Source organism: Plectropomus leopardus, chromosome 8 (assembly GCF_008729295.1).
Source record: "Plectropomus leopardus isolate mb chromosome 8, YSFRI_Pleo_2.0, whole genome shotgun sequence".
Classification (NCBI taxonomy): domain Eukaryota; kingdom Metazoa; phylum Chordata; class Actinopteri; order Perciformes; family Serranidae; genus Plectropomus; species Plectropomus leopardus.
The window spans coordinates 13,882,181-14,119,461 of NC_056470.1; the positions used below are offsets into that span (position 1 = coordinate 13,882,181).

The window sequence follows — 237,281 nt, forward strand, 5'->3', positions numbered from 1 at the left end:
CTGAAGTGCCTCTCCATTTTACACTACCCCATCCCCTTTCATAAATAAGAGACGGTCCCTTATAAGTAAGTAATTAAGTAAAATTTATTTATATAGCTCTTTTCAGAGACAAAGGTTACAAAGTGCTTAACAAGGGCACATAGACGATAAAGAAACTACCCAAGCCATGTACTTGAATGTGCAAAAATGTTTGCACGAGACATAATGGGAAAAAAAATCACAATACACAACAAGAGTGCACAAATAAAAAGAAAATACAACCAAACCATTATATCTAGTGTTTTATAGAAAGTTTAAAAATTTTAAAAAGTCGATATCAACAACAATAAAGTTGTTTTTGTCTCCAGCAGTGCTTACATTTTAAGTTTTAGTCTTATTTTAATTAAAAGAAGCACAAAAAAATACAAAAAAATGTCAAATAGAATTGTAAAATCAACCTCACGCCAGAATGCAGAGCAGTTATCAATGATTACCTTTAAACGTTTGTGAAATATAGTGTGCTCAGGGTGGAATGTGTACAACAAGGTTTAATCTCGTGCAGCCATACAGTTGCAAATGTGTGTGGAAGAGAAGCTGGGGCTGTGAGAGCTGCCTCTGACAGCTCACTGAATGTGATGGATAGCACACCCTTGCCCTGTGATGTGCATGCACATTTGATGTTGAAATGGCCTATCCATGGGACCATTGTCTTTCAATCATGTCAAGGCAAAGTACAGAACAGAGCACATTTTCTGCTGCCTGGCGTTATTACTATGCCACAGTTTACAGCACAATCCGTGCACCCTGCCTGCACAGAAATATTCTTTATCCCCCCCGATCCTGTTCTGTTAAAAGCTACCTAATTTGATCTGTTTTTAGGATGCATCAGCATTAACACTGTGATAATACATCCTCTTCATCACTCCTTAACAGTGTTGCAGACAGGCTTTCATTAGGTGAACCTGTGTGTGAATAGAGGAGAATGTAACACTGAGAAGGGTACAATTGTTTTTACACAAACCATGACAGCAGCATCTGCCCACTGCTGCAGGTCTTATGTTCCCAACCATCAGGAATGTAAAAAACTGGTGATTATTTCAGCAGGTCTATTATGTTACAGTACAACCTCTCCTTTTTACAGTGGAGGCCTTCCCTGCCACTCTCCCAGGCCCCGGCACACAGAGGGTTAACCACATGGCTCGGTGCCATGGCTTCATGGGAATGGAATGTGGAGTGCTGTGTGTGCAGGGCTCCTTTCCCAGCATCCCTCACTGCCCAGGCGCATGCTAATGATCAGTATTATTGAAGCACAATTGATGGGCTAGCAACCAAACAAGAGAAACTAATTACTACTAAGGCTTTATTGTCCTTTAATTACTGAAGCTCTATGGCAATTAGTGCTGCACAAAGACACAGCCCTACTTTAATCTCAAATAAAATGTGATGCAGATGAAAAAATTTGGAAGATGAAAGGTAGATAAGATAATTTGGCTTTCGGTTCGTTCTGCAGAAATGACGGCTGATTTGAGAAAAGCGTGGGAGAACAAAAGAACTGCTGAGGGTTGTGCTAATTTCAACCGAAAAATCATCTCAAAACAGGATCTGCACGTGGTATTTCTGTGACCTTGGATAGCTAAATCCAAAAAAAAAAAAAAAATGCTGAATGCTGAACGTCTCTTTCCCAAAGTTACAGTAGAAAACATTGAACTAAGCCTCCAGTTTGGGAAGTCATTAAATGATTATTGCAATAAAGAACTTTGTAGAGTTACACTCTGATTGTTCTACACCCACACAAAGTTCATTGCATACTACAACTGGGCAGCTGGCTATGTGCAGCTATGGCTGTATATGAATCCACAGTGGCTGTGTACATTCCCAAGAAAAACATATCTGGGGTATTCACAATATCATACGACGGGGCCACAATCACCTATTCAACATCGGGGGAAGGGTATTTTTCCAATCTACACCTTCTGCAACCCAGCCCTTGAGGGGGTGGGGTCAACTTAAACGCCAAACTGTCTATTTTAGAGCTTTGAAACAAAAATATTGGATGTAGAGTTTTTGATGTTTTGATGACGGAGTGCCATTTTAGGGGGGTAGCATATAATTGAGGGCCACACAGGAAATGTGCACACACTATGAACTTTAATGGCTTTTTTGTGACATCAATGAAATTTTTCCACCATGTTATCATCCCAACTTTTCACATGTTGCCAATATGTCAGCAAACTTCCGTGTCTATACATTATAAGTTAGGTTTCCTCCTGCGTCTGCTTCAGTATGCCGCTACCATCATGTCAACAAATGGCATGATCATACAGTAGTTGTAGTTATGTTTAGTTAACAACAGCACATGGCAACCTGAATTTTCCATGCCTTTTTCTAAATAACAAACTAAACTATGACTTTTTTGATATCTTTTTAAAACCTTTTTTTATGACAAATTAATACTTTACAAAAACTATGGCAGTCCACAGTGATATAGCCAATGTAACACTACATTCGTGTTTCCCACTTTTTATAACATTTGAAAGAAATGAAATAGAGACAGTACAGTGTTTGACAGGTTTGACACTGATCACACCTACTCACAGCAGTCACAACTGCTTCTGCTGGGGAAGGGCAACACCACTTAAACAAATCACACGCAGTACTGCAGAACACTGTACACTGCAATAAGAACCGTTGGCGATAATAATGGCCAATTTGTGTATATTTCTGATTATGATTACATTTGATAAGTGACTATTCTAGCACAGCATATTTTTTCTTTATATATACATATATACTAGTATTGTTGGAGCCCTATCTAGCAAGCCCTTATAATTTCCCATTTTCGGGGGGTCACTTTAATGCATCACCTCATTAAATGCAGGTGTGCGCAGTTGGTCAAGCAGGAAAACGCTAAACAGTCTCCAACCGCCGTATGTTTGGTTAAATCCCAGTTTTATTGTTCGATAAATTCCTATATCGCCGCATTGATTTCAAAACTGTTTTCGTAAAGTCCTGTTTTTATTTGGGAAAATGCTTCTTTGGGCTTTTTTGATTTTGTTGGATCGCGACAGAAACTATTAGTTTAGTGTGAAACTCTTCAGTGCTTGCACACTCATCCTGCAAATCAGTCGACACCCGCAGCACCATGATCACGACAAAAGCAGTGAGTACAACCAAATGCACTAATTTGATCATATCTGCCATGGCATTTGTGTGCAGCTATTGCAAGCTTTTCTCAGTATATTCAAGGTTATATTGTATCCCCCCAAATGTGTAATTATTTCCCAGTTGTACAACGTAAACTGTTTTGACTGTATTTACTTGAACATTGACATTGAACAGTAGCTGCTAAAACTCTGTTTGAGTGTTTATTGTTATTTTACTGAGAATGAAGCGCTGGCTCATTATTAGAATCCTGTTTCTTTGAGCTGGATGCACCCACTGCATTCACCTCAAACTTTTGTAGTTTTAAAAGCATCACGGCCTTTTTAGACATCATTAGTCCTGATTCATGCATCATTAAGCAGTTTCAAAACATCAAGTAAATACCCTACAACATAGTTTGATGTTTCACGTGACCCTTCAATGTAAACCTCAATGCATTTACACTTTAAGGCAGTGATAAACAATTATGTTACAGATTAGCACTCAGTCAATTCAACAATTGCCCTTCAAGTCTATATAGGCTACACAATTACTGATCAATTTTCATTGCAAACCACTCAAACACAATGCAAAGTGGGTTGCAATGGATTGCTAGTTTAAAAGCCTATTCTGCACTAGCTAACAAATAATGATACAACCAACCAAATTAAAATATTGATTAGTCATTCATGGATCAAATAAAATCTACATGGAGCTGTTGCAGTGTCACTGATGGTTTAATTAATTTTGTTATTTTTTGAAAACATTTATTTATTCAGGAAAGGTAGGAACAAAAATCTGATGGCCTGGTGAGTGGGAAAAAAATAAAAGTAATGGTAGCAGCTCACAGAGGACAACAGGGCGCATAGCAATGAAAACATCAAAGAAAGAAACAGTGAAGTTGTCCAAGCAGGCGTTATGTGTTTTTCTTCAACATTTCACCTTTGCTCACTGATGGAGGCTCAACAAAGTCCAGATTCAGAACGAGGCTCGAAACACTTTTTCTAAAACATCTCACTGAACTGCCTTACATGTTGCTACACGATAAAAAAGAAGGAAATTGCATAATATTTTAGTCTAGCAGAAAGTTTTGTGGGTGAAAATGTAGGTGTTTCAGACATTCAAAAGAATTTTTTTTTTTAATTTCTTCCTGTGACGCACATGCAGTAAGTTATGCCAAACTTGTTTATATTTTTAGATTTTGTATTTCTGGCTGCCAGCAGTTGCAGTTTGGGTGTTTATAAACTCAGTGAACAACCAATCGAAGATGAAATGATATACTGCCTATGTTAGAACTAATATCAGTAGTGTTTTGCATACATATATTTATGATTGTAAATATACCTTTTTTAATTATGAGTTCAAAATTGCAAAAAAAAGCACAGATAAAAAAAGTATTGCAGTTATTGCATATGTTGATAGAAGATTTAAATAACAGCAGATGACAAAAAGTTCCCCGAAACCAGTTTTCCTTCCTGCACATACGACACACCCACAGCAGTGTTGCACTTTTACTATCAAGCATTTATCATGATTTGATCTTTGATCTCTATGCAAAATGTACACCTAAAGGCTGCTATGGTAACGTACATGCAAAATGGCCCATTATGTTGGACTCAGTATGACTATTTTGTTCTCACTCAGCTGATTTAAAAAAAGCCTAAAAACCAGGAATGATTTGTCTGTCATTCATATAAAATATGAATGTATATTCAGCCCTATGTTTGATTTGACTAATTTATTATTTCCTAATTTTCTGTCATCACTACATGTTTGCTGGGGTGTACAAAAGTAACATAAACAGAGTGTCCTACTGAGTTCTGATTCCTACTTACCTGTCTGTTAGGCGCACCTGCTTCTGTTTTGCAATAATGAACTGTACAGTATGCCTGCAGGGCATTTGGAGCTAAATTCAGCTCAAGGCCGTAAGATTATTATCAGAGATTGTTCATAAACTTGCTAATAGTGACCTGCTAGTGGTGGTGTAAGTTATAATTTGAGGGTGTGGATTAAAGCGTACATGGAGACACCTCAGCACCTCCAAAAACTAAGTGTAATTTACACAGGGGGCATGTTCCCACCACTTTTCATAAGCCACATTTGTTAAAAATAAATTAATTAAAAATAGCAAACTTCAAGAAATGTTATGAGAGAATGCTTTAAGAAAGGTTTATTTGCACAATAAGGAAACATTATGCACAGTAAATGCAGAAGAAAGAAATAAGCATTAGTGAAAAAAGTAAAGCTAAAAAAAAAAAAATCCTTCTTGCTGCCTGTTTCTAAAATGACCCAAAAACTTGCATCCCTGATTAGTCTCTTAAAAAATTCTTGACATGGTTTCTACTCGTTGAAATTCTCCCACTGTGAACATGACAACACATAAGCTATGAAAGTCCAGGGTTGTGTAAATGAATTAAAATGAATGAATATATCATTGACAGTAATTTGTTCCACATGTGTGTTGATACAGCAGGGACAATATGAAATGAGAAAAAAATATCTGCAGGAGATTCTTCCTCCATAAATTGTTGCACAGAAGTTCACCTCTTTTCAACACAAAGTGACCCCCTCATCCAAAAACCAAGATTTTGTATGTTAGCAAAAACTTGAGGATATTTTTTCTGGCCAGCTTGCTGACCTTTGGCCCCCTGTGCCAGGTCGCTCTGACCCTGCTTGTCTCAGCAGGGCATGGGAACCAGCAGTGTGTCCCAAGTGTGTCAACAATCTGTCCCAAGAGCACAAACAGCAGTAAAGATAATGATTCTGAGATCATTCATTTCCTGGAGAACAAAAGAATGAGTTGTGAGTGTGGTGTTTACAGTGATCATACAGCGTGAAACCATGAGACAAACCTCTTCTTCCTCGCAGATTCCTGTTGGAATAAATGTAGTGATCCTATTATGTCCTCAGTGAAGACAAGGAGGTCATGACCTAGTTTCCCGAGAGGTCAGCTCCCATACTTTGCTGCAGGACTTTAAGCCTCTGACATCTGAACCACTAAAAGATTGTGTCCATTTGTGGTTTTTCTTCATTTATTCCATCCATGGAAAATGCTGACTTCTGTTAGGAAGCAGTACAGTATTCCTGTAAATCTCAGCTCGCAGTGAAGAAAAATGCCGAGGTATTATTTGACTGACATCATGTCCTCATTGTGTCATCCACCTTGCAAATCACCCTGAAGCATAATTAAGGAAAATCACCACAGGGCTTACACGCATTGACTCTTGATTTGGTAAAAAGAGACGTGTATACCTTTCCCCTCTGCATAAAGGGCTGCAGGAAGACAGAGAAGCTCAGTGAAAAAGAGAGCAGACTTGTCAGTCTGACCACGTTTCATTTAGCACTTCATTTCAAGGAAATTCTAGAGACTCTTCTAATTGCCTATAGCATTTCAGCTCTCATTTGGGGAGGAATGTATTGCAGTTTGCAGGAGCTTAGCTCAGTGTTTTCATATCATTAAAAAGGCCAACATTTGCACACGGTGATAATGTCAAGTGAAAGTTTCATATTTTTTGAACATTTAAAAAAAAAAAATATGGAGAGAGGATGTGTTGTTTTGATTGCCAGTGTTTGGTATGCGTGATCAAAACAAGTCAGTGACATTTGCTCAGATTTTTTTTTTCTTTTTGGCTACATTTTATCTCATGCATACGACTGAGTGCATGTTTTGTGCACATGTCGGAAAACAGGACCTATTCTTATTTCTACTCAGTGAGACACATGGCATCATTTGCCAGTGAAAATTGTTTGTCATTCAGGCGAGGAATTGTGAGTCATTCCTATATAAAGAAATTCAAGCATCCAATCATGGTCCCTTTCAGATGAGCAATTAGGATTCTTTCTGAGTAGCTTAAATTATAGATGTTTTCACCGAATGGGGGGAAAAAGCAAAGAAAATGAGGCTAATTTGAATTCAGTCATGTTTTTAATGTGACCTAATGGCAATAACAAGCATTAAATACATTTTATTTTCCAGTGACTGCACATTTTTGGATTTTATTTGGTCAGAAGTCAACATTTTATTTTTGCAGCATCCTTTTTCAGGGGCTGTTAACCTTCACAGCTCCACAGTAAGCTGATGCTAAAATCCTCTATTTATGCAGTTCTGTAGATACGATATGAGCATCATTTTCTGTGAAAACCTTTTCATTGTATTTTCTGTTTATATCAAGACATGCAGATCCTATGTAATTTCTATCATGCACTGTGGTGAAACAATGCTTTTGCTTTTCATGTTCCATCCACTGATTAAATGAAGCGCACTTGATCTTTATCAGGCTTGAAGGATGATGCCTGCACTGGCCTCTATCCAGGTCCTGTAGGCTGTGAAATAAGAAGACAAACATGATACATATATTGTTGACATTAAGTTTGTTCACGTGGCCCCAAAACTGCAGATAAACCCTGAAAGTTATATTTATCCAAATATACTGGATGTTAAAAATATATTTTATCTCAAATATATATTGTTTACCAGGCAATATCAGAAAATGATGAAAATATGATCAAACATACTAGATGCTGAAAGCTCACAATTAGCCTGTTATCAAGCGAAAGTCTGCTAAACCCCGCCCCTGCGCCACAATTGTCCAATCATAGCTTAGTTTACACTCCAGCACGCCACAGCCAAACTCCTTTTCCGAGATAAATAGACAAGTTGCTCCCCATCTGGTGTCACTAATTTATCTCGTAAAAAAATAAAATGCACAGTTGTCCTCAGTAAGGGACAAATATTTTTTGATCCTGTTTGAATTGTGTCATGGATTACATACATCATGATTTGTCAGTTTAAAAGAAAATGTTGCAAGTCAAGAAAGTTGCAGTTTGTCATAGCACCATTCAGTTTTGTGTAAAAGAATTTGGTGGAATTAATCTTTACACGCACAATATACATCCCCGACACCAGTATCAAAAGCCAATTTGCAAGCTAGCTAACTTGCCTATGTTCCATGCACAAATGTAACAATATATTTATTTTCTGATTTGTTTTATTCAGTGAATCCTGATGCATCAACGATATGGATACAATTATTAATAATAGTTATTTTTGAGTAATACATTTCACCATTTGTATTTACATTTATCTCCCTGCATTGAATTTCATCATGTGGAGCATTTGTTAAGTCAGTTTCCACTTGAGTGGTCTGAAGAATCATTGATCCTTCTGACATTTAATATTAATGCTGAATTCATGCTACAGATGCTATATCCATAGCCATGCGTATGACGGCTGCTCCGGCACAGTTAGAGAACTTCACTGATGCAAAACTGTTTGTGAAATTGCTCTTTCACGAGGCTACTGTATTTCTCACTGACAAGTGTAATGAGTGATGCAAGGGTACACTTGTCAATATGCAAATGCATGTTTAAGGGCTTTTCTAAGTCCTTTTATGATGAACTGTAGGTGTGGAAATTAAGCTTATGCCTGTGCATTGCACCACAATGATAGAGATTCATTAAACAGAGTCAGGCTTACACATGACCTTATAAAGCTGCACATTTCTGCCTCTGTGCCTACACACAGTTTTAGTCGTGAATCTCACCTCACTCCCGGACCACAATACCATGTCGGCCTTTATACAAGTAGCAATTAAAAGCATATTTAAGACACATTTGACAGGGCTTTCAATTGAAAACAAACCAGCTAGAAACATTAAGAAGTCAGTTGGAGGTGCAGTTTAAACTAACAAGCCCACTGGAACTACTGTTAGTTAAATACACATGTTAGCTAAAGCTGATGGTCAATTATCAAACAAGAAAGGGATATTGTACTTAAAATCATTATTTATTTGGTGATAAAAAATTTGCCCAAATATGATCAGTCTACATAGATTTTTCCCTATTTGAAGTTTGCAGTATGGTGAATACACTAGTTCACTAGACTAGACACACTAGATTTTCTGATTAGCCACAAATGTTGGAACACCCACAAAGCAAACGTATTTGCACCAGGAAACAAATTCTCAAATTTGGGTGGCATATTTCAGTAAAGGCCTCATTCTAGGGAAAAGTATTTTATTTTATTTTAAAATGAATCAGACTTTTTACTTTTTAAGTTTGAGTAACAGAAAATGAAATGAATCTCTTCCAGCAGGCATTTTCGTAAAGACTAAATTTAGCGTTTAACTCACAATTCAAGGCTGTGTTCCCAATGCCTTCTCAGCTCGGTTTTATAAAAGGACAATTCATTTTACAATCTCACTTTGCAAAAGGATTCATGTGGTAAAAAATGTAGGTGATTACAAGATACAGTAATAATACATACATATAAAGTGTGTTTCACAGTCAGATTCCTATTTAAAAAAAATCTTATGGTTGTAATATATTTGACAAATTATTGCAATTTTCCACTAAGTGAACATCAGTGTCATTGAACAATGACTTAAATCAAACAAGGTTTGGGGCTCGCCACTCTTCTTGTGCAGCACTCTGATGTACTGTATGTTTGATATAGAGACAGTCTGGATTAAATTTTCCCTGACTGTTGTGATCTTGTTAATCTCCACCTTCCCTCTTTCCTGGCATTAAACAGCTGGAAGATTTGAAAGAGATGGTTATGCAATTTTGACCTATTGTAGAGACGGTGCCTGTAGGGAGGCCTGAGAGCCTTGTAATGTAAAAGTGCACTTAGTACTGACAGTTTGGACCTCTATCTGGCTGGTAGGAGTGGCATTGTTGCACGATGGAAAGCAGGATGGAGAAAATAGTTGCTCGTTGGATCCCTTGAGAGATTGGAGATTAGAGTTTTATCTACGCTACCTTGTGACAGGATGAGGATTTTCTCCTGGAGACAGACAGAGTTGAGCTGAAGTACTGTACGGGGTCTCTGTGTTGGACATGACTGCCCACATGAATAAAATATGGCCGTTGAACATGCTGTTCAGTACAACAATATTCTTTTAAGAGTAATTTCACTTTGGCTTTGTGTCCTCGCCAGCCTCACCCCATCTTTTTTCCTCTTTTACAGACACAAACAAACATGCACAGACTCACGTTTTCAAGGGTGAGAGAATGCTACATTGCCATTACCAGTGAACACACAGAGGCTGGGGGGAGAGAGAAGAAAGAGGGAGGGGGTGGAGGGATGGGATGGGATAAAATCCATCAGATTTGATGGCATGGTGATGTAGATAATGTTTTCTCTTTTCAGCTCAGCTCAGGGAAAAGAAGGCAGAACACAACCACTTTCACTCTCTCACACCCTCTATTTTGAATGAAAGGGAGCACAATGTACCGGGTTTGTGCATCTAACATGTCTCTTTGTGCACAAACACTGTGCCCTTTTACCTATCAGAATGATTGCCCCACCATTATGTGATTTAATGGTAAAACACACGTACTCTTAATCCGGCTACACCACTCTGGCAGAGGAGCTGGGCTTATAGTCGACAAGAGGGGAGGAGAGAGAGAAAAAAAGAACATAATTATCCAGTTTCTCATCTGTTTGCACAAATACGACAGAAAAACCCTCAAAAACCGCTCAGCGCTACGGTAATTTGCCGCACAGAAACATTGGAAAACAAATGCGTTCAGGAAATGTAGATGGGTTTTAAGGTCTGAAAGCCACAGCTGCTTGGCAAGCAGAAGCTGGCTCCTTTTGTCTTTTATCTTCTTCTGTAATGTGCACAGGTGCTGCTTAATTCAATTGGAGAACGTTGCCATGGTTTTACATTAATATATTTCCATGTTACCATTACGACTGTTGTCATGGAGATGATAGGACCTATTTGAACTGAAAGCAGAGATGGTTTTATGGGGGTATTGCTCTCCCTCTCTCTCTCTCTCTCTCTCTCTCTCTCTCTCTCTCTCTCTTTCTCTCTCTTTCTCTCTCTCTTTCATTCGCTTGCTCCATGTCAAGTCACATGGTATGCAGCCAGATTTAAGGCTTGACTTCACTGTTCATTTTTTCCCCCTCTTTTTTTTTTAAACTGGTACTAACTCAGTATTGCTGGAACAGAAGATGCATTTACCTGGCAACCAACACATCTGGGGATAAAACACACTTCTTATTTGCTCATAACAGAGCTTTCACAGTGTGGCCGACATACCAATCAAATCCAGTACTGTGCAGAAGAATCATCCAAACATGTGAAATTAAAAAGAATTTTCTACTAATATTACCATAGACTTTTTTCATTATCACTGAACCCACGTTGATTGAAAGTCTTTTGAATTCCCGGAGAAAATGGTTGCAGAACAAAACGAACAGGCTAATCAGGTACAAAGGTCGGGCTGCACTGGAAATGGAATTTGCTCAAAATCAAAACTACTATGTAAAAATGCAAACATTTTTTTTTAAAACATAGCCTACTACGAACATCTAATCGAGACATGGTTATTCCAATTAAAGTAATTGCACACTTTCATAAAATCAATACCGCTCCCTGGTACCGTAATTGCTTCTTTCAATCAATTTGATGCATTTTCTAGAACAAAAGGCAAAGCAGGGGTATTCAATTTACTCAAGCATACCAAAGTTGATGGAATGCTTGTATTGGCTATTAAGGCACTGGTTGTTTTCCTCTTCTTAAGAATGCCAGTGGAATATCTTCAGAGGCAAGTTCAAAGTCACCTTGTTATCTCTGGATTTTGTCTTCGATACCACTGTAACTCATTATATCCGCACGCACAAGAGGAGAGACATATTAGTACCCTGGTATCTTGCTAATATGAGATGCAAAATGTATCACAATATGCAGGAACTTTGTTGAAATCGACCTCAGTCTCTTATAATGAATGTGCTGCCGACGCACACACAGACACAGACACACACACCTTGGTTGAAGGTCCAAACAAATATAGAGAAGATCTAACAAAAGCACCCATGAGAAACTGGGCTATTCTGACAGCTTTGATCCATCAGCAAACCGTGATGCAAAGCAAAGTCAAATGTGCCCTACTTTTCTTTGCATTAGCTGAGCTCGAAACATTCTCCAAATTTTTACACATACTGTATTTTAGGCTTCTCTCTCGTCAGTGCTGCTGTGAAGTGAAATAACTTAGAAATGGGTTACAGTCTGTGTCTTTCTTCCTCTTACTCTATCTCAGTCACACACACTCACACACACACACACACACACACACAGACACTGTACAGACAGGCAGACTAACCCATGTTTAAGACAGCACCATTTTCTCTTTTTCTGCATTTCATTCCTTTTTTTTTTTTTTGGATAATAAAAAATGTCTGATATGAAACTCTGGACTTGCAGCGCAGCACCCAGCTTTCTGCTATTCTTATACAAACACAAAGTGACAAGATGGTTACTCTCTCTGCACACTGACAGTTCATTCCGGACTAGGAAAAATGTCAAAAATGTTTAGTCACGGCTGAGTGGACTTAATTACCGTCCTCTAGGCTGCCTCAGAACTCAGTGCCACTAATGGTCCCGAGCTACAGATAAAATTCCATTTACAAGAATGTTGCAGCCACAAGATCTGATTTAGCCAATATGAAATATTTACATTGATGTAATTAAAGTGACAATGCTTCTCGCCTGTTCTGGCCCAAAAAAAGAAGGAATTGCCCTGTTTAGATAAATATGAAAACAATGATTGCTGCCCTTTTAGATTAAGATGAGATGTAAATATAGCATTTCTTGTGTCTGGGGATAATTGTAATAGTGTTATGATAAGTGCTGATTTTGAACTTTTGTAACTATATTCGCATACACAGAGATGGTAGTTCCTAACAAGGTTACTTACATCAGTTAAAGCAAATGGCCTTTTTTTTTTTTAGAAACCAAACTTTTCAACTTCTCAACAAATACAGAACTTAATTAAACTGATCAATTATTTTTTACATTTCAACCCTGTGTACACTTTCTAATCCTTTAAGAAGCAGGGTTTACACATTTGTGTGGCACATTAACATTTTCCTCCTTTAAAAGTATAGTCCAGGACTCATTAAAAGAGACATTTTTTGCCAAATAAATTAAAAAAAAAATTAAAATCATATCATCAATTCAAAAAACATATTTAAACATTACAGTGAGGGTAACACAGCCAGATAGAATAAATAAACATTCAAACACCCATAACTGATTTTTTTTAATTTCTTAAAATTTCAGATTAATTGATTTATTACTTTATTTATGGACTAAATATTCTTGGCACAAGGATTGACAGATGAATCAGATATTTTACTGCGTACCTGCAACTGTCCTCTGTCGAGGGTCTGGGGATCCTCTGCTGTTTGATTGTTCGATAAACAACCTCTTTTTTTTTTTTTTTTAACACACTCTGGCACCTTATCTAAACTCAAAATTCAAAAGAATGCAAAAGAATCCTACTGTGAATCAGTTTATCTTCATCGTGAATTAGAAAATGGCCAGTGGGCCACAGGGCACCCCTATGGTGGCCCAGAGTATCACTGGTCTGTTGTGTACAATTTTAATACACACAATAAAATAAACAATAATGAAACTTAAACTTAACTTGTTTACACAATCATCAGGTTAGTAAAACCTGGAGTGCTACATTTTCAGTGATGTGGGGAAACACACAAAATACTTAAATCTCACACTAAATCTAAATTTACAAATCAAACTTTTCAAAAACACATGTAAATATGACGGCAATTTAAAAAGTACAGACGGAGCCTGTAACTTGTGACCATCATACAACCATGTGTATTTTTTGACATTAAGTAAATAAAATCTCTATTTAATATTAAAACTGTTGTCATCATGACCTTGTGGAGGGGCTACCTCATCATTGACAGAAAAAGTGTTTTGATTTATTCATGGAAACAGGGAAACTCAATCAAACAACATCAAAGGTTTATGTTAGTCTCTTAACCCAAACAAGACAGATGCTGAGCACTATGGCCCGCTCATTTTTTACACAAGCAAGACAGTGTCATGGAATTACAGTAAAAAAAAAAAAAAACGTAATATGGAGAACACATTTTCATTCAGAGTCATTTTTTTGTTGTATGAAATAGCATAGCTAGACTTTATACGTGGCTTTCACCCGTGGGAGCGGGGCTAATGTCTACCTGCTGGGCTTAAGACTCCAGTGCATGAAAATACTCCAGGGTCCCTATTCATATATTATCTTTTAAGGAAATGTTGCAGAGCTAAAAAGAGGTTGCCTCTGAAAGACTCAGTTCACCTAGATAGCAAACAAAAAAACAAAACAAAAAAAAAAACAGATTTAGTTTTTTTATTTGTTTTCTGTCTCAGTCTTCTTCCACTGCCCCAGTGATATGTAGGTGAAAGGAATTGCCACGAGCATGGCTAAAAAACATCTATCCAATATGTACAGTACATGTATGCATGACATGATGTTACATGGTAAAAGACATGTGGGGCTACTGTTTTCACACTCATAGATGAGCTACTGTATGGGCCATTGTGCCGCTCTCCATCCTTCACATCCATCATGTGGAAGAGCTCATATGCATCACTGCTAACATAATGGCCTTAAGAGGCTGAGAGAGAGGCTCACCTAGCATGCAGGATGGCACAATAAGAAGACCCCACTGACATTAATGAAAGTGTATACCATTTAAAACTAGTCGAAGTAATGGTGAAGAGGAAGACGGAGCATTATTTATTAATAGTAAATGGCTAAGTGACTGGCTGTTGATGGCATGGGCTATTTTCATACCATCTTCATACACTTGATGTTCTTTGACTGTTGCCAAGTTTTTTAGTCAGGGGAGGAAACTACATTATTGTGTTCTGTTATTTATCAGTCTTGTTGGCTCTGTATCCAGAGCTTTTGAATAATTACTGGCTTTTTCCAAAAGGGTTTAATGTGTGAAAAATTGACTATAGAATGCTGTTACATGAAGGAAAGTGTCAGGCCAAAAACAATGAGCAGCTTTGATTACACAGATCTTTATGTGAGTACCCAGCCTGCATGGATGCATGAGCCAAAGTCAAGTGTAAAGTATTTTTGGAGAGATTAACAGCATCTAAAAGAGAGCAATTAACCCCTTGAAACCCAGGCAACTTGGCTCAATTTCTTTGCAAAAACATGGGAAGACGGAAATAAGCGGTTTAAGAAAAAATGACCCAAAAATTAGCAAGACATTTTTGGAAAAAAAGTACCAAATAACCCTTTAAATTAGCAAAAAAAAAAAAGAAAGACAAAAAGAAAAAGAAAAACAAAACAAATAAACAAACAAAATTGGAAAGTAAAAGAAGAAACATCAAGGAAATTACCTGAAAAGGTTTGCTTGAAAATTTATAACAGTTGTAATATAATTTTTATATATATTGTTTTTATATATATGTCTATTAATTAAATCTAGTTTAGTTATAGAGATTTTTCACTAGCTTTTTAATTTTTTTTTTCCAAATTACTCATTTCTTCACACGTCATGCGAAGTTGCACATGAACTTTTTCTCATGTTTTTGAACAAAATCAAATCAATTTGCTCAGGTTTCATAGGTTTAAATACTTGTGAAAGGTGTCTGAATGCACCACAAGAAAACTGATGTCGGTCAAGGATTTAAAGGTAAAAGGACTGTAAAAGGTTAATAAGTCTTAACTGATAAATAATTCCACTCTTGTGTGAATTTGCTGCCAACACTCAGCAACAGGACAAAAGTGCAAACTAGTGATTATTTTTTATTATAGTAAATGTTAAAATTGTGTATGTACCTGTGCAGTGTATTTTATTGCTGTTGCTTCACAACTGTGTTCCTGCTCAGCTCTAGTTTTACAAGTCCTGATATACCTCAGTAAGACTAACATGCAACCCCCCCGCTGCGCACTGTCTTCATCCTCCCTCCCTGCTCTCCCTCTCTCCTCATCTCCCTCAGCTTGTAACCTGAATTCAGTAGCGCAGTGGACCAATCGATCACAGGGAGTCCTTTTTTTTTCATCCCGGCAATTTTCCTCTGAGGAAAGGGGGAATCATGTGAGCTAACAGTGTGGAAAATCAATGCTCCACTGGCATAGAATAACTTGGAGTCTGGCTGGCAGAGAGCACTGGGCTCCATGAGGCCAGTTTGAGTGATAAAGCCACCCCACGTCCCGCCTCTCATCCTGCATGATATGCAGCCGCCCCTGCCGAGCCACACTCGCTCTCAACAGTAGGTTAACAGTTTTATTCCCCAAATCCTGTGGATTTATAAGGTGAGCACTCGTGCTATGAGGCTTTGTGTGCATAATAGCTGTGTGAGGGAAACTGTGTCTACTGCATGCTTGTTTGTGTACATGTCAGTGTTGTTTATGTACATTATATACAGCACCACATGGCTGTATCATGTATGAAAAAAAAAAGCTCTGACATGTAAACCACTCTGAGCTGTTGGTGGTCCCATCAATACAAACTCATGATGTGCAGCCAAACATTGTTCAAAACCACAGGGATTTATTTAGATGCAAGTGAAGATCCCACTTTAATTAATTTAATTATTTTCTTTTGATTGGATGGTGCAACCCTAAAAAACATTTGGTGTGGGGTTTGAGTATTTCACTCAGTGTAAACATCATATAGATTGAAGAGTTGAGTTGAGAGTTGATTTAACAGTATGGTGGAGGATAAAATAAATTCTTAGATGCATTGTTATTCTCTCTTGAAATATTATCTCTCTTTGCAGAAAAGTCAGTAACTAGAAATTTAGAACCTAATTCTCAACATTATCATCATGTGTGTCAGTTTTTTAAGACCATTGTTTCTAATGGCTCAATCGATGGATAAGAGCAGCACATTCGAGTACCCTGCCCTTGTGTTATTCCCTGCCACTTTTTGGGTCAAACCAGCCCCTCTAATTTGACTATAAATTCAAAAATTCAAGGTCCTTGACAATTTTTAATACCTTAAAAAATGGCATAGCTTTTAAACTATTAGTAGCCCAAATGCTATGGCTAGTTAGGCAAACAATTATGCTATGTTGTCACTGATCAACAATCAGTGTTGTAATAGATTTTTTTTTAAGAAATAGCTCAGGAAAGAACAATTTCTTTGGCTTTGCAGTATATTCTACTGGCCTAACATTATAACAGTAGACTTATACATCTTTTACTCACCTGTGATGAGGTGTTTGCCACAGGCTTACAATTATTGACTGGCCAGGTCCCAAAATTTACCATTTTCCTCTCCTCTGTGGATGACCTGAAGCCACAGATCTCTTCTTTTTACTGTCTCCCGCTCTTTGGGAAATAAAGAAAAATATTCAACTGGGCTTCTTTTTAGTTGTTTGACATGTAAAATATGACGCAGCAGCTTCGCTGCCACTTTTTTTTTTTTCTATTTGGCACCAAAACTTTTACAATGTTTGCTTTCACCCATTAAGTGGGTGGTCTTTCTGCTGATAGGCAAGTGACATATGCCTACTGCATGGTGAAATCAAGTCCTTGGAACAGTACTGGGCTTTGAGGCCGGTTTATATAGTGGCAAAACATCCAAGTCCGTCACATGATGCCAATGGGCCAAAAAAAGAGTTTTTCCTAAAGACTCACTTGTGAAGGTATTTCTGAATATCATTGGACATATACTGTATATTTTTGTAGTTTCAAACCCCCTGAAAAAAATGACTTATCCGAAATGATTTATCCATTGGGTCTGATAACATTTGAAAAGTCTTGAAGAGCCACATTATTAAATCATTTTATCACCATTCACATTAACAGAGAACCAAACTTTTTGGTTGGGAAATTCTTTAGTGCGCTTGCTCTATGGGAAGTGTGATTTTTTTTTTTTTTTGGCTTCATGCGCCACTGAGCAGCTTTCATAGGAATGAACAAGGCTCCGCCTCCATTACTGTATCCAGTTCTCTTCACACATCCATGGGTGAAAAGCAATGGACATACTTGTGTTTACATTCTAAGGTAGGGCTACCTCTTCATATTGGTGAAAAGAGTTAACCCTACAAACACACTATGCTTTAAAAAGTAGCAATTAGTCACAAATGAGAGAAAACAAATCGTGTATAGTATAATTGTAGCTCTCTGACTCAGAATTGAATCGAAATCAATCGTAGTTGTGCTGAATAAGAGGAGGGCTTAAGAGGAGAGCTTTGTAAAATGTGTTAAAATGAATCCCTATGTGTCTAACCAAAAGAAATGTATTTGTAACCACAGCAGAATCCACCTTAAAGAGTGCAGAGTGACACCTGTACAGTACAGGGTTTGGGCACATGCAACCTGGTAGGAAAACAGGGCTTCAGTTTGTGAAATAGGTTTTATAATCAACAAGAAACTGTTTGACACACTGTCATCTCTCATAACAGTACTGTCACAGGTACACTGCAAAGTATGCTTGTCTGCATATGAGTGTGCATGTGTGTGTATGTGTGTGTCCTTTCAACGGCATGCCATCCCTTCTTCAACACCACCCACACTGACCCAGACAGTCTCAAACCTGCTGATGTTGTTTTCAGTAAGGTTTCTGCTTTCAGATCGGCTCAGGGGGGGAGAGGTAGAGATGAAAACAACTTCAAAATCCTGAACATATACAAGTATATGCAAAGTAAGCAAATAAGCAGACAGACAGACAGACAGATAGACAAAGACGTCAGGTAATGACTTAAGTTTTAATTTAGTTTACTTGCACAGTGTTGGAAGGCTTATGCATATGATTTTATATTACAACACAACATAATCAAGCGAGCTGCCGGTCTCTTCATTAAGAACTCCATGTTGTAACAAAGCATGGATCCGCTTGGGAGACACCAGTCACATCTCGTCTTGCCAATTACACTTTGCATGATTCCTCCCCCAAATTAGGATGAGCCAAGACGGAAAATGATTCTTGGCATGTCGTGGGCCCTAATTATCCATTGAACAAATGGAAATATCATTGATGTTGTGTTCTTAATCCACCCATAGACAGAGAGCAACAAAGCGCGCTGACAGCTTTTTTGGCTTGTGAAATATAATGTGAGAGCGCCCAACAGTTTGTTGTGATGAGCAGCCTGAGAGCTTAAATGCATACCTGGTCATTAAAAGTTTATTTGTGGCTGATGCAGATCTCTAACTTCATCATGTTGCTCTGACAGGATAACATGGTCTGTTACTGATGAATAACATGACAAAGACATCATGAACGCTAAGCTCCTTGGTGGTGGTGGTGGTGGGGTGGTGGTGGTGGGGGGAGGGGGGGGGTGACAAACATCATGAAAAACAAACCGCATTGTACCGCAGGAAGTTATTTCAATTGTTGTAGTTGTCTTTGAAGAGCAAGACTTGAATGTCAGTCAAACATACATAGAGAGTTGAAATACGGGGAAAAATAAAAACCTCTCAAACAACAGATTGGAAGAAGAAAATATCACCCATCCAATTTTTCATCGCATCCACTTCCCATTGGCGAGACACAAACAGATCCCAGCAGCTACCTCCAAACACTTTGCCTGTTATTGGCTAAAAAACACACCACAATGAGACAAATATTATTTTAAAAGAAACTTTAGAATATGTTGCGCATCTGCAAATTTGACTTTATAGGAATAGCAGTGAAATAACATTACCATAAGCTTGGTGCAATGCATGCATAATAGATTGTTGTTTTCACTCTGCATATGGTAGGAGCTGGATTCGCTTCAAAGTGCACCAAATTTGCATGATTCGATGTGAGGATTCTGGGATTAGAGAACACCCACTTCCTCCCCACCACCCCTCTTGTTCCACTCAGCTATAGAAAGGTATCACATTCCCACAGATGGTGGGGAACATTGTGAAAATATTGCCATTACGATACAAAAGAGTAAGCCACAGGAAACTGAGAAAATAAACACAGCAAGATTTTTTTTCTCTAATTTAACAGTTTAATTCAGCTTTTAATGAAATACATGTTACTGAAATTTATTTTCTTCCTAAGTATATTAACAAAGTGAAATTTATGTAAGAGTGCAGTTTTTAATATCACTGTTGACCTGTGTATTTTGACACTCAAGATTTTGTGATTGAGAGGAATAGTGACAGCTACTCATGTGCCAGGAGAGACCAGCAAACACACACTTCTGTAACAGCTGCTTGTTGCTGACATCCCTCACCTTGTCTTCCATCCACTTTAAAACTGACAGAAAAACAGAGAAAGAGAGGAGAAAGCCTGTTTGACTGCAGACAAGCCCCAGAGGCTGCTGCTGAACACTGTCTGGCAAACAAGAACAAACTGATACACAAAGTATTAAACAGCACTCAGAGCTGCAGTATTTATGAAAAAACAAATGTGAACAAGAGGAGTGAACTGTTTCTCTACAATGCTTGTGAATCATTTTCCTCTCTTTTTTCTTTTTTTTTTTTTTTTTTTTTTTTTTTTTAGCAACCGCCTGTTGTCTTGTCAGCCTGTGATTTTGGTGCTGTTCATTCTAGATAAAGTGAACGAAGGCATATGTCAAAGGCAAGGCAATGGGGGTTTTTCACAGCAGTGTGTACTTATATGCAATTACATGCCCATCAATGATGAGCTGTCCCTCTTCTCACTGGATAACCTGATTATAATTTAGATCAGGATGTCCATCTGTTAGGTGAACACCCACGCGCCTCGTCGTGCATATAGGATGAAAGAAACCGCCTCATGGTTTTCCCCACTTCTTACTGAAAACAATGTCAGAGAAGGTAGTCAGAGAGGTTTTCTTTATGCCTGTCTCTTGCAGTGTTGCCTTTTTATTTCTGTATATTTGTTCCTTTTTATTTTGGCCCAAAATGAATGGATTAGCACTGAGATGACACGGGGTGAGTAATAGCACAGGCCTTCATGGTCTCAAAGAGCGCACCTTAACAAGGCAAATCCCACATGGTTCTGAGGGTGAAACCGACATCTGGTTGTGGATTTTGCGGTGATGAACACAGAAGATTTCACTGAAAATCAGCTGAGGGAATACCTATAATTAATATAAATCACAATAAGTCTAAAACCATGCATGCTAACATGCACACAATGACAATGCTAATATGTCATGTTAAGCAGTTATCAGGCTAACCGACATATGAGGACATTTCATCTTTTGAATTGCTGCTCTTTATACATCATTCTGCTTAACATAGAACATACTGATACTTTGAGTTCAACAATTCTGCTGTCGTGTCGTGTGTTGTCATGAATGTTTCGTTTGCTATAGAGACCAAAACTTTATACCAGGCTATAAACATGTTTGTTTCTGCTGTAAAGTCTTAAACATGGGGGTTTATCTGTGAGTCAGCCCTCAAGTGGCCATTCAAAGAACTGCAGTTTATGGCTTTTTTTTTAACTTTTTCAGCTCTTGAGGTTGCCTCTTATAGACCTGTTGTCCTTGTTCATGAACACTTTTTTTGTGCCATCTCGTGGTAGCAAAAACAATCTTGTGTATAAAAAACAAGATAGCAGCTATTTCTGCCAATTCATTCTACAGCAGATCCAGACAAAAGTTACAAAACCATAGCAAATTTTATGTTTGGAAACTTGTTTATTTTGGTTAATAACCTTTGTAGTTTGATATGACATAGAATTTTTTTAAACAAATACAAGCTACAAAGCTTGTTTATTAAGAAGTACTCATTTCAAGACATTGGGACTTATTATTGTATTAATACAGAATTTCACAACAGGCTGATTAGGTGTGACAGACTGTTACTGCAGACCAAAGGACACTCCATGGCTTGTGAAATTCATACAGAGCTACAAAATAAACAAATCACAAGGCTTTTTGTTTGCAATTTTATTTTTTCAAAGCGATGTTCAGGCATTGAATTGAACAGTTTTGCACAATGTTATATTTGAACAGTGACCCTAAACCATAGTTACAAAATATTTTAACAGACCTTACATTGTTTTGCAAATATGTTTTCCACACTAATTCTCAGGCATTGAAATAAACAGTTTTACACTTCATGACAAAGTGGTGACAATTAAAAATAAATCCATTGTCCCTATAGGGGGACATCTGTCATTTTTTTAAAAAACAATTCATCCTGCAGATGGCATGGATGTCTGAACCAAATTTCACGGCATTCTAATCAGTTGTCAATACATTTCACTCAAAACAACAAGTAGCAGACCTCATGGTGATGCTATAGAGGAAAAGTTAGGGGATCACCAATGGTAGTAGGGTGACAGTCTAGATTCCAAGTCATCCAATAGTTGTAAAGATGTAGTCCAGTTTTTTGGGTGTAGGTCCACTGATGAGAGTATTACAGTGTTTCATCATCCCAAGTAGCCCTGCTTTTGAGCCATGTCACTTTCATTTGCCCAGTTTTTTTGAAATATCAGTCTCTTAGATTTGATTTTTGCCTCCATCCTGATACAGTCGAGTGTATGGAATTTTGTATGTGTTGCTTGAAACACTGAAAACTTAATATTTAAAAAATTCAACAGCAATGTGCCTTTCCAGAAACACTGTCCCAGTTACTTTAGATAATCCACAGAACAAACTCTCGATAGGATGATTCCTTCTGTAGTAAGAAGTTTCTGGAAAGACATGTTGCTTTAGTCTCAGAAACATACTGTAAATTTTAAAGTATCTGCATGGCTATATGGATATGTGAGAAACTACACTTCTATGCAATTTGGGTGACCTGACCCTTTTAAATCCAGTCATAATTTGTCATATCCATTTATTTTCTAAACAAAACAAGCTTTATTAATTGTTATGGGTAAACAATTTAAGTCTCTCCCTGCTTTGCTGATATACAGAAATTCTCCATAACAGTTATTATCTGTACTCATATTTTGGATTAAAAAATGTGTTTGATCAGCAAACCAAAGACTGTTTTTACAAATCCACAGGTGACATATCTCTCATCAGTTGTGGGGATAAGCTGGCTCATGGCAAAATAATTTCCTCGTTTCAGGTGAAGCAGAGAATCTGACGGAAAAAAGAGACGAGCTGCTGATGTGCGTCCTTCTGGCAGGTGTGGAGGATCAGTCTTGTGATGTTCCTGACCTAATATGGCCAATATGGTCTGGACTGCCAGCTGAGAATCAGGTGATTGCTAAATATTTAGGAGGATGAAGACTTCCTGCAGGGCACAAGCACTCATCATAAGGCTTGGCACAGGGCTTCTGTTTTATCTCACAGTGCTGGAATGTAACTAAATAAAATTTACTCACAAAGGCCGAAGGTACTAAAATAAGTAGTTCACTGCTGAAAAGACGGTCTTTTCATAAAACTAGGTTGTCCATGCAGTAGAAAGACACACAGATGTCTGGGGATTGGTGCTATACTATATGACTAGAAGAAAAATAGGAAAAGGGCTATGGCATTTGCTTTTTGCTCAAGATGTAGAAAGCCTACAACTACCAGAATGCACTGCGCCACACAGGACCAGCAAAATGCTCCCGCTGGTGCGTGACGTAATGCAAGCTTTTCCGTTTCGACACAGATAACAATATTGCGGTCGGCTGGTAATAAACCATCTCAAAATTACAGTTTGATAGTGAGTTAAAATAAGTCTCTAAAAACATTTTAGGCAACACATTAACAGAATCTCGGTTCATGTTTTATCAGCACTTCTAAAGTTTACTGTTTGGTCTCAGTTATTCATCCCCAGTGTTTACAATGCAGGAAATGCTAAAGCACCCAAATTCTGTTCTGATTCTTGTATTACAGCCAAGCAGTGCACTAAAATATGTTTCTGGAGACGTGTTGGATGGGAGATAGGCAATGCAGTAACCACATTTTGGTTTATATTTGATCAGCACTGCCTAGTTTTACCGTTTGATCTGAGTTAACAGAGAGAGAGGTGGGGTCTCTCTAGATCCGCTTATATACTCTTTTTGTCTGTGATGGTGTTCATAGAAAAATGCAGAAGTAAAATCTGCAGTTCAAGCAACAGCCATAGAGTCACCGAAAGTCTGAGCTGGAAGATGAGCAGGAAGATTTGGGGCTTGTAATATGAAGGGAAGTTTACAAAAATTTATTTACACGTTTATAGTGTTGGAAAGGTGACTTTTAAAATGTAATAGGTTATCAATTACTTGCCAACCTGTTTAAAAGTTTTATAGACTAAGTAATGTAACTATTTTTATTACTTTATTACTTTAATGTACCTTATTACATTTGAAACTTTATGATTACTTTTTTAGCAAATATTTTAAACTGGGCAATGGAACATGCCAAAAGAAGGCACTCCTGCATGAAAATATGAAAAGTGACAGAATGAATGTTATATTCTACATATAAACATTTTACCAAAAAGAAGCTTTTCATTTTTAACCCCTTTCAGCCAACATTTTAGTTTGTAACTGTGACTGAATAACATATTTTTTTCTAACACTAAGTGTTTACAATGACATTTAAATTTCAGTTTCATTTCATGTTAATAGTTATGTAACCAGTTACTTTCCAAGACTGCACAAAGGCCCACATTGTTATGGTACAAAGCAAAGTATCCCTGTAAGTACAATTTTGATGTAGGCTACTTAAAATTTGGTTTTTACATCTTACTATACATGTCTACTTCATTATATTTATTAAGGAGTTTTAGTTACCAGTTGACTTTTAAATAAAGACTTTCCATTTAAAAGACATGATCTTAAAAAATACAACATATTGTTTTAGATTAAATTCCCCAAGTATATTAAGTTGTTAAAATTAGCTTCACATTGACAGCATTAAATGCTGCTTAAATGTGAATGCATTATTAAAAATGATCAATAATTTATGAATGATATAACACCCTAAATAATGCCTTTCTGCACAAATTCAGTACTTTTACCTTTGAGATACAATACATTTTGTTGGTGATGCTTCTCTACTTTTACTGAAGTAAAATTTGGAGGACTTTTATTTGTTATTAAGTATTTTTACTGTGGTATTGCTTGACACTTCTTCCTCTAACTGTGTTACTCCACATCTCACTCTTTCTCTCTTTTCTCAAACCCACTCATGCTTGCTCTCTGTCTTCTTTGTGTCTTAGTATTTTGCCGTTGTTTTCCTCTTTGCCGCAAACGATCACATCTACAGTACAGCAGGCATCCTAGAGACTTTGTGTAGGAAGGAAGTATTTCATGTGGGAAGAAATAGTTTTTAAAAACAAAGGGTCACAGTTCTCTAAAAGGATTTCAAGTGTCTTTTCAAACCCTTTAAAATATTAGAGCTGACAGGCATGTTGTTGGCTTATTGTCTTTAAATGTTCACTGTTAATAAATAAAGATTTTTTTCATTCAGTAATTTGCTGCTGACATGTTTATTATACAGTCGGTTGTCCAATTACTGAGCCAATGGCTTTGACCTGCATGTACAAAATATAAAAATGTTGAATTAAGTGGTATGAACCTAATTAAACACTAACATATTAAGTTAACCCTAATGATGAGACCGTCTGAAAGCGCTCATACTTTAATTGAACATATTCTGCTGTCTGTTTGCCTTTTCTGAGTCCACACAGTGTGTCGCTGAATCCCCACTGATTAAATTCCATCATAAATGATTATACTTAATGAAATGCAAGCAATTAAAGTAAAAGCCTGATCAAATGGTGGCTGACAGTCAGTCAAATATGCTGACATGTAATTGAAAAAGTCCCCTTTCTCTTGCTCTCCACTGTCCCTGTAATATGAATCCGTTTAAAAACAGATCAGGTTTCCGGCAGCAACAGGGGAGTAGATGATACTTAATCAACTAATTGACACAACAAAGACCTTTTCAAATGTGTGTTCAATAACATCTGGCCCCTCTCATGTTTAACACTAAATTATTTACCAGGACGACTTTTTGCATCCAAACTCAATTCATCTTAACATTTCATTACTGATGAATGTGTCAGGCAGCAAAGGTTAAAGGTTAAACTAAAGTAAGAAAAGTAAACTTAACAACTTGTGGCAGTAACACAAGTGTAAATCAATATTTCTTTTTGTGAATATGATAATAAACAAGCTGGCACCTTCTGACAAACCGTCCCATCAGACATTAAAAAAAAAAAAACATGGAGGCTTAGTTTCATTGATCAGCTATAGCATTAAATGTTATTACTCGTCAGGCTTTCTGGATCAAAGGCAATTATTCATAATTCACCTTTCCAAAATCCTGTGGTGTCGCTCTGTACTACAAAAGCAACAGAGAACACTGAGTACAATTTAATGGATTACCATTTTTCCCTGTGCCTTATGACACAATGACACAATTACCTTAAAGCTTATTTTCGAGGCGGGAAAAAGAGGATTGGGTGACAGAAAAATAAGGCGGATAATATGCTCTCTTGTATTTAACTTTGACAAACTTGCAGGCTCAAGGCGTAACTGTTTCCTAGTCCTTTCTGTCATGCTTCAGAGAGTGGGAAGGGCCCTGTATACTGTAGCTACAGGTCATTGTTGCCGTACAGATGAACTAAGTGACAATAATTGAGTTAAGAGGGGAAACAAATGATGTCATGAGTGCATGAAGTGGAAAGAGTCGACTGATTTATTTTCCAAAACAATACATGCCAGAGCAAATCAGTTTTATTGTGTTGGCGGGGTGGGTGGGGAGGGTCAAACTGTAGCTTTGGTTCACTATGATTCATGGCAGTTGCCACGGAGAGTGACTGTGTGCGCCAAAGATCCACAAAAAGACAATAAGCCACTTTAATATGCCATTAGTGGTAGAACAACAGGCAGCAGGTGATAAGTTATTCAGATGTTTTACTTACAGTAATTAAAATTATCCAGTACATAGGCTGCTTCAAAAGTAAAGGTACCAGAATTTTAAAAATGTGAGTTTTGTTTTTTTTCTTTTTAGCAAATTTGAATCATGAAAAGCAAAAGTACATATAATGCAGAGTCCCTCTCGGAGACTATTTAATATGTTCTATTACTGTAATACTAGTATTACTGATGTGTAAGCAGCTTTTGAATGATGTTCCTAGTCAAGGTGGAGCCATTTTATTTGATATATTTAAAAAACATTTCAATTTAGCTCATTTGAACAACTCTCATGGTGTTGTTTTAAGGTTATTTAAAATATAAAAGTGTATCATATTTTATAATATGATCAATAGGTTTTGTCCATAGAATGTTAATCTGCAAAGCTGTTATGGCTGGCAAGTAGTGGAGCAAATGTACAGAAAAGAACAAGTGTAAATACCCATATGTGCCAAGTAAAGCACATCTACAGTAATACTGTCCTCAAATACAGTTAATGTATAGTTACTTTGTACCTCTAAGGTCGGCGCAAAGTCATGAAATATGTTGCACCATTACATGAAAAACTAAGTCACATTTATGAAGAAAAAGAAAAAACTCATTAAATCAACAATTCAATTCAATAAAAAAAACTAAAACACTACTTACTTACTCCTTTACTTACTACATACTTCATTAAGTTTTTAAGTCTTTATCTGAGCTTTTAAAGATTTTTTTTGTGGAAAAAAAAAAAAATCTCCATATGTTCCCTTTTTTGTTGCATGCAGCAATATAGTAAAGAATGTAATAGGGCTGTATTTTAAAAATCATAGATTATTAGATAGATATAGATTAAATCATTTTGAATGCAACAACTTTGTGATGATTTATGTAACTATAATAACTAATACTAATTCCACTTAAATGCATTTTAGTAGTGGCATAATTTCACAGTGATGTTTGTGTTGAAATGTAACTAGTTTCAGCAGTTTCAAGCAGGTTCTGTGTTGTAAAAAACATAATCACTGTACACACTGCTTCTAATGCCCCAAGACATACAGCTCAGGTTGCTAGTGTCACAGTATCAACACAAAGAAAAGCACTAATGATGTGAAATAGGCCTGAAGGACACAGTGAGTTGTTGACATTCAACTGTAGGGAAGTCATTCCTTTCCAGTGTGGAGGAAAAAAAACACATAGGAATGATTAAAGTGACAAAGGTTCTGTCTGCTCATGTCCTTTATCTGACTGACGACTTCACAGAGGAGAGACTAATTGCGCGGGGGATGAAAGTGGCCACAATTATTTCCCTATAATGGCATAGATGCATCCATTTCAAAGAGTTTGCAACTTCAGATGAAGTTTACTTAATTAAGCCTGAGTTGAGGGTCTTTGTTCCTGTGTGTTTACGTTTGAGTGTTTGTTCATTTGTGATTCTGCATGCAACAATTTCGATTTAATTGAGTTATAGGCTGCCTTTCTTTCTTGCCTTTCTTTCTTTTCTTTTCTTTCAAAAGCGTGATCACTTAATCTGTGATTTTGAAGCTCATTCTATCTTGAAACCACACTGAGCAGCTTTAAATGCAGACATAAATAGAAAATTAAAATTTAAAATGCAAAATTTGAAAAGTCAAAGGTTTCCTATCAGTCCCTATTCCCTCACAGCTGTCGAGATTGTTTACCCTCTCAGGTCATTTTGAACTTGATCTAGTCACATCTGTTGAACATTTGGGCTGCACTACAAAAAAAAGTTTAAAAAAAGCTATTGTCCCAGTTTTAGTCAAGTCGACAGTCGCAGGCATGCTGAGTTGGTAACTTCAGTCTGTGAAAAGTTTCCCTAGGTGTGTGGTAAAGCTGGGGCTCTTGTTGTATTGAGATAGAATATGACTCATAATCCCAGATGACTCATGTGGTGCGTTGAAGTCATGCTGAGGTTCTCAATATAAACTGATTTTCATACTGATGCGGGATGGGTACAGTGTTGACAAGGTTGGAGCTTCCTCTTTTTGTTCCACTTTTTAACGATTTTTTTCATTGTGGAGGGAAGATCTTAAACTGCACTCAGAGACAGGCTTATCTCTGAAAAGCTCGTAGGAGAAACTAGAAAGTCTGTTAATATGAACTTAACTGCAACAAGAAATACACTTGGTGAGACTAGCTTAAAGGGATATGGTAGCTTTAGATATCACAGCAAATGATGCGCTGTGAACACAGTCCTTGCCTAGGGGCAACACAGTGACTAATGCATTTAGCTGCGATTAAACAGCCTATATATTTAATGTGAAAACTGGTCATGTTTTACAAGAAAGAAAAGGGGGAGCATCAAACTTGTGTTGGCCGAGAACTCGCTTATATAATATTAGTAGATATTATATATTTTTTTAAAAATCTTTAAAAGTTTAAAAAATAACTAATTTAGATATGCCTTTTCTTGTGATTTTAGTAAAAGGATGATGCACTAATTTACTGTTTACTTGTTATTGTGGGCTTTTTTCCATTGTTCATCACAATCCAATCAGTGGAACAAAAGCACGCCTACTGGAAAAGGTTTGAGCTCAGGAAAATGTATGGCCACAAGAAAAGTACTATTAATGTGCTCAGTCTTGCATATGCACAGACAAACACACACACACACACACACACACACACCACAATTTAAATAAATCTAACTGCATAGTGTCTTTGCACTTTTCAAATACCACTGGGAAAATGCAAGTTTCTGGGTCATAGCATGGGGAAAAAGTCTTAGAGAAATGCATTTCATACATTTGACTTTCCAATACTGCATGGACATATGCTTACTGTTCTCTATATGATACGTGATGAAAAAACTAAATAAATAAATTCCCTCTCTGGATGAAAAGCACAGTTTGATGTCTTTTCGCTTACAAAACAGCTCAGCATGTGGTCTTTAGTCTAATTTTGCTGCATTATTAAAACATTTGATCACATCTCACAGTTTAATAACTATGCATCTTGCCATGAAACATCCAGTTACACACTAAAGATAATACACACTAAATGTGAGTTATATTTGAGGTGAAGGCATCTGCGTTGAGACCTGGTCAGTGTCATATTCCCATGTGGAAGAACAGGAACGACATCAGATCCCAGTGTTGACACTGGACTCATTTATTGATGTTCGTTGGCAACATGCACAGGACGGACACAGACAGAGTTAACACCACACATGAAGGAGCTCATTCCCTCTGTATTTTCAGTTTCAGGTCAGTGGCTTTCATCAGATGCAATGTGGGGGGGGGGGTTCTAAATTATGAATGAAGAACCACTCTGTGGACGATGAGGATGATGCAGATTATTCATCCCTGCTTCCTTCGAAGCCACTTCTCAGCAGAGGGATTTCACACCAGAGGGATGAAGACTGTATTTCTCACAACTAAGTAGATTACAGGCTGCAGCCAGCGACTGCTATCGCCATCTGGATTATGGTCTGGATCAGGGGTTCCCAAACTTTTTAATGTCAAAGACTTCACACAATGATATACATTCAGCCACAGACTCCTGTATGATAAGATTCTATCTGCAGTAGCTCAGAGGAGATGTCTTTGCAGTTTACGTTGATGTTGTATCACTGATGCTTTGTGTCATGTAAATTTAACCTTTATTTTACCTGGCTAGTCGCTGAGATCAAGTCCTGACAAAGTTACAAAATACACTTAGAGGCAATGAGGGTTAAATACTGTCAGTGGGACAACATTATTTAGTGATAGAACCTTGCAGAAGTTAAAAAAAAAAAAAATAAATAAATTGAGCTAGTCTTCGTTTTGTGGGATCCTTGCTGGGATTTTTACAGTAAATTCAGATTGTGGTGTAGTATCAAAGTTACAGTATTTCATTTTCCCTTTGATTTAACCTTTGTTTTACCACCCTCTTGACAGTGGGGTTTGAGAATAAAATGCGAGAAAATTTGAAAATAAACCCTCCTCCTGCAGCTTTCTTTTCTCTGTCCTAAGACCCTTCCACCAGATGACCACAAATATCCCGTCTTTCCCATACATTCATTTATTTAATGGAAATTTATTATAGAGTTGCACAAAGCTCATTTAATCAGCACCACCTCACCCTGCTCACTTTCTCTCTATCAGATCACAAATGAGACAAGAATTAGCTGGCTAGCCACCCACTTTTCCTCCTCTTCACTCTTTGCTGCTGTGGACTGCTTTGTCAGGAGCGGCTTAAATTTTGCCCGTGCAAACCCCCCAGTGCCAGGTGTCACAGTAGGCTAGTGGCTGGCAGCAACCTCCGGTCAAACCTGCACAACAGCAACAATAAAAAGTTTGACAGCAAGGGGGGTCCTGGTCCATCAGAGCTGGGGTTTGCGCTGGCTGGATTTAGTTTGCTGTGGCATTTGTATGGTGTAATGTGTAAGGCCAACTCCAGAACAGCAACTTTTTCTGTAAGATTCTCTGCCATTGAATCGGGCTTTCATTTGAAGGCTTGAGCACATGCATTTGCATTCAGAACGAAGTTTATGCAACATCCTCTCTCTTAAATGACCTGTGATTGGCCACAGTCTCCTTTCACGGGGTAGATTTCCTAAACCCTGAAAATAGAGCCAAATGGTTGACAGAAGTCTCAGAGCACTTGAATTATGAAACACTATCAAATCTGCTAAATTGATTTTACCTTTAAAAAAATCTAGGACACAGATTGCCATGAAAAATAAAAGTAAATATAACTATTAATCATAATTTATTTTGTTTTGTTTTTTCTAATTATTAGCTTAACTGAAATTTAGTTACATTTACTTGATTTTGTGAAGTAACTTAAAAATGACAAGTTGAATTGAGTCAATCTTTCTAAGTTTGAGTAACTTCAGTAAACCAACTTTACTGTGTTATATATCTGTATTCAGCCGGGTGCAAACTTATCAGTCATATTTATATTTTCTTAAACATGTTAACAAAATAGAACTTGCAGATCTCCTAACTTCATCATTGGCAAAATCCTCTTTGTGATGATCAAGTTGAGTCAGACTAACTTGGTTTACATAAATTGCTTTCACTTAAAAAAAACAACAAAAAAAACAAGGTCATTCCACTTGGCATTTTTAAGTATCAACGACTTCAAAAAATTAAGTAAATACAGCTAAATGTTGAGTAAACTTTACAGTGTGTACTGAAAGTTTATGAAGGAACTTTTGCCCCAGTTCTGCAAAAACTAAATGTAAAAATCATTCCGCAGACCGTTTCAAACATAATAAATTACCAAACATGGTGACGTGGATCCTTGTTTGAACCACACCGGCCTATAGATTATTATGAAGATACTGTCAGATGAAGTAGCAGAGGCAGCATGAAAATGATGACGGTAATGATTGTCAGAGCAACCTGAGTTTCGTCCTCATTTCCTCTCTTTGTCACGACCACAATTGAGCTCTTTAGCAGCAGAATAAATGCTTTTAATTTACTTTTGAAACACAGCTGTGTCTGGCTTGTGGTTTGTGGGCCTCGGGCCAAACATCAGCAATGTGGCAGGGAAGAATGATTGCTGCTGATCATGCAGTGTGCCGGCTGCTGATGACTTTATCGGAACAGATCAAGTTATTGATGATTAATTTAGACAGTGAATCAATGCATGCTGTTGGCTTCATCAGGGCTTTGCTGACCTCAGAGGCTTTCATAGGTGGTGTAAAGCGACATATGCAAAAGGCCTTCCTACTTTTGAAATGGTTGATTATTTTAGATATTGAACTGTTACTTTTAACACCTTGTCCTGTATATAAAATTTAAACCAGTCTTTATTCACATTTCTTCTTTTCTTTTTCTTCTTTACTTATTATGGATCATTGGCTCACAGCAAAAGTACGCAGGTAAGTCAATCTTTGGACTCAACTTTTGCAAAAATATCTCACCTGTGTCTGTTGCAATTCCTATCTCATGATTATAAAATGTGTCAGTGAGCAGCCACCTGAGCAAGACCTGGATAATAAACACTGATACAGTAGCTCTTCAGCTCTGAAAAGCTCGAGTCTCATCTTGTTCCGTTTCCTCTCTGCTGTCTGATGGAGGTGTAGGAGAAGGAAGGAGGACGAGGAGGAGAAAAAGGAGGGAGGGGCAAGAAGAGGAGAAATGAGGTTGAGCTCTGATGAGGATGAATAGTGAAGAGAGGAAGAGGAAAAAGAGGAGGAGGGTGGGATAAAGAGAAATTGGGGGTAGGGACTGAGAGGGGAGAAGGGGGGGACTGAGGGGAGAAAAAGGAGAGACAGGGAGGAAGCGAAAGGGTGCTGAGAGGGGTCTAACTCTGGCATAAAAGTAAATTCAAATGCATTATTCATGGATCTCTGTGTCAAAATATCATTTACGTGTGCTGTGTTGACTCATGGCTCGTAAAATGAGAAGGACATGAAAAGAAAGAACGGAGGGAGGAAATAAACAACTCAGGAGGCTTTCTCTATTCTTGGCCCGAAAATAAAAAAAGGAGCCCTGGCGCGCTCTCCCTCAACTTATTAGGCATCAATTATTTATTGTATTCTCTGTTTACTATTCTTTATCTGTGTAATAAGCAGCCACCTTGTCAGGAAGAGTCTCAAACCGTCTTCAAAGTTTGCAGGGACTGAATGAGATTCTAGTGTTTCACAATGCAGAAGTATCCAAAAAAGCAAAACCCTCACCTCTTCTTATTGACCTTAAAACCTAACACACCACGAGTATATGAGGGTGACAATTTTAAAATCAACCCCAATTCCCCCATCAATGAATCTTTGAGTCCTCAGTTGCCTGCTGCAAATCTGGGCCAAGATAACCAGCTGTTTGTGAGAACCCCCCCCCCCCATTTTAATTTTTTGGGAATTTTCTGTGTAATGAGTGCTGTCACTACTGTACCATCAGCAAGCTTACAGACTCTCTGTTTGGGACCATTGGCTTTATACAGTAATTACACTGACACCACAGCAGCCCCTACTGATGGTCGGCAGTACTACTACTGCCATCAGCTTCAGTCGTATTTTAATTACAATAATGGTGTTGACCAAACTTTGGGTTGAGACCGCCAAAAAGGACAGCTGGATAAATCTCAGGGGTCGAGATAATAAACAGGTTGGGAGAGTTCAAATAAAATCTTTAAACTGTAGAAAATTATATTTTTTCATGTGTTTTTCTTATCTCTACTTTCTGTACTGATTTGAGTTTTTGCAGGCATTTTAAAAATTTCAAATAAAACAGGAAAATGCACTCAAAAAGACCACTTTGTTGTTGACCTAATTAAAACCCATCGACATATGCAACCATAGTTATGGCTCACAAGCAGACATGACTTCATTTTAACCTTTGAAACTTGAGCACATTGGTTTGAGTTCTTTACATGGGGAGAATGTGATGGGCAACTTAACAAGACATGGCCTGAAAATCGGCAAGAAATTTGAAAAAAATGACAAGAAAATTACTTGAAAATAAGGGGGAAAGAAGAAAAGTAAAAAACAAAAAGCAAACAAAAATGACCTGGAAAAAAGTCCTGAAAATTCAGATATATTCAAATATAATAGATAGTTATGATAATTACAAATATGATTTTCTGGACATTTTCCTCTTTTTTTAATTATTATTTTCTAATATGCACTAGTGTATATCAATATGTGTCTGCATGTGTATACATGTATGTATGTATGTATGTTTGAGAGTATCCAGTGAGGGCGGGGGCACATATGACCTGCTCCACTTTTATTTTGATTTATAAGGCTGGTAGAGAGCATCATCACAGAATCGCTTCATCTTCTCTCCTTTATTACACCACATTTGTTTTCATTTTACTCCCAAGGCCTGGCTGAATACATTACAGATTTCCCATGGGGCCATGGGGGCCAGCTCCTCCGCCACAGGAGACAATGGGATGACGGGGAGGGATTTCTGAGCATGCTTCATCATTAGAGGCATTAGCATTATTTTGACTTCAAAACATTATCAGGGGATTATCATTATTCTCTGTATTAGTGGGATAAGTGGACACGTTTGTGGGAGCATCGGTCAAGCGTATTGGTCGTAATAACAAATGGTAATAATTGCTCAGGCCAGTAAGTGATAATTGGAGACATAACAAGGGTTAGGTGTCGGAGGGGACTTTTTAAAAGGCTACATTTTAAAAACTTCACTATTTTTCTTTTTTCTTTTTTTAACTAACATTATTGGCTCTTTTACACTGTAGCTTAAAAGGCTCCTTTCCAGCATCAGAAAAAAATGTCCTCTCCCCTCTTTACTGATGCAGCTTCTACCTCATCTCCCATTTTTAGTGATTTAGATGAAACAACCCCCTCCACATCCCTCTATAGCAGTCATTTGAGACATTTTTTTAATGCCTGAGGGTAAAGTGGGACACAAAATCTGATTCAGTCCGAGGAAGATAACTAAGAGTAGAACATTACGGTGGAGATAATATGGCAATTGGGTTTAGCATACAGAGGTCAATGGCAGGTTAATGCACAATGTAATACATGACTGACAATGGGAGCTAAGGGGGGAGGGGCCATGAGGTCAAGGGGTGACATTAAAACTTGTTTTCGGTCAGTCTGGAAACAATATGAGCACAGTGTGGCAAATTATGCCCATTTATCATGTTTGTCATATGACTTTGGCCCGACAGATTTCTGTTCTACCTGCGTAGGAATCTAGCACAAATTATTATTTGTTTCTAAAACACTATATCCATTTGTGTAACTGATACTACCCATTAAAATATATGTGTGGCTGTTTCCATGCCCTCAAAAGAATAATTTGGTTTAAAATTTACTGCTAGATCTGATGTCACATTAGAGGTATATTGGATTTTTTTAGTCATGCTGAAAAAATGCAGTCTACTATTAATACTTGCTGACATATCTTTATTTTACTTCTTGTCAGCCATATTTTTCCTTTCCTTGGTCCTATTATGCAAGCATATCAATTTGCTATTGTTCATCTCCATCTTCCATCTATGAGCCTGTCTTTGGTGACAATAGAAAAGCCACGAGGAGGCTGAAAAAATGGGCAGATTTCCCACAACTCCAGTTGTCACCACACCTGCTCGAACTTTCACTTACAGTCATGCCGAACCATCTCTTTTCCTCCACCTCATTCACGTGTTCAGCATTCACAGCCGGCAGTGAAACTGATAGCATCTACATCATTTCAAGGACATACAATAACACCCACTAGCCAAGCCTTGTTACATGAATACATAGAGGAAAGGTTTCCAGCAACATTATTCCATGATTGAATTCCCAAGGACGAGGAAAAAAGAAAAAAAATGGGCAAGTGGAGAGGGAGGGGTGGCAGCAGACACAAGCTGTTTCTAAGGTTTGATTTTGGTGAGAATGCAAAATAAAATATATATCTTTAAAAAACATGAAGTTATGAAAAAATGTGACATGTGTTGTGAGTATATGGATATGCAAACACATGAACAGAATCCCTTGCATGTGTCAGATATGTCAGATAGTATGTGAAAGTAAATGAGAATAACAACAGATATTTGGTCTTGAAAAGCTTACAGCTAAGACCCCATTGGCTACTGAGCGTGCTATAAGCAATGCAGTTGAACATGTAAATTGCATGGTGTCTCCGCTCCTGGGGGTAAAATTGCTCCTCACTGCTCACTGCACCCTGTATAATAACCCTCTGGATTCTCCCTGTTTCAGGGTTTGGGGGATACCTGTCAATCAAATCAAAGTCAGACAGAATATATTTACATAGTTACACTACATTGCAACATCTGAGAGACACTGAAAAGAGATATTTCACGAAAAGGATCAGATCTGACCAAAATTATATCAGATTTTATCATCTGGATTTACACACATTGTTGGACATTTCTGTCATTTCTACAGTTTTTTAACACATACCTATGATCACACTGATACTGAAACATGTCTATTGTTAGAAAGCGAATTCTGTCCAGCTGTAATCACATTATATTATAGGACTTATTTGACTTCAGTAATAATGTAGAGATTGGTAGAAGATTAAAAAACAGGCTCTGGTTGATGAGATCTTCAAGTGGAGACACCCACCCAGAGGTTATAATAGGTACTGCATGTTGTTTAACACTTCTCATGAAGAAAATGTTTCTTATAATGATGTTATATGATAGACCTATTTAATAAACACACACACACACACACACACACACACATACATTAAAAGCACCATATGTCAAAACTAACAATATATTCATTTTATGCTTGCAGGCCGTACATTCAACTGACCATTAATGAAAGTCCATTAAAGTCCATTACATAAAATGTAAAGAGAACACAACTCAGACAACTGAACAAAAATGACCAACAATAAAGGGATCAGTGTCACAGCTGATGGGATCCCAGCTTTGCAATGGGTGAGCAGGAAGGGTGTTCTCACAGGAAATGGATAGTGAGTAGTTTTTTGGATATGAGAAGATTTCTCAAGGTGTCCAGCTCTTACAGCAGTATCTCAAGGCCCTTCATGACTATCAAGCTGACTTAAATGCTTCAAGTTGAAAAATCTGTTGTAAGTTAGTTTGCCATAACTACAAGCTCACTGTGCCCAAATAATACAAGGACAACATGGCGCACTTCATTTAAGATGCTGGCTAAAAATATGTCAAATTACATTGTGACATAAAATGTTAATTTTGTTAGACTTACAGAGGATTTCTTTGAATCGAGTTGGATTGAACATAAAATGTCAACTCTGGACTGACTTCGTCAGCAACACCAACACTAGGCCTAATGCACTTCTACCTGATGCCCACTGTGCCACTGTTTTGTACTTTCTTATTTAAAATTGCACACTATGATTTGATTGTCCTGGCATTTAAAAAAAATCACTTAAATGTGGACACATTAAATGGAGGTGACATCTACTGAGCGTTACATAAATACTCAGTCAAAATTAGTTTTATACACTAAAAGAATTTGGTCTGCTGAATCATTTTGCTTTGTATTCAGAGTTCATTTTTGATTCAACTGCTGTCAACCCAATGCCATAACCATGCAAAGACACAGTTTTAATGAATCATAAGATTAATGCATGTTTTGTTCAATAATAAAGTGCAGTTCCACATAATGTTCTGCTTGTAGAGCATAATGTTATTAATATTTTTGGTTGTGTATGCTATCCTTAATGAAAGCTGAAGACCCTCCTACTCTCCTGGCTAGCCAACTTCAGTGACTCAATGAGTTTTCTGGTTACTTAATGTTATTAATCTTTATGAAAAACTGTTAGTGACATTCTTAGTGACAAAATATATTAAGCGTAGCCTTGTTTTGCCTGTTTTGTTTCAGCTGATAGGAATAAACTGCTGTAATCAGCACATGTAGCTAGGCTACCATAACAGCAGCAGCTCTCAGGAGGAGTTAGATGATCTCTTGGGAAATGTGGTTGCTAAATACCAACAAAATAATTTTTGTTTCATCAATATGAGAACTGGGGCTTGTTTTTAATGTAAGCTATCCAACACAGGAGCCGATGTCTACTTAATCTAAGCTATGGACAGAAACCTCCCCAGGCTCCTCTCCTTCATCATCTGAACAGTGTCTGAGGACTGAGGTAACTGCTGGGTTTTGAATTAGAGGAGCAACCTGTCGCGCGCATGCGTGATCAGTGAAAATACTTTGCGCGGTTAGGGCCGGACCTGTCAAAACCGTAGACTACAGTCTGTGTTCAAAACTGAAAAACATTAGGTATCATGTCATGAGACCTGGCGATATTTGACATCACGGTAAGTAACCTTAAAAGACTAATAAAATAAATTAGTACTGCGGTGCCTGTTGGACGTTGACGTTGTTAGCTAGGAGAGGGAATGTCAGGTACGTTAGCATTAGCAGGAAAGCTAACGTCTGTTAGCAAACTATGAAGTGGTGAATTCATTAATTGCACAATAACAGTTGTGTTAAACGTCTGCTATCTCAGTTATAAAGCTATGAAGCTCGTGAACAACTCTGTGTAAAACCGTGGCCAACGTTACTTAAAAGAGACAGACAAATGTTACGAGGTTAGCTTGTCTCTGTTAGCCAACTGAAGTGAGCTCAGGAGCTTTTTGTCAACGTTTCGAAAAAGACTCCGATAGAGCCAGTCAGTGGCCCATGGAGTTTACATTATTTAGAGTTGAGGCTATGACGTTATTTACATTATGTTAATTATTGTTGAAGTGGCGTTAAGATTAGCCAGTTGATGTTTGCAATATATTTTTAACATTAGTCTTTTTAGAGACCGCAGAGGACAAGCTGCAGTAAAGCTGTTCAACAGAAGCAACAATGGCACCGAGGCCTAACAGTCAGGTGGGAGATCACGCCTTTAATAAAGCTCACATTACTTTGCTGTTGAAAAGTACATTTATTCACCATTTTCATGCACAGGTGGAGAAAGTTGTTGATGAGGTGTTAAGGAGTGGGGATGTCCAAGCACTGGATGCTTTCTTGCAAAGCAACATATACGAGGGGACCCCGATAAAATGTTCCCAACAGTTTCTCACCAAATTGGACAAACTTGTCAGCAGGGTGAGATGTAGCCAGCACACTTACTTTTAAATGCCAGGTCACCCTATTGTTTTTAGGTTTAATAAAACCATATCTGATTTTTTTATGTAGAGTTTGGATAAAAAAGATTCCAAAACAGCCAGTTTGGCTCTCGCTATCCTCTACAAATGTGGGAAGAACCTGAAACTACCTGGTGGCCCCCAAGGACTGTCAGGAATGATAGCTCAAGGCCTGCTCAAAAAGATAAGTCCACTTCCAGACACACAGACAAACACTGTGTGAGTGCTGCATAAGTAATATACTTTGACAGTTGTTGATTGAACTTTATTTTGTTCACATGGTTCAGTGGTTTGAGAAATGCAGGCAACTGTGGATCCTGTGTGGCCCCCAGTGGGACGAGACCCTATTCAACCTCTCTGAGGACTTCTTTGATGCCTTAATGGTGAGTTTATATCTAATAATAGAATGATGTACCACTCATGTTAGTGTTCATATTGTAAAACTATTTTCTTTCCTTCCTGCTACAGGTGGTTCATGAAGCAAGCAAAGAGGGTATGTTTTTGCATTTCTTTTTTTTAATGTCTTTTTATGTCAGGTGGAGTATATTTCCCCTTGAATAAGCAAATGTTATAATGTAGAAACTACATTATTTATGTAACAGTGTAATCTTAAAGTCACAGTATTACTTGAGAGGGTAACACATGAAATTAATAACTGCAACACACAGCATATTTACTCCAGAGTTAAGATGTAATCTTTTGTATCAGCTGTTACCAGTTCAGTAAATACCAGTACATATAAGTTGGTACTGGTGAACAAGATGTAAAGTTATGAAATATAGAGGTAAATAGTACAAAAGATTAAGCTGCAACTCTGAAGTAAATATGCTTTATGTTGCTGTCATCTAAACGTTACCTTTGAGTCTCTATGTTCACCTTTTGTGAGGAGTCTTAGTATATAAGAGAAACTTGAACTGTTTACATTATGCTGCACATGTTTCTTGCAGGAACATACAAAATCACAGAGTCATTTCTGTATCCTGTTGGTCGATTGGCAGTAGACCCTAGAATCTACATCCTGATCCAAAAAGAGGTTTGAAATGGTTTCTATAACCATTTTTTGGAGATGCATTAAAAAACTGTGAGTCAGGTATTTGCTCATAATTTCACTTTTTAATAATGTTCTTACAGGCAATTCGGAAATTCAACTTAATTCTGGACAAAATCCCAGTGGAGCTTAAGAAAGAGAGAAAGATTCTAATATCACAGGAGGCCTCAGATATCATGTATGTCATGGTAGTTTCCTCATAGTAAGGATCATTATTACTAATTTTGTACTGTGTTCACACACTCTTAAGATGCTTGTTCTTTAAATTTCTACAGGATCAAGCTCGCTGGTCAGATACTGAAGGGTGGTGGTAAGTATCTTTTATGAATAGTGCCATTTCTCCTCACCCAGAACCATACATAGACACAAAACATGTACAACACCATTTGTTTGTGTCAGACTACGACTTGCAGATAGGCCTGATGGAGGCATTGTGCAGAATGACCACTCCTGACCAGAGGAAGGAGCGGGCTGATAAGTGGTTCAGCATGGAGCATGTAGCGAGTGCCTTTGTCAAGATCCGTGATTCTGAGTTTGAGACGGTAAAAATGTTTGATTTGTCCAAGTGCATCACCTTTACCTTTCATTGTATATTTTTTGCACTACAGTGGTACTGTATTACATTAATATAACTAAAGGAGCTCAGCTACATAGAATTTAATAAACGTGTGTGTGATTTCAGGATTGTCGCAACTTTTTGAACTTGGTTAACGGGATGCAAGGAGACAGGAGAAGGTACACATATGTAAATTTTACTGTAATTATTATTTTACACCCTTGACTCTAGCACAATTAGATAATGAATTAAGGTGACTCTTTTGGTGAAAGTTTTACCTCGCTACCCAGTGATATCACGCACCGATAGAATGAACCAGTGTCGTTCTGTGTCAGCTAATTTCTAACATCCTTTCAGTACATTTTTTAAATAGAAACTGTACTTTGGGGTCTTTGATGGGATGAAAGTACAGGACACATGCGGTGAAAGACACCTATTTTTAATAACAATGTCCTTTCTGTACTATAGAGTGTATTCCTATCCTTGTTTGGAGGTTTATCTGGACAAGCATGAGGTTAGTATCAACAGCGTTTCTTTAGTTCAAAAAAAGGAAGAAAATGTCACATTCAGGCAATGGTAACAAACGTATAAATAACCTTCTGCCTTAATGTTACAATTAACTGTTCATTTAAGTGTTGAGATTGTTTACATTTAAGGGTTAATGTCACAATCCGTAATTTACTTGAATTAGTAGGTGGGCTCAAAGAATGTGGTTGTATTGTTGCAGCTGCTGATGCCCGCTGATGAGAAGCTGGAAGAATTTTGGATCGACTTCAACCTTGATAGCCACAGCATCTCCTTTTACTTCTCTTTGGCTGATGAGGAAGCACAGGTAACTCACAATAAATCCTGAAAGTGAGAATCTAAAGTGCAACATTTACATAATCAATAGTAGATGTATGTCTATTCGAGCTTATAGTAAAGCGGTTTCTTCTTCAAGCAGGAGGGCCAGTGGGAAACAATATGTATCAATGACAATGAAGTCCAAAGCTACACTGTCACAGGTAATAAAAGTACAAAAGCACTGCATTTGCATATACTCGCTCAGCCCTTCACCCAAATATTCAACACTATTATGTGTAGTGTATTACGGTATTACATGTCTCCTTTTTGATTTGCATGTGACTGGCCGTGTCTTGAAAGTATTTATGCTTATGTGTCTGTGTATGTGTTTGTTCATAAGTGAGAGAGTGATACTATAATACAGAGTGTTCTTTATCTTCAGAGGAGGGCAAGAGGAAAGTCTTGCAGTTAAAGTTGTCAACGGTGGTGATCGTGGGTGCGGTGGAAGGATCAAGTCTTACCATCCACTTCAGCTGCTCCCTAGACATTCTGCAGGCTGCTCGTACTGTCTATGGACACAGCAAAAACAAAGTAGGTCATGACTTATTCACTTCATCCATATAAGCCAAAGTGTTAGTAAGAATAATCTGTATTTTTGTGTCAACAAAATACAAAAATGTGACACTGAGAAGAACTTTGCTTCCTGTGACAAAAAAGTTTTGAATCCACAGCATTCTTGCTTTTTATCTCAATAGAGTCTAGTGTGTGTTTATAGTAAAGCAGTTTACATTAACAGGCATCTCTTCGTGTCAGGGCTTTGTGGGGAAGACAACCGCATCTGTTGTGAAGACTACCATTAAAATTATGAGGGAAGATAACATATCGCAGGTAAAAAAAACTGTCTGTTAACATTATACTGTCAGTATACAGCTGTGATGTGATCAATGTTGTCATTGCATAGACAAATTGTACAAATGGATACAGTTGGGGCAGCTGTCTATTTATGGATGGGGCCGGCTCCTTTTTGAGATATGCTTAGATCAAATTGTCAGGACGGAAGGTGTAAGTTACATTCAATGAATGGGATATGGGTTCAGACAATATTGTGATATTGTATTAGAAGGGCTTTTACATTTTAAAAAAGCGATGAAATAGTCCAAATCAGCATGAGGTATTTGTGTGTCTTCACTGCATGCCACTCTGCTTGCAGGTTGTTCCAGAGAGTCAGATATCCCTCAGTGAAAGTGAGAAAAATACTGAACCCTGCATTTTACCTGCCCCATCTGCACCTGCACAGGTGAAAGACATTTGTAGTTGTGTTTACTGTGTATTTAATGTTCTGAAGAATGCATAGGTTTGTCAGTGACAACCATCTTTGACAGTTAGTGAGCCCAGAAACATGCGCAACCAGGTTCTCCAGGTCTTTTGGATTTTTGCATCTACAGTAGTTATTAATACTAATTTAGCTGATGTATAGTCAATGTAAATTTGTACATTTTATCTTATTAACCTAAGTAGATTATGTTTATGTCAATAAAAAATGACCCATCAGTAGATTGTTTGAGGGAGAGAGGATTAAGGATCGTTAAAAAGACTTAAAGTGCTGCTTTTGGTAGCAACTTTGCAAGTATGCACCTGACACTTTGATCTTAAGACGAAACGGCTTAAAAACTAGCAGTCAAGGCCAGCAGGGGCGCAGAGAGCAAGGAAACCAACGTATCAGGTTCAGCATTTTGCTTACAAGCAGTTTACCTACCAAGGAATTGTTGACACTGAAGACATTGAGTCTATTGGCTGTAAATTTTCTACATCTTGTGTTGTTACCTCCATGTGGAAGGGGCTACAAAAAAAAGAAAAAATAAATCCTTTAAGTGTCATATTTAAATTGACCATTTACGGATGCCACACACAAAAACTCACACAGTCATTCTGATTTTCCATTCAGATGGTGACCCCAACCAAGATGAAGATTTCAGAGTCGACTACCTTCATTAGCGGCAGTGCAGGAGGAAGTGTACATGGTGTCAAAACCTTCTCTGCTGTGATGACAAGTACGAAAATACTGCTGTAACACCAGTCTTATTGTGATTATTGTATCATCAACCCTTAGAAGTCTAAAAATTTTAAATAAGTTAAATTTACATTGCTATTCCTTTTTTAAAAAATATGTTTCTTAATACAGAGCCTCTTGTTTTAACAGTGTATCACTGTACCCTAAGGTTGTGGATTAGTTAGGAGAGATTCTACTATGTCACATAGTCAGAGAAAAAAAGTGGTTATAGATTGGAATAAATCAAATTAAGATAACTTCTTACTTTCATTTTTATTTTGTACAAAAATGAATTAAAGCAAAGCTTGCTGATTCAGCTCTCAGCTATGTTCTTCTTTCTATTTTAGACACTTCAGCCAAAGGTAAAGAGAAACCATCTCTGGAGATGGTCCGTTCATGTGACAGGCAAGGCGAGCTTAACCTGGCAAAGCTAAGGACAGCTGCTAAGACCTACAGTAATGGCACAACACCTAACCGCGCAATAACAGGTTGCATGACAGAGCAGGTATGACACATACTGAATTTACTTCATTAAAACTCAGCATGCCCAAAATTTGACATCACAATATGCAAAATGTGATTGTGATTAAATTCATGGTGTCTGTCTCAGAGCGCTACATCTCTACAGAGCACAGCTTCCAAACTGTCCAACAAGAACAAGGTTGGCAAAAACAGAAAGGTATATTCACAAGATTAATATATTTATAAATAAAGTTTTAGTTAAGAGTTTTCTACTTTTGTTGAATCACTGTGAACTGTTTTCAGTATACATGTATGAAGGGGTGATTGAAATTTTGAACCTGCTAAATAGTTATGTGTCCTAACTAATTACATGTGCTAAGTTTAAGAAATAATCTGATGACCCTAGGCCCAGATAATATTTGAGGTTTTTGGTCCCAACCTGTCAGGCATAACTGGTATATTTTCGTGTAATCCATAGAAGGGAAATTGTTTTTACACAAAATATATCATTCTTTTATTTGTCTGTGCTTGCCTCACAGAGCATACCACTGGCTGAACAGGGAGAGGAGCAGCTTCTGGGTATTGTATTGCTATAATGACTTGCTGTGGACTTAAGCTTAGACAGAAAATACCGCTACATTGTGTTTCTTCAGAGACTCTTGAGCCATCCACTGATCTTTTTACTTACAGAGCCCAATTACGTGCCTGACACCCAACCCACAACTGGGAGAAACATGTAAGAACCTCCACACTGTTTGCAAATCTACTGCTATCAGAGTAGCTGATTCTCTGATTGGTAATGTTGTGCATTTTTGTTGATACAGTATGTATATATAGTGTGTATATCTTAACATATATTTGTTCCGATATCAGATCTTTAAACTGGAGCAAACTGTCAGTCTCTGAAATGCTAATGATGCCCACACAGAAAATCAATTCTCTAACAAGACCTGGTAAGCAAAGAGGTCATCAAATATCTTCACTATCGAAGATGTTACGGAATATTTTGTTTAGTAAGAAAAAACTGTTGTTGTTGTTGTCATCAAGCTTGTATTTTGTTTCGAAATTATATTCTTTTTTCTCTTTAGAGTCTCTTTCAAGTCTGGAGCGACAGCAGGAGAGCCTGTCCTCAGCACAGAGATTGTCAGTTTCAGGCTCAAGCTCAGTTGGCCAAAAGCAATTTCATACAGAACTCACCCAGCGCCTGAAGCAGGTCCTCAATGAGAGGAACCCAGATCCTGCACCTCAGGAGCCATCTGATATCAGAGAGGCTAAAGGCAGAGGCTCTGTGGAGCGCTGCGCTTCAAAACGGTGTGCTCCCAAAGAACAGCAGGCCCAGAGAAAGGGCTCGGCCAAAGGGAAAATCAAACGTCAGATGTCAGTGGAGGCACAAGCAGCTCTAATCAAAGCTCCAGCTAAGACCACCACAACAGAAGCTCTGCACAAGAGAGTACCACATAATGTTAAGGCTGACACTAACTGGGACCTTTCAAGCAAAGAGAAGGTATGATTTCTGTAGGCTCAAAACATCTTACAGACTATTTTGAGATTATTAATGTTGTATATTGCAATTCTCACACCTTCTCTGTCTCTGTGCAGAGAGATGCAGAGGTTGCAGGCAGCATGGTGAAGCTCATCTCTAGCCGTTATGAGAGTAACACCAAATCCACAGCAAAAGATGCAGAAATTATCCCTCAGAGCTGGATTCCTCCTCTTGTCAACAGGTATACAAAATGTTAATTGTAAAGCAACAATATGTTGTACAGTAGTAAATGAACAAATGTCATTGTTAGCATAACTGTGCTGCTTGTTGACTGTTTATCTTATAGGCCGATTTTCAATATGAGCTGGTCATCAACAGCTAAAGTAAGTCATTATTACTATATGGTGATGAGCAACTTTGTTACTCTTCTCCTGCTTGATTTTCTAAATATGGTCTTTATCTGCTATAGAGAGAAGTATGCCTCATGAAATCCAACAACAAAACCACAGCAAACTCTACAAGGCAGAGGTCATTTAATTCAGTTAAAATATTTGAGGGACATTTTGATATTTTTGTGGTTTTCAGTGCATTTAGAGACGCATTTAATGCCTTTTATTCTGTTGTACAGAAAAGATGTTTTCGCATTCAGCGGCGATTCACCATTAAGTGCTGGGGTAAATATTACTAATAACTAATAATAGATGATTACTAATAACCGATGTAACTGTATACATTGATGCCTAAATGTATTATACCTGAGTACTCAGTATGCCACTGTGGGGTGTTTAAAGTTTTTGTTGTTGCTCCTTAGGGGAAGAATAAAACCTTCAACAACATCTCAGCCATATCAAGCAGGTAGGTCTGACATGCAACCTTTTAGACAGAAGCCTTTTGTTAAAATTTTGTATTAAAAATGAATTTCATATTCCTTGTATTGTTTGACAGTGGCATCCATGACTCCTCAGCGCTCCACAGCACAACCAAGAAAAAACAACCTGTGGTAAAGGTATACTTTCATTGTACTGTGATGTCTTTATTAAAAGTATTGTTTATGTCTCTGGTTAGAGCAATTATGCAGCAATGCCTTTCTTTCTTTCTTTCTTTCTTTCTTTCTTTCTTTCTTTCTTTCTTTCTTTTTTTTCCTTCCCTGTCTTCTGCGACCTTGTGTGTTGCAGGAGAAGCGTTATGTGAAGAGGCATCTGTTCAGTGACACAGACACTGACTATGTCACAACAGATGTCAGCTGGCTGAGGGAATCGAGCAGAAAACATAAGCCCAAAGTTGCCAAATACTCCAGACAGGCACCCGTCAAGCCTAAAGCTGTGTCACCTCATACTTCGTGTAGGCCAATAAACTCACACGCTTGCTCACAATCTTGAAATAATTGCATTAGGACTGAATGCTGATAGTTATTTAAAAACATGATATTTCCATAAACAAATCAGGCTTTCTTTCATTACAGTTGAATCCCCAGGTCTACCCCCAACCTCTCCAAAACCTGTAAACAGTGCTACCAATCCCATTAAGGTAAGGCAGTGTTGTTTTTTTTGTACATAATATACCTCAAGCCTGTGATGCACTATCACTCACAGCCACAGTGTGTCACTGTTGTGTAATCAGAAGAAGCCCGATGTGAAGAGGAGAGTAGGGCAACCAATCAAGGCAGTAAAGCCAACAGTAGAACCCAGTAGACCACCTGCAGCAGGCGGGAGGCCTCGGAGAACTGCTGCCACCTCTGCCAAGAACTACAAGGAGCCAGACACTGATGACAGCCAGTCAGAATCAGAGGAGCCTCCCATTTCAAAGGTAAAATACTTCTCTTTATCTTATGTCACTTTCTTTTCTGGTTGTCGCTCTTATTGTGAATGCACATGCCAATAAAATTAGGTTTGTCCTGATCAGAATATTTTATCTTCAGTGTCCATCTGAGTTATTAAGTCTTGTGGATCTGCCCAATATACCAATTATGATGTATTGTTAATTTAAATAATGTTACAGATCAGTGGGAGAGAGAAGTAAGAGTAAGAGACATCTTAACTCCAAATAGCTCAAAAGTGAATGATACAATCTCTCATGCAGTCAAAGGTGTCACGTAGTTTGTCACACAGTTGCAGTGAGTTTTGTACAAACATGTCAAACATTAATGTTATCTAATTATAATGCTGTTGGAGATAGACTGAAATCATACTGTCTTTGTCCTCATAATAATAGCACTCCTCCACTAATCATCTGGAGAATGCTGATAAAACTCACACGGCAAATCAAGTGACAAAGAAAAAGATTGCCAGCATGCAAACAACCAAGAGTTATGTGAATGTGGAGAACAACCATCGTCGCAGCCGGTCAGAGGCGGAGGTGGAGTCGAAGTCAGAGCAGCCACCCACTTTGGTATGAAACTTTGGTATTATTGATGTGATATCATTTTAATGAGGCAACAACTGTGGCTAGTGGGCATTTGAAAAATGTGAATACTGTTTCTAGAGTGAATGTTTCTGAAGCAAAATCACGCTTAGCTTGTTGACAGTATGTCAAAGAAAAGCAGTAGACTTTAAATGTTTAATTCCTTTTTGGTTTTTCTGCCAATAGAAATATTTTGTAGGCCAGCACGGGAAGACTGAAAAAACCCATTTGGAGGCTCCAGAAGCAAAGAAGAGAAAACAACCTGAACATTCCACGGATACAAACAGGAGACTGGAAAAAAACAATCAGTCAGATCTGAAAAAGCCATCTGGTCTCAAGGTGGGACCCCAGCCCTCAGTTTAGGTCATTCCAGCTTACCTTTTGAACAATATGCTTTGTGAATTAAGCACATCTGATGATATAAGCTTTATTTTGGAGATTGTCTGTTAATGTTCCCATTGGGCAAATGTTCAGTTCTGCAAAGAAAAATACATTATGAAAATTATATGCTATTCAGTGCAGAATGTTATGGCATTAATGAATGGCTAGCTGAAACATGAGAAACATCCCTAAAGCATGTTCAGCTGATAAGTATACATTACATATCTAAATACAGCATACTGTATATCATTTCAAAGCAAAAGGGAAAAAAATCATGCCACTCTATAGCTATATTAAGCTGAGAATGGGCTGTTTTTTAAACATTAATGCTCCCATTGAGGTATATGTCTTTTTTGTTTGATGATCAAGAAACAATTTGTTCCTCAACAGCAGAAACCTGAGAAAGTTCTTCCAGAACTTTCAAAGTTGAAAAAGAAAATTGCCATTCCTGCTCAAGAACAGATGAATGGATTAAATGAGTCCTTGGCTGTCCGCCAGTCCTCTTTCTGTCCGTCCCCTGCTGCGATCGAGACGATGAGATGTAAGATTTTGGAAAGCCACTTACCAATTGTTTGCTAACATCAGTTCATGTTTCATAGTGGGTTAAATGATTTCCATTGCAGTTGCCAAATATAATAATAATGATAATAATAATAATAACTTTATTTATATAGCATCTTTCAAAACAGTTGTTTACTGAGTGCTTTGACAGACAATGCAAAGGCAGTAACTCAGGGAATAGTAAAAGTAAAAATCAACAAACATGCCAAACAGAGAAAGGTCTAGAGCAGTATATTAGTGAAGAGCCCTTTTGACACTTACAAAACTTGTTTCCTATCATTGAAAAAGATCGTTTAGCAAGATAATGTTTGATTTACACTTACTGTAGCAACTCTGCATGTAAACTAACTCGAGTAAGTCAAGGCACCTGGCTTTGGGGATTATTTATTATGCCAAGTGCCAGTCATGAGATATCTTGTATTAACTCCCTGTAAAAGTGTAAAATGTGTGTATTAATCTGTTTGTACTAAATGCATTGTCACTCACCTTCATGCAGAAAAGCATGTATATATTGACCTTCTACTCTCTCTGCAACTTTTGAGGCCAGCTGCTTAAACATCTGTATTTATTTTGGATCCTCACAGCTGCTGAGAGGTCTGCCCCAACTTTGGGTTTGACCTGCTCCCCTCTCCTCACCCCACAAGGATCCCCACTCCCTGCTTCCCCGGACCCTCCCTGCAAGGACACCCCTTCGCCAATCCGCCTGCTACCCAAACTTCACTCTACAGTCAGCAGTAAGGGAGACTTCAGGCCCTCCTCTTTCTACAGTGGAGAAAAGAAGCACAGCTCATCCAAGACTCAATCCATCCAGTCCATCCCTTCTCTCCCTTCACTGACCCCCAGAGGTCAAACCTCTGCACCCGGTGCTCCCACTGGACTGAGTGCAGCAGAGGTAAAACAGCACCTCTCTGACACCCTATGTAGTTCTCATGGCCATATATGTGATAAAGGTTGCAATCACATTCAGAATTGCATGCTCTGTTTCACCCCAATGATAGATACAGTATCCGGACAGTGCAGCCAAAACTATGTTGTAGTTGTCAAATGCAACTGGACTTAATAATCTTCAAAAAGTTTAACTGCTCACCTCAGAGTCTTCACCAGTTCTGGTGACTGGTGGGGAGTTCTCTGGTATTTAACATCTTTTAGTGATTCACACACACCTTTGCACCACATGGAAGTCATTGACGTCACTCGACAGTCGCGTGAGAATCACTGGAGTGATATGAACGGAGGTGTGAGTTATTAGATGACTGAAGGCCTTCATAATCAGTAACCTAGAATTTAAGGAAGTAGGTATGTGACCTAGACATTGCTGGTTGAAATTCCCAGGCCAGCTGAGAAAACGTGGGCAGAGAAAGTAAAGAAGTAGCACTTCCCCCCAATAAACAATCATTTTTGATCATTGGGGTTTGCTCTTAAAGCAGTTTGGTTACATTGAATCTCAACAGCTAACAGTTGTTAGGGTTAACAACAGAGGACGGAGGTTTTACCAAGCCATTCTCAGGAGTGTGTGTGTTACTTTGAGTGTGAAGAGATTCAACTTTCCCTCATAAATGCATCATGTAATTACGCAGAAACTGTTGGAATTGCACATGATGTTCTCAATGGTTAAGCAACTTGATTAAAATGACCCATTTAAGTCCAGACAGAGCAGATAATAGCACTGCAGCTCTTCATCTGTGCCTCTTAATGCATTGTTGAAAATGTCTGTCATTCTACTGTCCCGAATCCATGACAGACGTGGTGATTAGATAACGACTAAATGAGTGGCCATATTTCTTCTTGCCCATTATTTTCTCACCACTTTCTGTCCCTCTCCATTCCTTTATTTGTTTCCAGATAAGTCCAATCCAGCAGTGTCGACCCTCATCAGGTCGATCTCCTTTGTCCACTCGACCACTGTTGACATCCACACTCCTCGAGCAGGACAAACCGTCTATGCCCTCTCCTCCTCAGTCTCCATTCCTTGACGACACCATCAACCAGGGGAGCCACTATGGCTTCAGTAAAGTGTCTTCAGCGTCCTGGGTTTCACTGAGCCAGTCGTCCAAGTCATCAGTACTCATTAGTAGAGTTAAGGACAGCCCCGCTCCTGCCCCGGCTGTGCCTCATAAAGCAGAGGTAGGGCTTTACCACACTTTATGTTTTATGGTAAACTGGCTATAATTGGATAGTTAGATGCACTGAACAACCATTAACTCCTTCAGTTAATTATTATAATTTTAAAACAGCTTTTGTCATCAAACAAACAACTAATGCATCACTGTCTGTCGTGACAGAAAACACCATCTTCAGACCGAGACCCGACTTCTGAACAGCTTCATATCTCAGGTAAAAGACCTTTTGTGTTAAGCTTTGTCATTGACAGGTGCTACAGTTGCAGATTGGTCCCATCTGCACATAAAATGTTGCAATTCAACATAATATTTCCTCTAATGTAATTCCATATAATGATGCCCCCCACGGTCAAATCACTGATTTGTTTTCTGTGTTTAACAGTTGTATACTGGGTAATGTATTATAGCTGCTGGTTCTTCTCACAGGACCTAGTCGCAAGCGCCACATCTCGTCCAGTAATTCTGAGGAAGATGAGAAGGAAGAGAGGAAGCAAAGCAAAATGAGAGGGCAGCGTTCTCCTCGAATGAAACCAAGGAAGTTGTTCAAGTCCTGTAAGTCCGGTTACCTGCTAAGTAAATACTTGTCAGTTAAGTTGGGAACAGAATTTCCAAAGTTCTGATACATTAACTTCTATTGGGAAGTCAGCGCCTTGCTTGCAGAGAAATGCTCATGTAAACATGAAAAACATATACTTTAACAGACGCAAGTATTATGAATGTCACCATGTTGTCTGACAGCATGAAGATCGTGTCATTTCATCAACCAACAAAACTTGTTTCTTTGGTTTGATTGTATATTTGAGATATTCTGTGATTTAGTTAAGCTAGAGTTCATCAGGAATCTTGGTTATAACGTACTTGCTAACTCATCATTTACATGCTATATGTTACACAATTAACGTAATAACAGAGATCCATAATTGCAGTGTTAAATGTGTTAAAGTCTTAAACGTGGCCACTTTTACTAGTTTTACCTTGAGTAATCACACTGTCTCCTGTGTGGGATCATACGTGTATTTCCTCATTGATTCAACAACCAGACCTTGTGGTCAGGCCCAGAGCTGGAGAGAGCAAAGTTATTTAGAAGCTGAGGAAAGCAGGCTAAATGATGTGTGTGTGTCCAATGCATAGACTGTATAAGTAATGGATTTACCTACCGTGATGTCACCCATTACTTTGTGGACTGCCATATTGAAGACTTGAGTTTGGAATTTAGGCTGTTGCCATGCTGTTTTTTTTTTTTTTTTGGAGCAAGACATGAGCATATTTGACCAAATGTATACCAACAGCAAAGTACTTCTTGTAATAGCTGAGATAATTAAAAAAAAAGTATTTTTCATCATTGTCTTGTTTAGATAACCACATTGCAGAGACGTTTATGTTTTCAAATATTCAATGCATTCTTTTTTTAGCTTTGGAAGAAAACACTGTATGCAAGTGTATGATTTAAAGTTTTGTCGGGGGGATGTTAACGCTATCGATCGGTCTGTTACCCTCAGTCGCTGAGGTGTCTCCTGTGGATGAGATGAGCCACGTGACGTCTTCCCGCACGATAAGCTTCAGTCACTGGGAGACAGACATGGACATGGATGAAGATTTTGAAATGCCAAAAATTGCTGTAAACCCAAGTAACCTGTGCCAGCAATTCAGCACTGAGCTGAAGAAGAAGTTTCAGGTCGGACACGCATACACACACAAGCACGCACATTTCATTCATCAACAGGGAAGGAGAACATGCAGCATTTACTTCATCACTGACTCATTATCTACATAATGAAAGACTTAGAGAAGGCACAACACAACAAAAAAATAATGTGCGTTTTGTGTTAAGAGGGATGACCCTGTGTCTTTTAGAAAGCTGCTTTTTGAGCAGTGTTTTCTCACATGTTCTCTTGAGCACTTTCTATCTCGTCAGCTATGTTTTCACAATCTTGAAATGCTGTTTAATGATGGCTTAACTGAACCACGATCTATTAAATGAATTTGTTTTCAGAATCGTCATAATATGGTGGAAGTTTACAACAAGCAGTCATTAAAGACCGTCCAGCAACATGTCTCCTCCCTCAACATACAAGTTACCAAAAACAGGTCAGTTAGGTCAGGTCAAAATAACTGATGATAAAAGCTGATTAGAGATAATAGTAGATTTTGTGCTGATGAGGAGATGGATGTAATGCATTTATTTTGGTATTGTCCTGTTGTTACATCGTTCTGGCAGCAGGCGGCAGATTGGCTAGCTGAACAGGCAGTCCTTTTACCTTTATCCCCTCTCAAAATTATTTGAGGTTTTCAAGATGATTGAAATATGTTATGAAACATCACTGTAGTGCTTGGCAAAATTTATATTAGTTTAGTTTCAGTGAATTACTATCTTCAAGGTAAATTTATTCTAAAAGGTAAAGAAAAAAGTTTAAATAGAAATAAATGGGAGTTTCTGATCGTCTTATGTTAGTGATATTTACTCAGCATGTATGTAGATACGTGTATTGCATGAATGTTTACATATATATATTAATGTTAATGTGTAAAAAACAAACAAAACAGATCAGTCCTAGCATTGGTTTATTCTGTCTCCTCTTAACAGGACTCAGAGGCTGGAAGAGGTTCAGAACGTCCTCTTGAAAGAGATCCGCAAACTGGAGCAGAATGACACTGTGCTGAAAAACATGGAGAAAGACCTTGCTGTATGCCTCTTCTTCTCTGCTCTTTCCTTTTTACACACAGAGACACACTTTTTCAACATGTTTGGGGGAGAATGAGGACAGTAGCATCATCAAACAAAATATTGCATCATACAATAATCAGTCAGATGCGACCGTCACTAAATATAATGTGTTCTTGATGCTTGTTTGAGCAGTTTCAGATCAGTGTTTGGTTTCTGTTCTTCCACAGATCTACTGGCAAAAGCAGGTTGTGGCTTTCCATTCTTACAAGGAGCAGGAAACCATAAGGTGGATTTTTGGCGTGTGTGTGTGTGTGTGTGAGAGAGAGAGACAGAGCACTGTAAAAGCCACATTGTTTGTTTAGTTCTGATTTTCTGCTACACTCTTATCAATCCAGTTCTGACAAGCCCAATACTCCATATAGTAAATGCCAAATATTCTCACACTTGTTCAGGGAAACATGGATTAAAAAGCACTAAAAATAAATTCTTCTTCAGGCTTATCATCGTAAGCCAAATATGCACCCTGAGCTAGAAAGGATGTGGCCAGTGTTTCTTCATATGATTTAACTAAGTTCACCGATGTTTATTTAGCAAGCTTGTCCCTACTATTATCCAGCCGGGCAGCGCTGTCTGCAAAGGACCGTTTTGTTGTACACAGGTTTTTGGTTATTGTTGCTTTAAATAAGTGATCACAAAGTATTTGATTTTTTGAGTTAATATAGAGCATCCAGATTCATCAGCATGCCTCTCCTCTCCCCATGCTTTCATTAACATATGATCCAAACAGTGTCCTTACACACATGAAACGGGGCACTCATAAAAGCAGGATTTCAACACTGTTCTTTTAACTTGACAAGATCAGATTTAACAAATATTCCCCTCTGTCTAATTTCGGTCAAAGCATGCATGCTTTTGACCCTCTTCATTGTCTCTTCTAGCCATACATGAGTGTCTCAGTTCTTTCTGCTGAAAGCACCTCGTTTACGTATTATCTGACTGTCTTCATGATTCAGAGCAGTGATGCTGTGAGATGGACGAGCTGCTTCTTTTTGTCCACATTATTTCCCCCAAACTGTAGAGTTTATTTTTCATTCTTGATCAGATCCATGTTTCTCCACATTTGTAGAATTCATCACAGGCCCCCTCACCCCCCATCCCCCAACAGTATAGTTACATTTGTCCTTTACCTTGAGCTCGTGTGTTTTCTCACCTTCTTCGTCTCTCCCTCATTTGGTTGTGTGATCTCTGTTTCCTTCCTTCCAGAAATGAGACGCTGAAGAAAGCCCTCCAGAATAACGTGTGTCACAGTTTGGAGTATGAGGAGAGATTATTCTCATCCAGGTGTGATCCTCAGACCTAAAGTTCACAGCTCACATCTAATTCGTGCTCCATTGTGTTGCCTGAGTGTTAGATGTGTAATTAGCTGTGTAAATCTGAAGCTCAGGAGGCTATGAATGAAGAACATTCATTCACAGTTCATCTTTTTTTTTTAATAGGGCATGTCACGTCTGCCTGTCAACCTGTCTGTCCAATGATTATTTGCTGGGTGGCTGAATAACGTTTTGCTTATCTCATGGTCTAATGTGTCAACTCGTCCCCTGCTTGTCCTGAATGTGTCATATTCTGTGTTACCGCCCTAAAATCCCTGCTGCTCTGTGTGCTCTTCTCAGATGTGCCTAATGAGAAAAGACATGAAGTCAGTTCAGGACAGACTCCTCAGTGAGATGGTGAGTAGACGCCACGCAGGTGGCTCTTCAGTGTGGAACAGACCACAACAACTACGCTGGCTTTCACTCAGTGTCCTTCACTCTGTCAGCACTACAATCCTCATCTGAAATCCTGAAATGTAACGTACAGTCTGGGGAGAGTTCATGACTCAGACAATGTTGTGTAAGGATTTAAATGAAGTATGTATCATAAATGTTCCTTTTCTTCTCATGTACCTTTTGTAGCAAGAAGAGGAGGTCCAGAGTGTAAAGAGAGGTCTGCACGCTTTGTTTTTCCCCTGATGGAGCCTCGTTCAGAGCTGCCAAAGGTCTCTGCACTGTAGACACAGTTGTTTATTTCACCTTGTGATGCTCGCTGAGCTGCGTACTTCAGCTGTGCTCGTTTCATTTCAAGTGTTTGAAGTGTTGATTGTTCCAGGATCTGCTTCAAGTGAATTTATTCTGATGGTTTGTTGGTATCTTGTCTGTTTTAATTAGTAATGTTACACTATTCTGATATTTATTATTTGGTGGAATTTATAAACTCAGTCATTTTATTATTTATTCTTTGAAAGCTTTAAGTGATTTTATTCTGATGTTTGTTGGTATCTGTTTTTATTAGTAATTTTACACTATTCTGATATATATTATTATTTGAAGGAATTTATACATTCAGTCATTTTAATTGTTCTTTGAAAGTAAGTTAAGGTAATGAGAGTTTCTGTGATATTTTTGATACAAATTCCTGATTCCTGGTTAGTTAAGAATGGAAAAAAAATCTCAATTGTTTTTAAAATTATTCTAATTTAAAATAAAAATGAGAGGAGCCATTCCTAAAACAGACCTTGTATTTTAAAGATAAGGGGTGCTTATAAAGGCTTTTCTCTTTTCAGTGAAGACAATGATGGACCGTATCTGTCTGTCGCTCCGTCTGTCCACAGTCCAAGTGACTCATTATTCATCAGTTAAGAAAAATAAAGCTGGTCACATGCATGAGAAGAGTGCGAGGATAAAAGTGAATGAAACTGTTGTGCTCCAAGCAACGACATCACTAAGCCTTTAACTGAAACTTCTTGTTCCTTTTAATTAAAATATTGTGAGAGCAGTTCTTTTCATCAGTGTGTGTTATGTGCCAGCAGAGAAGTGCCTGCTGTGTTTTGTTTCTTCCACCCTGCTTCTCTCTCTCTTTCTGTCTGTTTTCTCTCCAGGCGATAACAACCTGACTGGTTTCCACCTGTGCAGTCAGGCCGGCCTGCTCATTGGCTCCCTCAGACTTCAAGCTAGCCAATCATCATTTGGGCTCATCAATAAAAAGGAGCACGCTCAAAGAGGTCGTTCTTCTTGATTTACTGTGCTTGGCCAACCTGAGATGCCGCTCAGTTGAGCAAACTTAACCAATTATATGGATGTAATGTAAAGTTGAGGATAGAAGGTAAGTTGCATACCCTATACACTTTTCATTTGTGTATTTTGTTTTTGTTTTTTTGTCTTGAAGCGATAGGATAATTGGTTTGTGCTGCTATTTTAGTTGTTTTGGTGAAGTTCTTTTTTAGCTGAGTAAGTTAGGGCTGTGGTTTGTTTGTTCTCAGAGGTGGGAGGCCTTGTTTTGTTGGACTGATATCTATTTGTTTGGAAAAACCACTTTGCTCCATCTTTCTCCACATTTTGAGGACCTCCCTTCTGCTCTGCACTTATTCAAATTATTTGTCCTGTTATAGTCTCCACTGTTTTCAAAAGGGGATGTGATGGTATGTAGTCATGTCCCTCCTTTCCAAATTGCTGGCATATTTTGACTTTACCTGGAAAGAGCTGTTCTTAAGTTGTGCATTAACGTTAATGATGAGTAGTCCACTTATCTCATCCCTAAAAACCTGTCTTGACAAGTAACAAATTGAGCTGCTTGTCCCTGATATCCCCGACAGAGTAAAAAGAACATTAAGACGTGGACAGTGTTTGCTGTTGTCAGACTAAACTAAGTTCCATTTAACAGCATGTAACTCCTGATTCTGCCAACAGATGGCAACACGGTCAGACTCACAACTCTTATGCATGGGAGAAAGAGAAATACATTTGTACAATCTATTGTCAGAAAATAAGCCAATACAGACAAAAACATTGTACTGGTAAAATGCACCCTAGTTAAATGTAACACAGGGTGATGGCAGGTCATTAAAGCGTTATTATACATCTTAGGCCTTAAAAGTTGTTAAATAGTCTTAAATTTGGGAGATCTTAATTACTGCAGATATTTTATCTTTTTCCATTTTTTCATTTTTAAATGTTTTTTCAAAATCATGGTAGTTGTAGCGCTTTGGAGAATTTAGCATTTTGGGATTTGTTTTTTCTGAAATGTTTTGTTTTGGGATTTTTTATTTTTTTTATGTGAATGTTTTCAGATATGTAGTGTTTTCACCCTCAGGGCCACGGTATGATACTGTCTTTTTACTTTATAGTTGCACTTACTGTATGGTAAGATGCAGCCTAACTCACTCTAATAACTAGTTCCTACATTTATCTTCCTTTGCATGAAACCACATATACTAACCTTTATGCTTACCGCAATGCTTGAATAAGATGTTTTGTCTAAAGAAAAAAAAAAGTTCCAGTTTGGTTAAAAATTATCTTAAAGGTCATAAAAAACATTAAATTTGTGGTTGTGTGTGTGTGTGTGATACCTGTAGACACCATGGTAACAGCATAAAGTTCTTAGCTTGAAGGAGCATGAATAGCAGCACTAAGGTGAAGTGCAGAGGCATAATAACAGCAAGAGCTGATGAATTATAGACAACCTTATTTACCACAACGTGCTCAACAATACAGTCGTAGCTAATGCATGTGTGTGATATTATACCTGAACTGTCTAAACAACCTTTAAAATGTTACTATAGTCAAACTTTAGTTATCAGAGTTCACAGCGTTTAGAGCATCCAGATGCTTTTCTGTGACAAAATGATTCTTGATAATACTTTTGTCAGCTTTCTAGTTTCATTTAAGTCACAACAAAATATAGATTGCTATATAGTGTACAAGAACAACCTTCAAAAATGCAAACTGATGTAGAAATCATTTAATTAAAAGTGCAGAGACAGGAGTGTAACTCTACAGGCACAGGGACCCAGCGTCCTGTGCCTGGGCTCCTCAGCCTGCAGGTTGTGTACTGGGATATTTGTCCAAACAGGAGCACATTCTTGCGAGAAAGAAGTCAACATGGAGCACCACTGGTTGGCGGTTTGTGCACTGATTTTGGCACTTGGTGCATTCGTGCACTTTGACATCGTTTTTGCTGCAGGAGCTGACGGCAATTTAACAGGTACGTTTGTTTTAACTTAAGTTTTTAATGTGCAATCTGCAAATATTCTGTGTACTTTGTTTTTTGTGCACGTTGGAGTGTTTGACTACAAAACCCAGCCACACACCTACATTGTTATCCCAGTGACCACAGCTGATGTGTCTCCTGTTCTGCTTCACTGCCTCTTTCTCTCAGTGATTCTTCCCAAACCAGGCCACTGCCCCCGTCGCCTAAATGTTGTCCCATCACATAAGGGATGTGTGTGTGATGAAGACTGTCCCGCTGACCACAAATGCTGTGTCTTTGACTGTGGAGCTGTCTGTGTCCCTCCTGCTTTCAGTACGAGCCACAAAGTTGAACTTTTTCTCTGCTTTTAAACCTCAGTGACTGAACTGAAGTGGGAATCAAGCATGGACAGTCTTTTTTAAATGTTTGGCCCTTTTTGAATATAATAATTTCTCTTCTGCCCTCAGCCAAGCCAGGAGTGTGTCCTCGAAGGAAATGGGGCTCAGGACCGTGTGCAGAATATTGCTCTAACGACAGCGACTGCCCAAATGATGAGAAGTGCTGCCACAATGGATGTGGACATGAGTGCACTGCACCCTACAAAGGTTAGATATGAGCAACAGTGGCAAAAAAAAAAAACAAAAAAAAAAACAGCAATACTGCAGCAGTAGTGTGTCAATGTGTTGACACCATGTATTTGTCTCATCAGTGAAGCGGGGTCGCTGCGCTCTTCCTCAGGGAACCCCCATGTGCGCAGAGTACTGCTATCATGATGGTCAATGTCCAGGAGAGCAGAAGTGCTGCAGGACGACCTGCGGGCATGCCTGCAGTGAGCCCTGCTGATTGGATGGCTCAGCAACTCTGCTACACGTGGGGCACTTGTTTGGTTTCTTTCATGCAACAATACTCAAAATGTATGGTCACTTTTTTTAACCGATAGTTGCACACTTTGGTAAAATGTTTGAGCATTGGTTTGCACAAAGCTGGATTCTTTAGGAGGGAGGGTTAAGTTCTCCTTTTAATATAGTTAACATGCCATTTTAAGTGCCTTTTACTTGCAGTTCTGTACATACAAAAATTGTACTCAACATTTGGAAAAGGAAGAACTTAATAACTTGCAGGTGGACCATAGTTGGTAGGCTGCCATTTATAGTCTTCAAAAGACCTACAGTATGTTTGTGTTTGAACTTCCATTAGTTTACAATCTTATGCAACATTTTTGCCAGTATTTCTGCATTAAGTATTATTATTGTATCTTCAAGTGTATTTTAAATGGATGAAAAATGTACTGTACTCTTACTTCTAGAGTTTGGGTGGGTTGTTTTGTTTGGGTTTTTTTTGTTGTTGTTGTTGTTTTTTAGCATTATTTCACCAATAAACGTTTCAAGGCCCCAGAAATGTCTTATGTATTCATCACCTTGCAGGTTATAGGTCTCCAGTTTTACAGATTTGTTTTAGGGGCTTATTAAGTGAGAATTCGGGTGAGTAAATAAATGACGAAATAAGCTGAGAATGGAAAGTGCTTACTGGCAGAAAACAAAACTATGCAAAGAGGTGGCCAAGAACGTCTGCAGCTCAAAATTGTTACACCACAACTTCACATATCTGAAAATGCTGCTCGGGTTGATTTCAATACAAACAGCCTAGTTTATTTTTGTAATTTTATAAAAGTGACTGAGTGTGATGCATCCTTTTAAAACTGACTGTTCTTTGGCCGTGTATATATGCTTACGCAGAGAGAACATTGTTTGCAGCTGACCAGACATGAACATCATTTATGTGGAATGCTGCTCTTTCCTTTGTTTTTGTTCCACACTGTTGCTAAACGTGCAGGGGTGAGACTCGTTGACCGGCCAAACACAGAGACGTCTGTGTTTGTGCTCTTGGAGTCTGCCAGAAGAGGGGCCACGTTTGTTTACACAAAAATGTGGGCACTCAGTGGGAAGTAATACAGCTCCAGCTCTGGTGCAGTGTAGGACGGTGTACCTACTTTCACTGCTATACGTCTGAATAAAATGTGTGTGTGGCGAGGGGATGTAACGGTTTATTGAAAAGGCATAAAACACACAAACAGTACTGCTTTAAATACTCAAGTTCACTCATAAGTGAACCAGAATGGACTTTTAGGCAGATGAACATAAAGGATTGTTCAGGTAAAGAGTTCAACAGATGTATGAAAGTATTTAATGGCAGGGTTATGGTACTTTCCATTATAACAGACCTCAATTCTCTATAAATAAGACACTGAAACTGCATTGAACTGATGAGTGAATTAATGACCTGACAAATTAAAGGCAAATGATTATGAAGATATCTGCTGACAATCACATTTAAAGGAATACATCGCTGCAAAATGACCATTTGTATATCAGTTACTGACCTTGTGTTACATTAAATTTGCAAAGAAAACTATGTTCCTCTAACATGCTTTGAATGGTGAATGGAGAATCCAAAAAAAGCGAGCATTCCTCATGAATTGAAGTAAACGGGGGCCGTGTATAACAATTGCAAAGCCACATTAAAACATGTTTACAAACTCACAGCTCCTGCAGTATAATCAAAGTCTCATTTATCCAGTCATGTGTTCAGTGCTTCCCGAAAACATGCATCTTCACTTAAACATTATGATTTAAAACACACGGTACAAACAGTCAAATGTATGGCTGAGTAGCGTGTCTTGGCATGCACATACGCTCAGGGCGCGCCACTCGTAAGCTTAGGTTTGTTTTTTTTTCATTGATGATCAGTATTGCAGGCTCAGTATTTGCTAAACGCACGCATTTTTAGAAAAAAAATGCTGTGTGACAGTTTGTCAACAGATGTTTTGATATTTGTTAATATGTGTTGTTAAACACAGTCCCCTTTTATTTCAATTAACAAAGTATGTTTTTGGATTCTCCGTTCACTGTGGAAGAATGTGAGAAAAACGGTTTTCTTCACAAATTAAGCGTAACATAGTGTGAGTGACTGATACACAAATGGTCTTTTTGTTAGTGAAGTAATCTTTTAACATTCAAGCATGCATCCAACAACCAACAAGTGCAAAATAAATGTTTGGTAAGAGGGTTTCTCCTTTTATATAGAACAAGTAGTTTCAGGCAAGTAATAACATCGCTTGTAAAATTTTTGAAAAATGATGGATTGGTAACTTTCAGTATTTTTTATGGGCATTTCTTCTTTTCTCGTATATTAAAAGTCCTACAAAATATGTGTAAGATAACTTAAATAAAAAGGACATATCATGGGATGGCCCATAGCTGGACTTTGAGGCTATCTTAGTTCTTTGTTGGACTTTTTAGAGTTATTTGATATCCAGTCAAAACTGCCGTTTCAGGAAATGTGACAGTCTGAGTGAGAATCTCTGACTCATATAGTAATTTTATTCTTTCTTTTCCGACAGGAGGATAGCAATCAACAGGTCAGGAATGCAGTTCGAGAACAAAGGTAATCTTTTCTTTCTATTTTAGCTCTTTGTGATGCTGTGTAAGGCCGTCATTCTCATATTTATAATAACATTTTACCACCCATAGCAACAAAATGTCTCAGAGACACTGTGGCTGTATTATGATGTAGCAGAGTTATGACTTCAGACATCCAAAAAAACCAAAAACAATCAAATCCAAACACTGATGCAGTTACCATAGCAGCATACTGCACAGATTTAGTTCCTTATTTCCATCCAAGTAGAGAAATGTCTATATTTTCTCATCCTTAGCCAGCAGGAAACAATCCTGAATATATTCATGTTCAAAAGAATAATTTGTCTTCTTCCCTTTAAAAAAAAGCCTTCAAGTTGACTATTTCAAAAACATCCATACCAGTGCTTGACTCAGTTCTTCCCTGAATATCACATGTTTACCAGTGGTTTCACCAAAAGGAAAACTTCCTTTCTAAAAGTAGAGCCAGCAGGCATCCGTGTCCAGCCTCAGAGTGGCGGCACGCCCCTCATCTTGCGGATGATGTTGGCTAGCCTCTTGGCCAGTCCCGGGCTGGGCTCTTCTATCTGGAAGCTCCGGGTCAGTAAGTTGTAGAGGGAGCCGTAACCCACAGCCACCACAGTGCAGGTCAGGCAGATGACATTATAAGGCATGCTGAAGTCTGGAGTTGGCAGGTTGACCAGCAGAGGCTCTGTGTAGACACGCACGAAGTAGGTCGACTCCTCTTTACAGGGAAAACTGTAAGGTGACAGGAAATCTGATCATTCGACTTCACAGACAAATGTGCTTCTCTTTTTTCCCCCCTTTACTCACCAGTGAGTGCAAACACCTGTAAACAATATGGATATGCTAACAAAGCAACAACAGATGTACAGATGTTACTGATTTACAACATTCACAGGGGACAATATGTGAAAATAAAAATAAAAAACAATTTGAAAAGAAAAAAAAACCTAAATTGAAAACAAAGAAGACGAGGAGAATATGAGAAGAAAAGTGAGACGGACTTAGAAATAAAAATAGATAAAGAAGAAGATTATAAATTCTTTGCTATTAATCATCTTATTAATTCACATTTTATCATCTGTGATAGTATCTGTGAAGGTGCAATGAATGCTATAAGGCACATGCAGGTTTTGGAGCAACATATGCTGCCATCCAGACAACATCTTTTTCAGAGACATCTCCGCTTATTCTAACAAGACAATGAGGCACAGTCTGCAACATAGTGGCTTCGTAGTAAAAGCGTGCAGGTACTTGGCCTGCCTTTAGTCCAGACCTGTCTATCAAAGACATTTTGAAGCACAAAATACTTCAACAGAGGCCCTGCACTAAAGTTATTTCAAGCAAGAATAGGAAAAAAACATCCACTTTGAATACTTCAACAATTAGTGTCCTCAGTCCCCAAACGATTACTGAGTGACGTAACACGGTGGTAAACATGCAAGTGGCAACTTTTTTTGAAATGTGTTAAAGGCATCAAATTAAGAATGAGTGCCTATTTACAAAAACCAATATAGTTTTATCAGTTTGAATATTACATATCTCACACTGTATTCTATTGAACATAGGTTATAATGGATTGGCAGATCACTGTTTTTAGTTACATTTTACACAGTGTCCCAACTTTTTTGAAATTAGGTTTATATTTAGACATATACACACATCACCTAAATTGCATGATTATATTTACAATTATACTAAGACATAATTTCAGCAGCAGCAGGATAGATCTGAAAATAGTTCAACATATTTGATTGAACTCTTTAAGTTGTTCTTTTTGAAGAACTGATCTTTGTTCCACTAATATCTGCCGTGCAAATCCAACCATTGTGAGCTTTCTTCCTACTTTTCAGGTTTAGTAGTTTTATTTTTTAGCAATAGTTCAGACAACAAGTCAGGATAATGTGATTTGTGTTGTGAGACATGTTTCCCTCCAGGACCTCAAACAACATGTGAATGAGTAGCGAAAGTGGACACTTTGTTCAGAAAACAAACAATTTGATACTTACAAGCTGCTGAAAAGTGGTCGTTCCTGAGTGCTGTTTGTATCCATGGCGACAATACTTGGTACAAGAGAGCTGATTACTGAAGATCTAAATGTTGAAAAAACAGATGTTAGTCATTTCGAAAGTCAGAAAAAAGGAAAATCCTCAAAACAAATGCAGAGCTTTTACAGCTTTCTCAAACCATCAACTCTTAAAACCCTTAAAATCAAACAACACCCTGCAACCTCTAAAGGGGCATGAGAAGCAACATGTGTGCTGCATCCTCTTTTAGCAAAGGCTGGAAATAATCAGTTTTGGGAACTTGCTGCATACCCGACATAGAAGCCGTGGTTGGGGTCAGGGGTGTATTCAGTCCACTTGAGCAGAGCTCTCTCAAACTGCACTGTGACCTCTGTGACAGAGTTGGGAGGGAGCTGGACCAGCATCTCCAGCAGGTGCGGCCTCACGCGGTCCTTTGACGGCTGGTAGTGGATGTAGCCTGGCAGAGGAAAAAAAACATAAGTGGCTATTGAAATGCTGCTGTAATGTTTATCCACAGCTCTTTGTAGTTTCACTGATTTGTGTACATATAATACAATACTCCACAAATGATACTAAGTATTCCATATAATGTATACAGAATGTTTGAACAAGAACCGAGCACCAAGATAGGCAGGTAGAACAATCTTGGTCTACTTCAGCTTTCATGAAAGAAAATATGACTCAAGTTCTCCTCCCTCTGGTGAAAAGATGCATCTGCATGGAATTACACGACAAAATGATTCCTATAGAGAGACTAAGAGCATCCGGTATGTGTAACTCATGTACCTAGTGAAATAATTTAACCTATCTGTGTAAGGACAGTATTTTTAACAAGTAAAAGTACATCAGAGAATTCTTTTGTGCATATAATTCTGCCATGCATATACAGTACAGGTTGTGTCTAATAGGGCTGCAACTAACAATTAGTATTTTTACTGTGGATTAATCTGTCGATTAGTTTCTCAATTAACTGATTAGTTGTTTGGTCGAAAAATGTCAGAGATGGCCAAAAAAAGCCCAAAAGACCAAGATCACATACTCAGATGTATTTAGTCCACAACCCAAAGAAAAACTGTTTATTGTCATAAAGGAGTAAATAAAACAGAAAATAATCATATTTAAGAAGCCAGAATAAGAATTTTAAAAATGTTATTCTTAAATAAATAAAATACTCAGATTATTATTAAATTAGTTGGGGATGAATTAAACAGCTGACAGCTAACAGATTAATTTTGCAGCTTTAGTATCAAACTAACGTTTTGGATCACATAACTATTAATTATCTAAATTGTACTTGTCTCAGTTCACATATATTCTTCGTATAAGGCTGATCTTACTCCTATAATTTCAAAAAGTAACCAGCTGTGAGTAGCTTTTATCCATTTATAGACAAATTGCTCCGGCATTTGGCACATTTGTAATTGTTCATTTCAGACCCTGCTTGCAATTTTGTGTCCTTCTCCTTTTCGTCTTTCTTTAGTTACTCACTGGGCTTGTTGTCCTTCCCCTTGCTGGTCACAGTGAGCGTGTGGATGTAGAGACGAAGGTACCAAGGCACAGAGTCCAGCAGCAGCACAGGGAAAGACCTGTAGGGGTGGTTGTTGTACATCAGTGTGTGAATCTCTCCGGTCTGCAGCCCGTAGCCGGCCACGTAGCGCTCAGCGTGGAGCAGGGGACGCAGCATTTCACCTGCAGGCAGAGAGCATGAGGCAAGGAGGTTTAATGGTGAGAAACAAGTTTACATATAAAAAGTCATGGAGTTAATGTTGTATGATTCCACCTGATTTCAGACAGCGCTTGGAGATATGACAAACAGAAGCAGTAGACACGTTTTTGTAAACTCTATTGTAAGTCTTTCTTGTTGCACTGAATAATGAATAATTATATCCAGCCTCTGACACAAAGCTGTGTGTCATGCTCTGCTGTTCTCACTCACCCTCACTGGATTTCCAGCGGATCAGCAGGTTGAGCGAGCGCACCGTGCCAAAGGTGACTTGTTGGGTCAGATCGTAGACGGAGAAGGTTCGTCTGTCCCCGAGCACCACTGCCTGGCTCAGCAGGTGAGTGGCCGGGCTCAGCTCAAACTGCTCCCCCTGCAAAGTGACATCAGATTTCATTTACGTTCTGTTCCAAGATGATACCTTCTACATCAAGCGACAGCTATTTTAAATCATCTTTAAAGGTGTCAAGTTTTCTTGTAAAAAAAAAACAAAACAAGCCTTGTTTAAATTCATTTACTTCATCCAAGTTTTGCAAACCCAGTTTTTAAAGTCCTTTAAATCCTGTATTGTTCACATCCATATTTACTTGTTAGCAGTCTTCTTTACAATGTGTAACAAAACAGGGGCCTGCTTATTGCTAAACAGCTTCATAGCGCCACTAAACTCCTCAGGAAAACTTTAAATATCTCGTTCTTAATATTGATTTGACTCTTTGCCTCCAGCTGAGTTGACATTAAGGGAAATAACTCATCATTTTGAGTGAATTAAGAAATTATGTGGGAATCAAACCTGAGGGTTGTCTGTGATGTCTATGTAGATTTTACTTGAGGAGGCCAGTGGACAAGCTTCTGTCAGGGTCCGAGAGAACATCTTAAACAGAGACCACTCTGAAGGAAAAAAACAGCTTAAGTTAACAAAGTCCAGGGAGTCATCAACATGTTTGTTTTTTTTTTCCACTGCCAAACTCAGCAAATCTCAGAAACTCTGAAGTTAAAGGATGACTTTGGTATTTTCAACTATTTTCCCTTGTTTTGTGACTAATGGAGGGAAGAAATTTTGAAATTGGTCCAGTATTAAGCGAGAGAGCTGCAGCCTCATAAAAAGGTTGCAACATAACCACTTGGAGCATTTGTGCACCATCACTTTATGTCCACCGCTTGTGCTTGTTTTTGCCACTAACAGGCTCATGTTGTTATTGTAAGTGTCTGACAACATTATGGAAAGGATCCCTACAGAGACAGACCTTTTTATTAAAAAGTAAGATTATTTTTGATTGAATAGAAAAAGCCCTGAAATCACTATTATCAAGGCCACCAGACTCCATTTAAAAAAAACAGTAATTTTATCACCGTAAAACAAACCTCATTCAGAGTCAACAAAAACAAGAAAAACTCCCAAAAACAATCTTGCTCCGTGTTTCCACTGTTCCAACAATCACCAACTTTGATTTGGTTGAATTAAACCTTTAATTTGCAAAGTAAGATGTGAAAATATGCTTTCTCTATACACACTAAAATTACAGTTTATTTAAATGGAGACTGGTAGCTTTGCCTCCAGCTTTTTCAGGGCTGTTTCTGGTTAAACAGAATGACTTATACTTTTTAACAAAAAGGTCAATCTTTGTAGGGAACATTTCCATAATTTTGTGAGACACTTGGTATAATCATAGTCTGTCTCTGGCAAAACAAACACCTGACGGTGCACAAATCCCCCCTGCATTACACTGCAGCTTGATTTGCCGCTGCCAGCTGCAGCACTCTTACTCAAGGACCAGTTTTTAAAAATTGTAGTCTCAATAAGTCAACCAGACACAAAATCATAGAAAATGAGGGTCCAGGTTGATACCGTTGTAACCTTTTTAATGTGAATACAGGAAGAATGCTCACCTCGTTTTCCCTGTCCAGGGGTGTGCAGGTCAAAGACCACATTCAGTGTCTGTCTGAGCTCCCAGGATGTGGTTTTGCACTGCCAGTCCTGACACACTGGTCTGATGTGCACTGCCTGGGAATGAAAACTGCTGTGGAAGAGTTTCTCCGACTTTAACAGGACAGCGAGACCAGCCTGCAGGTGAAACACGGCCACATTAAGACACAGAAGAAGAGTTAGCTGCAGTCACCAACATTTGAACACTGACACAGAGCATACAAACTATTTGAATGTTTGCAGAAAGACATAAATGAAGACACACAGACACTCACCTTGGATCCACATGGCAGGAGTTTCTTCCAGGGCGTCAAATTCTCAGTGCAAACAATCTCTCGGGGTAGGGTGGCATAGCGAAGGAAGCGGTGGTCCGTCACTTTAAGTTCAACACAAAAAATAAAAATAGAAATCAGTCTATATATAAATAATGCATCTTGGACAGAATCCCTCCAGCATGCTGCAATAGTTCAAAGCATCTCATTGTGATCACAGCATTAGCTTTTATTCAGGCTCATCACTAGAGAGCTTAACAAAACGCAGTTTAAAGAAGCCTCTCTGTACCGTTGCTGATACCCAGTGGTTTGAAGGACGCACTGGGCTGAACAGTGTTGGTGGAGTCAATGAAGTTCAGCGAAGCGCAGAAGATCCCCGACAAAACATTCGTCAGCTCCTTCCACGTGCCATCCACACTAACAAGGGCAGAAAAAATGCTGAAATGACTGACTAAGCACATAATAGGATTTGGTCAAATAGTCCCTGTTTTAAGCAGTGGTTGAACACTATGAAGTATATTTACTCAAGCACTGTACTTTTTTTTTTTTTATTCATTTTTGGGCTTTTTTTTTTACAGAAACGAGGTTGGAATTGAATCTCCGCTGATGCAAGGACAAAGCCTTTGTGCATGGAGCACCCACTCTATCAGGTGAGCTGCTGGGCACCCCGCTCAAATACTGTACTTAAGTATGAATTTGAGGTACTTGTACTTTACTTAAGTATTTCCTTTTCAGGGAAATATTGTACTTTTTACGTAACTACATTTATCTGACAGTTTTAGTCACTACAAATTAAGATTTTTGCATAAAAAAACACAAGAGTTTATAAAATATCATGTTTTGTCATAAATGTAACAGTTTACCCATGTACAACTACAATGATTAGTTTATTAATCAACTGATACACAGAACATCTGTCAATTATTTTAATAAAAATGTAAGTCTCCAAGTTTCTTTTTATATAATTTCCAGTTTTCCAATTTCCAATTTCCTTTTTTCCCTAATTTTGAGGGGTTCTTGTGTGTGTGTGTGTGTGTGTGTTTTGTTTTAGTTTTTTAAAAAAACATTTTTCTGCTTTCGGTACTTTTACTTTAAATACTTTAAGTACATTTCCTTGACTATACTGACTTTTACTTAGGTACCATTTTCAATACAGGACTACTTGTAACAGAGTATTTTTGCAGGGTAGTATCAGTACTTTTACTTAAGTAAAGGACCTGAATACTTCCTCCACCACTGGTTTTAAGGTGAAGCTTTTTCTTCTAAAGATACTGAACGTTTATATCTCCTCTAAAGCTCTGCAGCCACCAGAGGGCCGTACTCACTCTGTCACAGAGTCCTGGAACCAGACCCAGAGCTCAGCCCCAGGAGGGGCCGGCAGAAAGGGCTGCCCCCACTGCATGGTCCGCCAGTAACCCTGCGTGAAGGAGATGTGCAGCTCTCGCACTGAGAACTTGGAGATGACCTGGCCCAGAGACTTGGGAAAGAGCCGGTAGTGGGACACTGAGAAACACAACAAAACATTACACAGGTTAGGGTTACGATGAGCAGGGTGAACGATACCTCTCTCTCACCTAGGGTTGCAATGATAAGAGATTTACACAGTATTATAACCGTCTCAGAAAATGTCCCTGTTTACCGTGTATCACGGTATTACAGAATTATTACTATTATCAGTTAACTCCTTAAAACCTGGAGTGACATCACTTTTCTTGTGCTGCATTTAGATGCTTTTTACAAAGTATTTAAACCTTTGAAACCTAGAAAAAATTGTCATTAAAAAGGAAAAAGGGGGAGAAGGCAATTAGAAAGTTGTTCAAAAAAAATATTCCACAAATTGCAATAAACAACTACATTTTGACTTAAAATGGAAATAAAATCTAGGGAAAAACTATATTTATAATAACCATAATTTTAAAATTTTGTTGCAGTATTATTATAAATATATGCCCCTTTCTCTGGGTCATTTCCATGTAGTTGTTGTTGTTTTTAACTAATTTTCAGGTGATTTTCTTGCATTTTTTTTTTTTTTTTTTTACTAATTTCTTGCTAACTTTGAGGACATTTTATTTCTTTCATTGCTTCTTCTCATGTTGCTGAAAGAAGACCGATTTTGCTCAGTTTTCAAAAGGTTAAATATAAATCAATTTTATTAATGGAAGTATATCTAAAAAGTCTCCCTTTTGAAAATGACCAAAGATTCTCTGTCCGGTTGTTGTTGTTGTTTTTCCAAAACCGTAGAAAAGCACATGTAGACAGTAAGATAACTATTCCATCGACAGCCAGGAATCCTTTATAATTTCCTATTTTTTTGTGGTCCCTTCAACACATCACTGGTGGGGCCCTCGGGGTCCTCTCATCAGAGGCAGGTGTGCTACATTAGTGGAGCAGGAAGACGCCGGAGAGGACGCAGTCTTCAACCGCCGTGTGTTTGGTTAAATCTTCGTTTTATTGTTTGATAAATTCGTTTATTGATTTGAGCTTTGTTTTCGTAAACGCCTCTTTATTTTGGGGTAATGTTTTTTTTTTGTTTGTTTCGTTTGAACACAATCGGACAAATCAGTTGAGCGTCACACCGCGACTCTCCTCATATCGATGGACATCCTGGATCATCTCACAGTGAGTACATTTCAAGCTTATTTAGGAGCTTCAACAGTAACAACAATGAAGTCAAAGGACTCGGTGAGGAAAGTGGCATAACTTCCCAAAAGCTTGACACTTTTTGGTATTTATTAAGCGGAGTGACTTAAGGAGAGCTTTCAGTTCCTGCAGGAAAGACGCGAACTTGGTGGTGAATTTATGTCTGTGAGTGATAACTTCAGTGTTTAGAGTGACAAAATCTATTACATATTCAAGAGCACTATTGTATGGATTGTCATGGTAACTGGTGATATCGTTGAGGTTGAAGGAGTAGACAGAAATGGAGGTTTAAAGGAGATCTGTCCAACATCCTCTGGATACTCCCTGCTAACAGTTAGCTTACCTTTGCTTCCTGTCATGAAGTCAGTCTCCCACAGGGTGCGGAACTGGAAACTGGCATAAATATCCCCTGAGTGCAGCGGTCTGATGACCAGCTCCTCCTGGAAATCGTCTTTAGGCTGAGGTACCGAGGAGGTGGCCGAGGTTGTAGGGGCAGGAGTGTCCTGTTTGTCGGCTGCAGCATCCTCCGGAGTCGCCTCTTTAACCTCGGTTGCTTCCCATCGCCTCTCCTCCACCGCGGGCTGCTGAGCTGTTTGTTCCGCTGCTTTTGCGGCTGTTTGCGGATCATCGACCGCAGTGGCATGGTGGTCACTCGTCTGTGTCGTCTCTAGACTGTCTGCGACCACCAACACGGAGAAACTGCAAATTAGAAGCAGCACAGCCGAGTATCTGTACCTGGTAGCTGCCATCTTTGCTCGTACGGCGGTGGTTCACTTCCGCATTGGTTCGTCATACACAGGAACAGCCAATGAGCTGCTTCCATATGTATTTCTGTGGCACTGGTGTGAATCTTTGTTTTGAGCAAAAAAAAACATTTCTGTGATATTTTACGAGGAAATGCTAACATGGAAGCTTTATCTGCTTCATTTTAAGCAATTATTCTGAACATAATGGCATTTTAATAGAGCGTAGAACTAACTGATTATGTAAAGTGGTTGTATTTAGATCTTAATGATGCTTTTCATGCACTGATGGACCTTTTCACAGCAGACATTTTGACATGTCAAAAAGCACAGGTGAATTAGCGATGGCTGAGTTCCATAAAGTGTCCCAGGAGCATATTTCAGTTAAGCCAGCATGCACAATGACAGGGCCTTCCCTTAATTGAATGCAGTCATCATTGATGTTATTAAATAGACATACACATGTACTTTTACAGCTATGACATATTAAAATTCCTGCTGTGGAGAAAAGTTATCTTTGACTTTAGTTTTTGGCTTTTTTATTGCTCTTCAAACAAAACGCATGCCGACACATTTGGTGTAAATGTTTTATTATAGTTTTCCAAGTAAATAAATAATTTGTGCATTCTTCTTCGACCCTTTGAAACTTGGATTGACATAACTTTTCTCCTGCTGCTTTCAGATACCTTTTACAACTATTTGAACTTTGAACCCTGAGCAAATTGGTTGGATTTCCTTCAATAACCTGAAAAAAGGCAATGGGCAACTGAGTAAGAAATGTTCCACAAATTGCAATAAATAAGTTGCCTAGATTTAGAGTTATTTTTAATACACTAGGGAAAATCTCCAGGGAAGAAGAAAAGAGCAAGGGAATATATATATATATATACATATATACACATATAATTATAAAAATTACATATTTAAAATTCTGTTACAAATTTCTTATAGTTTAATTTTTCAAGCACTTCTTCCAGGTCATCCTGGGAAAACAATCATCAACTTTCTTTTTTGTCCTTTTTTCTATTCAGATTATTTTCTTGTACTTACTACATACTGATTTCTTGCTATTTTTGGTGGGGGGGGGGGGTTCATATCTTCTTTCTTTGCTTACTGTCTTCTACCCTTGTTTTTGAAAGAAATCAAGCCAATTTGCTCAGGTTTCAAGGGGTTAAATTACTGTGTTTTGTGGAGACCTGGAAGAAAAATTGAAACCATACAGAAATGACAAAGCATTTTTAAATAGATAAAACCCCTTGATCAATGCACCTTTGATTTATTTAAGTGTGTGTATATATAACTGGAGTTCAGCAAAAGCACATCATTGGTTGATAAATATGTTCCATGGTGCTTTCTATCAAATTAACCAATGAAAGCAATGTCATAAATTCTCGATTTATAGCCTATAACAATGCTTGCTCGACTTAATCTGGTATTTAATGGCGTTTTGGCTGCTTAGACATACAGTAAAGCTTACAGACCCTTAATAAACGATGCGAGGCGGAGATTAAAATGATGCTGATGATTTGCCAATATGATATCACCATAAAATGCATAAATATCCAGAATAAGCTCCCATAACGTATAAACGTGTGCAGCATGCTTGTTGGTGTGTTGAATATTTTGTCGTGTTACTGGACAGGGACGGGCATCATCGGGGGCATATCACCCCTCCCACATCCACACATCGTCGCGCACACAGCCCAGACACACACACACACACACACACACATACACACACACACACGGAATTTCTGCTCAGCCATGGCTCCCTGGTAGATGCTCAAAGCGGCTGTTGTCAGAGCGAATTAAATCTGCACTCGCTCGCTGCTTTTTCCTCCTGACCTTGCCTGCCTCCGGTTGGGTTTTCAATATTTTATTCAGGATTCCTGTGCTGTCTCCCCATGGCTACATCGGATGGACTAGACGGCTGTCTGCAACGAGGCAGATCTCAAAGTGACCCGAACATACTCACCGAACCGGGCATCGATTTGGCTCATGGCACAGGTAAGATACACGCGTCATTGTCTGGATATTTATTTACTATATGTGCGAGTGTGTTTTTTTTTTTTCTTTTTTCTTTTTTGTTTCCGCTTGTTTGGCGATGCGATTTTTTTTCCAGAAAGCATCCTCGCTTTGCTTGCCCGGTGGGATATCTGAACGCCGAGGGATAATTAGCGCATATGCTTCCAACGTTGGACATAAAATACATACTGTAACAGTGAATCGCGAAGCTGCAAATTGGAAATTAATGTGCCATATCAGCGTCTCTGAATGGCTGCATGCCCCTCCAGATTTGCGCGTTATAAAGACGCCTGTAGCCCATTGGGCTGTTGTGGCTGCAAGTAGTATTTAGGAATCAGCGTGTAGGCCGTTTAATATGATATTAGCGCGTGCAACATTTACAGTATGCATTCTCCATGATGCCAGACTTCTCCAATGAGCGCGTATATTTATCGTCACAAAATCTGCATGCATGTTTGGTCCACGATGCGAGGCTGAGCGTATTTTTGTCCTTTCTAAGCCACCATTACACTTCGTTATTCCAGAGACATGTGGGCTTTTTGGCTTTGCATTTTCCAAAGGCACATGCACATATTCTCCCGTATCCTATAGCTGTGACCCTGTATTGACAGCTCTGTCATCCCCACCCCCTTCCCTCTTTCCCATACTGAAATGATCACTGTTGTGATCAATGACCAGCCGTCCACGTGATGCAGGCGGTGGGTGGAAATATCCCCAATTCAGCACAGCCATGCACTCACAAACGGTCGATTCACCAAATTCATGCAGGTGTGCTTTCCAACATGGAGTCCTTGTTTATCTCCCTGTGCTCCCTGTTAGTTATCCCTGTGCATATGGAGTAATGAACTGATCTTTCATTACTAAGAGGAGAACACCAGGGAGCAGTCATGTTCTGCACGTCTCTGATGAACTCCTGTAAACACACCTCATGTGCTTCTTGTCTTTGCTGTGAGTTCTTGAATATACGTAGCTTCAGTGCAAGTACATGGTGTGATTTTTATGTAAGTGAGGCTATTTATGGTCATATTGTGTGGGCCTGGAAAGAGTCATTGCCTGAACTCCCACGCTTGGTGAGTTTTACGCACATGAAGAGTGCTTGACTGGATGATTCAGAAAAAAACTGTGTCATTCACCTTTCAACTGTTCACTAATGAGGTTTTTCGCATCTCTCAAGTCACACCTGTCGGCAATCATCAACTGCCCATAGCACATTTTTAATGGACTCTGGCTGTATTCAACCCTCCTATGGATGATTTAATTCACACGTATGAGGATGTGATAATGTCACACTGGGTCTGTGACACACCTGAATAAACAACACAGCAGCCATTGCTAGTGATGAGAGCCACCAGGAGAATATCAGCCTCTAAACGCTGGAATATGCACAACTGCTTCACTGTCAAAGATGTGAATGCAGTTGTCAATACACTGCAAGGACAATGTCAGTGTCTGGTGACCTAAAGTACACATCGTCCACCCCCCACCCCCTCCCCGTGTGTGTGGATCATCGCTGCGCCAGCGTCTGGGACACCAGTCTTTGCCAAAGGATTACTTTGGCGAAGACTGCCTTTTTCCCCCAACACAGTGGCCCTTGCAGCTGCAGAGGCTGACACTGTATTCATCCACTTACTCAACACTGGGGAGGAGAGTCAATAGAGACAGCAGCCACAGTTGCCTATCACAGAGAATCCTCACAGTGTTTTCTCTTGAATGAAGGTGCAGAACAAGTCCTACTTTTCATTAAGTGCGCTGAGAAACATTTCAAAGCATTTTAGGCTCAACTTTGATAGTGTTTCCTCTTATTGTTGCTATAATCTTTTTATTCTGGGAGGTTGTCGGGTGCAAACTGAATTGAGACATCCTCTTTGAGCTGCTGATTCATATTTCACAACTATTTAGGAACATAAGTCCACTAACAGGAGCAGTAGCATAAAAAACTTGTTTAGTCAGTTTGTTCAGACAAGGACCCTTTAGATTCTCCTGCTAATAAAATGTCACTCTCACTCAAACATCCACTTAGTCATTGCAGAATGTCGACAAAGGTAATGGTGTGGAGAGGACACCTTGAAGCTTTGCGGACAGGGAGCGTGTCCAAGCAGGGCTGTGCCCTGTGGCTTTATTCCACCAAGTAATTCTTCTGTCCTATAGAAAAGATGTACACAGATAGAGGGGCACTGCTGAAAAAGAGTAAGGCAAGAACTTTGGAAAGAGTTACATCAGACACCAACAAGGAAAGAGTAGACTGGGAATATCATTAATAATTCAGTATATTATACACAAATACGCAGCAGATAAAACTGCAACTAACAATCCCTTGACCATTTGTTGACCCGTTTAAGCTTTTTTTTAAAAATACAACTGATATTTTATTCTAGGTTGTCATAAAAGAATAAAACATGTTCATCACAAGTGGCCAGAGTCAAAGAGGATGTCTTCAGATTGCTTGTTTTGTCTGACCAACACTTTGAAACCAAAAAATATTTAGTGCCTAATGATAGGAAAGCAGCTTGTCCTCCTCTTCGAGAAGCAGGAACTAACAAATGTTTGGCATTTTTGCTCCCTAAATTATGAATTGAAAAATAATTGATCAAAGTTAGTGTGAATAGACTTTTGTTTATTGAGTATTTCATTAATCTACTAGTCATTTCACCGTTACTTCAGGTGCAAATGACCATCAAGTTTTTTGGGGAAAACCCTGCCTAACAAAAATGCTGTAATAATTCACAAATATGGATGGGAATCAAGAACAGGTTTCGGTTGAGAACTTATTCCAAATTGTTGGATTCATTGGAAACGTACACCTCCAAGCTTATTGGTTTCTTTTATCACCAATGGCATGTTTGTTGACAGTTGCACAGTGCAAAACTATCGCATCAAATTCATGCATCTGCACTGCTGGAAACTTGTAACAAGGAGTCATAGCAGAGAGGAAGGATTGGTCAAAGCAGTGGTTTAGTGGTAGTTGATGAAGTGGGAAGATGGGTTGGTTAACAAAGAGGAAGTGGGTACTCATATATATTTCAATGGATTTTTGGCTGTTAGTGGGTATACCATAAATGCTCAGAAATATAGGTGGGTATACCTATGTATAATGGAGGGTCCACCTCTGGTCCAAAATCTGGCTTCATTTCATGCAGAAAGATGACAGCAGTGCTGCTTGCAATGTCTGTAAAATAATCATTCTAATTAAGGATGGAAACGCTAGCATAATGCTAAAGTATCTTTCTATGCAACATAGGCTTGACTTCCAGGAATGCTATGTATTCGACACTTTATGCACGAGTGCCACTGCATCCCAACAGAGCAGCACACCTGTTACTGAGGGTTAATATCCTGTTACGATAACATTAGCGCCATGCAGGCATACTTAGCAGGTTTTTTTCTTTTACCAAGAAAACCTAACTGCATAACAAATGCTGAACAAATATTTTCTCATTTCATCCATTTAGATGACTGTTTCTACGCCTGTTCAGACTCAGACATAATAAAACAGAATCAATAGAGAATTGTTAAAGAATCTGACTGATAAGCAGAATCGATATTGATATTGGTATAGAAATTCCCATCCCTGTTCATGAACGAAATTGCTTTTCCCTTGCCGTCCATCTTGCGAAGTTGGAGCACAGGGTAAGCGAAAGATTGGTGTGCCTAGAGCTAACAGGAATTCGACTCTTGCTCAAGGCGACTTCAGCATGGCAGATCTCAGCTCACATGGTGTCTTAAACCCACAAACAGTTGTACTCAATTGTTTGGTTACAGGATGGTGTCTCTTACCAGAGCCCACTGATCAGAGATCTTTCAGGCTTTGTCCTTTGCCGTTCTGACTGATACCTGGATAATCCTCTCAGACCTGACATAAGAAGGATCTCTGAGGACTGCAGATATAAGTGGTGCCCCCCTAATGAACGCAAAGATGCATCAAACCCTGTGGAAGCTGATATTGAGCCGTGACGATGACTCACCCCAAACCAGAGCAATTTCTTGTACATAATACCTCCCTTATGCTCAGGACGTGATGAGTAAATATGGGAAATTCTGAGTCAACGGGTCTTATATAATGTGCTCCCCATTTATCAACGCTTTGTTTAAAATGAAGAAGTAAGAATGGATGCAAAATTGTTCTAGTGCCACAGAAATTGCTTGCATAACAGTGATGTACAAAACACAAGCTGTTTTTTAGATTTAAATGGTTCAGCTGTCGCTCAGGCGGTAGGTTGTCTACTAATCGAAAGATGAGCATTGGACAATATACTGAACGCCAAATTACTCTTGGTAGCTCTACCATCAGTGTGCGATTTCTAACCCTTAAAATCCTGAGGAGGTGGTTTGACTTCTTTCAAAAACATGAGTAGAAAGCAATGAGCAAAATAAGACATGGTCCGGAAATTAGTAGGATATTGGTTTTAAATAAAAGGAACAAGAACATTACCTGAAAATAAGCACACACACAAAAAAAGACAAGAAAATGACCCAAAAACTTAAAAAGTAATGTATACATTGCTTTTCTGTAACTTAATTTTAAATATATGGTTATGATAATTCTATATATACATTTCTGGACATTTTTCCCAAGAATTTATAACTTGTTTTTTTAATCCAATTTTCATTTCTTGCCAAGCTATCTCATTGTCTTTTTTCCAATTTGCTCAGGGTTCAAGGGTTGAATTGCTTGTGTAAGGCATCTCATCACAGCACAAGAAAACTGATGTCAATCCAGGTTTCAAGCGGTTAACTAAGTAGCAGGTGGCCCCTAGGTAGCCAAGGCCAACAGTGTTTGAGTGGGTGTGTGAATGGATGAATGTGACATGTAGTGTTAAAGCGGTGTGGTCAGAAGACCAGAAAGGTGCTAAGTGCAAGTCCAGTTACCATGAGGTGCTGTAGCATGAAATGAAAATATAGATGTGCATATTTAGGTGTTCATAAGTTATCACAAGAAAGCAAATAAGCCTATTTCCCAAAGTAACTTTTTGTAATGTTCTATCCATTTTTTAAAATTATTTTTAACCTCCTCTACAGTCTAGAGACGGCGTGAACTCCTTGCATTCAGCCGTGGATCATTTGTGCTAAGTGGATAAAACAACAGTGACTGAGAGGTGTGAAGTTTTTATGTCTAAGGAATAGTGGAAGAAGTGAGAATCAGACAGTAGAAAATATTCCTAGATTACTCTCAGTCTGACATCACTTTATATGTTTGGCCAGATTATCAGTATTACAGTATTACCAGCAAAAAATACATCTTAACACACATAACACACTCAACATAGATAACAAAGGAATGAAAAGTAAATAGCTGTGTTATTAGCATGGAACATGTTAGAGATTTTAAATATAATCACAAAAGCTGAAACAGTTTGTTGATCAATCAGTCAGTTGAAAGAAAACTAACTGATAACTATTTTGATAACTGATAAATGGATTAATTTTTTAAAAGAAAAATTAGCAAAAATGTACGGGTACCAGCTTCTCTAATGTTAGAAGCTGCAGTTTTTCCGATTTTATACCGCTGTAAATGTAACATCTTTAGGTTCAGGACTGTTGGATGGACCAAACAACATGTGGACTCGAGGAAGTTGTTGCGGTCAGGGCTGGACTGAGCACATTCAGTACCAAAGGCAAGATTTCACTAGTGCCCTCCTTCCCAAAGATAAAACAATAACTTTAAATAACAAACAGTAAGAATATATTGTGTGCCAATTTTCAAATTTTGTCTTATTGTCTTTGTACTGCACCCTGGATGAGTTTTGTAGTTTTTTTTTTCTTACTCCAATGCTCTACACATACACTACACACCACCATTACTGTTGCGTATGTTGCTTACAGGAAGTCTAATTTTATAGACCAAATGGTGAAGGAAATAAGCAGATTAATTTATACTTAAAATAATCGTTAGCTGCAGGCCTCATTCTCAGTGAATTTTGGGTGACTAACAAGTGAATTTCCATCTCCTTTTGTGTTTTTTTTTAAATTTTCTTTTAGCTGTCATCAAGGAGAACACATCAAAACAAAAGCACAATCTAACAGTCTCTAGATAGATTTTTATCTTGATTTAGTTTTCAGAAGAAGCACCTTCACCTCCATGATGCCCAGCCTCATTAAGCTCTTACTTCCAATTTTCAGTAGTGGAGCCGTAATCCACGCCAGCATCACGACTCATTCGTCATGGTTATCCTTAAGGGACTGTGAGTCAGTCAAGGCCACCTGTTAGTAGTAGCCACTGGAGAGCTATTACTTTCTCTCCTGCCTGATGCTCTGGAGGTCTCCACAGAGGCCAAGGAGAAACACTCAGCCAGCGAAAGTCTGAGAGCAGCTTCCTGCTCGTCTAACAAAGTATCTGCTCTCACCATCATGAAATAGTAATTGTTTTTATTATTAATTGATGTAGTTGAGACTGTGGGAAGCAAAGCACTGTATAAAGCCAACACTTTCAGACAGCGATACATATTCGTCAGTGCGTGTCTGCAGGAATTGATTCAGATATTGTTTACTGTCCTTGGTAAGAGATGTATGAATAAAAAAAAATCTACATTATTTCATAATGTAGTCGCCTATATAAAATCTGAACAAATGATTTGAAAAACATTTTTCTATACAGAGCAGGGAGATTCAGTAAATGGTTTAATAATAATGATATGACTCATGCTGTGGCCTTCACAGTCATCAGACCTTTTCAGAGCCATGTGTTGAATATTGTCTCCTCTCGGGGGGAATATCTGCTGGAGGAAAGGTGTTCATCCCGCAGATTGAATTTTTAAAGAATCTGTGCCAAAGAGAATTTACTAATTTTTTTTAAATGTTATTTTTCTTTAATTTCTCACTCAGCGGATTATTGATATTGTGAAGTTTCTGGCAATTCAAGTGGAAAATTGTCTAATAAACAGTAAAAAAAATAAGTTGGGAGGGCTAATCAATTGCATTAAATACTTGACAATCAAAGCACTTCATCACATTGATAGAAAATAAATATTGCCATGAAGCAGACCTGTTCATTTGCAACACTGCTCATAATCACAGATATTAACAGAATATCTCTTGTAGAAATTGCATAACTTTACTGGCTGACAAATCTCTTCATCTTTCTCTCTAGAAAGGGGCTGCACTTAGTTTTTTTTTTCCCATCCATTTAAAAAAATACAATTTAGCCTGTAAAATGTCAGCAAATTGTGGGAATATCACAACAACTTCACAATTTATCATATAATGGGCCTCATGCAGGAAGCAATATAGTAACATTTCCTCTTATTTTTGTTTGTATCAACAATTTGCTCTTATTTTGTTAGCACTCAATTATTTATGGGATTCAGTCATGTTTTCTTGTTTTTGCTCTTCTCTTGTGCAAGATGATTTTTACAGTGTGGCATCAGTACATTTACTAAAATAACAGATCTGCTGACATGGCAAATGTTTTGACATTGCTGGGTTTCTGATTTTCCTGTAACAGCAGTACACACTGAAAAATCTAATTTACTTAAAGTTTATTTAACAGTACATCAATTCCACCATTGCTGAAGTTCTTCTTGCAGCCCTTTTTTTTGGTGGCATCTTTACAGTTCTTGTGCATGTGCCAGAGTCTTTGCACACGGCACACTACCTGCCCTTGTGTGGTGTTCAGGGGGCATTACCTATGCTAATATTTGACTTATGATCAAGTGGGATTCATCGTCATCAACAGAAAATCAGCCAATACTTACATTTCAGAGGCTGGATCCAGCAAATGTTTGGGCTTTTTGCTTTGTCTCGTTTCTCCTCTCTGTAACATAACTGCGTGTTGTACCAACTGTACTGTCACATTGTGGATCCACAACCAAAGTGGATGAATGGGGATAAGCTGCCTCTGGACGCCTTGTTGAGCTCTGCTCTCTGTGGACGCCTTCACTGTCTTTCAGCCGCCCATGAAAATGGAGCACAAAAATGACGACAAAAACAAAAAGCCCTAAATCATGCCCGCTCCCTGTGGATGCGAGAGCAGATTAGGCATTTGACAGTGTTTGAGCCATGTGTTGCTGTGGCTGTTGTTTGCGTGCCTGCGTGATTTTTTGGCGTGTGCATCCAAGTGTGCGTTGATCTGCAGGAGAACTGGCAGGTCTGTGCAGACTCATGCAATGAATACGATCACAAAATCACAACCGAAATATGCTAGAACGAGAGAGTCAGGCAGTTGAACAGACAGCCCTTGGAGAACAGAATGAAGACCCGAGCAGCCCTCTACACCTGTCAGAGACCCCGGCGTAACGTCACTGTAAAGGAGCTATTTAGCCTCTAAAGGCTGAGGTTAAGTGGAGTTCAGGAAGTAGCATGCACTATGCTGTGAAGGGTAAAGAGCTAACAAAGTAAATTCCTCGGGGCATCTAGTCCATAGACAACTGGAGACTTTTCTTTTTGGAGGAGAGGAGAAGAAAATGACAGGGGAGTGAATTAGTGAGGAGAGGAGAGGAGAGGCGAGGGAAACAGAGCAAAGAGAGGGATTAGAATGAGTTAGGAGGCAGCCTTTGTTGAAAAAAAGCCAAGAAGTTGTCTTGATGACTAAAAATAATGGCCATGGCCATGTTGAGATGATGGATAGTCTACAGGAGACCGTTAACAAAGAGGCGGTGGCTCTGAAAAGTCTCTGCATGAGCTCCAGTACTGGACCAATGTGTCCATGGATCCCTTATATATTAAAATACATTTTTTACCCTATCCATATGATTTTTCCTCTGGCATTTTTTCTCATTTATTCACCCTTATTTATTCTGTTTTTTTGCATTTCAATTTTATTTTTAGATTGATTTATTCACACCAATAAATGTATGAGAATTGTCTCGCAGAGAGTTGAAAGCTGCCTTCTTAAGATGGATCAGTGGTCATGGGGAGCATTATGATTGAATTTATCAAGTTCAGTTATTGTAAGTTGTGAGTTGCTCTGGGAAGTCTTTGTGCATTCAGTGAAGCTCTGTCGTCTGAGATTTATATTACTGATCTGCTGAAAAACACAGCCAGAAAGTTTAACAGGATAAAAACAAAAAATAATTCAAAACGGGCATTTTCTTGTAGGACTGCAGTTAGTTATTACCTCATCATTAATAGTCTGTCATTATTATGATTATTATCATTATTTTTAAATCAAATGATCAATTGCTCAGTTAGTGACACCTAACAAAAGAGAAGAAAATGGCCTTAAATTTCTCATGATGACTTTTCAAATATGGTTGTTTTGTAGTTCAAAACTGAAAGATGTTAAACTCACAGCCATACACATTTGAAAACTTTAATTCTTTGATTATTAAATGAGTATAACCATTATTTATTGACCTTAATACCAGGAAAGTCATATTCCTGTTTTCACTAGAATGAACATTTCATTTTTTTTTCTTAGTTTACCCAGCCCCTATACATTGGCTAAAGCTGCAATCGCTGATTTTCTTTGGCTTGTTATAGCCAAATATTCACTCTCCTTATCCCAGAAGTTCTGTTTTTGTGCTCCACCAACTCTTGTCTGTCTATTTAGAAAATCAGATATCATGATGTTTTTGACCAAACTCCTCAATACTGATATTGTAATGATATTGTAGAGTTGACTATTGATGCATTCACAAAATATTTACACAGTGAGATTTTTGATATAATCATCAGTAATGTGGATATAATGTCTAAGAGGGTAAAGACAAATAATAAATATAGCTAGTTGCACCCTTTAAAACCAGGAAAAGATGTATGATATTACAATACCCCAGTATCTAATCTCATGATATCAATATAATATTGGCATACCAGCCCTATAGGTAGTGTACAGCGGGGTTTTTAGAGGATTTGTATATCGCTAAAAAAGCTACATGTTGCTGTTCACAACAATGCCATGAGAGCAGGGAGAGGGAACCAAAACAGTAAACTAGCCAACTATAAAACAAAAAAAAAGAGCTGAAAGGTGCTGTAGGGCTCCAGCTGTATAACAATGAAGAAAAATAATACTATTCCAGTCAATAAGTTTTTAACATCCACAGCAGTCCCAGTGTCTCTCTCTTTTTCACACACACACACACACACACACACACACACACACACACACACACACACACACACACACACACACACACAGAGACACTCGCAAATCGATGTATTGTATCTTCGCACCTGCTCATAGCCGCTGCGTCCCTCTCTCGTAACGAACCTGCCAGATCCAGTCAGAGATAGATGAGGAGGGCAGAGGGGAGTCCCCGGCCCCATCACAGATAAACGCTTCTGTCTGGGACGGAGAAACATAGGGGACAGACAGGAAGGAGGCATAAATTAGGGATGGCATGAGAAAGAAAGAAAAGGAACCAGAGCTCATGTATCTTAAGCAGGTGAGGAAGATGATGAGGCAGACTGACAGACTTTAAACCACCCCAGAGATGAGAGAAAGTGGTGTGAGGCTTTCCACAGAGTGACTGTTTGAGAGGCACTTACACTACAGTATTATTGAACATCTCCACCAGGGCCTCTCAGGAGATGGTAAATTAAATACATAGCCAGATCAGATAACTATACTCGAAGTAATACAGTCATAAAAAGGAAATGAATCGAAGCTTTTCATTGTGTTTTTGTTGGACTGACTGTGAGAGGGAGTGAAGAGAGTGGAGGGTTAGAGATTTTTTACTGTTTTTCTTCTTCTCTTCTCTCATATTTTGAAATGTATTTGTGTAGGCAAAAGTACACAGTATCTACCAAAGATAAATACCACAACTTTTAAAGGCATTTTGAGTTTTGTGGTCAAGGAATTTTATATATTGATCCCAGAAAACATCTGTCCAAAAGAGAAGGTAATTCTGGTTCTGGATGCCTATTAATCATCATTTTACATGATTACTGATTGTTATTGCCTCAAAGAGTAACCCGGGGTAGGCTAAACCAAAAGCTACTGTTATTCTAGTTCCCTCACCGAAAAGCCTATAGATTTTTTTTCTTGTATTATAGCAGAAAATAAGCTCTGTGGTAACCAAACATCTATGATACTTACACATTTTGTTTAGCAAGATAACCTTCACAATTAACACCACCTTCAGGATTTTCAGCAAGCCTAATGCAATCGCCAGAAGTAAAAAGCTATTGCTAAGCTAAAATGACCTACACTATGGTTTGCTACTGCTTTGAGGCTGTAAAGCTGTGTTTGGCACAGTGTGACGTGATGACATTCTGTTGTCTCATGTAGCCACTTTTTGCAAGTCTTTGACACAAAGAGCTTCAAAGTATTTGGCTGTGTTATTTACTGACTTATTTTATGTTGTAGAAAAAATCTTGAAATTGTCTTCAGCTTGTGTTAGCCACAGACCTTATTTAAGGCTTCTAACCAAAATAAAATGACTTTGAGACAAGGGAACAAAAGGTGCTGAAATGGTGAAAACAGTTTTTGAGGGCAATAATGTGGAACATTTTTACAAAAGATTTTGGAGACTCAAGCAAAATGGTGTAAAGGAAATGTATTGCAGTGGGGTGCTAATAGGGATTGATGTTGGACTTGAGTTTTTCTTGTATTGTAGCAGAGTGACTTTCAGCACCATGGACAGCAGCAGCCTTTGCACTGCAGCGGGCTGCTGAAGCGAGCAGAGCCGTGTTCTGTGTGCTGATAAGTCTGTCCTGGATCACAGATTCTCCGACTCAGCCGAGCTCTTGATCTGCTGGGAAAGGACCCGGCAATTTATTTTTTTTTCTTGCCGATGACACATTAATGAGGGAAGCACATTGTGCAGATCCAGGCACAAACTCCATTTAATTTAATCATCCCATACATCCATGTAAGCCAAAAGCTCAAATCTAATCCCATTAAAACTATTAGAACTGTGGCCAAGCCTGTAGTACAGAGTTTGTGGTCATTACTGATGAGTGAGTGGCTTCTAGCAACTTCTCTATCAACACCGATCCATCATATGGCTCAAAACTTTTGGACTATCAGATAATGTCGTTCTTATTTTTTTGTCATGGCAGCATCCTGCTGGCACTGAGGGACTGCAGCCAAGCTTGTGTGGTCACACAAGTGAATGTGTTTGTGTAAATGGGCAAAATCTTTTGTGGACACTTTTCCTGTCTGCCATCCGTCCCAGACAGCTCTCACAACATAAGACTGAAGGACTGACTCATTTTTGCTCCACACCAAAACACATTTTCAGAACAGCAAAACAGCAACATTTTTTTTCTTCTGTTGACAGGCAAGAGACGCAGAATCTAGATCTGGATCTACTTGTAGGTTTTTATAATTCATTTGGATGCATAAGGATGAAGGTTTCGTTTTCTATCGTTTCAACATTGGAGGGGACACAAACATGAAACGAAGGTTTGGACGTCCCTCGCCAGGACATTTTGAATCTCAAACTTCCTGCATTCTAGAGATTTTTTATGCACAAATGTATTTTCTAAATCAGTTTATGGTATGACAATGTCTTGTAATTTTGTCATTGTAAACATTGCTTTCATGTTTTTACCTCCAAAAAAATCTACAGCTATGCATAAAAGCAATACTTTTCTCTAAGAAATGTTGCCTAAAATCAATGTCAGAGCAAAATCTTATCTTGAATGAAGTCCATCGCATGAACAATAGTCACATGTACACACACCACATTTCTGATCTCTCAATAAAACCATCAGGCAGCGTATTTGTTTGACCCCATGTCCTCGGAATGTCTTCTGTGATATACATGAGATGGCTATCAACATGGTTATTACATGCTATAATGACTAATATGGCCATGCTTGTAATGCCTGGCCTGTTTAAATATGACCGTATGTCCATGACAAATGAGGTTACTGGACAGTTAGCGCACTGACTCGTGCATGTAGTGTCTGGTGTCACAAAATGAGCTATTGGCCACTGTTCACCCTGGCTGGGCATGATGTGTTTGTGATCCAGCACAGGGGATAAACACAGCTTTTCGGACAATAACACGGTGAAAATGTGGGAGCAGCAGCTTTGCACACACCGCTGAACGCTTAGGCTCCCTGTCTTTAGCTCCAACTGCTGGTGCATCAAGTTTTTAATAGGCCCATGTTGTCAGAAGCTCGCACAGTTGAGGGAATCCAAATGCGAGTGGCATACTTGCCATGGGAACTTGTTTGGAGATTACAGCACTAACAGTGGTGATTTATACCGTTCCTCTGTGCACCTCCCATTGTCTTTCCTGCCTGGAGACTGTGATGTGCTCTCCTCCCTGCAGAGCGGTGGGAGCCCGGTGGAACTCAGCTATCAGCTCCTGTATCAAGTATAGACACAAAAACATGTACACACACTTATGTAGTCGCACAGATTGTGGGTGCAGTGAATATTTACACTCATGCTCTCCCTCTCCTTCTCATGCACACACTCCGTATGCTTTATATAAATGTTTCAGGCGCTGACCTAAATCAGTGGAAATAACAAGAACAAATTACACACCATTGCTCACCCACCTGACTCTAATACTGGAGTCTATGACTGGCCTCATTGACGGAAAACGCCCCCTCATTGAGGACACCCTGCTAACTCACCTGAACATAAATTTTGAAAGTACCAGCTGCTTCCAGGAAGCAGCATTTAATGTTATCTTGAGGAAATAAAAAAGGCTGAGTAAGTAGTTCAGGGTATTGTTCAAAGACGCTTGAACATCCTGTTGATAGACTTGTTGGCTGCTGCGGGATTGAAGCTGTGACCTTTTTGTTGCTGGGGAAGTCTTTCAAAACACAAGGCCGCCTGCCACTTTTTAGTTGTCAGGGCCTAAAAGTGTAACTTTATAATTAAACCATCTCTCTGACGAGGAGAATCTTTTGCAAGCAGCACTTTTGGAGATATAAAAAGAGCTGAATGAGTCAATATGAATCTTGCATTTTGTTAGATTAATGTGATAGGCTGCAAGAACAGCCCAAAGGGTGAACCAAGACTTCCATTACCTGATTGGAAGGAGCTTTTTGATGGAACAGGATGAGATTTCTTATAATGGGAACGCAGCCCAAAACATAACCATAGACTGGAAGTCTTCCTGGAAGACAACTGAGGTCTTCTTCTTTCTTTGGTGATTGTTGTTGGGGGAGCAGGTTGGAATGACATTTTCTAAGGCTCACCCCATTGTGTGGGTGACAGGAAAAATACTTTTAGCAGGAACATTTTTGGTCTACTGGGTGCATGTGATGGCTGCAGAGAGGCTTTTGCAATTGGTCGAAAATAGTCTGTTATTTTGTGGTTGAAATGCACAAGCGTGTCTGTGTGTAAATCCTCCATATTTTAAGTATAAGCAGTGGCCCCCATTTTCAACATTAACAGTCAATTACTGTCCACGCAAAGAACCATTTCAAATGTTTGAAGAGCGCAAACCTTCACCAGTGCTGAATGATTCATTAGAATGCTTTTATCAGTCCTGTTACATTTTATTTTAAATCTATTATTTTTTAACCCCGCAAACAAAAACCACATAAAATTAATAAAAAACATGGAACTTAGGCCCTGAGCAATTTTGTTATTTACTCGAGATTTCTGTGTTTGTTTTTGTCACATGGATTGAAGTGGGTGAGGCTCAGGTGGGAAAATATTTTGCACCCTGCCATGCACCAAACAAACTTAAGCAGCATTTAAATCAAACTGGTGACAGTTAATGTGTTGTTTCCACCCCCATTCAGTCCTGATGAAGCATTTTAGTTTCTGACTGTTGAACTCTCATTAAATAATGACTATGTATGACTAACTTTGATTGTTGCATTTTTAGTTATGAATATAGTTACTGTTAAAGAAAAAAATGTAATGATTGAAAGCCGGCCTTCATGAAAATATGAAATAATAACAGTTGAACTTCATTATACGATTAGATCAACATTTTAGAGACTTGTCAGAGATTGAGCTTTGAGGTTTTTTTTCCTGTAAGTTAAATGTTACAGAAAGTCTTAGAGTTTGAATATTGTAATTTTGTATGTGTTGTCTTTATTTAGTTTTAAGGCTGAATTACAGTAAAATGAGATAATTGTGTCTTCTAGCCTTTCTAATATTTGCCTTTACCCAATAAGTCATTAATGATGATTTTTTATTCAAAAATCTCTTTGTGGAAATATTCATCAATTGTCAACCCTACAAACTTTAAAGGGGCAGCTCACCCCCAAATCAAAAGAATACATGTTTTCCTCTTACCTGTAGTTTTGTATTTTTATAATTGTGTGATTATTTTGGTGTAAGTTGCAGAATGTTGGAGATATTGCTTGCAGAGATGTCTGCCTTTCCTCCAGTATAATGGAACTGGATGGCACTCGGCTTGTGGTGATCAAAGCATAAAAAACAAACAAACAAACAAACTCAACAACAGCAATATCTTTTCAAAAATCATGATCTGGCTACTCAAGATAATCCACAGACCTTGTTGTGAGCCGTTCCATGTAGGAACTATTGTCTTTCTACCAAACCAGTCAACTGTATCGCAGCGCAGAAGAAAGCATTGATCTTCTCATGGATGAGGGGCTCCTGCTTGTGCAGTAGATGCACGCTTCCTTTCCTGTCCTCTTGTGATGTATTCATTAGAAAGGCAACAGTTCCCACATTGCTCACAACAAGGTCTGCAAATGATCTTGAGTAACCAGATCATGATTTCTGGAAAGAGACATTGCTGTTGACTACAGTTGATAACTTCAACATTCGGCAACTCACACCAAAGCAATGGCAAGACTGATGAATAGCAGTAAGAGGAGAAATTTGTATTTTTAATTTTGTGGTGAACTGTGCCTTTAAGATATCATGACACTGAAGTTGTGAGGGAACCAAAGTGGAGACATCCTGTTTATTATTCCCTAGTATGAGACCTTTCTAGTATGAGAAAAGGTCCTGAAACACTTTTAAACATCCTGCAGAGTACTGCCTCTGTACTTCCATGAGCAGTAAAGTAATATTTATGTGTGAAATTAGTTCCCCTTATATAACGTTGCATAGATATTAATATGCACTTGCTGATAACTTGACACAAATGTCTTAAAAAAACTGTCTGGCATCTGCCACCAAAATTTGATCAGGTAGATATACTTTTCCCAACATGCATCTGTCCACCATATTTCCTGAAACTCCAAACTGACGAGTGAAAACCGAGAAACATCCTTCCACCAGAAACTGAGAATAAACTAGAGTCTTAGTTCTCCTTGTTGACGCTGCAGCAAAGGCTTACACACGAAGCCACCCGCTAGTCCTCATTCTCAACACCAACATATGGTAACAAACAAGGGCCTCGGGCATTTCCTATTGGTTGCTGGCTTCACTGACATCATTTCACTCTCTTGATGCCAGTAGCCCACACGCTGGAGTTTCACACTTGGGCTGTAATCACTTTGATGATCTGGAGGCTTGACCTTTGCAGACTCATGTAGCCTCACACCATGGCACCCTGTTTTCTCAGAAATGAGTTTCATTCCAAAACAAGTTACAATACACAAGATACGTGCTTGGATGAGTCATCAAAATGTAGTTACCTGAAGAGCACAGTTTGTTTTTATTGGGGTTAATATGGAACACTCTGTAGAGTATACAATGTCTTTTTCCATTTTAACGGTAATTTAATTCAGATGTAGATAATGGGAATTTTGCACTCTGGATAGGACTTTCATTTGAGCATCAACTGTTCTTTCCGGTTCTAATGAAGGACATTGTTGCATGAAAAATGGAAATGAATAAACAGAAAAAAATCAGAAAAACAAGGGCATGACCTGTGCATCGTCAGTAATGGTTATGAATGAAGCTACAGTTGGAGAATTGTCTAGAGTGTATGCTACAATTAAACTGTTTTATTTTATTATATAAAATATCTTTTACTCATTAGTAATTTTATGTATCGTTGACACGGTTCTATGGGATATATTTTGGTGATTGGATATGCAAAATCTGCCTGAAGGTTAAATTTCTCTGTGACAAGGTTCAGAACAGTGACAAAATAAATCTTATAAAAGAAAGAAAGCTTTTTTAGAAAAGGCTTTTATATATTATTGTCTGTTTTGCGTGAACTTTGCTCTTTTCAGTCTGAATGGAGTTATTTTGTGAAGGTGTTCATTATTCTCTCTTTTAATAAATCATTTTACACTTGACCACAACCATTCTTGATCTCAGCCTTTGTCTCTCATTCATAGTCTTCATTTTACGTCGCCTCAGCCTTTCTGCTCTTCGTTCCCTCCCTGCGAGTTGTTAACTGTGTGCCCTCGCTGTGCCTGGGCCCTCGAGGCAGCAGGGCTACAGACAGATGGCGGCACAGTTGTAAAGCCAGGGGGGTAAAGTGAGGAGGTTAGCTGCCGTGGCAGTGGGTGAGGAGGTGGTCCAGTCAAGGGCACATTGTCAGTTGCCTGTGTGGAAAGAGCAGGGTGGTTTTAGCAAGGCATTGTGGGGTCTGCAGAGATGATGGGAGTCAAGGGTCAGTCTGATGTTATTTATAGCTATGATGAGTATATGTGTGTGTATATATACTGTATATATATATATGTGTGCGTGTGCGTGTGCGTGTGTATACAACATGACATCACACAGTGGTTTGTGGGCTCCTGCTTTGAATCCTCAAGCTCAGCATTTCAGCTATCACCATGTTAGTTTTTTGGAGCCAAAAGTGAGCATATTTGAGTGACTCTTCACTCTTCACTCATGCAGCCTGACGTTTATCCCCCCCACCCCCCAACATTGAAATTACCTATAAGAGACTTGTTTGTTTATTACCAGACGGTAAATATGTTTATTTCTGCTGTAAATTGATCTTTTTAACATGGGGGTTTATGGGGATTAACTTGCCTCTGGTGCCTGTCTGAAGCAGACATTAGAGGAACTACAGTTTTTGGCATTTCGAGTTGGCTTCATTTTCAGCCCTTGAGTTTGCAACTAAATGGTAATAAGAGTCAACAGCCATTCTTGTGGCTGTGTGAGGTTACACTTCAAAACAGCTTTGCTTTGAGCAAAAAGCTAAATCAAGGCTGTGTTAGCATTAGTGTCTTGCAGGTATAATGTTTACCATTAACATTTTGGTTTGGCATATTAGCAAGCTAACATTTGCTAATGGCAAATGGACTGTATTTATATAATGCCCTTTCATTGTTGTCAGAAATATTGATGTATCATATGATGTATACGTATCTATTCTGACTCTTTGAAATAGTTTCAATACTCATTTTCTACAGTATCTATACATTGGTTCCAGCTGTGTTTTCTCATTCTTTCTTGTTAAGCTGTAAATAGCATTCTGTATTATGTAATAATAATAGTAGTAAAATAGTATTTTCTGACTCACTTGACAGCCCTCCAAGGACTGAGTGCTGATTGTGTTTAAGAGGTTCAAACACCTGCTTGCAAAACAAAATGATAAATACTTAAATGCTCAGTGCACTTGTCATGCTGTTGAATGATGCAAACCCTTATTGACATAATTTGCGTCTCACTGAACTACTAGATTAACACTGGAGAGCTTTAAAACACAAACCCACTCATTAGATCCCTCTATTCAGAAAAGCCCTGTAAAACCTCACAGTGAAACTATGCCACTGGTATTGTCCTCAGTGTGAATCACTTTTATTGCAAAAAAACATGAAAAGGTCAGACAGATTCAGAGTATAAAGTTCAGAGTCATCGATCACTCACATTCTGTGATTGTCAATGTCGCGACAGAGTTGGAAATTGGATGTTTGGTACTTCTTCATTGACTTTAATTTTTCGACTCCCTATATTTTCATAAAACACATTGCTGTAGGTTTGCTCATCTTAAAGGGAACGTGCTTTTGTTTTTTGGCTGGTGTGGGGTAGTTATCCATAGAAGTCAGCACGGTCCAAGAAGCTTCAAGAAGTTTCAAGAAGCAAACTGGAGTCTGACACAAAAGCAGACTAAAAAATGCATTTTAGGCACCTAAACATGTCCCACCTAAACAAAACTCAACATCAGTTTAAATGTGTATTGAGTATTTGTTGTATTTATTGAGTAATGAGTATTTTCACCACTTTATCTTTCCGTCGGACAGCCCGTTCCAGTGGGGAAGCTGTTAATGGCTTCAGTTCCCCATGTATGCTCTGGTAAAAGATTCCAGTGACAAAGACAGTATTTTAGCCTCGACGAGCAAGAGAGCTTCTGGTGTTCTGCTGCCTCCATCAGTTAGTTAGTTTGTAACTTTTGTAAATCCGAAATAACCGTTTTAAATGCCAAAGTCACACAATAACCCAAACAATATAACTGATTGAGGCATTGGTAGACCAGCAGCTCCTGCAATGTTAAATCATTGTTTATCTCTATGCAGTCTGGCTTTGAGGAGACTTATATAACAGCCTTATTTTCAGGTTGGAAATCACTGTCTGATAACAAGAAAAAGCAGTGAAAATATTTTAAATATAGCCTAAACTTAAACAGATACAGATTTTTTCGTAGGTGTGACTTTGTTTAAGTGGCTAAAATACACTTTTTTGCTGCCCCCCATGCACAGTCGTACATTTCTGAGCTTCCTTGTTGGACTCCAGTCTGTTTCTTAAAACTGGGGGTGTGCGACTAACATCGACTGTATGTAACACACTGACTATGGATAAGTACCCCATACAACCCTATTTGAAAAAAAGGGGAACTATCCCCTTAAGCATTTGGGCAGGGCGATATGCTCAGTGTGTACACGTGGGGAGAGATCTGATGCTCCTGAATGTGCTGACGAGCTGGTTACGTGGGGTGTGGTCCCTGGTGGCTCACTAACACTCGGATGTAGTTTTCTTGCCAAGTCACATTATCATATTGCCTACTTTATTTCACTCTTAAATCATTTTTGAGTCCACACTGCACTAATGCAGTATAGAGTGTGGCATTCAAAATTTATATTTGCCCGCACTCCAGGGGTCATTTATGAATTATATGGCCTATTGGGAATTTAATCTTTTCACTTGTGTAAAGCCGTGACGCCACCACCTGATTGGAATTACAGTGTGTGTGTTGGAGCGGACTACAGCAAACGGACTACTAGTCGACTGCATCAGCATGACACATGGATTTAATAAATCCTATTTGCATTAGCATATTAATTAGAATTGCACATCATCGCCACATGGTGCATGTAGTCCATTCATGCTTATCTGACACACATTTCGATACATCCTCATCTGGTGCATGAAAGAAAATCCCCATGTAGCATGCATGTGTTTTCACCTAATTCCTGCGTTCCTGTCATTTTCTCTGAACAACCAACCCTTCTATGAAAAATGAAGAGTTACTTGATATGCATTATAAATAGCTGCTCTGTGATTGGCTGAGCCCTGATTCTCCAGCAAGCTCTTCCGTATAGCAACAGCCCCCTCCCATCCCTCCTTCTCGCCTCTTCTCCCTGGAATCCCCCCCCCCCCCCACCTCCTTCCTCTCTTTCAAAAAACGCAGACAGATCTCGTCCTCCATGTGGCTTCACCCCCTACCCACAATGCACTGGGTGCTGCCTCTGGCTTTAGATGTGGCAGGCAGTGTCTGTGCAGGAGGCTCCTCTCACTCTCCTCTCCTCTAAGCTACAGACTGGCTCGCTCCTCCCGCTGGCTCCCACTGCTGCGGCAGCATCTGGATGTGGATGTGGTCGCCATGGCAACAGCAGTGGGCCTGACCCCACCTCCTCCCCCCTTCTCGTCTCTCTCTCTCCACACACACAGACACAACGCCTCTACCCCTCCCTCTCCCCCTCTCCTTCTCTTAAGCTTTTTTTTCTCTCTCTCTGTGCGACTGGGTGCGTTTCCTTCAAGCTTGACCTGGATTCTGCGTGCGGCGCCGCGTCTGCCACGCTGCTTGTGTGACAGTAGTGATGATGACAGAGTGAAAGGGGTGTGCATGGTCAACTAACCTGTTTCAAGGAACTATCAGGGTCAAACTGGAAATTATCTCCTTTCATCTAATCTACTCTCCTTTACTTCTCCCTCTGTTTTTTGGCATTTCTCCTTTCCTTTTGATGTTTTTTTCATTTCCTCAAATCCTCTTGTTTCTCCCTCTATTTGTTCTTTTACTTGCTAGTACTTTTTCTCTCCTCTTTTCTCATTTTTGCTCATCTCGTCTCCGCTTCTTTCTCAGATCTCCTTTCCTTGTTTCTCTCTTGCTTTTTCCTTCAGCCACCAGCTTTCCCTTTCTTTCCTCACCCATCCTTGTTCCTTCTCTCTTCTCCTTTTCTTTCTTGGATCTCCTGACTATGTTTCTCACTTCATTTTCCTTGTTTCCTTTCCTTCCCTTGTTCCTCCTCTCCTCTCCTGCTCTTCCCTCCTCCCCTTAAGCACTACCACCACCCTCTTCCCACTTCCTACCCATGTGCTTCAGGGCAGAAGCAAGTGGCTGCAAAAAAAAAAAAAAAGCATGAAAAGGAGTCAGCTGTATCCTCCCTCCTCTATCACTGTACTCCTCATCACACCCTGAGCCTCTCTGCACCCCCCACCCCCCAATCCCTTCCTCCCCAACCTCCCCCATCACAAATCCTTGCCTCCTCCTTAGCTGAATATTTGAACAAAGATACCAGCCTCCCGAAGGCAGATATCGCTGCATTTTTGTCACATTGACGCATGTAGCTCTTAAATACATGAAAATTATTGTATACTTCCTCTTTCTTGGCTCTCTTTGTGACTAGAGCCCAGCAGCGATTTATGTTCGCACATAAATCTGTAGACCCACACTTTGCCTGATATGAGACACAGCTATCATTCATTGAAACACACTTTTCCTTTAAAGAGAGAAAAGGCTCTCTGTGCAGGATGGCAGCACAGTAAATGGGGACAGCTCACCTGTATTACAGATAAATTGATATCCATCTATCGTCAAAAGTTTCTGTATATTATCACATTTGTTTTCATTTCCTTTTATCTGAAATAGCTTGTATACGAAAGAAAATCTGCAGTTTTTCTCGTTATTTTGTTCATGTCATTGTCATTCTTATTCCTTTCATTTGCAAAATCAGCTCACTCACTGCCTTCTGTGAGTTTTAAGTTGCTGTGTATTTTGATGACACATCCTTGATTACAACAGTTCCACACAAAACTGGTGGAAATGTGGGCTTTTTAGGTTAGTGGCACCGGGGTTCCGAGAATCCTGAACCAGGTTATAAACCAGAGCTAATTTGGCAGAAAAGGGGTGTGTGTGGGAAGACCGCCCTAAACCAGGACCAAGTCATGACCGAGACCAGAGTGTATCAAAACAAAGACAAGACTTTAAGGGGTTGAGAGCCCAAGACCAGACTAGTGTGAGTCCCACACTGTAAGATAAAATGTGGAACATGCTTAGTGTAGACACCCCTTAGATCTGAAATATCCAAATTCTAATAAAAATATACTGCCATATACTGTTCGTGTGTATGTGTGTGTGTGTGTGTGTGTGTGTAAGTGTACCGTTAGAAATGTCTTGATAAACTAATTGGAAAGCTTTGCAGTTGAATCTATTGTGTTTACTACTGTTACTAAACACTAAGGAGCTGAAATCAACTTAACTATCTGTTGTCTTAGTGATATCCTTGCACTGATGGTCTTGATCACTCTTGAACTAAAATCCAGAGTTGTCTTTGTCTGAGACTGTGACCAGATCAAGTAAAATTGCGGTTGCGAGACAAGACCTTCAAAAAGTGGTCTTGAGACTGTTCTTGAGGCCAAGACCAGTCTTGGGTGCTACAGCCCCAGTTCAGTCAGACATAACTCCACCAGATGATACATGCAAACAAAAGCACCAGCACTTTAAATCTGCACTACCTCTTTTTCCACTCTACATTGCACATATAAATGCATCAACTCTTTGTTACAAGGTTTTTATATTTTATTATATTTTTTTAAAAAGTGTTTTTCATACTTTTAGATCACACCCTGATCTATGGAGATTGGTATTTTGCTCCCATGTATGCGAAGTGTGTGTTATGGAAGTGACAACCTAACCTGATTCTGATAAGAAACATAGCAGAAATGAACACAGCCATATCATTATGGCATTGTGGAATGTAATGATAAAACACTGCATACTAACCATGTTCTGTGCCTGTTTTGTGGCGTTACCGAACATATTGCAGATATTTGCTTCCCCTGACAACAGCCATCACTTTTTCTGTGAGAGCTAGAACAGAGAACATATAGCAGAGGAGCGGTATATTCGTAAAAAAAAAAAAAAAAAAAGAGGTTGACACATTAAAACAATCAGTCCTTTTTTCACCAGGCAGCCGGTTCTGATGCTGTTTCTGGGAAAGTGGTGAGTCTGGCACACCTGTTGGTCTCGAGAGAAATGCATCTTTTTGTAGTGTTATGAGGCTGTCTGTGTCTGTGTGCTCTTGTATTCCCTCCAAATTTGGACTGTGAGATATTTATTTTGATACATGACGTGTGGCTCCGGGGGAGGGGATTTGCAGGGAAATAACAGCCGTGAGGGAGTGTGCCTTGATCAAATTAGTCTTTCTAATTCAATCTGTTCAGCACTTGGAGTCCATCATGGTTTATTCAGTAAGGTGAGTGTACTAATTGTGCTCTGGTTTTTCTCTCTCTCTCTTTCTCTCTGTCTCCTCTCACTGCTTTTTTTCCCCCCTTATCCCTGTATTCACATCTCTATACTCCCTTTCCACTTTGTCCTCTCTTTGCCTTCTTTCCATGTTTTTGATCCTTCTCTACAAACCTACACCCACTCTTTCCTCACCCCATTTCATCCTGCTGCACATCTCTGGGCTTTTTCTCCATCTCCACTGTCCCTGTAGTAGAGTTGGTGGACCAGCAGAGGGTGCTGAGGACTGGCTGCCTGGTGACGGGGGTCCATACTCCACCCATCCGACGCAACAGCAAGCTGGCCACCCTGGGGCGCATCTTCAAGCCCTGGAAGTGGAGGAAAAAGAAAAATGAGAAGCTCAAGCAGAGTTCCACAGGTACAGTGCTGGATGGGTGGATGGTGGGTGATGTGATGGTAGACGGTTGCAAAAGGCTGGTTTTACACACACACACGCACACGCACACGCACACACACACACACACACACACACACACACACACACACACACACACACACATTTAAATGCCCACATCTCTCCTCTAATGAATTAGATTAGGGAGAGATAATGAGGGTGTGGGTGAAGAGATGTGGCAAGTCATGCTCCAACTGTTTGAATTAAGTCAGTCCTCATCAATTTCTAATGATGCCAAAGAAGAGTTGTTATATTTTGTTGAAGTCACTGAGATGTGCAACACCTTATAATGCACATTTTTAAAAAAAAACCTGAGAGGAAACACTGAAACAGTGCTAGCTGGCTCAGCACTCACCCCAGACCCCTAGAATGTATGCAAAATCACATATCATCAAATGTTATGTGTTACACCAGACATAGCCCAAGCCTTTCATGTTTTACACTTAAGTCACAGAGCTTAGCATCCAATTTAAATTTGAAAAAAAACCAACAACGGTTGTTTACCTTTTAGCTTACATCTGTTCTGAAAGTACTGCCAGAAAAAAAAAACTTGTTAAGCATCTGTATAAAAAAATATTCTGCTCAATGATAAAAAAAACAACACACATTAATCTGTTTCTTAAAGGAATGCTTCATTCATTTCCCATCACCTTTAAAGGCATGAGTAAAAAAACTGTTTTCTTTAGGGATTTAACATAATACAGGGTGAGTAGTTGATTTACAAAAGATCATTTTATGGGTGAGGTATTCCTTTTAGTTGCAATGCCATTTGCTGTCCACAAACCCAGAAATGTCCTTGCTCTTTTTGTACAACACAAGAAAAGTTATTATGACATTATTTTAACGTGAAAATAGAGCCATACTAGAAAGTAACGTAAGAAAGTAACGTATCGACATAGAAAGAGTACAAAATGCTTCAACCCCTCTTGGGTTTTTTCGAATGTTGCCTGACATTTGTTCTTTGGAAAATTGAATGCTTAGCTCTGTGACTCAAAAAGGACAATAGCACGAGAGACACAGGCTCAGACTAATCTTTGATTACTGTGCTCTTTCAATCATTTATTTGGAGAACTGAATTCTGTAAAATTATGAAAACATTATAGGAACAGATCATCATTGCACAATTCCTCTGAAAGTTACCTTGTGTGCTTGCTTTTAAAAGCAGTCATAGCAGGTATCTGCAGCATGTCTGGCTTTATATTTGCTGAACCCAAGGCTAAATGTGATGCTCTGGCTGTAATGGAGAGTGCTTTTAAATCAAGGTGACATAAAGAGGGAATGTCATTCACGGAAATGGTGACAGTTGGTCACATCAGAGGTCAGTGTATCTCGGTCCGTCCCCTCAGTAGCTGGACCTGCCATAGCCTAATTATCCCATCACACTTTATACATTTATTCAAAAACTAAATGAATTCACGTTATGACCATCATTATAAGGTCTATTTACATTTATAACTCAAAAGTACACACGATGAAAATACAAACCTCAGACCAATAAACCAAATAAAACAAGTCGTTCTCCCCCTAATTAAATCAGTTTATGACACGACTTTGTTGAATACTGGATTCTGATTGGTCAGTTACAGCATTTTACAGTTATAGCATCCCAGGCACATCGCTAAAATAAACCCCCAACAGGGTTTTGCAAGACCCTTGATCACTCTTAAGGGGTTTTGTATTTTATTAAATTATTTTTAATAGGCGCTACTCGCATAAAGGAAGTAAGAGGATCTAAAAAAGGTTTTCATTGTTACTGTATATATCAGCCGTCTTAAAACAGACAGAAAAAGGTGAGATTACGCAACAAAAAGCGCAGCATCTACATAAGAAATTACTTTCTATTACTGGAAATAATTCACATTTATGTCACTTTAAAAAATCCACAACACAGATATAGTGACATACTTCTCCCCTGTCATCTTCTTCCAGATGTAGCATTATCCAGCAGTCTTCTATGCCATGACCCGAACTCCCCCACCCAGGGCTGCTGCTCAGACGGTGCAGTCCTTCTCGGAGGATTCGGGGGACCTTTGAATCCAAACCTCACAGTTAGCAGTGTGGAATACCTTGGTCCTGAGGAGGATCTCCCCCCTCCAGGTAGGACTATCCCTCCCTGTACTCAGAGTCAACGAATCAATGGACATTATAGAGCTGCAAAAGCAACAGATGAGCTAGAAATGGATTAGTTGAGTGGCTGGGTGTCTTTTCCTCGGCTTTATTGTAGATCAATGTGAGAGTGTGTAAGATGCTCTGAACCCAAACTGAATGGAGATGGAGGGATTTTTGCTGTTTTATTACAACAAAAGCTGTTGATGTTATAATATAGATTAATTAATGCTGTATGTTTGTGTCATAAGTGGAGGCCTGAATTAAACGTGTACCTACAAACTTAGACATTTGTGTGTCAGTTCTCCACACAAGTTCCAGTAGAGGGCAGCAGAGACAACTTAAGGTTGATCTTTGCCTCTACTCTCACTTGCCGAAAGAGGTCTATAACGTGCATATTTGTATGTACAAAACTGGCAAAACACAGAACATTTTAATGCGGTTGGACATTGTAGAAAATATTGTCATGCAGCTTGGCAAAATGTTACAACAAAACCAATTTAACTTGATTTTTAACTGCTCCTTTTCCTTCATTAATGTATTCCAGTAGCTGCCCCTCCTCAGGACTGTGAACGGGTAGAGGAGAATGTACTACTACCGGAAGAGGAGGGAGGAGAGGAGGCGCACCCTGACGGGGAAATACCTGAGGGGCTGCAGGACGTGGGCGAGCAGATGGAAGAAAGACCAGAGGAGGAGATTCCTCCTGGAACATCCCCACCACAAGTACCTCCAAAACTTTTGCCCCAGCTGAGTGCTGGAGATGGTGAGTGCTGTGAGGTCAAGCAAAGGTAATTTGTGTCTCATACACAGTAAATGTGCGTGACTGTATAAAATCTGTCTGCTCCGTTTGAACTACAGATCAGCGGAAAGTAAAGAAAAACTGAATAAATGGAAAGAAAGATAACAAAAGCAGATGTTTCCATACAAGGGATCACTGACTGGTGTGATGAGTATAATCAAATGTGAATGATACGTGCCCTTCACAAGATCTCAGCTTAACTTTACAGCTATTTAGTTAAGTACAAGATACTGTGATGTAAATATAGTACATTACAAGTAAAAGTGCTGCATTCAGAATCCCAGAGGTTCAGCGGAGAAATGTCTCTTTAGCAGAACTGCTAACAATTCATGGACATCTGAAACATGACAAGGAGCCCAAACTACAAACTTTTATTCTAAGAGATCATCAGCCAAAAAGGTTTTGATTTTTAAAAATGTTTTTGTTTTTTTAAGGTTATTACTTTTGTTTTTAAGTAACTAAATAAATTTAGTAGAGTAAAAAGTACAACAATTTCCTAAAATGTTTGTAATGGCCTGAAATGTGTTGAAAGACATTTTTGAGGAGATAACAATATTAGCACTGCCAAGATTTGAACCCAGAATTTGTTTTGTACTAGGCAGGCACTTTAACCAACTAAGCCACAGTGCCCATAGTAACTCTCATACTTAAAATGGGACTTCAGTAATTTTAAACGGGACTCTATTTTCACATATTTTTTGTGTTTAAGTGATAAATGGGAACAATAATTTCTGAAATTGGTACAGGATTAAGGGAGAGCACTTCAGCTAGCAGTGTCCAAACAGGATGCAATGTAACCACTCAGGGCATGTTCCATGTCAGTGAATGTCCTCTAAATGTGCTTGTTTTTGCATCTGACAGGCTCAGATTGATACTGATAAGTGTTTGACAACATTTTGAAAAGGATCCCTAGAGACAGACCTTTTTGTTTAACCTGTAACAGCCATGAAACCACAAGCATAAACTTACCAGACTACATTTATATAAACAGTAATTTTATCATGTAAAACACACATCATTCAAGGCAAAAAAAACTAAAATAAAACTCAAGGAATGTTGTTCATCACACCAGGTAGAGTTCCAGAGATTTGTTGAGCAAAGGGGATGAAGACGAAGATCACAGTTACTCAGCGTGTTAATAATTTTGTACTTTGAGAAATCCTAAATCTGGTACCACCTGGTTTTAAAGTCAAAAGTTGAAGTAACTTGGGTTGAAGTTTCCTGGGCACCCACTGACTCAGTTAAATCATACTCTTATTAGAGCATACATACTGTAGATACACTGCACGTGACAGATTGGGAAAGTAGTTTGCTCTGTGGTTTCTTTGCTTTCCTCATATCAAACAGATGTGCAAAGTTAGGTGAACTGGAGAGTCTACGTTCCCATAAGTCAAAATGTACATGTGTTTCCCATCTTCCACTCACTATCCGTAAGATAAACCCCAGCTTCCATGAACCTGTAGATGAATATGAGGATAAGAAATATTTTTAACTAACATCCACTGTTTATCTGCTCCCTTTCAGATTCAGGCCCTGTATCGCTCCCCACTCACCTGCCCAACTCCTACCTCCCCAAGGAGCCTCCACCCAGGGCCACAGAAAGCATGGCTTCAATGACCCTGCCGCTACGAGGGCCTCTGGCCAACACCTCAGGGTCCCCACATATAGGCAATATGATGCATCCTCCCATGCCCCCCAGCTGCATTATGGAGGAGCTGCAGAGAGCCTTCGCTTCCAAGAACAGACAGGAGAGGTGAGTGCACAGGTTGACCTCATACATCTGGTTATATCAGCATCCTCACCACCACATCCCAGCACCACTCAAACGTGCTGGGACGGTGAAAAACAAATGTGTTGCTTTATTTAGTCTTACTGGTGTCAAATCTAATACTGGCTTGGTGGATTTGGTGACTTTAATGAAGTTTGCTCACAAATCTCAAACTCACCCGAATAGATAAAATATTGTTTTGTTGATTAACACCCGTGAAATATTCTACGTGTAATCATGGCTGATGATGTAAATTCGATATTTTTCCTCCTCTCTGCGTCTTTCCAGTGTCCATGAAGGGTGTGAGCAGGGCTCACCTCCAAGGCTGTGGTGTTCAGATGGACGGCTCTCTCGCTCCTGCAGCTCTGAGAACCAACACACGTCGTCTTTTGGGGGCGGCTGTGTTGGAGTTGGAGGGTCTGACTGGCCCAAGAAGGAGGCGGAGGAGAATAAGGAGAACGTGCGGCTGGACCAGTGCTTCTCCAACACCTCAGGCCTCCCCACCGACTTGGACGGCTGGAATGACTCCGTTATCTCTGGTGGGTTGAAGAATTTTTCACAGTACAGTGTGTAAGCACTTTCACATTCACACATTTTTTGTTTTAATTTTGGCTCTGTGCCACATATTGGATTTAAAAATGAAACAATGGCTTTGAGGTTTAAGTGTTGAGATCTGCTTAAATTTTAATCTGCTTTCATTTATACTGGGAGAACAGTGTAGGAAATATTGCCCTGTCATTGTTTTACTGACCTGTCTTGTCATGAGACAAGCTCATATGTGACTCATATCTGAACAGTCTGATTTGGCCAACTTGCATATGTGGGTCTTAATTAGATACAGGTGATGATTATTTTGCGCATCAGTCTGAACAGTCCTATCAAAATTTGTGCAACTTTGAGGTCACTTTAGATTGGTATCACTCACAATTCTACACTGGCAGGAGTCACGCTGACAGATGTAGTTAAATATAGCTTTTGACTTTCTGAAATTTTGGATGAAGTCTGTGTCAGTGAAGCCATTCATATTACAGTTAGAAGGTTCAATTCATTTACAGCATGGTTTTCCATACAGTTAAAATATTAAGATGAAAAGTAAAATGAAAAGAAACCGTTTTTCTTACAAAGAGTCTACAGAGGGTTATAGTAAGTTTCATGTGTGTTAATGCGGGTGCACGTGGTTGCAGGCACACTTCCTCGCAGGCTAAGGAAGGAGTTGCTGGCTGTCAAACTACGAAACAGGCCCAGCAAGCAGGAGTTGGAAGACAGGAATATCTTTCCAGCCAGGAGCGACCAGGAACGCCAGGAAATTCGCCAGCAGATTGAAATGAAACTTGCCAAGTAAGAAATGAAAGCTTCTCCACATGTCTCTGGCATTTTAGTGTGAAATGTTTTAATGACATCTGTAACAAAATTCTTCTTTATTCTTGCCTAGATATAACATTACTCTGCAATTAGATATCAGGGACCTATTATGCCTCTCCTAAATGTCTGACATGCATATAATGTTACATACAATATTTATATTAAACATGGGCAAAATTCCAAATAACGAGGTACACCTATGTAAAACATTCCCTTTGAGCAAAAATCTCAGGCTTCAGACCGCTCTGAATACTCTGTTATCTACTTTTGAGACAAGCAAAGGAAAGCTCATGCCAGATTTCTTTTTATGGCCATCTGCTCCAGGCACGCTACTGCAAGTGTTAATAATACGAACACTGCTACATGCAGCTACATGCTGACATCTGGTAAACATGTAATGTGGCTCACCGATGTTCTTAATTTCCCCCTGATTTGGGATCATATTTCTGCTGAAACATGTCAGGTTGCAAAGATTTTGGTTCACCAAGACTTTATTGGTGATTTTTCACAGTAGAAAATGCTGCTATACTTTGTTGCAGTCATTGTCTTGCTGCAAGTACACTGCTTCATGTAGCTACATACTAACATCAGGGAAACATGCAGTCTTGGTTTGTTAATTTTGCCTTTAAGATTATATTCCTGCTGGAATATAGTTGATGATTTTTCACAGTAGAAAGTGCTGCTATACTTTGTTAGTCGTTCCCCGGCGGCAATGATGGTCCAGAGACACCAAGTCACTGGCAATACAAAAACGAAACGCTGACTTATGAGAGCAGACTTGGCTTTTTCAGGAGGCAGGCTTAAAGAAACAGGCGCTAAAACAGAGCATTTTGGACAAATGGTAAATACAGGTATTTGAGCACAGACAGTATAAAGTATTTTCTTAAACATTAAAGCATGCAAATATTTTCCAGTAAAAACCCAAATACAAGTATTAGCCTTAAGATAAGCATAATATATCCCCTTTAGTGACTTTAGTGTTATTCATAGAGCCATGATTGCAAAAACGGATCTGGGCAATGCATTTAGCATTGTAAACACATGTGCCTAATTGCTTCAGTTACATAACACGCAACTGTAGGAGGTGAGATAAAAAAAAATCAGATCCAAAGGGATTTTCTGATTGTTATGCACAGACTTGATTTGTTGTGTAATCTGCTGCTGCTCAGAGGAGACTGTTTGGGTGTAACACTTCTACTCAGGGCCAATACTAGTACTGGGAATCCTTTCTATTGTTTTCCACAATAGTCCTCAACCACTAAAACTGACAAGATTACCAGTATGAGGAAATGGTATATCTATTCAAACCAGTGAGGTGGGCGAATGGAGCTCCATAAGTCCTTTGACACAAGAAATACACGTGTTAAGTGATTCCAGGATGCTTTCAAAAGAACAATTGTTTCTGTGTAGCAACATGTACAGACAGACGCTGCTTCCAGGAAATCTTCCTGTTCAAGATGCGCCGCTGATATTTCTATCTGTGCTGTCCTGCCAGGACATTAATAGAACTGTTTTTTCTAATACAACTGAGAAACTTCATGTGCAAATACTGAAAGCAGCAGTCTCGTGTGCGAATGTGTCACAAGACCCAGGTTCTTTAACACCTGCGTATCAAGTCAGGGGCACACCACGGCGTTATGTAACCTGCTGTGCTATAGCTCTCAGCCAGGCACAGAGCGCCACCCACACTTTTGAGAGAGTAAGATGTATCGTCTGTCTGTGAGACAACTAAGAATACTGCCTCCCTGGTCTGTTCTTAGACTCAGTGGAAGAATATTATTGTTATTTGTGAAATGTATAGATCACAAGCAAACAGCTTATATAAAGGTGAGGATGGAGCATGAGTTGAGCTTGCATAACAGCCAGCAGGGTTTGTGTTTTGAAGACAGCGGTTCCACGTGTGGCACAGTGGTGAGAAAAGCTGCTTGTTACATAAAGATCTATTTCAAAGTTCAATTGAATTACTCTTTTTAAATTAATGACTGTTTAGATTAAAGAGTAGATCTCAGGAGGATCAATGAGGATTCTTACTTAAAGCAGCTTTATTTGTCTGCTTCATGCTGACGCAGCCGAAAAAACACTAAAACCTTTGCTGCAGGATTTTAGAGGCTGTTAAATGTATGCACGTGTAAAAGGCATCTGGCCACTGTTAATGTTTGCTGCTTTGTCTGAAGTTATTATCTGTAAAGCCTGAGGCTCAAAATAACTTATTTAAATGCACTTACTTCCCCCACAGTGTCAAGCATATGCAAAAAATGCCTCTTTATCTTACAATATGCATAAATTGAAGCCATTTTAAAAGGAAATCCTGGCTAAATATAGCTCAAAATGGTAAAGATGTGGAAAAAGCTAATTTCCCCTGTGCATTCATACCGAATGACAAATCAATCCATCCCACAATCCTCTGGATTTCTCTGGGTGACTCCCACCATACATTCAATCTGCTCTTTTTCCCCATCTTATCTGCTGCTCACAATGAAATCCTACTGATTTGTTTGCTGCTTATCAAGCAGAAAATCCCATCAGAACATATGGCTAATAATGACACCTTGTCTGTCTGTTGAATCAGTGATAGATGACCTTTCTATCTTTAGCGACTCCCTGCTGCAGCCGCACTCTGCTGTTTCTAATCTTAGCCCCTGACACTGTTCAATAATGCATCTCCCCATGCACTCCCATCTCTCCACAAATGTGTTGTCGGGGAGTTATTTCAGCGGAAAATAATACAGGGGGAGGAGCAGGTAGGGACCTTTTACTGTACTAGGAAGAAGAAAGCTGGGAATGGCCATTTTTATCATCTTGGCAGCTGAAATAAAAGAACAGACTGAAATCCTCTGCCACCCACTCGTTGCTTTCTTATTCCTTTGTTTGGATTTTTCATCCCTCCCCTGGATGGCATAGTTAGAGTTTCTATTTTAACTCACTTTGTTGATGAAGCATCCTGAGTGGGAAATGGAAACCCTAATGCCAACAGGCGTTTATGCGTCATAGTGGTATTCTGGGGATACCTTTCAAAATTTGTGAAATCATTTCCTAAACCCTGGTGTAGAAAGCGTTGGATGAGACATCAGTGCTGTGAGTCAATGTCATAATCTCAGATATCCCAAATAAACTATCTCCTGTCACCTGAGAGCAGCAGCGTAATAAGGTTTTCTCATTCTTGTGGCTCACAAAGAACATCTGACTGATACCAAAATAGTGGAGGCGATCTCAGATCTGTTCATCTCACCAGCAGAGAGTGGTCTGTTTCTAAAAATAGCCATGGACTCTGTGTAAAGCACATACAGCTCTGTGTGCAATAGTGAAATCCCCCTTTAGTGTGTTGCTAGGGAGAAACCAGGATTTCTGCAGGAGGACTCTATTGTCTCAAAGATACAGAGAGTTGTTGCTAAGCAACTCAATAGCCAGGTCAATAATACAGAGGATGGTCGTTTTCACTGGGGCTTTGGAAGTGATTTTCCGTTTCATCTGTTTAAAATGTGATAGTATAAGAGCTCCGGGAACACTCTGTCCCTCGATTTGTTTATCAAAGAGGCGTGAAGCAAAGGAGTCGTGCTGGGCTGTTCCCTACCTGATGAGATTTTAAGGTAGTGGCATAAAATTGGCCTGATTTGATCAAAAACTGCTATGATAAAAAGGGGAACCTCACAGAGAAGGAAAATAAAAACAAAATCGAAAGAAACTGAGCCTACTTAATGACTTTGTTCAAGACTACATTTGTGTTTTTTGTGTTCTATTTTTAATCTTACTTCTCAGAAGAGGGGAGTCAAACTCTTGAATTATTGCTCATGCTATTTCGGGATGTCTAGTCATGTATGCATTATTTTCAGAGTTGGAAGAAGTACTGAGATCTTTAACTGTGGTAAAAGTAACAATGCCACAGTGCCAAAATACTCTGATTCAAGTCCTGCATTCAAGTACTAGCATCAAAATATTTTTTTCAGGTAATTTTCTTGTTATAAATTTATTTTAAATTTTTCTCTTGTTGGCTTATTTTCAGGTAATTTTTTAGCTACTAAAGTTACTTATTGTAACTTTTTACTCATATCTTGCTAACTTTGGGGTTATATTTGACTTTGTGTCAGTGCAGCCAGCTTTCTCTTCTCCGTCAATGTTGTGATCTAGAAAGAAAAAAATCTAAGACAAATGCTGATTACATAATGCAGTTGATGCTTTTTCTGTTTTGATGGTGGCATCTGTTGTTACACAAATGTGGTTTTAAGCTGGTTCAAGTCCCACTGAAATGGTATTAACAGGGCTTAGACCACTGATGGTTTTATTAGCTCTTCAATGCCCAGTGGTACACACACACACACACACACACACACACACACACACACACACACACACACACACATCAGGCCATGTGCTTTATGGGTGTCCAGGTCTCAGTTCGTGTGACCTAACTTTGATCTCTTCCAGGACAGAACTATAAAGTGTCTGGTGTTATCTCGGGTGATGGGATAAATAGAGTCCTGCTGCGTGGCGGCATTCTGCCCTCTCTGTCCTTTCCACCTCTGGAGGTGTGCTGTAGAGAGTGCCACATGCTGGCTCAGGGCTGAGCTCTGTTGTGCAGCTCACATTTATTATTTATACAGAGTGAATGAATAGTTCACATGTACACACGACTCCAGGAATGCATTTGATTTTGGAGACCTTTTGGGTGCTTTGATGGTGAGGGAACTTGGCAGCTTGAAACAAATGTGTGCTATTACTGTAAGTCTGGTGTGAATATTTAAACTTGGACATTAGAGAAAAGAAATGTATCAGATCATAAAATAGGCTACAGTACTTTTTTCCAGTTATTTTATTCCCTGTGTTAAATATTTTTCTCCTTCCTTAAAAATGCAAGTGTGTTTTAGGGACTATTTGGCATGTCAAACAATTTTTTAATCACTGGGTAGAGACTTGTGTTTTTCATTTTAACTTAGGGGACTGACACACAACTTGAAATGGTTTTATTTTGCATTTATTTTTAATACTCCCCTACCCATCCCAAATCATCATAAGTCTAAAAGTAAAAGCAAGTTCCTCGACGGCAAGGAACAAAAAGATCGTTCGGATTCACATCCAGCTCAGAGGCTGTTTGTTTATAGGATGAGGTTTCATTCATAAATACCTGATATCTGGCTGATAGTTTCCCTGTTTGTTTCCTGATGCTTCAGGAGAAACAAAAACCCACAAACGTAGTTTTTAGGTTGGCAACACTCTTTACATTCTGTACATATTCTAATGTTTTTTTAGATTTTCTATCCCAAATCCTGCTGGTGGAGTTATAAAGGCATGTTTTCTTTAAATATCTCCAAAATCACACCATTTTTCGTTACCTGAACCTATAAAAATTGAATTATTCGATGGACCTTTAACACAAAGTTTCTATTGGTGCAGTCAGGGGGTGCGGATTTCTTCTTCATCATTAGTTAAAGGTCCACACAATAGATAAATCACAAAATTTTCAGTTTACTTTCACAAAAAACACATTGGCTAAGAACACAAAGAAATAAAACATTGCAATAATAAACAGAAATAGCACTTCAAAATAAAAGCTTGATGCCAGAAATTCACTGTAATGAAAAATAAAGTGTATTTTTTAGAAACTTGACACGTTTTCTAATCACCTGCTGTCTATTCAGAATGAACCTGCAGCCCACTTTTGGTCCACGACCTACCAGTTGGGAACCACTGCTCTAACACACAATTTTTAAGGAGAATTGCATTTTGCTTAATTAGCTGTCTGCCTATATTTAAACTCATATGCTGTTTTCTCGTCACATTGGCTCTAATATTGCCTACATTTTGTTTGAATATATATATACAAAAAAAAGAAAATCTAATTAGCCTATTTATGGTCACTCAGGTAGTCTCAAGAAAAAATATTTAATTTCATGATTTAAAGAAAAAAAGTCATACCCCAGCCACCTATTTCTCTGATAAATACATTACAGTGTGTAATGTGGCTAAAAATAAAACGAGCTTGTGCAACAACGTGGGTAACGAGAGTGTGCCACTAGCACAGCAGGATGAGGTTGGGGATGCCTACTAGGCTCCGCCTCCTGCACATTATGCATGCAGTAACCGGGGAAACTAGGGGAGTCGCGCCCCAGCAGCCCATCACGACCCAGTTGAAAAGCGCCTGTAGTGTAGTCTGTGCCTCATAGTAGAAAGGAGTACCCGAGCTGCTGCTGCTGCTGCGGCGGTGTAGAGTCTAATCAACTCGGTAGCTGCACCTGAGATGCAGCATCTTGACATCGAGAAATAATTTGGTGGAGGATTCTCAAACCAGAGAATTGCGCTTCTTCGATTATTCCAGATGTGGGGAGCGCCTCTGCCCAAGCATCACAGCCGCGGTTTGGATGCGAGATGGAGACATAGGGGATTCCTCTCGAGAAGGCACAGTGAAGAAGCTACAGCCGGTGTAAAAAGGACAGGAGGACAGGGACAGTTGGAGTCAAAATGGTTCAAAACGTGGTTTTGGTGTTTCTCCGCAGGAGGCTGAGCCAGAGACCTAATGTGGAGGAGCTGGAGAGTCGGAACATCTTGAAACGTAAGTTCAATTACCGTCTCCAAACTACCGTCTTTCCATCCAGATGTTCCTATTTATAATACAGAATAAATGTGAGAAAGATCTGAACCCCCCACATAAACCAGGGCAATATGTCGCATTAATGATTGCACAGTTTGCTCAGTGTAGTACATTATTCAGGAGCAGCAGAACGTTTGAGTGCACATTTCTCCTCACTTTGTTAGATGTGGTTGTATAAAGACCCTGGCTATGACTTACATGTTTTTACACCAAATTAAATAACATTACAGATGATCGATTTATTTTCGATAATCATTTCAATTAAATATTACCCTGTTGTGACTATACATATTTATATATATATGTGTGTGTGTGTGTGTGTGTGTGTGTTTGTGTGTGTGTGTTAATGTTGAAGGCTTATGTAGTGAAAATGTGTAATTCGGCTGTTTTTTTTTCCCCAGAGAGAAACGATCAAACAGAGCAAGAGGAGAGGAGGGAGATCAAACAGCGGCTAAACAGAAAGGTACATTGTGTGATTGTGTGATTTTTCATATATTTAAAAATTGTTCCCGATAATAAAACCAAATCACCATTAACTAAGGGACTGTTTGTTATTTATGAGAGGGGAGGGGGTGGTGGATCTAAGAAGGGAGTTAAGTATCTTGATTTGGCTTTGAGGAGGGACACTCAACTTTAAATTAACTTTTTTAACATTTATTTTAAGTGTCCTCATAACTTATGGCTATTTATGGTGGAGGGAGGGTCATGCAATTTCCTTTAGTCACCCAGGGAGGTTCAAGGAAAAATATTTGTAGCTCCGGGAGGGTCATGATATTAAAAATCAAACAAAAGTCACAATCCAGTCAACCTACTCGGATAAATAAAGTAGGCTACAGTCCCTAAATGAACACTGTGCAAAAAGCACATGGACTTTTACAGCAGCCTGCTGTAAATATGTCTCTATTTTCTTGCGTTCCAGCTCAACCAACGGCCCACAGTAGACGAACTACGAGACAGAAAGATTCTGATCCGCTTCAGCGACTATGTGGAGGTGGCCAAAGCTCAGGACTATGACAGGAGAGCAGACAAGCCCTGGACTCGGCTCTCGGCAGCTGACAAGGTGTGTATTTGTGGGGAACACAGAGATATTAAACGGTGAAGAAATAACAGTCATGTATGTTGACCTTTATGACCTCCCTGTCACTAATGATTTGGACTTATCACCATAAAGCAAGTTCACCATTTAGGCCAGACTGATAATTCTGTAACCTATTTCTTAAGATTATATGCATGGTAGATGTTATAATCTAATCTCAGCAAATCCCCTGTTCTCTTTATGCTGATTATAGTTCCACTTCCTCCTGCTGTCACTTTGCTGTCCAGAGGTTGCGGCACCCTGACAGCTCAGGATGTTCTTTTGGATTTGCTAATGTTGTTTTTCCTCTTCCACAACAGGCTGCAATCCGAAAAGAGCTCAACGAGTTCAAAAGCACCGAGATGGAAGTGCATGCCTCAAGCAAACACCTAACGAGGTCAGTATTCTTTATGTCTGTGTGTAGTTTGTGTTTGGGAATGCATGCGTGCTCTATTCTGGGCTGTTGTGGTCTAAATTTAGCTCTCCTTGCTCATCCAGAGAGCACTGAGGAGCTAAAGATAGATGGGAGTGCTTGTGAAAGTGGGGGCAGGGGAGGTTGTCCTCTGGAGGGCTTGTGGTGCCGAGCAGAGAGAAATGATAAAATGCTACAGCGTCCTTGGCTAAGCATGTTTATAACGCAGAGGTCTTTGTTGTAAGCTGTAACAGTGACCCAGAGGGAGGACTGAATGCGAGCCCCTCAGCGCAGTTAACAACTGTGCTAAAAATAGCCTCACAGAACTGCTAATAGCTGCAATAAAAGCTGGATGTGATGACAAAGACACCAACATGTTTTGTACCTTTCTCCTTTGACACGTTTCTCTGCATGTTTGTGTCTCCAGGTTCCACCGGCCGTGAAAGCGGGGAGTTTCTTCTGTGAAGAAATGCTGAGCCTGGAAATTTTTTCTGAAGCTGCTTAGCGGTGGACAGTTCAAAGAGCCTGGAGCCTTTTCGTCTTCAGCGTGTCTTTAACATTCTTCCAGCACCCTCGACTATCATATCATCTGTATGAGTGCAGGGGGTGTGGGAGAGAAGATGACGGTAATGTTTGCGACAGTGTGTCCTGGAGACCACTGAACGTCGCCATGTGGGAGCTGGCTGCTGGAAGGGGACTCTGGTGGAGCCTCTGACTCTCAGGATGAGAGCGGAGGACAAAAACAATCTTGTCATTCAGTCAGTGTTGATTTTTTTGTACTATTTCATGGACTCCTTTGACAAGGCGGTGTGAATCCGTGTAGTGGGAAGAAGTTGTGCATGTGACCAGCTTCACCTTTTCTTAACTGATGAATAATGTGTCACTTGGACTGTGTAACGACTGTGCAGTCTAGGGGAGGTGGTATTGGGGATGAATTTGATATTAACTGTACATACAGTATGTCAATCTGAATGGGACCGTCAATGTCTTCACTGAAAAGAGAAATACCTTTGTAAGCACTACTTGTCTTCAAAATAGAAGGTCTTTTTTTTAAGAATGGCTCCTGTCATTTTTAAACTGTTTATTTTCAGTTAACCCTTCAACACATGGATTGACATTAGTTTTCTTGTGTTGCATTGACACCTTTCACCAGCATTTAAACTCTAAATGATTTTCCTAAAAAACGCAGTTAAAAAAACAGAAGGAGCAACTTGGCAAGAAATTTACCAAAAAAAATAGTGAAATGTGACAAAAAAACAAAAACTGGACAATTTTTATCATTAAAAAAAAAACAAGAGGGAAAATGTTCAGACAACTATATTTTGTATAATTCTCTTAATTTTAAATTATGCTCCAGGAAAAAAAAAAAAAAAAACAATTTCCTTGAGGTCCCATGTTTTTGAAAGAAATCAAGCCAGTTTGCTCCATTTTCAAATGGCTAAGAAACAGAATGAAGTGGAATTTAAACAATTAATAGATTTAACTTTTAAAATATTTTTCTTTCAGCACTTCAGTAACCTACAAAAATAAATGAGGAATTTGTATTAAGATTATCAGAGAAGCCAGAAAGCTCATAACCTTCACTTACATTCAATAAACATCAAAAGTGAGTCAGAATAAATCAAACTCAGCCGCATGAAATCAAAGCACATCATGGAACAATCAACACTTAAGTCAAACACTTCAAAATGAAACGAGCACAGCTGACGTACGCAGCTCAGCGAGCATCATGTGGTGAAATAAACAACTGGGTCTATAGTGGAGAGACCTTTGGCAGCTGTAAACGAGGCTCCATCAGGGGAAAAACAAAGTGTGCAGACATCTCCCCTCTTGTTTAAATCCTTTCACAACATTGTCTGAGTCATGAACTCTCCCCAGACTGTACGTTACATTCAGGATTTCAGATGAGGATTGTAGTGCTGACAGAGTGAAGGACACTGAGTGAAAGCCAGCGTAGTTGTTGTGGTCTGTTCCACACTGAAGAGCCACCTGCGTGGCGTCTACTCACCATCTCACTGAGGAGTCTGTCCTGAACTGACTTCATGTCTTTTCTCATTAGGCACATCTGAAAACAGCACACAGAGCAGCAGGGATTTTAGGGCGGTAACACAGAATATGACACATTCAGGACAAGCAGGGGACGAGTTGACACATTAGACCATGAGATAAGCAAAACGTTATTCAGGCCACCCAGCAAATAATCATTGGACAGACAGGTTGACAGGCAGACGTGACATGCTCTATTAAAAAAAAAAAGATGAACTGTGAATGAATGTTCTTCATTCATAGCCTCCTGAGCTTCAGATTTACACAGCTAATTACAAATCTAACACTCAGGCAACACAATGGAGCACGAATTAGATGTGAGCTGTGAACTTTAGGTCTGAGGATCACACCTGGGATGAGAATAATCTCTCCTCATACTCCAAACTGTGACACACGTTATTCTGGAGGGCTTTCTTCAGCGTCTCATTTTTGGAAGGAAGGAAACAGACGATCACACAACCAAATGAGGGAGAGACGAAGAAGGTGAGAAAACACACGAGCTCAAGGTAAAGGACAAAATTAACTAACTACGGCTTTAAGGGAAACAGGGGATACATTTATTAACATTAAATACATCATTTCGTTTAAAAAGTGCACTTAATGTGGAAAAAGATTTCTGGTTTACTTGACACAATAACAGTACTTGATGTGCGACGTTCTCAACAATTTGAGAGTCAACCATCGGCCCCTTCTCTGGATCTCAGTGATTCAGAATCCAACACAATGTCTGGTAAAGGAAAACACCTAAGATGAAGTCAAAGCCACAATAATCTTTTGGTATAGCCATTAACTATGAACTAAATAACCTGGGTATAACGAGACGGCCCTCTGCAGTCGGGGCAGCAGAGCCTGACTGTATAATGGTAGTGATTATTGCTGTGGAAACATCAGTGAAATCAGTTTAGTCATATGAAGAAACGCCGGCCACATCCTTCCAAATATAGCTTGGTGTGCATATCTAGCTTATGATGATAAGCCTGAGGAAGAACTTATTCTCTGAGATGTTCAAGCTTTTTAATCCATGTTCCACAGAATAAACAAGTGTGTTATTCAACCTTTCACAGAATACTTGGGTTTAAGCCTGTGGGAACTGTACTGATCAGAGTGTGGCAGGAAAACAGCATCAAACCAACAATATGGCTCTTTCAGTGCTCTCACACACACAAACACACACGGGCCTTAAGTTAACCTCATGCCTTCCTGTTCCTGGTAAGAACGGAAAGCCACAACCTGCTTTTTCCAGTACATCTGTGAGAGAACAGAGACTATTCACTGATCAGAAACTGGGTAAATCAACATCAAGAAAACATTATATTTTCAGGGATCACACATTTTTATCGCTGAATTTTCATTGCTTTTCCAAAACATTTCACCCCATTATGTAAGTAGTTGAATACTGGTAGGCTTATATAGCGATACTGCTAACTTAACTCGCCTTTTAGAAATTGCTGCTACTAATAAGCTACATATGCCCACAGCTGATAGACCACTCCAGCACATACAAGTACTTTCCTAAACATCAACACCATGCAGGATAGAAAGATCATATAGGTGTCAATGCCGCTGCGGTCTGATTATAATTTGGAAAAGTTTTGTTTCTTGATAACTTGCTTCTTTCATAGACATTTGTTTTACGACCTTGCCTGGACATGAGCGCACATGATACCTTAATGAATCAAAGCTGGGACAGTGGGCAGATATTTCTCACCCGAATATATATATATATATATGTGTGTGTGTGTGTGTGTTTTGGCCCCTTAATCTTGGCCCCCTGATCAGCCTTGGCACTTTGATCAACATTATGACAATTGTGTGTCTTTCCTGTCTTGAATGATTAATGCCCCATTTCCTTTCATTTGCATACAGTCTGATTCTGCATGGGTGTTTCTCTCAGGTGTGAATGCAAATTCCCCGCCCCCACAAACCTTTTGTTTCCATTCTGTCTGATCGCTTCCTTCCCTTACCCCTTGATCACTACTATTTATATACATACTGCCTAATCACTTATTTGGTTTACTGTGTAAAAGTGCTTCCATTTCACTTGATGTGGGTTGGCTTACTGATTCAGATCCACTCTGTGTCAAGTGTCAACAGTGGTCGAGTGGACAAAGGAGATGGACCTGTTGAGGGTCGACACTGCTGGATTGGACTTATCTGGAAACAAATAAAGGAATGGAGAGGGACAGAAAGTGATGAGAAAATAATGGGCAAGAAGAAATATGGCCACTCATTTAGTCGTTATCTAATCACGTCTGTCATGGATTCAGGACAGTAGAATGACAGACATTTTCAACAATGCATTAAGAGGCACAGATGAAGAGCTGCAGTGCTATTATCTGCTCTGTCTGGACTTAAATGGGTCATTTTAATCAAGTTGCTTAACCATTTAGAACACCATGTGCAATTCCAACAGTTTCTGCGTAATTACATGACACATTTATGAGGGAAAGTTGAATCTCTTCACACTCAAGGTAACACACACACTCCTGAGAATGGCTTGGTAAAACCTCCGTCCTCTATTGTTAACCCTAACAACTGTTAGCTGTTGAAATTCAATGTAACCAAACTGCTTAAAGAGCAAACCCCAATGATCAAAAATGATTGTTTACTGGGGGAAGTGCTACTTCTTTACTTTCTCTGCCCACGTTTTCTCAGCTGGCCTGGGAATTTCAACCAGCAATGTCTAGGTCACATACCTACTTCCTTAAATTCTAGGTTACTGATTATGAAGGCCTTCAGTCATCTAATAACTCACACCTCCGTTCATATCACTCCAGTGATTCTCACGCGACTGTTGAGTGACGTCAATGACTTCCATGTGGTGTAAAGGTGTGTGTGAATCACTAAAAGATGTTAAATACCAGAGAACTCCCCACCAGTCACCAGAACTGGTGAAGACTCTGAGGTGAGCAGTTAAACATTTTGAAGATTATTAAGTCCAGTTGTAAGTGACCATATATCCATATCCACATATGGCCATGAGACCTACATAGGGTGTCATAGAGATGCTGTTTTACCTCTGCTGCACTCAGTCCAGTGGGAGCACCGGGTGCAGAGGTTTGACCTCTGGGGGTCAGTGAAGTGAGAGAAGGGATGGTCTGGCTTATTTATTTTTTATTTTTGTAGTATATTTATGGGAACTTTTGCAAAAAAGCAAGTAACTTAAACATCTGAGCGGAAAGCCAGAGGATGTTCACAAAAAAAGTAAAGAAAAGTAATGTAACCAGTGAATCTTAGTAATATTTTTTTCCCTTTTTTGTATTATTTATTTATTTGCATATTTCTTTATTCACTTGGTAGTTTTTATTATTTAATGGCAAAAAATAATATTGGTTACTTATATACTACTTACTTATAATATTGGAAGTTTTATTTTTTTGCATGGTTACGGAGTATTACAACAGCTCCTTTTTCCACTGCAGAAAGATAAGTTTGCTGCTGAATTTATACCCTACACTCTGATGAGGGGTCCTTCAATCAGCTATGAAGGTGACTGCAGAGTGATACGGAGTGGGAGTGGGTAGGGTCTGGTTTTGTAAAGGCCCATAGTCTTCGAGCTGCGCTTCTTTTCTTCACTGTAGAAAGAGGAGGGCCTAAAGTCTCCCTTACTGCTGACTGTAAAGTGAGGTTTGGGTAGCATGCGGATTGTCAAGGGGGTGTCCTTGCAGGGAAGGTCGGGGGAGGCAGGGAGTGGGGATCCCCGCGGGGTGAGGCTATGGGAGCAGGTCAAACCCAAGGTTGGGGCTGACCTCTCAGCAGCTGTGAGGGTCCAAAATAAGCACAGATGTTTAAGCAGCTGGCCTCAGAAATTGCACAGGGGGTAAAAGGTCAATATATACATGCTTTTCTACATATCACTTTACAGTTAAGAGTTGGGGAGCAACAGGGACATTTATGTAACAGTTTTAAAACTTTCTGTGTAAAGGTGAGAGTGAAAATGCATCTAATGTTAATGTAGATTAATACATGTTTCCAGGGGGTTGATACAAAATATCAAAATAATAGTGAGCAGGTTAAGTGAATGCTTTAGATACAATAGGTGCAATTATTTGAGTTTTAGGTAAAGAATATTTTTTGTACCTGCTTGTGCTGGACAAATTCAAATCTTCTTTCTGGCCTTCAAAATAAAAGTGATTCTTTGTCCGTTTTTGACAACAGATCTTCACTTTTAAGGGCACTTACGGACCTGACTCAGGGGCGTATTTGGGGAATGGCCTGGGGTGGCACAAGTTACCCCTGAAATGTGATTGGCAACCCCAGGTGCCACCTCATAATGACTGGTTGTCTGCCTAGTCAGTTTGAAATGTTTGATGAGTAGACAAAATTTTTGTTTATGAGGTAATTCAGTCTTAAACCTGAGAGGCAGTAATGTGCCAAAGTAGTGGCTTGTCTGCCAAAAGGACATAGAAGAGGAAGAAGTTTTGTTTTGATTTGCAGCAGTGCTGCAGAGCAGAGCAGAGCTTTATTTTACATTTGTGTGGTCTCACTCTGTTGTGGTGTGATTGGTTGTCAATTGATCTTTTAAACTAAACTATAAACTGTAATTTAAGACACTGCACTGTTAGTAATTAAAGTAGATATATGGGTAGTCGAGAAACAAAATGATAAATTAAAACTGCGTGTGCCCGCAGCAGTGCTCATAATTCGCCCCTGTAAGTCAGTGCCCCAATTTGGCCACCCCAGTGAGGGAAGTCTGGACTCGCCACTGACCTGACTGAGAGGAAGTCAGGCCCACCATCAACCTGGATATTCTCCAAAGGCAGACCCCTGATTTACACTTGAGCTACACAGTATTGCTACAGGAAGTAAAAACCAAACATTATCTCGCTAAACATCTTTTCAATGATGAAAACACATTTCAAAAATGTCAAAAGGCCTCTCAAGTAATATATGTGGTCATTGTGATGGAATTAACAAATCATTTGTCCCACTGTGAAACAATGACTATTGAAAAAAAGTAAAATTACTGTAATCTAATGGCTGGTCTTATGTCTCATCCTCTCGATCACAGGAGGGGACGGACAGAAAGAGGACTGGGGGGCAGCCCAGGAATTAATCTATTCATCTGTTCACGGGTATGGACGACATTTTTCTTCTTCAACTTTGCTGAAGTTTCTCGAAGAACATTCTCAGACAGTGTTTCTTTATGATACTTGATTAAGCACATAAGTACCATCTTCACATTTTTAAAAAATCTTTTGATGTCTAATTATATACAGTATGCTGTATCTAGATATGTTGATAGATATGTTCGTGATGTTTCCTCTACCTGCCATTCATTAATGTCATAACATTCTGCGTTGAAGAGCTTTTTTTCCATGCATTGTTATTTGCAGAATTTAACAACCATTTTTCAGATAAACCTTATATTATCAAAAGTGTTTAATAAAACACACTGTTTGTATATGTGGATCACTCAGAGAAGGTGTTATTCCTCTTCTTTACCTCTGGAACCTCTAAACAGGCTTTCTAACTCTTCCCCTGCTGGCCTTCAAAATACTTCTGTGGGCAGACAAACCAAAGAAGAATTCAATATCTCTGCAACAGCCTGCTATTAATACAGTCATGATGTTAAAATGATTTGTATATCATACAGAGCTCAGTAAGGGTAGAATAAGATGATGTGTGGACTATCAACAAGCTGAGAAAAGTTCTTGATTATTGTCTGCCAAAAGACAATTTGATTTCCACCTCTTGTTTTGCTGCCAATGTAATTTTGTTTCAAAAAGCTCTAAAACCAGTTCATGATGCTCGGAGCATCATGCATCTGTCAATGGAGTTCCCTGTGAGCTCTGATGTAGTTCACATTTATTCAATTTTTTTTTATTGCATCATTTGATGCAACAAAAAAACATGCCCACTCGCCAGATTTGTTACCTCATAAAATGATGTAACATATGAAAGTCAATACCAAAGTTTGATTGTGAGTATGCAGAGATATGGATGTTTTCTGATATAGTCACACTTACGGATGCTTTGTGGTATAGATAATCACTTGGTTGTAATAACATGAGGTATAAACTTTGTGGCCTCTACTTTGGAGGTGGCTGCCTGTGCGGACTCTGACCTCCTGCTATGATGGTTGCTTTCTATGTTCATATAACTTTTGGTTGTTGGTTTGCTGGCAAGCTTTTTCTTTGTCACTTGATCTGCCTTGTGAGTTTTCAAAGCCTTCTTCCGATGATTAGTGGAGGAGGACTATTGTTATGCGGACAAAGACACTATGATTTTAGACTATTTCTAACAACACTATAATTAACTGCCATTTTTCGTAAATAGAAATGTTGCTGCACTTGCGATGTGGAATCTGCCCAACACAAATTTTATGTATCATACTTAACTAAATACCCATGCTGATGTCAAACCAAGTGTTTTCAGGTATTTGTCTTTCAATGAAGTAATACCTATCCCATTCACTTGTTAGGGATTATATTTATCTCTAAATGGCTCCAATAGTTTACAAAAATATCAACGCAATTTGCTTGACATTTTCACCTAGCAATACATTAAGTAAGAGAGAGATCAAGATTATGTGTGGAGAGGAGTAGCACACTCTACAAGGTGTTTTATTATTCAGTAGCGTTTGGATCCAAGGTGTGGTTTGCCTCTTTAGACACCATGTTTGTCCAGAGCTTACTGTACTGCAACTGAGTGACAAAATACATAACACCTCTTACTGGATGAAAGATGGTATAATTATTTGTTGTGGAGTGAAGGTGTCTGCTCCACATGCTGACTTCTGTCACACTGATGTGTAGCATTACTTTATATACTTCATAACAAAACACCAAAATCTGAAGTAGTTTGGGCAGATACAACTTATTTTCTTCAGCAAAAAAAAACACTGAACTCCCTTTGCTAGGCCCCCAACAAGTCCCCGTGTACTGACATGCGTTGCTCTGCAGGCACTGGACTGAACTCAGTCTGAACTGTTTGCATTGGTTCATCAACTATTGTATTTTTTTGCCTGTTGGGTTACTTGATACACTAGGGAACTGGACTGAGCATATCATATATTTTCCACAGCACATATTTTCACATTCATGTGTTTGCTTTTTCCGTGCACTGACGTAAAAGTTTATGGTGTCTGTTGCTTGATTCTTTTTATTTTTTGTCTTTATTTGCCCTGGAACTGAGGCACCACACTGTATCAAAACAGCTACCAATAATAATAAAGACATGGCATGTGCATACACAGAGGAGCAGTAACTAGAAGGCAGTGTTTCCCTGATATTGATTTATTTGTGGTGGCCCACCACAAAACCAAGATTTACAGTCATATATTGATTTTCTATTGTATTTTTTTGTTTGTTTGTTTACTATTTAACAGCAATATCTGATTGGTTACGTGTCAACACTGAAGGCTGCTGCTCTTCTGATGGGAATGTCAAAAGTATGGCAGTAGATATTACTAAAGTTGTTGAATCGCCTATGCTGAGGGTGCAAAACAACAAAAAAACAGAGCTTCCACTGTTAAAGTTCTGCTGTAGTAATAGCAGGTACTGGATGTTACTTCTTTAGTATGAGTATGTGATCAGCAAGGAGAAGAAGCAGGAGGGAAAAGGCACATGGACACAGCAAGCTATGCAATCCTATAATTCACACCAACAATTCCTCTGCTTTCAGGCTATCGGTTCAAGGCTCTTGGTAGAGGTGTCTGCAGTTCTTTGAGGCCTCCTGCCTGCTGCCTGCTGCATGTGGTCTATTGGGTTCTGCTGATCATTGTGCTGTTTAGCTGCTGCACTCTCTTTTTCCATCAGGCTTCTTTTGACTAAACAACAATGACACACAGTGGCTAACTGCAATAGTGCATCACAGGATTAAAGATATAGATTTTCTATATCTTGTCAACATGTCCTTGATAGGGAAAATACTGGTCAGCAGAAGGCTTGAACCTGATTTAGTTGGTTTTCTTGCTCTTTGCACTCCCTGATGGCCTTAACATATAGTTTCCACAGTGTTTCAGTTGGCGACCCCATTTTCAAGTGTACATTTTTACAGCAAAACAGCAACCAACAGCCATGCTTTAGGGTGATATATTATAGTTTTTTTTTGTCTTTTTATTTTTTTTTTAATGCAACCATAACAGAATGTGAGAAGTTACAAATTACATTGATCAACTGACCATTATTGTTATCTCACCTAAAGTCACTTAAAATCGTAATACTGTAACTTTAATTTAAAATCCTCGCAACCATCATTAATCCTCTTTTCTACAACAAACCACTGTTAAGTCATTTTTTGTAAGCTTAAACATGGTGGTGTTATATTGTAATGTTACATTAAATAATATAACAATAACTCATATGCATTCTCTCATTGTGCCAGAGTCAGGGGTGTGAAATGATAGTTACAGTACACTGAAGTGCTCCTTTTTAGAGTGGCAACCCTATTGACCCATTGAGCTTCCCAGACCATGTAGTATATCTGGGGCACTGAATTATGATATTTGGTAGGGGTGTGAATCACTGGAGGCCGAATGATACAATATTATCACGATACATAAGTCACAATACAATATAATCAAGATTTTGCAACATCTTGTGATATGCTGAATATTGCAATACAATATTTTGCTTTTGATAAACTTTTTTCAATTCCATGTTATGTCCCCTAAGGAAAACTTTGTCAGAGTATGTTTTATCTAATGAGATAAACTTTTAATTTTTATTGCAGCAATATGTATGTAGTGATTTCTAGCAAGTCCTTATAATGTCCCATTTTTTTGAGTCACTTGAACGCATCGCCTGACCTGGCCTCGAGATTCTCTCATCAAACTCAGGTGTGCTGAGTTAGACGAGAAAGGAAAGACGCAATGAGGATACGGTCTTCGAGCGTTTGTTTGTTTGTTTTTTGTGGGGTTTTTGACTTCATTTTGACAAGACAGTCATTAAAAAGTAGTTTAGCTTCACCGTGCAATTCTCCTCACATCCTGCGAAAAAGGACATCAACTGTCGAAGCACTCCGGATCATCAAACAAACAGTGAGTACAAACCGTACAAACCATCGCGATTTATCATGTCCATGGCGTCTGTGGGCGGCTATTTGTATTTATTTAAGGGCCGCAAGAGATTTGGTTTTCAGTAAATCTGCAAATAATAGAGCGTATTGGCATATTAATAACTCTACTGGTCTATATCTTCCCCTGCTGTCAGGTATATAGTGGTCAGAAACTGTTGGGAACATTTTTATGAGGGTCGCTTTATATACTGTATGTTGATTTGCAAGAATGCATCCTGTGCTTGGACATTCCCACTCTTTGACTTTCTCCAACTGCACAGGTAAATGGTTTTAAAGAGTTTAGTATTTTAAAACATGGGTATAAACAATTGTTTTAAAATACTTTGACACTATTTTGTCCGTATTGTTATCCTACGCAGACATGTGCTCCTGTGCTGCCCTGAACAGTTCTCATAATGATGAAACAACAATTATTTTGTTATTATTTATCAACTACATTTCCCATGATCTCTGACTTCTCCTGAGAGCTGTTCTTGTAACAGTAGGCACATGTGGTGAATACTATGGGAAAATACTATGTTTAGAATATTTTGTCAATAAGAATATGCTTTGAACAGTTTTTCCAGAATTACTTAACAAAGAAAAGCCATGGGAAAACTAACTGAATCACAGAAGCTGGTGGAAGACAGCCAAGAGAGGAGGCGGGACTTCAGCATTCAATAACATAAATTACACTACTACTACTTATAATAATAACAATAATAATAATAACAACAATAATAGTAACAATACAGGCTGAAAATATGTGGAATTGTGCTTTATTGTTTAACAAAATGTGCATTAATTTCTGATTCATTAAAATTGTATCTATTGCATGGTTATGGCATTTGGTTTGACAAAGTTTGACCCAAAAATAAGTCACATATCCACCTGGGTCCAACAGTGGACTGAAGTGCATTCATTTCACTGAATATTCATGTGATGCTCAGTGGGCAATATTTCGATTTGATGTGGCTACATTAAAGTGCTTTTTTTTATTTAAAAAGCCAGGAAAATCAAATCATAGCAAGTTGTTTAAAAAAGAAACACAAAAACGAAAACAAAAAGTGGCACTGAAGTTGGCGTCAGGTAGAAGTGCATCAGCGTTTGTGTTGTTCTCTGACAAAATCCTTCCAGAGTTGACAGTAATCTTGAATAGAAAATGTGTTACTCTAAGGAAACGAACATTTATGTCAGAAAGCAGTTAGACATATTTAATAGGTCCTGCTGACAATAGTCCTAAAGTGCTCCAAAAAGACTTCATCTAACTTTATTTTAGTCAGCATCCTAAATGAAGTGCACCATGCTGTCCTCGCACTCTTTGGGCACAGTGAGCTTGTAGTTATGGCAAACTAACTTATAATTCTGTTCATCATTGTTGTCCCAGTATTCAGCCCCACAGACTTTGTACTGAATGGCAAACTGTAACATTGCCCCTGGCTGCAGGAAAGGAGGAACAGGCAGGTGGAAACGAAATGTATCACAACTGAATTCCCCCCGTCCTCCTTCCCAAGTCTTGGTGATGGTGGACATCCAGGAGGCCTTAGTTTCTGAGCAACTCTTCCATTCTGTAAATGAATAGCGGGCAGTAACATCTTTCTCAAAACCCAAATTCACGACCTGAGTGATTCCGATGACACCCAACTCAAAGCACAAAACTCTCTCCAGACACACTTTCTGCGTATAGAGGCGATGCAGGAATCCTTGCTGGTCGCCAGGTTGTTGGTCAAAAACTGGCTTTAAGTATGGCAGCGATATCTCCAGATGCTCTCCATCTGCCAACTCTGCACCCATCAATAATCTGAAGGAAACATGATGTGGGACAAATGGATCCTCTCCAGATTTGAAAATCTTGATGTCCTCCAGGTCAAGCCCCAAAGAGTCAACAAAGCGTACGCCGACATGTCTGCATTGTTTCTTCTGTGTGGCAGAAGGCAGAGAGTGTGAGCGCTGTCGGATGATGGGTTTAGGAATGGGTTCACAGGACCGACTGCGGTGGAACTCGGGTACCTTTGGCTGAGAGACTCTGGGGCTTGGGGGACGGATTGGAATTGGCTTCTTTACTGTATTAGGTTTGTCAGCTCGAAGCATTTCAGTCAGGTTGATAGTCATGCAGGGCCTTGAGACGCTGCTGGAGGAGGTGGACGGCCCCTCCTTTGAAGGTGGAATCCTCTCATGTCCAATAAACCACCCTTTATCCATGTCCTGTGAGAGCGGCTGTCCTGCTCACCTGGACAGACAGTTGTAAAGCATAATTTGTTAACATTAGGTTGTTTTCATCCCCAAAACATGCTATTATCTAATGCATAATGACCCAGTTAAAACAGTGTGCTCAGTTAGTGTGCTCTTTTTACATAAAGACGTATGATGATGTGCTGCAAATTTGACGAGAACAACAACTTTGTTGTAAATGTGACAAAAGAAGTGCAGCAGGACGGAAAGTGGGCGTGTACTCTGAGTGTACGTGCATAAATACATGCAGCCGATTTCTTTCTGTGCGCACCTGTAACATTACTTAAACTGCCTTCATGGTTTCATAAAAATAGACGTTGACATCGCCTCACCATTAACAGATATGAATCGTCAGCTGCATCTAAGTTGCAGGGTGTAGCCTCTGCTAGATCCTCCATGTAAAGTCGTGTTTACACGAGCTGCGCGTTTCCGTGCGTCGCGGAGTCTCCGCTGTTGGCCGTAATCACGTAACCAGATCTGTAACTGGTAACCGGCGTCATAACTCTGAAGCAAACATACATGTCTGTAGCCTGTGCTCGGTGGAGATCAGCTCGCAGTTAACAGGAAGCTTCAAACGAATGAGAAAACCACAGACGCCGCATGGGAGATTGAGTAATTTATGATTAGCAGTCGTGTTTGTGTGCAGTGTTTTAACCTTAATTTCTCAATCACAGAGTTGACCCATTCCCCACTTGTAACCATCATTTATCAACAGTAAACAGTATCATTAAAGAGCGTTTGCACGTATGGTTCCATAGAGTGGCTGATATGACTATACTCCAAGTCCCATGATGCACTTGTGAGCTCACTCCGACACAAGCGGCGAGCCAGTCAGCAGCAGGTAAACAAACCTATCTGCCTGGGACTGCGAGCCAAACAAAGCGTATGCGCTGTTTGACCGTCTTGCATTTTTAATGGGGAGGAGGATGACAGTCGAAGAGGAGACACGTCTGCTGTCACCAATTCATTAAAAATAATCGCTCAATTCAACGGAGAGGCGACGGCGAAATAAGAGGACGACTTTAACCTGCAGCGACTGTCGACATCTGCGCATGATGCATTGCAGCACTTTTGAGAAAATGGGTGTTTTTCGCCTCATTCTCAGAATAGAGTATCTGATCCGAGATGTCGGTGGGGTTCTTTAGCTACCGTGTCGTTTGATTGTGCTGGACTCGAAACAACAAGCCGCCCTGGCGACCTGCACCATGGGGCCCATCATGCAGGAGCGCACAGCATCCACGACACTGAAACGCGTCGTCTCCAAAGAGAAGATTCGGGTGAAATATACTGAAAACAGCGGACCAGTAACCAGGTGGGCCTCAATTTCACAGTGACGCATATAAGTCTGAATTAAACTTGTGATGTACTGTGTCTTGGAGGTGAGCCTAACAAAACACTGTCATGTTTCCACAGTTCAAAGAAAGGTAACAAGATGAAGAAAGCAGTGGGCCAGAAAAATGGCCTCCCAAGTCCAGGTCAGGATAAGGACACAGTGTCAACAGTGCAGAAGGTAAGTGATGGCACCTTGCTGAATTAAAGCGATATAATGTCAACATTATATTTGAGGATTATTTTTGTTACATAAGTGACTATGCTAACACGTGTTCCACAGTCTAATGATGTGCACATGCACACTCGCGTGTTTGTATGCACACACACACACACACGCGCGCGCGCGCACACAAACACGCTCGCACACACTCTTAATTGGTCTTGATCTTCCTGTCGTTTTTTGTTGACCCCATTGTATATTGCTTGAATCAGAGTACTGTAATTTATTATATCAATCGTGATTTATTGTATTACCTTTGGTGAGATATTTCTATGCGCCCATCTGGGGTTCTTACCTTTCTTTTTCTGTATTCTTTTTGACCTGTTTTCTGTTGCTGTTTTTTTTAATGGTGCGAATAAATAAATTAAATAATTGAAATTAAAATGTTACATGATACTGTGGGAAAATAAATATTTTAGCTGGTTTAATTTCACAGTATGATTTTGGGTTTGTAGTTAATCTGGTGTGGATGAGGTCACTGCAGGACTACAAACAAAACAGTGACAACAGCATTGCAGCATGTATTATGGGCTACATCATAGAACTCAAGACAGATATAATCAGTTTCTTTAATGATTATTTTTCAGGGTGCGCAGTCCAAAGGTGTCAGGGTCAAATCTGGCTCTACACGCAATACAAGCAAACTCTCCAGGTATGCGTTTGCATTCTTACCGCATGCTTTACTTCAAGTACAGTAAATCCCTAAATCCTTAACAGCTTTTCCTCATACTTGTCTGACTCCTCCCAGCCCTGAAGAAGATGATGTGAGACCACAAATCCGCAAACATTTATCTGGGCACAGGAAAGAGGAGCAGCGCGAAAACAAACGGGTGCCACAGTGCAGCAACGAGCTCCACCCGAATCGTGGGGGAATGGGGAAAAATCGACGAGCCCTCTCCCTGCCTCTCTCTCCAATATCAGGGCTACGACACATGCCAGCACACCCCCTAACACACTCCCCAGCCCCCACTCCAGAGGCATTGCAGCAGCAATACAACCAGAAGGATGATGACACTGACAGTGCCAGTGATCTGTCTGACTCTGAGAGGCTGCCTGTGCTGCCCTCTCCCTGCACACCCTGCACTCCTCCTCACCTCAACCTCCGGGCCGAGGTCATCAACACTAATGACTTTCCACCGGACTTCCCAGGACCTCACGGGGCTGTGTGTGATGAAGATGAGAGAGAAAAACCCAGCTACAGTTACCCAGACTTTCTGCCTCCTCCCTTCAACAGCTGGAGCCTGAGGCAGCTGGCAGTGTTTCTTCATACAGAAGGCCGCGGCGCCCCCAGGCCCAAGCCTGTGGGGCACTTAGAGAAGTACCTGGAGAGGCTGCTGCAGCTGGAGTGGCTCCAGATCCAAACGGTGCAAGCGGAGAGCAGCCGTCCACCTGGGAGCCGCACAAGGCCACAGGGCTTCCCCTCCGCCACCACCGCTCACCCACCCAGGCCTCACACGGCTCCACCATCCCGACTAAACTCCCCTAAAGGGCTGCGGCACAGCCAGCGCGCCTTCCCATTTACACCCGTCAACAACCCCCCATCGCCTGCTTCAACCCAGCAACAGCACTCCCGCTTTCCAGTTTGCCCTCACTGTCACATTCGCTACCCATTGTGCAATGGAAGCTGCTCTGCCTACGCCTACCAGCGCCACTCAAGGCTCAGCCCACTGCTTGAGCGCAGAGCCAGACCTGGAGCACCAGCAAAGAGGAGCAGCAGCGAGACCCGGGCAACCTCAACAGAAGGTAGGAGCCCAGGAGCACAAGGCGGAGGAGCCCAGACCCCAGTTAGCCCCTCAGCCGGAAGGAGTCATCTCAGGCACATGCAGGCCGCAGGCAATGCCCGAAAGCAACCCCAGGAATCTGGAACTAACCCAAACAGCAGAGGTCAGGTGAGGAAAAGCCGAACAAGAGCTAACTCCGAGACAGATGTTAAGAAGGAGCCTTGTGGCAGTAAAACAGCTGGTGCAGAGAAGCGTGTTTTTGCTGCAAGTAAGAGAGAGGTCAACACTTCCAAGAGAGCTGAGAAGGACTGGCAGAGGACAGAGGTGATGGGTCAGGCCTCTAAAACTGCCATGAAAAGAGCTGCTAAAGAGCCACAGTCTCTCTCCAAAGCTCCGCTTAATAGTAAGCAGAATGGCAAAACAAAAAATGTGCACTTTGTTGCAAAGTAACCCCTATAAACATACTGTATAGTGCTTTACTTAGTGGTTACCTGCTACAGGAGCTTGAACCTATGCTTGCTTTCTGTGTAATCTGTGTAATACTAACATGTTGTAACCGTTGTACAGCAGTCTAAACCTGTCAGTGGTGTACAGCCTTCAAAAGGTCAAAACTAACAAGAGGTTGAGCAGCAAAAATAGAGATAAAACAGCAATGATTTCAAAACATATTATGACACTTAAATAGAGCAGAAATATACACACTGTATTTTATTCAAACTGTACAGTAAGTATACAGTCATAATGTTGTGACAGACGGCTTGTTACGACCCGGAGCACTTTCTAAACACAGCTTTCATGTAAATTGAACTCTGCTGCACTGCACATCATCATCTCTCCGTATACTACTAATGTTGACGAAGGCATAAAATAAGCATCTACTCTACCATTGGACAGCTTTCAGCAAACCATAGTGAAGTTTAACAGATCATTACATTTTAGTCAGCAAATACTACCATAGCCGTTACTAGTGCAGTTTGTGATGTAGGAATGTATTTGTTTTCTTACTTTACTTGATGTTGCATTTTATATTTTCTTTGGTGCCTCGTGTTTTAATTCAGACATTTGTTCAATTAATGCATCTTCGGCTGAAAAGGAGGAGGCGCAGTAAGTGGTGATGTACTGCAGTGATGTAATGAGTTTGACATATTTGTGCAATGGTTTAAAATTTTTGGTTCTAAGGGCTTTTCATGTTTGAACAGCTTGAATTGTAGTCTCTGATAATATGCTGTATTTTGCATAGAGCTGAGCTCTTTCTATCATTGAAGACAGTGTAATGTTTGCTACGAATGTAAATGCATATTTTTCCAGATTTTATATACCATAGTTATATTTATGGAAAGTGTTGTGGTTGACTTGTGATCATTGTCATTGTCATTATTATGTTTACATTGTCATGCACAAAAGCAAAATATTTAGTCAAAGCTGAATGTAACCTAATGTCTACTGTGCTGTACCATCTGCCCTTCCCTGTAATTCAGTGGAATTTCAACACAACATAGCTGTTATGCTGGTAATGTTATACATATCACCTCCATATCACATTGCATACTTGAAGTCTGTAGAGCATTGTGTTTACATTAGAGTGTCTTATCTGTTTGCTGTGATTTACCATGGGGACTCTACATTGCTGTAAATAATGTGATATGTATTCAGATTGCACCTCTTAATAATCATGTAAAGTAACAAAGCCATAGATGGGGGGAGGTGTTATTATAAAAATGTACATTATGTCAACACGCACGCAGAAAGATTGTGGTATGTATTTTCTCAATGTTGAATGCAAGTATTTGTAAGGCATAGAAATAAATGTTTTGCACTCAAGGGATGTTGAACCATTAGCCACTCTTTGTAAAACACGAAGGAATGATACACTGTTCACAACTGTGTTTATCTCTGAGACACTGCTAAAATCCAAAATGTAAAGATCCCTAAAGGTCCAGGGTGCAGGATTTAGTGGCATCTGGCATTGTTAATTGTAGGACTGAAATTTCTCCTGTGTGCATGTAGGAGAACTATGGTGGCCAACACAGAAACGCAGAAGTGTTTGGTTTGTCCCCTCTGGGCTACTGTAGAAATAGCATGGCAGACTCTGTAGAAGAGGAAGCACTCGGTCTGTAGCTATAAACGGCCTACTCTATGGTAGGGTTCTGATTCTTTGCCTGAGCCGGGCTATCCTTTCTCATTTCCCCCCAGGCTTGAATTGGGTTGGATTCTTGCAAATGTATATGTTTTTTTGTTGTTGTTATTGTTGTTTTTTAGCTCTTGTGCATAAATGGCAGAAGTTTAATTGGACTGAATCATGAGGGAAAGAGAGAGAAAAAAGGAGAGCACTGCAACAAAGAGGAAGAGTGAGGGGAAAACGGAGCAATGCAGTCCGAACCAGGGGGAGAGGGATAGAGCATGCGCGAGAGGGCCAGAAAATGAGAGAGAGGTGGGTGGCAACTTGGTTAACAGGTTTTGTTCTGCCTCCCCAGCAGTGGAAGAGATGTGCATAACATACAGCAAAGAGTGGTGACCATATGTGTGCTGCATTGCCATGGACCGCTGTGTGCACTTGATGCACTGAGGGGCGCAGCCTGCTCTGCCAAACTTGTCCAGCACGAGATGACAGATTGTTGAAATAAGGAAGTGAAGAAGAAGTGGTGCAAGTATAAAGGTAAGCCCTTAGCTTGTAACACATGTTTAATTTTAAGAAAATAGAGAATAATGTATGAAAAAAATAGCATTTATACTTTTTACAGTAGAAGTTTTTGATATGGGGCTCAGGCCCAAAGCTGCTGCCATGGATCTAGCTCAGGTCAGGCTTGGACAGAAACTGTGGATTCATGTAGGGTCAGGCCTGACTTTTTTGGGCCTGCTCAGAGATCTATTCTAAGGTAATGAAAACACAATGCTTTTTAGTTTCAGGTGAATATAAACTAAAAAAAACAAAGTTGTGAATATCGTAATTCATTATCTACCAATAGATGCCCCTAAAAACTGCACAGTCAACCATTAACTCTGTACTGGTAAGGATTACAAGGTTTGCTGTAGTTGTAAGGAAATGTAGTTTTCATTCATGAAGCTCATTTCAGCCTTGTAATCTGATCAAATCATCACAGAGAGGTCGTTTTGTATGAAAAATTATTAATGTTTTGCAGTTATTTGTATTTGCTGTATACTCCCAGACACATGGCAAGTACTGTAATAGTGGCATAAACATGATAAATGTGTTACAACCTCTTCTGGCCTGGAAATGGTTTTAGAAGCCGGCGAAGCTGCTTCTCTCTGTCATTCACACACCCTGCAACAAAGAAACGGTATTTAGACATTTGTAGCAATTAGTAGTAATAGGATGATCAAATACCATGGTCTTAATTTCATGCATACTTTTGCAAATACATTTGTTATTACATCTCAAAAAGGTTAGCATTAGCAGCACCGTCAGGTTACCTAAGTGTGTGTTGGCAGTGAAACACGAACTGCCAAATGTTTCTAGGTTGACATCCTCTCTATAGACGGGCCCATCGTTCCACATGAGATCATAGCCACCCACTCTTTTCTCCTTGCCAGTCAGCCTAATGAGAAAACACAGTTAACTGGGACGCAGCACCAGCATGGCGGCAAGACATAAAAGGAGCTCATCTTATCTTCTTCTGTACAGTATTCACCTTATGGGCTGAGGGTAATTGTAGTAAATTACTTCTTGCAATGACACAATCTGTTAAAAGGTGTCTTTCCACCCATTCTCTTAACTTTAAATTATACCATAACCCGAGACCTACTTACTTCAAATTTTTTATAGAATGGGGAATATCATTAAAGATTGAGATGTTTTAATGAATGGAGGGACAGAGAGCCCTCACATCTTGTTTGCTGATGACAAAAGGGCAAACACAAAATGAGAAAGAAGCCTTTACCTTCCCTCCATATCAACAACATTCAGTGTGTCTTCCAGCAGCCGGCACTTCATCTCATAATCCTCTTGACTACTGGGTGTGTGTGACGGACTCGCGTTCACTTCAATTAACCACCTGAGAAAAGATGGAGGTGATGACATTCACCAGACATTTGCTTAGCGTTTCGAGCAGGCATTAGGCCAATCCATGGGCACATCTGCAGCTCAATAAAGCTTGTTTGGTACGTGCAAGGAAGTAAATGAATGTTACAATAGAAAGAGGAACGGTCATTGGTGTGTATTTTGTTATTTACAGCACATGATTAATGCATACCCAACAATAGTTGAGATAGGCTGTGCCAGATTTATGAGTTATCTCCAGAGCCAACGCTAGCAGATTTACTGCTTTGTTTTGGAGTATTCAGGATGGCAACCTCAAACGTGTGCCATGTTTACTTGTCTGTACATGTGTTTGTCTGTCCCTCTTGGTGAGCATGCATGCCGAAGTTTGTAGGCAATAATGCACTTACGGTTTGAGATTCTGATCCAGCAGAATGTCATACCCATAGAGCTCAAAGCAGTGTTTGTCATTTATTATGACCTTTTGTACACTCTGTAGACTGCGGACAAAGATGTTATCCATCTCTTTGAACAGGGATTCTACTGTCTCTCTGCCGTGTTTTGCAGTTAGGTATCTTCGAAGCTGTTGCATCTGCCACTTGCATCCCTATTTAGAGATGGGTGAAACAATGTAAGATTAAAGAGGAGATACAAGTTGTTAAAGGGGAGACCTTTCAGAATAACTGCTCAAAATATGCAGCAATACAGTCTTTCACCCATTCTCTGGGGTTCTTAAATTACACACCTTTTCAGGATCGTAGTCTGGCGCTGTTTTCTGAACAGCCACATTGGTGAGGTGCATATCTGAAGAGAGGCACTAAGTAGAATTTGGGAACTTTAATGACATAATCACACTTTCCATGGGGATGAGCATGAAAGGGACAAAATTAGGAACAACAGCCTCAGCAATTGGGTCAAACCAGGCTATTTAAAACTGACTTTGCTTGAATAATTCATTAGACAAAGGCTCATCTTGTTAAGGGATGACTCAGACTATCACATAAGTGTATTAACATTCACAATGGAGGAATGGAGGAAAAGAAAAAGAAAAAGAAGTACCATTACAGCAAAACAAGGATACACTTATCATCAATACTGCTAAGGGAGAAGCGAGTGCTTGAGAAGCGTCCGAAGCCATCTCGATACAGCCAGGCCTTCAAGGGAACATACTGAAATACAAAAACACATGCACAAATGCTGATTCAAGCATGCAGCAAAATTTACATTTTTTTAAATTAAACATGGTGATTTGCAAGGTTCAGTACGCACTGATGTAACCAGCACATAGACCCTCAGATCAAATTTCCGGCCTGTGGAGAGAAAAAGCATAAAAAGGAAGCAGGGATATAAATCTAATTGTATTGCTCCGTTTCACAGTTTGTCCATTTTTTTAGTTTTTCTTGATGATTTGTTAGTACATTTGATGTTTTTTTTTTAATTGTATTGTATTAACAACAACAGCATATTTTCCATTTAGTTTATTACCGTTAATGAGGTAAGGGTTCTCTATATAGCGTTGTGCCACATAGCTTTCCACTTGAGCTGCATCCTTCTGTTCCTCTGAGCGAGTGCCATCCTTTTTGAACACACAGTTATTAATCTGAATATGTGGATTTATGCAGAATGTCTGTTTTTAGTTTTTTTAATTTACGCCCAATTCATTGAAAAAAAAAACACATTACCTTCTTCCAATCCATGATGTCTTTCAGTTTCCTGAACAGGAATATGCCTTTCCCTTGAGATTTTGCTACCTGAATAAACATACCAATTAATTTTTCAAGACTTAAATGCATTTTGGTGCTAACTTAAAGGGGAACTACACATATTTTTAGAATTCATACATTTTGTTGGTCTTAGAAAATAAAAGAAGAGTAAACTTTAATAACTGTCTCCCAAATCCCAAAACTCATAGGGTTTTAGCATTCTAATATAGTGTATAAAGTTCAGAGCTGCTCCATAGGCAGTGAATTGGGAAATGCATTTCAGATGAGACAGAGAGCAGCCAGGATAATGTTCTGAGTATTTGGGTACTTTTTAATGTTTAATGCCACAATAGAATAGGGCTCATTTGGGTTTAAGAAAGTGAAAAAAAACATTCTGTGGGTTCATGAAATCAGTCTACCATAGCAGCTCTAGACTTAAAACTTTATAACATCACACATTTTAGACTTACTTCTCTGGTTTCTTGCTCCGAGAGACATTTGCTCATGTTCACATATACTAAATGAACTTCCCCAGGCCATGGAAGTAACACTGAAATTCTTAATGTAGGTGGACTGTATTAAACTGGGTTACATCTAAGGTGTACTTTAACTAACCGGCTTCATGATCCAGGTGCTGCCAGGGCTTCTTTTGAATTCCTCTACAAAGAGATGATATTCACTGGGCAGTGCAAAGGTGCAGGGGAAAAAATCACATTTGGATGCCTCCATGCGGCCAACATCTCTTTCAAGATTTTTCCGGTATCTTTTGAGGTTTTTCACCATGAGGTTTTTTCGAGTCAGCTGTTGAACACAGAAAATAACTCCCTGACTTTTGATGGTATGAATGATACAAGATTAGTACTTGTAGAAATCTTCTTTTGTAGTCTTAAAGCATGCCAGACTTATGCTGCCTCACCTCATAATGGTTGCGGAAGTGGTTTATCCTTACATGTTCCTCCATGTAGGAATGATCAAAGTTCTCCCTGAGCCAGCCCACATCACACCAGTTGAAGTCCCACTCTCCTTCACTGTAAGAGAAAATAGATAACAGTTTCAAGCCACAAATATGATAGAGCAGCCGATCTTATGGTAAACAGACAACACTACTCACTCTTTGACCTCAATCCAACCTGGCCTCTGGCGCAGGACATCCTGGATGGTGTTGAGTAGGCCACATTTGTAGCGCACACAAGTTCTTCCTTCACTGAGGAGACACAACACAACACAACACAACACAACACAACACAACACAACACAACACAACATAACATAACATAACACAGTCACTAGTTTCTTTGCAGCACTGTTAAACTGCTGTTTATTTGCAACCAATTTAAGAACAACACTCACCGCTCCTCACTTTTGTTATAGTCATATGAACCTTTGTATCCAGAAGTCTGTAATGATGAAGAAAGCAAATCAATATTTAGTCTAATTTCCATGGTCTTGATTACAGTTTTGCAAGCTGCAAATTACAAATTAAGTAGCAACTCCCCTAGTTTACTAATTACTTGCTAACTAGCGTTACTTAACCCTAAACCGGCTACTTAATTACTTGCCAATTGTTCCAGACGTGTGTAATCTTAAGCACAACCATGTACTATTTTATATTAACTTACGGGTGCTAACGCGAGTCATTCACACTAATAACCTTAACCTCACAATTATCTTTTCAGTAAAAAAGCCCACAAGGCAACATTTGCACACAATGCTTTGTATTTACCTTATACTTTGACATATGGGCACACTATTAAATATCAGAAAATTAGGGTAGTTAACGAGCGCAATATTAAAAACTTGCGATGGTAAGTAGCCAGTTAGCCGTTAAGCTAGCTCGTCGTAGCAGTGTTTGACAACTGTTGTCATGGTAACCATATCACCACAGGGCAAAGCGGTTTGCTTTCCGTAGAATTGCATAAGATAAGAATTTATTTATTTTTTAAAAAAACTTTACTTAAAAAATACAACATAATAAAATGCTTACAGATACAAAGGTGAAAACAAAAATGCATACATATATAAGAAAATAAGATAAAAGAAAAGAAAAGAAAAAAATTACATTCATATTCATGTCAGCTTAAGCCACATTACATTGTAATCATAATAAATGTAAATAAATAATAAATTGCTAAAATTCATTAAGTGCAGGAAAGTGGGTTTGGTATGTGACCATTTTTTCTTATGAGTATGGAATTTTTTAACAAATAATAAATAAAATGTGTGATATACGAAGCCAAATGTAATCAGTGTTGTAGTGTCTGTCCTGTGACACATTAAGCTGAAATTAATCACCCTGCTGATGACTCAAATTGCCAGGCTAGATTAATTATCACAGTAATAAATAAATAAAGCAAAGACCAGAAGTCAAGTTTGCTGTCATGATTATTTATGACTATATTTTTCAATATCTTCAAATCTTTATCTTTAATCTTCAGATGAATATAGAAATATGACATCATGTCATGCCAACAAAAGCTAATTATACAAAATAATAATACAATGATAAAATTGATAATACACAAATATATCAATGTGTGTATAATGTGTGTATATTGGGGTCATTTTTTCTTTTACTTTGCTGATGTGGGTTTAATCAGTGTGCTTTGTAAATGATTTTGACATTTCATTCAAAAGTCTAACATATTTATAACAGTATCAGATAAAGCAGTTAGTCTTGATCCATCAAATTTTATTCTAGTTATCAGAAGTCTGAGTGTACAGTGACAGCATTTTGTTACATGTATTGGTTAAGTTAATGGCCTTAAATGCATGACAGAAAAACCGTTACACTTGTCATCAACCCTCAGCTTTTCTATAATATCACCACACAGTGGCGCCAAAACCTCATCTACCTTAGCAGAATTGTGCCCCTTTGTTACATACTATGTTGATTGACTTTGTTCTCAAAAATTGATACTAAAGTTTTCTTTCAGCATTAGATATCCCCTAATTAATCATGCACATTAACACTACTCATTTTCTACTTTGCATGTGTTCTCTGTGTTCGTTGTCTTTGGGTTGATCTAACTAATCTCTAAAGCACCTTGAGTTGCCTTTGGGTATGAAATGTGCTTTATGAATGAATATACCTTGCCTTGCCTTTAATCCTTCCATTAGGTTGTTGTTGTTGTTTGGATATGTGTATATGCTAAATAAGAATGAAAAGGTCAGTATAAGTCAAAATTAGCAAAACTTGTTTTAACTTTGCAAATGCATTGATAAAGCAGATTGCCAACTCAATCACTGGTGTTTATCTGTTAACACAGCAATCCCTTATTCATGACCAAAAGTATCAAATGGTGAATGTCAAATGAACACAAATTGTAGCATTGCTTCATATATGTGTCTTTAACTATTTTGAATATATATGTTTTGAAAAATATTTAAAGCAAAATGTGATCCGTTAGTAAAATAATACAGAGACAGATCACTAATATTCACGGCAAACACTGAGTTCTTCTATTCGATTTAGGGTAACAAAACATGGCTGAAGAAGTGACTTTACCCAGTGATTTACCATGACGGGAAGATTATGACAGAAAACAGTCCAGTGTGAACAGAGCTGGATCATTATTTGACCTTTGACCTTTGGCCTCTAACAGTTGAGTAAGACCCTCCATGACACACTGCCCTGCATACTAACCCCCTCACATATCAGCTAATGGTTAATGGCCTGTATTAATTATGTTTTTAGTAGCAGGAGACTGCCTTTTTTCCCTGAGCATTACCTTCCTGGGGGAAATTAGCTGGTACATGTCTCACTGATCCTTTGGTTTGTCGTTAATGTGATAATTATCATGGTGGGTTGACGTGTAGGGTGTGGTATTATTCCCTATCTCAAAATGATAAGGCATAATAACATGTCAATCTATACCACGTTTATAAAAACATTGACATTTATTACTTTAAACCCCTTGAAATCAGTTCTATAAAAGAAGCCTACACCCTCGTGAGATTCCTGTGCAAAGCTAAATAAATGGGTAGATTACTGTCTCCGATGCTGTTACGGTGCTTTTTTCTCTTTCTCAGCCACCCACCGCTAATCAAACAATCAGCCATATGTTAGACTCTGACATAAATAATCACAACAGCCGAGAGGTAAGAGGGCTCTAAATTGAATTTGATGAATGGTTTGGCCAGCTACCGAAGTGTTTTTACAGAACGTAGACCAGGCCTTTCAGCAGTTTGTAACAGGATCCCTCTACTAACTGAGCCAGAATCCACTCTCAAAACTTCCACACCATTCATTTAAGCTATAGAAACAACTGCTTTTTATTTTTGCAGTTATTTAAGAGAAATGACGGCAATCATATAACACAACATATGGTTAGAGGAACTAAGTGCTGTCACGTAGGAAATTTGGTATTATTTCTTATGATAGTATGGATGAAGAACAGACAAGAACATTTCGTGAAATGTTACAGTGAAATGTATTTATATCTAAAACAGCAGGCTATAAGATGGGATCTGTTTTCCTTCAAACTTTATCAACATCATCTGCTTGGGCGAGCCTCAGATAAGAGAAACGTACTGTTCCTTTGATTGTATTTGCTTTGGTCTTAAAAAGAAAATCAATCAATACTTCTATCTCCTTCAAATCAGGTATACAAGTTATAATATCTAATGATAGCTAGTTGGAATAAAAAAGGATGTGATTGTAGCAATCAGCCAAAATATCAAACTTTGGTATGTGGGTTATATCATATTTTTCCCAAATCTAGTTATCTTCAAATCAGTGAAAATGCAATGTGACAAATCCTATCAAGTATGAGCTTGAAGATGGAAAGCAACTTCGTTAAACTGTTGAACTGTGTTAAAAGGCCACCCACGCATCGAAGCCACAAGTTTTAATTTCTCGGCTGCTTGCACTTACTTACATTTTTAATTCCTCAGATAAAAACAAAACAGCCAGTGACATCATGCCCTTGTTTTCCATTTACATTACCACAATCCCTGTACATATTCTATTTATTATTATCAAAGTGAATACTTTTTTGTTTGTGTAGTTGAGTCCTTGTAAAAGTTTTTATTTCAAGACATATTTCCAGCATTAAGGGACCCCCGGGCACAAATATGCAAAGGGATCAATACCTTCTCCTACAAAGGAGCAATACACAGATTTTGTGGTGGCTTTGTATCGCTGTCATTATGCATCTTTTTTTGTGGTTTTGTCTCTTTTTGGTCATTTTGTGTCTCTTTGTGGTTGTTTTGTATCTTCTTGTAGTTGGTTTGTGTCTTTTTGTAGTTGTGTTTCTTTGAGGTTTTTGCAAACAAAGGCTAGGGATCAACTGAATTTTTCCCTCTCCAAGCCTATCAAAACTTAGACTCCTCAAACTGTTTCTTAAGCACTATAATCAGTTAAACTGTAGGTGCTGATCAGGGGCCGATTTCTTAGGAAGCTTTTCTTTTGCGGCAGATTTCCTGCATTTATGTCTGTGCAAATATTTTTGGTTTGGCAGACATCCCTTCAGAGAATTTCTTATAAGTAGTTGCTTTACCTATTATGCTAATCATTTTTGTTCACCACATTTTTTCTTGTTCCTTGTGCAACATGAAAAAAACAACCCCATGACCACCACTTTCTCAGAATGCAACTTGTTTTTAAGGATTAAAACATGGGTTTGTCCCCCTAAAATATGAAGCCTGTTTTTTTAATGGATCTAAAATTAAATCAACTTTATTTTCCAATTTAGACTGTCATTTTAAATCTGGACATTTCTTTGGAAAGCCCTCATTAACTGGCTGACTTTGACACTGCTGATTTTACCACGGTGTCAGTTTTGCATTAAATTCAATAGCACCACTCACTTTGACGCATCCCGCAGGTCATACAGTTCCCAGTAGGTGATAATCATCAGTCCCAGTAAACCATTTGCTCCTTAACAGTGACCACAAAGCAGGAAATCTGTGGTATCCAGAGGCATCAGCTGTTACTCATAAGGGAGGCATCTTCTGACTCATAGTGATAATCTTCACCTTTGAATGATGTGCTTGGAGGAACGTTCAGCTAGATGTTTCTGCAAAGTCAAGGCCCTCTCCACATGCAGAGGAAGCTTGTCTGGTATGTAACAGATTCAGGTCAAGGAAGCAAAGTTAAGTAAGGGTAAAGCTTTGAAGCATGAATGTGTAAAAGGGGTCTTTGCCATCTGCACACTGTTATTTGCAAGGAAATGGCATAAAGTGTAGTCAAACCTACCATTGTGATATGACAGATCGGCTCTGCCCAGCACATCATCGCTCCATATACTTAACTACAAAGAATATTCCACCAATGCTGCTAGAGTTTAAATGTAACTGACAGAAAACGGTTACCTTCATGTGAGGTGTCTTTAGGTGTCTGTGTGTAATGATGTCCTCCAGTTTACTGATATATCTGATTAAATCTGTCCCACAGATAGATACAGGGAATGCTAAATAACAACCTGACCTTTAGGAAGGTAGGACAGAAATAAAGATCAGGTTGTGTTGCTTTTGTCTATAGTGAAAAGTTTTCATTTATCAGTGCCTCTTTATCATAGTGGAAATCCACCTCCTTCCTGTGCTTGATTTTCTTGCCCCTAATTGATGTGAAGAACAGATTTTACATCACTGTTCCTCCTGTTCATTTAGACGGGCTTACATATCTGCAACCTCTGAGATGTTAATGCCACCTGTTTATTGTTTCCGTGCTCCCTATCTCAGTAGCTCCACAGCACTCCGGGGGTAATGACTCTGAAAATCCCCAGGTTTTGCACACTCTTAATGTTTTCTAATAAAACACATAGGGAGGCCAAGAACAACAGGACAGAGTGGTAGCTGGAATCCTCCTGAAATGTATTACATTCCCACAAGTCTCTCAGAAAAGCTGAGATCCACCACAAAGAGTTTCCCTCCCCTGCCCATTAATCAACACTTCATAAACAGATGTTGGAAGGCAGAAGGTGGACATATACAGTGCACATGGGCAGATTCTGAGACAAAGGGCACAGATATGTAAAGGGTCCCACCACCTCTGCTACCTAGGAGCAAGACAAACAAACTTTGTGGTGGTTTTTTGTCTCTTTTTGGTCATTTTGTCTCTCCTTGTGGTTGTTTTGTGTTTTTTTTGTAGTCATTTGGATGTCTTTGAAGTGATTTTGTGTATATTAAGGTAATTTTGTGTGTCTTTGAGGTATATTTTTGTAATTAACAGGGAAGGAGAGTTGTTGGGGGCACTCTGGGTCTTTGGACCTGTGCCAACTAGGCTTCCTCAGTAATCCCTCCACGAGTATATATGCTGACATATGATGTGAAACCCTATTTCATACATCTTGATAAGCAGGAAAGAAAAACACAAGGAAGTAAAACCAAGATTCTGTACATTTATCAGGCAGCAACCTGGGAAATACCAGAAGTTTCCTGGTAGTAAAACCTGGTAGGTCGAGAGTGGATTTCTTTTAATGGCATTGTTAATAAACATGAGGTTAAATAGTGTTGCCTATGAAATGAGAAGTGAGGGAGATCTAATGAAATGAAGCCCGTTATTTACCTCAGTTCCTTTTATTGCCTTGATCAGTTATGCCAAACCATTGCACCCACAGAGATTTTTATTGTGCATTTACAATTTTGACAGTGTACATACCCACTGAATCTTGAACTGACACCACAACATCAGATTCTCTTGGCCAGGTCTTTAACAGAAAGAAACAAGAATGATACCTTGAAAACATGCAATGAGTCATGCGACCTCTTAACCACACACATGCAGTCAACTTTTTGATAGTGTTCTGTCTCCACAACTCTGGTCAGGAGAAAGAAAACAAAATATGGTCTTGATTTATCTGGAATTCTTACTTTTTCCCAGCTTGGGGAATGTGCCAGGGAATTGGGGTATGGCACAGAACCCTAGCCTTGGGGAATTTGGGAAGAGAGCAGAGGGCAATCATGAGTCAGACAGATTTAGGTTTACAGGATGCCTCGCTAGCAAAATACAAACCCAGAACACTTACTGTATATAACCGAGGGAGTGAAGAGGTAAACAATATGGCCAAAGCATCAAAATAAAAGCCCCAATCTTTCATTAAAAAGTATGTATTTGTTTCATGTGGGAGCATTTGTGTTTCCTGTGTTTGAAAATTAAGTTTTTCTGTGTACTTTAAGCTCAGCAGTAAGGACTTAGACTTTTATCTCAAATGCTTACATTTAAATAGATTTGCATGCTACATCTCATCTTTAGATAATTATTTCCACATGTGATGGGGAAATAGTACATTCAGACGAGAATATTACAGGTTAGCTCTGTTCCAGTCTTTTATGGCAGTCTGGTGTTTGATATAATGATCGCTCCAGGGGGCAACACAAAGTAAAAGGAAATTGGAGTTGGAGGCTCAGTGAGTTAAGTTTGTTTTCATAATAGTGATCTTAGAGCTGTAGGTGCACCCTCAAATAATCTGCCAGTCATCTTTCAGTTTTACTATGTGCACATAATATCTCCTTCAAATTCCTACAGGCATTCCCATTTAACTTCCATGATGTCAGCCAGCGGACAAACTCACACCTCACAGTGCACTGTTTGATCAGTTAAATTGAGTTTAATTACATTACACTGAATCTTAAACACGTTAAATAATTAACCAACATTTTATTGACGCCCTCTTGACGCTTTCAGGATGTTGTAAAAACCTGTTTGAAAATTTAACACACAGTTTCTTCAGTGCCAGGAGGAGGGCCGGGTGTAGTTCTTTATATAATCTGATTGGCATTTTATTTGTGGTTACAAATCAGTCACCAACTGCTTGACTTCTCCATCTCATATATATCACAAGACACCTTAAAGCTTTGCTAGTTATCTGGGGTTTTTTTTTACTTTCAGAGAAACACATGCTAAATTTACTGGAAGTCAGGGGGCTGGCTTTGATCGGTCAACACTGTTTAGACCTATAAAACACATTGTTTGTGTGGCCATATGATGAGGGTCATCATCCTGCTTCTTGACTCCTTCCTCCTCCGTGTCTAACAGATGAGGTGGCGTGCCTTGGATTATGAGCTCTTAAAAGTAGTATGCTCAAAAAGTAAAGCGAAGAAGTCACTGGCAATTAAAATCTTATAATAAAACAACATGAGAATCTACACATAAAATAGTGCAAGTTAAATAAAAAGTGCAATATAAATAAAATACAAATTAAAGTAGCCTAATATAAGTTAGAAGGTAATTGATTGTCATAGGGATGACATTTTTTGTAGGCTGACCAGAAAGTTTGCAGGGTCAAGGTTCCCTCAGCAAAAATCCAGTGGGGTTTTTCCATTGGAGTTTGGATTACTGCAGAAAATGAACTCCGTGTCAAAAAAAATTTATGATACTTTCACATTTTGTTTAGCAAGATAATTTTCACAAATGAACACCACTTTTATATTATTGAAGTGTAAATGTAATTGTCAAAAGTAAAAAGCTAGCATTTAGCTATTTATGGATTACACTGCAATTGCAAGACTTAATGTCACCACCACAATGTCGCTGTCAAACTGTGTTCATTTTGACAGTTGTTAACAACCACCTTTTTTAAAACACATAAAAGCTTTAAAGTCCTTGAGTGGGGTATTTGGGGACATATTTTATATCATTTATATACTCAAACCTGCAACACCCTATTGCAGCATAATTTCCAGTATATGGAGGTGTAAACATTAAGTTAAAGTGTTTACAAATGAAAGTGACAATGAAATGGTGAAGTGTCAAGTGATGAGCTCAAGAGTTTAACATTTTCATGGCCTGCTGAATAAAGCTGCAGTTTTGCTCCCTGCTCCCTCATCCGTCAACTCCCACTGGTTGCGGTTTGAGTGCAGCATGGTGCAGCACTGCACGATCAGCTGGAGTGGCAGGACCAAGGAGTTCCCGTGGTAATCACAGAATCGCACACATTGTATCAGTACAGAAGAAGTAATAACTCCATTCACTCCCATAACTGCCGATACGGTGTTCCACGCCATTTCCTTTATAAAAAGGATAATTTGGTGGTTTTCCACCTCCATAATTAGCTTCTCCTCGTCCATGGTATTGACAGTGACCTCTTAAAACCTTTGACCTGTTGACTCCAGGCCTGGATCTGCTCATTGGGATGTTTTGTTGATGTAGTTAAGTGAAATACAATATGGTGTAAACACAGAGTGTTTTATTCTCAAAAAATTAACCAGATGTTTTAATGTTGTGTCGCTTTCTGACTTCCTGTCTGCTCTGTGCCTAATTCAGCTGAACTGATGCGAAGTGCTCCGGCTTACGGCAAAAATAGGAGCCTTGCATATCTGATCCACTAGGCTCCGGACTGCCAGTGCTGGGATGGAGTTGATTTGTGACGCAGTGGAGCCAGTGGAAGTAAACACATAGACTAGAGTGTAATCTATTTGCTCCATCTGCTACGGTGGATTGGAGCCAAACCGAACACAGATTGGGTGGAAATTAGGGGTTACAGTTGAGGGCAGTGCAACTGCCATACCAGGTGGAGATGCAGGTCAGGACACGCTCAGTGATGCGCCAGTAGAAGTTGCAAAGATTCCTGGAGTCCATGTTGAACCACTAAAGCCTGCAGAAGAAGAAGAGTTGCTGTCTTACAGTGTCAGTGATGGTGTCAGTTTGGTTAGTCCAGATCAGGTCCTCAAGAGGATCCTGAAGTTGATGACTATCTCCACCATAGTCCCATTAGTGAAGATGTGGCGGTATCTTTCTCCCTGATGCCTCCTGTAGCCCACAATCGGCTTCTTAGCTTTTGCTTGGCTCAAAGATATCAGGAATCTGACCTCCGCTTTGCATGCCGTCTTGTTGCTGCCTTTGATCAGGCTGGGGTCACTGACATGCCTCTGCTCTGCCCGCATCCTAGAGAGTGAAAGATGGGCACTGCTCAGCTTGCTTGCACTTTCCTATTGCTGACCCAGAGAATTCAACAAAGATGTCACTTTGCCTGAATGAAAATCTGAAAGCTTTACTGCCATTAACATCTTTTTGTCAGAAGTTGTTGAAAAGCAACAACGGGATCCAAAGGCAAAGAGCAACCATCAATTTCAGACCTTTGTGCATGATGTAGGCCTAATGATGACGAGAAACACATCTGCTAAGAGCTACTTCAGCAGTTAATCATACAACTACATGTGGGTTTGGAGCAAAATAGAAATTTCACTCTTACTCACACACTGACTCTGTGTCCCAATCTGCCCTCCCTTGGCCAGAATTCCTCAAAATGCAGATGTAGATTTGTAAAGACTCCAGCTACCCACATGCACACACAACTACAGTTTAATTGGAGCCATTAGTCACTAAAAAGCTTTAAGACAGTCTCACTAAAAGTCAACAGCCATCAAAACAGGCCCACTCAATGACATTTTCTCTAATATGATACAGTTTCAAGCAAAATCAACATATACTGTCCATACTCCCTCAGTAATGTGAGCAATGGTAGTTTCTCCAGAGCCATCTGGTTAGAAATCCTAAAACTGTAACTCTCCTGCCCAAAAGTAATACTGAATTGACCCCCTAACCATGGAAACTTTGTGAATGTACACTCACATGTTCTCTAAACTTTGTCTTCTGGCTCTTTGTAGCTTTGACCCTTTGGCCTCCTCCCTCCCTCCAGGGCATGTAAGGAAAATTACCTTTATTAGAGAACTTGAGAAGCAGCAACTCATCTTAACCTTAAATGCAAGCTATGGTTATTTCCAGACTGACTCTTATATAACAGACTAGTGATTGTATGTGACATTAAGATTATGGGTCTGTGTGTAACCCCATTTTACATGCTTTTGGAGTGTCTGGATTAATTATATTGTGAGGTGTGTTTGTGCATGTGCACCTGTGCTTTTAATTATGTGCTTCTCATCCATACGTAGGCTAAATTCTAACAAAAAAAACTGATGAATTCCCTCCACATGGTGCAGCTGGGTTAATATGTATTTGAGACAATATAATTAAAGACCCATGCTGTTAAAGTGTTGCTGATTGTTGGGGCATGGCACCAAATTCTGGGCCTTCTAAGCGTGGGCCCCCCAACCTTCCTCTCTTGATTATGTCTTTCTCACAAATCCTAGTGTTTGGTGGACTAAACCATTTTGCACCTTTGACAGCCCTGACACACCAAGCCGATGGTCAGCTATTGGTCAAAGTGTAGATGTTAGTGAGCGTCTGTCACCCTAGTCACAGCAGTTTATCAAGCACGGATTGCCCTTGTCATTGTCAGCTTTTTTTGGGGCTGACTCAGCGTGTTGAATCCGTGTCGGAGACTGCGGAGTCCACTGGTGAATGAAATCACTCTGACTGGCAGTTCAGCCTAAAGTAAACGAAGGGCTTAAGTGACCACGGTGTGAGATCCAAACAAACTTGTATATAAGGGAAGATTATTTCTCTTTAGCCATCAAGCTCTGTAGCACAAATGCTTACTGATGATTTGTGTTTTTGTTCACTGGCACACAGTAGATATGCTTTCTTCTTTTCATATTGAATTGTGTTATTGAAGTGCAAACTGGCTAACTAGTGTCATAATGGCCTTAAGGTTTCCCTTTTTTGAATGGTGATTACAGACGACCCCATCTGCTGGTATGTGGACTTAGTTCCTTTCACGCAGACACAGAAGGTATGTGCTGGTTGACCGTTGGTTGTCGTCTCTGCAGAGTGTTCATGTGCAACTTTTTGGCGAAGACACAGGTGACGTTAGTTGATGTAATAATCAGTTTTTGTTGCCTCTATTTCGTTGGTGTCAGTTTGTGGTGTTAAAAGTGGTGTTTGTGGCTCTAAAAGTTGAGAGGAGCCCTCAGAGGGTTTTCTTTTCTAAAAAGTTCAGTCTTTCAACCGATTTATTCAGCTTATTTTAATTTTGTTTTTGCACAAATTACTAAATTTGGGTGTTGTTGGACTTTTATCAACACCCACCATATTTGCACATAACATACCATGCTATCATAGAGAGTATTTAGTAATTTTACAGCTATCATTATTGTAACATGACATGCGTTTCTTACCATTATTGCTGTGCATCTCTCCATATCTCTTCCGCTCTCTCTTACTCTTTCCTTTTTGTCATTATTGTAATTCAACTGTTATTTAGGACATCTATTGCACTTCTGTCTGTCCTGGAAGAGGGATCCCTCATCATCCTCTGCTGCTCTTCCTGAGGTTTCTTCCATTTTTTTCTCCACTCCAGGGGTTCTTTTTGGGGAGTTTTTCCTTAGGCGATGTGAGGGTCTAAGGAAAGAGGCATGTCATACCCTGTTTTGTGATAATGGGCTTTATAAATAAAATTGACTTGACTTGACTGAATAAAATGAACAAATAAATGTAAACAAAACCAAATCTTTTATTCAGGGCTGTTCAAATCCATCCTAATTTAACCCCCACTATGACGCCAATGGCTGAATGATCTCTTTTGTTATCTTTAATCAAGAGATATAACATGAACCGCCTATATTGTAGGATGTTGTTATGCAACAGCAGGAACTCACGTGGAATACTTCATCTCACTGCACACACACAGTGGTGTTGCTGCATTTGACAGAGTGGGTGTTAAGGCAGGCGTGGGCGTGTACCCACACCGCTCCAAAGCTCTTTACCTGAATTCCTGGCATTTAGACGGCGAAGTCTTCAAAGGAGCATCGTTGCTCTCTTCTTCTCTGCACCGTGCTGTGGGACTGGAGAGCAATTTGCTTTACGGGAAACCACAGTTTCCCCAAACTTAGACGCGCGTGTTACAGGTATGATTAATGACGTGAAACTGTAAATATGAGAGGAACCGCGCGACAAACACCATCTGATCCGTTATTTGACTTCTGGACCATATGAGATGAGCTGCACTTGGACATCTACGCTGAGGTTAATGGATTTCCATTCGGTGCTGGTGGGATATTAATTTGACAAATTCGCTGCGTCCTCATCAGGCTATGATCAATTTTGGGAATATCTGACATGGCAAGGATTGTATCCATCCTCGCGAAAATGATGCTTTTCAAAATTTTGGCATTAATTCTGTTACAAGGTAAGTTTGATATCTGTAGCAAACTTGTAATTATTTTTAAACTATATTCTTTCATTTATTTACTTCGTTATCACTGTTTCTAATATGCTGCTCTGCTATACAAGGTGTCTTGACGTCTGATGACTCGGTCACATCCCAGCTCAACCTCGGTGGTCTCCCAGACTCCAGCGGGGTGTTTGGCTCCGCAGGTTTACAGCTCTCTGAGGCAACAGAGCCAAAGTCCAGATCTAAGCGCTGTACCTGTTATTCCTACAAGGATAAAGAGTGCGTCTACTACTGCCACTTGGATATCATCTGGATCACCACTCCCGAGTAAGATATGCTTTGTTAAATGTTAAAAAATATCTTTAATTCTCGTATTATCCACCCGGACGCGCTAATATTGTGCAAGCATTTCTGGGCTTGCACAATATGTTTTTTTTTTTTTTTTGTCAGTGGGGATAAAGTGCTGCTATTAAGACTATTTAAAACCAAGATTGACATGTGGTTTGCCTTGTGAAGCCAACAAAATGTGGCAAGTCACGCCCGGTAATACTTCCTTGGGGCGCCAGACGCAGTCATGGTTCAAGTGATGGCAAGCCTAAAACAAAGTAACTCTATCTGCAGGGTCACAGTTGTTGGAGGTTATTATTGCAACTGTGCTTTTTTTTTTTGTCTCCGGGTAGGCTAATCCCTTTTCACCTTTTGATCCAGGACTGTTGTCATAATATGTGGCGTTCAAAAAAGTGGCTAATATTAAGAAAAAAGTTAATTGTAAAGTGTTAAACATGCGATTGATATTGGAAGTGATCAAAATAGTATAGTGTTGGAACGAAAGGTATTTGATTGTGTTGGAGTAAAGTGATCAAATTCTGTTAGAATAAAATGATCAAAATGTTTAATTAAGCTTATTGAATCAAATTTCAATCATTTTGTGTGAGCACAAATTATTTGTGTTGATTAGACATAAATTCTTTATGTTAATTTAACACAGTCCTGGAAGTTGCTGTCAAAGCAAACAACCTGTGTGCATCATCTATATCCATATCATCCAATTACCATTTAATGGTGGTAGATGTTGCTGTGTTTCAATTTCAATTAAAAAATGTTTTTGAACAATAATAAGAGCTGGAATAAAGATACGTATAAAACTAAAATCTGCAGCCCTGCAGCCCTGGAAAAACTGAATTAAGCACATACTTAGGCGACATATGACTGACAGCTTGATGTCTTCATCAAGATGGTTCTTGTACCATGACCAAAAGATTACTTCGCAGGTTTCACACATTAATGTGCAGGCATCAAAGGCACCAATAAACCAAAATCTGTGGTACAAAACCTACTGAATGCATGCCCTGATATGCCAAAACAATGTAATAATTAATGTTATCTTTATAGCACTTTAACACCTTAGACGGAAGGCTAACAGTGACATGGGCATTTAAATCAGCAACAGCATAAGAAAAACTACAACAATGAAAAACAGGGAGACTAATAGAATACAGATTAAAAGCAGATTTAAATACATGGGTTTTGAGCGCTGTTTTGAAAAAGGGGGGTAAGGGAGATGTCTGAGGAATGTCTGAGCATAGGCTCAGACATTCCTCTACTACTGTATATATGCAACACATGCAGAAATTCTGATGGGTTTGCCTCTTTTTTTGTTTGTTTTGTGTCTCCTTGTGGCTGATTTGTCTTTCTTTGTGGTTATTTTGTCTCTTTGCAGTTCATTTGCGTCTTTTTGTGGTCATTTGAGTCCCTGCCTTTTCATAATGTATTAATTTTACTTGCATTTTGCAGATGAAGGCCAGGGGGCCCCTTACACTTTGGGCCCCTGGGCACAGATACGTAACAGACCCCATCACCTCTCCTACTGCACATACGTGCAGGACTCACAGACTTTATGGTGGTTTTACCTCTTTGTTTTGCTTTTTTTGTGTCTCTTCATGGAACTTTTGTGTCTCCTTGTGGTTGTTTTGCCTATTTTGTAGCTATTTTGTGTATCTTTGCAGTTTAATTGCGACTTTTTGTGGTCTCTTCCTGGTTGGTGCATGTTAATCTTAGTTGTGTTTTGCAGGTGAAGGCCAGGGGGGTGCAGGGTTTTTACATTTTGGGCTCCTGAGCAGATAAGCAGCAGGCCCTGTCGCCTCTCCTACTGTGCATAGGTGGATGATGTGCAGAATTATTGGTTGTTTTGCTTCTTTTTTGATTGTTTAGTGTCTCCTTGTAGTTTTGTCTCTTTGCAGTGAAATAGCATTTTTTTTGGTCATTTTTATTCTCTACTTGGTCATAACATGTCAATTTAAATTATAATTATTATAAAGCTGGGGTGGCCATACACTTGTGGCCCCTGGGTTTTGTGCCTGGTAAGCCTGTTAAGTAGTCCAGTGAGATCAAAACTAGTCAAATAATCTCTCAGCACTCATAAGTTTGCAGAAAACATGAACAAAAATCACTGGTAACAGATGTAAAAACTGTATAACTTCTTTGTCATGAGCTGAGCAGTTGAAGTCCTATTAAGATCATGTTGTGACACTGAATGGACAGAGATCAGAGAAATCCTTCTTGCAAACGTATTAGTCTAAAGAGGCTGGTGAGGTCGTCATTCACTAGAGCTTGATTTGTTTGAAGACTGTTTTACTGGTGTAAATGAGTGCTAAATTATACTGTTTTCTTACACTGCTTTTGAACAAAACCAAAAGAATTCATTAAAAATAAACAAGAATCCATTGTTTAGATGAATTAGCTTGTCCTTTAGAGAAAGACACAACTGGCTTGTGACATAAAGATCTTAATACTGTTGTGAATGGACAAACACTGAGAGAGGTGATATATTTAATCTAATAATTTTGAACCACCAACGCAGTCATGTTCTGATCCCCAAAAGCAGGGGGCCTGTGCAGAGAGCTGCACCAACTGCACATCATATGTTATGTTGGATGCACAGGTGATGAAAAGTGAACACTACCAGCTGGCATAATCACAGTGAGGAGCAGCTTCTCACACTTGTGCTTAAGTGTGTTCAACATGTGGCCAAGCACACCGCAGACTAGTAGCAATACCCTCACATATAATTCCTTACACTCTCTTGTTGGGAGGAATCTGTTTTGCCACCTCGTAACCGCATATTAAAATCATTGGCAAGAGAGCAGGAAAGAATTCTTTCATCCTCTTTCTTCTCGCGCCAAGACTGCTGCTGGCTATTTTAGCTAAAGAGCGCACTTTATTACTGCATAGCAAGTTGAGGCAAATTGACATAGTTTTAAGACTGAGTGGGATATTGACTGATACTGCAACATTAATATAAAAGCAGTAGGTGTGGTTTCAAAAATGTGCGCTCATATTTTAGGAGCGTCGATAGAAGACAAACTACCCAAAATTGGCTCCTCCAAGCTAAAGATTCATAAAATCTCAGCATGGGAAGTAAAAGAGAGGGTGTCAGCTTTCCGCCACAGTGAAGCCCCCAAAATGCTCTGGAGAAGCTGCTTATTATTAGCTCACAGGACTGTGGTTTAGCTTCCACGTGTCACTATGTGTGTGCATATGGTTCTTTTGTGACCTCTACCCTATAATGTAGGTGTTTTTACTCAGCTTGCCATATTGTTTAAAAGTTGTGTTTCCAGCTCTTCTTTCTGCAATTTTAGACCCTACTTTGATACATAACAGCGACTTCAGACTGAGCAGCCATCAGTTTAAATGTCTTTCACCTCAAGGTCATTCAAGTATACAATCATAAATGGAGGGGCTGCAGGATAAGGCAAACACAGTGGAAGTGGCAGGTATTCAATCATATGTAGGCAGTTTTGTACTTCCTGGCAAATCTCCAGGGAGAGCAATTTGTAAAATGTCTATCAATATTTCAAATGTCTCATGAAAACAGACTTTATGGATTGAGGTAGTCTTTTTGGCCTGAGAGGCAGACCTTTCTCTCAGCAATGCGCACATCTTGCTGTGATACTCTAGCTGATTTTAGCACAGATTCTCGGTCCTCCTTAAGACCTTGTTGCTCCCAAAGCAACCAACGCCTTTGTATTTATTTTTGTTCACCACAGATTATCTAAAGTAGATAAGTGGAAAAGGAGACAGTGCAGAAAAGATAAGCAGTGGCCGACCGCACACTAAACAAAGTGGTATCCAGATGGGAGGATTGGGTTTAGAAAAATTTAGTGTATAGTCACGGATTCTCTAACTTTGAAATTGATCTATGGAAGTTATATGTCAAGTTTATTGTTCATTCTCTGGCCACCTTTGTTATTTTTCCATCGCCAAAACCCAGTAGTCACTTAACTCAAAACAAATGTTCACAAGAAAAACGTTAAATCAATGACAGAATGTAAAAAATGAAGTAGATTCAGTGAAAACTGTTTTTGGACAATCACACAAGCTTTAACACTGATCCTTTAAACTGCTTTGAATGTCCATGACCCTTATTGTAAACTAATGTTGAAAAATACGATTTTCCGCACAGATTGTAAAATAGGCTATGTATCATGTGCAAGTTTTTTATATAAACAGCTTTAAACTGGTGATCAGATCTCCCACTCTATGGCGTCAAACGGGGTTTATATGACTGCTGGCTCGATGGCTGGAAGTTATGTTCTTGTTTTGGCACTCCCTAAAACTACCACTATTAAAGGAATACTTCACCTCAAAATGATCTTTTGTACATCAAATACTCATGCTGTACTATACTGAATTTCTGAATAAAATGTTGTTTTTCCTGCATGCCTCCATGGTGAACAAAGTCATTCCAAAAAGGAGAAAATTCTTGATGAATTGGAGTAAAAGGGTACAGCATTTAACAACAGCAAACATATGGAAACATCTGTTTACAAACTTTCACACAACTCATGCACTATAATCCAAGTCTCATTTATCCTGTTGCATGCTCAATATTTCCCAAACACAGGCATCTATGCTGAAACCATGATATTTTATACATTGTTATTTACAAGCAATGCGTCAGGGCAAGCATGTGTGTATGCAATTAAGCCTCCCAGTGCATTCACTGCTGTCACTCACCCAAGCCTGTCGCCTCCCGGCCAATGAAGCTGTGAAGCAGGATTTTAATGAAATCCACCAACAGAGTTCAAACACACACACTTGTCAAGGTGCCCAATTCATCTGTACCTGAGAATGTGATATGAAATTGTTTTAAATTTTGAGGTGATTGTGAAAATGCACGTGTTTGGGAAGTACTCAGAATATGACTGAATACATGAGACTTGGGTTATACTGAAAGAGTTGCGTGAGAGGTTCTAAACAGATGTTCTTAATAATTTTGTTCTGTCAGTTCATCAAAAATGTTCGGTCTTTTTGAAATCTTCATTCAACGTGTAGGCATGCAACAAAATAAAGTTTTATCCATGTTCTCAAAGTGACACGTCATGGAGAATTGTTGAAGAAATGATCACTCTGGGGATGAAAGATTCCTTAAAATATTTATTTTAGGGCCCTTTTTCTGTGTCCCCAAGAGTCTGATTTATCTCACGTTTTTACTTTTGAAAAACATGGCTCTGCTTGTTTTACCCTCTTAGACGCACTGTGCCTTATGGAATGTCGAGCTACAGAGGGCCTCAGCGAATCCGACGTGCTCTCGTTGGACAAGCAACTGAACATGAGGGGGCAAAGAATCCACGCTGCGTTTGTGCTGTGCTTGATGCAGATCCTCAGTGCCATGACTTTTGCCTGTCAAGGTTAGTCTGAATAAAATGACATTCATTGGATCCTTCTTAGTCTCTTTAAGTATAATTACATCTAAAGATCGATCTAATTATAAGTGAAGTGTGAAATAAATTAACCCTGAAGAAAAGGCTTATTTTGGTACAAACACTTGATTACCCTGTTATAGTACGTCTTTAATTTAAAGTGTTCTCTTTAAAGCCCTCTGCAGAGTGTGCCAATCAGGAGTCTCCACAGAGTTCCCGGTCCTGGATGATGGTTTGGCCCCGCTCCACCATCTGCTGTTTTCCTCGGGGGAATGGACCCTTCCCTCGTCTTTGCCCCCTTTGCTCTGTGTCCGGCACCCTTGCCTCCACAGGTAGCCTACTCTTGCATTCAAGAAAAAAATTTTGGAGTTTGGCACCGCAGACATTCCTCTGCATCACAACTACTGGAGCAAGTTCCATCAGGCCGAGAGGTTTCAAGAACTCTTCAGAAAATTTGGTACAGATCCCTGGAGACTATCCCCATTTTGTTCCCTTTTGAGCGCAGCATGAGGATTACTTCCATCCTGATATAATAGCCAATGACATTGCCTCTGCCAAGCTTGATCAAACTCTTTGTTTTCACACCTGGTAGTTTCAAGGACTACACTTGACTCTGTTTTCTGAAAGAATGAGATAAGCTAACCTAACGAGACCAACAAAAACATTTCTATGACGACGATGATGTTGGAAAACAAAAAAGTGCAACAAAGAGTCTTGGATAGTAGGAACAGGCCTTCTATTATGATATTTTGCCTTTTAAAATGTCAAGACATGCAAACACATAACTGAGAAAGCTTTTGGCCACCTGTGTTATGGGGAGTATTATTAAGATGTGTTTTATGTGACTGTTTCAGTCTGGAAAGCACTCACACCCTGACTTCACTTCTTTCAGTAATAATATATCATTTGTCCTCTTTGCAACTGAACTATCAATCATATTCATTGTGCTTTTACCTCACCACTAACACTGACTCTTCAGAAACTTTATAACAGATTTAGCTGGAGTGAACTTTATATTGAATTATCAATTGTTGAGTCTTTTTCCATGGAAGTCAATTCCATGAGGCTACGCTACTAATAAAGTTAAATCTAAGTGATTGTGTTCTTTGCTTCTCGGGCCATATGTGGCCTCCCACTGACCAATAGTTGAAATCTTCCAGTTTTTCTCTGCTGTGCCTCGACTGCTCTGTCTCCCTGTACAGTTTGTCTAGCCCTATCGCCTAGAAATAACATTATACACAATTAATTTGAAACAAAAAATATTTTTTGAGGAAAACGTGATTACATAATGAACTACAGCAATATAATAAGGTAATATTTCTAATAAATGTAAAATGTTGAACTTACCAGCAAAATGTTCACTAATACCGTATTTCATTTATTTCTTTTCACCAAAATAGGCATTCTTGCAATGCACTATCCACTACTGGTATACATAGTGCAATCATAAAAAAACATAAAAAATCTGTTGAGTGTGACTAAATGTTAAACATTTACATTAGTTGCACCAGAGCGCCTGCCGGACATTAACTACATTGATGCACAGAATTTAGAACCAAAGTTCACAAGCACAAACCATAGGCCTATGTGGTTAACAAAATATTAGCACAATAAGCAGATTGGCATGTGAGTCAATCACAATATGGCAAGAGCAGATGAAACACCAGATCTGGAAGACCAGCCTGCAGGTTTCTGGTCAGCTGTAACAGCAACAGACAGAGAGATTTGTGTGTATGACTGTGTTTCAGCATTGCTCCACCGTTGTAGGGGATGTGAATAGACATCATCACCCAGTTTTGCCAATTATCAGGACAAGGAAAAAACAACACGTAGCCCTTCTCCTTATCCCTGCTGCCTTCATGTAGCCTTAAGACAAAGAAGCAAAACGGCATAAAACAAAAATCCTGAAGCAATGGGTATTTACATGGGCTACTAACCCAGATGGAATTAATTTTAACAGTCCTCCTTATGCACAAGTTTACTTTTTTAATTATTCTATTTATTTAGTGTTTTAAATCTCATAGAATTAGAGATGCTTCTTCTGTTCTATAGCCTTTTGTTACCTGTTGTCTTTTATGTTTGTTTTTGAATGTTCCTTATTTTCTATAATGAAAATAGTTTGACAACGTTGCCCATAGCCAAAAAGCTCCCTTAGTCCTTGTTAGAGATTCTGTCTGTCTTTGACACTTCCACTACTGTAAATGGATCCATATACATTTCTATTTTCTGCTGTGCCAAACTTGTACTGAACCTGGGCTTCTGGTACTACAAACCTGCACTTTGTATGTCTGCCATTCACCCTGATTACCTTCCTCAAAATCCGGCATGGTACATACAGTAGATGTTGTGCTTCATTAACTCAAAGTAACTTCGACTCCAAACATAATCCAGGCAGCAATGAAGTTGTCACCAGTGTTAATATCATGAATGCAATTTAGTGATAAACAAAGTAATATCTAGGAGAAAGGGTTGAATTGTATAATAATTTGTTGGACTTATGCTGAGGTAACAGTACTCATTTATCCTATTGAAATGTTTGCACCTTGTGTAATTTTCCATCGATAATCGCCCTAGTTGACTTGTCAAAAGATTGCTACAGACAAGCTTTTGTGTTGTCTGTCTTTTTTTGTTGGGCAGCGTTGTAGCTCACCTCACCAAACTGTAGCAAATCATGTGGTGTACTCTACTAAACAGAAGGGACAATAAAAACAGTAAGTGGAGAAGTATTTGTTAATGCCTGTTGGTTTTGCCGTCCTCGTAGTTACAGTGGACTGAGAACAATCCCATGAAAATGGAGTTTACACTGAGGGGAGATTTCACGACAACACACTAAGTTTGGCACAACCTTGCAGTGTATTAGTTTTTCTATATTTAGAGTGATTTGCCCAACTACTTGCCAAGAATATATCACCACATCTTTAGTAAAAGCAGTCATTGTTACTAAATGGATCAATAAAAGTACCACAAAGAGAATTACAGCCTTTTTGTGCATGCAACAGCTTGGATCGAAAAGTGAACATCAAACATGTATTTCTGTCCTGACAGTTACTGTGCTGTTTAAGTGACTCAGTCATTCTGATCCAATTATAGCAATGATATTCCAAAAACTGTATCATGGATCACCTTGCACACAAAATGTTTGTATATACTTTATAGAACATGAAGAGGATTTGCGTTTAAAGTATCAGAAAACACTACCAGTACTATATATTTATGCTGGTATACAATATTAATATAATAAAAATATATAATACTGACCTTGACTTCTCACTTTGTACGCCATCTATAGTATGTACGACTTTGTACATTTATAAAACTAATATTTTAAGGTAGCTGTAAACAATATTCAGTATATGCCCATGACATTGACTGTAAACAGCTGTAAACATAGAGGTGGCTGAGCTGGAAGCTAGTATCTTATGATTCTAACATTGCTAACACTGCTAACAGAGCTAACTGAGCTAACTGTGTTAACCTGACCTGCTACACTTCTGCAATCCAGATACCATCCTGATAACTACTGTAACCACCGTATGAGCACAGCGTAGAGTGGCGGTGATTAGCAAGCCAGTGGGATACACACATAGGACTCAGATGCACCAACATGCACACAAAGCTGGACAGTTTATCACAGCAAATCAAAGAGTAGCTTGGATCAAAACACACACAAAGGTATTGTCATGCCACACTTCATATTATATCTAAGAAATCAGTGTCCCACAAATGACTTGCTTTACTTAATGTAGAGTTGTATAGGCCAACGTGGAGTTACGTCAGTTAGGTTTAGGAGAGGAAATGTGGCTGGGCATTGACCCGTTACATACTTAACATAAAGTTGGAAAAAGAAACATGGTGAAGGCATAGGATATTGTTGTGACCACCAGTCTCCTGGGGTAAAGTCCTGTATTTGTTTGACCCATCCACTATCCCAGCCTGCTTCCTGATGCAGACTCTTTATACTCCTTTCTTCTTTACTCCCATTAATGCATTGGTCACATGATCGCAGTCCTCCTGATTATGTGATACGCACAAACTACTGGCTCATGATTATGTGGGTTTAATATGAATTGTGGAGCATCATTTTTCATAGGCAAACATGTGTACAGTGCATGAGAACAGCCTGTACACAAAGAGGTATAGCATTACCTCATTCTCTGCTCAGGATGCCATTACTCCACTATATTTTTATGCAGAAAATAGTTGTTTGCTGCTACATTCATGTTCTGAAAGTCATATAGGTTCCTTCAATACTTTCACATGTATAATGTAATAATTTAAAGGGAAAAGATGGAGGAGGATACCATTTTTAACTGTACAGAAAAAAACATTATGCCGGAAACTATGCTGCAATAACTTAATTGTGCTAGTATTTATATTTTGTAAGTTACTCTTCTGCCAGTCACCAGTTGTAATAGTGGTTTTACATTTGATATGCAACACGCTAGTTTTCGAGTTTTAAAAAAATAGATTAATTTTTTTTCCTAATATGTGTTGTACAGTGTTACCTTTAAAATGTAATAGGTTACGGTTGTCTTGTTACCCTGTAAAATGTAATAAGTTATGTAACTATTTTAATTGTTTAATCAAAGTAACCCAAAGTAATGTAACATATTGCATTTGATTACTTTTCTAAAAAAAATGTTTTAAACAGGACAATAAAGTTGAAAAGACCTAAAAACCTAGGTGTATACATGTTGTGCTCAGCTTTGCTTATCTGCATTATCTAAAAATATGCCAAAAGAAAGCATTCCTGCAAAGCAAAAAGTTAAGCAACAGAATGAATGTTTTATTAAGTATATAAACTTTTTACTGAAAAGCTGGGGGAAGTTGTCTTACGTGGAGAGGTGCACAGCTGGATATCCTGAAGTTTTATTGTCTGTCTGGCGCATGCAAGGTCAAGTGCAGTGCCTTAACCCTCATTTTGCCAAAATTGCTTTCTCATGGAGTACGCATGTGCTGATTTGAATTTATGATTCACTCTAGAACTGCCCCACTAACAGACTGATGTAAACTTACAACATATGCACTTGTAAACATGCTCCATATTCTCAGTGCTACCTGTGTTCCACATCTTATGTGGACCTTGAGACATTGCAGATGATTTTTTCTTACTACAAATACAAACAGCAACTCAGTGCAAAAGGATACCACACATATTTACAGAAAAAGCAAGTGACCGTTGTGATTATTTTCCTGTTATTATGAAATCAAGTTAATTATCTTGTTATCTCGATACAAGATTGTTTTTTCATGTTAACAGCATCATTAATTTGAGGAAAGAAAACATACATTTCTTGTGATAATGGGTTAATTTGCTTAATAATTGGAGGAAATGTCTTTTTGTTTGCCCAAGGGAGAAGGAGATAATTGACCTGTTATTACAAGAAATCCATTTTGTTATCCCAAGATTGCAAGATAATTTACCTTCAGTTTTAAAATTGGAAAGGCAACTGACTTTTTTTTTGTTTTTGTTGTTTTTCCTCTTCATAAATTATACATCAGTTATTTTGCTGTAAATCAGAGGATATATTTCATGCCACAGAGCAGCATTTCTACCGCACAAACACCTTTTCCCTTATAAGACAGAACATGAGACCAACCTGGCCCCTTGAGGCCCTAATACCAGATATCATCCTGGAATGTCGCGCTGAGTCTTCCCTAAATAAGCCTACCCTGGAGCCTCGGCATGAACTTTCTGCAGTGAACACCAATAATATCGCTCAGAGAGTAAGGCCTCATTCCCACAGTTTACCCTGGGAAATATTTCTAGACATCCTGACCATGCAAAGGCAGGTTAAGGGCCCCTTCGTGGCTTACAGCTTGTTGTTTGTATTCTGCTTCATTAGATAGATTTTGTGCCATGTAGTGAACTTTTGCTCGTCGCAGACAAATGGCTAGTGGCTTTTGCCACTGCTCTGGCCACATAAGTATTTCAGGCACAATAACATCATGTTGATATTTTGGATGGTGTTTATTCTGTTTTGGAGTTGGGGTATAAAACATGTATCATGATCCATTCCAATAGCATTGTTATGCTTTTATTATAATCTTGATTTGGTGCATACAACAGAGAGAACACAGTTAACTAAAAAAAAATCTGGTCTACATATAATATTATGTTGCTCAACTACCTGATAGCATGTCATTATTATTTCAATTATGTTGTGTTTACATACTGAGTAATATTGTGTGTAGTATTAGATCCATCTTGGACTCCTGCTTCTCTGCTTTTCTGACATTAAAAAGTCTGGACCACATGATGAAGTAAACCTCTAAACAACTGCAAGTTTGCAGCCCAAGTGTAGCTCAGTAGTAATAAATCCCGTCAGCCCTGTGATTTAGGTCAAACTTGACAACTAAACTTTGGCCAATATGGATTAATAAAAAATATGTTTGAGTAAAACATTTTAAAATATGCTTTAAATGGTACTGTATCATTCTACAGGGAGTGAACCAAAGAATTTGTGTAAAAGTACAGAAATTGCCATTTTAAACTTCAGATAGAGTGAGGTATAGTACACTGATACTCTGCTAGTACTATTCATCAACTATCAAAAAAAATTTCCAAATTCTACAGTTTTCAAATTTGCGTTTGCATATCATGTTTTAAAGTGGCTTAAAAAGTCTTACTGAGCCCCAATATCCCCATTTCTGAGAAGATCAATAATGAATATTACCCATATGTCCTTGAGAGTGATTTTTCCCTTTAAAGCCCAAGTTATTCTTTTGCAAGTCACAGTAACCTGTTTTTTACCTGTCGCTCAACACTTGCAGATGGTGTCAGACCATCTTTCCATAAGGCATGTGTGTTATGTTGAAATAATGGCCCAGAGCGGACGTGTGTGTGTGTTCATATCTGACATACAGGCCCACTTTTTTGACTGTCAGCGTTGTACAGCACATTACTGCTCTTTCCCAGATGGTATTTCTGAACATGTGTACTTGCCTGTAGAGTATCTTCAGTTTGTCCATACCCTGAATATGGATAAAATATTTAATCTATGTAACCGCTGTGTATAACAACAGCCATTTAAACTAGCCGGTATTCTGTTAGTATGTCTGACTTGTGACCTTGTTGCACAACATGCAACTGTATATATTATACACTGTGTTTGTTTAGGGTAATTTTCAGTCACATACAGGGTCTTCGCAAAAAAGGTTTATGTTTGTACTTGAAATAAAGCATAGATAAACACAATAGTTATAGACCTACTTAAAGGGAAACTCCGCTGCTGCAAACAGTCAGCAGACACACATCATTGTTATGATGTAAGTTTTTTCTGGTTGTTGTGTTTCCAGCTGAATGCAAAACAGTGACTACACGGATTTACATAACATCTGTCAATATTGTTTTTCACAAACAAAATCCTATCCCATCAGACTTGTTGTAATACATAGTGGCCTTAAAGTGGCTATAATCGGTGTATTTATATAAACATGAACATCCTTCTTGTATGTGAACATCCCCCAACACCAGAATAAATGTTGGCATTGTTTGCTTCTGGAAACCACAGATAAGTTACATTAGTACATTTCATATGCAATAGATATGCTGAACCCTAATTTTTCAATTTAATGCCATAACAATGGGTGGTTAGGGTCAGGCACAGAAACCACGAGGTTAGGGTTAGGACAAAATAATGTTTTGGCTTTAAATACCTGCTTTTGTTGCAACAGACACAACTAAAAATGGCACAATGTGTTGTTAAAAATACTTGCTTTTGTTGTTTGTAGGTCTGCGGCTGTCTGCTGTTTGGCAGCCATCTGGCCTAATTACCACACCATCCACCATCCTTTCTACCTCATTCATGGAATCTGGAATACATTACTTAAGAAAAGTTGATATGATATGTATGAAATATACAAATGCATAGTAACATAGTGTTTTGCAGAAAAATACAATGCCAACATTTTATTCTGGTGACTGGGATGACATATAAAGGGTTGTTTGTAGACATGAATCCACAGAGAACTATCATCAAACTGCTTATACACATTTTTGGTGACTTGTCAGCTCACTGTTTTCACAGCCACAGCTTTACTGTTTTAGTTCACTCTCACTTCCCATGTACTGCCACTACAGCATTGTAAAAAGAGCTGCATTTGGGGTAAACCATCTAGAAATACACTCTACACTGTGTGTTCTGCACCTGACCCCAACAGGTTAAGTTTCAGAGGGTTGGTGTAAGAGTGGAGCTATTAGCAACTCGAGAAAGGATTTTATTCTGCAGAATGTGTGAATAGAAAACTGTTTGCTAGTTTGCCTCATCAACTTACATGGTGATAAAAGGCAGCATTTAAAGAACACGATCCCCCTATTATGTATGGGAATAGTTTTTTTTAAAGTGGGGTTGTATGAGGTACATATCTATAATTAGTGTATTACCTACAGTAGATGTCAGAAAGCATGCCCCCAGTTGCATCAGAGTTGCATCTTCTGGCAGAAATTATATATAATATTAATAGCTTTGTTTTCATTAGTTTAAAATCACATCAATGAGAAAATAAGAGTCAATGTGTTTTTGTTATCTCAGGATGAGACTGTGTGTGTGTATGTGTGTATAAAGAAAATGACCTGGGAAGAGCGTAACTTATCATAATTGTGTAAAATAATTTTGAATATAAAATTATGTTACATAAATACCGTTTAGTTTTAGAGATTTTTCACTAGCTTTAGGGGAAAGAGTCTAAATTACTGATTTCTTGAAATGTGCGGGACATTTTTTGCCAAGTTGCTCATTGTCTTTTTCCCATGTCTTTGAAAGATATTCGACCAATTTGCTCAGGTTTTAAAGATTGAAATACTTGTGAAAGGTGTCTGAATGCACCGCGAAAAAAAAAAGTCGATTCAGGTTTTAGAGGGTTGAACTGATAATGATTTTATTTAGGTGAGACTTTTTCTTAACTGGCTCAAATGTGTTTTGCCTTCCATAGCAGTACATTGCTTAGCTTCAGCGGCAGTATTCCCGCCTGCCTCTCCAAACTGGAGGCATGCCGATATCCATCCACAGTAGGTAACACTCTGAATAAGCACCTCATACAACCCCAATTAAAAAAATCCAAACAACCTCTTAAGAATCTGAGTTGCTCTTGAAGCCTGACTAAACTACTGTTCCACCTTAAATCTGTCCCTTTTCATCAATAGCTGTAGTATACGCCCTTTACTTCTCGTGGCTCCCTGGGTACCTCGTCAACCTCAACAAGTTTTTATCTCAACATGAACGGTAGAGTTGTGGTGCGGATGAGAGTCATAATTTAGGAAAAGTTATAAAAATCCTGTCATTGGAAGTAAATTGACTACACATTGCACCTGGAATTTGCAATACCGAAGTGCATTGCACCTCCTGGGTACATGCTCAAACACACACTTCCTGGAATGAGGTTTGTTTCAGAAACTTCTAGATACATGTATTGCTGCCCGAAGGCATGAATCTGTAGAAATCTCCACCACAAAGTAAGTCATCCCGTGGAAAGTCTTTCAAAACATTTGAGTCGTTAAGCAGCTGAGAATCTAACCTCATGGAACAGAGAAACATGCAAACACTGGTTCGATCAGGCGTGGAATGCGAGGAGTGTTCGCGATTGAGTTGTTGATCACACTCAGTGACCTCAACGTTAAAGTGTTGCTGTATAAACATTATGATTAAAAAACTGCCAAGAAGTTAATTAACTTCACATGTTGATTTGAGATTTAAATGTGCTGCACTTCAGCCCTCGTAAAAATAAAAAGTAGGGTCCGAGAGCACATGCATCCAACTATCATCCTCTCACTCTAAGCGATAGGATCCTACATAAACACGATAGTTTCTGCTTAGGACTGAACCATTTATGAAAGATTTCGGGGTTTTTTTTAAATTCTTTTGTCACTGTCTTGAGGTGGGTATGGCTTGGTTCGGTGACTTGGTGATGTCAGATACTTACAGTCAGGAGTTAGCAAGGTTCGAATTATGATGCCAGTAGGTGGGTTGTTGTTTAAGTGCTAAACGTAATAAATAATATGTAAAGATATTTATAAACCAGCGGTTTTAAAAGAAGATTGTTAGTTTGCAGCCAGCTATTAGATAAATTAGTTTCCATATTTTAAGTTAATACATACAAAATATAAATGTTATGTGGAAGACTTGAGCAATGACTTACATGTTATAGCTAAACTGAGTACAGGATATATTTCACAGTAGAAGACGAGGGGAAAGGAAAACGTGAAATAATGACATCCACAGAAGGTAATGTGTCTTCTGAGGTCCATCAGTAATGACTCTGACAGACTTGTCCCAGAATTGATGGATGTTCTCTCTTTATGTGCTTAATAACCTCAACACTTCAGTGTCCCCAAGTAACATACTAGCAGCCTACACAACGAAGGAAAACGTGTTCAGTTTTACATAGAGCATCATTAGTAGCACTAAGAGTTGAAATTGGAAACATGCTTATAAGCTGCAGTAAAAAGGTAAAAGTTTTTTTGCTTGTATAAATCGGGCTATTTTGGATGATGATTGCAATCTTATTTATCTGAATAGACTTGTCTGTCACAGCCTTATTCGACAATAAGCCCACAGGGAATTGAGAAGCACAGTGTATCAGTGCATGTTGTAGCACCACACCTGCTGCAAGGTCTTGTAATTATGTGTGAAGAATTCCCCAAAGAATTTGATACCATGAATTACTGATTTGTTGATCTTTGGGCTTTATTAATGTTTGCTTCTTAAAGCTCTTCTTGTGGTGTCCACCTCACACCTACAGCACTTCAGCCTACAGCTCAGAAAATGGGCAGAATAAAGTTGAAAGCTCGAGATGGAAAGACGACCCTCATTTAGGGGTTTAAGTGGAGACACATGGAATGCTGGACGGATCCTCGTCATGTGAGGGCGGTGGAGGTGGACTGCAGCTGGGTTGAAAACCTTGGAGATTAGGAAGAGACCTATGAACTGTGGAGCCGACTTCCTGGATAGCACGGGTGGTCAGCCAGACCTTTCTGCCAAGAAAGTAATTGGGGGCAGGAATGCAATATTAGTGGCCAGAGGTGTGGAGAAGAGATCAGCCAGGGGTCTAAATATAGGGTGGGAATGGAGGGGACATGTCCTCCTTGATATTAAGAATAAAAAAAAAACAAGTTAAGTAGCACAGAACTTTTATTCTGATTAAATTACAGACAAAATGTTGCAGGAAAGTCATAATTTGGTGCAAAAACAGCCATAATGCAGGAAACTAAATGTTTGAAATGTTTAAAATGTTCTGGTCATGCCTCCTCAAGAGTTTTCCACACATTTATTTATTTTTGGTGGCCTGCTACAATTAAAACATCTGTCGCCACAAATACATTTTCTATTTTTGGAGCTGGATCATTCAAAAGGAGCACTGTTGAAATTTATAAAAAAAACCTGTTGTCATCCCACCTTGTAAAAAAACATGACTCTGTCAGTACTTTTGGCATAAGGGCACATGGTCCTTTTGTGTGCACATGGAATACCACTGGTTGGTGTCAGTTGAGAACGCAGCTGAACAGAAGGACAGCATCAGGTTAAAACAGTGTCAGTAACAAGTAATATAAGGAATATGAGAAAGCTTATAAGCAGGGTAGTGAACTGGTTACATGAACAACAGACTTGGTGTGATGGTTTTTTTGTTGTTGTTGTTGTTGTTTTTGTCAAAAAAATGACACCTCAGCATATGCCTTCTTCTCCAAACCTAACCATCTGTGTCAGCATGTGTGTTTGTTGATATTGCAGTGTTGGTTGCCATGTGCTGTGGCTGCCTAAACATTAGTGTGTGCAGCATCATCCCGGCATGTCCATTTGTTTACATCCCAGTACAGGCGTCCTGGAATGTAGCAAATGTACTTGTAATATGTAGATGTGTAAGTCTATACTGTGAATTTTTGCACATCCCCTGGTTAAAAACAGCTGTATTGTACATATTTGTTTGTTTTCATATATTGTTATAGTATTTTTTTCTCATAATTTTACTGTAATTGTCTGTATTGTTTTTCTGTACTTCGCTATGGTTGTGTTTTACAATTATTATTTCCTTTTAAATTATTTTTGTATTTTTAATGTATGCCCCAAAGACTAAAGCAAAGTAAAACCCTTCTTGCAATAAATCAACACACATATAAACAATAAACATTTTAACTTTAAATGCCTTCTCTGTTGCAGGGGACCACAAGAAGACCACGAGAGGAGTTGCCAAAGAACTGTGGTCACATGTGAACTGCAGGTAGAAGGTGGCAAAGCCCAGGAAGCACTGCAGCTCCTACTGGTAGGAGGGCATCACAAAACTGTCTTGACCTTGGCAGGGTCCATCTAAATGCTCCGCTATATTTGCGGAAGAACCCTCTGTCTGTTTGTGTTCCCAAAAACACAGCTCCCTGTCTCTCCTCTCTTTTCCTCTCTCTCCAGCCCTTTTTACACAGAGATTGTGCTAAAGGGCTGCTACAAAGTCCTTTCTTTATGTCTCCTTTGAATTTTTACACAGCACTAAATGACAGCAGCATAATTGGGCTCATGTGCGTGACTAAACACTGCATTGCGGCTTTGCAGAATCAAAAGAGGTGTGACGAGCGTGACGTGTAACACAACAGCGCCGGCCTCTAGACATAAAACAAAAGTGTCGGCAGCACTTTCTAAACAACAACAATAGCATTATTGTGTCAATAGCAATCATTTGCCATCCCTGTTATTTGGTGGCTGATGTCATCCTCTGCTTAGTGGGAAAGGAGCTCTTAAATATAGTTTCCCAGTTTGCGGTCACTGTTCATCTTCTTTGAATTAGCCACTTACCGCTAACTGATACTTTTTAAATCTCCCGCTGTGGGTGGCAAGCATAACACGTCGTCACAACTTCACACTTGCCCCACATATGGTCACGTTTTGTTTTACACTGACCCTGTTTGGCACTGTTACTGCCTACTTTCCCAGCTCAGAGGCAAGACCATTCTGTCTCCCCCTTTTCCACGATTGTATGTTATATACAAAACAGCAAGGCGGCATAACAACGTGTTAATCCTGCCTTGAACAGGCAGTGTATAAGCTGCTTCCATCGCTCTCTCCCTGGTTTCTCCTTCCTGTCTTCTCTTCTCAGTTGGGCTTCTTTATGCTCAACCATCTGTCATCCAGGACCTCTCTTTCTCTTTTCACTTTTTTCTATTGGCTATTTTTGTCTCATTCCAGATGTTTTGGACCTGGATCTTCATCTTCCAGGATATTCAGTCTCTCATCTTGTCTTTCTTTCTCTCCCTCCATGTGCTCATTTCATTCTCCTGTCCGTGTGAATGATGTGCCTGAGTTTTGTCTGTGTTTGTAGTCTGTCCTCTCTCCAGGTTTCCTAAGTGAAGGGGAGATTGGTGGTGCAGGTTTTGTTTGGAGACACCAAGAAGCTACGTGACATCCTCACGGATGCATTCTTCATGTATGTATGCCATATATATACTATAATAGTGTCATCCTGATTGTCTGTTCTGTGATTTTAGTTGTTGGTTTATTCTGCACAAACACCATCTATTGCATGTCTGTCCATCCAGGAGGAGGGATCCATCCAGGAGGAGGGATCCATCCTTGGTTGATTTTCCATTTAAAGTTTTTTTGGGGGAGTTTTTCCTCATCAAAGTGGGGGTCCAAGGACAGAGTGTATTATATGCTGTACAGACTTTAAAACTCCTCAAGGAAAACTGCTGATTTGTAGTATTAGGGTAAATACATAAAACTGACTGGACCTGACCTGAACCCAAGAAACCTCTGAGATGTGAAATCCGCGCTTCTTGGCTTTGGCAAAAAGTTGGTTCTCCTGAAGCTTCTGAAGTGCACACTGCATAAGTTGCACATACTCCTGCTTAAATTTGAAGAAGATGAAGATATCACTGAGATAGAAAAACATACAAACACACTAATTTGAGCAAGAGTGAGACTAAAAGTCATGACCAACATGCTCTCATACCGGCTCATTACATATCGCTGCTTTGTAAAATCAAATCAAGTCAAGTCAGTTTTATTTATAAAGCCCATCATAACAAATCACAGTTTGCCTCTGAGGGCTTTACAATATCCAAAATCTCTCTGTCCTTGGATCCTCACAGCGGGTAAGGAAAAACTCCTCAAATGGTAGAAACCTCAGGAGGAGCAACTGAGGAGGGATCCCTCTTCCCAAACGGACAGATGTGCAATAGATGTCATGTTCGCAGAACAATAAAATTACAGTAATACCTGACAAAAATGTTATGATTATTTTAAATGATACATTGGAAAGACAGAGAGAGGGAAGGAGAGATGCACAGCAACAGTAATGATAACACAACGTATAACAATAGTAATTGTGTACTTCTGCATTGTGGTATCCTTCAGTGTCACTGCATAGTGGGATGCTGCTACCTTGATGGTAACAAATGCACATGGTGGAATGATGCTGCGCGAGCTTAGCAACAACAAATCATAATGACCATGGAGAGTCTTAAAAGTAGTTTTGGAGCAGACAGGGAGAAGCTACAACTCTTGGAGGAAGAGGAGCAGGGGAGGAGGTCAATGACAAAGTCAAAGGGATGAAGAGGAGGTAAGTGTATTAAGGTATTAAGGTATTAAGGTTCAAGCTGTAATAAAAACCTCCCTCATGTCCATGTACTCCAAAGCAAAACCCTAGAGGAACTCAGGGAAACCCAGATGAGGGAAGGTTACTGGAAGTGCATGTAAGGCAGTCCTAACACACAGCATAATAATGGAGACTCCATTGCAAAACAGGGCCTGAGGACCAGTCTCTGTGTAGATTGTGGAGTTTCGGCCAGACAAAACTGTTGAATGAGGTTAAACAGACCTCAAGCTGCTTCCCTCCCTGTAGGAGCATAATCAGTCATTATCTTTAGTTTTGTGGTAAACAGCTGCCACAGTCTTACTCTACAAGTGAGCTGGGTAATGATATAGGCCATCCGAGACTGCTCAGATGGCAAGAAGAAAGCTTGGAACTTGAGGATGCAAAAGTTCAGGGTGAGGAAAGGTCTTTCTCTTCTCCAGAATATTGCTCTGGAAGTGAAAGCTGGGGATCTATCGCTTGATCAGGACAGGCTGGAGCGCTGGGTGGAGGGATTGCTGCTGGAGCTTGCACATCTGCTCACAGATGCACTCTGTGAGCAGACGGAGCTTGTGGCTACTTGTGGCGGACGGAGATCTCTGAAATGTCACAGGTGATGGAGGTGAGTTGAACCGTATGGCACTGAATAGCACTGGCCTGTGCTCACAGCTCTCGCCATATCGTGAACAGCTGTGTTCATTCTGGCCAGATTGTACTATAACTGCTCAGAAAACAGACAACCTGGAAGTCAAAAGCACAAGTCACAGACAGGCAGGTGAAATAAAAGTCCATATTTCCTTATATCACAAGGGAAAAGGGCAGGCAAGGTAAGAAACCTGGTGTAGAGTCAGAACATGTAAACAAATCTAATGAAGGACAAGGCAGGTAATCATCAAACCTTGGGTCAGGCAGGTAGAATAAGACAGGCAGAATAACGCTGGAAAGCTAGGCAGATGCACACTTGACAATGGACCAGTATGTGTACTGCAAGACTCATCAGGGAGATGGAGAGCAGCATGCGAGTCAGTGGGCAGAGATAGTCAAGTAAGTGGAATGACAGGACGTGAATAAGTGCAGTGCAGGAGGCCTGGATCTGTAATGACAGGCAGAATTGGTGACAGGTAGACACAGAACAGGTGGGCAAATCAATGTTTGGAACATGGCTTTAGTTGCAACAGATGCCTATTTTCTTTCCACTATAGCAAGGCTTACAAGAAAACTTCACATTTTTTTGCAAGAATGCTAACAGCTACAGTGGTCTGGAGTGGTGACATGATTGCAGGTCAGAGTTTCTACTGTGTGTGACAGTGATAGGACATACTGATGATGTGGTTACGTGCAAATACACCTTGGGAGCAGTGTATAGTGTGTGGACTGTACAATTACCTACTGGGTTTATTTTTATTCTCAGCAACTTTGATGTTTGGGATGTTTTTCTTTTAACTTAATGCATCTAATAAATTTCATACCTGAAGCCTTATCCTGTAATATGAATCCAGTCAGCTTCTGCGCAACACAGGAAAACTGGGGAGGCAAAAACAGATCAAACAATTAATTAGCAGTGCACGAAAATCTTATGGATGATCTGTTTATCTTCTTACAGTCTGGATTTCATTTATTTTTTTTGTCAGAATTTATACTGGCACCCTTGACAAGCCTCGAGGACATATTTTGATGATATGATTGGGAGTAGCAGTGCATTACACAATAAATCCATTCGTTCCTCTCTGTGTCAAGGTTAGTGATTGATTGGAACATCAATCTAACAAATTAGCTCTCTGTGCAGGACAAAAAGACCATAAAACTTTTAAAAACACTTCATAACACAGTCAATAAATTTATAGTATAATTTCCAGACAGTGTAATTTCAATTGACTTACAGTGTAAGTCTGTCATATTAAATATTTTAACTCATTGGTTTCCATGAACAGGCCTACTGGGCATAGGTCCAGGGGCCAAAAGTGTCAGGGCCACCGCTGGCCTTTACCTACAATATGTCATGAAAATTCATGGGTACCGACTGAAATGAACACAAAGAGTGCAAAAAAAAAGAAAAAAGGAAAACACCACAAAAGGATACACAGACACTGCAAAGAGAATTACTACAGACACAAAACAACCAGAAATGTAATAAAAGCCATGACAAACTGCATAAGCCAAAAAGACACACAAGATAACAACAAAAAGAGGCAAAACCTCTGCTATTTCTGTGTGTCTTGCTCCTATGTACGTGGGAACTTTTGCATATTTGCGCTCAGGGGCTACATTATTTTATAATCCGTCCATGCCAGTTTCTATGGCACTTAACATCAAGAAACAAGGGAGTAACACTTACAAATTTTAGAGGAAAGGTGAAATAAAGTAAAAGCTTGACATTATTTTTGTAAATGGGAACCTGCGACCTGGGTATAGTACTCGTAAACAGAGCTGACAATTTGACAACACTGACATCCTGCAGTACTCCTTTCACAGTTGTGATGTGTTCATAGTCACATGCATAAAGGTCAGTAAAAATAATCAGTCAGCAGACATGCTCCACCCACGCCGCAGGGATTATGCCAGACGTCTTTTACTTCACCGGTTACAGTTCATTCTCTGTTGTGCATCCTCACACAAAAGGAACATGTAAGAAGGGATGGAAACATGAAAACATAAACACCTTCATTGAGTAACAATGCCCCCTGCTCCTGTGCTGGATTGTTGGAGATTTGTTTATATTATTATTTTTTACCCACTTATTCCCATTTGCTGAAAGGGAATTGGGGCTATCACGGGGTATTACAGCAAAAAGTAGCAGAACAAAGAGACACTAGAACATTGTCTGGAAACCTGCTGAAAGACCAGACATGTAGGCTGCTACCTATAGAGTCGTCTGGAGAGCATATGGAGGCCAAGCACGCAAGGGGGAGGACTGAGTGAAAGGTGCACTGAGATGCTCGCAGCTCAAGAACTGATTATACGGTAGCCTGTAATTATCGTCTGCCTTATTATCTTTTCTGTCTCTTGTAATTTCTGTCTGCTTACAGTACTTACTGTGTATATCTCACCAGACAGGAAGTTCAGGCAGAGTTTGCTTCCAAAAATTCTGTAGAAGCAAAACTCTGCCTGTCAGGAGGCCCGTAACAGCACACATTGTTTGTACTGTTATTGTGTTGTACTGTTTTGTTTTTCTTTAGATTTCTAGATTTGCTACAATAACGAAGCCCTGTTCCAGGTCTAATATACCAGCATACCAGATGATATCCATAAAATTTATCTCCGCCAAGCATAAGCATTGAGTAGATCCTGCTGGTCATGCGTGTGAGTATGTGTTTCCATCTGTCCACAATTTATCTTGAATTCTACTGGAACAACCAGCCTAATATTTTGTGTGCATATTTATGACTGTATGCTCAAGGATATCTGGTTGTTGTAGTGTCTTGTTATTGTTGAAAAACCTGTTCTATTAACAGTTTTGTACCATTAGCCTACTGACTGCTCACACCTCACTCCTCTTCGCTGGCCAGAAGTGGCTGCAAGTTTTCAGGAAATTGGTTTGGCTGAAAACAACAAGCTTTGCCATCTGTTGCCGAACACATTTAGGCCCTCGTCATGGTTCAAAAGCTGACATCCATTGAAAAGTTTGCTTTCGTTTTGATCCGGAGCATCTGCAGATTAATTCCATAACCAATACTTACTTGCAAATTTTGTTGATGTGCACGCTTTTCTGTATTACTTTTGCTTCTACCATGAAAAGGTTTCATATTTTAAAAAGCTTCTTTTTTTTATTTTAATTGTGTTATGTCATTTGCTCTGTTGAAAAAAAACATTTTTTGGCTTTAAGGAGCTACTAAAATGCATCTGCTGGATTTAAAAGAATTATTAAGTGGCTGGGATCAGCCCCAGTGGCTGCCTGTCAGAGATCTGCACTCTCCTGTGTGCACATTTCTTGTTATAAATGAAATATTGTTATCATGGTAATGCAACAGAGCTTATGATACTGTGCTATTAATCTGACATTTCAATCAATTTCTGTTTAGTTTTGTTCATAATTTGTCTTCTTTTTGACTGCTACCTGGTCACTATTTAATTGCCCTTTTTGCACACTTTTGAAGAGTTATGGTTACAGACTCTCTCTTCCCACTTACCCATGAACACTCCCATGTGCATCATAGGATCCTTCATTTGCCAAAAAATGTACAATAAACAAAGTTAATGATGAATTTAATGAATAGCCTTTTTTTCCTTCAAATTTTCAGTTGATTTGACATAAAAGGCATAATTAGTTGTTTTTTTAAGCGGGGCTGTGTGGGTACTAATCTAGCCTTTTACAGACAGTTGATGGCAGCTCTGTGTTTGCCAAAGCTCAGAAATGCCTTTTTTGTGGATTTTGTGGATTAGAGTATAGGGTAAAAAGGGTATTTTAACCACCCCCTAATACGGCCTATCTAAAAAAACAAACAAACAACCAAAAAAAAAAAAAAAGTCGATCACTTTTACCTGGCATTCAGACAGCCCTTCCACTAGGTGCTGCTACATTTCCGTCTTCCTACGCGCAAACGCCAAACTGCCGCGCACTGCGTTTAGCCGCCGGTCAGCTGTTCCGGTCTGACTCTCAGCTGTTTGAATAAGGAAGAGACAACACGTTTTGAGTGAATATGACTGCGTCAAGGAAGTATAGTTTACCGTGGAGACAAACGGATACTTTGACGAACCACAATATAAGGAGGAAAAAAAACTTTTGCGGAGGGAGAATGCATGGCCGAAAAAGACACGGGGAGAGGGAACGTGCAGAAATTTGACGCAGAAGTTCACCGCGAGCTGTAAAAGCTAGTTTACTTCTGCTTGGATGTGCTTACAATACTGGATGTTTGGTGAGTCCTGTTATTTATTTCTAGGAATTTAGAGTGTTGATGTCTATTTTAAAGCATTTCGAAAAAACATCTTTGATTGGGGGCTCTCAAAGTTTTGATGACTGTGTACAAATTTACAGAGACAGCCTATGATGGAAGGAACTGAATATAACAGCTGTAAAAATCGGCGAATATCAAATATTAAGCTAACTTCGCCTCGGTCACACTATGGCTTTTTAACGCATGTTACACTATGAAGTTTTTAGATATTTTTTATATAATGAGATGCTACCACTTTACACAAATTGAACAAAGCTTATGTAAAACTACAGTCTAGTTCCCCACTTTTGGATAATTTGGAATTTATGAAATAGATAGACAGCACAGTATTTAATGCTGATCATACCTGCCAGCAGCTGTGTAAGCACAAACTCTTTGGCCAGTAAAAATCTCAAATTGTACCAATGAGATTTTAACCATTCATTGGTGAGTTTTTTTAAATCGACTCAAGACATGACCCTTTATAGTCCCAATATATCAATTTCAGCATCCACTTACTAAACACTTTTTAGCCCATTTGATGCCTTTTATCTTATTAATCAAGCAATCATGATGCAACAGTAAAGCGACAGAGCAAATTGTCATCTCCAAGTAAATAATTCCCACCAATTTTGAGGTCACAAACAGGAGAAAAGCATTCAAGTGAATTTATAACTTGGAAATTGAGCAGAACCCTTGTTTGGGAAAGCACCTGCTCCCACCACTCTTACTTTTATTGCTTCAGTGCACACTGCCAAAATATGTTAATCTTGATCATTACCTCTGAGTTTGAGGGCTGTCCCAAGGGTTACATGAAGCAGCTGGAATTCCTAATTTTCCACTTTTCTTTCTAGTAATTTATCCAATCCTCATCTGGGTTAGACTTGGCATAGACGAAGAGTTCAGCTCTACTGTCCAGGTTGTATTCAGTGAAATGATGCAGGAATAGCAGATGTTTTATGCACAGTTTGCTCCTATTGAGCTTGAGCAGAACCCTCAGTCCTATTACCACATAATTATGATTCAAGTGGCTTCACTGAATAATAAAAAAAAACGTTTTCCTTCATAGATGTGACAAAAGGGCATTTAAACCAACTAAGTTAACCACATTATGGTTTGATTTAATCATTCTCAGTGACAAAAACACTTTATGCTTTTATCCATTTAGTTCATGGTGAATGACCGAAATTCTTAAGAGCTGATGCCTTCCAGTAATACAAGCCAAGGAAGCCACGTACAGATTTCAAAATGCACACATGCGTAGCTCTAAAAGGAGCCTAATATTTCACTGAGATCCAGATGTTAAACGTATCTACCTGCATGTTCATTGAAAGTAGCCGTGATGCTCCCTGTGCTGTTGGCTCGGCCTAAATTGAACGAAGCCTCAGGGGTGAGGAGATGAAAGCAGTCAGATGAAGATAGCAGGTTGGTGGTCTCGAAATGAAGACATGACACCATGTCGCAAAACACAACGCCTGTCAGAAAGATTCATGGCAATCTGCATGTTTGGGAGACAAGTGTCAGGTCAGGAAAAATAAAGCATTCTCACTGACAAGCCATCTGCATCATTCACACAAACACATACCTTGCACTTCACTCATGAGCCCATTAGACTGACAAGCTGCTGACATGTCCTCAAGCAATGCTTTTTTTTAGAAAAAAATCCACCATTACAGTATTTTTGTGTGTGTTTGGCATATAATTTGGTTTAAAATGGGTTAAAGAATGAAATTACCCAGAATAATGCATTTGTTTTACCCTGTCATTTACCCTCTATCTTCATCTGATCTTGCTGGCGTTTGGCGCCAACTTTATCAGTAACTGTCACATTTGTTTTTTGCATCCTTGACCCTGCCGGTAATAAGTGTGGTTGAGGGTCCACAAGCTGTCAGTTATAAAGAAACCTGTTTAGTCGGTTTAATTGTTGAGCAGTCTGCTGTTGTGCTGTACTTTACAGGTAATGCCAAGGGAACTTCATATGCCCTTTATCTTGTAAATTTGGAGTTGACAGATCAACAGAGTTTTTAAAGATTCTATTTCCATCGCTAAACATTTCAAATGTTTACTTTTAGTGTGCAAATTGACTGCTAGACCACGCAGAGACGTTTTGATTTACCACTTCACCTGCAACATTCATAGCACAGTTGTGCATTTGGTAGTATTTGAGTTTATGTTCTGTTGTAATTGGCCTATATTCAACATGTGGAGGTTTTTGATTACATTTTCTTATGAAGACACTTTACTGTGGCTATAAAACAGCTTGGATAGTACTGCAGTGAGAAAACAAAAGGACAAAACTTTTGTCAGTTATTTGAATTTCTTCAGGTTTTAAAAACATCAGTCCTGTTACAATATGTGTTCCAGCATTTTCTCTCTGTAAACATTTTAAGGTAGTTAAAATTAAAAATGGAAGTTCCTTAAGAACCTTAAATGTGAAGTAATTAACCTGAACTAAATAATTAGTTCAGCATTGGCTGTTCAATCGGCTGTTTAGTCACACTGACATATTTCCGAAAGATTTACTTTAATTTATAGTTTCTTAGTTTGTAGTTTGTTCTTCATTTGACACAAAGATCTTGTGTTGTAATGTAAAGGGGCTGAATTTAATACACCGTTTAAATAAAAGGGATGATTCAGTTTTTTTGAAGTGGGGTTGTATGGTCTACTTATCCATAGACAGTATACTATATATACAGTGTTCGTCAGCATGGCCCCAGTTTGGAGAAGCGAGCTGGAGTCCCACATGGCGGCAGAGCAATCCATTGCTGTGGAGGGGTCAGCCACAAAATGTATTTTAACCACATAAAAAGAAAGTATAGATTTTTTAAGTGTATGCTATATTTAGAGTATTTTTTACTGCTTTACCTTAATGTCAGACAATGGTTTTCAATAAGGAAACAAAGCTGTTATATCACTCTTTTCAAAGCCAGACTTCTTTGAGAAGAACTTTGATTTAACATTGCTTAACACCGGGTTTGCTGGTCTACCATTGCATAGATCAATTATTTTGTTTGTGCTATGGTGTGACTTTGGCGTCTAAAATGGTTAGTTCGGATTTACCAAAGTTAGACAATGACACAAACTAACCGATCGAGGCAGTGGTAGACCAGCAGCTCCTGTGGTCAGTGTCCTAAAATTCTGTTTTTGTAAATGGAGTCTTTTCTATTGGAATGTGTCTGATGTCTGATAGAAAAGTAAAGCAGTGAAAATACTCATGATGTCAACTGATATTCATTTTTTAGGTGGCTAGAACATGTTTTGTTGCTGACCTCCACTGCACTGCATTGCTTAGCTTCTGTATCAGATTTCCAGCCTTAGGGTATGCTGACTGACATCAACTGGTTCTGGACGGGTACCCCATACAACCCACTTCATAAAATTCAAACTATCCCTTTTAATATCTGGAGAAAAAAAAGCAGAGTGACCTGTAAGGGTATGTTCTGTATTTTTCAATCTGGAGCCTATTTTCCCATGTTTTTGTGACTAATGGGAGACAACAATTTTTGAAACTAGTTGAGCACTGAGTGATAGGGTTGCGTTATGCAAGCGTTTACATTACAGCCAGATACCGGCTGTAATGTTAACACTTATATATGTTGTCAGATCAATTTACGTCCAATAAAAGTGCTTTGATTATTCAAACAATATTATGGCAAGGACCCCCATAGAGGTCAATCTTTTTGTAAAAAAAAAAAAAAAAAGACCCTTTTTGTTTAACCAGAAACAGCCCCAAAATTGCTATATACAAACCCACCAGACTCCATTTAAATAAACAGTAATTTTAGTGTGACCCAGTATATTTTCTCATTTGACTGGGTGAATTAAGAGTTTATTTCAACCAAACCAGAGTTGATGTTTTAATTGACAAAAACAATGTCCATGTCCCAAGTGTTCCCATCAGTCACTTAGTCACAAAAACATGGGAAAATAGAGTCCAGGGTGGAGATATACCAAACAAACTGTTTAATGTCTGTTGAATTCATAGAGCAAGTTTCAATCATGTTTGTTTTCTTCAAACTACGTTAAGAAGGGTCTCCAAAAGTTACACATTTAAATAATCTAATCTGATGTACATGTATTTACTGTGAGTTGAGGATAAAAGATTACACTGAATTCCTGTATGATGTTTTGCAACTGAGATTTCTTTTACAGTAAGATTCATCTTGTTGTCTTGAGAGGAAACATTAGTAGTACAAATCTATAGATTAAAAAAAAAATTAAAAAACACGTATAACATAGTTCTTTGCCATGGGGTATCAAATTCTTTTTTTAAAAAAAAAAAAGAAGTAAACATAAATCAACTATATAGGGAGATGGTGATGACATAATTTCACCCCAAGTCCCAGTCTAATCATCATCAGAGAAATATTTCATTCTCGCATCTGCCTCAAGGAAATACAAACATGGCAGCTCAGAAAGGTTCATACTAAAGCAGTAAAGAGATTTATGACCCTGCTCAGTCTAAGTGTGCAAAAGTTTTACCCGCAGAAGTGATAATACATGTGAGATGCAGCTCGGAGCAACATAATCCATGTATGGAAATGTGGTTATTGCATCAGTGTTGAAAACTACCTGCAGATTTTTGTAATTATATATATATAAAAATGCATGTGCAAAGCAAATGTATTTCTGGCAGTTATTGTCTTGTGAAGCATGTGCAGGCATACACTGTCCTCATGGATGTGATGATGGTATATGACTGCCACCATGTGGAGAAACATCTTCACAGCTGTTTGGAGCGATTTTGACTTATGTTCAGAAGTGAATGTTGCATTGATATCATGAATGCTTTTAATAAGGGTGCCATATATACAATTCATTGAGCATTTATATCCTATATATATCATTAGTTTTTACTCCAGAAGCCTCCCCCATATGACAATGAAGTCATTCAGCTGTTTTTTTTTTTTGCATATCCTGTAAGCAACTGAAGGAGACCCTCTGAGGCGTGACGGGAATTGATTTTCCTGTATGCATATTTGCATTTCAACAGAACACTTCTGCGTGAAAGCCAAAGAGGGCGTTCAGCACAGAAGGTTCCAATGAGTCACCAATGCAATACATCACCCACTTAGCCTTCATCGATTCAACACGCCCCTCGCTATGCAGAGAACAGTATGACATTCTTTCTTTTTACTGAATGCTTGAGTTAAAGATATTCTGGATGTAAAATGTGACGGGTTAAATCTTGTTGGATGTATAAGTTGGCTAAATGAACTATTTTCTAGCACAATAAAACAGAAAGTGGACATTTATTTATCTCAGAAGTCTCTTTGCCAAAATATAACCAAAATATACAGGAAATATGTATACAGTATTAAAAACACACAAGTATTTCAGAATTTAACAACTTCAGAAGAAGTATTTCCCTTTCCACTCTCTTGGGCAGACAATATGAGAATTACAGCCTACTAATTTTCTGGTGTATTATGCAAGACATGTCCAAAGTTCAATTCTGATTGTTTGCGTTACTTTTTGTCATAGTTTGATGATTCTATGTTTCACACTAAATATTGACTTCAGTCTGATGAAGACATTTTATTCAGACTTTTTGGGTGTTTTAATGCATTCTACACATTCTTCTTCTTTCTTTATATCTTAATAAAGAGACTGAAAATAAATAAATATATCCTAAAATACAATACAACAACAAATCGATGGTAGCCTGCAACTTTTGCACAGTACTGTGTTATAATGAACAAGTCTTCCTCTCAGCTATGATCAAAGCAAAACAAAAGTTTAATTTGACATTAGCTTAGTTGGCCTAAATCCATCCTCTTGCCAACAACTATTAATAATACTTTGCATTACTTTTATGCAAGGCCAAGAGCATTGATTTGCAATTAATGATCCTGAATAGGCATTGCATTTGGCGTTTTAGTAACTGACAGGTGCATTAACTGCATTTGAGGGCGCTCTGGCACAGATGGGCTGCAGCAGTGCTAAAGGCGCTGGAGCGGCAGCTTTGCAGGTGTCCTCCCCTCTTCATTTTGAGGAGGTCTGGCACTTGAATTTGAATATACGATTAAATTGACAATCAAGAATCCTTCATACTAATGCGGAAAACTCATCCAAGAGACCATATTTATCGGATCTATTCAAATTCAGCCATAAAGAAATAACAGTGGGCCTGATTAGAAGTGGATTTAAATGCGTTCAGTGAAACTATAAGACTCCATGAGCGTTGGAGCATGCTTATTAACCCTTTAACACTATGCTTTACGGTGTGAAAAGATGACCCGATAATCAGTAAAGCAAGTCGTAAGAGGCGCTGCGTGTCACAAGCGGAGCGGTCCTCACATATCACGCACGACGTTAGGAGTTCCCTCGCTTACACGGTGAAAACGCCCCTCTACTCTGCCTGCTAGCCCTTCCCCGACCGTGAGCATCCCTGCCGGCTTGTGCCTGTCTGCTGTCCCAGCCTGCAGGGCTACACCTCCCCGCAGCAGAGGAAACGCGCTCCGGGGCGGCGGCGGCGCCCGTCATCCAGTTTCCCCTGCAATCTCAATGATCACAATCTGGACTGAAGCTTGACATCCGGACCTGACAGGACAGGTATGTTTGTTTTGTCTGTTACGGTGACAGCGGAACAGGTGCATGCTGTATTCGCCGGTTGTTCGGAACATGACATTGTAGGCAAGGAACGGAGAGCGTCTTCGCACCGGTGACAAACACAAAACCGTGCTGTGCATACTCTGCAAAGACACCGCTTTGTGCTTCAAGTGTCATGGACGGATGGGGAGGGTGTTGCCACGGAGCTTTAATCCGACCAATATGGTCGGCAGGCTGGTTTAATGAACTGCATAGAATCAGGGCATCCTTTATTCCGTGCATATCAAGGCCCAGAAGGCAGAGAGAGTCAGCAGGTGCACCTTTCTTATCGTCTTACTGAATCACATTGCGCCCGATCAGACCTGTTTCTGCAGACATTCAGCCCACATGCGATTGTTCAGAGCTATTCTTGGACATGCCAGTGTGTGTGGGGATTGTGATTTCTCTATGTGGAGCTATAGGCTAACAGCTGATGCTCAAGATAATGAGCTAATTGAAGTCGGAGTGTGTTGTCGCGGGTGTGGCAGAGGGGGCAGGCGTGGGCGCCTCGGCAATGGGAAGGTCTCCTGAATATGTGAATTGCAATGTGAGAAAGTGGGCTATTGACTTGGAAATGCTCTGGAACCAGAATTAGATGAGTGTCTTTCAAAAGAAACTTAGTATGTGTGTGAATAGATAATGAAAATGGACAAAGTGGATCAAGATCATCAGATTGCTTGCCCTGACATATAGTTTTTTGTGTCTTTTTTTGTCATTCAAATATGTATTCATTTTAACACTTATGTAAACATACTGAGTTTTTAGACTACATTTATATACAGTTATAGGAGGATCCACAGTTAAAAAAAATCAAACCAAATTAGGGGGAAAAAACCCCATTAAAAGGCAGACACACAACCCACCCTGGTACCCCAATCACTCTTAGACATACATATACATGCATACATACTTACATACACATAACCACCTCTAAGGTGTTGCTCCTCTGATGTGGGCCAGAAAAATTTACCTTGCTTGACTAGTCTTGCTTGGGGCATAATTCACCCTGGCTTTCATATTTGTGTCTCTTTTTAAATCAATATGTCAATTAGAAAATCTGTGTGGGTAATTGCCTGTGATACTACATCACTTTGAGCATCTCTGCAGGGGTTTTCCTAAGGTGTAAAAGCTGCAACTCAAAACTGTATTCCAGCTTCAAACCACAATCTCAAAATAATGAGAACTTTTCCAATGTATTGCCACATTATCCTCTGTCCTGTATTTCATAATGTATTCCTAAAATGACAAACACTTTGAATTAAAATGAGATATTATGTAAACTATAAACAAAAGTGAATTTCATATTAGATTTTGACAGTTATAGCAGATTCAGTAGTTTACATTAAACATAAAGCACACTCCAACATATTGGTGATGGAAACAATTAACTGCAGTAAAAGTTTGGCAAAGAATGAAACAACAAAGAGAGTTGACTAACAAGGAAAGTGCAATATAAGAAGAATCTACATAATTGCACCATTCAGCAAGTTTTATTTCAGCACCCCCAGACAAGTCAGACTGTAAAAGTTACCATTATCAATAATGCATCCTTCTGTTCACCCTTGTCCTACTCACACAGACTGTCAGTCCTCGTGTATCTGGCTCCTTTGCAGCCATGCCACAGGCAACAGTGACTCCCAGACTCTGAATTTGTGGAGGCAGATTCAGGGAGGGGGCAAATTAGATTTTAAAAAATCCATCCATCTGTCCATCCGTGCCTCATTCCCTCCATGCATCCTCCGGTCTCATTTTCTTTCTTTCACCTGCTCCACTTTCAGCCTCCCTGGTGTGCATTGTAATGGTGTAACTATAAGCAGTGTGCTACTCATCTGTTACGCCCCTTTTCTTGTTCACATTAGAGGGCGAAGCCTCTTTGTGTGCACGCATGTTGTGTTAAACACTTAAGGAAAAAAAGAAGATACTGAATACTTGTTTTCCTGACTGTTGTCAAGGAGGATCAAGGAGTCTCACTGCAGGTTATTCAATAACGGAATTACATGCTACATTTCCCACAGAGCAATTTTCTCTTATCTATGACAGGTAAGATGTAACAGACATCCAACCAGACTCCTTAGTCAAAACAGGAAGGGACTAGCAAGGTTATATAGTGGATGTACACATGGCGTTCACTGGCGATGACTTTATTACTTTCCGGTCGATGTGTGACCTCTGTGAAATCTGTCACTGATGCACACGTGTGCCATGAGGGTAAAGGTTAGATCACGTGTTGTGTGGCCGCAGGATGTACATTTGTGTGGGTGTTTCTGTGCAAGTAAATTCAGTGTGCTTGCTTGTTTAAGGTAGCGCACTTCGATACAATTCTCCCTCGAGTCCTATTTCAAGTCGTCCCATGATCGATTTGTAATAGCTCATTGAAGCAGGGCCAGTGGTCTGTTCACAGCCAAATTGGAATTCTCCACAAGATAAACTTGCGGTCTCTTCGAAGTGAGAGGAGCTTTCAAAGGCACATTAAAGATAACAGCTTGTAATACACTGTCACTTTTTGCATTATCATCACAGATGATGTGTTGGGGGATGCAGAGCCTAACTCAGCAAGACATCCTATTTTCTGGTGATCTAACAAGTTATGACTGATAACACAGTTTGACATATCTTATTGGAAAAATTTGATGCCGAACCACAAATTAAATGCAATCATAAGACAAGAGTGTTTCAATTTAAAACTAGAAAAAAAATCAGTTTTCTGAAGACTATGAGTTTGCCTTCAAGCAAAAACATAACTGAAAGAGGTATGAAAATTGTGTGAATTGTTGAAAATCTATTTAGCTTGAATGACTAAATAAAATGTTGACGTTTGCAAACGGATACTTTGAAACTTAACATTTCAGCAACACTATGGTCAATGTGTAGTTATTTTAGACACAAACCCACCTGGTTATGGTTAGAAAAAGATCATATTTTGACATAAAATATGCAGTTTTGGTGGTACAGTTCTGGTAGGACAGCAAATGTGTCCAAGAAGAAAAAAACTGTTTTTCATGCCACTATCCCAGCAGGAAAAGCAGTGAGCCCTTGAGAAAAAAAAAAGAAAGAAATCATTGTCATGCTAAGACTGCTGGAAAGCGGCAGTGTATCACTACAAAACGCCCACACTTGGAGACTAAAAATCAGCTGCAAAATCAGCAATGACTTAATCACAACCGGTTTTCTAGTTTGTTGATCCCAAACAATAGTCTGCAGCACTGCCGCTCCGCAGGCCTCTCACATTATACTGTGTTCACACTTCCAGCGACAGATGCTACACGTCATTTTCAAAGGAAGCCAGTGACATGACGCAATGAAGCCATGAAATGTAACATTAAAATGTGTCTCAAAAAGTGATGAAACATAAAGTGTATTTTTAATCAAATACAAACTTAAGATGACATTCAGTCGAGGTGCATTATTGCAAGTATCAGACACACATAAGCCCACGCTGACATAACTGCCTCAACGAGTGCTTGAGCAACACTTCAGTGGCGACTCAGCAATAATGTAGCTAGTCATGCAGTTGTTTTTTCGCTCGAAGTGTGAACACAGTGTAAGTCATATATTACGTCACTTTAGAAATGTTGAGATGATATATAAACATACAAATGTAACGTATCTTTGATTTGCAGAAAAGTACGGCAACATTTTCTTCTGGCAGCTGGGCTGACACTCCTTACTTATTACTTGGCAGCTTCCATGTTCACCACTTCATGTTGATGTTGTAAAATTGTGCATCCTCCTGACTGATTTTCACAGCACCAGTAAAGACAGACTCTTATTGTAGGTTATGAGCAGATGCGGTGGGATTTTTCTCCATTTACAGTCCCTGCATTTGAAGACTTGTAGCATAATATCACCTTACACATCCACCAATGACTATACTGTGATAATTTACAGTGCAGTGAAGGTCATGAGAATGATCCGTCACATAAAATAGAATCCACTCCACCATTTTTACTCTTACAGCTATATTGTACATCACATATTGCATATTTGGTCTGAACAACCAGATTTGTGAGGAAGAAATTATCCTCCCCAAAGGGTGTACGACTAACATGCTTTAATAATAATCTTACATAATCTTGTCCCTCGTCTGTGACACACATAACATCTACATCTCTGTTTTCACTGACCCTTTGTGTTCATGACTGAAAGCTAAAATCCTACTTGAAATAGTTGGTCATCCTCTTCCACCCACCATCACTGTGTCACTTCAATGTGCCCACCTTTACATGAACTGTCACATTCTTCAGTACAGCGCCGTGTGATTGTTCACTCTTCTTCTTTCTAATGCGTGTGTATGTGTCAGCTAGCAAAATAATTCCTGCAGGCTGTTCTCTATCTCTCTCTCTTTTTGTCTTTTTCTTTATCTTATTTTGACATGCTTGACAGACGATGTTAGGCTAGGGTTGCCATGGTAACTGCATTTTAAACAGGCACGCCTGATGTCTCTGTGTTAACCATCGTTAGTGGTGACACTCTCCTCTTTGGTCAAAAAGAAAAAAAAAAGAACTGTGCTGCAGTCACAGTGTGGTGCCTGCTATTTTCCTATCATTGTTATGAGGAGAGAAGCTTTGTTTTGCTTTGTTGTTTTTTATCTGTATGACTCTGCAAGTAAAGGTCTGTAAATCACATAGAGGGAAGTGAAGGAATTGTATGCGTGTATACTCAATGAGAATCCAGAAAATGTTTTTACTGTATGAAATGGAGAAAGATGGTTGTCCTCAGTTTAGCTGAGCATGACTCTTGTGATAAAGTAGAATAAAATTTTGGAGTTTTGTAGGGCTGTATGGTAATGAATAGATTGTGCTTGAGAGCTTAATTTTTCTAGGTAACCTAAAAAAAAATATTCTTTTCAATGCATTGTATTATGTTCATAATTAATGAGAAACCAGGACAATGCACATTTACTTCAGGCTTTCCCATACTTTGCTTTTACTTAGTCTCTCCAGTTGATGTCATGCTGATCACCAGGGTGCTACAGATAATCGACAAAATGCCAAATATCTACCCCAATAATCAACCAGGCCAATAATCTGTCGACCCCTAATTTCTTAGGATAGCGAAGGCATGACCCGCCCTCCTCAGCCTTACTCTGCCTCTGATTGGTTGCCCCCCTTGGGTTCAACCATGGACATTTCTCTCGTTTACAGGCTTTTATTATACAAATATGCAGTCACACACATTGGCAATCATGCCGCGAGAACTAAAAACACACATAAGGTCAAAATATAAAACAATTAGTACAAACGTCTCACAGAAAATTCATTACAAATGTCGCTATCTCATTAGAATAAATAATAAGCTGGACATAAAACAAAACGCTGTACCTCTTAACTTAAAGAGGAGATCAGAACAATTCACAAATCAGGTTTTATCTTCACAATTCATCTTCAGCAGCGATTTCACTACTACTACTACTACTTGCAGGTAAGGAGCTCAGTTCTCAAGGAGAGGGGAGGGGAACACCTCAAACAAGGAATTTATAAGTTCCGGTGTTTCAGTCCTTCCAGAGACGCTTTTATAATTCATGTTACACGCAGCAAGGTTTAACTAAAGACACACAAAACAGGATTTGATCCAACTCAAATATTGATTCAATTGATTCATTATTAAAATTAACTCTATAATATATAACAGCCACTTATGGCAGCTACACCGAATTTCTTACCCCAACCCTAACCAATCAAACCAATGAAGGCAACGACTACTAGTCAATCAGAGGAAGAGTAAGGCTGGTCATGCCTGAAACAAAATTCGCTCAAGAGGCGAGCTGCAGGTGGAGAGTGTATTTTCAAATGTTGCTGTGTTTTTTCTCCTTTTTCAGATGTCTGCCTACCCTAGCTTTAAATTAAATACACAGGTGGTTGACACAATAACAGTAATACCTATATGATGTTATGCAATCAGTGACATAGCACTGCAAGAAATATTAACTTTGTGAAGCTCATAACCTTCAGATTCCCTTGAAGCAGTGCCAAGGAGGTGCTGAATTCACTCTATAATTCAGTTTCTAGGGTGTAGCTTGGACTCTTCTACACTGACTAAACACACATTACAAATTGCTGTATAAAAAGAAATAATACAGTATATAGAGTCTTCAGTCTGCTGTGCTGTCTCATTGTATATGTGAACTGATGCAGCTTGTTTGTCAGTCTGGGCTGTGTTTGTCAGTGTGTGTATCAACAGTATGTCAACATGTCTCACAATCAGTGTCAACCACACAAGTGTCGGCACTGTGGTAGATCCTAAAATAACTGTTTTATTGTGACTCTTAGACACTGACTAAACACACATTACAAATTGCTGTATAAAAAGAAATAATACAGTATATAGAGTCTTCAGTCTGCTGTGCTGTCTCATTGTATATGTGAACTGATGCAGCTTGTTTGTCAGTCTGGGCTGTGTTTGTCAGTGTGTGTATCAACAGTATGTCAACATGTCTCACAATCAGTGTCAACCACACAAGTGTCGGCACTGTGGTAGATCCTAAAATAACTGTTTTATTGTGATAGAAAAAACATCTAAGCAGTCTGAATTTTCCAATCATGTTCTAGGAATTCAAATTGCTTTTGACCTTTAGCGTAATGTTCCCATGCCTTGTTACATACCCTGACATGACCCATTCAGTAAATGAATGTAAGATTACTTTGTGGTGTGGAATGGAGAGCCTGGCTTTTCCACTTGTGTAAACTGATTAATATTTAAGATATTCATCTCATAAATCAAACGATGCATTCTGACAGCTCATTTTGAGAGATTTCATTGCCTGATTTGTTTTAATCAGTGTGGATTAACTCTACAATGACCCCCCTCCACCCTGCTCTAATAATTTTGATACGCACATTTGCCACCGTCTTTGACTTCAAGCAATAATTTAGCAGACAGATAAGTTTGCAATCGCACAATTTGTCTTTTTATACCAGCTCAAAAAGGGGATCCTAGCACCCCAGATGCTGAGGTGTAGAAACTACAGTAACCCCAGCAATATCCCCTACTGAAGTGCAGACCCTTCCCATGAGAGAGTGCTTTTACTCTGTTGCAGGTAGCACAACTTCCTCTGGATGTGCTTTCTCTCAGGGAGGATGAACTTGCAGCCTCATTGGTTCGCAAGTCGTATCATTTATCTCTGTTGTGGTGCGACGTGATTTGCAGCAGACTTAACGGTCGTGCTACGCAATCTGCTTCCAAGACTGCTGAGTGCCAAAGGTTTTAGAGAATGTGTGTATGTGGTTTCCCCTGAACAAGGACATTTCGACACTCCCACTTCCCCAACCCCCACAGTCCTGTACCTGATTTCCCAGAGCCAGCCTCTGCACAGCAAGGATTGATGGACTGGCTAGCTATTCCATTAGAAGGGAAGCACTGATTATAAAGCTGAGATGTGGAGGGACCTGCATGATAAAATGGCAAGGCTCATTGAGAAATGTCCAGTGATTGGCTAATCCAGTGGGTGGCCTCGGTGTGCATATGACGTATGCACGACATGTGATTCTTTTAACTTGGCAGTGTGTTGTAAAGCATTTTAGTAGAGCAGCTGCTTTAGACATTAACAACATAAAATTTATATGAATACAGAATAGATTTTCTTTATTGACTGTGCCAGTGCAAATGAAGAGTGATAAGAATAAAAACTGTTGATAAAACTCACATGCATGCACACACTGTGACACACATACATCGATTCACGTATCCATGCAAACGATGCTTACATATGCAACCTTGTGAATTGTACTGATACTGAATGATACTTCAAGAATACAGGATATTGCACAGAATATGTAATTTGAAAATAAATATTCTAATAAAATAAGTATTGCACAGAGGCAGGTTTTGTAAAATATGCTCTATGGGAAGTGTGTTTTCAATTCAGTTTTATGATGATAGCCTTGGGGTAGAAACTGTTTGTTAGTAGCTCTTGAACCTTGTAGTTGTGGTAAGCACTATAGTCTTTGTATACAGTGTTAATTTTATATATGTATAAAATTGGCAGAGCTGTGTACACGGCTCTGAAGCAGTCGAGTATGCCTTCCTGTCTGTGTGGGTCTTTTGGTATGTCACGTTCAGCTTCACAGAAAGGCCAGAGAACAGGTAAGTAAACCATAGACAGCACCATACGTGGAGTCCTGTGAAAATGCTGTGGAAGAAGTGGTTACTTCTAATATACTTTTTATATCTCTTACTTATTCAATCTCTCTTTCAAACTCAGTGCAGACTAATTTGGGTCGATGTTTTAGAGCTGCTTGGGCAGAGACCATAAGTACTTTATGGTGGCATGTCATTGCATCTTGCTGGTTAAGGGGCTAAAATTAGCACATTCACCCAGGTGTTGTATTTCCACTGAACCTGATCAGGGCCGGAGGCGAAAAATACCCGTGACTACTGCAGAGTCATTTGACGTGGGTATGAATGCTGATTGATACCTTTCTTGTTACATTAAAAAGCCAAATCAAAGGGGGTGTTGGTGAGTTTTTTTGTGCACTGGAAATGGGTCTATAGAGAGACAAGTGAATAAAATAAAGATACGCGTTAAATACAGATTACAGGTTTACAGATTTACAGATAATATGTGATTATTAAAATTTGAAAGAGACTGTTGCTTAGACTCTACAGTGAGATTTTGTAATCAAGGGGCATCTGCCCTAAACAGCAGCAGAAAAACTCTCCAACTCTCGGAGTCCAGACTCTGGTGGTGGTGGTGGTGGTGGTGGCGGCGGCTGATGACTCTGAGACTCATGACTGATGAGGCTGATGAATTTGTGAAGACTAGGTGGTGATGGAACTTCAGGTCTAAGCAAGCAAAAGTATAGTCTTCCTGATTGAATTTTCTCTAGAGTTTCATTAGATGAACATGACTAAGTCATGCTAGTGGCTCTGTGAGGCTGCACTTAGACACAGTGATGTTTTGTGCTATTGCCAGTGCTAAGCAGTATATTTTCTACGATTACCATCTTAGTGTAGCATGTTGTGCGTGTTAACATAGCTCTAAACCCAAAGCACAGCTAAGTGAATGTCATTACTTTTGCATGCAGTAACTGTAAACCAAAGTATTTGACAAATTAAAAATTCTGACTTTTTGTCAGAACTAGACGAAAAGTCAGAGGATCACCAAAGTTGATTAGGATATGTTGTTTGGGAGCTATGGATGTTTGCACCAAATATCATAGCAGTCAATCCTGCAGATGTCAAGACATTTCACTAAAACCCGAAGGAAGAAATGTCAAGGAATCGCCTAATTCAGTAGGACTGATCCTCTGGGGACTGTGAATGTCTGTGCAAAATAAATGGCAATCCCTCCAATAGATATTTCAGTCTGGAACCAGATTTGTGGACCAACCAGCTGGTCAGCCAGTACTGCCATCCATAGCTACAGTAGGTACAAAAATTGATATAATCTTGGTTCAGATAAAACAAACCAAACAACCCTCCTAAGTAGGGCCTCTCAACCATTAAAATCAATTTCTATGTTTGTTCTAGTCAAAGGCACCATGGAGAGGGATTAACCTCCAAAAAGAGCCAGAAATCTGCAAGGGCAGCCAACTTGTCCAGTTAACTCCCTTGAAAACAACAAGGATACTTTCACACTTGGCACAACATGAGGAGACTTAGATCCATATTTGCAGTCGATGGGAATAATCTCTCCAAACGTCCTGGAAACAGACAGATAGTTTGGAGCAAACTGTCTTTGTGTCTGGACGAAAGTAATATCCCTTTAACTCTCCAATTAATGAATAGCCCAATTAACAGGAGTGAAGTTTTGGGCATGCTTTGTTCATTTTTGTGAATGATGTCGTCTCAAAAGATGTTCTGGCAAAGGAAGAACGCTGCCTGGAGATCACAGTAAGCACATTATCTGTGCTCCTTTCTGCTGCAGATAACACATAACTTCTACTACTCGTACCATCACTACTTTGTTTTTCACACTTTTGTTACAAGATTAAGCTTGGATGAGCAAAGATAGTTGATAAAAGCTTTTCTGTAAAAATGAGTATTACATGTCTTGTTATAATCCACATCCTAATCTTGTTAGTGAGGCTGTCCATAAAATGATACGCCTTCATGTAAATAAGCCCCAATTTATAGGCAGAACATCAAAATGGTCAAATGGGTCTGCAAATTAAATAAACTGCACAAAATCAGTATTTTTGTTAAAGTGTCAGAATACTCATAATTATAAAAATGAAACAACATTAAAAACATGTTTTTCTATTTTCCTCATTTACCACTTGTGAGTATCCCACCATACTAATAGGTTGAGTTTCATTTGAATATCTGCCACTGTTTATAGTGAGGTACAGAGCCCCCCTAGAGTCACGGTGAGATTGATCTTTTTAAGTATTCACTAGCAATATGTTTTAAGTTCTCTTGCAATACTTTTGCATTCCCCTGCGAAAGTTCTGCTGCAGTGGGTAAGGTCAAAACAGCAGTGGTTGATAGCAAACTTTCTGGTTAAGATATAAAAGTTTAGACTTTCATGTGTAGGTCTGTATAAGGGATGTCCAGATAGCATCAGAAGGATTGGTATCAGTGAATTTTTTAAATTGATCAGGATTGGTTATTTTGAGCACGCTCCCCGCCAGACTCTTTGTTTATGTCCGCCGTCACACAGGTGTCTCAAAAGGAGAGCATGATTTGCGGCAGATTTTTTTATTGTAATGCTGCTACTCCAATCAGTAGAGACTGCTTTTTTTCCTTATTAAACTTATGATGCTACACCACTTGAAGTGGAACTGAAAGTTTTGTTGTTAATTTTTAGTGAACTAGTTGTATTGTATTGCTATAATAAGGGGAATTGTGACCAATTTTTTTTGTTGTTAAATACAAGTATTGGATCAGAAGATACTCTAAATCAAATGACGGGGGAAAAAAAAATCGATCAGGATATCCCTAGTCTGTATATAGGTTGCAAGTACCAAATGTTTTGGCTTTAATCAATGTGTTGTCACTCCAGCAAGATTGTGTAAAATATCTCATTTTAGACTGAAGTGTTTTAGGAATGTGTCTATATAAGTTACTGATTGTGTTTCATGGCACCAGTATCAGTTAATACACTGCATATACATGTAAGTGTATATGTAGTGTGCGCTGAGTTAGTCATTTCGTGCTGCATCTGTAACCTGTAGTAGCCCAAAACCATGCAGTGTGAGTGAACCATGCCTTTTGAGCAGTAGTACTATATCAGCATACTTTATGGCCAGTTCAAAGTAAAATTCAATGAGATGATCCATACTGGGACATTGCACTGGCAGCAGCTGAGAAGAAATAGACACAGCCCAGAAGAGATGGAAGAAGAAAAGAATTCTAAGAAAACGCAAAACATAATGTGAAGGGAAAAAAAAGAAAATCTCAGTGACCCTTGGAGGGCTTCATCATGAAGTCTTAAAGGCTACAATCCGAGTGTAGACAAATCAAATTTGTTCTTTCCGCACTGTTATTTGCAAGTGATAAGATCAGATTTGTGTGTTCAGACATTACTAATCTATCTGCGCGGGTTGCCATGGTAATTGTGTAGTATTAGGCATCAGGAACTGTGTAGCAGTGCTGGTAACATAACTCTCCAAAGTGGAATGATGGGAAAGAGATGCACGTCATTTTGCCCTCCAAAGAATTGCACAATTGTCAGGTTTCAGTCATTCATTTAAAGTTATTAATTATAACGTCTCTCCACCGTTTATTGTACCTCATGTTGTCCTCTTTGGCACTCTGCAAGGAGAAGCACGGGTTCTGCTCAGCACTTCCGTCACCCTGGATTTAATGTTGGCATTGGGTGGAGTTCAAAGACACTTTGAAAACCAGTTTGAGTGGCCAGAGTGACCAGACTGAGACAGATCTGCAGAAATATGATTGGAATCGCATTTCAAACCACCTTGAAATGAGGTTTGGAGTTGATTTGCAAAAATCTCATTTCACGTGTTTCTTTGCTGTCCAGACTTTAGAAAATCAATGTGTATAAAATCTTGATGCCAAAAATGCCTTCAGTCTGTCAGTCTGAGCAAGGCCTAAGTGGTCATAAGCACTAAAAATAAAATTCTGTTCACATTCAGTTTTTGTGAAGCTGAATGCCATACCACTCTTTGAGTTTGTAATGAGTGAAATTGGCCCGTTTAGCATCCATGGATTTTTCTGCTCCATAGTAAAAGTGCTTTGACTTTGGGGGGAAGCTACTGGAATCACTGGTTTGTATGGAAAAACAATTCCAAAAAAAATGACCGAGTGGAAACAAATAATAATGAAATGCAGCATGTGGGCTTAAACTGTTGGGGTTTGTTGTGAGAAATACTCGAGAGGATGATGCATTTCTTCCAACAACAGCACAGCAGCTGTCAAGAAAAGGAGAGTACAAATAGGCCTCGTTGAATCCGGCAGGTCTCATCTATGGAGTTAAATGCTGCACTTTGATCTAAAAGCTGTAAAATAGAGCAATCAGCAGATTCCACACTGAGGGGGAGGTAGCTCCCTGGTTGTGCGAAAGAGAGCTCTAGAACCTGACACAAAATGTTGAGAAATGATTTTCAAATCTCAGTGGGTTGTTATTTATAAAATTTGCAGATTTTCTATCTGAATTTAGGTGTGTTGAGGATTTCCTGAGATACATTGTTTTGTTTTAAAACCACATGAGTATCAGTTAAAGCAGTGGTTCCTAAACGGTCCAGCCATGGGGTCCAGATTCCTCCCTAGTCTTTAGGCCCACACATAAGATAAATTACCGCATATTCAATTTTTACACAAAATGTAGACATGTAGGCTTTCAACCTAATAAATAAAACATATTACAAGAATTAAGTGCAATTAGTTATAAAATACAGTAATTATCGTGCATATTATTGTTTCAAGACCAGTGACATAAAAACACTTCAAAGGCACAGCATGTAAATAGGCCAAGTAAAACCAGGTACAAGGGAATAAAATAGTTGCTACACTGAAAAAAAAAACCCAGACAGGTTTACATGATGAATGAGGCCCTTAAAAAGGTCAGTAGGTGTGTACTTGTACATAAAGTGCATTTTTACAAACTTTACATGTTCACGAGTCACTTGTAGTCCATTCAGAATGGACCTGATAACCCACCTTTGGACCACGACCCACCAGTTGGGAACCACTGATTTAAGCAACTTAAGCAACTCGGATTACAGAGCAGTCTTAACTACTGATTTTCATCTTTTTGTTAAATAATTCCCAAATACTTTCCTGCACAGCTTTAATATTATGGCCGGAGGAGGTGCTAATGACACTGTGGCTTTCGTCACAGTTTTGCTCTCACACCAGACATCCTTTTTTTTCACCAATATACTCTGGAGGGAGGCACTTGACGCTGTTAGCACATGCACGATATCCTGACAGCATACTGTGTTTTGAGGAGTGAGAGGAATCCACAAGCTGTGTTTCCCCTGCTCTGCTGTGACATATTTTTGAGATGCTCTACTTGACAGATTTCTCCTGCCCACCTGCTGATGAAGGATGGGCCTTTGGGCAGCTGACGCCTCCCGAAGACGCATCAATTCTTGGGGCCTCTAAATTGACAGAGTCTTTGTTTGAGAGAAGGCATGAAGACAAATGGGCACGGTACTGGCCGTGGTGAACGGTGCATCATGGGCATCATTCTGTCCTCGATGATCAGCCATCATGTGCATTACTATCTGGCAATTTATCTGAGCTGCCCCGCTGCAGACGATGAGGGGTGTCACATTGTCTGCATTTTGCTTTCCTTTTGTCAGAGGGGCGTTGACGTTCTGCAGTTTCTTTCCTCTTCAGTGAGTGCGGTTTTTGAAATCTTGCAGCTGATCCAGGTTTACATCAGGACAGCTGCGATGCTCAGTAATGATTACTTTGTATCTGGACTGACTCTGAAATGTAGAGCGCAGAGGAGGTCATCTCCAGAGATAGACTGACGTGGCCGGGCTGATAGAGTCCTGAATGAATCGCTGATAGGGAAGTCTGTGTGTGTGTGATACAATGAAGAAACCAGACTAAATCTTGAATATCTCTGTCTTATCTTAAAGGATTTTCACTGGCTGAACAGCTAAACACAGCTTATCTTATTGATGCCTGCAGTGTTTTTGTAACACACATGAATAGGTGACACCTCTTACGTGAACAAAGCATATTCATTTGAAAAAAGATATGATCTGTTCTTTCTGACAGTCGCGGATACCGTACATCACAGACAGTAGAGTTATCGTCTTTGCTTTCACCCACAAAGAAGATAAATATTTGAAACAAAGTGCGACGTGATGACAATTGTTTGAAATGTGGAGGCAAGTACTTTGATGCGGTAGAATACAAGTTTACAGATGTCTCATATTTTGACACGGAGTTGGAGCATTTTCACATGCTTCTATGTTGTGACAGTCAACCCGGGAGGCGTAAATGACTCATCGCTCCCTCCCATACTGAATATATTGCGTTGTTTATGCAAGTGAATTTGCCAAATCTTGGGGGATCTTTTGTATCACCAGCAGCTAAGATTATCTCTATCTTAGGGGAAATTGATTAAGGATAAGCAAAGCAGGATTTTCCTAAAAAAAAAAAAAACAATGTATAGACTCATAGCCACTAGAAGTGTGGTGTGGTGGTGTATTTTTCTGCAGAGACTCTGCCCTTTGCCGTTTTTTTTCTCATTTTGTTGATATTTGGTGTTTTCAGGACGTTTATATGTGTACCCTCACAGCACTCAGGAGAGATCGGGGCTTTATAAAAAAGTAGTGACCAGTTGCCAGACCAAAAGCAGCAGGCATTTGAGAGACAATGTAGGAAAAACAAAAAAGCAAATATAAAAAGGCAAAACACTGGAAAAGAGTGAATCTGTAGTTGGCTTTTACTTTCACTTTTTCTAGCAAGCTTGTTCAAAGTAACCAACAATCCTGCATAGTATACCTTTAAGCAACAGTGGGTGCTAGGGCTTCATTCTGCACATTAAAGTTGCACCAGGGTAAACTTAAAGGCAAATTTTAATGTATCTTTGATTAGAAATATCTTTGGATAGAATTTTTTTTTGAGATTGGAAGATTTTGTACTTATTTACCAGTATTTAATTTCTGGCAGTACAGATAATTCATTGGAAGAGAATTTAGACCATCATTCGCCATGTTGGGTAATACAATTCATAGAAAACACAACTGAACAGTTATAGCATTTGTTTTTTTTTTTCATATTTTTGTGTCTTGTTAGATATTGAGGGGTTGGGGTTGCAAAGGGGGGACTTTATTTCAAAAGTCTTTACCATTAGCACAAACAACAGTGACACACTGACAAAATGTTTTGGGTAGGACTCACACTTTTAAATTTGTGCTTAGCACACACTAATATTTAGACTGCAATTAGCCTGTAAAACCATTTGTACTAATTATTTTGTTCATGCACTGAAACAGGATATATTCCAGACAGAACATGCTGTACTTAATGTTTTGGAGGGAATTCATGCACTGAACATTTGCAAAGCTTATAAATGGTTGTGACTACCAAAGAGATGATTCACCTCAGTGGTTGCTTATGTGTTGCAAAACAGTATAACAGTACTTAAAACTTAAGAGTTGAGGATCAGGGGTGTAGTGCTTTTTGTTTAAGTACCAGAGCGCATCAATGACACCCTCCATGCACACAGTTAAATTGTGGCTCGATTCAAGGTTATGTGACCACTGTTTCGACTGTGGCAAATTTACATATATTAATCAACTATAACTATAAAATGAAGGATGTTTTAATGCCTTTTCATTTTAATGAGTTAACAGTAAGCAGCTATGGACTTGTAGTCTATAGCTGCTAACCACATGTTTGACATTGTGAATCAATTGACACATTTTAAATACCAGTATGACAACTTCAACCGTTTCATTTGTTTTTACTGTCTCTCTTGCATGACATACGCTTTAGTGATGATTGGATCTTTAAGCCCTTAATAAATGTATATGAATTTCAACCAGATTATGCAAAGTACAAATATTCTATTTCCTGGCTTGGTGGGAAAAAGTGGCAAAGTGTCAATCCAGTGTAATCTGGCAGCACTACACCCCTGCAGAGGATCAACACGTGACACCACCAAGATAAATTCAAACCGAGGCTTTAAAAATATTCTTTATTTATTACTATTGCAATGGAGTGCATTATATATTGCACGTATTTATGTCGTCTCCACTCCCTGTGCAATTAAAATTCAGAATTCAAAGAAGGAAATTGTAACTAGTAAGCAGAAAAATATACTGTATATGTAATGTGAAACAACCAAAGAAAATTTAACCTTAATTAAATAGGTTCCTGGGACCTTTGATGTGGTGTGTTTATTCAACAGCGAGGATGAACGGTGAGAACAGACTGCAATTCTTCCCCCTTTTCCCCATCAATATCACATTGACTTCTGCCTCTTGATGTCTTATACAATTACCATCATCGGCAGTTTGGGACTGCTGCGACCTTTAGTAAGTTAAGTGCAATCAGTTTTCATCAGGACAGAGACACATTTAAAGCTCACCAGACACACAGAGCACACACACACACACACACACACACACACACCACAGTGCCCACACAGTTTGAGATTAATAGACAAGAGTGGAAGTAGAGACGAGGCTGTCTGGGATTATTTTGGTCGTCTATGACTCAAGCAAATGTTAAAACTGTTGTACAGTATCACAGTGTTGTCTGTGTGTCAAGATATCCATCAGTTAGATAACATCCCAAATATAAGCGCTTTCCCAAAATCATTGTTTTAATTTTGCCATTCACTTGTGATGTATAAATAAAAAAAAGTATTTCTGTCTATTGAAGTAAAGATAAGCCAACTCATGAATGCACCTGTTTTCGGAGGCCTTCAATCTTGCACATTGTTTTCAGAGCATCACTCATCCTTATGCTGTCATACTTCACAAAGACTTTCCTTAATGTTTGCTCTTTGAAGTTCAAGAAGGAAAGGGCCCCACATAAATTTGTGGAGAAAGACCTTTAATGGGAGTCTGTTTGAAGACAGTGACTGTTATGGGAATGTTGAGCGTAAGCAGCCGCAGCACCTTGCACTTCTCAGTCTCCATCATCTCCTTCACACAGATGATTAGGCGTGCGGAGACCAGAACTGATGTGGAGCAGGAGTGATTGAATCACAAAGTGACCCAAATGAAAGAATTGATTGGCCTCACAATCATGATGTGTGTGAAATGAGTGCCCTAAAGTCTCTGACACTGATCTATTAGGATTCTTCTCAAGTTTGCTTGTGATTCACTGATGGTATTGTTCTGACAGCTGCTTCATAGCGGGCTGACATCTGCACTGAGTGGGGGTTTTACAGTGGGCAGATCTGATTGTCTCAGGTGAGCGAGTATTCAAGGGAGCTGATCTTTAGCACAGCAATAAAATCAGGTTAGAGATGGATGTCATGCTAAACAATGGACTTGGGATTCTTTATTGTGTTCCTCAGAATATAACAGTGTATGAAATGAGCTTTTGAATGAAATATGAAGGGCTGAAGGGTTTACTGATGGTATCGAACAGTCTCAGACTTAGCACGGTCGACCTGTGGCAAGCTTCCCTTGGCTCTGTTGCATGTAGGAAAGTTTGCCACTCTACACTCTACAATTAAACAAGACTAAAAATCTACTCACAGCTCTGTGGGGCTGATGGGCATAGTTGTGCTTTGAGATAAATGCTAATATCAGAATGCTGACATGCTCACAATGATGATGTTAACATGCTGATATTAGCAGGTTTAGGAAATGTGACACCCTGTGAGATGGTAGTGCCATCTTTTGAGGCACACACCCTTTTACATCTGTTACTAACATGCACTCAGTCTAAAAAAATACAAATCTTACAATGTCTAGCAATTAGAGATGCTAATCATAAGTTCCAGCACAATGTGATATTATATGATATATGATATGAGACGATATCAGTAAATGTCACCATTGTCGTTTTTTGTTTTTTTTTTGGCTGCATGCCATTGTCTGAATTGCAACATTGTTAGACTCTGAAAATGTCGTCAACCTGACTTTCATACTCACCAAAATTTAACATCTGTCTGATGTAAGAGTCTAATGTCTTTTTGATGTCACATTGACGTCTGTTGCCAATTGGTTGATTACTCAATCAATGTATCTATCGATCCAGATTGATGTTTCGTTACACCCCTTTCAGGTATGTGAGTTGAGTTAGTGTATCAGGGACTGTAACACCCAGGCCACACTACCTGCGTGAGCAGCGCGTGTGCATTGCAGAACCTGCTGGTTTTTCGTTTTTGGTAAAAATAGGCAGTGAAAATTGTCTTTTGATCATTATATTTGCATTATTCCACCTTTTACTACTGTTTTAATGTCTTTATCAAATATATCTGTTTGACTCAACCTTGCCTGTTTCTATTTCAAAATTAAAACCCTGTTCTGTCAACAGAATTCCCTCACACAAAGCATTTTGCTGTTAAATATTTGCAAGACTCTGTTGCTGACAATGGAGCAGCTTGCATGGCTTCATAAATGAGTTGAGTATGTACTTTTAATCATGGAATTACAGTAGTCAGCAGGCAGCTCTGCTGCAGCACCGCAGCAACAACACTACCAATGTGGATGCCACAAGTGTGCAAGTCACAGAAGCTCGTTGAGATTGCTGATACACTGTTGTACGCATGCAATGTGTCCCGGTCCAAATATGTTGTTTGACGACTGTATCTGAGACAGGTAACATTGTGTGCACCCTTGCACCCTAGTTTGTAGTAAAAACAAACAGCTGAGGCTTGAATGTCATAGTATTTTAGGTTTTTGCATCATAAACCAAAGTATTGGACAAATTTAATTTTTCCCCAATGATGACACTAGATGATAAGGGATCACCAAGTCATTTCAATTCATACTCTGAGTGAACACCAAGAATATCTGCATTGTAATTCATGTGATGGTTGTTGAGGCATTTCCCAATAAAACAAGTGTTAATCTTGTGGTTGCACTAGAGGTAAAGTCATGGGATCGACAAAGTCAGTATATGTCCCTCTTTGTGGAGGTATTTTTACATCAAAGTGATGAACCAGATGACCAACAGACTGACATTGCCATTAAGAGCCCATGGTGCTTATATTTATTTTTTAATCATGATTTCTCTAGAATAATTCATTTAAAAAACATACTTTTATACAACAATGTCAGTATGATAATTATTGATAAAATTGAGCTTGTGGATCTGCAGCTTGACCTTTAGATATTTTTGATTGCTTTTGAAGAGATACCATATCAAGCTCCATGTGGTGTATAAGTTTTGTTTCACAGCTATTCTACCTCTTCATCACTGTATAGATGGATTCATGTAAATTGGCTGCCTCCCTTGTCTGACTTTGACATCTTCTCATTGCATAAACATGACTCGTATGACAATTTTTCACACGGAAAGTTGTTTTGGAAATCTTGCTTCATCTCCATACAGCTTTAATCTGAGACAATACATAAAACTATTTGTGCATATAATAAATATGCAATCACAAAGAGAATATCTTTTGAAATTAAATATGGTTTTATCCCTTAATTAGCTTAATCAACCAACCCCCTGGCCCTTCAAAGTTGTGAAGGAACACTGCACAGTGTGAGTGTGACATCTGCAGCCTTCCTCGTGCCAGACTGCTCTACTCTTTGATCCGGCTTCATTATGCAGAGGGAGGCTGACCTATCATGAAAGCTGAGACGTGCTGTGTTCCAGCCTCCCAAATTGTAAACACAGAGAGATGCGTTCAGACAGCTGGTTGAGGGAAAAAAAAGTTAATTAGGGACTCTTCTTTGGGGAAAAATACTACCATATCTTTTCCTGGTTTACAAACACTTCACTGGCCGTTATTAGACAAATTAAGCTTCTGTTTTGCTCCTCCCTAATGACAGCTTTCCCTGGAAGCTTTGTACTTTTATCAGAGCTTCCCATGTCCCCTCCTCACTAATCCTCTCCTTTCATTAACCTCTTCCCTTATTTTATGCTGTTTTCACTTTGTTTTTTTTTTATATTCAGGCTTCAAGAAACATCTTCACAGTGTGTGTGTGTGAATAGGTACATATTTAGAGCTGTTGATATTACTTTGAATCAACAATTTTCAAGTGTAGTTTGCAATAAAATAGATAGATAGATAGATATACTTTATTGATCTCAAAACTGGGAAATTGGGGAAAAAACTGAGAAATTGGGGTCAAAACTGAGAAATTGGTGAATTGGAAATGTAGTGAAATGAAGTGTAAAGCATGTTCTCCTTATTGCTTTTAAGCTGTTTCACTCTTTATAGGTAGTCATTAATGAAGTAGGTTTTAAACAATGTTACACACGCCCGAGGCTGACACATTTCTTAAAGTTACTTAAGAAGGAACTGTTACTTTATGCAGCACAGTTTACATTTCTTGCGCACAGCCTCTCTTTAGGCTGAAAAATGGGGATATTTTACGATAAACAATATACTTGAAGAAAGGAGCAACCTCATAATTTCACAATTTCCACCTTGAATTTTTGGCTGGAAAAAAGAAAGCACATATAACTCTGCGCCCTGCTGACTTATCACAATCCAATCTCTCTTAGAAATGGCTTGAGTGTAGAATTTAAACACCCTGTAATTCAGAAGAAAATTTCTCATATTATCTTGAAGTATTTTCAGCTGACATATAAGTAATGTTAAAATTGTGACCCCGTGCTCGCTTTTCAAACTTAAGCTACAGATTGACTCTGGGCTTTATCTTGGATAATTCGTTTCTCTCAGCTGTACCACCTAATCTGAATATCAGCTATTGTACTGGATGTCACTCACAGAAAGAGCACCGTGCAGGAGACCAGCTCGCTGTAGCAGTGGTCACCTTCAAATGACAAGGTTCATCTGTCTCTACCTCAGCTGAATATATTACATCAGCATTGTTGCGTGTCTCACTTTGTAGCCCTTCTTATTTCCTTCCCCTGGTGTCTCTCTCCTCATAACCTCTGCCTTTTATTCTGTGCTATTCTTTCCTTCCTCCTGTCTCATCCTCAGATTGTTGTCACGTTCCCAGTGCCCTCTCCTTTCTCGTAGTCTCCCCTTCTCTTTCTCTCTCTCTCTCTCTCTCTCATTCTCTATCTCGGTGTGTCTGCTGTCTTGTGCTGTGCCGCAGGGCTCGCTGGCTGATGTAATTTATGCTATCTCCTTTTCTAGTGTGAGAGTAGAGCGTCCTGAAGCCAACACTCTTCATGCAGAGTGCTCCTGTGGGAGGCTGCGAGCCAGCACCGACTGAGCTTGCCTCTTTCTCTCTTCCACCATCTCTTCATGCACAATGCAGTGACCATGCGTGTGAGGAAGACACTCAGTCTGCATGGCAGTACAGGATAATTACAGATACAACATAACAGATGTTGGTTGCAAAGACAAATTGCATGTGATGTCGCGACAGGTATTTGTTTAGAGGCCATTCAGTACACCAAAGTGTCAGTTTAAGTGTAGACTTTGTTTGCTGTGTGCAGATGGAAAAGGGTTTCCCGTATGTCTCATAAGTCCATCAGGAGATTGGACTTACAGCAGCAGTAAACACTCAACACTGTTTTTTTGGAACAGGAAAATAGTTGATGTTGACTGAATATGTTTATGTGTGATTTTAGGACTGCAATCCATTTCTATGACAACGGAGACGGCTTTGGCTGGGGAATTGAAGAGCGCAATGGAGGGTGACGCCAGGAGAACCAATCAGGTGGGAGCGCTGCGGAACTCACAGCAGCTGTAGATCATTTAACTTGGGCCTCTCAATCACTCAGGGGCCTTCCAGCGTGTTTGATATGCAAGGCAGCTAGCCCACTCTGCCTTTGCCAGCAACTTAACATCTTAACATCTTAGAGCAGCAGCTCACTACATCATGCATTTGATGATTGGCTCACACGATCAAAGATTTTGGATTTAAATCACTTTGAAAGACAAGTACATAATGCCCCCCGAGACTCGGAATTGAAATATTTAAATGAAAGACAAAGTACCGTGATTGAAGCTCACTCACTCAGAGAACGGGTTTTCCCTCTCCCAGGTTCCTGAGGACCAGGGGGACATGGATGATAGCTCAGAGAAGACCCCCAGCAAAGCCTCCAAATCCCCCCAGAAAAGCAGCAAGCGGCCCAAGACCGTCCCTGTCAAAGTCACTCTGCTCGACGGCTCAGACTATGAGGCAGGAGTTGAGGTATGCTACAATGTACAAAAGGACTATGACTATGTTTTTTTTTTCTGAAAGCAAAGGTGTTGTAGTTTTCATATTATTTCTGTCAGCAATAATGATATTTTACTTACCAAGTTATTTACTGAAGTCTGGGGCATCACCAAGAAGTCTGACAAGGCAACCCATGAGCAATCAAAAATTAAGATCTAAACCAAGACAACAGGTTAGCCAAAAATAGAAAACAAAGGTAAACAGTAGAAATGTACCCAAACTCCATGTTTTACAGCCTGATTTTTTCGTTCAGCTGAAGACTTGTTAAAGACTTAACAACTTGTTCAACAGTACTTGCCACAATTGTGCATACACAATGTGGGTAATTAGAAAACAGTTGCACCGAAATATACTCTTTTTGGTAAAAAAGTTCTTAGACTGTAAAATTAATTCTGATTGCATCTTTTTTGCCATGTAAAAATGCCTTCTTTTGGCATTTTTCTGAATCTCTACAGGTCAACAAAACCATTTGGACAAATTTAAGAGCAACGCTTATGCACTTATGTTTTTTGGACTTTTCAAATTGGACATGGACTGGTTCATGATTTTGTGGATTATGTACAGATTTTGGTGTATTACTTTAGAAACATACAAATAGTGCATGAGAACAACCTGAATAGTCACATTACTCATTACATTTTAAAATGGGTAATAAGTAGCCAGTTACATTTTACATTTCAAAAGTAACCTTCCTATAACTGGTTTCAGGCCACCAGTTTTTATGAGCATTTTTAACTGGAAATTCTATAAAACAAAAAATCAAAACATCCCAGAAAGTTTTCACACTTGGTGTTAAGCTAGATGGAAAAATTGGTGTATGGATTACAAAAAATGCAGACTCAAAAAGCAAACTATAGCAAGACACTAATGGAGCTTGCATCACTCAAGCGTCTGCTTTACTAAAGGGTTAAAATAGCTGGAGATGAAAACATAATATATGTGAGGAACAATGTGACGTTTCCCAAATTAATACATGAAATAAACCGAAATACCATATATTCTCATAAAGTAAAGGATGGAAAAGTGCATTAATTAGCTTCCTTTTTATTATTTTTTTTAGCATGAATCTGCTCATAAAATCTTTCCAGGGATAATGTTGAATATAAACAGGATGGTAAAAAACCTTCTGCAGCGATAAGTTGAAGAAAAGAACACTGGGATTCAATTCTGCAAACAGGCAGAAACATAATTAGAAATAATGAATTGAAAATGTTTTGCAGTGCTATTAAAGCAGTTTGGCTGTTTCTCCACGCTTAAATGCACAAAGGCTTAAATTTCATATCTGGCTGTGCAGGCTGAGCAGAAATACAGCGTTTTAAGAACGTGGTGTAAATCTCCCTCATTTGAACAGAGCCCTTGACTCAGCACACCACACCACAGTACACCTCAGTGGAATTTATTCCCCCTCGGTAATACACGCTCCTGAGTCAGGAAATGCAGCTCTGTTGCTATTCTCACTGAGAGGGCGAGTGACGGGTGGAGTGAGGTAAGACAAGCTCTGCATTGTGGGGGATGGACGGCTCAGATGAGCAATCCCCGGCTTCCATGAATCGTGACTCTGTAGCCTTTTGTGTTTGTAAACAGACGGGCGTAGCTCCTGGTTTATTTGAATTTCACAGCTGCCCACACGCTCATCACAATCGAAGCGCTGCAGAAAATTAATCTGGAGTGAAATGACTGTTGAGGCAGAGTGACGGGTGTCGAAGCGGGTGCTCCACAACAGAGGGAGATCCTGGGCAGGATTCACAGGGCTGCCGAGAATCACATTAAAGCTGGCGCTCCAACCCCATTGGCTGCTGCTGCTGATGGAGTGTGATGTGTGACGGGAATGATCTTGTTGGCTCAACCTCATTCATGTCACTGTATTCCTTTTATGGCTTACTGCCTCTCACGTGACCTCACATATTATACTTACGAGTGGAGAAATATGTCAGGAGTCCTGACCGGGCCATCACACACACACACACACATTCTCCTTCAACTCAACCCCCCACATCCCCCTCTGTCTTGCACGCAAAAACACACACGCACGCATGCGCGAGTGTGCTCCTTCACACACACACTCTCTCTCTCACACACACACACACACACACACACGCACACACACACACACACACACATCTCTTCATGTCACCTGGGCAGTGACACTAGAGGTATTGGGCTTTGACGGGAAATCCATACAGTTGACAGATGAGCACTCTTATGTTTGACTGGGGAGAAAATAGAATGGAAGAAGAAAAGAGGAGGAGGAAAAGATGAAGAGAGTGGGGGAGGAGGTGAAGAAAAAGATGGAGAGGACGTAGATACCAGGAGTGGTTTGTTTGTGTACTGTAGTTTGTATGCGAGTGTGTACATTACTGTGTGCGCAAGGGGAAAAAAGCAAAGTGGGGACACAATGATGAATGCAGTGAAATGATTGCTTTAATGACTGTCATGATGTCCACTGAGCAAGCGTGCTCTGATGATAAAAACACAGGGAAGCAGCCAGAGCCTCTTATTGATGTTTGGCTTACGACATATTGATTGAGCTCAGTGCATTTGTCCAGTCCTTAAACTACAGCTACTATTTAAAAAAAAGGAACTGAACTGCACAGCCTTTACTTTTAGACATAAGACATTAGACATCACTTTGTCAGACTAAGGTTCCATTCTTTCCCCAATGCAGTTCTCTATAATGAGCATATGTGCCTGCATGTGTTTTATAAAATAAAAAAAAAACAACAAACAAACAAACAAACATCTGTATCAACATAACAAGAGTTTGCAGGTAATCGATATGATCCGCAATTTTGCGACTATTGATTACTGTCATTGTGTGTTGTGCAACACCCTCAATTAATGACACATCCTTGATTACAAAGGCCATGTGCAAAACTGGTGAATGGAACAAGTTCAAAAAGCAGAGCTGATATGGTGGAAAGGGGGTATCGTAGGAGTTCTGGGTGGAACCTTTTTTAGATGGTTCTAATCCTTTATGTTGAGTTGTAGGTAGAACCCTATAAAATGGTTTCAGGTGGAACCTTTAAAAAAACTTCTATCAATATCCAAAAAATGTTCGACTATTGGTACAAATCAAAGAACCCTATGTGGTTCACCTTTAATTCAAAGAGTGTTCAAACCAACAAACTCTAGCTATTACTTCTCCCCAAAAAACCATCTTGAATGAAACATCTGTCTTCTTAAAATCTGAGGAGACAGTTGTACCCATATTTTAACTACTTATACCTTGGCTGAACATAATTTTCTCTGCAGGTCAGACCCCCGAAATACTAATGTTAATTTCCATGGTTCATTCATTTCTTCTGGTTAACCACCGCAGCATTCTTATATCCAAAAAGAAAAAAATGCCATTTCCATAAATTTGGCGTTCATGTTATCATGTGGCTATCATGTTAAAAGCAATTTAAAGATTTATGACACTGGGACTATACTCTGCCTCCTTTAGAAAAATCTTAAAGAAGGAGAGCACCTGTTTATCTACAGTATATTCTGCTTAATCCTTTCCCATTTTAACAGCACTGATCTAACACGTTGCCCTACAGCATCGCTTGCAGTGCACAAGCAGCTGCAGACCTGAGCCTCTGAAGGTTCAGTTGAGTTCAATCTCTTTCTGAGGGAAAGTTAAGAATGTATACTTGCCACTGTAGCACAACCTGTTTAGTGGAAGGGCTGCCTTTGCTCCACATCCTAAGAACCAGCTTGTTGATACTGTGCTTTAAGCTCAAGAGACTTGAAAATTCACAGATTTATTGTTAAGGAACTTCAGAACAAAGGCATTTTTCCAAGTGGTCACGAGTCATTCTTGGTGAACGAGTCATTAAAGCTTTTAATAAAATTACTCTGAAACCAGAAGATATTTGGACATCAAGTATTACAATTTAAATGTTTATGGCATTCACATGTTTTTCCAGCACGGCAGCCAGTGTGAAAACAACACTGTTTGTTTACTTCACCTAAAATGTGCTTAAAAGAGTGGCATGACTGTGATATCAAGAAAGTGTCAAGCCAGTGTCAGGGTTTTTCAAGGCTGCTGTTTTATTAAAGCTTCATTTTACCTATTTTACACTTGAAGCTCAGTTCAAGCTAATTTCCCATTACATGAAGTCATCACTGTACTGTTCATACTATGCACAACTTGCTGTCTTGTAATCAGGATTCTTGAAGTCATGGTGGTTTTCATACAGCATGACTGAACGATGAACATACTACAGGATTCAGGATATTTCACCAGGAGGTATACCTGATGATTAGGCTTATGTGCTGTGATGCGCGGGTCAACCTGCCCGATGGTTGAATCGCCTGCCAGGCAGGTGCTTGCAAATATCATGGGTTTATTTTAGTATCTTTTGGAAATGTTACAAGATATTAACAACTTGCAGAAACATTGTGAGCAATAGTTCACCTTCCACCTTCTCTTACCTTCTCTCCGTCTTTTCTCTAACACGCACATCTTTGAACAGTTCACAAGTTACACTTGAGTGTCATGCCAATGCGGATTTTCCTCTGATCTGGTGCTGTTTTCATGGAGCTTCAAAAACTGTTGGTGAGCAGAAAATCAGGGCTAAAGATGTGTACTTTGAACCGAGCATTACTCATCATGAGGAGTACTACAAAGCCTATGAAAACAGGTTAAGGAAGTTTTTATTTTGCACTGGAGGGAGCTTTCTGAAGTCTGGCGATGTCATCAAGGTTATCTTGTTTTGGGTTTAAGGCCTTATATTTTATTTATATATTTATAACAGAAGGCCTGTTTTCAAAACGGAGTGTGTGGGATTTGAAAAATGTTGGCATTTATCAGCAGGTCCAATGAATATATATAATATAATGATATGTAAGGGAAGGTCCAGCATTTTGTGAGGTTCATCCATGCTAGGGATTCAAAATCAGGATACCTTGACCTCTGCTGCTTTAATTTTTTACCATTGTAAAAAACAGTCTTGCTAAAGTACTCCTTTAACTGCTGGAGTTGTTCTGTCACTAGCGGGATTGTTTTTCATTTGTTTCCCTAAACTAACTGTAAAGTTTTAGAACCGTATCTGAGAACAAAGCCGTGCTATTGTCTTGCATCACCAACTCAGGCTAACTTGTCTCTGCAGTTTTTCTCTCTACTTATTTGATTCCAAAGTGCTATCCCTCTGCCTGCATCACTTAAAGTGACTAAGTTTGAAAGATTAACTTTCTCTTAGAACAGCCATTAACCCATTCACACACAGACACACACTCACACTCACACACACATATACACATACACACATACACACATACACAAACTGTCTCTCCTCATCTTGTTTGCATGGGCGAGCCGATCAGCAAAATGGATTTCTAGGATTACGCCAAATGGCTGCTAACACAATCAGCCCACAGAACTAGTTACAGAAATGTGATTGGAGCCAATTGGAGCGACAACGAAATCCCATCAGCAACTCCTGAATTGGTTGCCATGCTTGGGGGACCACCTGAGATGTGTGTTGCAATTTCATTTTGTAAGAAAATCGAATGTATGCGCCGCTCCCCAAAAAATCACTGACTGCAGCCTCTGCCTGTTAATCAGCATTATTCTCTCACTGCTTCGCCCATGGTGGCCTCAGTGCAGCAGGATATAAATTATTATTGATATGATTGAGAGACAGATCACTCTATAATGGTTAATTAATTAGTCTTTCTTAAATATTTAAAACGTTTGCTGACTGTGCTACTGACTTCTCCTACAAGGGCTGAACAAAGCTCTGTGGTGGCCTTGTAGTAACCAGAGATAGAGAAAGTGAGAGGGCACATACAGAAGGGACCTATTACTTCTGTTTCCATGGTAACAGCTGCTTGGTTGCTTTGTCGCCATAGGAGCCAGGTTTCCCTAGGAGATGAATCTGGCGCATGTGTTCCTGTGTGTATGTGCTTCTCTGTGTCTGTGCATGTGTGTGTGGAGATAGTTTTATGCCAGGGCCGTCTGTGCATCCCACAGAGGCCTTGTTTTCAGCCCTGAAGGGCTGGAAAGAAAATAGGTGTGGTCTGTTGAAATGCCACTGATGCGAAATACATTTCCTCCCCTTATATAGGCATACAGAGTGTAGCTCCTCCTGCTCAACAGGGGAGAGGACAGATTGGATGCTTCTCTCAGAGCACAGTCAGGGTGGATTTTTATGCCCCCCCTTTTTCCCCCCACACCTTTGTGTTATAAAAAAAAGAATAAAGATACTATAAATATAGGATATTATTGTCTAGTATAATAATAATATACAGCTATAAAGATTTTTTTTCAGATTTTGCAAATAGTGTAGATGTAGACAGGAAATCTGGGGAGAAAAAGAAGGTCATGACACGCAACAAAGGTTCCCATACAGATATGCTGTATAAGGCTCAAAGGGATACTTCACCCGCAAATTGCTATTTGTATATCAATTAGTCATGCTGATACCTTGAATATGTGAAGAAAACATTTTTCTTGCATGCCTCTCATGTAAAAGGGCAAAATATATTGAGTTATTGATCGATTGGGCATGGCATTTGGCAACATTAGCACCTATTGCAGACAATAGGAAATATTTCACCAAGAAAATAGTCTTTCACACTGTTTAGTTTGAAGTGCTTTTAAGTATTTGAGTGGAGTAAAAAACGAATGTGTTTGTCTTTCATGAAGGATTAAAAATTGGGCTGTCAAATTAATCATTTTTAAAATCACAAATAATCACAGCATTACAATAGTTAAAAGCGAATAATTGCATTTTTTTAATTGCATTTTTTCAATTTCATTATTATGCATTACAAAACAGTGATGAAGTCCATACAGACAAGGTAAAGTGATTCTTTCCAGATTGTCTTGATAAGGAATCAAATGATGGCAAAAAACTGCATGGTACTAGCACAAAGTGGGCATGTTTGTGGGGAGACTCATGGGTACCCATAGAACACATTATCATTAAGATATCTTGAGGTCACAGGTCAAGGGACCCCTGTGAAATGACCATGCTATTTTTCCATTGCCAAAATTTAAACTAACTTTGCATTATGTATGGACCTTATTTGCATCGCAATTAACGCGTTAATGCTTACAGCCCTAGAAACTCAACTGGTTCTTTTCACACTGTTTCTCTAGAATTGAGTCTTTCTTAAAGGAATACTTAACCCCTCCATTTACCTTTTGTGTATTAGTTATTCACCTCATTTTAAGGTGAATTTGTTTAAAAAAAAGTTGTTTTTTTTCAACATGCCTCCACAGTGAACAAAGAATCCATATTGGAAACTTTTTTTAAACAAATTCAAATTCTAAGTGAATTCAAACAAAAGGCGTCCATGTTTGACGACAGCAAAACTAAATCAAAACATCAGTTTATAAACTCGCGCAACTCGTGCAGTATAATTCAAGTCTTATTTACCTAGTCATGTGATCAGTACTTCCCAAACACATGCATTGTCACTGTGTTTGGTGGCCCTCAGTCAATCAATAAATCAATGTGTTTGCCAGTTTTGTCGAGGCATACAAGAAAAACAGTTTTCTTAGGAGTTAAGGTAAAACAGCCTGACTAATTGATATACAAATGGTTATTTTGTGGGTAAAGTATTCCTTTAAGATCTTGGCCAGCAGATGCCTAGCATTCTTACATATGTTTATTGAATTGCATTATTACACGCTGTCCTCATCTTTTTGTTTTTCACAGTACACAATGTTCAGAAAACCTGAACCTGCACTGTGTCACCTGCCCACTCGCTGTGTGTTCTTATATGTTTGTGTACATATTTGTGTGTGTGTAACAGAAATTTGCCAAGGGCCAGACCCTGCTGGACATGGTGTGTGGCCATCTGAACCTGCTGGAGAGGGACTACTTTGGCCTGACTTTCCAGGACACGGACAATGCCAAGGTCAGACACACAGCAACACACACACACACACACATACACACACACACACACACACACATGCATTAAGATATTTTACTTGAGGAATATAAATAGATTTTTACTCTTTCTGAGAGCCGTAATTGAGCCTCTGTTGCTTAAGCCAAATGCAGCCGAAATTGCACCAAATGAAAAACAGTCCTGGTCTACCCTGTATCAGCTGGTGTGAAGTCCAAAATTAATTTCCAAATGTGGCTTAGAGAGACCACACACACACACACACACACACACACACACACACACACACACACACACAGAGTGATTAGGTGTATGCGTGCATTAGGTGTTTATTAGATGTCTAGATTTATGCATTATTTGCTGAGCATTCATTAAGTTCTTATCCATAAAATAAAATTAAATACTCTCATGTGGTAACATTTCTATTTTTCTACACTTTATATGATAGAATTTTTAACAAGCGGAGTTGACACACAGCATGTAATAAAGCATTTAAGTGAACACAGGAGCCCTCAGAAATCTAATCTGTTGTTTACTGGATACAAGTCTGGCACAAAATGGTGAAGCAGATTTAAAGTTGTTGTGGAAGTAGTGCATTTTTATTTGTTAATGATGTGTTTCTTGATCCATTGATTTGCAAGCACTCTGCAGCTCATGCTTGTTTACTGTGTAACATCATCTAAAGTGGAACAGACTTTAGGTTTGATCTTCTGCTCAGAAGATCTTCTCTTCTGTAATCATTATTGACATTATGTGGGGGTGATTTAGGTCCTTCTGCTGTGAATAGCTTTGTAGAGTCCAAAGCCAAAAATACGTGTTGACAGCAAATTTGCTGTTTCTTTTTACGTGCTATTAATAGATCATTTACTTTTTTTGGATTGGATTTTGTCTCTGATTTCAGAGCAAATGTCACCTCGTCTTTCAGCCAAGCGGCCCATTTATCCAGACTGTTTTTCCAGGTGTTATAAAGCAGCGAGTCCCCGGTTGCCCTTTTAACCTTACTTAACTGCGTACAGCCTGAGAGTGGCATACATGGCCTTTAACCTTCTAAAATGTGATTAGACAGAATGGCCTTTTAAAAATGGTGCACAGGGTCTACAGTGCACCATGAAAGCTCTCGTGACATTAAGCGAAGGGAGCTGGATTCAACTGTCATTTATAGCCCCAATATTGATGCTTTCAGTGTTTATAGAAGCCTTCATTCATTTTCTTGTCGGGTGAATATATTTAACTTCAGCAAGGGAATAGATTTAGAAAGGGGGAGAGCAGCCGGTGAGATAGGTAGAGTTCTTAAAAGGGCTTTTAAAAATGTGAATATGGATGATTTTGCTGAGGTTGAATTTCTCAAAGGGGATTGTCTCTTTCTTTCCTTATCAGCATTGGTTGGATCCCTCCAAAGAGATTAAGAAGCAAATTCGGGGTAAGTGCAGCAGACATTCACTCACTCATTCACTCACACTCTCTCTCTCTTTCTTTCTCAGACACACACACACACAAACACACACACACATGTTTACTGGGTCCCTTTTGGGGAAATTACATAGACTTAAATTCATTTCCTGGAGATTTATGTTAACCCTGACCATATCCACTAGCCCAATATTAACTTAACCCTAACCTTCACCACTGACCCCAAAATCGGCTTTTTTATACCTCCACGCTTGCACTAGCCGAGGCTGGAGGTAATATATTTTCAGGTTATCTGTCCATACGTACGTCTGTCCGTCCGCTCATTCTTGTAATTGCGATATTTCAAGAACGCCATGAGGGAATTTCTTCAAATTTTGCAGAAACATCGTGTTGGACTCAAGGATGAACTGATTAGATTATGACTGTCAGAGGTTAAGGTCCCTGTTACCTCATCTCTCTAATACTTGTGAATGCAAAATCTTAAGAAAACCTTTAGGGAACTTTTTCAAATTTGGCACAAATGTTCACTTAGACTCAAGGATGAACGGATTTGATTTTGGTGGACATAACTGAAAGGTCAAGGTGACTGTGATCTTGCATCTGTCCCATTTTCGTTAACGCATTACCTCAAGAATGCTGTGAGGGATTTTTTTTTCTTGAATTTGCTCCTGAAGAATGAACTGATCCTATTTTGATGGTCAAAGATCAAAGGTAAAAGTCACCTTTGTCTGTATTATTCTTGTGAACGTGATATCTATAGATTAAGCTGATTAGAATTTGGTGATCAAAGGTTGGGGTCACTGTGACCTTGCAATTGTGATTATCAGGAACACAATATCTCAAGATGGCTTTGAGGCAGTTTTCTTAAATTTGGCACAGATGTCCACTTGGAGGTCACTGTGACCTCATAAAACATGTCTTTGGCCATAAATCAAGAATTCCCATGCTAAATGTTGACAAAGTTCTGACATTTTATATCCAAGAGGTCAGAGGTCAAGTGTGACATTATAATATTCTGAAAAAATAGTCAGGAACAGAACGGGAGATATTTGTGACACTAATCTTGGATGCCCCCTTTGAAACAGTGCTGTTTGTACAGATCTTCTGTGCTTCCAGGGGAAATATGTGTGTGTAGCATCCATGTTTTCACAGACAACAATGTAAATTTTAAGTGCAGCTTGACTGGTGTGTGGAGGCATACAACTGCGTGGCAGGATTTCCCCCATTAGGGCAAGATTGCTTTTGTCCCTAGTTGGACAAACTGTAAGTGGTCTTCAGTCTGAAATGTGTCCGAAACTTGCCTTATTCATACCCATACATACACATGTGGTCATACAAATCAACAGACATGTAGCTCTTTTGTAAAACAACCTTGCTTGTGGTTTGTCCTCAGTTGGTTCCTGGATCTTTGGATTTTCTGTCAAGTTCTATCCTCCAGACCCGTCTGTGCTCATTGAAGACATCACCAGGTAGGAGCTGATATCAAAACAACAACACTACTCACAGTTAAAAACCCTGTTTGTTTTGGTTCACTAAAGCTGAATTGTCGAGTAATCCTGTGGACATTTCAGTTTGGCAGGATTTATATAAATAACCTAACAGGTAAGGCACCCGATGATGCAAGTTTAACACATTTTTAATAAAAGTAGACATTTGGTTAAATAGTATTTGGACGCAATTGTGAAACTGTGAAAATTTCATTCAGAGTGATCACAAATATTAAAATGATGAGATGTTATAAACAATAGTAGTTAAACAAAATATCTTGAAAGAATTAATTGGTACACTACAATATCAAGGATACTTGACTCACAATATAGACTAACTACCTGTCACATTAAAATGCCAGGAAAAAAACAGTGTCATCAGTAATAACTCAACGTACTATTACACACAACATTATTAATGTTCAGACAGGAACAAACAGGAATCCACAGCGTAGTCCATAACATAGAATGTTATAGCAACATATTGAGTAATGCCTAGCTCCAACAACTGCATTTAAGGAGTAAAGAATGTCTGTGAAAACATTTGTAATTTCTATAAACAAAAAAGGCACAAGCATGCAGAATCTGTAGGCAATGGTACAAGTTCCTGGTTTCAGAAATGTTGTGGTTTTCATTTGTAGTCCGAGACATGGTGACCAATCATTTTTGAGCACCAGGTAAACAGTCAGTGTGAAGATCATATTATACAGAATGCACAGGCTGAAATGCAATCTTGGAACCCACTGGCTTTTGTGTCATGATGATTTAGCTTTTTTTTTCCTTTTTTTTTTTTTTTTTGCATTTTTGCCTTTATTAGACGAAAGGATTAGAGAGCGGGGATGACATGCAGCAAAGGGCCACAAGCTGGAAGCGAACCCCTAGCGACCTGCAGCAAGAAAAACAGCCCTTGTACATCGGGCATCCACACCATCCACTGAGCTAACGGGCACCCCAATGGTTTAGCTTTTTGTTCGTTTTTTTTCTTTTTCTTTTTCTTTTTCTTTTTCTTCTTTTTCTTTTTCTTTTTTTTTTAAATATCTGCATTCATATGTAGATATCACATGGTGATTAGCCAAAATGACTGTTGCACTGAAAATTTTTGGCTTGAATATCTGCTGGCTACACTGGCACCCCAGAAATATCAGCTGTTGCCCCTGGTTTATCATCGCCAGATCTATAGCCGATGGGTTTCAAGATTGAAAAACATTTCTGACCAGAGGCTGGAAGTAATGATGTCAGTTAAACTTAGAACTGCCAGTAGTGGTTGCTACTAGCAACATTTTGTTCAACTGAAACCAGCTGCTGGTGGCATATCAAACCTTGATCACAAGACCTGTCTGTATTTGTGAACATTATGAACAATTATGTGACTGTCTTTCTTTTGGTTTAGTGTGTCATTAGTCCATAAGGGCTGGACGACATGTGGAGCAGGACACTTAAATACCTAAATAAAAATCAGTTTATCTTAGAACAGTCAACAAATCAAATCTGTGGCACATGATCTTTGTTCAAGATAGGCTGGTACAAGCAATGTCTGTTTTTGTTCCTAGACTTTTGTCTAGAATGTATGTACTTCATGCAGACATGTATACTGAGTTTATGGAATATTTTCAGGATTAGGTTAGGACCAAGTATTAAAATCATGATCAAAAAACAACAACAAACACACACATGCACAGTATAAGGGCCCTTGCACATTGAGTCCAGTGCATTTTATTGTGCTATTCATTGCGAAAACTTGCAATACGAGAAAACATACGACACATTTCCTCCCTTGCTTCTCCCGACTGGAGGTACCTATCTGGCTGTCACCAGTTTCTCCCCATGTTTTGCATTTGGCACTGCAGCTGCATGACAGAGCTGAGCTGTCCTCCCTCTCTGTCTTCACACTGTCTCTTGCTGTCTGTGGGACTGCGATCCACATCCTCCACCTTGTCATCATCCACCTGAATGCTAAAATCCGACCAGTTGAAAGTGAGCTATGAAACAATACTGTGCTCCCCGTTCCTCTCTTTTGTTGCACGTGTGTCCCACTGCCACATTTTCTTCACTGATTAGTAGTGAAACAACTCTCTAAAAGCTTTTAATGGATACGGAAAACACAGAAAATTGAACCTCTTCTGAAAACTTTAATGACAGATGAAAGTTTTAGAGTCAGTAGGCAGTTGTGTTTGACATGTTGTGGGGTCATATTTATTTTTAGACGTGTGAAAATTTCATACAAAAAAACAGACTCAGTGTGCAAAGGCCTTTAGTGGCAAATTACCCATAAGGAACTGCTTAAATTGCCCATTCACCCAAATCACACAAACACATTTTCTTGCTTACCTCTTGTGGTAATATGCTGTTCAGATGCTATCAGTTTTGTGTGCAAGATTTGGAGATATTGCTGGAGTTTATGCCACTCCAGTTGAGTTTGTGGTTTGTGGTGCTCAAAGTGTTTGCGTATAACTTTGCCAAAACAGTATTCCAATTACTCTTGATAAACAACACTCATTAGAGTTCTCATTGGAAGTGCTGTCTTTGATTAAGTAACAAACAAACAAAATTCTTTCGATAATTTGAGTGAATAGCTTTTACTTGAGAATAGGCACAGATGTTGGCTTGAGTTATGTGCGATAGGACCTACATTATCCATCTAATTAATGTATAGAATATTGACTTAATCAAGGCATAGAAGCTGCACGATGACAGGAATAATAGAATACTTACAGGTATTCTGTCTTACACAAGTATTAGTAAGAGTAAAACATAGATCTTCTAGTGCCATTAAGTTAAGTCAAACATGAATATCAAAAATGGTAATGTAATGGCATTTCTTCAATGAGTTGTTGAGATATTTCTTTTTGAAAAGAAGGGGACTGACTGACAGACAGACACACATAAATTGTTATCCCGAGAGCCATGCCATTAGTATTGCTTAAAAAACTTAAAACAACAAATAAGGACGGTGTCTGAAAAGTCCAGCAGTGGCTCCTGTAAATGTTTCCTGATAGAAAAAAATGCATTTTGTTTAGGTACTACCTGTGCCTGCAGCTGAGAGATGACATCCTGTCTGGCCGTCTGCCCTGCTCATTTGTCACCCACGCCCTTCTGGGCTCCTACACCGTCCAGGCTGAGCTGGGAGACTACGAGCCCGAGGAACATGGCCCTGACTACGTCAGCGACTTCCGTTTTGCACCCAACCAGACACGTGAGCTGGAGGAGAGAGTAATGGAGCTGCACCGTAACTACAGGTCAGATAAAAAATGCATCTCTGTTAATTAAATTGAATGCCATGACGATAATGGCTGGTATTTTTGATTTGTGGGGTGTATATTGGAATGAAGTGATGAATCATGTGTGGCATTTGTGTCATAGGGGAATGAGCCCAGCCGAGGCAGAGGTGAACTTTCTAGAAAATGCCAAGAAGCTTTCAATGTATGGAGTAGATCTGCATCATGCTAAGGTACCGAGATATGTCTGATAAGTATACTTTTCCAATTTTCAACCAGCTTTTTATCATAACCATGTGAGTCATACATGTCAGTGAACTCTTGTAAACTTCGCTCCATCTTGCCAGCGCCCACATCTTCATGCTCATCTCTCAGCTTAAACATATGATTTAGCAGATTTTCGCTGGATCTTTGGCTGTTGCTCGAACTACAGATTGTACTTTAGTATTTTCGTATGCCCACCACCAGGGACACAAAGAGTATAGTAATGGATTGAGAGAGACACTCACCCCTTTTTGTCTCTCTTAAATGCAGACCAAGCTCGGAAGTGCTGATCAAGTATAAACCAAGTTTTGTTACTGTATTGCCTAAAAATGTCTTCAGAAACATTTTTTAGTGCACTGTTTGGCTGTAATACGAGAATTTATGAACAGGAAGCGGGCACCATACGGTTTTCTATATTGTGTAAAGGAAGGCCGAAAAAAACTGAGATCAAGTGGTAAAACTAAGCCGTCATGACAAAATGTGAACCAATATTCTGTCACTTCAATGCATTTTTCTTGCCTAACATGTATTCAGAAACATGTTTTAATGCACTATTTTGTGTAATATGAGAATATGTGAGCAAGAAGCGGTGGTCGTATTGTATCCTGTTTTGTGCCCACAGAGACTGATAATACTGAGATCAAAAATTAAAACTAAGAAGTGCTAAACAAATAAAAACCAAAATCTTAATACTGCATTGCATATTTCTTGCCCCCAGTGTTTTTATAAACATATTTTAGTTTAGTGTTTACCTGTTCTTGGAGATTGTTATCAGCCGGCCACCATACGCCCTGTGTCAATACAGACAAGCTTGCATTATGTCACCTGCCAGCGGTGACATTTATTGGTCCGGTGCGGCGCAGCACATTCAGGTTGTTGTTGGTTTTCTACCTCTTCAGAAAAAGCGGATGCCACAGCCCTTTTCCTTTGTTTTGTGTGGTCATGTAGCATCAACTTTAAAAGTATTTATGTCTTTCGAATACATAGACAGCCTAGTTTTGTGAAAAGACCATCTTTCCAGTGGTGAAATATTTCTTTAGGTATTTGGAAACTGCCATTGCTCTTTTGTCTGAGGTTTTCTGATGCTCAGTGCCTGTGCTCACCAGGATTCAGAGGGAATTGACATAATGCTCGGTGTGAGTGCCAACGGTCTGCTCATCTACCGCGACCGTCTAAGGATCAACCGATTTGCCTGGCCAAAAATCCTAAAGATCTCCTATAAGAGAAGCAACTTCTACATCAAGATCCGCCCAGGAGAGGTGAATAAAAACTGTCAATATCTTGTCTTTTGCATCTTGCTTGACTTAGGAGTTCACTACGCAATTATTGCCTGCACTTTCTCACTAAAACAGCGCATAACAGTCATTCAGGCAGCGCAGAGGCAAGTGGAATAAAGGATCATTTGGTGAAGAGCCAACTCCACATTTCTATTTCATGGTTTCACAGTTGTTAAAATTACATCATTGTCTCTCTTGAGTCGTCTCAAGCAGCATAAATAGTCATTTCATGGTTTGATAAAAGTGTTTCTTTTGAGATTTATCTACAGCAAACCATGTGACGACTGACAAGGACATTATTTATAGCCCTCAAAGATACGTTCTTAAAGACTGGACTGATAGGTCATGCTGTTATTCTTCCCTTATGTCTCTCTTCCTCTACAGTGACTTTAAAGTGTGATTAGCCAGTCAAGAGGATTTGCACTTTCATCAAGGATTTTACTTGCAAATGTTAGAACCACATTATGCTTGCTCTGGTTTTCAACAATCTAAAATTATTATGATTTGCTGTTTTTTATTTTCCTTCCTTCATTATTTGGCCTTTAGGGTATCTGCAGTGTGTTTTGCATCCATTGTTAAAGACATTGATGTCTTCATGGTGAATAGCAAGGCCATTCTGTGCACATACTTTGTCCTGCAGATCTATCCTCTTAAGTCAGCTGTCACCTCAAATTTGCCAGAAGGGTCATGATTGTGTTTTAAAGCTGTTTTATTCTAAACTGGCCCCCATTTGGTGTGTATGGAACAAGAGTTGGCTTCCTCTTGTGGATGGACTGGTCCTGATGTTTAAAGACCTGTTACATTGCTAATAACCTATTGATGTGAAAGCATCTTCTTCTGCTCACGCCACTGAACATCTGATGGAGTGAGTGTGTGAATGGCTAATTTGTGGGTTGGTTAGAGATGGAAAGCCTGACATGGCAGTGGGAGAATATATTTCTACGAGCAAACAGAAAAACAGCATTGATTTCTCCATTGCTGCGGAGTAAACACAATTCACCCCTGCCACCATCCCTCCATCTCTCCCCACACTCACTCCCTTCACTCTCCTTTTCTTCTTCACCTCCCCTCTTCCTCCTTCTCCACCTCCACTTATTTCCATCACGGCTCAGTATGAACAGTTTGAGAGCACCATAGGCTTCAAGCTGCCCAACCATCGGGCCTCGAAGCGATTGTGGAAGGTCTGCATTGAGCACCATACTTTCTTCAGGTAGGACGTGATACTCACAGATACACAGACACACTTTTTCTGCACTGTAGTGGTTTCACACTGCATGAACTGTTAACACTTGGCACATTAATGCAATCATTCAAGTGACACTCATTATACAAATAGTTCCACGGCTCTGTTTAATTTCCCGGAAAGGAACTGATTTGTAACTGTAGAGTAATAGAAAGGCACCTGACCCCAGTATTATGCTACTAATTTTAGGTAAAATGGAGACGGGGATCAATTGGTACTCTTCTAATTAATTAATTCCAAATAATTGCTATTGTAAGCTAGACAGTCTTTTAGTCAGTACACAGCGGGTCAGCTAAACTTTCAGAAACATGAAAATTGTGCACAGGCAAGCCTACATTTCAGCACTTAAGGTATAAAGTTTCAAATAATAACTGATTATTTCTTTGGGTTGAGATAAACTTTTGTCAATTTTACCAGTCAACCTATACAGGAAGACTGATACTACTTCCATGTTTGTATGATAAAATTTTAAGCTAAAAAGAGGGGATGGTTAACTAAAGGATGGTTCTGTCCAAGGCACAGCGCAAGAATTTCAATTTTGGATGGTGCAAAATAGCTTTGTCTTGGCCTTTTAATTTCAGACGGTAATACTGTTAACCTTCCTTTGACGGTTTCCAACAGGTAGTCTCGCTAAAACAAAAAAATGACTGATGTTTTTAGTTTTGGATGGGCTAAAGTAAATTTAACTGGGCCTTTTAATATTACAGGTTGATACTGTTTGCCCTCCTTTGACTGTTTTCAACAGGTAGTGTTGCTGAAACAGAAATGACTGATACAATGCTGTGAACGATGACTATCACTTGTGGTTGATTATGGGACATTCAAAGTCTTTTTCTAAAATATTTTCATTGCTGGGATGGCTTATTATTTACCTGTGACAGTTTGTATTTATTACAAGTGGCACACAGGTAAGTTGCTCATATTGTGTAAAAATAAAACATAGTATCCTATCTATCATATTTAATTTTTGTGCTGTGGCTTTTGTAGTGCATCCATTCAATTAGAACACTGACAAATTAATTCTGTTTAAGGAAACACTATCTTTTTTGGATGATCTGGCTGGATTATTTGTTTAACTTGATTCCAGGGAGAGAGACCGTCTGCACAGTGAGCAGTGAGACAGTGCTGCACTGCACTGTCAATCCATACGCTTGTCTCAAGAGAGACGGTCCTTGTTTTCAAGGCAACACAGAGACAAACAGGCAGGAATTTTCAGCTCTACTTCTCGCCCTGCCTACATTGTTTCCGGGTTCCTCTATTCTCAAGAGGAAATGCATTTGCAGCAGTGAAATATGACAATGACTGCACTGCATCTGCATTCTGAACCGCTGATACACACATTTTGCACTGATGGAAACTGACAATTTACTATAGGCTATAGCAACACATCAGTTTTCAGCTATGTCATTTGTCATCAACCAGTGGTATAAGTTGGTGGGCCCAGGCCTGGTGTGCCTTCCTGTAATGCTGGTGCTGTTCTATCTGAAGGTAACAAAATATACCCACCAGCACCTCTAAAACTCACAAATTAACACCCAGTATCCCATCTGTTTAATTTGTTAAAAAAAAAAAAAAAACGGCTAGAAAAATGTAAAATATACTGTATGTTGTGGTTTTACAGGGCTAGATTATTTCTTGGCAAGGCACTGTGACTTCTACATAATGGCATCAAGACTCGAGGAAGGTGTAGAGGTGCTGTTTGGGGGATTTTGTTTCTTTCCAATTGATGTAATCCCAGATCTTTGTCTGTATTTTTCCTACAATTATTACCAAGTTACAAACTGTTATTTTTAGAAAATTATAGGAAATTAGTGACCGGTAGAAAAAAAAACCCTGTAGGACTGTGTAATTGTGTAATTCAGCAAAAGATGTTAACAAGGTGCTGAATCAAGTATTTGCAGTACATTTACACAAACTGAACCTTCCTGCAGGTTGGTTTCCCCAGAGCCGCCTCCCAAGGGCTTTCTGGTGATCGGCTCCAAGTTCCGCTACAGCGGGCGGACCCAAGCACAGACCAGACAGGCCAGTGCTCTGATTGACAGGCCTGCCCCACAGTTCGAACGGTCTGTTAGCAAGAGGTACATGTTGCCCCGAAGTATTGATGGAGGTAAGAACTCAGATGATTTCACTGACCACATAAAGGTTAATTGATATTTCCTGGATTAAAATGAGAGTCATTAACTTGAATCTGATGCTTCGGGTTAAAATGGATTGATGGCAATGTATGCATGAAAACAGACTTTGAGCATTCTCAGCAGCAAAACTGATTGATTTTTATGTTATGGCCCTCAAAATAAGGTGAATGCCTACCAAATCTTTGAGAGTCCCATGTTGTCAGAGCCTGAAAGAAAGAAATAAAGAAAGAAATAAAGGCAGCTTTTAAGTCATTTCATGACTGAGCACAGCCTAGTGATGTATTTTGCCTTATTAAAGACTGTACAGTCAATTATGTGTAGTCCAAGTCGTTGATGTTTCCCACCCATTGTGCTTCACTAGCCTCAGCTTTAGGCTACAGTATGGACCAGCTGTCCCAGCGAAGCTCCAGTGAACGCACACAGTTCATGTCCAGAGAAGACCTGGACCAGGAGGGCAGCCTGGACCTTGACCATGATCAGTACCAGTACCAGGACCAGGACCAAGACCAGTACACAGATCAGGAGCTGGAGCAGTATGATAGTCAGGATCAAGATCAAGTTCAGAAGCCCCCTCGGGGTGCCAACATCTCAACACCCACCAAGACTTTGGAGCTAAAGGTACAAGATAAGTTCAAATGCAAAGAAACCTGCCTTCATTGCATTCTTTGCAACCTTAAAGGGATGGTTAAGATTTTTGAAGTAGTGTTGTATGGGGTAAGGTCTTAAGGATAAGAGCTGATATTGAGCCAACCAATCAACAATATAAATTAAATTAATACTCACCTGATAATTGAAATATTGCCTTTCAAGTGTGAAAACTATATCATATTTTTGGGGAAAATGCAACGAAACATACAAAAGCAGTTTTGTTGGCTATTTGAGAAAATACACCGCTTCGCCCCAAGTCTGAAAAATCCCTCATGAACTTCTGACTACCAATCGTCATTCCTCTCTCACATTCCTTTTCATTTAGGACTGTAATCACCGTCCCTACTTCTTCTCTCCTTGGCCTAATTTCCCCTATTTCCTGCTCCTCTGCAGACTTATAACACTTCACAGTATGAGTCCTCCCGCCTCACCATTTCTGCAATCGCCTCCCGAAGTATAACTCGACCTCTTTGCTGCAGATGATTTTTTTTCCACCCAGCATCCTGCTTCTAACAGTTCTTGTTAACACACTCTGCTAACCTCTGCTCTCTTCTCTCCGACCTCTCTGTCATCTACCTCGTACCTTTCCTGCAGGGTGAGGAGGAAGGCTCGCCTGTAGACTCAAAACCAGAGGTATTTTGGCCTTGGACCTTAGTGTCTTGTCTGTGTGGTTTTGGTTGTTGTAGGTCATGCACCTGCACTCTGTGTTACACAACCTATCCTTGATTGTTTGTCTCTGGAGGGAATGTTATTTCTTTTCATGTCATGATTTCCAGGATTTTACTGAGTGCAATCCATGGAAACTGCATGAATCTATCTTCAGATGAATAGACACTAAATGTTTAATATGGATTTATTCAGGCTCTTTCTTTTTTCTTTTTTTCTTGTGTGCCCACTAGAAAATTCATTAGATTTTCTTCATAGGCATTTAGCCCAGCTCTAATCCAGAGTGATTTAAGCAGTGGAAAAGGCTTTTTCTTTTCAATTGTCAACACATCTTTAACAGTGTCCCTGTGTGAAATTAGAGGGATTGATTGTTATTAGAAGGATAAACAGATGGCCCTTGAGCACTGTTGATGATTCAGTGTTCCCTAGTTGGCAAATCTCCTGGTACTCCAGCAGAGATCCGTCAAAGTTTTTTATTTTTATTTTTATGCAGTGACAGCTTTCTATGCATACACTCTATGTTGTGCAGATGAACGCATTCTTTTTATGTTATATTTTTTTGGTTATTCCAGTGTATCTAGTCTCGTATTATTCCTGTGCAGGTATGTGTGGTAGTGTTCTCAAGTACTGCAGGAAATATTGGCACTGCATTGGTCACTAAGAGGTCTGTTCATTTGTGGTTTTGTAATGCCTTCTCACCAAATGTTTGGATGAAGAAGTATGGGAATAATCCCCCTCTCCCAACCCTTATGCTCAGTCAGTAGAGGACTGCATTAATTGTCAATTGGCTGACACTGAAATGGATTGTCCCTGTCTTCTTGGCAGAACATCAAATGGCTGAACAGTCTTAAGTCAAATACCCCGTTGGTGTCAAATGCTTGTCTGTCTGTCTGTCTGGCCGCCTGCCTTTTTGACTCACCTGCAGCACTTTACCTCTTTGTCTCTGCACGCTTCTGTCCTCAACCCCATCCACTACCCCAAATCTTCAACCCTCCTGCTCTCTCAAAACCCTTAACTTCATCTCACTTGCCCCACCTCGGGCTCCCTCATCTGTTGGACAAGGATCTGGCCATCCCTCGGCCCAAACAGGAGGTACTGCTTGTCCTCTCTCTTAGGCATGTGCTGTGTGTGACCTTCACCAGGTGTGCTGTGTTTTCGTATCCACAACTGTGCTTATTGTTATAGACTTACTGTTAAAACACCGCAAACGGCAACAGCAATGGAGTTCATGTTAAAACATTTAGCACTAGTATTATTGCACTAGTGATGGGACGATTTAAAAAACATTTACATGAAATTAATTGTGTTGAATTTCACTTATTGTGTAAATATTGTGTCCAGCAGCACCCATAGAGCGTTTTAGGCAACCAACAGCAAAACACTGCAAAAAAAAAGGCTGCATATGTGACGGGTCACAACTTCATGCGATGAGATTCAGCTCCAAAATGCTTTTACTTCTACACACCACAGACAATCAGGTGGATTATGGGTCTCTTTAATGCACAGTGCGCTCTGTAAACACAGTATGGCAGTGGGATGACGATGGCAATCTGCATTGGTCTCGGGGTAACAGTTACAGTGCATTCCTCAGCACTCTGTGTATTTTCATAATCGAAAATACATGGAATCATTATAACATGTTGTGATCCTATAGTGTAAACTATTTGTCTACTACATTGCTTCAGGCTACATATTCACATTTCCATTAGACTAGCAATAAAAAGAAAAATCCAATAATCAATTTTAAAAGTGAGAAAAGACTGATGAACAAAGCCGCCATTTACAACAGCGCACATACACATCATGTGGCTAATTAACATACTGCTACTCCCATGAGGAACGAACAGCTCGTATCAATAAACAGGATAAAACGATCCACTGACAAATCATAACATCAAACAGAGAAGTGCATAAAATGTTACCTGTAAACACAGTATATGACAGTGGGATGACAATGGGAATAGGCATTGGTTTCCGGGATAACAGTCTGGATAACACATGGAACACCTGGATAATTAAGCTAGTTTTACACCAAAAGTGACCATTTTATCGCTCTAAAGGAAATATATCACAAAATGGCTGAAAACAGTTGGTTAAGGTTGTTATATCTAAATTATATGAAAAATATAAGGCATTAACATTTAAAAGTCTTACAAATCAGCAATTATCCCAGACCAACAAGAGAACACAACCTACCGCAGTGCATTCCTCAGCGCTCTGTGGAGTTCCCCTGCCAGCCCACACATAATACTGCTTCACCAGCAGGTGACGCTGTTGCACCACTTTGCTGTAATTTAACCAAGTATTTTCTACTCTGTTACACATATACTTGAAAAAAAGCACAAAATCTTACTTAAGCATTGGCACATTTGATGTCAAAGGATATGATGCCATTATGAATTGTTTCGTTTTTTACTAAAAATAATATTTGATTCTTAACAAATTGTAAGGTAAAGTGATTCAGGCCTGTTTTAGTGCCAATTTACATTTTAAACAAATTATATATTCTGAATCACAATTATTTTGGCAGGATAATAGTGACATGACATTTTCATATCGTCCCATGCCTACTCAGCCCACGTAATTTTTTGGTGAACCACTTTCTTAAAAGCAACACCCTGGTTTTGCATGTCATTTTCTGTCAAATTTAATGAGAGCTATTACCAGTGAATGTTTGTTATAAATGCCTAGCCTTTGATCGAAGAATTTTCAAAACCTCCCGTTTGGGGCTGTGTGCTCTTCCAAGGTGCAAGAACAGTACCAAGCACTTTTTGAAATGTATTATTTAATAGAGTTATTTCATATGATTACTTTTAAACCTCCAGACCTTTAACTTAAACATGTCTACACTGCCGCAAGGTAAAAGGAAAACACTGATATGATCTGACTGTACTGTAATGAGGTCTATATCTGTTTTGGTCATCAGCAAGACCTCTTTTGTCCTCTATATGGTGCAGCATTTGATTCTACCTACAACCCATTTACAAACCCTCAGCACCACACATTCATCAAAACAGAGTAAGAATTTTGAGAGGTTCATTTCAACTGAAATCCACATCAAGTTAAAGTGTTGGAATGACTGCAACCAAATTCAGATATTAGACTCAGATGTAGGATTTTAACTTATGTTAATGTGTGTCCCTGGTGTGCCCTTCACTGTGTAAGCAGCAGTTCCTGGATAAGCCAGAAGATGTTCTACAAAAGCACCAGGCCAGCATCAATGAGCTGAAGAGAGCTTTGAGGCAGCCTAACAGCAAGATGGCCCAGAGGGAGAAACGCCTGTCCTCAGCTACTCCTCCTGGAGGAACCCCCGAGCGGAAACCAGTAAGAACTAGCTCCTTTTCTCAAAGTACAATACTCATTTTTCTACAATTAATTTCCTACATATTACAGTTTTGTTGGTCAGCCCTTTCCCATTGTGACAATTCATTATAGTCTCTGACAATTCTTTGATTCCATGAGCCAAAACACAGAAAACAAGAAAAAAGCTTGAAATGCATCTAAGTTTGCACAGTCATAGGTTCCCCCAATTTATCACAAATTACTTACAGGAATTATATGGGGTTGCAATGATATCAGTAGTGAAAAGCAGTGTTAGATACACTGCTAGGCTAATGCAACTGTCTACTCTATGTCAACATAGGCGACCGGTGGTGGCAAATTGATTGACAAGCAGGATGCTTATGAAGGAGAGCTGGATACTTACTCTAAAATGGAAAAGAGTAAGATCTCTTCTATGGGCAGAGACATGTTCTCTGTGGCCCTTTGGACTGAAGCAAAGATGAACAACTGTCAGAAAGCCAGGGACTCTTTAATAACTAGACCGGGAACATCTCTGAAACAGGAAACAGACTTTACTGCAACAGTACTGACAGATATGAACACCATGGACGATACAGTAGGAACTAACGGGCACCACAATGCCATATTAGCGAGGAATGCCATTCAAGAAAATGGATTTAGCTCTCCGCATGACAAACAAGGTGCAATCATCAACAGAGACATGAGGCATACTCAGTATAAGCACAGCATTCATCGAGAGAGACCAAACGACTTCGAAGCTCCGATGGCTGTGGATTCTCTCCCAAAAGGCAACGGAGGCAGAATTGAGACTGATGCGAGGCACTGTGAGAAAATAAAAGACTCGAGCCCCGTGGGAGCGCAAGATTGCAACAAAACAGGGAACTCACATTCAGAAGTCACCAAAATAGTTCCTCTCAAGCCACAAAGATCAAAGAAGTCTTTGAACAAAGAGAACACAGGTGTTGTAAACCCTCAAACTCAAAGTCGGTCTGATAGAGGCGTCTTTGGAGCGAGTGGGGATGTAAAGATGACAAAATCAAAAGATGGATCCTGCGAGGCAGGAAGGAGAGTGGATGATAATGTACTGCGGTATACCGAAAATGTTGTCAAGGAAAACACAGGGGCCACCAAGTACCACAGTGAGGCTGCAATGTCATATCAGCAGCAGCCTCTACTACATCAACACATTAAGAACGAACTCTTTGGGCATCAGGAGCTCAGAGACTGCAGAGGAGGAAGAGGGCATGACGATAATTTTCAAAATGACTCTGAGTTGAAAGAGAGTCTACTCTCTAGCTGCAAATTTCCAACAGCTCCCCCTCGAACTCTCCCGCTGAAAACACAGTGGTCGCGAGACCGACAGAGCAACATGGACAGCAGCCACATCCACCACAGGACGCCCAGCCAAGAAACAGCCAAGAGGAAGCAAGCGGTAAACCCTATCTGCCCCCTAACCTCTTTGTCAATCATCGGAAAGTAAAGCATTGCATGAGCTTCAGGCGATGTCGTGCGAATCTTGTTTTTACCATCTTAAAAACAAACAATCACACATACTTCAGAACTCATGTGGCTGTGTATGAGAAAGCAAAAGCTCACGTTCCTTGGCATCGCATCATTGACCGACTCAGTTCACGTCCATGGCCCAGAGGGCTTTTTTGCTTTCCCTTGTTCCCCTTCGCAACGCTTGACATCTGCTTGGCCATTTCAGAACGCTGCGGGCCTTTAAGCACAGTTCCCTATGCTTAAGCTTCAGGCGTCCCTATTTATCCCACCTTGACTTGTCACGTTCACACCTGGTCTCTCCTTCCAACATCCTCACAGAGTAAGGTGGCTGCTGTTGCAAGGAGTGCTAGACCTTTCCACCATTTTTCTTTGAAAACCTCCTTTTCACATAATTTAAACCCTTTATGTAAAGGCTGAGAAGGGCATTTTTAACCAAATGTTCTGCCTTGGCATCTCTGTGGCTACAGCAGAAAATGAAAAAGGCGATTAGATGTAATCACAGGCTGCAGAGCTGCCAAACCTCTTCAGGGCTTAGGCATTCATATGCTGCATTTACAATTATGAATACCTCTTTCCTGAAAGGGATTTTGGAAAATCTTACCTTTCAGTGCATGGCATTACCATTGCACTTGCAGTCATTTCTGATGATGTCAACCTGTAAAATATACCCTATGTGCATGCTTCTGACAGGAGCCGTAAGCTTTACAGTCTCTGGGAATTCTCATATGTTTGTTTAGTGTTTAAATTTCACAGGAGCCCTGAAGTTGGTGGATGAATTAAAAGGTGCAGTACGTAATGTTGGAGAAACATAGTTGATTGTTGAGTCTCATAACTTGGTCGTCAATTATAGATACTTGATGGATTTTTCAGTTCAGCTACCAACACAAAGACCCGTATTTGACCTTGGAATGAAACTCAACTGTCTTTCTCCAAAGTTACACACAGCACCTTTTAAAGGTCCAGTGTGTAGGATTAAGGGGGATACACTGGCAGAAAGGGAATGCAATATACTAAAAATGACAAGAATTGATGTGTTTTTGCTACCTTAGAAATAGCTTTTTATATCTACATAGGGAGTTGGCCCTTGACCATTGAGGTGGCCATGTTGTATCTTCATGTTTTTTCAGTAGCCCAGAATGGACAAACCAAACACCAGAGGCATTCGTGCATTTGTGTCAGCCACCATAGTTGCAGCCCCTCTGTGACGACAGTGTTTTGTTTTGTTTTTTATGTGAAACTCCATTACCCCCTGTTTTACCAATTTAAATTACACAAAAGACCTCTACTGATAATTTGGCTCACTTTAAAAACCTCTGTCTGGATCTTAAGTAATCAGAAAAGAAAGGGGAGCACACATTAGCAGGTGCTGGGCTCATGACCCATCTCCTACATGATGTGCAGCGTAGGAGAAACACTGATTTGGTACTGAAACAGCTTTATTCATTGTTTTGACTAGTTTTAATTGCCTGGTCTATTTGTCTTTAAGAGGAAGAGATCTCTGCAGATGATTTGGCTCTCTGTAAAAATGTCTTAAACAATTATCTGAAGGAATCCTAACCAAGTAATTTCAGCTAGTTGCAATTTGCAGTCCTCACCAATAGATGCCATTAAATCCCCCCAAATCATACACACTGGACCTTTAAGTGTTTATATATTAAAAATAATAATGCAGAGAACTCCACCCAGCACAAAAGCAATTAGTTTAAAACCTTTGTCACTGTTTTAAAATGTTCTGATTTCAGCACAAAACACAGCTGATAAAAGCATTGTTTGTCACATTTATTGAAACAGTGTTTGCAATATTGTCAAAGAAAAAAAAATTTCCTTAAGGTCTCCCAGCTCTCTAGTATAGATTGGTATCATGCTTTGTGGTTATAGTTTCTAAGATTTGACACATGCTTTATTATATTAATGTCTGCTTCCTTTTTGTTCTTCTTTTACAGGACACGCCTCCCACGCCTGCTATTCACGAGGAACCTTTCAACGAAGCTTCAGTGAGTCGTCTCTCAGCTCTAACATTTCCATTTGATCGTTTTTTTGCGACTGGAAATCAGTAAACAAACCGCACTTATTTTTTTTAATGTAGTTCTCTTCAAAATTTGTATGTGTTTATAGGCAAATGGGAACTGGTTTCACTATTTTGGTTTCATTAACAGCACAATCTAAATTCTAACCTAATTAAAGGGGAAGCCCCACCACGGTTCAAAATACATGATTTGAAACCACACATTAACAAGATTTACACCAATTTTTTTCTGATGCTATTAAAGATTACATTGGTAAATACTGGAAAACTGGCCTACATTTCTGATCATTAGAAAACACAGAAAACCATGTGTTTTTCTATAGCTCACATTATTTGATTATGTAAGTAAATCAATGACTAAATCAATTTTTACATGGCTTGATTTTCTGCACTCTTCTCTGCAGAGGGAACCGTGGGAGAAACGCCTAGGCTCTGTCTCTGAGGATGATCAGGACCACGAGATCCTGTACCTGAAGGAGACCCACCTGGGCATTGAGCGCAAATGTTCCAGCATCACAGTCAGCTCTACGTCCAGCTTGGAGGCCGAAGTAGATTTCACTGTTCTCACAGACCTGCACACAGGCATGGAGGAGTTCTCCAGGGGCATGACAGAGCTGGGGGAGAGGGATCTGTCACCTGATGTGGGGCTGTGCTTTGGCATGGACTTGCTTCAGCAGCAGGGCCCATCTGAACCACCTCCTCCTTTAGTGTCCGCTGCTCTGTCCAGAGGAGCCAGCAGCAGCCCTCCAGCCAAACATGTCCAGGTCGAAGAAGTCCGACCAGAGGTCAAACGGCCTGATGTGCAGGTAGAGTCCTTTATTAAGTGTTTGTAGTTTCTCCTTTTTTAGTTTGATGTGTTCAGACAGGTAAGAAGAACCATGCTATTTTTAGGCACCTAAAAATATGTGTCCTCTTTCAATCAGACTGCAGTGAAGGTGAGTATGGCTGTGAAATCAAAGTGTTTTTGACCTATATAGAAATAAATAAAAGGGTGAATGCAAGTGTTTTTCCAAATACAGGAGTTGGGACTTGATTTCCATCCTCCTCAGCCCTTCCTCTTATAACACCATTGTATCACCCTTTTAGTGCCGCCCAAGTTTCCAACAAAGTGTGATGACAGGCCACCAAAGCGAGCTGTTGATGGGTTCATGCAAGTTTTGTTTACAAGCCTGTACAGTAGTTGGTCAGTGTGAACGTGAGCGAGATGTACGTAAATAGAGCAGTAACAACATTTCCACTGTGGCACAAATAAAAAAAAAAAAAAAATTAAAAAAACAAATCAAGGTGTGATCACACCCTGAAGTGTTTGTCACACATTTCAATGAGCTTTTCTGTGTCTGGTGTTTTTGTTGTTCAAGTTTTTGATTTGAATTGTCAGTGGGCTGCAAAACATAAAGGTCTACAGTTGAAAATGTACTATTTAATATATATCAATGCTTCTGATGCACTGAAATCAAGTTGAGAGCAGACAAAGGACACAGTAAGTGGCTGTAATGAAACGTGGTTCAAGTTGAATGCTCTTTATCAAGCAGCACTAAGTGATAATAAAGAGAGACCCTTCATCTTTTCTTTAATTCTACTGTAAAATATGTCTCTAAAGCACTGAGCTCTAAGCACACTGTCCATTTGTGTGTTACATTACAGTCACTTAAGTTTGTCTTTTGCTTTGTGTGCTCTTTTGATTATTTTTGTACATCAGAGGCTTCAATAAATATCTTCATTTTTGCAAGCAAAGAGTTTTCCATCTGGTGAATCTAGGCCTTTTTGAAACCCAGATTTACCACTTAAATTTAAGTGAAAGTCAACTGACCTTCAAGTTCATTTGTCATATGTGTAAAACTATTTTTTCCCCTCACCTAAGCCTGTAGTACCCAAAAAACCAAAGAGGTCAGTGCCGGTGTCATCGTCAGTGGACAGAGAGTCACACAGAGAAGCTAGTCGTGTCTCTGCCGTCACACCACTGAGCAGGGAGGCCAGTGATGTCATGCCCACACCGACAGTGAGGAAGACAGACGTCAGGACGGAGACTCAGCCCAACGGTTCAGAGGTCACCACGACTATTGTTGAATTCACAGATCAGGTCAGTTTATTATTTTAGTGAAAAATACTGCAGACAAAAAGAATATTCAAACAATCAGTGAATAGGATTTAGAGGGGTATATTGGCAGAATTGGAATATAATAAGTTTTTTTTTGTGTATTATCACCTGAAAATGAGAACTTTTGTGGGGTTTTTTTTTTTACATTAAAAGGAGCCATTTACATCTACATAGGAAGGGGGTCCTCGTCAATGGACTCCCCCATGTTGCACTGCCGTATATTTAGAGTATTTCAGAACTGAAAAACCACACACTGACCCTAGATAGGGCCATTCGCGTTTTTGCAACACCCACCATAGTGAGCAGCCCCTCAGTGATGAGCAGCATTGAAAAAATCTTGACCTGTTAAACGTGAAAGTTTGGAGAGGAGAAGACTTCTGCAGACAATTCACCTTCTGCTAAAAACCTCCTGAACAATCAACAGTGAGGGAATTGTAACTGGGAGAAGTTTCCCTACTGCTAGATGCCACTAAATTTCCCCAAACCTTGCACACTGGACTTTGAATGCAACTAGAACTAAAGCATTACTGCCTGCATCACACACCATAAATCTGTCTTTTTCAGGATCATGTTATCACTGGCCTGAGTGATGTTTCTTACTCTACAAGACAGAGCGTATCCCCTGTGAGTACAAACAGAGTGACCTCTTCAATTTTAACTTGACCTGCAATACACATCTTTCTGCTCTCTCGAGTTTAAACCTACCCACAGCACAAAGACAGAAATGTATGAATATGTGTCTGGCTGTCTGAAAATATCAAAACATAATGACATATAACATGTAATGATCTGTACATATTATGTATTTACACAATTTGCCTAATGCTGCCAACTTTTCTGCTTTCTCAGGTGCATATGAGCAGTCTTGGAAGAGAGGCTACAGGGTCGCCCATCCTCGTCACTGAAAATGTTACCTCGGCAACCACTCAAGTCACTAAGGTAGAGAAGCTTAAGTAGAATTTAAAAAGCACACAATTTACTGTATAATTATGATAAAGTGGGTTTTGCAACACGAGAAGGTGCAGCTCATCTCTTCTGTCTAAGTACAGTTAAATATGGGCTCCACTTGTGAAGGCGATTAGAGAAAAGCCACTGTGTGTTGCAGACGGTGAAAGGAGGATACTCAGAGACCAGGATCGAGAAGAGGATTATAATCACAGGAGACGATGACGTAGACCAGGAACAGGTGAGCTCAAATGAACTGTTGATGCAACGGTACTCAAAATAATTATAAATTTATTTATATGGCACTTAACAAAACCATTGGTCTTGCATTTGGTGAGTACATGGTAGTTAATGGTTGCTAGATTTGGGTTTTAGAATTTTAGAGCATTTTTAGTTGTTGGAACTTTGTAGGCAAGACATGCTGTACATTTCTAAATATTATTCTTTTTAAAATGGACTATTTCAATCTTACATTTTATGAAACACTTGATATAATTTAGGTGTAAACATTGCTGTGCCGAAAAAAAAATAATTATGCCTCACATTATTGCATAGATCAACCTACCTCAGATCAGATCAATATTAGCTTACTTAGGCAATTTTAGACATGGGATGAACACATCAGGTGAATAAATGTAATATGCAAATAAAAAAAACCAGCTGTTTCTTGCAAGTATGGCTGTGACTAATGATTGTTTCATTACTGGTTATTGTGATGAACATTTTTTTAGATTATTAGATTAAAAAGTGTCAGATAATGGTAAAAAAAAAAAATAAATACTTATTGCAAGTTCTCAGAGCCCAACATAAAATGTTGAAATGCCTTGTTTGTCAACCTAAAGATATTCATATTATCATTTTGAAAAGAAACTTTACCTGGAAGTTAAAACCAGGAAAGTTTCACTGAAGAGCATGCTACTCTTTTCCGGGTTTGCCCTGATCACATTCACACTTAAACACATACACACCAGAGAGTTGCCCAGTGCAGCCACAGTCAGAGCGGCTCCACTACGATAATTTATGGTAGAAAAGCAGCAGATCCTCACATCTGAGAGGCTAAGACTTAACAATGTTTGGACTTCTGCTCCAATATTATTTGAATATTTAATGTTTAACAAAAAAAATGACAATTATTGAGCCACGAATCAATGAATAGAGTGTTCCTTTCAGCTCTGTTTGCAAGCATTAAAAAATTGTCAAATTGTTTTTGCTAGTGCAGAAAGATATGTCAATCTTGAAATGAAACTGTAAGGGTTAGGGTACCAGTTATATTCCATTATTGAATAAGAAGTGGAAAAAAAATCTTAAGCAAGAAAACACAAAAATAAAAAGCAATCAAACACAAGAATAAAAAGAAAAAAAACACAAGAATAAAAAATCTCTGCTCCTGTGATTCTCTCTTTCTTTATAGGCTCTGGCTATTGCAATACAAGAAGCCAAGCAGCAGCATCCAGACATGCAGGTGACCAAGGCGGTTGTTGTCAGGGAAACAGAATCGTCCACTGAGGATCGACACGGCGTATCAGAGGTACGGGTGCCATCTTGACTCCAAAAGATAATATCTGGCCAGGATTTAGCCTTACCACCCTCCTTTGAGATTAAGGGATTTAAGGTAAGCTTTTTCTTCTTTCTCTACCTGCAGTCATGATTTCCTGAGATGAGAGCGCCCCCCGTTGGACCAGAAGCGTCAGTGCCCAACCTGAAATTGCCACACACCATCCCTACTGATAGACTACTGCCAGTGGCGCTCAAATGGAGCCTCTTGTACACACACGCGCAAAGCTGAAACAAGACTCCTTTGAAATCCTTACACTCCTTTGAAATCCTTACGTTTTGTTTTGATTCAAACATTTCACAATTGAAATTCATTCACGTTCAGCAGAGTGATTTGGCATTCATGCTGGAAAAAATGTAAACATCACTGACGGTCCTTGATTGGTCGACAATATGCCACCAGAATTCCAGAAATCTGGAACAGTTAAAGAGGTCTGATCTGACTAAATTCCCTGCAAACCTCAGGGTGTCTTTATTCAAAACGCTCACTTCAATTTCCTTCAAAGGGACTCTGTGCACTTTTTCACACTGTGGCATAGTCCAGAGCCACATGCAATGTCATCCAATGCATAATTTCAAAAACAGAAAAAAATTGTTGTGCACCTGAGAGCGTCTTCATGTCTCAAGAATAGAACTCATGGGCTGGGTGTGCTAAAAAAATGCTGAAAAAAACTGTGTGTGCTTACACGTATTAAGTAAAACAATCCATTACATGTAGCTCCAGTACTGTTAGTGAAGCAGAGTTTAGAGAGAACAGCGCAATTTCTACTTTTAGTTTTCCCTCTGTAATGAACAAATGGGCTTTGTCCCACCCCCAAGACACTGAGTGATGACAATGCACTGAGCAGAGCAGATCATTTAGAGCCAACAAGGTCTCCTGGTGGTGTTTATTCAAGTGTATAAGTCAGAGCTTGTCTGATCACCATACATCCCTCTCCCCCCCCCCCCCTCCTTATTACTTCTGTAAAATGTACAATGACAGACTTTGATTGGATTTCTAGAGTATGTGTCTGAACATTAGGAGCTGTTATTACACACAGTGTACCCGTTGTATTTATTCAAATGGTGGCAATAGTTTCTGAGCATGCTGATGTTTCAGAATGAGCCCACTTTCTCTCCTTTTACAGCCTTTTAGATATGCTTTGAGTATATAATACCACTTTGGCCATTTTGTGTATTCAGTACATAGAGTAGGATCACACCCTTGTTCTAGTCACAGAAGTGGTGGCTGCATCAGTAAAACTAGTATTTGAGATAATGTTTGCATGATACTTTCTTGCATTATTGGATTGTAAATGAGTAAAATTGATATCAACTCATAAGAAGGATGAATAAGATATAAAGACCGAATTATTCACATTCTGAAGTTGAATCTGAGCTCTGGGAAGCTAAAAAGGAAATTAAGCTTCCTTGCTGGGAATGATGAGTTTTTTTCAGAAATAGTGGAAAATAACAAACAAACAATACAGTTTTGTTTAATCCCAAAATCCAGTTACAGCACAGCTATAGATTCCTTTAATTACAACCCTTTAACAGTTTACGTATCTTTTAATTTAAATTTAAGTCGGCCTGTCATTCAGCTATGGTGACTGGTATTTGTTCATCGCTACAACATATTTTTCGTCATCTTTAAACATACTCTGCAGAAATGGTATTAAGCATCAGAGTACTTTCCAACACACTTTCAAGCAAAGTATAGTGTTATAAATAAAATCTACAGTAGGAGCAGAAGCTTTGAACTTTTAGTTTTGTGTCATTTGGTACATGAATGTTAGCAGAATGCCATGTAGTGTGCCAATTAAGGTAGCAGTCAAATTGTACAAACTCTGATTTTTTTATGAAAATATTTGTATGAACAAGCTACTTTTAATTACAGAGGTGCCAGAAAGTCAAACACATAAACTTGACACGGCAAGGTTTCCCTTTAATTATGGCTGTCTTTAACATTGCTTGCAAAAATTTCTGTCTCCCTGCAAACATCATATTTTATATATAAATCCATGCATTGAAATTAATTAAATTGAAAACAATGTTAAAACTGTCATGTCAGGTTTATGAGGATACAGCTTTGGCTTTCAGACACTAAACTTTTACTGTTCACATGTGTAGTGTAATTCCTGTTGTTTCATATTTTGATTCCAAAGTGATGGTTAATCATGGATGTGGGTGTCAAACTGGAAGGTGAAAAAAAAAAAAAAATGCAGCCATGCATTACTTGTACTGTATATTGGGTGCCGTATGGTGGATTGTGCAGACGTGAAGTAGTTAATGGCCATGGGCTTGATGTACACAAGAGGGCACTAGTCACCAAAAAGAAGAGAGCTTTGCAACAACATCGAGCATACACAGCTTAAATCCTTCTTCCTTCCATTCTTCACTTATGGGCGAAATAATCGAAATCATCCTTGGATCAACCTGTTCGGTCAAATTTACCTTTGTCTGTCCAGAAAAGGCCAACCCCTGGAAGTCTGTCAAGTAATGACCAGACTGTGATTAATCAATAACATTTGGCGTTGGCTGAGACACCTTGTGCAGAATGTCTGATTGGACGACATCTGGCTGACCCTTAAACCTAGCCATCTTCTCTCTGTACAGAACCCTTCTCCTCCTCCTCTTCAGCAGCTTCATCCTATCTGCTCTGCTGCTCTCCATTGCTTGGTGCCATGTCCTTGCTGTACAGTGTACTTGCATTCCTTCGAAATAAATAAAGAACAGAGAAAAAGAAGAAGATGAGTAGGGAATCCCTCTGTTTGATCTCTTCCTCATATCTTTGTTTGTCTTATTATTACAGCTGGTGTATATTTTTCCTCAAGGCTTGATATTGAAGTGCTGCTTCTGTATTTTTCAGTCATGAAAAAATGATGGAGTACAAAAAAAGGTTTTAAGTTTCTCATTTTTATAGCTTCGTTACTAAGCGCATCTGGACTTAGGTTTAAGGAAGTGAAATTATTGATACACTTTAAGGAGCTGTATGCAACATTGGAAGCTTATCTTTGATTCAGAGTTGAAGTTGACGAGCAGCCAGCAGTGTGATGGCAACAGTGCTGACAGACCTAATGGTGTAACATGGGGAAGGACTGGAGGGTAGGTGTTACACGGGGTTCTTACTGGACGCAGAAGCACCCTGATGTGTTAATTTTTGCGCAGCTGCCCATCAGCAGTTGCCTGGTAGTTCACACTAGGACCAGGGCATGATCATGTCATTTATATCATGTTAAAGACAATGTTTATGTTGTTCTTAATAGAGAATTTAGTGTATTTTCCTGCCAGAATCTTTCATGGAGAAAATAGACCAGATGCCGAAACTGTTGCTGCAGATTGTTAGCCTGCCACGGAGCTAATATGTCATAGTATAGTCCGAAATAATGAAAAAGACATTATAGTATAGTATGTCGTCCGTAATCTTGAAGAAACGTCATAGTATATTATGTCATCCAAAATGATGACAAAAGCGTCATAGTAAAGTATTTCGTCAGAAATCATGAAAAAACATCATGGTATAGTACGGCGTTCGAAATCATGAAACATCATAGTATAGCATGTCGTTCGAAATCATGAAAAAACACCATAGTATGATATGTCGTCCAAAATCATGAAAAAACTTTATAGTATAGTAAATCAGGAAAAGATGTCATGGTATATTATTTCCTCCAAGATAATGACAAAAGTATAAAAGTATAGTATTTCGTCCGAAATCATGAAAAAACAGCAGAGTGCATAGTATGAAATACGAAATCTTAAAAAACGTCATAATATAGAATGTCATCCGAAATTATAAAAAGACATCATAGTGTAGTATGTCATCCGAAATCCTAAAAAAATGCATAGTATGTTGTCCAGAATCATGAACAAACATCATAGTATAGTATGTCGTCCAAAATATTGACAAAAACATCATAGTATAGTATCATCTCAACTCATGAGAAGATGTCATAGTATAGTTTGTTGTCGAACATAATGATAAAAACATCATGGTACAGTGTGTCTTGCAAAATCATGAAAAAATGCCATAGTATAGTATGTCATCTACAATATTGACAAAAATATAATAGTATAGTATGTCGTCCAAAATCATGAAAAAACGTCACTGTAGGGTATGTCGTCCGAAATCATGAAAAATGTCATACTATAGTATATTGCCCAAAATAATGACAAAAACATCATAGTACAGTATGATGTACGGAATCTTGATAAAACATTATAGTATAGTATGTCATCCAAAATAATGACAAAAAATGAAAAGTATAGTATGACGTCCGAAATCATGAAAAAAA

General features: G+C 39.2%; 9 protein-coding genes across 16 annotated transcripts; 6 read left to right on the forward strand and 3 right to left on the reverse strand.

The window, feature by feature from the left end:
- Positions 1-38,777: 38,777 nt before the first annotated feature.
- Positions 38,778-55,652, forward strand: LOC121946988 (synaptonemal complex protein 2-like). Its single transcript, XM_042491843.1, has 46 exons — positions 38,778-38,846; positions 38,925-39,065; positions 39,156-39,287; positions 39,382-39,486; positions 39,572-39,596; positions 40,051-40,136; positions 40,235-40,329; positions 40,427-40,461; positions 40,551-40,693; positions 40,834-40,886; positions 41,176-41,221; positions 41,435-41,539; positions 41,651-41,711; positions 41,933-42,081; positions 42,304-42,378; positions 42,701-42,787; positions 43,436-43,541; positions 43,888-44,045; positions 44,151-44,219; positions 44,542-44,581; positions 44,693-44,738; positions 44,876-44,955; positions 45,091-45,506; positions 45,602-45,726; positions 45,832-45,868; positions 45,955-46,013; positions 46,114-46,159; positions 46,297-46,340; positions 46,431-46,491; positions 46,661-46,826; positions 46,948-47,012; positions 47,106-47,291; positions 47,697-47,873; positions 48,072-48,224; positions 48,657-48,807; positions 49,412-49,719; positions 50,670-50,951; positions 51,110-51,161; positions 51,374-51,499; positions 52,447-52,622; positions 52,941-53,035; positions 53,532-53,631; positions 53,840-53,898; positions 54,876-54,944; positions 55,273-55,339; positions 55,565-55,652. The coding sequence occupies exons 1-46, from the start codon at positions 38,823-38,825 to the stop codon at positions 55,619-55,621; spliced, it is 4,938 nt and encodes a 1,645-aa protein (XP_042347777.1). The 5' UTR covers positions 38,778-38,822; the 3' UTR covers positions 55,622-55,652.
- Positions 55,653-56,670: 1,018 nt separating this feature from the next.
- On the forward strand, positions 56,671-60,011 carry wfdc2 (WAP four-disulfide core domain 2). Of its 2 annotated transcripts, XM_042491284.1 has the most exons (5): positions 56,671-56,750; positions 58,497-58,628; positions 58,803-58,946; positions 59,081-59,218; positions 59,323-60,011. In XM_042491284.1, the coding sequence occupies exons 2-5, from the start codon at positions 58,526-58,528 to the stop codon at positions 59,454-59,456; spliced, it is 519 nt and encodes a 172-aa protein (XP_042347218.1). In that variant the 5' UTR covers positions 56,671-56,750; positions 58,497-58,525; the 3' UTR covers positions 59,457-60,011. The 2 variants fall into 2 exon arrangements, with proteins under 2 accessions (XP_042347218.1, XP_042347220.1); XM_042491286.1 differs by lacking the exon at positions 58,803-58,946.
- A 626-nt stretch (positions 60,012-60,637) lies between these two features.
- On the reverse strand, positions 60,638-71,409 carry pigt (phosphatidylinositol glycan anchor biosynthesis, class T). Its single transcript, XM_042491279.1, has 11 exons — positions 70,980-71,409; positions 69,322-69,499; positions 68,286-68,413; positions 68,000-68,100; positions 67,688-67,862; positions 66,591-66,688; positions 66,017-66,173; positions 65,569-65,769; positions 64,372-64,537; positions 64,063-64,146; positions 60,638-62,788 (listed from the first exon to the last, which is right to left on the reverse strand). The coding sequence occupies exons 1-11, from the start codon at positions 71,383-71,385 to the stop codon at positions 62,539-62,541; spliced, it is 1,944 nt and encodes a 647-aa protein (XP_042347213.1). The 5' UTR covers positions 71,386-71,409; the 3' UTR covers positions 60,638-62,538.
- Positions 70,216-112,380, forward strand: phactr3a (phosphatase and actin regulator 3a). 4 transcript variants are annotated; one of them, XM_042491281.1, is made up of 14 exons: positions 70,216-70,421; positions 70,560-70,615; positions 73,264-73,386; positions 97,021-97,185; positions 99,151-99,318; positions 99,875-100,090; positions 101,651-101,879; positions 102,183-102,433; positions 103,079-103,232; positions 109,745-109,800; positions 110,241-110,302; positions 110,759-110,899; positions 111,235-111,311; positions 111,754-112,380. In XM_042491281.1, exons 3-14 carry the CDS (start codon positions 73,284-73,286, stop codon positions 111,767-111,769), a joined length of 1,638 nt encoding a protein of 545 aa, XP_042347215.1. In that variant the 5' UTR covers positions 70,216-70,421; positions 70,560-70,615; positions 73,264-73,283; the 3' UTR covers positions 111,770-112,380. The 4 variants fall into 4 exon arrangements, with proteins under 4 accessions (XP_042347215.1, XP_042347214.1, XP_042347216.1 ...); XM_042491280.1 differs by having other exon boundaries at positions 70,216-70,615; XM_042491282.1 differs by having other exon boundaries at positions 70,216-70,615; positions 99,878-100,090.
- A 10,764-nt stretch (positions 112,381-123,144) lies between these two features.
- Positions 123,145-125,137, reverse strand: ppp1r3da (protein phosphatase 1, regulatory subunit 3Da). Its single transcript, XM_042492298.1, has 2 exons — positions 124,937-125,137; positions 123,145-124,602 (listed from the first exon to the last, which is right to left on the reverse strand). Exon 2 carries the CDS (start codon positions 124,572-124,574, stop codon positions 123,660-123,662), a length of 915 nt encoding a protein of 304 aa, XP_042348232.1. The 5' UTR covers positions 124,575-124,602; positions 124,937-125,137; the 3' UTR covers positions 123,145-123,659.
- Positions 125,138-125,445: 308 nt separating this feature from the next.
- On the forward strand, positions 125,446-129,686 carry fam217ba (family with sequence similarity 217 member Ba). The gene is made up of 4 exons (XM_042492297.1): positions 125,446-125,916; positions 126,018-126,114; positions 126,744-126,808; positions 126,905-129,686. Exons 1-4 carry the CDS (start codon positions 125,810-125,812, stop codon positions 128,325-128,327), a joined length of 1,692 nt encoding a protein of 563 aa, XP_042348231.1. The 5' UTR covers positions 125,446-125,809; the 3' UTR covers positions 128,328-129,686.
- Positions 129,687-131,089: 1,403 nt separating this feature from the next.
- ttll9 (tubulin tyrosine ligase-like family, member 9) lies at positions 131,090-135,315 on the reverse strand. Its single transcript, XM_042492544.1, has 14 exons — positions 135,301-135,315; positions 134,928-134,974; positions 134,689-134,781; positions 134,494-134,605; positions 134,193-134,378; positions 133,557-133,625; positions 133,360-133,450; positions 133,144-133,184; positions 132,956-133,043; positions 132,620-132,678; positions 132,285-132,481; positions 131,777-131,890; positions 131,310-131,434; positions 131,090-131,160 (listed from the first exon to the last, which is right to left on the reverse strand). The coding sequence occupies exons 1-14, from the start codon at positions 135,313-135,315 to the stop codon at positions 131,090-131,092; spliced, it is 1,308 nt and encodes a 435-aa protein (XP_042348478.1).
- An 11,806-nt stretch (positions 135,316-147,121) lies between these two features.
- Positions 147,122-154,586, forward strand: edn3b (endothelin 3b). The gene is made up of 4 exons (XM_042491122.1): positions 147,122-147,544; positions 147,649-147,856; positions 153,061-153,219; positions 153,407-154,586. The coding sequence occupies exons 1-4, from the start codon at positions 147,475-147,477 to the stop codon at positions 153,459-153,461; spliced, it is 492 nt and encodes a 163-aa protein (XP_042347056.1). The 5' UTR covers positions 147,122-147,474; the 3' UTR covers positions 153,462-154,586.
- A 24,408-nt stretch (positions 154,587-178,994) lies between these two features.
- Positions 178,995-235,663, forward strand: si:dkey-178k16.1 (band 4.1-like protein 1). Of its 4 annotated transcripts, XM_042491771.1 has the most exons (23): positions 178,995-179,207; positions 200,793-200,881; positions 201,209-201,358; positions 209,135-209,239; positions 210,611-210,653; positions 212,037-212,112; positions 215,148-215,366; positions 215,491-215,578; positions 216,716-216,868; positions 217,999-218,096; positions 220,061-220,236; positions 220,626-220,882; positions 221,507-221,545; positions 222,641-222,670; positions 224,747-224,902; positions 228,328-228,378; positions 228,815-229,216; positions 230,272-230,490; positions 231,073-231,132; positions 231,358-231,447; positions 231,614-231,694; positions 232,865-232,981; positions 233,096-235,663. In XM_042491771.1, exons 2-23 carry the CDS (start codon positions 200,810-200,812, stop codon positions 233,099-233,101), a joined length of 2,688 nt encoding a protein of 895 aa, XP_042347705.1. In that variant the 5' UTR covers positions 178,995-179,207; positions 200,793-200,809; the 3' UTR covers positions 233,102-235,663. The 4 variants fall into 4 exon arrangements, with proteins under 4 accessions (XP_042347705.1, XP_042347706.1, XP_042347707.1 ...); XM_042491772.1 differs by lacking the exon at positions 222,641-222,670; XM_042491773.1 differs by lacking the exons at positions 221,507-221,545; positions 222,641-222,670.
- Positions 235,664-237,281: the final 1,618 nt, after the last annotated feature.

What these genes read in the sequence shown, in the direction of transcription:
- LOC121946988 (XM_042491843.1), top strand. Translation starts at nt 38,823, where the DNA reads ATGGCACCGAGGCCTAACAGTCAG. An exon ending in CACCGAGGCCTAACAGTCAG is followed by an intron (nt 38,847 to 38,924) that starts GTGGGAGATCAC and finishes TTTCATGCACAG; the next exon opens with GTGGAGAAAGTTGTTGATGA. An exon ending in CTGTGCCTCATAAAGCAGAG is followed by an intron (nt 50,952 to 51,109) that starts GTAGGGCTTTAC and finishes CTGTCGTGACAG; the next exon opens with AAAACACCATCTTCAGACCG.
- wfdc2 (XM_042491284.1), top strand. Translation starts at nt 58,526, where the DNA reads ATGGAGCACCACTGGTTGGCGGTTTGTGCACTGATTTTGGCACTTGGT. An exon ending in CTGTGTCCCTCCTGCTTTCA is followed by an intron (nt 58,947 to 59,080) that starts GTACGAGCCACA and finishes TTCTGCCCTCAG; the next exon opens with CCAAGCCAGGAGTGTGTCCT. An exon ending in GTGCACTGCACCCTACAAAG is followed by an intron (nt 59,219 to 59,322) that starts GTTAGATATGAG and finishes TTGTCTCATCAG; the next exon opens with TGAAGCGGGGTCGCTGCGCT.
- pigt (XM_042491279.1), bottom strand. Translation starts at nt 71,385, where the DNA reads ATGGCAGCTACCAGGTACAGATACTCGGCTGTGCTGCTTCTAATTTGC. An exon ending in TCCTGCCATGTGGATCCAAG is followed by an intron (nt 67,863 to 67,999) that starts GTGAGTGTCTGT and finishes TTTCACCTGCAG; the next exon opens with GCTGGTCTCGCTGTCCTGTT. An exon ending in AACCACGGCTTCTATGTCGG is followed by an intron (nt 64,147 to 64,371) that starts GTATGCAGCAAG and finishes TTCAACATTTAG; the next exon opens with ATCTTCAGTAATCAGCTCTC.
- phactr3a (XM_042491280.1), top strand. Translation starts at nt 73,284, where the DNA reads ATGGCTACATCGGATGGACTAGACGGCTGTCTGCAACGAGGCAGATCT. An exon ending in GCTCAAGCAGAGTTCCACAG is followed by an intron (nt 97,186 to 99,150) that starts GTACAGTGCTGG and finishes ATCTTCTTCCAG; the next exon opens with ATGTAGCATTATCCAGCAGT. An exon ending in AACAGCGGCTAAACAGAAAG is followed by an intron (nt 110,303 to 110,758) that starts GTACATTGTGTG and finishes CTTGCGTTCCAG; the next exon opens with CTCAACCAACGGCCCACAGT.
- ppp1r3da (XM_042492298.1), bottom strand. Translation starts at nt 124,574, where the DNA reads ATGGATAAAGGGTGGTTTATTGGACATGAGAGGATTCCACCTTCAAAG.
- fam217ba (XM_042492297.1), top strand. Translation starts at nt 125,810, where the DNA reads ATGGGGCCCATCATGCAGGAGCGCACAGCATCCACGACACTGAAACGC. An exon ending in AACAGCGGACCAGTAACCAG is followed by an intron (nt 125,917 to 126,017) that starts GTGGGCCTCAAT and finishes ATGTTTCCACAG; the next exon opens with TTCAAAGAAAGGTAACAAGA. An exon ending in AATACAAGCAAACTCTCCAG is followed by an intron (nt 126,809 to 126,904) that starts GTATGCGTTTGC and finishes GACTCCTCCCAG; the next exon opens with CCCTGAAGAAGATGATGTGA.
- ttll9 (XM_042492544.1), bottom strand. An exon ending in TATAACAAAAGTGAGGAGCG is followed by an intron (nt 134,782 to 134,927) that starts GTGAGTGTTGTT and finishes GTGTCTCCTCAG; the next exon opens with TGAAGGAAGAACTTGTGTGC. An exon ending in CACTGCCAACACACACTTAG is followed by an intron (nt 131,161 to 131,309) that starts GTAACCTGACGG and finishes TCTTTGTTGCAG; the next exon opens with GGTGTGTGAATGACAGAGAG.
- edn3b (XM_042491122.1), top strand. Translation starts at nt 147,475, where the DNA reads ATGGCAAGGATTGTATCCATCCTCGCGAAAATGATGCTTTTCAAAATT. An exon ending in GGCATTAATTCTGTTACAAG is followed by an intron (nt 147,545 to 147,648) that starts GTAAGTTTGATA and finishes CTGCTATACAAG; the next exon opens with GTGTCTTGACGTCTGATGAC. An exon ending in ATCTGGATCACCACTCCCGA is followed by an intron (nt 147,857 to 153,060) that starts GTAAGATATGCT and finishes TTACCCTCTTAG; the next exon opens with ACGCACTGTGCCTTATGGAA.
- si:dkey-178k16.1 (XM_042491771.1), top strand. Translation starts at nt 200,810, where the DNA reads ATGACAACGGAGACGGCTTTGGCTGGGGAATTGAAGAGCGCAATGGAG. An exon ending in CTGTAGACTCAAAACCAGAG is followed by an intron (nt 221,546 to 222,640) that starts GTATTTTGGCCT and finishes CTGTTGGACAAG; the next exon opens with GATCTGGCCATCCCTCGGCC. An exon ending in CAACCACTCAAGTCACTAAG is followed by an intron (nt 231,448 to 231,613) that starts GTAGAGAAGCTT and finishes TGTGTGTTGCAG; the next exon opens with ACGGTGAAAGGAGGATACTC.